Below are 288,358 nucleotides of genomic sequence, written 5' to 3'. Positions count from 1 at the left end.
AGTTCTGAAGCATTTGGCTGAATATGAGCAGATGATATTGCCCAAAGCGCTTCGGAATTCATCTTGCTCCTTCTGTCAGCAGTCACATAATCAATAAATAGAGTAGAACCAGTTCTATTGGCAGACATATGTCCACGTCATTATACTGTTTCACTGATGAGGTGGTATGCTTGGGATCTAGAGCAGTTCCTTCCCTTCTCCAGACTCTTCTCTTCCTATCATTCTGGTACAAATTGACCTTTGACTTGTCTGTCCACAGGATGTTGTTCCAGAACTGCACAGGATCTTTTAGATGTTTTTTTGCAAATTTTAATCTGGCCTTCCTGTTTTTGAGGCTCACCAATGATTTACAGCTTGTGCTGAATCCTCTGTATTGACTCTGGTGAAATCTTCTCTTAATTGTTGACTTCAACACAGATACCCCTACCTCCTGGAGAGTGTTCTTGATCTGAACAACTGTTGTGAAAGAGTTTTTCTTGACCAGGAAAAGGATTCTTCTGTCATTCACCACACTTGTTTTCCGTGGTTCTTTAGATAATTTGGTGTTATTAAGCTTAGCAGTGCATTCTCTCTTGTTAAGAATGACCCAGACAGTTGATTTGGCCACACCTAATGTTTTTGCTCTCTCTCTGATGGGTTTGTTATGATTTTTCAGCCTAATGATGACTTGCTTCACTGATAGTGACAGCTATTTAGACTCCACATTACGAGTTGACCTCACCAGATTCCAAATGCAAATACCACATTTGAAACGAACTCTAGACTTTTCATCTGCTTTGTAAATGAAATGATGAGGGAATAACACACAAATGGTCATGGAACAGCTGAGCAGCCAATTGTCCAATTACTTTTGGTCCCTTCCAAAGGTGGAGGGCACATATAAAATGTGTTGTAATTCCTACAAGTTCACCTGATTTGGATGTACACCGATCACGCATAACATTATGACCACCTGCCTAATATTGTGTTGGTCCCCCTTTTGCTGCCAAAACAGCACTGACCCATCGATGCATGGACTCAACTAGACCCCTGAAGGTGTGCTGTGGTATCTGGCACCAAGATGTTAGTAGCAGATCCTTTAAGTCCTGCATGTCCAAGGTGGGGCCTCCATGGATTGGACTTGTTTGTCCAGCACAATCCTACAGATGCTTGATTGGTAGGAGATCTGTGGAATTTGGAGACCAAGTCAACTCAAACTCGTTGTTGTGCTCCTCAACCATTCCTGAACCATATTTACTTTGTGGCACGAAGCTTATCCTGCTGAAGGAGGCCACAGCCATCAGAGAACACTGTTTCCATGAAATGGTGTACATGGTCTACAACAATGCTTAGGTAGGGGATACGTGTCAAAGTAACATCCACATGGATGGCAGGACCCAAGGATTCCCAGCAGAACATTGCCCAAAGCATCACACTGCGTCTGGCAGCTTGCCTTCTTCACATAGTGCATCCTGGTGCCATGTGTTCCCCAAGTATCCATGTGATGTAAAAAAACAAGCATGATCCATCAGACTAGGCCACCTTCTTCCATTGCTCTGTGGTCCAGTTCTGATGCCCACATGCCCATTGTTGGTGCTTTCAGTGGTGCACAGGGGTCAGCATGTGCACTCTGACTCATCTGCGGCTATGCAGCCCCATATGCAGCAAACTGTGATGCACTGTGTATTCTGACACCTTTCTATCAGAATCAGCATCAACTTCTTCAGTAATTTGAGCAACAGTAGCTCGTCTGTTGGATCAGACCACACGGGCCAGCCTTCGCACCCCACATGCATCAATGAGCCTTGGCTGCCCATAACCCTGTCGCTGGTTCACCACTGTTCCTTCCTTGGACCACTTTTGATAGATGCTGACCACTACAGACCAGGAACAACCCACAAGAGCTGCAGTTTTGGAGATGCACTGACCCAATCATCTAGCCATCATAATTTGGCCCTTGTCAAACTCACTCAGATCCTTACACTTGCCCATTTTCCTGCTCCTAGCACTGCTGCCTAATATATCTGACCCACTAACAGGTGACATGATGAAGAGATAATCAGTATGTCTGTCCTCAATATAGTCTGTCCATGCAATGAATGGTTGTTCTTCAAGTAGTCGTTAGAGCTGTTTTCTGTTGTCTGGTTGGGGTCAGTCCTGGACCGCAGAGAGTTTGGCAGGGTCCAGCCATACTTCCACCTAGGAGATGATATTGCCGAGGAATGAAATGGTGGAGGCATGAAACTCCAATTTCTCTGCCTTTATACGAAGAGACGGTTCTTCAGGAGCTTTTTCCAGCACTTGATGGACATGGTGGATTTGCTCTTTGGGGTTACGGTAGTAGATGAGGATATTGTCCAGGTAGACGAAGAAGAAACTGGTTGATCATATCTTGGAGGACATCATCGATGAGGCTATCCAAGGCATTTGAAGTGACCCAGTGGTGTACTGAAAGCAGTCTTTCATTCATCTCCATCACAGATTCTGATGAGTTGGTACGTGTTGCGTAGGTCCAGTTTCGTGAAGTTCGTTGCTCCATAGCAATGTGAAGGCAGAACTGAGCAGCTGGGCTGACTTCTCCCGAGGGAGACTACCAATGGTCGGAGGTAAAAGTATACTGGCTACGGAAGCCAGTAGTCAGGACAAAATACCACTATGCAAAATACCAGACAAGACAGACTTAATCTTACGAGAGTAAGATGTATTTTTCTGAGCAACTAACCAGAACTTGGTACCACCAAGCTAGGAAAATTTTTCAGGCAAGACAGAACAAGAACAGCATGCACGGACCATAACAAGAGGCACTACTACACCAACATGGCATGACTGAGCAGAGCAGTGTGAATTACACAGACTTAAAAAAAATACAGACAAATACTACACTATACTATGAATCCACAAGAGAATGTGGCAACTTAGCTGACAGCCTGAGAAGGAGAGAGGGAGAGAGGGTGAGGGACGCGTCGAGGCCGAGGATTCAGGGCATGGATCGGAGCAGCTTGGTTCAGAACCGGGAAGGCAGGAGCTGACAGTTATGGCAGGAGGAAGGTGAAGCAGGCAAGGAGGGCTAAGGAACTGAAGCAGAAGAGAACACGGTTAGAATCAGAGCACAAAGCAAACCAGAGCAGAACTTGAATTGACTAATTAGGATGTTCAAGGGTGCGGTTTTGAGTATCGGTCTGAGCTTGGCTTTTATGGAGCAAGTAGATGAGTTGCAGGTAGACCTGCTTCTCAGCTGAGGGAATATACTATATCTGCAAACCTGTTGAGCTGTATGTTACTAATATGAGAATAAAGCGGTGTAGTTACAGTAGCACATGCTACATGCATCATGTTGCCATGGAAACCTACTTGTATTTAGTTGGTGATGCAGAAATCATATAAATATGATTTTATGTTTGCTCCTGATTTGCTGCTCAGTCTGTGTACTCTGCTGGTGCTGCAGCTGATAGAACGCAGATTAGAACATTGATTATTTTATTAGTATTTATTACAGAGAATATTTAATCGGTAAACATTAATTTCACTTTGATTTGGCCACAAATTAAAGTGATATCCTACATTATAGGACAGTGTCAGATTAAATACACTTTACTACAATATCATTTTTAAATATATGAAAATTAAAGTTTTATAGCTTTAACATGCAAATGTCAGAAATAAGTGGCTGCAGTGATCAGTAAAATAAATATATTACCACACGTTTAACAGTTTTCTACCAGCATTCCTGCCTTGCATATTTACATTTTCAGTAGCAAAAGTATTTTAATGTTAGAACTTTTCATATTACTCATATAACAACCTGCTGACTGCAGCAGCTACATGCAATCATTTAATTTTGTGCAGAGGAAGAGTCACATGATGCATTAAATGTCTCCTCAGAAAGTCTGAGTTAACAAAGAAAGTTGATAACCACCTTCTGATACCTGCTACCTCTGACGGTCATTTTAGTTTTTGTTGAGTCCACTTACACAGAGAAAGCCTAGATTTGTCAAACTTGCTTTGTGATAAAGCCCTCTGGAAATTGATAGTTACAGGAAACACCACAAACAATAACCAAACCTTAATAAACTCAGAAAAAAACAACACCATGACACTCATAGTCTGATGGGGCGGTTAGTGTGACTTTGCACTTTCAGTGCCATCCTAAACAGGGTTAGAATTAGGGTTAAAATTATACATCAGACAAAAACGAGGGCAAATAATACTTTTCCTCAGATCTCTGGTCTTGTTTACTTCCTGACTTTATTCTTCAGGCTTACAGAGGTTAAAGTCATTATGATGAGAAAAAAATTGTTCCTTTTCCTTCTTCCTCTGCCATTTGTAGATTTTCAACCAAGTCCTGGCTTTCCCAGACGTGCCAAGTGTGCTGCAAGAGCATGATGTTTGGTGTCAAGTGTAAACACTGCAAGTAAGAACTGTACAATTAAGCTCCCCCACCGAATCTGATCATAGGTCTCATGAGTATATGTCACATCCATATGTTCACAGGTTGAAGTGCCACAACAAATGCACCAAAGATGCGCCCTCATGTCGGATATCATTTCTCACTTGTAAGCAACATTCAGCATCATTGTGTCATTCCACTTTTTCTTTTCTAAATTACAGTGGTGCTCGACATTTTGCGAAATCTTTAGAATTTGCTTTCTTTCTACAGTCCTAAAAATACCCAAAGAGTACTCAATTAAACAAAAGAGACAAAGAGTATCATTCTTGGTTATTTATTTATTTAGGAAAGTGAACATTATAAATCTGTGAGTGAGTTAACCTTTGCTTTCTGTTTCTAGTGTGCCCACTTGTGCAGCAGTAACTGCAACTAAATGATTACTGTAACTTGATCCTGCACATTAGCTTGGAAGAATTTTAGCTCATTTCTCTCTAAATAACAGATTCAACCCAGGAATGTTGGTATGTTTCGTCACATGAACTTTTCGGACATGTCCCTCCACAACATTTCCACTAGGTTTAGGTCAAGGTCATTCCAAAACATTAACTTTATTCTTCTCTAACTTTTCTTTGGTAGCCAGCCTGTGTACTTAAAATTGTTCTCATGCTTCATGACTCACTTTCTCTTGAGACAGATGTCCTGATATTTTTGTTCAGAATTCGCTAGCATAAATCAAAGTTCATTTTTACATCAATAATGCTCATGGAGTGGTCTTTGTTGGTTGTCCACTCCTGGAGAGGGTAACAAAATGTAAGTTGCATCTTGTCTGTCTGACTGTGCTTTTGGTGGAGTCCACACACTGTACAGGTGGTTTTGTAGCTTTTTCCATCTTGATGAGAACCAGTATCTGTTTTTCTGAGATCCTCGGAAGGCTCTTTTGTTCTTTCCATAACTGTCATTCGATTGATTAAAAACAGTTGACTCTCATTTCAGTTTAATCCCAAAGTATGGATATGTGACACTGTATCTGTTTTCTCAACAAATAAATAAACAAGTATAATATTGTTGTGTTATTCATGTAAATAGGTTCTCTTCATACACTTCCTGGTTTAGGTCATATTTATGTAACAAATATTAATTAGGATCTAAAAACTTTACACAGCTTCAAGCACCATTGTATGTTGTCAGAGAAATACATGAACACCTTTTTCTTTTCATGCTCTAGAGAAGTAGTGCATGGGTTTTGTCAGGTCATAACATACTGGGTGCATAAAGGAAGTCACCAATAATCTGTGGACTAATTATCCAAGTGATTTATGTGTGTTCTCTAGTGATGACGCCACCAATGGAATGTTCACTCACAATATGTTTGAAATGCATGTTTACTCCCTACCACTGCCACTGCAAGCACACTAGGAAGGATATTATGATGCGGAGTATATTTCCAAGAGGAGTAATTACAGCAAGTAGAGTTTGTTTTATACATGTGGACACTTGTCTATAGTTTGACTAACTTTAAAAATTATGAACCTGCAATTTAATATTGAATGTGATATCAAAAAACCTCTTATTTCAATCTGAATTGCAGTGCCAAGGATGCGCAGGGCAGAATCAGTGCCATCAGATATCAATAATCGGATTGACCACACAGTAGAAATCCCACTGCAGTTTGGGACTTTGCCAAAGGCATTAACCAAAAGGGTAAGTACAGTACATATGTATGGAACCCTGTTCTTGCCTGCTGGAACTGTGTTCATTGTCAAGTTGGTGTTGAGAAAATGTTAGCGGTGTAGAGCTGTGTTAACATTAGTTTCCAAGAAATAAATGTTGTCAGTGGACAGCCATTTCTATTAAAATCATTGACTTCATTTTGGTGTGTTAGCAGGAGCCTGTTCCCAGTTTAAACCACCTGGACTCCAGCAGTAACCCATCATCAGCCACCTCCTCCACACCTTCCTCCCCAGCACATTTCCAGCAGAGTAACCCTTCAAGTGTCAGTGCCACCCCCCCGCCCAACCCATCACCACAGAGCTTCAGGGACAACCGCTTCCACTTCCCAGGTCAGCAGCTTGTGTCACACATACACAGACATCTGGTGTAATGCATGATGGGATCCAACATCCAACAAAAGACAACAGTGTGGTCCAGCTGAGGCAGCTAATGAGAGATTGGTTGTTAAAATTTTTACTTTGAGAGATGCAATAAAATCACGATTTTACAATAATGCCAGTTGTGTGGCAAAATCCGAATTAGTACAAATTAATTACAGCAGCTTCACTGAAGCATTTAGCAGCACATTTAGAATAAGAAATCACAAAGAGTTTGACTGGCTAAAGTTGTTTGCCTTAGCTTTGCAGCGACACACCTTCTGACTCAACCTGAGCGGGTTTCCCCCATTGTTTTGTTATGATGTTTCCCTTATAGATATTGAATGACCGTGAAGCTTACTGCTCTATTTCATTTGCGGCTGACTTACTTTAACACTTGGACAGCAAAGCCTTTTTTTTTTCTTACAAACTGTGGCTATTGACACAATGAAGGCATTATGAGTGAGCTGGAGTTCAGCCAGTACCTTGTAAATACAGGATTAATCTCTTTTTTTGTACTCAATTTGTTAATTAGTGTCTGAGTAAAATGTGGTAGTTTGAGAGCTGCAGAGAAAAAGCATTGAACATCCTGTATTCTGAAATCATATGTAGCAAGTACAATCAGGTCCATACATATTTGGACAATGACACAATTTTCAGCATTTCAGCTCTGTACATAGTGGATTTGAAATGAAACAATCAAGGTGTGCTTTAAGTGCAGACTTTCAGCTTTAATTTGAGGGTATTTACATCCAAATCAGGTGAATGGTGGAGGAATTACAAGATATTTTATATGTGTCCTCCACCTTGTTAAGGGACCAAAAGTAATTGGACACTTGGCCATGAATTGGCTGCTCAGCTGTTTCATTGCCAAGTGTGTATTATTCCGTCATTATTTCATTTACAAGGAGCAGATGAAAGGGCTAGAGTTCATTTTAAGTGTGATATTTACATTTGTAATCTGTTGAGGTCAGCTCTCAATATGAAGAGCTGTCACTATCAGTGAAGGAAGTCATCATTAGGCTGAAAAATTCAAACAAACCCATCAGAGAGATAGCAAAAACATTGGGTGTGTCCAAACCAACTGTTTGGTACATTATTAAAAAGAAAGAACATACTGGTGAACTCAGCAACACCAAAAGACCCAGAAGACCATGGAAAACAAGTGTGGTGGATCACAGAAGAATCCTTTTCCTGGTCAAGAAAAACCCCTTCACCAACAGCTGGCCAGATCAAGAGCACTCTCTGGGAGGTAGGGGTATCTGTGTCAGCGTCAACAATTAAGAGAAGACTTCTGCAGAGTGAATACAGGGGGTTCACCACAAGGTGTGAACCATTGGTGAGCCTCATAAACAGGAAGGCCAGATTGGAATTTGCCAGAAAACATCTAAAAGCAGGTTCTGCTCAAGGATTCTTCCTGTTAAATGGGCGTTTTTTCTTGCTGCTCTTGCCTAAGGGCTTGTTCTGGGGGTTCAGGCATATAGATTCTGTAAAGCGTCTTGAGACAATCTGAATTGTAATTGGCACTATATAAATAAAATTGAACTGAATTGAATTAAAAGAGCCGCTGCAGTTCTGGAACAACAATTCTGTGGACAGATGAGACAAAGATCAACTTGTACCAGAATGATGGGAAAAGACGAGTATGGAGAAGGGCAAGAAGTGCTCAAGATCCAAAGAATACCAGCTCATCAGTGAAACATCGTGGCGGTAGTATCATGGTGTGGGCATTTATGACTGCCAATGGAACTGGTTTATTGATGATGTGACTGCTGTTAGAAGGAGCGGGATGAATTCTAAAGTGTTTTGGGCCATATTATCTGCTCATATTCAGCCAAATGCTTCAGAACTCATTGGATGGTGCTTCATGGTGCAGATGGACAATGACCCGAAGTATATGGCAAAAACAAACAAGCAGTTTTTTAAGGCAAAACAGTGGAATTTTCTGCAATGGCCAAGTCAGTCACCTGACCTGAATCCAACTGAGCTGCATTTCACTTGCTGAAGACAGAACTGAAGGAAAATGCCCCCAGAACAAGCAGGAAGTGAAGACAGCTGCAGTAGAGGCCTGGCAGAGCATCACCAGGGACCAAACACAGCATCTGGTGATGTCTATGGGTTTGAGACTTCAGGCTGTGAGTGACTGTAAAGGATTTGCAACCAAATATTAAAAGTGACGATTTGATTTATATGGTCTGTTGAATGACTTTTGGTCCCTGAAATAGGTGGAGGGCACATAAAAAAATTTGTTGTAATTCCTCCACCGTTTACCTGATTTGGATGTAAATACCCTCAAATTAGATGAAAGATGAACGTCTGCACTTAAAACACATCTGGATTGTTACATTTCAAATCCATTGTGGTGGTGTACAGAGCAGAAATGCTGAAAATTGTGTCAATGTCCAAATATTTATGGCCCTGACTGTCTATATGCAGTATTTTTAATGATGAGAAGCAGTTTTGTAGTTAGCAGTCTCTGAAGTTGTGTTTTCCAACAGATGTTGCTGCTTCCACACACACTGTTCAGCATTCTGGAGGCTACTGTGTGCCTGGGTAAGAGACAACAACACTGATCGAGATTCTGTAACACACAGGATGTCCTACAGTTGTTATGAGGAGCAATATTGTCTCAGAGAGTGTTAGTTTATGACATGTATACTTTTAGCCATTAGCTGGTTGATAAGTAATACTGTCATATGTTATTCATAAGTAGTGATAAGAAAGAAATACCACAAGGTGTGTTTCAGTCCATTTTGAAATAGAGTCTCCTTTACATAGTCTGTTCACCAGAGAGCACTGGCAGGTTTATTTTTGTGCTGTGAAATGTCTTGCTCAGTACATAGCGGCAGATGCATAATACAATATATAATCATTGTCATTCCTTACTTTCAAATCTCACAAGGGGATTAGAAAAGAAAAATGCAGTCTGCACTAGTAAACTATAAGAGTATGGACTCAGTAGTTATTCAGTTCAGCTCAGTTTGATTTATAAAGTACCACTTCACAACATAAGTCATCTCAAGGCACTTCACATAGAACAGTCAAGACGATACAGCAATGTATTATTTTATATATCTAACAATTCCCTTTGAGCAGCTCTTTTGTAACTCTTCTAGATTTTATGGGAAGCCAATAAAAGCTGATATGGGATAAATATGTTCTTCCTTGTTGGCTCCTGTCAGAACTCTGGCTGTAGCATTTTGGATCAACTGACGGAAGTTATCGGCACATAATAAAGAATTACAGTAGTCCAGTGTAGAAGTTACATGTGGATGGTCTACTTTTTGGCATGTCTATGAGACACGAGGTTCACAAATATCAATATCACTCAGACTAGTAGGTGTATACTCTTCACCTGTTGCTAATTACTGTTTTTTTTCTCTCAGAGTGTCACAGGAGGTGCTCACTGAGACACAGCTAACAGTATTGCAACATGGAGAGGTGAGTACTGACAGTCACATATAATGAGAGTCATCACTGAAAAGAGGAGTTAAAAAAAAAGCTCTATTTGTTTGTCTCTAATCTAGTCTCATTTATAGTACCTGCTTTGTAGTACAGGCTACTGGCGAACATGTTACAATGACAGGGAGCGACTAGACTTTGTCTTGCCTCTGTATTTTATCTATCTGCACTATAGATTTAATAAATTGTTAATTAAACATTTACTGTACTTGATCAATTTTGCTATCTTGCCTTTTGTCCAAGGAGGAAGACTACCCAGCTGAGAATGAAGAAGCAGCTGACACAAGAGACAGAAAAAAGAGTTTTTCTACTGAGGAGCATGATGAGGATGGTCTGGATGACCTTCCCTCTTCCATATACCGCCGTGCAGTTGCTGGCCGCTCAGGAGTCCCCATTTCTCGTAAGGCCAGCCAGACCAGTGTCTACCTTCAGGAATGGGACATACCATATGAGCAGCTGCAGCTTGGAGAGCTTATTGGCAAGGTGAAGATGGAGATGTAACAAACCCACTAAATACTACTTAGTATTAAGAATATGACATTTCAACACTGGGTCCAACAAAAGCGGTGCATCTGACTTTTTGTCCAGGGTCGATGGGGCAAGGTACATAAAGGTCGCTGGCATGGTGAGGTGGCCATTCGCCTACTGGAAATCGATGGTAACAACCAGGATCATCTAAAAGTCTTCAAGAAGGAGGTGATGAACTACAGGCAAACCAGGCATGAGAATGTAGTCCTGTTCATGGGCGCCTGCATGGCTCCTCCTCACCTCGCAATCATCACCAGGTACAGCCGCATGACTTTTATAACTCTGTTTTCCTTCATTTCTAATACAGTTCCAGTGCCTTCTTGCACTAATTTTACATATTAATTCATATATAGCATGTAAGTTCTTGCTCTGATGAAAATTAGTTCATGTTTTGATGTTGATTTGTAAATTCAGTCACAATAACAATACTGTTTCCTCTGCAGTTTCTGCAAAGGTTTAACTCTATACACAGTTGTAAGAGAAAGAGGTCACATGCTAGACATCAATAAAACCAGACAGATTGCCCAGGAGATTGTAAAGGTAAGCAACCCTTGAACTTCAGCAAAACTGTGTGAGGACAGAATCAAGAGAAGAGTCAATATAATCAATAATTTCAAAATAAATGTCAATTTAATTATTATTGTATACATGATTTTACCAGGTGCTCCGGCTTCCTTCCATAAAACAAAGACACGCTAAGGTTAACTGGTGATTCTAAATAGTCAGTAATGAAATAACTGTATTTCATGAGAGATATGTCAGTGAATGCTTATAATTTCAGTGCAGAGTAGTGAGAAGCTGCAGAAACCACAGCTATACTGGGAGTCATTTAAAGATCAAGAAGAAAGAGAGGGAAATAGGAGATTTAATATGTTCAATATGAATGATGCACCAAGCTGGAAACATGTCGCAATCCAGAATAAAATGTATGTGTACACCAGTATTGATCTCTCAGTGACTCTCCATTGTCTTTCTGACAATGTTTTTGTGGAATCACTTGTGTCTTTGTGTCTGTTCCATAATTTGCAGAGATCACTGAGCAGTGTTTTTAGTGTTTTTTTTTTTTTTTTTTTTTTTTTTTGCTCTGTCCACTTCATGGTCATATTTCTTTAATAAGCAAAAGGATCCAGTCCTTACATTTGTGTGTTATTTGTTGATGGAATGTTTTAACCCTGGAACATGAATAGCAAAAAAACATTATCAGGTTTAAATTTGTAGAATATGCAATGTTAAATAATAAATGTAGTTGCCCATCTCTGTTACAGGGAATGGGTTATTTGCATGCCAAAGGCATCATTCACAAGGATCTGAAGTCTAAGAACGTGTTCTATGACTCCAACAAGGTTGTCATTACAGACTTTGGCCTGTTTGGGATGTCTGGAGTGGTACAAGAAGGCAGGTAGGAGTGAAACAAATGATAACAATTGTCGGTGTCCCTGGTAAGCCACAGTCTCCTCATTATTACCATTACCTATTATATATTTATATATATATATATATATATATATATATATATATATATATATATATATATATATATATATGAATATGTGTGCATGTGTATGTTTGTGTGTGTTTAGAAGAAAGAACGTGTTGCAGATACCACAGGGCTGGATCTACTACCTCGCCCCAGAGATTGTTCAAAAGATAAGCCCAGAGGTGGATGAGGACCAGCTGCCTTTCTCCAATGCTGCTGACGTTTATGCTTTTGGGTATTGTTACATATTATACTTATAAACAAATATTAATAAATGTTTGACTATATTAAGGGTGCGAAATTTAGAATCACTGAGTAACAATAAAGCACCAGCATCCCTTAACCTCACAGGCTGTGCACAAGAGAACCAGCAAAAGATATCCAAGCACACACATGCATTGTAGTATTAAGTAAATGTTAGTACATTGTGCTGGTAAAACCTATTTCACTAAAAAGAATGCAGGACTTTGTCAGTATTTTTACTGTGTGATTTTTATAGCTTAGTGAAGAAAACAGTTGAAGTACTTCTTCTACCACTGATACCAACATTCAGACAGAGAAATAGTGAAAATAAAGTCAGAGTTTGTCTGCAGCCCTCAAATCATCCTGCTGCTCAGTACTGAACAACAGTTCAGATGATGCTCTGACTTTCAGACTGAATTTATGAACACAGACAGTTTAACACACAGTTGGCAAATGCTACCTTTTAATCGCAGTTTAGTTAACTCATACCTGGTTAGTGAGAGATGAACTATGAGCTCAGCAGTCAAATGGAGCATTTCTCTGTCTGTATGTGATGAACTTTTACTGAAAGTTTCCACAGTTTATGCTCTGGCATGCAAACGTGTTAGTTTTGTGGCAACAAACATTTTGTGCATCAGCTGTCGTGAACTTTAATCAGACTACTGAACGTTAATCACCTGTTTGTGCTGCACAGAGCTGCAGGTGAGTGATGGAGAGGCTCCGCCCCTCAGACACCAGGAGTTCTGTCTGTCTGAACTATAGGCTGCGACAGACAGAACTCTGTTTTAGATCTAGAAAGCTGAAGTGCATCATGGACACATACATGCCAGACACATGTCTTATGGTGAGCAGACAGAATGAGTAACATAACAATCTTCTTACTTTCTAAAGTACCGTTAGAACCGTTACTGTCAGAGCTTATCGATCCTCTGTTATTTAAAATATCACACCAGGGTTCGTTTAGTACCAGAGCTCGGTACCCATCCCTAGGCAACAATTAGATGCTCCAGACTGCACTCTCATTTTGCAGTGCAGTGTTGGAAGTCACTCTTAGTCAGTCTATTTGTGCAGGAATGCACAACAGTTTCAAATGGAGGGACTCACATGTACCAACATGACTGCTTGGTCAGAGTAGCTGCCAACACACAGAACAGAAAAGCTCAGTTTGCACCTCATACAGAGTGAGTGTGACTTCATTCTTCATTAACGATCTTGTTACACATTTTAGATAGATACATACAGACAATTTTTTGCTGCTACGATATTTCTGCATATATGTTCAAAATTCTGCCTTTTCTGACTTTTACAAAGATTTAAAGCAGGTCCCATAAGTTTACCCTGTTTTTATTTTTTCCACAGTTGATTTCTCTTTAAGTCAAATTAAGACTTACTAGTGACAGTTAACACACCAATCATTTTTGTGTAGTCTTGGGTTTAAGTCACCAATGCAGACCAGACATGTTTTATTACTTTTAAGGCCACAAACATTTGAAAATGTCAGCTCTGTGTACTTCATGCTCCATTTAGTATATTTGAGAAGGCTCACTTGACGTGCGCAAAGGTGGAATGTAAACAAGTTTAGCACATAACATGCTTTCACTTTCACCACAGGTTATCTGGTCTGGTATTTGTGTTTGTCATTTGCAGAACAATCTGGTATGAGCTGCAGACTGGAGACTGGCCGATCACTAACCAGCCTGTGGAAGCTAAAATCTGGCTAGTGGGCAGCAATGAGGGAATTAGGAAGGTGTTGGCAGAGGCCAATCTGGGCAAAGAGGTCACGGTGAGTCTGACTGTAGAAGAACAGTCATCTTGCTGACACAACTGTTTGTCCAGAAAGCATTCCAAAAATGCTGGCTCTTAGCCTACAATATGTGCTTAATAAAACAAGGACTGAGACCCCTCAAAATGACTGGCCCAGTACCAATTAGACAGCCACGATTGGGGAAAATGCATCTTTTTTATTCAAGACAGAAGTTACTCCTTTTTGAAAAGACTGGCATGGTTTTGTATGAATTTAATTTTATGGATCCGTACTGTCGTTGACAATTTATTTATGCTTTCCTCTATAATTATACAGAAATATTCAGGCCATCATGGAAGACAGCAGGGGATGTTAATAAAATGTTAATGTAAACTTGAAAGTGAAAATGTAATTCCACAATAGCCTCATCAAGTCCAACATATGCTTCCATATTAGTTTCTTGAAGGTAACCTTTTTTTTGTTTTGTTTTTTAAGAAAATAGTTCCAGAATTATGTAAAAGAAATTGTTATTCTACATTTTAGCATGTACTTGACAATTTTTTTTTTCAGAAATACATACTATGAACTAAATCTACGCTCTAGACTTAGCATCAAGGTTCAGAAAAACAAGAACTGAAGTTACAGATTATTATGTGTACCTGAGTCAGTTTTAAGTAGGCTAGCAACTGTATGAAGTACCTAACATAGTTTTTTGTCACTGTTTGTCACATTTAACTCATCACTCCCTCTCAAATAGTCTTGTAATGCTAAATGGAAGATTGTTTTAGCAAAACTGGCTGGCATTTGCTGCTGCCAGGTAGCTGCATCGTATATCACTGCGTGAAGTAAAATAGTGCAAATTAGTGAGGCTCTGTCCAATACAGTTCAGTTCTGAAGTAGAGGCACTAAGATTTCAAAGGACTTTGCATTACGTTTGTTATTTACATCAGATTCGCAGCCAGTGATAGTTTGGTTTTAAAGTAGCGTACACCTAACAAATTTGATCAATAGAAGTTGAGAAACCCTGTGTCATGTATTAATCCTCTTCTGTCCATCACACCAGGAGATCCTGTCTGCCTGCTGGTCGTCCAAGGCAGACGACAGGCCAACTTTTACCCAGCTGGCAGACATGCTCGACAGACTTCCCAAACTCAACCGTAGGCTGTCTCATCCTGGACACTTCTGGAAAACCACAGAGTATGTATCATAGAAAGAGAGAGTTTTCATATTCCTGCGTGAACCAACATGCATCACCATTCTCACCAGCATTGAAAACGGGAGTCTGCATTGTTTAATCTAGTCAGAACATGTTTAATGCTGACATTTATTTCCTGAAAACATAAATTATATGAGTTGTCCTATTGTGGATCAAGTAATATTAATGGCCATTTCTAATGTGACTACTATTTTGTATTCTGGGGGAAGATCTGGTTGGACTCAATTTATATACCCAAGGATGGTGTTTTAGATCCTTCACCCAAGTTTCTTTCATCTTTTTTTCCCCAGACATCTTAATAATTTCTCACAGTTTGCGGTCTATTTGCTCCTGCATTTCCATCCCTGTCTTTGCTTCTGTTTCTCTGTCTGTTTATACGCTTACTTGTTTTCCAGCATTCCTGATTTCTGTCTTCTTACTCCATTCTTTTCCTGGTGAAGGTCATGGGGTCACCATCACTGCCTGGGAGATCACTGCCATCAGGGCCTAAATGCACACTGTTCATACATGTACAAATATACCAGCTGAGCCTCATCTATTGGATTAAGCAAATACTGACAATATTGTGAAAAGAAGATGTTTTTCAGAGTGCTTTTGTATTTTCAGATAGTAACATTTGATCTGTCTTCTTGTTACCTTAATTCTTCACGCCATGTGATAAAGTCTCCATGAAAATGTTAGTACTCTGGCTAAGTACCATAATGTAACTTTAGATGCAAAGTGGAACGTACATCAGTCACCAAAGCATATCATTTTATGAAGAGCTTTAGCAATTGCACTACATGCCAAACAGCACAAAGACAGAAGTAGTAGTTCAGGTACATTGTGCCAGTTCATTGATTCGTAAAATGTTTCTGCGAAACAAGAAAGGGCCATTGACTAGTGTAGCAGCTTTTTTGACTGTCTCTTGTATGTATGTTGCAGAATGAGCTCATGTGTGGCTTTTTGACAGACAGCTTGATATGGATTGTATTTGCATTTACAGCTTCATTAATATGGGTTTGTCCTTCTAAATGTGATTTTCATGCAGAGGCTTCTTCTTAACACTAGGTTTGGTTGGACTGGTTTTCTTTGCAACAGAGGTATTTTTCTATTTTTGATTTATAGCAAAGCATAAGCATAATAGTGCTAGAATATAAAGGGTACAGGCAACTAAGGGCTTGTACTATAGTTTTAATAGACACCAAAGAAAAATTTGTCAGACACCCAATTATTTGGTCATTCATCTTACGACTAGTGTACACATTTCTGTTTCCATGTGGCTGAATTCCCAATACAGCTGTTCTCACTCACGTTTTTTGTTTCTGTTGTCATTCAGCAGAATGAACATCAAATTTCATTATGGCTCATAAATACCTATAGTGAGGATACTCTAGAAGCAACAAAAGTTTGTTGTGTTCAAACATATCATGTTAACACATCTAAATGAGCTGCTGTATTTTTTCTTGTAATACACAATTGTTGATGGTAAAACAACCCTAGTACATGAATAATGTTGCAAACTATATTATTAACATTTCTAAGTTACAACTAACTTTACACATGGAACTAGACCAGCTATATTGACACACGTTGCATGATGGAAAAAATTACCATTATGGATTTATACAGCTGTCAGTGGCAATGTAAAAAGAAAAGATAAAGGAAAGTGTTCAAAACCAAAATTTACTGAGTAGGTTTGAGCGTTGGTTACATGGGGAATGGATGAATGATGGAGAGATTTCAGACACTGCTGAATACAATAACACTACAATGAGCTCAGCCCAGTTTTAAATCCTACCCAGACAAACCTTTACTGCATGTCACTCTCCTGCTATGTTTGGCCTGTGTTTTTTTCTTTTATCTTATTTTTCTCTTTGTCTACATCAATCAACATGAATCAGTTTTTACATTTCAGATTGGTTACCAGTTTCCGTTGGCTCCTATGAGCCTGTCTGTCCACAGGGTCTCTCCACATTTGTAATCTCTAGTCTTTTACGAATGCAATCATCATACATTGAAGGCTGTTGGTTTCAGTGCATACTAATTAAAAGAGATGAAATACTTTTATTTCAAGGGCACAAAGTTCATATTTAAAGGGTTATTTATTTGATTTTTGGGTGGTTTTAAGGTTGTGTGTTGGTCTCTGAGTTTTTGGCCTCCAATACAGATACATACAGTACAGTACAGTGTCCTGGTGACTTTAGCTAATCTACAGAACACACTGTGGACATGAAGACTTTTGACAACAAAATCTGTAGATGAATAAATTTTTAGCAACACTCAGCACGCCAAAAGTCATCCTTTTGGTACAAGACCATTTGAGTTTTCATTAAATGCCATCTTTAATTCTGTCTCTCCAGGACTTTGGTCTATGACCAAATACTAAATACCTAAAGACATCCCCTTCAGCCTCAGCTGGACTTGTGTTTAGTGCCAATGAACAAATGTTGCCATGCTATCACAAAACCTAAACTAAGACATCAATAAGGAACACATCTGCTAAATATCAGCATGCTAGCATTGTCACTGCGAGCATGTGGGCATGCTTAATGTTTAATGTTGAGCATCATTGCACATAATTACAGCCTCAAAGAGCAGTTAGTGTCATGTTCAGTCCTCTGAGCACCACAAAGTTGGTAAACCTTAGAGACAGATATGTGGGGAGATACCATAAGAGGTAATGACAATGTATTTTTCTAACTTAGATGTACTGATCTTCAGAAATGTGTACTCCCCAAAATAAGGAAAAATACTCTTTATTTATTGCAACCTTGGAAACAAGATTGTCCACACTGACCCCTGTAGTTATGAGTATCAGGGGACTTTTCTTAGTCTCTTAACCAATGTCATGAAACACTGCAGTGAAATGTGCAGTATTACAATAATATTTAACACAAATGTGGCCATTTATGACAAGCTGGTCCTAAAATACTATTTCTTGTGGCATCTTTGGCTTTGTGTTTTAAATGATCCAGCATCATTAATGGATCACAGGGCAAACCACTAATTCATACCTCCACCACTAATATATAAGGAGAGCTACAAGTGAACTTGTATTTGCTCAGTCTTACTTTGACTTCTGATAGCAGAACAGTGATCTGTGGACAGTATAGTTTTTTACAGCAGAAAAACAGGTGTGCGCCTATCTGTACACTTTTGCATTGGGTGTTGTTAGTGAACTAGATGTGGCTAATGTGTTTGTGTGTTTTGTTTCCTCAGGCAGGAGCAAATATTCACCCACTTAATGTGTCTGAATGTAATAGGCTTCACTGGCACAGTGTAATGCAATCTAACATGAATAAAATATGACCTAATGAATGAATGGAAATACATTATACTGCTGGAGATTGTATTTAATTCAGTTGTTATGTTTGTGCTAGGGTTTCAAGCATTTTAGATGGTACCTAGGTCATATTTATATAGAGGTTTATAGTGGACGTTTGTGTTTTTTTTTCTTTTTTCTTTTGTGTCGTCATCCCCCCCCCCATTTTTTTTATGGGGATGGGAGTTATTTGTAAATTGCTTTTGTACAGGATGTGTTCATACTTTGTAAGCTTCTGGCCTGAACAACTGAAGACATTAAAGCTGATTTCATGCTACTTACTGTCCTCAATTTTCTTACGGAATCACTGTTTCATCAGTTATGCAGATCACAGTAATATACCTCATTGTGTAGTCACAGTCAGTCAAGTCAGACAACATGATAGTATACAGTCACTGTTTGCATACTTTATTGTGTTAGAGCTTAAATAATAAATGAAGATAAATGCCATTTTACCACCAATCTCCACTCAATTATCCATGAAGACAATGTGAAAACATGTTCTACTTGGCTGTCAAAGCAATCAAGCAGTCCCACTTTAACACAGGATAAAAAAAAAAATAAATAGTGGCATTTTTCAGGTATCATTAGAAACACTGAATCTAAAGTTAGATTCCCGATCCATACTCCGTTCCAGTTGGTTGTAACACACTATAGTGTTGTTTGCTAACTGCCATAAAAATTTAGGAACAAGAGAAGTGCAGGCTCTGTTTGACTCTATTAGTTTCCTCTAGTCTAAAGAAAGACCCCTTGAAAGTGAGAACATTCATTTCAAAACTTTACCTGACAGTTTGCTTAACAAAGGCCGCGTATAGTTACTGCAGGCTGAGGCGACGTTATCACATGCAAACCAAGCACATATCTAACACCACCAGCCCCGTTAATACAGACCACATTTCACAGTGTTTGGCAGAAAATAATGGACGTTCCAACCTCCAAGTTAATGGTACTGGGCCCATTTGCATGGGGGGATGTGTGTGTGTGCGTGTGTGTGTGTGTGTGTGTGTGTGTGTACGTGTGTGTGTGTGTGTGTGTGTGTGTGTGTGTGTGTGTGTGTGCGTATATATATATATATATATATATATATATATATATATATATATATATATATATATATATATATATATATATATATATATGAAAATTTTATCATTAACACATACTGGCAAAATAAAAACATATTTTTAAGCAAAGGAAGAGTGGGAGCTTCTAGCTATGAAGGCTGCATCATGGGTCCATGCTTAGAGAATGCACCATGTGTTACAGAGTGTGTGGATGCTGGAAATGCACTGCTGATGCACTTTATTAACATGCCGTCACCTTCAGGATCATGACACAGAAGCAAATCTTCTCTACCCAGAGGCCTTTACTTCTTTAATATTGCACTTTTATTGTAATAGCTAAAGTCTGAAATTTTCCTTTTATCTATAGAAATTAAATCTGCAGCATAATAAGGTGTGTGAAAAGGGAAGGGTCTGAATACTGAATTAACTGTACCTGTACAAGCAACTTGTATAGATGGCTCAAATCACCACAGCAGACCTAGTTCAATCTAAGTCTATACTAACTCTCAAACAAGTTTAAATCAAATGGAGACCTAGTCAACAGAATTAACTGTCTTGTATTCAAAAATTAAAAACAAAACAAACAAACAAAAATTGTCAGATATATTAGAGGATTCAAGTATTTAAGAATTAGGAGCAGCCACAACCACATGTATTTATTTGTTGGTTATTGTATTGGTTTTGAATGTCGATACTTCAAAACCAATAAATTCAGGCCAGCTTTGAAAATAAGTACATGCATAACATTATTTAGGTGAAATTTGATTCACTTGTAGATGCAATTCACTCCTAACATCAGCTTGGAAACTTATTTTAGTAATGTCCTCATGTTGGTGTTTAGCAGGTACTGTACCTAAATGCAGCCTCACGACCTGTCTAAAATGGAAGACCAATTTAAAGGTGCTATCAGTATCACTGGAGGCTTTTAGCTTGCACCTGATTATATTGCTGAGCTTCAAATCTGAGCAGTTAGGTTTAAATTCTGTCATGCCAAAAGAAACATATGAACATTTTAATTCATTATCAGTTGTCATGTGTCTTATAATACTTTGACTGTCTTCAATAAACTAAATCATCTGAGTGATTAACAGTGCAAATACTCTGTTCTAAATCATCAGAACTATTTTGCTTTTTATCTGTTTTGTTTTTGTATAATACCTTGAATAATTAAAAGCAGCAACTACAATATCAATATTAGTATTTGAGAAAACCTTACAGCAATAACAATGTGTGTCCTGGGTTTGGAGTATTTCACTGAGTGTAAATGGGGCATAACTTTGCTGAAGTACTACAACTAACATGTACATAATATATGCTGTGTGTGGAATAACTGAAGAGGAAAACAGAAACACAAAAGGTCTGCTGTGTTCGAATAGCAGAAGTATGTAAAACTGAAAATACCGACACAGACCTAAAAAAGTTTGGCGTGTCACACTTACAGTCACTGCTTTGCCTTTTTCACTTGGACAGGACATTAGTAGAATGTGGTGTTTAACTAATTATTGAGTCCTTTTCTTTCATCTTTGGCCCTGACTGTGCTGGGAATGGGACTACACACACACACACACACACACACACTCCAAAGTAAGCCATATATAGCTGTTTCTTATCTGCAGTCATGTAATTATTCTCCTTGACCCAACAGTAGACACACTCAGATCACTTGTGCCAGTCACATGACTAGTTATTCATCAACCTCACTAATAAAACAGCTTCAACTGTCATATGCTGCTGGATATAGAAGTGATACTACCAGTCAAAAACCCTATGCGAGGAAAAGCTAGAGTATCCAAATACACAGTCTATTTATGAAAGAATACCCCCTAATATTACAAAGTGCAATTACACAAGATAAGTATTCCTTTCTTGTTTCTTCCTTTGTGGATGTGTAATGACAGAAAGCCAGTTGCAGTAGTTTCTATTATCTTCTAAATGAACTGAATACCTTAGATCTATTTTGAAAGATTGTGTTCATAGTCCTTAGTGAAGTAGACAACCTTTCACAGTAACACAATCTTTGATTCACTTCCTTTTTTGACATTGTGTGGTTTCCCAGCCAGAGACCTGTGTACAGACTGACTTCCCACACCCAGTGTCAGTGTCATTTACAGTAGGTGTGGAGTGTATGGAAGGTATTAAAGCTTAAAGCATTATGAAGCGGGTTCTTCACACACAAATGGTCAATAATTAAGTTACTGACCTTGAATTTTAAATTTTTTGTTTTACTTTTCCCATGTGCCCAGACCTTTTTTCTCCTTTTGCCTTCTATTATATAAGTCATTCCAGGAATTCAGTGAAAACAAAAACAAGATGTTGGAGACTGCTGGCCCTGTGTAATGTGCTGGGTCTCAGATTTCCATTAAAGACTGGTTTAAAAACAGACAGAATGCAAGCGTGTCCCAGCAGCTTGGAAAATCTGCAGTGAAGTTTTCTTCTTCTAGGTGATCTTCTTTCATTAAATTGCATATGTTTTTCTGAAAATTACCCCTCAGACCCCTAAAAACATTCTCGAGGTGAGTACCATCCATTACCTTTCTTTTATTGTAGTCGAAGCACATGGTAATTAGCTTTACATTCACATACCAAGCTGTATTAGTGCACCACTTCACGAGGGGGATGTAACTTCAGTGAATAAGAGACAACTTTTTGGTAAAGGTAACACATACAGTACAAATCTATTCACAAACAGTCCTAAATGACAATGTTTTATTTTAATTGATGCTGAATACTAATCTGTATATTGGTTATCTTTTTGGCTGGGTTGCAGGGGTAAACACCGCCTACTACGCAGAAATCGAAACCTATCCGTGAAATAAAAGCGGATCTTGTAAAAGTTTTCATTTCGTGTCGGAGTCCAGAGCGCACACACTGCTGCTCAGCGAACTGCACCTTTCAGTTTGGGAACATGTCTTTTAATCAGCAGTCACCTTTTTACAACCCAGTAAGTAACGACAAGTTGTGCATTTTCGTGTGTAATTTGTGAGAAATGATGTGTGCTGCGGGCGGTAGAGACACCACTGGGCCGCTCCTATCCTCCGCTCAGGGGCGGAACACAGACAGCACGGCGCAGTCATGTTAGCTGACTGGCTGTTAGAGAAGCGGGACATTCCATCAATAATCGGCTACGTTACAATATATTTGTTGTTTATATTATGTACTACTAACCTGAATTTGCACAGAAAATAGTCATAAAAAAGTACAATATTTGCCTCTGAACTGTAGTGGACTAGAAGTGCAAAAGCAGAGAAGGCACATGAAGCTCTGAGCTACGGGTTGGTTCAGAGGAGTGGTCCGGCAGCAGGCTGGCCGCTACTTTAATCACCCTCCAGCAGAGGACAGGAAACCAGGAGGCACAGAAAACTAGGTGTGTGCAGGACATAGGTCTGCACTATCCGCGAGCAAGCGAGCGAAAACCGTTATCGCAGGGCGCAGGCACGAGGCTAGAACGAACGCGCGTCCCAGTTGCTCTCTTACCGCGTTCATGTGAAACAGAGGCGGCACGGTCCGGAAAAGCTCCACCTCTAGCTTTAGGACTTGATTTGTTGGCACTTCCGTATCTAGCAGAGGTCTAATTTCACTCCTGGATGGTATAAAGTGAGGAGATGGCGCCTGTGCAAGTAGCTGCTCCCAATGTGGACAGTGTGCCGTTCACATCACCAAGCAGCTGCTCGGACTTTAGAACATTTGAAGTGACTTCTGAAGTTGTTCAAGTTGGCATGCCATCCAGTTAGAGCTGAATGCAGTGTCCTGATCTTTATTCCTGTTGCATCTTTGAGTTTTCTTGATTTTATTGTCACTTTACTGTAGTTTGTCTTTTAGTGGTTGTGTTTTACTGTGTCTTATGGTTTGTTTTATAGAGTACTATGGCACCTTGTTTCAGTTCCTGTTGTTCTAAATATGCTTTTTAAATATATTGGAATTCCTGTACTTTAGTAATGATACCAAAGTGTCGAAATGCTCTCTTAGAACTACAAGTCCTGCATTAGTATGAACATCAGTTACAGCTAGGTACTCTTAAACTTTCCTCTGCATGGGTATTAATAACTAATCTGATGATTAGACATAACTGCGGGGCATTCCATCAATAATCAGCTATGTTATAATATATGTGTTGTTTATATTTTGTACTAATAGTCTGAATATGCACAGAAAGTAGTAAAATAAAAAAGTACAATATTTGCCTCTGAACTTAAGTGGAGTAGTGGAGTAGTGGATAAAACAGTGGAAAAACTCCAGTATCAGCAAGTACAGCGCTTGAGTAAATGCACTGAGCTACTTTATGCCACTGCCCTCTGACCTATTTGTATAAATCACTGAGCATGTTTGGTGTTTGCTCTCAAATGATTTGCGATGTGTTTCACTAAGGACATTTGTCACATGCTGGTTGGTCATTGATATCTCTTAATTTTTCACTTTACCTTGAAGCAGGGACCTTGTGTTACTCTAGCCAGCTGTGGCTAGAGTAGCTTGTAGTGTGTAGTTGCACACATTTTGAACAACTTCACCACAAGGGCAGTTGCACAAATTTTGGTCTGCACACGGACATCTACAGACACATCCACACAGACTATCATAGATTTTGGCAGATGACTTTTTCAATTTTCCATCATGGGGCCCCTTACATACCCACCAACGTAAAAAAAAATGTAACACTGTCTTTATGGACACATTGCACCACTTCAAGTCAGATCCCAGTAATAAGGAGGAAGATTATTGGTACTTGCTGCCATCATTACAAATCCGTTCCCAGACCTACTGCCAGGTTCTGTTAGATACGTTCTTGAAGCCGAAGTACTGGACGAATTCCACTGCATACAGGAAGGCCATGATCTTCATGCAGGACAGTGGATAAATGCATAAAAACCACTAACGATCTCCTCCCAGCAGCTGATTTTGGATTACTCACCATTCTCATTCTCCTTGATCCGAGTGCGGCCTTCGACACAATCTCTAACACCAGCCTCCTCGATAGACTGTCCTCCATTGGCATCACTGGCACCGCACTGGTCTGGTGTCATTCATATCTCTAAAAGCTGCACTCAGTTCATCCAACTCAAGTCCTTCTGTTCCCAGCCTCCCCTGTCTCTTCAGGTGTGACTTCTTTTTATCATCTTACCTCTTTCCCGTTGGCAATATCTTCCATAAATACAACGTTCATTTTCATTGTTATGGGGATGGCACCCAGCTCTACTTATCCAGTAAACCCAACTCCACATTCCCACCCTCCTCCCTCACCAACTGCTTCTCTGAAATAAAATCCTGGTTCACCTCAAACCTCCTAAAACTAAACAGTGACAAAACAGAGCTTCTTCTCATTGGAACAAAATCTACACTATCCGAAATTGACAGTTTCTCCCTCACCATTGACAGTGCCTCAGTTTCTCCCTCCTCTCAGGTTAAGAGTCCGAGTGTCATCCTCGATACCTCATTTTACTTCCAATCCCGTATCAATAACATCACCCGGTCTGCATATTTCCATCTCCGCAACATCAATCGTCTCCGGCCCTCCCTCACCCCTACTACCTCCATCCTGGTCCATAGCCTTGTCACTTCCCGCATTGACTACTGTAGTTCTCTTCGGTCTCCCTCACAAATCCCTCCATAAGCTTCAACTAGTCCAGCATTCAGCTGCTCTCATCATCTCCAAAACCCCCTCATTTCATCACATCACCCCCGTCCTACAGCAGCTCCACTGGCTCCCTGTCAAATCCAGAATAGCATTCAAAATCCTCCTGTATACATTCGCCATCCACAACCTCGCCCCTCTCTATCTGTCTGATCCCCTTCACATCGCCTCCTCCACCCAGTCTCTCAGATCCTCTTCCTCCATCCACCTCACAGTACCCCCTGCCCACCTCAGCACCATGGGGAGCAGGGATTTCAACAGCTCTGCTCCCAAACTCTGGAACTCACTCCCACCGGACATTCAATATATTGACTCCCTGCCTCTCTTCAAATCCAGACTCAAAACTCACCTGTTCAAGACTGCTTATTCGCTCTGCCTCTTTCTTGTGTATGTATGGTTTTTATCCTTATGTATGTTTTTTATCTTTATGCATGGTCTTTATCTGTTCTGTTGTATTTGTTTTTCTTGTAAAGTGACCTTGGGTGTCAAGAAAGGCGCTTACAAATAAAATGTATTATTATTATTATTATTATTATTATTATTATTATTATTATTATTATTATTATTATTAATGCTTCATCACATGCAGTCATGCTTCCATACCCAACTCAAATCCTATTGAGTGCATGTGGGTGTTTTCAAGCATGAGATTTATAGTGAGGAAAGACAATACACCTCTGTGAGCAACATTTAGGAGGCTCCAGATCAATGTCATGGTACTTACTGAAAGAAAGGTGGTTGTACTGGTCACTAGATATTTTTGAAAGACCCAAAATATTATTTATGTTTTTGTGTTTCATATTTGTCTATTTTTTTTTAAGTCATGTATGTTCAGGAGGTGGACAACATATGATTACTACACCACTATTATGAGGATGAACCCTTTTCTGACAATGTCTGCAAAAACTTCAAATGTGAAGGATTTATAAAAGTGCAACTGTATATTCCCTTGAGAACGACAAAACACTGAGCTGAACTGGGTCAGAGCACTGGATTTGTTCAAGAAGAAAATTACTTCTGACGAATACAATTTGCTTAATAATTGTGCCTGCAGTGTACTATAATATTAGCAGAATGGCTTCTGACATGTTGCACCCTGTCCCTTGTAGAGAATCCCCTTCACTGGATCAATCCATGGTGGTCTGCAGGAGGGGCAGTCTGTCAGCATCAGTGGACGAGTCCTGCCTAGAGCAGACAGGTTAGACTGCACATTTCCTTATTTCTCACCTCTTACCCTCAACATTTAGTGAAAGGAGTATAAAATAGAACATTTCATAAAACATGTTTTTCTTAATTCAAGTGATCCAGCTAAGATGTTTTTATTGTAGTCTTAGCTTTACTCTCCGTATACGTAGTGTACTACAGTGTGTAGATTTTCTCAGAGGTAAACAGTGGAATACCACCTAACATTCTCATACGGATTATGACAAATACTATCTCTAATGCTTTTGTTGTTAGCAGTTTCATTTCATTCTAACAGTGGGGAGCAAACAAGACCATTGAAGAATCTAGGTAAAATGCAAAGGTCCATATAAACTAATGCAATGAAAATTCCAAACGAGTACAAAAACCAAAACAGGATAACAGAAAGGTATGTCTGACTGAGATTGCTGACTGAGATTATCAGCCAATGGCAGGCTTATACCCAAAACCTACATCCAGTGAGTTAGAATTGCAAGCTTTCAATGCATTACTGTTACAAGTATTGGTTACTCTTGAAAGCCATCATTAAAACATATTAGCACTATTAAAAAAATGCCCTTAGTAAGCATTTATTTTACTTAAAAATTTTGAATTCATGTACATTTAAGGCACAATCCGGCAAATATTCAGTTTTTTACTTTAACGTGTCCAGATAGCAATTGTATGTGTTCAGACGCTTAATGCATGAAGTAAGTGATCAACAACAGCATGGCTGACTATTTCACCTTTAAACGGCAATGTAACAATGACAGTCTCAAAAACGCAGATTCAGACTTCAGAATTAATTTCTTGTTTGAACATGTACAGCTGATTTCCCATATTACAACTGGCCATTACATAGCAATGCACAACAAAGCTACATCTTGGCAATGTTTACACAATTTTACATCATGTAGCACATCATTATTTGATGACTTCTGTTTTTCTCCAGGTTCCATGTGAATTTACAGTGTGGTTCAAGGGCCGGTGCAGACATTGCTCTTCACATAAACCCACGATATGAAAGCCAACCTTATGTTGTTACCAACACCTTCCAGTATGGCAAATGGGGCGCCGAAGAGAGGAAGTACAACTCTCCATTTCCTGCTGGATCTCCCTTCAGCTTGCTCATCACTGTCTCCCGGGATTCCTACCAGGTCTGTAAGGCCAACTTCTCTGACAATCTGAAAATGACACATCTAGAATTTTAATTTGAGCAGATTTTATTGCACTGCATTTAAAATTTTATTTATTAAGGGATTATTTGATGTGTCGCTTTTAAGGGAGCAACAGTTCATTTTGAGGGTTGTTTCTTTAATCTTTTGCCTGCACGAGAGTAAAATCTGAAACATTTGTGGCAATTTCTGTTAAACAGAGCATTAAGTCAAAACTTGTCCAAGTTTTTCTCTAAGTTTAATTCAGAATCTATTGATGGACTCAGATACAGATGAAGGAGCTGAGTGGAATAAGAAAAGCAAGAAGGAAAACAAAATCTTTTATACAGCAGAGGTTTGAAGGTTTGTAGTGCATCGTTAGCTAGTATACTAAACAGTGTCTTTAGAGACACCACATAGGCTGTCTATGTCTCTGTCTCAGCCTTACACATTCTTTCAGAGGGTAAAGGATTCCTCTCTATAAAACAGTAAATGCTTGACAGTTTATACTAGGAAGGTTTTTCAGATAAACATACATTTTATTTTTAAAATTCTTTTTAGGTAACAATTCTTCCAAAAGATTTTATTTATCTGCAAAAATATTTTTCTGTCCTCAGAAAAAAGAGATGCAATTACAATTCTGTTTTTGCTTTTTCCAGCTGAACGTCAATGGCATCCACTTTATGGAGTACAGACATCGCCTCCCATTTCAGCAGGTGGACACCATCTCAGTAGCCGGGAAAGTTGAAATTTCCTCCATTGCCTTCCAGAACCCTGTGGTAAGGAAGCATCATAACACAGCAAATTCCATACTTACATTAGTTCATTACATTGATGGTCGTGACTAAAATAACTGTAAGAAAAAAAACAGTGTGGAATTTGTTGTGTTTCATGTACTGTGTATCAGTAGTCAAGTTACAAAAATTATGGAGTCTTAAAAATGAGTCAACCTGTATAGTAAATGAGCAGACAGAAAGATATTTTTGTGTGTGTTTAATTCCCTGCTCATATATAGTCTATCCCTCCCAGGGTGCCTTCCCTTCTTATCCAGCATTTCCCTCACAGCCTGGATTCCCTCCGCATCCTGGATTCCCTCCGCATCCTGCATTCCCTCCGCATCCTGGATTCCCTCCGCAGCCCGGATTTCCTCCTGCAATGCCTGTGAGTATCAAACAGGATGAAGTAACAGTTCTACACATACTTTACACAGCCATAACCTTATTGTTTGACTTACAGAGTCAGTTCACAGAAGTTTTTACAAAAGCAAAAGATAGATCAATATGTTAAACTGTAGCTACTTTATTTTGGTTTTCAAACTTTTTGTTTCTTTGTCTCCACCACATACAGGTGGTTACATTTTTTGTAGCTGTGAACAAGTCCCTCAATTCCTTTATCCATTATTGGAGAAAAGTGTCCCCAAATATGCAAAAATCTGCCATATGTTGTTTTGAATATAACATGTTTAATCACTTCTGCAACATGACGATACTATGTACGAGTAACCTGCTCAAAATTGTTGTACAGTGTGGCATTACGGCACTCTTGAATAACACAGGAGCAGGTGCACAGAACATTAAAGCATAAGATTCAGGTGGAACGTGCAGTTAGAAAGCCTGCCGACAGAGAGTGGGGATGTTGTGGGATGGGACGTGACGCAGTAATTACAGAATTTGTATTGTTACACTTGGTTCTTCATAATATGAAGTACGCTTCACCTAAAAACTGGATGTGAGCCGTAAGCAGCCAAGACAGAAAGCTTCCAGTAGCCTTCAGTCAGTGCAAGAAGTTACAGAAACACATCAGTTTAATAAAATATTATCAGACACTAATTTCAGTTTGTATACAGTCTCCAATAGTTTTAATTATGACAGGATAGCCTGTTAATCTCCTTCAGCAGCAGACTTAGACACCCACCCTGCAAGAAGGAGTGCTATCGCAGGTCATTCATCCCATCTGCCATAAGACTTTACAACATCAGCATCAGTGGCTAATGCTAGCATATACTGGACTAATATCACCCCAAACCATAAAATTTGCACAGCAATTCTTGCACTGCTACATCTTTGCACTTTTAAACTTATTTTTTCAAGCCACTTTATATTGTAGTGTTTACCGTGTGTCAATACTGTACTATTTCATTCTCATTTCTCATCCCTGTACATATTGTAAATATTATTACTACTATTTTATTATTATTTTATTACTACTACTATGTTAATTGCTACATAAGCTGCTGTAACAATGTTAATTTCCCCTGGCGTGGGGAGAAATAAAGGACTATCTTATCTTATCTTATCTTATCTTATCTTATCTTATCTTATCTTATCTTATCTTATCTTATCTTATCTTATCTTAATATTGCTAATTATTTTTCACGTAAATAAGCATGCAGCTACTGCATATAAATCAGATGAGCAGAGCTGTCCCTCTCAAGCTAAAGAAATAAATTGGAAACACAGATAAACAGTCAAATACAGCTGAAAGAAGTACAAGATGTTAGCTTTCAATACTACGGTGTCACAGTGGTGTGGTGGTTAGCACTATTGCTAGAACTAGAACTAGAATTGCCTGAGGCCTTTCTGTGTAAAATTTGCTTGTTCTCCCCTGTGCCTGTGTGGGTTTTCACTCGGTCTCTGTTTTTTGCCGTATGTTTGCTGGAACAGACTCCAGTTAGCCCTTGTGGTGATGTCACAACAAGGATATTTGATTAGTTCTTTCAAAGGTAAACTGTTTCACTGAATGGAGTGACAGCAAATCAGCAGTTTATGGTGTTTGGTCTGTAAATGCAACAGGAATGGTTTTTCAATGTATTTATTGAATTACGTTTTCTATTCCATCCCTGTACAGGCCGTTCCATACAGAACCTTCATCAGTGGTGGACTCAGGCCTGGCAAGACCATTACAGTCCAAGGAACTGTACATCCCAGTGCCACAAGGTCTGCCCTAATTATCAGTTTCACTTTAAAACCAGCATTACAGAAATTAAAGAACATGAGCTTACACCTCAAGATTGACAACAATTTGCAGAGGGGTTAGAAAATAATGAATTCACAAGCAAGGACCAAACCATCAGTGACATGCATACACTTGTTTATTACGTGGAGTATGCACAAGCAGTCACAACATTAAAACCATGGACAGGAGAAATGAGTAACGTTGACTGTCTTGTCACAATATGATGTTCTGCTGGGAAACCTTGGGTCACGTGGATGCTACTTTGACATGCACCACCGACAAACATTATTGCAGACCAAGGACAGCAAAACACACAACAAAAACCTAAGCCATATTTCACATGTGTAGCTATGTCTACTGTCCAGACCACCAATAACCTTTACACCTACCCTAGAACTGTACTCCTACATACTTGCTGTTAGACCCATTTAAGAGTCGTCGTCTAATTATTTACGTACTACTACAAAATTGAAAATATTCAAGTTTGAAGTTCGGGTTGCGGTTATGACTATTAATAACTAATCCATCTTTGTTACATGAAAATATTTGGTAAGTCCTCAGAATTGATCAACTGGTCACAAGACTGGGTGAGAATCATGGCAGGATTTCCCTGCTACTACTGGGCGCTGTCTAGGTTTACGATTGATTTGCAGAGTTCTTCATTGTGTGAATGTACACATCATTAGCATTTAATGCATTGTAGAAAAACAAATAAACACATTAACTGTCAATCTTTGAAATGTACAACATAACTGGATATTTCAAAGTGATTCATCATTATAGTTTCAGGAAGTACTTTGTTAAATTGCTGTTTTTATTTTGTTTGTTCATGCACTAATACTAGTCAATTTCTCAGCAGCCAGGCTCAAAGCAAAAACTATTGCATTTTAAGTGAAGGAGCAAGATTTCCTTGGGAATCAAGTTGGCTTGATAGACTCTGAAAAGATCAATTTTACAGAACAGAGCAAGTCATATGAAATGTGATAATTCTGCCCCATTTGCAGCTGTTGATTTTGTACGCTTGTACTCTTTGCAGTTGCCACATTGCACATTTATTCATGGAGCCAAAGTTTGTTTCTGAATTTTAATAGCTGAGAACTTACATTTAACTGCAGCGTTTCCAACTTCTCAACATGTAGTAACCTCATACTGATCATCAGATGACATAGTATGTACTGTTGAACGTCTTTAAGCAGTCATGCAGAGCTCCCTCCTGTTGCATCATGGTGTGTTTCCTCCCAGGTTCCATGTGAATCTCAGTCATCAGTCTGGCATTGCTCTGCATTACAATCCACGTTTCAATGAGAGCACTGTGGTTCGAAACACCAAGACATGGAATCAGTGGGGCTCTGAAGAGCGTGGTGGAGGGATGCCCTTCCAACGGGGGCAACCTTTCACGGTATGCCTGACTGCACACACTGACCAGTTGAAGGCTGAGTGATGCTGACAATAGGCACTTGGCTCCTAACACATCATTTGTATACATCAAGTCTACAAATTTCTTCTAGCTTGACACTACACTTCCCCACCAATACAGCCATCAAGTTTGGGGTGAATTGTATATGGTTGTTGAGGTACAGTCCTTTACAAAAGGAAAAAAAACATGCATCCATGTCACAAACAAACATCAAGAATTGTGGTTCTGTAGTTAATTTTTTATAGGTCTTCTAGAAAAATGACAAAATCTGCTGGGTCAAAAGTATACATACAGCAGTATACATACAACAATTTTGGTGATGTAGAAAGCTGTGTTAGTTATTTTTTTTAGTGGCATGGCCACTTCTTGACACAACCTCTCATGAGTTATTACAATTGACTACAGCTGCTGACTTCTCTGAGCTCATCTAAATAAGGTCCTTTTGATACACTCATCAGACTCTGCCACAATACTACAATGGACAAGTCCAAGGAGCTCTGCAAAGGAAAGTCACTTTGAGCCATTTCAGAGCAGCTGTAGATCCCAAACTTATCTGTGCAAATAATCATTTGTTTGTAAGTACAAAGTGCAAGGTACATGTGTCACTGCCAGAATCAGGAAGAAAACACTGGATGCTACTGAGAGACAAATGGTCAGTATGGCCAAAAGACAGTCAAAAATTGCCAAAAAGCAGGTTTTCAATGAATTAGAAGTTTCTGGAACACTGGTGTCAGTGTCCAAAGTCAAGTGTGTTTTACATCACCATGGGCTGAGAGGTTACCTTGCAAGAAGGAAGCCCTTCATCTTAATGTGGCTCCTTAAAGCTCAACTGGAGTTTGCTGCTGATCACCTGGACAAAGAAAAGGCCTTCTGGAAGGAAGTTCTGTGGTCAGATGAAACAAATAAAAAACTAAAACAAAATTAAAAAAAGATAACTATTTGGCCACAATGAGCAAAAAAATGTCTGGAAGAAAGAAGGTAAGGCCTTTAACCCCAAGAACACCAAAACTTGCCATCAAGCATGGTGGTGGTAGGATTCTGGTCTGGGGCTGTTCTGCTGCCAATGGAACTGGTACTCTATAAAAGATACCTTTTATCTAACCTCTGAAAGTGAATGAACCCACTTTCTGAAATGTCAAACTGCTGCTTGAAGGAGGTTTAGACTACCCTCCCCAAAGTTGATCTAAACCCCATCAAGAACCTGTGGACTTTGTGAAGAGGAGTGGTCAAAGATACAACCAGAAGCTTGTAGACAGTTACGAAAGTACCAGTTAAGGTGAAAAAGGTCAAAGGACGCTTAACTAAATATTAACATTGCTGCATGTTTATTTTTGACCCAGCAGATTTTGACATTGTTCTAGAAGATCTATAATAAATCTATGAAAGAACTGAAATGCATGTTCATTTTTTGTGACAAGACACCTTTATTTGAAAGATTCTATCATACAAAATTAAGAGTTATAGGAGTCTAAACTCTAGACTGTCATTATATACATGGTCTTTACAAGTATATGGAAACTTTTGTTCACGACTGTATGCAAAGAACTTTTGTGGTGCACTGCTTTCTAGACAGAAGTAATATGTGCCTTACAGCCTGCTTGTTTGTATCAAGTGATAGCAACAGTCTTCAGTTGACTGATTGCAAAATGACCTTTATTTCTTTCAGCTGACCATCTGTTGTGAGAGTCACTCCTTTCGACTTGTGGTCAATGGAATGCAGGCACACAGCTACAAGCATCGTTTCACTCAGCTCCAGAACATTGTCACCCTGGAGATCGAAGGGGACGTCAGTCTGACCTCGGTGAATGTGTAGAGATTCATCACATCTTACAACATGGTTTTTCTGACTATCTGACTAATCACCACAGAACACAATAATGGGTCATTCCATATAATATTAACCAAATATAAAAAAGGTTCCCACTTAATTCTCTCAGAATCAGCTCATTTCATATATACAATAACTTCAGTATATTTAACCCTTTGATGCGTAGACCACATCAGGAGATACCCATTTTCCATTGGATTTGGGTCACTTTCGACCCAGGTTATGCATCAAAGGGTTTACTAAGTTATGCTGAAGTTTATGTCGATACTAATACTAGTACAGAAGAGAGGCACATGACATTTTCTGGGCTAAAAACACATTTGAGGACTGTTATAAATATAAAAACCCATTTCAGGTGTCACAATCTAAAGTCAAAATCTTATTTTTGTTCTGCATGTTTTTCTCTATACACACAATTTAAACATTAATATTATGGGATATATATATATAGTTTCAATAGCAAAATAGTACCAGTTTAATGTCTAGACAGAGCTATAGAAACAAAGATTGGCACAGTGCAGGTGCTATTTTTTTCGTGTTAATCTTTAAAAAAGGATATTTTGGTTACAACATAAAGGGCGGTATCATCGTGTCTGGTAAGTAATTGGTCAAAACAAGTTAGAGCAAATAAAAGGTCTTATTTTAACCTACATTTTCATAAGTGTTGTTTTGTAACAACTGGTGCTCTGTATTGTTGAGAGCAGGGGACACTGTGTGCCCCATCATGCTCCCTGGGGTCATCAGACTCAGGATCAACATGGTCAATTCCCGTGGCACACCAGTCTTGAACTCAATCATGACTCATCTTCTAGCCACGATTCCTTCTGTGTCAAAATAATTTGTAATATGGGGTACAATAATGAGGGAAAAAGTCATGCCAATTAAAAGTTCAAAATTTCAACCCACATCTCTGTATTTCATGGATCTGTATATTTACAGTATGAAAGTAAAATTTTGCGTAGCTTCATCAAATATACTAAATGTATTCTATATTAAAAAAATCTGCTGATTCAGAGGTACTGACTGATTTTTCATGGAATGGCTCTTACTGCATGTTGACTTCGTGCAAATTGATTACTTTGGCTATGTACTGGATATTGTATATTCACCACCTGCTAATATAACAAGTAATCATTCTCTTTATTATTTGCCAGTATAATTGCACTGAATAATTGCCACTGAGATGCAAGGAGACAAACAAGTTCAGAAAAACTATGTACATTAAAACAGCGAATCAGTTTTTTTTTCAACTCATACTATTTGATGTTATAGGGCAACAGATTGGATTCTGCTAACACAGTTACTGGTACAGTATAAGAGCTGACAGTAGTGCACAAGCTTGCTTCTTAAATGTGTAATCATTGATGCTTTATGAAACATAAAATTGAAATATAGTATGAAAAAGTGTCAAATTCTTTCTTGGTGGCATCTGATTAGATAGAAGGTGAGAAAACTGAAATACTGAACTTTTTACAACTGTAGATAACACAGTTCTTGGAATAAATAACATGTTCCTTTATTACACAAAGTGACTGCAAACTTTAGAAACACACCTTAGGGCTTTATGCTGAATGCCATCATGTGTTTAATGTGCTAGATAGGGTAGGAACTAACCACAAACTGCATCTCAGGCTGCATAAAGCAAAGCACTGGAAAAACTGACATTTTGACCTGATGACGGTTACCCTGAGAGGAAGATGAATATCTATACCCAATGTCATGTCAATTCATTGAATAGTTCAGACACTTTAATTAAAAGCACAAATACTAACCAGTCATGATGGTGCTAGAGGGAAGGTCAGAATATTTTTCTGGAAGACCTAGAATAAACCCATAAAATAACCAAAATGCATGTGCTTTGAGTTGTAGCAGTAATTGGAAACTCAAGACTGTTATGATATACATAGTCTTTACAAGTGTAGGTAGTTTTGCTAATGACTGTACACTAGTATATTGTCACTTCAAACTCACATGGCCAATGGTGTCTTAATGGCCCAAGACTCAAATGGCTCAAAGTGTGAATGGCAAGGAAAATTCCTGGCAGTAGATCTCAAGACTGCATATTAAGGATCTTATATTTGGTGTCGTAGACCCTCCTTCCATTTTTCTTATTTAACTATTCCAGTTTAACATAGATTGTTTCTTTCACTCATCTGTCTGTTCTCTGTCCAGAATGTGAACATTGCTGTCTTCAAAGTCAGGTTGCCCTTATGGACTGCTGAGTCTTTTCCTGAAAAGCTGGCTCTCTTATGTTTTGCCATATGCTTGAAGAGTTTAATCTCCCATATATATACAGTGATGAAAAAAATTATTAGACCACCTTTGTTTTCTTCAATTTCTTGTTCATTTTAATGCCTGGCACCACTAAATGCATATTACCTGAAGAATACAATGAACACGAAAAAATGCAACTGATTACATAATATTTTATGTCCTATTTGACATGCTTAAACTTAGTTGTATTCCCAGGGTATATAAGAGGATGTTTCATGTCATAAGCAGCACTGCACATGCAAAGGCAAAGAGTGGTTTACTGCTTACATTCAAGCTGTAGCACAATTCAGAAGTTGTCAGCTCTTACACAATGCCTACAACAAAAAAAATAATGTGAAGCCACATAGGCAGCCATCTTGACACTGCTGGGAATTGACAGGTAGCCAAAAAACTGAGGATCTCCAAGACAACTGTTCATTACACCAAGAAAAAACAAGCCAATAGTACCACCAAATTGCTAGCTGGTCATGGCAGGAAACATTTTTCTACCCCACAAGATGACCGTGCACTCATCCGTTCCTGTGTCAGGAATCGTCATCAGACCTCCAGGGACCTTAAAAATGAGTGGACACTAGCTCAAAAACGTTCATCATGTCTTCTTACGAATGCAGTAGTTTTGAGGTCTTTTGTTCAGACATAAGGTTAAAACAGATGCTGACTTTTACTTCGACAGTTTCAGTGGGCAGCTCTCGCCTTCTTCAGAAGCATCTCACTAACGGCGTATGACGTGTCAGCCGGCAGCTTTTGACAGCTGATACAAGCAGCACGCCCAGTAGAGCCACCAGATCCACCAGGCCAACCATGCCCATGCCGTAATGGCATGTCGTGGCGAGCCCAACGGATTTGCTCGCCCCGCCAGGCCCCACTGTCCTATTTCCTCTGGGGTAGAGTGTTCCAGGTGTGGGAGAGCATGACTGGCGGGGCAATCGGGTGTGTTGGGACAGTTGGAAACCGACTTCCTGAGGCTGATCTGAAGTCACACAGGGCACGGATGAAGCCCTTCATCAACGAAGGGCAGAGGAAAGCACAGGAAAGCCCAGCAAAACTCTTTGCTGGAGATCACAAGGATTGGACTGTTGATGATTGGACTAAGGTTCTCTTCAATGACGAATCCAATTTTCAGTTGATGCCCACTCCAGCCAACTTACTGGTTAGGAGGAAGCCTGGAGAAGCCTACAAACCAGACTGTCTTGCCCCTGCAGTAAAACATCCATCCATCCATCCATCCATCCATCCATCTTCTACCGCTGGTCCGGGTCGGGTCGCGGGGGCAGCAGCTTTAGGAGGGAAGCCCAGACCTCCCTCTCCCCGGCCACATCATCTAGCTCCTCCCGGGGGACCCCAAGGCGTTCCCAGGCCAGCTGGGAGACATAGTCTCTCCAGCATGTCCTGGGTCTTCCCCAGGACCTCCTCCCAGTGGGACGTGCCCTAAACACCTCACCGGGGAGGCGTCCGGGGGGCATCCTAATTAGATGCCCGAGCCACCTCATCTGGCTCCTCTCTACGCGGAGGAGCAGCGGCTCTACTCTGAGATCCTCCCGGATGGCCGAGCTTCTCACCCTATCTCTAAGGGAGAGCCCAGCCACCCTGCGGAAGAAACTCATTTCAGCCGCTTGTACCCGCGATCTTGTTCTTTCGGTCACTACCCAAAGCTCGTGACCATAGGTGAGGGTAGGAACGTAGATCAACCGGTAAATTGAGAGCTTCGCCTTTCGGCTCAGCTCCCCCTTTACCACGACGGACCTGTACAGCGCCCGCATTACTGCGAAGGCCGTAGCAATCCGCCGGATTTGCTCCATCCTTCCCTCACTCGTGAACAAGACCCCGAGGTACTTAAACTCCTCCACTTGGGGCAGGACCTCATCCCTGACCCGGAGAGTGCACTCCACCCTTTTCCGGCTGAGGACCATGGACTCGGATTTGGAGGTGCTGATCCTCATCCCAACCGCGTCACACTCGGCTGCGAACCGATCCAGTGAGAGTTGGAGGTCCTGGCATGATGAAGCCAACAGGACCACATCATCCGCGAAAAGCAGTGACGGAATCCTGAGGTCACCAAACCGGACCCCCTCAACACCCTGGCTGCGCCTAGATATTCTGTCCATAAAAATTATGAACAGAATCGGTGACAAAGGGCAGCCCTGGCGGAGTCCAACTCTCACTGGAAACGAGTTCGACTTATTGCCAGAGATGCGGACCAAGCTCTGGCACCGGTCATACAGGGAACGGACAGCCTGTATTAGGTGGTCCGTTACCCCGTACTCCCGGAGCACTCCCCAGAGGATTCCCCGAGGGACACGGTCGAAAGCCTTCTCCAGATCCACAAAACACATGTGGACTGGTTGGGCAAACTCCCATGCACCCTCAAGGACCCTACTGAGGGTGTAGAGCTGGTCCACAGTTCCACGGCCAGGACGAAAACCACATTGCTCCTCCTGAATCCGAGGTTCGACTATCCGGCGGACCCTCCTCTCCAATACCCTTGAATAGACCTTCCCGGGGAGGCTGAGGAGTGTGATCCCCCTATAGTTGGAACACACCCTCCGGTCCCCCTTTTTGAAAAGAGGGACCACCACCCCGGTCTGCCAATCCAGAGGCACTGCCCCCGATGTCCACGCGATGTTGCAGAGACGTGTCAACCAGGACAGCCCCACAACATGCAGGGCCTTGAGGAACTCCGGGCGGATCTCATCCACCCCCGGGGCCCTGCCACCGAGGAGCTTTTTAACTACCTCGGCGACTTCGACCCCAGAGATGGGAGAATCTACGCCTGAGACCCCAGGCCCCGCTTCTGAATCAGAAGACGTGTCGGTGGGATTGAGAAGGTCTTCGAAGTATTCCTTCCACTGGTTCACAATGTCCCGAGTTGAGGTCAGCAGCACACCATCCCCACTATACACAGTGTTAACAGTGCACCGCTTTCCCCCCCTGAGACGCCGGATGGTGGACCAGAATCTCTTCGAAGCCGTCCGGAAGTCGTTTTCCATGGCCTCGTCAAACTCCTCCCATACCCGAGTTTTTGCCTCGGCGACAGCCGCAGCTGCAGCTCGCTTGGCCAGCCGATACCTGTCAGCTGCCTCCGGAGTCCCACAGGCCAAAAAGGCCCAGTAGGACTCCTTCTTCAGCTTGACGGCATCCCTTACCGCCGGTGTCCACCAACGGGTTCGGGGATTGCCGCCGCGACAGGCACCGACCACCTTACGGCCACAGCAATGATCGGCCGCCTCAGCAATGGAGGCACGGAACATGGTCCACTCGGACTCAATGTCCCCCACCTCCCTCGGGACATGGTTGAAGCTTGACCGGAGGTGGGAGTTGAAACTCCTTCTGACAGGGGACTCCGCCAGACGTTCCCAGCACACCCTCACGATCCGTTTGGGTCTGCCAGGTCTGACTGGCATCCTCCCCCACCATCGGAGACAACTCACCACCAGGTGGTGATCGGTTGACAGCTCCGCCCCTCTCTTCACCCGAGTGTCCAGGACATGCGGCCGCAAGTCCGACGATACGACAACAAAGTCGATCATCGAACTGCGGCCTAGGGTGTCCTGGTGCCAAGTGCACATATGGACACCCTTATGCCTGAACATGGTGTTCGTTATGGACAATCTGTGACGAGCACAGAAGTCCAATAACAGAGCACCGCTCGGGTTCAGATCGGGGGGGCCGTTCCTCCCAATCACGCCTCTCCAGGTCTCACTGTCATTGCCAACGTGAGCGTTGAAGTCCCCCAGCAGAACTATGGAATCCCCAGAAGGGGCGCTCTCCAGCACCCCCTCCAAGGATTCCAGAACGGGCGGATACTCCGAACTGCTGTTCGGCCCGTAGGCGCAAACAACAGTAAGGAACCGTCCCCCCACCCGAAGGCGAAGGGAGGCCACCCTCTCGTCCACCGGGGTAAACTTCAACACACAGTCACCGAGCCGAGGCGCAATGAGTATTGACACCCCTGCTCGGCGCCTCTCACCATTGGCAACTCCAGAGTGGAATAGAGTCCAACCCCTCTCGAGAGGGCTGGTTCCAGAGCCCCTGCTGTGTGTCGAGGTGAGGCCGACTATATCAAGTCGGAACTTCTCAGCCTCGCACACCAGCTCAGGCTCCTTCCCCGCCAGAGAGGTGACGTTCCACGTCCCTAGAGCCAGCTTGTGTAGCCGGGGATCGGTACGCCAGGCTCCCCGCCCCTGGCCGCCGCCCAACACACATGGCACCGGACCCCTATGGCCCCTCCTGCGGGTGGTGGGCCTGCTGGAGGGGGGTCCCACGTCTCTTCTTCGGGCTGTGCCCGGCCGGGCCCCGTGGGAAGAAGCCCGGCCACCAGACGCTCTCCATCGAGCCCCACCCCCGGGCCTGGCTCCAGGGGGGGACCCCGGTGACCCGCGTCTGGGCAAGGGACTCGTGGTTCCAAAGTTATTTGTCTTCATTGGGGTCTTCTGGGCTGCTGTTTGTCTGGTCCTTCACCCAGGACCTGTTTGTCATGGTTGACCCTACCAGGGGCATAAAGCCCCGGACAACATAGCTCCTGGGATCATTGGGACACGCGAACCCCTCCACCACGATAAGGTCGCAGCCCAGGGAGAGTATGTTTCACTGCAGTAAAACATACAATACAATAACTTTATTAATCCACGAAGGGAAATTCAATTGTCTGGGGTTTCATCTGTTTAGAATTATATAGTTTAATTGCTGATGGTATGAAAGATTTTCTAAATCTTTCTGTCCTGCAACGCAGGGATAGGAGCCGTCCACCACCCATGTTTCTTTGCTCATTGAGAGAGAGTCAATGTTTTTAGACCAGTCCAACTTATTATCCAGGTGTACGCCTAAATATTTATACGATGTCACCACCTCGATGTCCACGCCACAAGTGTTCACTGGCTGAAGAGGGGTTTGGATCTGATCATTTCCTTTGTCTTTGAGGTACTGAGTAGCAGGCAGTTTTTGTGACTCCAGTCCTTGAAGACACTTATCAGATCCCTGTATTCGGCTTCATGTCCATTTCTGATACATGCCACGATAGCAGTGTCATCAGAGTATTTCTGAATATGGCAGGACTCAGTGCTGTATTTGAAATCTGATGTATACAGTGTGAACAGGAATGGAGTCAGGACTGTTCTTTGTGGAACCCCCTCATTAATGTCCCAGAAACACAGTTCCCCATCCTGACAAACTGTGGCCTTCCTGTCAGGAAATCTATGATCCAAGAAACACAGGAAGGATTCACTCCCATCTCCGTGAGCTTGTTTTTAAGTATGGTGGGTTGGATGGAGTTGAATGCATTTGAAAAATCAAAGAACATGATTCTCACATTAACTCCAGGTTCCTCCAGATGAGACGGGGCACAGTGAAGCATGAAGAGAATGGTATCATCCACTCCAATGTGTTCTTTGTATGCAAACTGCAGGGAATCGAGTTTGTCTTTTACCTCAAGGGCAATAGGTCTGTAGTCATTTAGTTAAGGTGGACATTTGATTTTTGGTACCGGTACAATACAGGATGTTTTCCATAGAGCAGGCACCCGCCCCAGCTGTAGACTCAGGTTGAAGGTCCTGTGGAGAGGTTGACACAGTTGTGCAGCACAGTCTTTAAGCAGCGTTGGACACACACCATCTGCGCCAGCTGCCTTCCCAGAGCAAAAACTCTCAAGCTCCAACATCACCCCGGTCTCCGTGACAGAGAAGGGTACAGGTGCTAAAAGGGAAGTGGCTACAGCTGTGGAGACGTGTAGGAACCGGAGAAGGAGAAGGAGGAGCTATAGTGGGGATTTCCATATGCTGAGGAGAAGAAGGAGGAGCAGCAGTGGAAGCAGGTGTATCCACAGTGTCAAATCTGTTGAAAAACAGGCTGACTTCATCGGCTCTTTCCACATCACCCGCTATTGGATCCCTTTTCTTTTTATTGTTATGTCCAGAAATGGTACTGATTCCTCTCCACACATTATGGATGTTGCTGTGTTGAAAATTCCTATCTTCATTTTGTATTCCAGCTTTGTCATCTTCAGTCTCCTCTTCAACTCATGTTGTACTTCTTTGAGCCATTCTTTGTCACCGTCTCTGAAAGGTTTTTTTTTTTCTGATTGAGGATTTCCTTTATGTCGCTTGTGATCCAGGGTTTGTTATTGGGGAAACGGCGAACAGTCTTTGCAGGTAAGACTGTGTCTCTACAGAAGTTGATGTAATTGGTAAAACAATCAACCTGTCTGTTAATGTTCATACGGTCCTCATCTGTTTCCAGAAGCACATTCCTGTCTGTTGATTCAAAGCAGTCCCTTAGACCTTCACTAGCTTGAGGAGTCCATCTTCTGATTTTGACTTTAGTTGCAGGCTGTCTCAGCACACAATGTTTGTAACAGGTCTGCAGATAAACCAAGTTACGATCTTCATGCTTCTTTGACATTGGCATACAGCAGGTCTAGGGTTTTATTTTCTCTGGTAGGGCAGTTAAACTGTAAATCCAGTCAGGTGAGAGGAGAGGCTGACATGGTTGAAATCTCCTGATACTTGTCTGTATCCTAGCAACAGTATCAAGCAAAACATCACACAGAACCAAATCAGTTGCCTCAGGTGGAATGTATACAAGTATTGTTATGATATGACTGAACTCCCTTGGAAGATAATATGGCCGAAGGGCAACTGCCAACAGTTCAATATCTGGACAACACAACTTCTCCTTAACAGTTATGTATGAGGAGTTACACCATCTCTGGTTAACAAAGCCAGACTCCCTCCTTTCTTCTTGCCACTAGCTTTAGCATCTCTGTCTGACCTTATGAGAGTGAAGCCAGGTAGATCCATAGTTGAGTCTGAGTTGTTTTGATTCAACCAGATTTCAATAAAACACGGGAGACTGCATTCATGGTATGTTTTGTCAGTCTTCACCAATGTCTCCAGCTCGTCACTTTTGTTTGGCAGAGAGTTGACATTTCCAATGATGACTGATGGAAGAAAGGGCTTACCGGTATATCTCCATTTCTAGTGTAGCAGGAGAGTTCTGCTCTTAAATCACTGTGGGTTGTCAGCCAATCATGTCTGGCTGACATAGTACAAAAACTGGGTGGTATCTCTCTTCTCTCTCTCTCGGAGGCAGCGGCGGAGGTGCCTTCCGATCGCTTCACTTCCGGTCGTTTTGCTGCGTCGGCTGCTGGTGTTATAGTATTTTCCTACTTCCCGGCAAAATCTGACTACCCCTTCGCGCGAACGCCCGCGACCTACATTTCACTCTGTGGCCACTTAACGGCTTTTCTGTTGTATGTTTACTGTTTTTTGTTGTTGTTTTCTACTGGTTTTCAGGTTAAAAGTGATTAAGTGCCGAACTGTGGACATGTTTTCCTTTTAAATATGATTAGGTGACAGGTCTCTCCTCCTCTTCTCATCCGTATGTCCGCACCAGCAGTGTCTAAATGCCATCGGAGGAGATCCTACGCTACTCTCAACTTCACTCGTATGAGGATGTCAGGACAGGGTGTAATCGCCAAAGATTTTTCATATTCAGTGTTGTACACGTGTCAATAAAATAATTGTTCACTGAGAGAACTCTCTATCTCCTTATTTAAAATCGGACTCCCCTAAGAATGCAAGACGTGACACCAAAATATGTCTGGTGTTTATGTATAAAGTGTTTCGTCTAAGTATAGTACTTAAGTAAATATAAAGTCATTTATTATTGTTGTTGTTTTATTGGACCAGTTAACAATAGAATAGAAATTCTTTATTTATCCCACACCTGGGAAATTATTTGCTACAACAGCTAAAACACCAAACTACAACAAATTTAAAAAAAAAACATAGCAAATTACAGTCTGTAAAAACAGAATAATAAAATAAGGGGCTAAAGTGATCACAGTGTGGCAGATTAAGAACAGAATGACTATTTCAAAAGTAGGACTTTAACAGAAATATGCAGGTTGAGTTAACTCAGTGTTTCTCAAATAGTGGGGCGCGCCCCCCTGGGGGGGCGCAGAGGCATGTCAGGGGGGGCGCGGGCGACTGGGAGGAAAAGGTCCTTCAACCCGGAACTAATTAGCTGAACTATTGTTTTAACGTCGGCCTGTTTTTCGCGGCGTACAACAATACTGAAATTGTGCTGACCCCATAGACTGTATATGCCATAGATATTAATAATAATAATAATGATCTTCTGTATATACCTATGGTATATGCACTGGCCGTTCAGACTCCGAAGTACAGACTCCTGAGAACGGGAGAACGCATCGTTAATGTGCAGTCGGAACTCCAGCGTACTTGATCACGTCACGTACTCCTCTCATCTCCTCCGATTATTTTTACCAGCGATGTCAAACATACGGCCTGTGGGCCAAAACCGGCTCACCAGACGGTCCATTTCGGCCCGCGGGACGACTTTACAAATGATAAAAATCACAACAACATTAACTGTAAATTGTAAATTTGTAAAACTGTAAATTTAAAATAATTTCTAGAACTTGACAAGTTGTTCTGATCATGAAGTAAAATAATAGATTGTTCAGTTCCAGATACCTGTGACTGAATGTTTTGTGTTTTTGTAGATAAACTGTTATCTGGCAGTTACAATGCATGTGTAAATGATAAACTGAGGCATAATAGGCTACTGTTGAAATTGAACTTGTTTTCCTTAAGAAATTTCAGATTCATAATATTTTGTAAAAAGATAGTTCATTAAATGTGAACATTTTCAGAATGTACTTTTTTTTAAACTAAAACAAAGGGGAAAAGTTGGAGTTTTGGTTATTTATAGGTTATTATGCTGTGATTTTACTCTCGGGGCCCACTGGAGATCAGATTGGGTTTATGTGGTCTCTGGACTAAAATGAGTTTGACACCCCTGATCCTTACTGTGAAAAACAACAAAATGGAATCAGATAAAATAACACAGCCCTGCATATTCATGTTTTCACAGTTTATATATATATATATATATATATATATATATATATATATATATATATATATATATATATATATATTTATATATATATATATATATACGCACAAAGTTATTGGGGGGGCACGAAAGTTTTTTGTCCTCTGAAGGGGGGCCCGACAGAAAAAATTTGAGAATCACTGAGTTAACTGCAGGTTGTATGATAGGAAATAACAAAATCTGCAGTCAGATTTTGTAGGGTCAGCTAAAATCTGACTCTGTTTTTTTGGTAATGCAAGAAGTGACAAACTCCAAATTTTCTCAGCTGGAACATCTGCACCTCTGGTGCTGTTTATAAAAACATAGTCAATGGATCAAATGCAACTTGAGTCCTGTAATGACTCATGGACTCATGAGTCCACCTCATGAGTCCACCTCATGAGTGAAATTGTTGCAAATTTGCAGTTCAGAGTGTGGGGCGCTGGGATATGTAGTGTTTGTCAGATCTTTAGACACTGGTGGTGCGGACATATGAGAAGAGGAGGAGAGACCTGTCACCTAATCATATTCAACAGGAGAACATGTCCACAGTTTGGTACTTAATCACTTTTAACCTGAAAACCAGTAGAAAACAACATCAAAAAACAGTAAACGTACAACAGAAAAGCCGTTAAGTGGCCATAGAGTGAAACGTAAGTCGCGCGCGTTCACGCGAAGTGGGAGTCAGATTTTGCCGGGGAGTAGGAAAATACACCTGCCCCAACCATTGCAGTTTTCTCACTGGTCTGTTCAGTACAGTGTGTGAGCTGCTGCGGGTAGGTCACTGTTCACTGTGTTACGCATGGTTAATTTAGGATAGGATCCTGTATGCACGTATAAAATGCCTGGTTTAATCGTAGGAAGCTACGGCGGCTAACCTGCGTCTGGCTCCCTCTTCCTTGTGTGTGTGGGTGCTGCACAGCCTTCTGGAGGTACGTGGTCTGTTCTTCTGGGGTAAGGCATCACCTCACAAACTTACTGTATTAACCTGTGTCTTCTGTGTCCCCTGGATGTGTCAAATGTGCCATTTGGCCTTGTTATCCCGCTGCTGCTTTGCCGTGACAACGGTTCGCCTTGGTTGTCGCAGGCTGAGTTGCTTCGCTGCTAACCGCAGCCTGGCTGCGCGGCTATCTCTGTCTGTCCTGCCTCCTCACTGATCAGAGCAGCTTGGTTTTATTTTCTTGCTGCTGTTTATTCGCACAGCAGTACTTTTATATTGTTTTAAACTGTGTATACAGTGGGAACACTTTCCCACCCTTATTTGATAGGTTTTGTTTTTTTCCTCTTGTCATTTGGCCTTGTGGCCTATATTGGTTTAATTAATTTGTTTAGTTTTCTTTTTTCTGTGATTTAGTAATTATTTTGTGTTCTGTATATTTTTGATTACAATATATCTTTCTTTGACTTTGTTATTAGGTATATTTGTAGTTTAATCTTCTTTTTTTGTTGAGTGTTCCCACTAATTGTGTTTCTTTGATGGCAGAGGCTGAGCACCTGTGGTGGTGTGGTGTCTTCGGTGGCGGTACCCCTTCCTCGTGTGGCCTGTGAACCTTGGGTTTTTTTTGGTTTGTCCTTCACGTGTATGCAATTTGTTTATTCACCTGGTGCCCTCCCCCTGGGATCTGCTCCTTCCCCCCATTGACACTCTTCCTCCCAGTAAGCCAGCCTCTACCCTGTCGCACTCCCCTCCCTTTTTTTTAGTATATTTGTTTTAATTAGGGTTTTAATTGATTGTTAATAAATTCATTGAATTGTGATTGAACAATGTCTCCTGCCTCAATGGTGTAGTGAACTTGTGTGCCTCTAAGGTGACCATTAGAGGTAGACTAATTCCTTGGGTGCAATTCCCAAGGTGGCATTGTCAGCGACCATTTAGAGCTGTTTGGTGAATTCACGCCCACCTCCTGATATTCTTGTCTAGCCACTCCACTCGCCACACTAGCCTTCACCTTTGCACCAGCATGGCAACCATGAAAACACCTGAAGAAGTCCACTGGAATTGGATGTTCAGATGTCCAGATTTGTTCTGTCTCAATAAAAAAGCTCCTCTCTTGAATAAACGCTTCTCCCAGCAGACACTGATGAGCAGCCAACAAAACACAACAAAATATGAAAAAATACAGCAAAAATTTAAAACAGTTCAGAGACATCAAACTTTGCCACCACTTTCAGAGGTGCAGGTTCCAGGGGTGGAACAGTGCCATGAGGGTGGGCCAGTGACCATCTAGGGTTGTTTCAGTATGGGTGGAACAGGGCAAATGCAGTTGTGTGAAGAGCCAATGAATGAGGTCATGTACAGGGCTACTCTTGAAAACAGTCTTCTTTGATCAGCTGGCAAACTCTTTCCTCCCTTGAATGACTGGATTTTCCAACAAGACAACGCCCCTTGCCACACAGCAAGGTCAGTTAAAGCCTGGATAGAGAACCAGAACATTCCAAAAAAATGCTTTGGCCTGCTCAATCACCAGATCTAAATCCATGTTACGCTCTTGGGTAGCTGAATGCGACAAAAATAACCAGAATGTTATTGGCTCAGGTAAATGAATTTATTGCTTAGTAGCAAATGGAACATGAAAGTGATAACAAAGAACACAAAACTGGTGGATGTTGCCAAATCAAAGAACAGAATATAACAAAACGAGGGCTAACAGAGTTTCTACACACCCACCACAAGTAACAAAAACTAATACAAAGAGTGCAAAAATCCGAACTAAACAAAACTGGTGCCTCTGAACACACATAACGAACACACCGTTCACAAAGACTCTAAATACTAAGTAGCTTCTTCCCTAAGTTGGCAGACTGCTGATTGGAGCCACAGTCTCCACTGAGACTTTGGACTCCACATGAAATCAGCCGCTGCCAACAGTAGCTCGAAGTTGTCCATAGCACCCACCACAAGTGCTTACGGACTGAAGGACCACATAACAACAAAATAGAGGCACCAGGGTGGACTGGTCGCAAATACCAGCCACCCCGACTAAGAGCTTGTTTGCAGTTTTATAGACATGTGCAGTGATTGTGGGAGGAGGAGTCGCGGTGGTGGACCAATCCAAAGGTGGGAAGGACCAGGGCTGTGAGGAGGTCTGGAGCTCCTGGTCAATCACTCGTCATGAGTTGTCAGCTGGGAATCTGGAGCTCAGTCGCTGACTAGGTGTAATCAATCCATGCCACAGAGGGTGTACAAATGTCCTTTTCCCACACACGGCCACCACAGGCCGTAACAATCCAATTGAAAACTTGTCAAAAATCATCAAATGCAAAATGGAGACCCACAAGCCCAAAAACAAAGCAAATTAGTTTTAATTAGTGCAACAGGAATGAGCTGCTGTGACAGCAGAACAATGTCAGAAGCCGGTGGAGAGCATGCTAAGAAGCATGGCTTCAGCCATCAAAAACAATGGTTATGCAATCAATAACTCCTGTGTGTGTCATGTGACTAAAACAGAAAAGAAAACATGGAATTCCTAAAAGCACTGTCTGTCAAAGTTACAGATGTAAGAACATAAATGATTTTGGTTATTATCAAGAAAACCATGCAAAATGGCTAGATATCAGCTCTTAAATTAAACTCTTATGAGCTATTTTTGTTGTTGTCATTATATTTGTCCAAACAAATGTACCTTTAGTTGTACCAGGCATTAAAATGTCCAGGCTGTAATTCAGAAAATTTAATGTTCATGAAACTTCAAGTTTCATGGCTGTGACTCTGGGGCAATTCTGTTGAATTCACAAACTTTAACATCCAGACATGGCCTAGGAATCTGTGCAATAAATTCAAATTACTTAAGAATTCTGATATCACAGAAAGACTCTGATATCCTGGTTCTCACAGAGACTTGGCTTAAACAGAATGTATATTACTCAGGTTTTGCTACATAACTATCCCTACACAGAACAGACAGAGGTAACAGTGTGGCTATTTATATCAAGTATAACTGTTGCTGTTTTATATGCCATCAGTGTACCTCAGTCCTTCAAATTTATTTCTCATTAAAGTTAAAAAACTGTGTTTTATGGGATATTTGCCTAAATTGGTGGATTCTCTTTCTTAAAGAAACTCTGTCTAGTTGGCCCATCAGTTAACCGAACTGGACTTAATCTGAAAGATCCCTCAACATTAATAGACCTGATTTTGTGCAACAAGAATGACAATACTAGTAATGCTGGTGTTTTCACTAGGTTTAGTGATCACTGTTCAGTAGCCTGCGTTAGAGGTACCAAGCAGAAGAAAACCGAGCCATGTGATTCCACTCTAAAGAAAGGTAAAAGAGAGTCAACTTGCTCTCAGTGACATATTCCAAATTTCCAACATGTAGAATTGGCTTTGAAACATTTCACTAATCAATTTCTCATTATCCTTGACAAATATGCACCCTTCATACTTAGGATAAAAAACAGGAGGTTCTCCACTGAAATGTCTATTTTGTTCAAAGAAAGAGACAAAGCCTGGGCACTAGCAAGGTGTGCAGGTGAAGCAGCCTACTGGGTAGCTGTTAGGCAGCTCAGAAATAAATGCACATCCTCTTTAAGAAAAGACAAAAGCATTCTACCACATTGAACTAATCTCCAGTTACTATACAAACCTGTCAGCTTCTCAGTCAAAAAATATTTGTGATCTGTTGAAACCCTGCAAGAAGCTTTTCACCAACTGCAAGATGCACTTCAGTTAAAACTTGTCCTTAATGCAAACAAGACAGTGTACACAAGTACATGCTCTTCTCAAGAGCCAGAGAAATCCCTGAAGGAAGTTTACCTATCACCACTCTGACTGCTCAGAACATTAAGAGAGTTTCTGAATACAAATATTTAGGCATCTATTTGATCAAAAACCTACATTAAAATTTCATATTGTTATATTAATTTGCAAACTATGGGAAGTTATTGGGCTTTTTACAGAAACAGAGCCATGTTTCCTATGTTGTACAAAAAGCAAATAATTGATGCTGTCTTCCTGCTTGAAATGCCTCTAGCTCACTTAGGAAGCCCTGAGATTCATTACCTGTGATTCCACTAATCACTGTTCATTATACACAAAAGTTGACTAGCCATCCCTAGCAGGAAGGCCAAACAGACATTGGCTTCTGTTTATTTATAAAGCACTTAATGGCAAAATGCAGAAATACATTACTTGCTTGTTAAATCGATCCCACAATCATTCGGTAAGTTGTGAGTAAAACTGCTTTTAGCTTTTCTGCTGCACACACTTGAAACATTTTGCAGCAAACACTGAAGACTGGTACCACTGTATGTGTTGGTCAATTTTAATCCATGATCACACACTGCATAGCAATGTAGCAATGTAGTGTAGTTAACTGTTTTTATTTGTGTTGTCTTGTTGAATGTTGCATTTCTATTCTGTTAGCTGTACTTTCAACATCAGTGTAAATGAAAGTATCCTTCAATGATTCCTTGAGATTAAAACAAAGGTTGAATGAATAATTGAATAATTACAGTACATATCCTAGTATAATTGCAGTTGGATTCTCTGGGCACTACAGCTATCCATTGAGGTCAAGGAAAAGTGTCTAGGACAAAGCATAAGATAGACTTATTTGATTGATATAGTTTACACATAAGATTGCACAACAACCCAGGTACATATAGGGGAGGTGAGTGGGTAACTGGGCGCAAATGAGGTGAGTGTAGTAGACAGGTGACTGGGTAGAGACTGACAGACTGAGAACCTTGATTGAGTGGAACATGTGATAAATGAAAAAAACTGAAGACAGGGCGAAATTGCCATAACATACTGTGCACTGTATATCAAATAATACATGTTGCAATGTTGTCAGTTCACACCTGGCACAGTGTCAAGTTTAAAGAGATCGTCCATGGAGATACACTCACAATGACATTCTTATGGAACTGAGATGTCTTTGGCTTGTCACTAATGTTGGTAAGTGTAATTTGATGTTGATGGATAGTAAATAAACCTTTTCATTCACTTTCATTAAGAACTACCCCATGCCAGATAAGATGCTTTTAGTGTGATGAATGAATACAATAGCTGGTCCATTGTTGCAAGTATTTTATTTTCTACAGCACCATTCATATCACGTTAACATGTTACAAAATGTTTATTTACTGTTATGTGGATTAGTCTCAAAAAACATGAAATCAATGAGGAAGCAGACTCCTACCATCACTGCCTTCATCTTAACTTCCAGGTCCACAGGAAATGAGATTCCAAAGTTATCTGCATCTGTGAAGCCTTCCTGCATGAACCTACCCCACTGTTTACTGATCTGCCCTACCACCACTGACTCGTCCAAAGATGTCACCTCAAAGATCACATCAGACATGCATCTACAGTCACAGCAAGGCCCCTTGATCTTCAACTGGGGTCTCCTCATGTCATTTAAGATGGTAAAGTTTGGCAGAAAAGGGTGCCAGTTCTGCTCCACATAACCTATGGGATTTCCAGGAGGGCTCTGAACTTCCAGCTCTTGCAGGCAGCAGGGAAAGCAGCAAGAACCACACCTTAGGGGGCGGATTAGCGTCAACACTTCCTGTCCCATGTTGTCATGAAGATGAATCGTGAAAGGTCTAGCGGGGCCACATACTTGCATGGTGAAGATGTCATTTTCCTCTGCAGCCACAAACACCTGCTGCCCCATGCTATTCTTTACTGTGTAAACATTGTTCATCTCCCAGCCAATAACCATTTCAGCCAGGTCAACTCGCTGGTGGATCAAGACCTGGTCAGTCTGAATCAGGTACTCCAGTCCAGGTGGGCAGCCTGCAGGTCGACCAGGTGAAGGCATCAATATAGGAACAGGAGGCAGTGTAGGACCTGTTGCTCCATGGTTCACTGGAGCTGAATAAACTGAATTGTTACCAGGCTGCATCCCAACACAGTACACTGGTATCTGAGGCAGTGGTCCTGTGCTTCCCTGGTATGCCATAACAGATGTGTACCTGGTAAAGACGGCAAGCAAACAGTACATGATAAAAAGGACAGAGTTTCTTTTTATCTAAATGTGTTCAGTGTTGCTTATCCCCTGAAGGAACAGACAACCTCAACTGATCTGTCGACATGTCATTAAAAAAATATAATTCTTATTTTGGATGTTCAACCATAATTTGTATTCTCAGTGAAAATATCTCATTGTGTCAGCAAAGTGAGTTGCCTACACTGGAGAACATGGGAGGCATAACAAAAAGTCAAAACGCACCATGATCCACACAATCAGAAAGTACTGATTGCCAGTACTGCCTGGCAATTGTCATGCTTGTGTCAAGGTAGGGCCGCACTACCTCCCTATAAAAAGGATTGATGCTGAGTCACCAGTCATTCAAGATAAGCTCACCTCTTCCTTGCTTTAAATAAGAAGAGTGATCTGGTGAGACATCTCTTTCATGTCATCAAAGAACCATGGTTACAAGATAAGTAAACTTATGTTCTCTTTCCAACAATAATTTTGAGCTCTGCGTATGGGGATATACAGACTCTCATGTTGTCAGATAAGTTCATCTCAATGACTGACTCTTAGTTTAGGAGGTCCCGTGCGGGCCCACACTTTGGACAGTATGAGCCAGTGAGGGTGTAGTGACCTATAGAGCGTTGCAAGGGTCAGAGATGAAGCCCAGCTTACTGAAAAACCTTAAGGAGAAAAATGTTGTATGTGACTAGGCAGTTTGGAGCATCTTCCTCATCAGTGTCCCCCGTCCCCCTGTCCAGGTCTATAATGTAAGTCTGCCTAATGTGAAATCACAAATATGTGCAAACTATGAGTACAATGTGTATTATTAACCTCAGATTGACTGAGTTCAATACGATTAGCAATGAGTTCATTACTATGAGCTGTTTCATCTATTTTTATCCCCTTAAATAGCGCCCAGGAGGTTGGCATACCTCTGGTTCAATTTGCACGGGGTCCTGCATGGGTTTTGCAGTCCCTTGCTGGTGTAGGCCATCTTGATTGCATCTACGATATAATGGGATAGGCACCGTTTACTGATGGGCTTGCTCATGTTGATTTAGCCCATTAAACAAACAGCTGATAACACCTTCTAAATGTTTTAGTTCTTTCAGTATAAGCATACAAGGCTCTTACCAGACAGAGAGCACGCAGGTGTTTGTGTTCAGGGGAGGGAAAGATGGGTGAATAAAATGGCCCCCTCTCCAAAGGAACACACCCCAGTGATGAATTCTTGGGCACGATGGCAGGGTTTAGCTAAAGTATGACCTTAATATTACCCTGCATGAACTGAGTGCATTGTGCATACACTGACAACGCATGAATGCCACTGACACATTTTGCTGATGCAAGAGCCAGTAATAATGCTCTTTCAAGGTACAGTATCTCCACCTGATGTAGCGATTCAAAAGTGTCTAATATCAGAGCTAAATCCCCGAAAAGCATCAATGGTTTGGAAACTGGGTGGAGCTGTTGTGTTCCTTTTATAAAATGACAGACCAGAGAGTGCTGGCCTAATGTACGATCTGCAAAGCCCACATAGCAGGCTGATATGGCTGCCAAATATACTTCAACGGTAGGAAAGGCCTTGTCTTTGTCCAGTAGTTATTGAAGGAAGGTGAGCCACTGCTGCCACAGACCATTGAAAGGAAATTATCTAAGATTTCAACACCGTCCATTTGTTTTCATACAATGCGCTTGTGGAAAGGACTCTTGTGCACTGAATAGAATGACGGTCTGGTAAGAAAGTCCCACTGCACCTAGATTTGACCTGTCATGATCAGGTCCAGAGGACAAGGTGCTCTGGATGAGGTTGGAAGATTTACCCCTGGCCCTGGACACTATATCCCAATGCAGTAGGAGTGACCAAGGCTCACTCCACAGGAATGGCATAATTTCTGTTATCCAATGGTACCTCATCCACTTGGGCATGATTGATATCATTGTTAGACCCCTCTTCCTCATTCTGGTCAGCATGGGGGTAATCAGGGAAAGTGGAGAAAATGCATACAGCAGCACCTGTGTGTCCATTCCCAATGGGGTTATCCAATCCTTCAGGGAAAAATTACTGAGACATGTAATGTTCTCTCTCAAGGTGAACAGGTACACCTGTGGATGGCCAAAGTGGGCCCACATTTGGACCACTTCCTGGGTGTGGTGGGTCCATTCTCCATACATTGGATTTCCTCTGAACAGCAGATCCTGTCTCAAGTTTTAAACTCATGGGATGTAGTTGGCTGTCAATGGTAAACAGTGAATGACGCTACATAGTTTCAGTTTGCTTGCAGAGATTGTAGTGGGTGGGAGTGTAGCTTGCTCTGTCTTTTTATGTACACTACCACTAATGTGTTGCCTGTTCTGATCAAAATGTAGTGGTTTCTCAACAATGGGAGAATGTGCTTTAAAGCCAGAAAGGCTGCTAGCACTTTCAGCCAGTTTATGTGAGCACCTTTGTGGTGCAGAACCCACAAGCCTCCTTCCTGGAGGTAACAACTCCCTGTGTCATGCCCTGTGAGAGAAATTCATGATTTCTCTGCTTATGCAATGAAGCAGAACAATCAGCAGTCACTTTGACACAACAATGGATATGGCATGCTTGACACAATTTAAGGGATTCCACCCATTACTAATATTCTGTCATGTGCTTTCTGCCTAGAGGAATCACCACCAGTGCAGATCCAGATCCTCACATTTGCAGGGACCATCTGAATGGGATGTAATTCCCTTTTCGAAACACACTCATGACAGCATTTTCTATTTTGTTTGTAGAAAGGTGTGCTTTGAATGAGGTGGAATTAAGAGTTATTCCTATGAAAGAAATGACCTGGGATGGCTCTACGACACTCTTCTCATAGTTTATGACAACTGCCAGAGCAGCCAGGTGATCTATTGTGTCATTCTGGTGTGCTCTTGTGCCAGCATCTCTGACTCTGACAGCATTAGCCAGTCGTCTATGTGCATTGCTATGCGGATGCCCTGTTCCTTTAACCTCTGTGCATCTGACAAACACCCATGCAGAGTGGCATTTTTCAGCATTAGAAATTTGTATGACTTTTGATGACCTTGATTCAGTGCACACAGGTCTAGTATAGGATGTACCCCCCCCCTCTGCAGAATCCTTGCTCATTTTCCATCTGTGAGGGAAAAATGATTTTCTGGAATTCAGGAGGGTTGATTGTTGATCGTAAGCAACAGCCTCTTCCTAATGTCCTCATTACCCACTCTGGTGTAGTTAAAGAGATCCATCTATCTATTTTTACAGAAAGAGAGAGAGCTTAAAGGTGGTGTTGTTGTCACGACATGAGTGGCCTGCGTTCGTACAGCACTTATTTAGCCTGTCACACCCGAGGCGTTAGCTTCCGGTGTTGTATGTGAATGTAATGATATTTTGATTTTTAGCTTCATTTTTCTTTTTTTCACACATTTTCCCCAGGCCCTCAGGAACATGCTTGGGTGTGCCAGGTGTTTTTTTTTTTTTTTTTAATGGAGTATGTGTTTTTATGAAACTGTGACACTCCTGACTGAACTGAACAGTGTCTCACTGTCTTTTCAATAGAATGCGCTCAGCAGGATCCAGTTTGTGCCTGAGTGAGGGAGGCCAAACCTGCTTCTCTAAATGGCCTTTGGAATTAAAACTGTAAAATGAGGTTGGAGCTCAGGCAGGTGTGGCTCCAGTTTTCTCTGGGGATACTAAACAGTCTGCTACTTCTTGTTGTGACTACTTGGTAGTAGGTGGGGCTGGTGGACCACGCTGAGCGGCAGCAAGTGGAATGCTTTTCCTATTTTTCTGGCTACCTGGCTTCCGTGATCCCGTCTTTGAAGCAGCTGGACAGTGAGGGATTCTGAAAGTCAGCTCCTACCATGCATCTGCAGTCTTTCTTGGCTAATAAGACGTACAAATCAATCACTACAACTGTGCAGGTCCTGACACTTCATTACTCCTGCTAGCCAGTGAGCACTGGCTAGCAGGAGTAATGAAGTGTCAGGACCTGCACAGTTGTAGTGATTGATTTGTACGTCTTATTAGCCAAGAAAGACTGCAGATGCTTGGCCTTGGAGGGCAGAAATGTACCAGAATCAGATGTCCAAATCACTTCATCTGGCTCCTTTCGATGTGACTGACAGCGGCTCTACTCCAAGCCCCCTCCAAATGTCCGAGCTTCTCACCCTATCTGTAAGGCTGTGCCCAGTCACTCTGTGGAGGAAGCTCATTTCGGCTGCTTTTACCCACAATCTTGTTCTTTCGGTCACTACCCAGAACTCTTGACCATAGGTGAGGGTTGGAACGTACATGGCTGGTAAATTGAGAGCTTTGCCTTGCAGCTCAATTCCCTCTTCACTACAAGGGTTCAATACAATGCCCACATTACCGCTGCCACTGCACCAGTCCACCTGTCCATCTCTCGTTCCATTTTCCCCATCGCTTGTGAACAAGATCTTGAGATACTTATACTCCCTCACTTGGGGAAGCAACTCCCCCCAACCTGGAGAGAGCAATGGTTTCTGGCAGAGAACCATGGTCTCAGACTTGGAGGTGCTGACCCACATCCCAGCTGCTTCACACTAGGCTGCAAACCGCTCCAGTCCATGCTGAAGCTCAGGGTCTGGTAAAGCCAACAGAACCACATCATCTGCAAAAAGCAGAGACATGATCCTGAGGTCCCCAAACCAGACACCCTCCTCACCCTGCGCCTTGAGATCCTATCCATGAACACCACAAACAGGATCAGAGACAAGGGGCAGCCCTGGCGAAATCCAACACCCACAGGAAATGTGTCTGACTGGGTCGAACACGTGTTGACAGGCTGGTCAAACTTCCACGAACTCCTCAGCAGTTCCACAAGAGTTCAGAGCTGATCCACAACCAGGACAGAATCTGCATTGCTCCTCCTGAATCCGAGGTTCAACAGTCGGTCAGAGCGTCCCTTACAGCACCCTAGAGAAAACTTTCCTTGGGATCCTGAGAACTGTGATACCCCAGTATTTGGAACACACTCTCTAGTCCCCCTTTTTGAAAATGGGGCCCACCACTGCGTTCTGCCACTCCACAGGCACCATACTACCCAATGCCCACACGACATTTTAGAAATAGTGTCAGCCAAGATAGTCCAACAATGTCCAGAGCCTTCAGTATCTCGGGGCAGATCTTGTCCACACCTGGCGCCTTACCACCGAGGAGCTTCTTTTCTACCTCCGCAATGTCTGCCACGGATATGGACAAAGATTCCCCCGAGTCTTAAGGCTCTGACTCCTATGCAGAGGACATGTTTTCTGGGTTCAGGAGTTCCTCAAAGTGCTCTTTCCACTGCCCAACAATGTCCCCAGTACTGGTCAGCAGTTCTCCCCCTTGACTGAGGCATCAGGTCAATGGCAAGTACTTTTCCATATTCCTCCCACACCCGAGTTTTTGCTTCAGTGACTGTCGCAGCTGCAGCCCTTTTGGGTGATGGGTACTCACTTCTTCAGGAGACCCAGAGCGAGCCAGGCCCAAAAGACATCCTTCTTCGGCCTGACAGCTTCCTTCAATGCTGGTGTCCACCAGCAGACTTTTGGGTTGCTGACGCAACAGGCACCAGTTACCTTCTGGCCATAGCTCCTAACAGCCACCTCTACATTGGAGGCTTTGAACATGGCCCACTCAGATTCCATGTCCCCAGCGTCCCTGGGATGCAGAAAAAACTCTTCCAGAGGCGGGGGGGAGGTTGAAAACCCCATGGATGCCTCTGCCAGACAGTCCCAATTCACCCTCACTACACGTTTGGGTTTACCAGGTCTGTCTGGCAGCCTACCCTGCCACTGGATCCAACTCACCACCAGGTGGTAATCAGTTGACAGCTCTGCTACTCTCTTCACCCAAGTGTCCAAGACATATTGCTGCATGACACGACTACGAAGTCAATCATCGACTTTTGGCCTAAGGTGCTCTGGTACCAGGTACACTTATGAGCAACCTTTTGCTCGAACATGGTGTTTGTTATGGCCAGCCTATGGCTAGCAAAGAGTCCAATGACAAAACACCACTTGGGTTCAGATCGGGCAGGCTGTTCCTCCCAATCACCCCTCTCCAGGTTTCTCTGTCATTGCCCATGTGAACATTGTAGTCCCCCAGGAGAACTATGGAGTCCCCAGGTGGCACCCCTTCCAGGACACCACCCAGAGATTCCAAGACGGCCGCATACTCTGAACTGCTGTTTGGCATATAAGCACAGACAACAGTCACAGTTTTCCCCTCTACAACACGAGGTCGCAATGAGCTGACCCTCTTGTTCCCCAAGGAGAACTCCAACAAGCGGCACTCATCTGGGGGCTTGTGAATATCCTCACACCTGCCCAGCACCTCTCACCCTGGGTAAGCCCAGAAAAGGAGAAAGTCCAACCCCTCTCCAGGATTTTGGTTCTGGAACCTTTGCTGTATGTGGAGGTGAGCCCAACCATATCTAGCCTGTAATGCTCCACTTCCTGCACCAGGTCAGGTCCCTTCAGCGGCAGTGAGGTGACATTCCACATCCCCACAACTAGTCTATGCCGCCAGACGGGGGTGCGCCTAGGTGCCCGCTCCTGTCTACTGCCTGATAAGCATAGCATCCAACCTTGAGGTCGGATGCTAGGTATTAACAACTTTTTGGCTGCACATTTTGCAACACTGAGCAGTGGATGCCACTTGACTGTGATAGCTTTTTCTCTGTCAGCCCCATGTATCTCCACTGGGGAGACTCAATCAGAGTGGGCAAAGGAGATGTTGTTTTCCTCATCCAAGACAAGGTGTCCTGATGCTTCTTTAGAGGACTCAATGAGGAGCTCCTGATCAGTTTCAAGAGGGTGCAACCCGCCAGCTTCGCAGCTGGATTTGTCATCCTCTAATAGGCAGGAGAATGGCATCCACATCATTGCCCCAGCTGGACAGTGGTTTGGCCAACTGCATAAATTCCATGGATGTTTCAGCACAAGCCATCATAAGTTCTTTGCTCAACAGGGTAGGCTGACGTGCAGACTTTAAAAGGTAAAGTGGGCACAATGTTCACATGTGGCCGGTGTGGTATATCACACACACCTCATAAATACCCAGTTCTGATATTTTTCAACCGCCTTGACATATTCTGAGTGGCAGTTGGCTGTCTGCCATTTCAAACTTAGTCTTGAGTACCTAGTTCTGTCATGCGAGATAGCTTGCGCAATTAATATGGGTTTGGGCAGTTATGTGGGCTACAGTGACCTAGTTAGTGTGGTGACTAGCATTTGTGCTACTGGGCTTGGTAGCCATGTATAGTTAGTGCAGCTATAGAAGCTTAGTCAGGTTATTGCTGTGCAAGGTGCATGTTGGCAATTAGCACGCTCTCCAACCTGACTCCATGGTGAAGAGTCAGCAGCAGCTGAGAACTACAAGCTGTGTTAGCGTCCAATGACCAAGGTGCTAGCTTGCTCAATTGAACTGTGAAGTCACTCACACTGGCAGTCAGAAGAGAAAGCTTTCTGAGAAGGTGAAAAGAGGAAATTGAATGATGAGTGTTCTGTCCTGCAAATAATGCTGTGCAGTAGAATTTTGTGTACTGCAGTGCAATCAGTAGGTATACTGATTGTTTTGTGTGAAGTACTGTTGAAGCAGGAGAGTTCCGTATTCCGCCTTCAGATTTCTTTAGGCCATGTGCAGAGCTGGGTGCTGCTGCTTCTCCTGCTGTAGCTTTTACTTCCATGTTGTTACCTTGGACAGTACCTGTCTGTACATATATTATTTGTTTGATGTTGTTATTAAAGTTTATGCTCTGCTTGTTTTGACAAAGGACTTATTAAGCCCTAGAATTTAGTTAATTGATAGCTAAGTATAGTTGTGACTTACCTTTTTCTGTTTAATGTGCTCTTATACTGTTCCTACTTTATGAATTGGTTATCTTTTGATTTCCGTTTCCAATTTGTGTTTTTGTTGCAGTTATACAAAATAAATCGAGTCTTCATTGAACACAAGAGAAGTTCTGCCTTGGATTTTGATGACATAACACGGCTGTCTACCTGTGAAATGCGCTAAACTCAGGAGGACAGTGTAACAGGTGACACCACTTCAATCCATTTTACAGTGAGGAAGCATGCAAGCGTCACAAATGCTGGCCAGTCCTGGCTTTAGTAATGTTACAGCTTCTAAGGATAACACTGAGAGAGCGTTCCCCATAGTGAGACAATGAAATGAACTGTGTAGAAAATACGTTTGTTGGGGGGGAAAGAAAAGAAAAAAGAATCTGCACCAGAGTTGAGGGAGTTTAGGGGAGCAATTCTCATTTACATATTGACACTGATTTGGTCGACGTACAACCAACTGTGTTGGTCGTTTGACTGCCGTGGATGTTGACAATAGGGAGCTTGGGTAAGAGTTTTCACACTTACTTATTCCTCTTCTCTTCTAAATACATGTGGTCCACCTAGAGGTTTGTTTAATCTAGCTGCCCATGTTTTCAGTTCTGTCTGACTGTTCTTGTGATGTCGCAACAATCTCAGATCCTATAAGGTTTCCTGATTTTGTGTTTTGACAAAATAGTAACATTTTGTGAAATACACTCATTCAATTTCCTTCCAAGTGTGAGGTGAAAAGACATGTCTGTTTGAATAATATAGTTATTCTTGCTTAGCATAAAGACTAGAAGCAGGAGGGGTTAAGATTATAACTTCACAATTTTTCAACTTTGCCCCAGAATAACACTCATGCACCATGTACAAAATGAATTATGGTTTTACTGGGAATTACATGTTGTAACTAATATGGCGGCCAACAGAGAGATTTTTTTTCTTTTGACTTGTAATTGATTTTAAAAAAAATAGTTTTAGAATCAACATACACGTTAATCAACATACAAAACATCAACATCCAATCACCCACATCCCACCCACCTACAACCAAGAAGGGGTCCATCACTCTCAGAGGTCATTTGCATCTCAGCCTAGTATGGAAGGCAGTACTGACTGTGAACAAGCTGGCTGAATAATGAAGTAAATCAAACAAAATGAAACACATCTGGTACTAGCTCATCGACATCATTGTGCATTCACCCAATCTTTACTGTGACATCTGGATATTGTTGAGGTACATGCCCCACTTTAGATAATATTTTTCTGTTCTGTCCAGTATCCTGTATGACATTCTTTTATAAGCAGCAGCTCTGCCCAATTCAGTTGACCAGTCCTGAAAAGAACATTCTTCAGGTTTCTTCCAGTTTCTGAGGATGATCTGTCAACCAATCATGATAACAGTTCGTGTCCAATGTTTCAGTGGTTGTGGAAAACAAGACATCACTGTACAGTCCCCCAAAACATAAAGTTTTGGACAGAGCACAAATTGCCTTTTGATAACATTAGTAATGTAAATATCAATCTTCTTCAAATACTGACTGATCTTGGGGCATGACCCTAACCCATGTGTCAGTGTACCTTCATCCCTAGGCAGCTGTATCCTTTAGACCAAGTCTAAAAAGCCTACTTGGTGCCCAATAAAATTGATGTACTATTTTAAATCGAATGAGCCTCACCCTCAGATATCTTGACATCTTTTGGGAGTTGCCACATATCTTAGCCCAGTTCTCTTCATTAAAAGATACCCCCAGGCCATTCTAAGTGAGGAGATACCTCCATCTCTTCCATATGCCATCAAAATCTTATATTATTTAGCTGTTTCATGACCTTTTCTGATTATCTTAAGGACTTTATTCAATTCTTCTGCTGACCTTGGAGAGTGTAGCCCAAAAGTCTGTTGTATTGAAATTCCTCTGCATTTAATAATATTTTAATGATGCAGTATGCTTTTTCCATAGCAGAGCTTCTCCCACATCCAGTCGTTCTTCAGCCTAATCTATAAGACTGAAGTTAGTCCACATTAAACTGAACCTTACTGAATCACTCTTAGGATTCCGATTACTCGTTATGTATACAGTTTTACCTATTTACAGTTCATTTCTTTCCTGACAGAAATAGTCACCATTGTAAGAAATGTATTAGTAAGTATTGGTGTGTTCAGTCCAAAATTACTGCATTGTTCACTTTGCAACAACTTTGAAAACAACATAATACAGATTAATATATAAAATGGAATAACACCAAATTCAGCAACTTTATTAAATAAAATTAATTTCATATACACTATGTATTACAGAAGAAGATAAATTATTTATAAGAATGCCTACCTACAATATATGTGTTTTCATATGCCGATGTCTCCGAAGCAGCGTGCCAAAGAACAGATGTCTGTGAGTGATACATGAGATGCGTTGTTGTGACGCTTACGCTCCTTAGCAACTGTTTTTTTTAGAGGTAGAGTGGAGTCAGGTTGCCAGTTTTGTTGATCCTCTCTCACTTGAATGACACAGCACACTTTTTCTCTGAAGAAATCTGAATTTTGTCATGTGATAGTAGGAGAAGCACAAGTGTAAATAAGTTCACTGATGGCAGTTGTGAACTAGGCCTGTTGTACCAACTAAAAAACTCCACTCAGCATTTTGTAGGAGAATTAAAATATCAAAATGTCAGTCATGAGCACATTTAGACTGTGTACTTACTTTTTTCATCAAAGAATGACTGAAATCTGACTTAAAAATGCCAATTTGCCCTGTAGTGTTGCTCAGGTATAGCCCCTGTGTCTGTAGACATGAGAACACTAATCTCATTTCATTATTTTGAGCTTCTTTTCTCCTTTGTTCCATGTTGTCCTACCTGCAAGCTGGGCATTGATCTCAGCACACCATCTTGAATGATGTCTCAAGTGCATCTTGAGGATAGAAAAGCGAAGAGAAGAAGGGGTATAAGGATAACTATGAGTGAGGATGCATGGGTGTATACTTGCTGTATCCTTTTTGGAAGTCTTTTCAGTACCAGTGATGAATAGAAGAGGAGTGACATGTGAAATGTAAAAGTCCATGTTGTGAATTAAATTCTAAGTAATGAGTTATGTGAGTTATGAGTTATGATAAACTTGCAACACAAAGCTGTAATAAAACAATGGACAGATAATGCAGTTGTGGCTCCCAAGCAAAGATGACTGCATTTTTCATTACACCAAAGCTTTCGACACAGTAAAACATCAAGAGATAATCCAGATGCTAAAGAACATAAACAGAGATGGAAAGGATTTGCAAATGAAAAAAATCTCTATTGGCATCCAAGGCAGCAGTGAGATTAAATAACGAAATTGGTGACAAACAACTAATAAAACAAGGGCTCAGATAGGGATGTGTGGTGTCACCTGAACTGTTCTCCTTGTACAGTGAAAACATCATGAGGAAAATACGAGGTTTACCGGGAGGATCCACCAGAGGTTCTAACATAAACAACATACGCTGTGCAGACGACACAGTGCTGATGGCGAACAGTGAAGAAAACTTGCAAACCATAGTATCCATAGATAATACTGAGAGCCAAAAACTTGGTCTGTATTTAAACAAAAAGAAAACAGAAGTAATGGTAATTTTAAAGAAAAATATCATCCCAACCTGTAGCATAGAATTAGACCAAGAAACACAAAAGCAGGTTCATCATTTCAAACATCTTGGTTCATGGATGACATCAGATAGGAGGTGTGAAACAGATATCAGATGTAGAGTAGCAATGGCAAGAACAGCATTTATGAAAATGAAAAATATACTGACAAATGAGAACATAGTAATTGGCATCTGTATGAGGACTCTCAGCTGTTACATCCTACCAGTTCTGATATACGGATGTGAATCTTGAAACATAAATAATAAAATGTCAAACAGAACCACTGCAGCAGAGATGTGACTTTACAGATGCATGCTATATATAACTTATACAGACAGAATAAGCAATGAAGATGTTTTAAAATATATAAATACAAATTATATGCTATTGAACAAAATTAGGAATTGGCAAGCAACATTTTTTGGACACATTATAAGGAAAGAGACCCTGGAATATATTGTCACAACTGGAAAAATTAATGGGAAGAGAGGAAGAGGCAGAGAATGAAAATGATGGACGGACTGACATCATGTGGCTACACATGGAACGGGCAACAGTCACAATTCAGAAAGCAAACGATCGGATTAGATGGAGAGAAATGATCGCGATTACATTTCATATCAAAAACATCAAAGGGCATGGACAGCATAGATGACAACTGTAGCTTGACTGATTGGATCAGTTCTACAACCGTGAGGTGGTTATTGTACTATTCCTATCTGTTCTTGCATCATATGTGCTATTACATGCATGATTTCAATCCAATTTTTTTCTCTTCTTTACCTTTGTGAGAATGGTATCATTGAGTTTCTCCCTATCTGTGGGTGTGCAGCCTGTCTTCCTCTTTGTCACTGAATTACAAAAGGAAGTTTTGTGCCCTAGGTTCTCCAGCTTTTCTGGCACCTGGAAGTCATTTCTCATCTTCTTACTGATCAGCCAGTTGTTGTGTGTTATTAATAATAACACTTTTTTATCACTCTTTTTCACTTAGAATTTTCACTGCAGTTTGGAGCAGATTTCCCTCTCTCCTTTTCCTGATTGTTTTCCTACTATTACCCGTTAAACTGTTTTGCATGTGAAGTTCTTTTTTTGAAATTTATTTTTTTTGTTTTTTTTTTTTGGCTGGTAGTGCCATGTTGAGGAAATAATAGAGTCACCTGAGACAAATTAGAGTTTTGTATTTGACTTGAGTTTCTGTGTGACATGGACATGTTCTTCCTTTTGCTGTTTTGGCCTTCTCTGGATGTTTTTTTCAACCTGTACGATGAAGATGTACAGGTTGAACAACTTTGAAAATCTGTCCAGTTTGTCAAAGTGTTCGTCAGGGTCTGAGTTATAACATCTGCACTTAAACGTTGTTTAATTAGATTTTAGTGCAAAGCAATAGCATTCTTATACTGTATTAAACCAAAACAAATCTACAATGTAAACTTTGCACTTGCCAAGTCCAATTCAATACAACAGAGCAGTACAGTACTTTGGTTTCCTCCAGGAAAGCTCCATTGACCTCATCTGTTACAGAAATATGACAAAGAAAAAATAGATAATGAGAAGGTTTTTTTAAATGCCCCACTAAAGATTTTTATTGTATTTTTTTTTTATCAGAATCAACTACAAACAACTTATGCACTGAGAAAATAGTGTAATGTTAATCCATCTGTGCCTCTTGTGAAGACAGTGGTAGTCCTGGCCATTCACTGTGGGAATCCTGACCAGCTCAACACCAAACATGCTGGACCCTGTCTGAACCTAGCAAATTTACCTTGACCTTCATCTCACTGAAGAAGGTGCTCCCATAATTCATCAGGCTTCATTTCAAGCATTTTAGTAAAGTTAAATCTTAAGTGCCAAAGAGAGAGAGTTTTTTCCCCTTGAATATGGTCCATAAATGTTCATGCTTCTATGCTACACGGTTCAGTGTAAGAGCGGTGCAGCAGTTGGGCTGTAGCTCCTCCGAGCGGCCAGTAGGGGTCACTGGCTGAGCGCCTGTCATTATGTCCTGACGCCTGAGAGCTGGACTTGGAGCAGCGTTAGCTAAAAGCCAGTCTGCGGCTTCTGATCCCTGTGAGTTGAGCTGAGCCCACTATCCAGGCACCAGCGGTGCTCCGTTTCGGTGTTGAAAACCGGTGAGTATCTGTTCCTGTGTGCTTATAGTGAGAGGACACATCTAGTTTGAAGGTAGAAACGTTAAAGCAGACACGCTGACTTTGTTATGTTGACAGACTCCAGTGTGTTGATCGAGGCTTTGCTTCACCAAAAATGAGGGCAAAGCATAAAGCTGTGACTTCAGCCAATTAGGCTAGTTAGCTGGCTATTCTGCTCATTGAAAAGTTAAACAAGAACACAGTGAATTGCTGTTGGCTTATGCTGTTAGAGATGTTTTAATTTGGAGTGGAATAAAACTGAAATGTTTGCTATTAGGTAACGTTACCTCCACCTACAAAACAGTAGCACAGCAAGCTAATGTAGCCGAGAAGCTACACCTATTTTAGCCCTCTCGTGCTTTTTGTCCTCTGACTTTCCACTCACTACGGAGTGAGCTGACAAATGCGGCTTTGTTTATGTTAGTGACCAGGTGTTAGTGTCGTTTTAACCTCAGCAGCCAAGGAGATTAACAGAAGATAACTTAAATCAGTGGACACCGTTGAGACCATTAGCGTTTTAACCCTTTGTAACCCTGACAGAACGTAGCGCTAATGTTGATGGAAAAGACATCCATTCACTGCGGCTCTGCCTGGTGTTAAAGACGGGATCAGGCGTTTTAAGAAGTGTTTGTGTCGGTTGGTTGATAATCTGCTGGCCAGCACTACCTGTAAAATGTCAGCTTCCTTAAATTGCTAATATCAGATCACTGTGGCCGTAATTTCTTCTTGTAATTATCAGTGTAACGTCTTTTAACGTGACCATTCATGTATCACAGACTTGACAGCTCAGATGCTTGTCCAGCGCCAATGAGATTTTTATAACGGCTGAATGATATTTCACGCTGGAGGTCCACAGTAGTCCTGACAGAACAGATCCATGCCTGGTGCTGTGTCTGTGTGCCACCCAGTAGCTAGTCGGAACCAGGCCGGATGATGTGCTGCTTGCTTATGTGAGCACAACAGTCTCACCCAGATTTTTGAGGGTTTGGGGAGACCCAGTGAAAAACCGAAGCCAGGAATGTCTTTTAGCCTGGCCAAGTTTCTCCAGTGGGACTGTGTAATGTGGGAATGTTGGAGGTCTTTAGTGATAGTCTTATTTTTCACCAGACTATCTACACGTGTCTCAGGCAGAAAGCATCAGGTCCCAGGTTGAAAACAACATGTTCTTGCTTAATTTCAGTCTTGACTTTCTGATGAACTCTACAAAATATGCAATACCCGGAAGCTTGTACACAGGGATTTAACTTGCCAGAGCCATACATAATAATGATGTCATATTATGTAATTTGTAACAAATTTTTATTTCTAAGTGATCAGGTAAAGATTAATATAATAAACATATAAAATTGTGAAACAACAGCAAAAACAAATCCAGTGTCCCAACAGCTTATCATGAGGACTTAATATTGCTTTGCCTGAAAAAAGCAACATATTCAGATTGATTAAATAGAGAAAATGTTGCCTCACATAAGGTATTTAGTTTGTTAGATTAACCTTACACAGACTTTATGTAATTGGTTTGCTCATCTAATTGACATATGGTAATATTACAGTATACAATCAGTTAACTATGATAGGTATGTTTTATTCATATAGCTCACCATTAGCTTGATAGGTCATTGTTGTTGATAAATTTTGTGTAAACGGTTTTTGTGTAAATTGAATAATTGTTTCAGCACTAACGATATGAGAATAGACATCTGGAATGTGGTCTATGTATCATTGTGATATACTGTATATCTTAATGTTGCCTCCTTGTTTCTGACAATACAAAAGAAGCTATTTTCCACACCTGTCCGACTGTTCCAGCTGAGTTAAATGATCAAAGAATCACCATTTTTTAATTGTTAACACTCTAAGAACAATATTAATTTCTCTAAATATCTTTTAAAATCCCCCAAATTTAGCCCCGGAATATTGGCTCATTGATACTATGAAGTTATTTGATTGAAAATATGATCTTATGGACTTTAATCTTTAAATTTGTTTATCAGTATTGACATAAGCATTATACAGTTGATTTTTGATCTTGTCTGGCTTAACATTTACATCAAGGACATTTCTTCCTTTGTATGTAGTATTTTTGAGTTTAACAAGTTGTTGTTTCTCTCTCTTTCTCTAGGGGATTTGCTCCTGTTAATGACAACAAACACTACAACCCAAAAACTGAACAGCCAATCCAACTGGGTAGGGAAAATAGAAGCACATTTAGTTTATCATCATGTTTAATCTGATGAAGAAGGATAAGGAGAGAGAGGGGAGCAGGAAGGAGAAGAAAGACAAAAAAGAGAGGATGTCTGCAGCAGAGCTACGCAGCTTGGAGGAGATGAGCATGCGGCGTGGTTTCTTCAACCTGAAGAGGGAGGCCAAACGTGAGTCCAAGAACAAACTGGAGATCTCCAACCCCATTCCCATCAAAGTGGCCAGCAGCAATGAGCTCACTCTCACTGACATTGAATCAGATTGCTTGAGCAACCGCAGCAGCATGGTCTTGGATGACCAGCTGAGTGCTGCCAGCTCCACTGATGACCTAAAGGGTGAGGGTGGAGGAGGACAGGATGGACACCGCAGCTCAGTGCGTGATCGTGTGGCACACTTTGGTTCTCTTGCCAAGCAAAACTCCTCGCAGATGGGTCAGATGATGAAACGCTTCTCCTTTTCCCAGAGGAGCAAAGAGGAGAGCCCTTCAGAGAGCTCCACCCCTTCAGGCCAGAACTCTGCTGCCCCATCCCCACAGGTGGAGAGCAAAGTTTTTAGCATGCTCCGCAAGCACAGTCTCATGCAGCAGCCTGAAGCAGCACCCTCCAAAAAAGTCTGCATCCCTGAAGTGGTCAACAAGACCTTTCCTGCAGACTTGCAGTTGCCCACTGTGGTTGCACCGAGTGCCCCAGAAACACGAGAGCTTGAACTCCAACGCCGCAATACTGGCGACTTTGGATTTTCTTTGCGTCGCACGACTATGCTAGACCGCAGCCCTGATGGAGGAGTGTACAGACGTGTGGTTCATTTTGCTGAGCCTGGTGCTGGCACCAAGGATCTGGCACTAGGGCTGGTGCCAGGCGATAGGCTGGTGGAGATAAATGGCCGGAATGTGGAGAATAAAAGCCGGGATGAGATAGTAGAGATGATCCGTCAGTCGGGAGACACTGTAAGGCTGAAGGTGCAACCCATCCTGGAGCTGAGTGAGCTGAGCCGCTGCTGGCTGAGGAACACCGAGGGGCTGCGCAGGGAGGCCAGACATGTAAGCAGTTTTCACTTCCTATGTACAGATGAAGTTCACTCTGATTTCATATCTTGGTTAGCATTCTTTGAGTCTAAAAAGGCTAAAAAAGACAAAAACAGCTGTTGACCTGTCTGTGGATGGTCTGTCTTCCGCTTCACCATGCTGCGAGCAGAACAGGCCTTTCGGCTGTAACTAGTCAGTGTCATGACTATGTCTTTAGTGTTGATGCTGTGTTGTCTGAATCTGGCCTTGTTCTCTGTAAATGTTGCAGCATGTGATGGAGGACGTGATGCGTGCTAGATGCTAGTAAAATCATGTGTGTCCTGCCAACTTCATTTGAATATTTTATCCTTTGAAAAGAAGTTTTGAGGACTTGATTATTGAAAGAATAGCATGATTTTTTTTTAATGAATTTCTCATCTTACCTTGGCTTTACAAAGATTACAACTTCTTAAACTGCACAAATCAAATTTGTAGCCTAGAAAACTTAAGGTTTGTAGACAAACAATCTAATGTCATTATGTGTTGATGTCTTGGTTGACTGTCTGTCTAACCACAACAGAAATGTTGATAAAATATTTTCTCTCAACAGGGCTTTAAATCTTTCACTGTAACCTGTCCATGTTTTCAAACAATTTTGCAAGTACCCAGTTTGGTTCTTAACAGGCACTTTTATTGCATATTAAGACAGAAATATCCTACATTCTCCGGAGTATGTTGGTCCTTCTTTTTAGTCTGTAAATGAGCATTCTTTCACTTTGTGATTTACAAGACATCATATGGAAGCACGTGATCAAGATATGGTACACGGTGCTTCCTGTGATTAATTAGCGTCAAGCTAAATTTAATTTATACCATTTTATTGGCTGTTTTATTTGTTTGAAGAGTGGGATTTTGGAGACCATTTCCACACTCTTTCACAGAGTCCATATACTGTTATTCCATATGCTTTGTCAGTGATCAGTGGCACAGGGCTGTGAATCACCCACACATATTTTGAGATCAAAAAAGAGTGTTAATCTGCACTCTAACATTTCTACACAGTACTGCAAACTGTTCAATCTGCAGAGTCCCCCTCAGTCTTTAAGAAAAGGCTAAAAACCAGCTCGTCACTGAACACCTTTGCACTTGACAGACTGCAAAAAAGAAATAAAAACGCCCATTACCTCTTGCATTGCTTGTAGACACCAAGGTCCTATTATCACACAAGTTGTTTTGTGGCTCTTATCCAGGTTGTTTTCTCCTGACTAGATCCTTGCTTGTGTTGTATCTACTCTCAGATGCACGTCGCTTTGGATAAAAGTGTCATCTAAATGAAACTGTAGACTTGTTTGCTTCTCTCTGTGCTCACATATACCATTTTTTTGTACAGCTGAATTCATAATCAAGTTGTTATCATTTACATTGATTCTTTTTTGGCTCAGTTGTCAGACAATGAAATGAGTATGAAGCTGTGACTTAAACACTGCACATTACCCTTCATGTGCTAACAGCTGTCACTTCCAAGTTGCTGTTCTGTGCCATGAATTTAGCTGTATTTTCAGTAGAATTTCAAACTACTACAAAAGTCACATAACAATTATACAATACAACAAGGAGAAAATAAGTTTTTTCACCTTCAGCCTCCTGCTAAATAACCACCGTATCTGTACTGCACTTTGCTTAATATTCAGACTGAATTTTTAAAATTTTGTTCACAGATTTAATGGAAATTTCAATTTCTTTTGATGTGTTATGGACTTAAATTTTTCTTCTCATTAATTTTTATTTTGTTGGAATTTCCAGTTTAATTGTACAGTTTTGAACTTCATTATGTAAACCATTGTTTCCATTTCCCGTACTACAGTATATAATGGCGTCACATTTGTCAAAATAAAATGAACTTAATATGGCCATTTTGTTTTGTTGGAGAAAAATGCAGACATTCATTGATTGATTGATCAGTAAACTGATAAAATAGTTGATAGAATCATCAATTAAAAATAGTGTTCAGTGGTAGCCCTAGTGTCTGTGTGGGTTTTTTCTCAAAACGGTAAAGACAGCTAGGTCAGGTGTCCCTTTAATGCTAAGTTATCAGTATGCGTGAAAGGTTGTTTGTTCTGGGTATACCATACCGGCTACCTGCAACCCTGCCGAGATTGAGGCCAGAGACATACTGAACGGAACTCAAACAGGGAGCATTCAGAAGGGTGTTTATTCTACATTTTAATTTTACTTATTTTGCATCAGAATGGCCAAAATAACTTTTGCCTCACTCCTTCTCACTGTCTATTAAAGGCTCATCCTGTGTAGTCTCTGTCTGGCCACACCAAAATGATTCCGTTGACTGCTATCTGCTTGCAGGAGACAATGCCTGTTGTGAGCTCACTGATGATTGTATGACTATGTGAGTGACGTGATTGTAGGTTTCAGCTGATAGATGGCACTCTCTCAGTGTCTGTGAAACCCAGGCCTTCACTTCTCATTCTCTGTTAAAACTGAGGTACGCAGAAATCTGTAAATGGGAAAAAGAAAGATTTTGATAATACAACCCTCTTTGTGCCCCCCCCCCCCAAATAGTCATACTAAAAGTTACCATTTTCTTGTGACTTCAGCCAGGGTTGGAATCCTGCTCTTGTGAAAGCCCCCCATTTATCCAATTGTACCAACATGTTTCATTTGCAGTGTGGACTTTGCTGTTCTTTAAACGCTATCATTTGATCAGAGTGAAGTTTGCCTTCATGAACTAGATTTTCTAAAAGCCTGAGCCAAGTGTTCAGTTTGTTCTCTGACCTCTTAAATTCCAACATGCTGAGAGGTTAGTCTGGAATGTATGGATTTTTTGCCCAGTGGCTCAAAACAAAAACTACTGTCTACCCCAGCTTTAATGTAAATTCAACACTCCACAAGTTCACCCGTAGCACTGATAAATTCAGCATCGTGTACATGCCCATGACTCTAATTCCTTTAATACAAAGGTTGTTCCATATCTTCTGTACTGACATCCACTTCCTCCACAGATTTTTTTACCATCTCAACATAGCTTAGCACTTTCTGCATTTTCTGGCAGGTCGAGTTATATTCAAGCAGTGGAGCTGGCATGAGCGTGTCCTTTCTTGAAAGGCTTTTACAAATATGCAGGAACTGTATGTTGCTACAGCACTTGTTTTAGCTGTGATATAATAATGTGCAGAGACATTTTCTTGATAAATCTTAAAAAGTAGTCCTACAGTCATAAGGTGAATTGTAATAATGATCTAAGGATTTGCTGCTTTCCTCCATTTTCTGTCACTGTGCTCTGACTGTATTTGGATATTGGACTGCTGATGAGACTTTACAAGTAACTTCTACCACTGGATGTTTTAAGTGAAATTTGAAAAGTCATGAAACTTGGACTGTTTGTGCAGCTACCGTGATTTAGCATTAGCTGACCATCCTCCAGCAGGCTCAATGTCCTGGTCAGGGCCTGCTTAGCAGCATCAGAAGGCTTTGTTTGTTTGCCTCCACTGGCTTTGGTTCAAGGGTTCTTGTGACACAGTCAGCCTGAAAGAGACTCTGATCCCCCTTCTCACCACAATTGAATTCCTCTGCTGAGAGACAGGCAGTGACTCTGTGCAGCTCATGTTGTCCTTTTCCTGATGGGAGACAGAAGCGGTGACTGACTGGGGAGCTTGTTCTCCACAGTGACTGTTCATCAGGACAATCCCACTCTGCCTCTGACAGGATAAGAGTCTTGCTTTGTGTTGTGTGAGGAGCTGCTGTAATGATTTCCATAGAGCAAACAGGAAGTGCACACCGGAGGGAGCTTTGTTTTAAATGCAGAGGCGGTGTTCATGTGTGTTGAAAACAAACACACACACTTCCTTTCCTTTAACTTCATGAGATGATCTCTGCAGCTGATTTGTGTGTGTGCTAAACAGCAGGCCTATCTGTGTTTCTTTGTCCACTTTAATGGATATCACCAGCTCAACTGCTGGTTTACATAAAGGCAAGCTGACATAGGGCCAGTGATTCAGTCCTGCCACAGACAAATGGTTTTAAAAGGACACCACATCTGCCAGGTCACACTCACAATACCAAAAAAAAAAAAAAAAAAAAAAAGATTTACACAATGTGAAATAGTGAAAATGCCTGTCATCATTTGTTGGAGTCCAAGGTGATGTCTTCAAAGTAGTAATAAACCTGTAAAAGAGGAAGTATTATTTTTGCAGCTGAAGTTATTTAGCACTCTGTCAGTCTACCTAGAGATGGTGCCAGGAGTCCACCACACAAACATGAACACATTAAACAGGGAGTACGTGATTCTAGTCCAACACACTTTTTGTCTAATTTATTGAATATCTTATAACAATCCTCTAGCTGTCCATTCTATCTGCACTGAAATAAAATTGGTGTTTGTATGCAGCTCTGGGCCTGTAAATGGAAAGCAAACAAATTGGTTTGGACTGACCCACACAGCCCTATTCCAGCTGCTGTGCACATGTTTGCTTCTTCAACGTAGGCTGAAAAAGGGAGCAATAGGGAGATGGGGGACAGGGGCCAGAGAGAGCAGGAAGGACAGTAAATCTGAAACATAACATATAGCTATTTTAAAATGTTTACCAGTTACACATCATTTTCTCCAGAATCACAGACTGCACCTATAAGATCTGATCAAGATTTGGAAGCAGACAGACAGGTGTAGATAGGTTATTCTTAAAAAAAAAAAAAACAAAAACAAAAAACCCAAAAAAAACAGCATAGGGACGTGTTGGAAAGGAGACATTTTACCCTGAAGCAGCAAATAAGACAGTCTGTGCCTCACCCTTAGCTTAGCCAGATCCACTAGTTGGGATGACAGATTTAAAAGTTTCTATACCACAGGTTGCCTTATGCTAGAAAGTTGTACTACCCAAAATGCTGAGCATTCCCTGAGCAGAGACCTGGTCCAGGTCAGTATGTTCCTCCACTAAACCTGATGTATGGCATTCAGTGCTGGAAATGCAGCCAGAGGCCAGAGCTGACTGGGTCTTAATTTCACTTGTGCTTGCTGCCTGTCTGATTCAACAGCACTGTTTGGTTTCTGTCCTTTCCTAATGGCTTTAATGGAGCTTTCACACCAGCCACCCATTACTCCAGAAATATCCATTCACAAACAAAAAAGCACACAGAGAGTGCAGTACTCCACCAAGGCTGCTCAGTCGTGTGATTTCCAACACCTGAAATCTTGACCAAAGTCGTGGCAGAAATCACGACACCATAGAATGTGTCCATTTAATATAGATGTACCCACAAACACAATGACCTTGTGCTGAGCACAGGCGTGTGTTATGCATGTGTACATTATGTACGGATACCGAATCGTGTGATCGTGTGTAGCGGGCGGCAGGAATTGATGGGACTCAGAAACACCCCCACAATTTAATCAATTGTTCCTTGTATCATTTCCAATGGATAAGTCCTGATAAGTTCACAGTGGTGGATTTGTAGTAGGATCACAATCATGTGATCGTCAGCAGGCAGCTTATGTAGTGTTCACTTATCATAGTTACAGTAACGCTGTGCCGCTATCTTGCATTGATACAGAAACGTTTGAGAAATCCGTGGATCCAGACTATAAGCCGCATCACTGCCAAAATCTAATCACTTGGTCCTTGTGTTATTTCGGACTTTCCCTGAACATTTCATCCAAATCTGTTTGTCCGTTTTTGAGTAATGTTGCCAACAAGCAAGCAGGCAGACAGACAGATGCTGATCGTCATATAACTGAGTAAAAACTTTTATTGCTTAAGTGTCTGTGTCTGATGGACACACTCCGTTTCCAGCAACCTTTCTGCTCGGTTGATTTCTTCTTGAAAGTATTTATCACCATGAGGACCCCACCCATAGCCTCTACGCTCTTGATGTGTTAGTTCTAGGCTAGCTGTTATATGTAGCTCAAGCAACCTCAGTGCACCTGGTTCCCTCTGTGCGTTTTACTTGCTTCTTTCTTTGATGTGATTTAGGGCTGGGCGATATGGCCTAAAAAAAAAAAATCTCAAATTTTTTTCACAAAAAATCCCGATTCACGATTTATCCGATTTTTTTTTTTTACCCCCTACCTAATCTCTGCAGGCCGGAGTCCAGTTAGTGGGCGTTAGTGGCGGATGTTGATGAGAAAATCGATTTTCATTAAAACAAATCGACATAAAGTACAAACTCGAATTAATCGATAAAATCGATTTATCGCCCAGCCCTAATGTGATTCATCCTTTTTTTTTTTGGTTGTGTAAATTTGTATGGTTTTCATTGCTGCATCATTACTAAACATACATGATACAATTATTAATAACTATTTATATGTATTAAAATGATTGTTCTTTTTATTGTTATACATATTTCAGTTTTGTTGCCTAACCATACAATAGCAGATTCACTGATCGATCCTTTGACCCATATTTAGATTGCTGAAGTCGTACTGGCAGTAGCAGTAGTCCTGTAGTAGCCGAATACATACATATTCTCCCCCTGTACTCACTGTCTATTTCATGATTTTGTTGTTCAGACACCTTCAACAAAGTGATACCTTTTTTTTGTAGCTGCTCTTTAGTGTCACATTAGTTTGGTTGCACTGTCCTAGTTCATACAAATCAATTAAGTTTGAGATTTTAATAGTTTTGAATAGGGCTTTGATCAGGTTGCTTATAACATATATTGCCATTGCCATTGTTAATGCATACCTGTTATTTTATTGTTCAGTTTACATTTTTCTAATTTTTTTTGGCTCTTTTGGGCTTTATTTGACAGGTTAGTAGAGAGGCAGACAGGAAAGCAGGGGAGAAGAATGGGGGGAAGACCTGCAGCAAAGGGCTGTAAGCTGGATTTAAACCCAGCCTGCACGTCGGGGAATCTAGCCCCTGTTTATGGGTTGCCCGCTCGACCAGTTGAGCTATTTGGGCACCCGTTCAGTTTACATTTTTGATAAAAATGTCGATGTAAGTATTGATTGGAGTCGAGGCTGAAAATATAAAATCGGACACTTAAATACATCTTAATTACATTGTTTACAATATTAAAATGAAGGAATTTGTGAAATTCTCATGCTTCCCATCCTAAAAACACATGTGGGGCGTGAATATAGACTGAGGAGACTCGGTGAGAAGGGGGTCCTAGAGCGTGAGAGAGAGTGGAGGTTAAAGTAGCAAAAAGCCATTTTCACTTGTCTGACAGGCTGACGGGAAACAACGGGAAGCAAGCCTCTCTTTAGGTCTGACTCTGGTATTTGTGGAATCTGCTTTGGAACAAATCGACCACTTCCTGACCCGATCCCCCTGAGCTTCTCTTATAGAGGAAGAGGAATGAGGTTCTGAGGATGAAGGTTGATAGAAGAGGGAAAGAACCATGAATGTATTTGATGAAGTGATTTGTTTTCTAAAGCTTTTCTACATGCCAGATTTTTTCATATATGTGTGTGTGTGGTCTCAAAGTCTTACTTAGTTTATTTGACTAAAGCTGTTAGGACTTGCACTGCAGAAGCTTTAATCAGTTGCGAGGGGCACAAGTGTTTACAAGAATACTCCCCTATCGTCATGTTGATGACTGTGTGAGAAGAGAAGACCATTATTCAAACTGGACATCGAAGAGTGGAGACAAATGGCTGATGTTGTTGTCTTCTCGGAAGTTAACCAGTTAACCAGCAGTTCTTCAGGGTTGCTCAAAAATACCTGCTCAACAGTAGTTACTTTTTTCTCCTCTGAAAACATGCAAAAAAACCTGCCCTTGGGCATTATAGGACCTTCCAGCAGAACAGTGTTAAAACATACAGCCTAGTCGTCAAGAAATTCTGAACAGCAAACAATATGAACACTTTTGAGTGGCCTTGCCAGAGTGCAGACCTCAATCCCATCAAGAATTTGTGGAGGGAGCTGAAGACCAGAGCGATGGCAAAGAAACCTTCCAACCTCAAAGACCCGGAGATTGTTGCAAAATCTAATAGAGACATGCACAAGACTTGTTTGCATTTATAATAACCATTTCATTGGTGTGGTGACAAATTAAGGCTTTGCCACTGATTACTGATGAAGGGTATGAGTAATATTAGACATGGCATAAAAAAACCCCAAAACATAAACAGTCCTGGTTTTGCTCAAGTGGTAGCAGCTTGTTCACTAATCACAATATTGACAGTTCAATTCCTTGCCCCTTCACATGCCAAAGTGCCCTTGGGGCCCTTGAGGCAAGACACTGAACCTGAAGTTTCTTGTTGTCGGTGTGAATAGATAAATGGGAAACATTGTAAAGAGCTCTGAGTGCCGTTTTGGTAGAAAACTGCTCTGAGAGAGCAGACCATTGATCATTCACAGTGTTTTACCATCTTCTGTCCACTTTCACTATGCAAAGTTAACATGTTAGCTTGCTGACATGCCAGTTAGCATTAAACACAAAGTAAGGCTGAGGTTGATGAGAATGTCTAAATGTCTGCAGAAAATATTCTACCAGGCCAGCTGTGGGGTGATATTTAGCAGTTGGCCAACCAGTTGAACAAAGCCGTATGGTAGCATGGCTCAACACAGATCAGGGAGAAGTTACCACAGCACTGTCACTGCATTCCCTCAACCGTCAGCTAATTGAGTTCTCTTTACACCTATAATCAACTTTTGTCTGTAATACTGCATGTGACATAGACTTATTTTAGCAGTAAATGTACATGAATCTGTATTTTTTTTTGGTTCAACATGTCTGTTTTTGGAAAAACACGTCAGCACACGAGCCATTCATCTTTTTCAGTTTGGGACTTGGTCCCATAAATGACTCTTGACTGTGTGTTAGACTTCAAATCCTTGAGTTGTAACCTTCAGTAGTGTCACAGTTCATAAATATAACATCCCTGCAGACAGACACATTCGTAAATGTTTCTCTTTCTATAAGAGGATTGTTTGGTCACGACCCAAGGGAAATGCTATGTAAGTTTAGATGTAGGTTTTTCAGATTCAGTCCAAGTGTGGGGGTATTGGGCAAGTACTGCAGGCTTTAAATGTTGCAGGGCACTTGTCCACCTCGCTGTGACCTCCTAACAGTTTTCCAGTCTCTGCTACTGTGGCAAGGTGAGGTGTTTCCCCTCTTTTTTTTCTGCAAGCTGAATTATTGATGGAGGAGCTGCAGGATCTATGAATAACAGAGAAGAGTGCTGAATGAAGGACTTGTCAGTGTGAATAAGGGATGCCATGCCTGGAGAGTTTTATCTGCTGTTCTATAACAAAATTACCTTGAGGTATCTGATTTCAGTGTCAGATTACTTGAAGGAAAAGTAACTGCTACATGAATAGGGATTAATTAAATTCAGTGTAAAAGATAACTCTCGTGATTTATTTTTCCTGTTGCACGACTTTTGAGTGCCGACCTAAACCAGGAATGAATGTGTCTTGCGAACAAGTATTTTTACTTAATATCACAAAGACTGTTTTGCAGGTTGAAATATGTTACCTTGTTTCAGATCTCTGATTTGCTGTTTGATATGTTTAGAGCAGGGGTGTCAAACTCATTTTGGTCCGAGGGCCGCATACGGCCTAGTTTGATCTCAAGGGGGCCGGACCAGTAAACTTATAGCGTAGTTACAGAGAAGTAACAGTAAGTCTAAGTTTTTCAGATGTTTTAGTGCAAAGAAGAACAAGTATATTATAAAAATCTGTATATGTAATGAACTGTCCTTTTAAAAAATATATTATGAACCCGAGATTAAAGTAAGTGCAATTTCAACAACACTATGCCTCAGTTTAACATTTATTTGTGTGCGTTGTGCATTACAACTGATCACAGTGATTGTACAATGGCACAACATTAGTCACAAGTATGTGGAACTTAAAAACATAGTCCTGGAATTTTAAAAAAAATCAAACTCATCAAAATATAGAAATTTTTTGAAGTCCATTTTCCACATCTGGAAAGTAATTCTGAACACCTAAATTAACTCTGCACACCTTTAAATCTTAAGTAGCAGCTATTTTTTTATTTTTTATTTTTATTAATTTTCTTCATATACAAACGTACAGAAGACAGGACCAGACAAAGAAAAACAAAACAAAGCAAAGCAAAAATACCATACAACAACAAAAACAACAACAACAAGAAGCTGGGAATAGCGACGCAAAAATCAATACAAATCAGTTCCGGGTGAATGTGACAGGTACATCATGCAAAATAGAGTGCAATACAGTGAAAACTACACAAGGAGAAAGCAATGAATACTGTTATTTATACAAATGCTCTCGTCAGAATAGCAGAAACATTTTCATTAATGTAGTCAAGAAATGGTTTCCATGTTTGTTCGAAAACATCGGTTTTGGAGTCCAGAGGTATGTATTCCATTATTGTCCTGTGCCATCCCGACAGTGAGGGGATCTTATCTATGATCCAGTGCATAAGAATGTTTTTCCGGGCACAAAAAGTCAGGACATTATACAGTCTTTTCTGATATTTGTCATTAACACGATCATTTGAAAGACCCAGGAGGAGGGAAACCGGGTTGAAGTCAAACTGCTTTTTCAAAATCTTCTGTATTTCAGACAAGATATCATTCCAATATTTCTGTATTTTAACACAAGACCAATAGCAGTGAGTGAGATCACCAATTTCTGTCTTACATTTAAGACAAACCGGAGAGATATCCTTCCTATATTTAGAGAGACGGTTGGGGGCAACATGTGCTCTATGCAGAATCTTTAATTGCATCGCTCTTGTCCGGTTACAGACAGTTATTTTCTTTGAATTATCCCAAATGTCGTCCCACATTTCCTCTGTTATCACAACACCCAGCTCCCTCTCCCAGGCCTCCCTCAACGACCGATCGCCCAAACCTGTGCAATCTCCCAGACAGGCATAGAAGGTTCTAATGGCAGCCTTTCCCTGCGAGAGAAGTACTTGTTTCTCTATTTGTGTGACCTTCATATCAGCAGGCAAAGATGTATCTTTAATAATAAAATCTCTGACCTGAAAGTAACGAAAGAGATCATTTCTTGATATGTCGTATTTTTCCATAACCTGACTGAAAGTCATGAGGGTAGGGCCGACAAAGAGATCACCCAGGGAAACAATTCCCTTAGCAGTCCAGTGTTTGAATGCACCATCTAAGGTCCCCGGGAGAAAATCAGGATTATCAGTGATTGGGGTGAAGACTGATGTAAGCCTTGACCTGCCTTCCATATGCTGTGTGATCCTCCATGCTCTAACAGTATTAATTGTAACTGGGTTGCTGCAAAGTTTTTTAATACATTTCAGTTTATCAATAAAGAGTAGATTCTTTAAAGGGCAGTTGGATAAGTACTTCTTGATATCAAGCCAGGTTGAGGAGGCATCATCTTTGACCCAATCAGCTATATATCTTAAGTGGGCACTCAGTTGATATCTCTTGATGTCTGGGAGGTCCAGCCCGCCCCTAGCACTGGATGACTGTAATACTGATATTCTAATCCGTGGTCTTCGTTTACCCCAAATAAATGAGCTAAACCAACCATTGAGTTTTTTCACTGTCTTATGATTGAATAAAATGGGAATCATTTGTATTGGATAGAGCAGGCGCGGGAGAACATTCATTTTCAGAAGCGAGGTTCGTCCCAGCCATGAAATGGGAAGATCATTCCATCTCTCCAAATCTTGTTTTATCTTATTAAATAGAGGAATAAAGTTTGCTTGAAACAACTGATTAAATTTAGGTGTAATATATATACCTAAGTATATAAACCCAAAGGGGGACCATTTGAATGGAAGAGAGTTCTGAATAACTGGCGGATGTTTTAAATTACCTAGAGGCATTGCCTCTGATTTGGAAAAATTAACTCTATATCCAGAAAAGGCAGCATACTGATCAACAACCTGGATAAGACGAGGGACTGATACAGAAGGGTTTAACATAAATAACAGCACATCATCTGCATATAATGAAATTTTATGAGCTTTTTCTCCCACATCCAGTCCAGTTATTAAAGGGTCTCGTCTGATAGCTTCCGCTAAAGGCTCAATAGCCATTGCGAATAAAAGTGGTGACAGAGGACAGCCCTGTCTGCTGCCTCTCTGGATTGCAAAATTTGTGGACCTAAGTCCATTGGTTAGAACTGCAGCCATTGGCTCCATATATAGGACCTTCACCCATCTGACAAAGTCATCACCCAAGCCAAACCGATCAAGTGTAAAAAACAAATAAGACCATTCAACACGGTCGAAGGCCTTTTCCGCATCTAGGGAAATCACAAGACCGTTTATTTCCTGCTGTTCAGATAACTGAATAATATTTAGCAATCTTCTAACATTATTGTAAGAATTACGGCCCTTAATAAAGCCAGTTTGATCCTCCTTCACTATGATTTGTAAGAGGCCCTCCAAGCGTCTTGCCAAGACTTTAGACAGGATCTTTAAGTCCACATTCAGCAGCGAGATTGGCCTATATGAGGCACAATTCTCAGGACATTTCCCTTTTTTAAGAATCAGTGAAATACTGGCTTCTCTTAGTGATGGTGGGAGAGTGCCACATTCAAAAGAATGATTAAACATATTCATCATAGGTTCTAATAAAATATTTTGAAATTCTTTATAGAATTCGCTGCCGAGACCGTCACTGCCTGGTGCTTTGCCTGAGTGAAGAGTTTGAATGGCCTCACGCAGTTCAGACACTGTGATTGGGGCATTTAATTTGGATTTCTGACCTTCTGATATAACTGGGAGATCAAGTTCAGAGAAGAAAGTTTCCATTAGAGTCCTAACATTATTAGCTTGTTCTGACTGATATAATTTAGAATAGAAATTTCGAAAAGTGTCATTAATTATTTTAGAATCAGAGGAGCAAGTCCCTGACTCATCTAGAATTGACTCAATAATTTGAGAGGCCCTACGCTTTTTTGCTAAATTGGCTAAATATCTTCCTGATTTGTCCCCGTGTTCAAATAGTTTTTGTTTTGCATATCCTAATTTCTCCCCTGCCTTTTTTGTTAGTAAGGAGTCTAATGTGGAGCGAATTGCGGTAACTTCCTTCAGTTTAGCTGCTGTAGGTCTCTTTATATATTCCTTCTCTGATATATTTAACCTTTTTTCCAATAAAACTTGTTGCTCCAAAATTTTACGCCTTTTGGTAGCAGTATAGGATATGATCAACCCCCTGGCATAAGCCTTGGAGGTCTCCCAGAGCAGTGATGAATCGGCAACAGAGGGAGCATTGATGGCAAGAAACTGCCTGAATTCTTTAGAGAAGTATGATATAAATTTGTGATCTTTTAAGATTGATGTATCCATTCTCCAACCCATAGGCTTCTTGGAAAGTTTTTTAAATGTAACATTCATATACACTGCAGCGTGATCTGATATTATGATGTTTCCAATTGAACAGGAGACGACAGATTCTATAAGCTGTTTTGGAGCAAAAAAATAATCTATTCTTGTGTAACACTTATGAGGGTTTGAGAAAAAGGTAAATTCCTTATCCGCAGGGTGAAGTGTCCTGTAAACATCCACATAGCCAGAATCCTCACAAAGACCAGCGATTTGTTGTGATTATTTTGAAAGAGCTAAAGCACCTAGGGGAAACCTGTCCATCAAAGGATTCAGAAGGCAATTAAAATCACCTCCTACAATAGTATTTTCCACTGCAAAATCAGATAAATTAGCAAAAGCCTCCGTCAAAAAGTTAAGTGGATGACCTGGCGGGCAATATACGTTTAAGAAAGCAAATTCCTCCCCATGTAATGAGGCTGAAATCAGTACAAACCGTCCATATTTATCATTAATACATTTTGACACCTTAACTGGTAAATTTTTCCTAATGAGTATTGCCACGCCTCTGCTTTTGGAGGTGAATGACGAAAAATAGACTTGGTCAAAACCACACTGTTGCAGCTTTAAATGTTTCTCGTTATTGAGGTGTGTTTCTTGCAACATAGCAATATCAACCTTTTCTTTCTTTAAAGATAATATTTTTTTCCTTTTGATGGGGGAGTGGCTTCCCTTAATATTCCAAGTACACAGCCTCAAAGTGTTACAGGTCATGACATTTTTTACTGAAAATATTTAAGCTTCCAAATGCACTGCACTCTCCATGTAGATCCTGCACCCGACTATAACCCAGCTGAGAGACAAAAAACAAAACCCACAAATTACAAACAACAGATGTGCAAACAGCACTGTGGGAGGAACCTTCCCCACATGATAACCAGGGGATTACCTTAACCTTCTCCTCTTCCAATACTCAACTCTAACTTGGTTCACTTCTCCAAACTCAAATAACACCACCTAAATGATAAATGATAATATCCACCCTCAGATAAAAATGAGAATGGGCAGTTCCCCTCTTGTTTTGAAAGAGGAAAAAAAAAGAAGAAACAAATTAGCATAGCACACTCTCTGAGATATTGGTTTACACGTCACATTACCAGTCACCCAAGATTACCGTAAACATAGGATGGTAGGGCAAAGAATATCACTTGAAATTGCTCAATTTTGACTTTATGAGCCATCATCATTAATCACATAAGGTAAATGTATAGACTACCCCCAAATAAATTCAGAACAAAACAACTTACTCTCATTATTAAGATCATTAACCTGCCCATAAACATAAACGGATCGGTTGGTGACTCACGTGCAGTTCACTTGAGAGAGTCCACAAAAGTCACTGCTTTGGCGGGGGAGTCGAAGCTTTTCGCCTCCCCACCGTGGATTATTTTCAGTGTAGCCGGTTAGAGCATCATGTATTTGACACCCATATCCCGCAGATGTTTCTTCACATCATCAAAAGCTTTTCGTTTGCGTAGCACCGCGGCTGACAGATCCTGGAAAAACATGATGGGGAATTCCCGGTACTTCACGGTCCCGCTGCGTCTTGCGGCGTCCAACACCCTCTGTTTGTCAGCGAAGTTGTGAAATCTGATCACGATGGGTCGTGGTCGCTGGTTCGGTCCCGGCTTCGGCGCTAGGGTACGGTGAGCTCTTTCAATTTTGACGCGGCCTGCTTTCGTCTCCATCCCGAGCGCGTTGGGTATCCAGCTCTCAAAAAACTTTGTTGAGTTGCTTCCCTCCGTGTCTTCTGGTAAACCAATAACCCGGACATTTTTCCTCCTACCTCTATTCTCGAGGTCATCGATATGCTCAGCCATGCTTTGTATCTTCTTTTCAAGCTCGTGAACCCATGTATCCACATCCTCGCAGGTGTGTTCAGCCGCAGCGATCCTGTTCTCGGCCTCAGTGGTTCGTTCCTCGATCTTTTTCAGTTGCTCAGCGTGCACCAGTATCGTTTGAGATAACGGCCCAAGCTTTTCATCAATCACCTTAGTTATGTTTGCCGTTATTTCTTGAATAGTTTGGCGAAAAGAGGCATCAAGGACAACTTCGGTGTTAGCTTGTACCTGTTGCTGCTCTTCCTCTAGGGGAGAGTTAGGCATGCTAGCAGAAGCTTCTGGCTCGCTCGTCTTGACCGGATTACGATCCTCTTTTGATGGTATCTTGTCCCAGGATCTCAAAAAATAGTCATCAATATTCATGTTGAAGTATACGACGTGAAAGTTAATGCAAATATTGAGCAGGGCGGAGTTTCGTATGAAATATCAATGCGGTGGTGCAGAGCTCAGAAAAAGTCAACCACTCTCTACGCCGCCATCTTGAGTCCCTCAGTAGCAGCTATTTTATACAGACAGTTAAGAAAATAAAGTTGTCACCTGCTTTGTTTATGTATAAAATGTATACATTAAAAAACTATATACATAATATGGATGGCATGCATTAGAAATACTATTCCACTCAACCAAACACTTTTATAGTGAATCTGTTGACTAACACTGAATTTCACAGTATTTACTAGAGCAAGTTTTCATTTAGTAACATTTTTTTTCATCGTGCAAACAATGTTTAAAGCAGCATTTTACAGGATTTACTCCTGCTTTGTATTTGCTCCTGAAACTTGACATCTTTTAGCCTGCACAAGTGCATCAATATCAGGCATCATGTCCTGAGTAGCAGCCAATTTCAGAATGTCAGTTAAGTGCTTATGTGTGGGCTTTGTGCGCAGCTTTGTTTTATTAATGTTCATTACTGAGAAAACTTGCTCGCAAAGATAGGTCGTCCCAAACATGCACAACACTTTTGCAGCCAGTGCTGTTAATTTAGGGTAGCCTGGAAGGAAATGCTGATAAAATGTTTCCAAGCCCAAAGAGGCAAATTTGTCCTTCAATTCTACATCACACTGCAAATCAATTATTTCAAGTTGCATGTCGGAGGGCACACCAGAAGCTTTTACTGTGAATGGTGAGCGAAAAACTGTGAATTCTGTCTCGAGTTCGCTAAAGACCTGAAATCGTTTCTGAAACTCCCACAGCAATCCCGTAATCTTGTCTTTGTACTGTCTCATGTCAGCATTGATGCTGGCTGCACATACATCTCTTAGACAGAGGAAATGAGCAGTGTCAGCACTTGCAAGCTGCGTCTCCCACAATGTGAGCTTCAACTTGAATGCACGGATGCTGTCATAATACTGGGTGACAATTTTTTTGCGCCCTTGTAACATTTTGTTCAGATTATTTAAGTGCTCTGTAATATCAACCATAAATGCAAGGTCCTGCAGTCATTGTGGGCTTTGTAATTCCACAACAGGTTTATCTTTTTTCTTCATGAACTGTCCGATTTCCTCACGAAGATGGAAGAAGCGCTTTAGCCCAGCACCTTGGCTTAGCCATCTTACTTCAGTGTGGTATGGCAGGCCATGGGTAATGTTACTGTCACTGAGAAGGCAGTCAAACTGACGATGATTCACACCTCTGGCTCGGATGAAATTAACAGTTCAATCACCTCAATCACCTCCATGACGTGATACATTTTTAACGACTTACAGCACAATGCCTCTTGATGCAAAATACAGTGGAAATTACCAGAAACAACTCCCTCCATTTGCGGCTTGTACTTTGTCTTTAAACTTTGCCACAACACCCGCCTTTTTCCCGATCATTGATGGCGCACCATCTGTAGCCAGACTGACAGTACGGGACCAGTCCACTCCAACCCTGTCCAGCTCACCAACGAGAGCGCGGAAAATGTCCTCGGCTGTTGTGGTGTCTAACATAGGCACCAACTCAAGAAACTCCTCTGTGACAGTCAAAGTCTCATCAACTCCACGAATAAATATGGCCAGTTGACCGACATCCGTAATATCAGTGCTCTCATCAATTGCAACAGAAAATGTCACAAATGACTCCACTTTGCGTTTCAGTTGGTTGTCCAAATCCGTCGATAGTTCTGAAATCCTGTCTGCCACGGTATTCCTCGTCAGGCTAATGTTGGCAAAAGCTTGTCGCCTCTCAGGACACACGATTTCTGCAGCCTTCAGCATACAACTTTTAACAAACTCCCCGTCAGAGACTCTGATGCTAATGCTATTTTGCTAGCAACTATGTAGCTGGCTTTCACTGCAGCATCACTGACCTCACGGTTCCGGGTGAAAACAGACTACTGTTTCCTCAAACCTGCCAACAATTCATTTATCGTCTGTCTTCTCAGTTCTCCTTGCAAGTTATTGTAATTTTCGCCATGCCGAGTCTCATAGTGGTGCCGAAGATTAAATTCCTTGAGCACCGAAACTTGCTGCATACACACCAGGCACACAGGTTTCTCATTCACCTCTGAACAAATAGGAGTTGGTCCATTTTTCTTGGAAAATCCTACACTCGATGTCCACTTTTCTCCTTTTTGACAAAGACATCTTGCTGATGACTGTGTCAGGCCCAGCAGAAAAGCAGGTAAAATTCCAATAGACAAAATGCTGCTTACAGACCCGGATTCCGTATTGCTGCCATCTGCTGTAAGTTCTGAGTCACAGTGTTGTGTCATGCTGTCTACTCTGAATAAAACAGAGCGCCCCTAGCTGACAATATGGGAACTGCAATTTTATCAAAAAACGTACTTCATAATTTTTAGGTATTTTTTTCATACTGTAGATTTATTCCACGGGCCGGATTGGACCCCCTGGCGGGCCGGTACCGGCCCGCGGGCCGTATGTTTGACACCCCTGGTTTAGAGGTTCAAGTAGGATTGTGGTGTGCCTCTTGATAGGAATTTTCATTAGAAATATGGCAACATGTGTGAGGATGAAATGGACACATTGTAGAGATTGCGAGTCACCTTACAGAAACAAGAAGTTATACATTAACTCATTTCTTTCAAGGAGAATTCCACCTATGTCAGCTTGAATTATTTCCCATTAGTGTGGTAATTGTGGATGAATGGGTCATGTTATCTTGGCACATTTCATCTCTGTTGGAAGGATTAAAGGAAATGAGAACATTAACTTACATAGTATTAAAGGTGTTTATTGGGACCTCCTAGTAGAAGTTTCCTTGCCGCTTTCTGAAGAAAGAAATTTTTACATGAATTATTTAAGATGGTTGGTATGTGATGAAAGTAAACACAGAAATTAGCCACATAGAACAGCCATTTTGCTAAGCGCATTACAGATCTGCATCAAAAATACATACTCGCTGATCTAATCACTCACGTGTTCATCGTGTCATACTCATCTGCGCTCGCTGGCTTGTTTACAAGTGAGAAGCTGACTATGGTTGTGCGATCAAGTTGTCTTTGTGTCATTCAACTTCCTCTCCATAGAGTCTCTCGTTCTGCAGATGGATCTCAGTTCCGCTGCAGCTGGCGACGGCAGACAGCTATCTAATCAGGAATGTTCTTTACATATCATATCTTTGCCAGTAAAGCGGTTTGATTGCAGTGCATCTGTACTATGTTAAGTGCTATGAGATAACATACAGCAATCAGCCACAGCATCATAACCACTGACAGGTGAAGTGAATAACATTGATAATTTTGTTATAATTAGTGCTGTCAAAGATTCAAATGATTAATCAGATTAATCACAGTGTTGCTGTGGATTAATTTCGATTAATTGACGGCCGGCCGGAGGGATGGATGGAGGACCGAAGCGAATATTCGGTTCGGTCCGTGAGGTCAGAGTTGGTGAGCTAACAGAGGAAGGAGCCGAGTTTTCAGTTCGGTTCGTTAGTATAGGATCAGTTCCTATAGTAACGTCCGACGGGGGACACGGGCAAATTCATGAGACGAATACCGATCGCTAATATCTGGATACCACCGTCGGGACCGAATAATCGGATATTTGGGTCCAGCCCTAATGTGTGTGCGTGTGTGTGTGTATATATATATATATATATATATATATGTATATATATGTATATATATGTATATATATGTATATATACGTATATATATATATATATACATATATATACATATATATACATATATATATATATATATATATATATATATATATATATATATATATATATATATATATATACATATATATATATATATATATATATATATATATATATATATATATATATATGAAACCAAAGTTGAACTTTTTGGCCATAATTCCAAAAAGGTATATTTGGCATAAAAACGACACTGCTCATCACCAAAAGATCACCATACCTACAGTGAAGCATGGTGGTGGCAGCATCATGTATTGGGGGCTGTTTTTCTTCAGCTGGAACTGAGGTCTTAGTCAGGGTGGAGGGAATTATGAACAGTTCCAAATACCAGTCAGTGTTGGCACAAAACCTTCAGACATCTGTTAGAAAGCTGAAGATGAAGAGGAATTTCATCTTTCAGCACGACAATGACCCAACGCACACATCCAAATCAACAAAAGAATGGCTTCTCCAGAATAAGATTGAGGTTTTGGAATGGCCCAGCCAGAGTCCAGACCTGAATCCGATCGAACATCTGTGGGGTGATCTGAAGAGGGCTGTGCATAGAAGATGCCCTCGCAATCTGTCAGATTTGGAGCGGTTTTGCAAAGAAGAGTGTGCAAATATTGCCACATCAAGATGTGCCATGCTGATAGACTCCTGTCCAAAAAGACTGAGTGCTGTAATAAAAGCCAAACGTGCTGCAACAAAGTATTAGTTTAAGGGTGTGCATATTTATGCAGCCAGGCTATTTTATTTTTTATTTTTCCCCTTTAAAGGTTTCAGTTTGTTTTTCAATTGCGTTGTACAGGTTATAGGTCACATTAAAGGTGGAAAAAGTTGTGAAATTATTTAGCTTGGTATAATTTTTTTACGTCACAAAAACCTGGCATTTGAACAGGGGTGTGTAGACTTTTTATATCCACTATATATATATATATATATATATATATATATATATATATATATATATATATATATACATATTCTGTAGCCGACACAAAAACAATCAGAAACATCAGGGATAGTTTTGTAACTTTTAGGGAGTGATGTGTGAAAAACAAACAGCTGTGAGACTCCCCGCTGGAAGTACCTGGGACAAAGACGCTCAACGCTAGCTTGCAGCGGCTGGGGAATGGGAGCGGCCGCACAGACACGATCCCAGTGAGCGTGTCTGTGTTACCTGTAAGAGAGTGGAATATTTTAGAAATACACAGAGGAGAGATAGCCAAAGTGCGGATTTGGAACTTTCTATCATTTATTTAGTCAGGGTCTAGTTATAACTCTTTGGGAGAGCAGCTCTCAGCTCCACTCAACCCTCTTTTCGACCGGGGTGGAGCCCGTTCGGAGTTGGAGCCGGCGCCCGACTTGGCGCCGGTTTTTTGTGTTTCGACCACCGGAGCTGCGGCTCCGGGCTCCAAAAACTGGGGCCGTTTCGGGCACCAACTCGTTGCTGGGCCAGACTTGGCCAGAGTTGAGAGCCGAGCATGTCACGGGCAGGGGGCGGGGTGACATCTAAAAACATCTAAAAAGATAAACATAGATATGATCATCAACTTATTGCGCGTGTTTAACCGCTAAGTAATCAATGCGTAGTTGAAGCTAAGTAGCTAAGCTAACACTAGCACGTTTACTGTTAAGTATCCAAACGTCTTTGATAATTACCTTTCTTCTCAAACGTGATCGCAGGGCATTGGAACGGCGACGCCGATGGGTAACCCCTAACAGAAGGTTTTGCTGTTCAGCGATGGCGAGACACACTAGCAAAGCCATGTACACCACTCCATTGAAGTCCTCCATTGTTGTTGTGTGGGTTTCCGTACGGCGCGAACGCTGTTGAACGGCTACGTACGCAGTACGTACACACGTTTTGTGGTGGCGCAGTGACGCAGCTCCAACTTTGCTCCTTCCGAATGGAAACACAAACCCGTTCTGGGGCGGCACGAGATTTGAACCAAAAAAGCACTGGCTCTCAACTTTGAACCAACCTAGCACCTGGTGCTCTTTGGTCGAAAGCCCCTATCAGAGAGCAGCACGTCCTTCACTGGCTTTGGCCACAGATCATTCTGCCAGACACAGAGAAGACACAAGATGCACAGAAAATGAAGACTTTGCTTCAGATGTAAAAAAAAAAAAAAAAAAAAAAAAAAAAAAAAAAAAATAATAATAATAATAAACAAACGTATTCTAGCAATGGAGAACACCAGGACTCCAGATTCTCCCCATGGTCCTAAAGCCCGTTTCTTTTGTTTTCGCCATTGTACAGACTGGTGGACAGAAAGTTTTTTGGAGTGGCACGAATTCATTTTATAAAATTTTATTGTGACTCCTGATAATTTTGTAAATAGTTGTGCAAAAGCGTCTAAAAACTTCCTGCATTTTAGTACAAATAGTGATATATAACTGTTGACTGCTAAATTTGCACATTATTTTGTGACAAACAATTTATATTTGCATTCTAAGTTCTGAAAAGGATTCTTTACATGTGTTTATGGTGTCCACAGTAAAACAAATCTAACTTTTTCTACTCGGACTTTGTATTTTTTCTGCAATTTTGGGTCAAGGGTGTTCATACATTATATCAAAAATGTATAAATAATTGTAGAATCACACAGATGAGGTTGTGCTTAAAAAAAGACACCAAGCAAAGCAAGATCAACAGTTTTTAAGGTGAAATATAGAGGTAAGATCAGAATTATTCAAAAATTGACCTCAGTCAGATTGTCCCCCCAGATTCCTAAAGGTTAAAACAAAGATAAGTCATTATAGTTATATTTAAATTTTACTTTATTTACTGTGGAAAAAATTCAGGAAGCTATTTATTTAAGGTTTTATTCAACTTAATAAGAGATGCTTCTGAGTCTAGGAAATCCATGCACTTCTGGAGCTATTATTTTCTATTTGTTTGATTAAATAAATATGCTTTGGGCATTTGAATGAAGTTCAGTGTTTGCATTATTCTAATTTTTTTATGCCAATTTTTACACTGTTACTGCAAGTGAATATCGGCTCCAAATATCGGTTATTGCCTCCTCTAGCGACTAGTAATCGGTATCGGTCCTGAAAAACCTATATCGGTCGATCTCTAATATATATATATATGTATGTATGTATGTATGTATGTATGTATGTATGTATGTATGTATGTATGTATGTATGTATGTATGTATGTATGTGTATATATATACACACACACACACACACACACACACACACACACACACACACACACACACACATATGCATAGTGGATGCTAATGCTTGTGCTCAAATCATTTTCACATCCACCATAAACCCAGTTACTTCCTTTGCCTTTCCACCTTTAAGAAGGGTAGAAATGTGTCTGAGTTAGAGAGCAGTGGTGCAGTAGTACAATGTCGGTGTCTCTGTCTTGGTCAGATGCCACAGCTTGTTTGGCCTTTTTCAGTGCTGACTGCTACTGCCTAAAAACCACAATGTCAGCATTCTCCTTTCTCTCAATGCTGAGCCCAATGACACAGCAGTACAGTTAAAGGCCACTGCTTTGACTGAAAAACACCTGGCTGTTTCCATGGTGACAGACTGTCCTTTGATCTGTTTGTAGTGTGATTTGGAGAGACTGACAAAATTTGAACCGTTTGTTCATAATACTGTGTGGTGTTAAGATACAGTGAACTCAAATGTGTGCTGGGTGTTCTGAAATTGATGCCATATGCTATGGATACTGGACGGCTTCTGTATTTTTATGGAAGTTTTCTGGGAAGAGGGAGTTGCTCTTTCTTTAGCAATAATTACAGGCCTGTTGTCAGCCTGCAAATATTAACAAATGTAAATACTAAGATAGAGGGGACACTGATTCAGTGACTAATTTTATCTCATCAGTTCGTGGTCTCCTGCTCAGAGACATTTTGATGAGTAGTGTAAAAAACATTTTCCAGTTTTATCTTAACAACTGACAGGTCAAGCCAGCCAAAATATGATAACGTTGTGTGTTTTGCTGTTTGCATTGTCAACCAGACATTGTGCCTGGATAAGCTGTAGTGAAGTCCTGAACTGATATTGGTTCCCCAAAATTATGTGAATGATGGCCTGCTTTCTTAACAGACCAAAGTATCCTTTTTGTAAGCAAAAATATCTCCTGAAATGTCCCAGAATGATAAATGCGTTTTTTTTCCCAAGTTTTTTTTTTTTTTTTGCCTTTTCAGCTTTATTGGATAGGCGCACAGGAAACAGGGGAGAAGAGTAGGGGTAGACATGCAGCAAAGGGCCGCAAGCGGGAATCGAACCCAGGCTGCTGCGTCGAGGACCAGCACCTGTGGGTCACCTGCTTAACCCGTTGCCCTATATGGCCGCCCATAAATGCATTTTAACAGCTGCATTGTAAATCTGACGAGGTTATTAGGCCTATCTGATCTCTGAATATTTCAATAATCACTACTATGAAACCTCATGAACATGAGCAGATAATATTGCCCAAAACACTTCAGAATTCATCCTGCTGATTTTGTTAGCAGTCACATCATTAACAAATGGAGGAGAACCAGTCCTATTGGCAGCCATACATGGCCACATCATGATACTACCACCACCATGCTTCACTGATGAGGTGGTATTCTTTGGATCTTGAGCAGTTCCTTCCCTTCTCCAAACTCTTGTCTTTCCATCATTCTGATACAAGTTGATCTTTGTCTCATCTGTCCATAGGATGTTGTTCCAGAACTGAACTAGCTCTTTTAGATAATTTTGGCTCATTTTAATGTGGCCTTCCTGTTTTTGAGGCTCACCAATAATTTACAGCTTGTGCTGAACCCTCTGTATTCACTCTGGTGAAGTCTCCTCTTAGTTATTGGCTTTTACCTCCTGGAGAGGGTTCTTGATCTGGCCAACTGTTGTGATGGAGTTTTTCTTGACCAATGGAAGGATTCTTCTGTCATCCACCGCACTTGTTTTCCGTGGTCTTCTGGGTCTTTTGGCATTGCTGTTCTCACCAGTGTATTCTTTCTTTTTAAGAAAGTACCAAACAGTTGATTTGGCCACACCTAATGTTTTTGCTATCTCTCTGATGGGTTTGTTTGGATTTTTCAGCCTAATGATGACTTCCTTCACTGATAGTGACAGCTCTTTGGACTTCATGTTGAGAGCTGACCTCAACAGATTCCAAAGGCAAATACCACACTTGAAATGAACTCCAAACCATTCATCTGCTCTTTGTAAATGAAATAATGAGGGAGTAACACATACCTGGCCATGGAACAGCTGAGCAGCCAGTTGTCCAATTACTTTTGGTCCTTAAAAAGGTGGAGGGCACATATGAAATGTGTCGTAATTCCTCCACTACTCACCTGATATGGATGTAAATACCCTCAAATTAAAGCTGAAAGTCTGCACTTAAAGCACACCTTGATTGTTTCATTTCAATGCATTGCAGTGGTATACAGAGCCAAAATGCAGAAAATTGTGTCAATGTCCAAATATTTATGGATCTGACTGTAGAAAGAATTATCAGTTGAAGAACATGTCCCTCAAACTCACATACAACATTGCTGTCAATTTGTGAGCTACTTTTCAATAAAATCTTTAAGAAGGGAGACGCTTGGACAGATAAACTGCTCAATACTACAACGCCCAGTGGCCAGTGGTTATTCCCAAACTATTAATGTTCGTTATCATAGTTTTGATCAAATCTGAGATATGGGGCTCTATTTTTGTAAAGCCACTGGTGTGTCAAAGATTGCACTTTTGTGTGCACCACCCAGTCTGGTAAAGGTTTGCCAAATGCACTTTTTCATGGTTAGGCTGGGCTGCTACGGTCGTGGTACACGTCAGTATACAGTGAGATCAGATGTTATTTCATCAACTTTAAACATATGGCCATGTTTACAAGAAACTTACTGTTGTGAGGGACGTGCAGAGTTGCATGTATAAATATAGAAACCCCAATATATTACAAAGATCAGATCTCTTTTTCATCATAGTGATTCACACAATAACATTTGCTCCTTTTTTACCTCAGTAGTGCCATGAATATATTCAAAGTAGTACTGAACAGAAAATGCGATGTATTGTTTAACATGGTATGTTTATTGGTGACATCAGGGATGAGAATTTTCCGCGGATCCACGGCATTCCGAGTTTTTTTCCGCCGAAAGTATAATTTTTGTGAATCGTGTAAATCCGTTGAGAAAATTGTAGGGGGGTAGGGGTAGGGGTAGGCAAGCGGCCGGCCGGCCGACGCGGCACGAGCCGAGGCTTGTGATGGCCGCCCGCCGTGATGGCCATCCCGCCGCCGACATCTTTCCGCAACGCGCATTGCAAAATCAGATACAGCTGTGAGAATGGAAATCGGCATTGCTATCTGTAAACATCACTCGCTATTTATGTTAATGACAACATCCGCCTATTTTCGGCAGCAATTTGGCGCCAGTTTCATCTGATTGTTTCCTTCCACATGTTAAATTTCACGGATATGCAAGCACACGATATTGTTGAGTTTTGATCATTTCTGGTGCGTGGATACGTATAGATCTATGGTTGTTTTGGTTACCTAAAAAACCTTTTTCGCCAGCATGGCGAAAAAGGTTTTTTTAGGTAACCAAAACTCTGGAAAAAAAAAAAACTCTGAAAAAAACTCTGAAAAAAAAACTGAAAAAAAAAACTCTGAAAATGTCTGCCTTCAGAGAGTTTTTTTTTCCATTTGTCATTCTCATCCCTGTGACATTTAAAATGTAAAAAAGTTAAGTTAGATTTTACTATTTTACATGTAGTCTCAAGTGCAAAGATTGGTCACACGCTAAATAGATGGTCCCATTTATTTTGGATAATTTTTATTACTATTGTACTAAATTTTCTGTCACCTTTAATATTATAATAATAAATATATTTTATTCTTTCTTTTAGTTCCAGTCTGTGGTCATTTTTTGTTGATTGAATTTACTCTTCAGCTGTGACCTAGTCATGATCCACAAGTTTGGATTTTTTAAATACACATGATAAAATACAGTACAACCTGAGCAATTAACAGCAAACAATATTAAATGCTGTTGTTTACATTGTGCCTAAAACTGCAGGACTCAAAGCCTTCTTAGAAAATGTATGTTACTCACTGTTAAGAATTGAGTCACTAGGGAATGTCCAACAGGAATGGACTCTTGTGAGGCTGTTCTTAACATAGAGATTTTAATCCAGCTATGATTTTTCATTGAACTCTGTTTTCCATGATACACACTGCAGTTGAAACGGTATAAAAATCATCAAGTTAGATGTGGACCTTAGTGTGCAGGTTTCAGTCTGGCATGTGTTGTAGGTAATAGATTTGACTTTCACGCTTTTGTTAAAATCATTTTGAAGGGCATTGTATCGTCAATATATCAGCACTAGTCAGGATTTTTGGTGCCGCCTGAAAAATGTTACAGTCGGTGCCAAAGGAAACTGACCAGTGGCAAAATGACAAGAATTGCAAAAACGGAAAAATAAACAAAAAAATCTAACCAGTTTTGTTAATTAGGATGTTATTCACATTTGACAAATAGGGTTTTACTGTATACAGACTGTCGCTGATTCCCACTGTTGTAATCAAGTAATCACCCCCAAAACCTCATTCTGAGACAGGAAAACCGTGAAAACTTTAAAATAATACCAGCCCTCCAAGTTTGACGTGTAAGCAGACATGCAAATCAAGGGAATAAAACAGAAAAATACAGCAAATCTCAACACTGCAAAAAAAGAGAGATATTTTAGATGAATTTCCTACTCATAGTGGTCTGCTGATGGGTGAAGAATTTAGCCTTGTCAGCAAGCTGGCGATGCCCATTGTCAATGACCTGCTTTGTTTTCTCCACAAATGGAATCTTTGCTGAATTGAACGTTGAACCTCCAAATATATTGACTTAAGTTCATGTGCTAGTCTTACTCAGTAGCTCACTTGATGCATTTACACACTTAACTTAAAAGCCAAACTTCAGCACATGTCCAGCTTATCTGCTGTTAAGTTTCAGTTTCAGAACAAAACAGAACAAGCAAAGGCCAAAATATCTTTATTTCAATCCCTAGTATGAATTAAGGTATAATGCTGTTGGACCCCACACTTCCAATAATACAATTCAATAATATCTCTTGTCAGTCTAAGCTGACTATGTCTGATATCACCTTTAAGACCTTTTGCTCAGACTTGACTAAACTACAAGAATCCCCTTTAACAGCCCTTTCATGGAATATTTTCATGCTTATCTCTGATGCATTATTGAGATACTGTGCACAGGATTCAGAAACATGTTACAGGTACAGTTTCATGTAAACATGTGAAGGTGAACCGAAGCTGCACTCTGAAGCTGTAAATATCAGCACAGTCAATGGAACCACACCAGCTTTCAGCAGCTCTTGTTGAAGGTTTTAGTCAGTGACTTGTTGCCCAGTTCTTGCTGCCTATTTGTGTATTATAGTCATCGCTGTCCTGTACAGGGCTGACCTGACTTCTTGCACTTTGACTCAGCATGTGAGGTGGAGGAGCTGGATTCTTAAGAGTTGTGTAAAAAACATTGTCCGATGTTTTGTCCTGCCCACGCATTCCACAGAGATTACTGCAGCCAGACAGAATTAGTGAAACAAGAAGTGACTGTGAAACTGATAGCTGTTTAGTCTGTTGATCATGTGAGATGAGAGTGTTTCTTGTTGACTTTTCTTATCTATTGGATTAGAATACCTACCATGTTCTTCAACATAGGTACTGGTCCCAGCTGTACTGATTGCCACTAGGAAGGCTCATTTTTGTCACTTTATATTGACATCATAGTAAAAAACGAACTGAACCAATTCTGATACAATCTTACCACCCAGCTTCTTGGATGGATCACATCATTTTGAGGAATTTTGGACGATGTTCGAAATCCATGCTGTAGAAGCTAAAGAAGTTGTACATAGGCTGTGGCATTCCACAAAGTAGCACCACCCATCATCCACAAACATGCTTGGACAGATTCCAGTGTTGTTGGCATTTAGTAAACATGTCATAGTTGTCACACAAGAGTTTTACAGTCACGTCCATATGGGCTGTGGGTAATTCTCACAGGTCGGGTTAGAATTTAATGATAAAAAATGACCAGATACTGATAAGCTGGTCATGAGAAGAGACAAAACATGTGTTTCACTTTTTTTTGAGAACTGTTCATCCGTTTCACTTCAGTACAACTGGATGATCGAATAAAGTGTTGAAATATTAATGAATGCGATTTTTAATGTGGGGTAAATGAATTGTTATATTAATCGAGTCAAAAAAATTGAACAATCCTTTATTCAATTGAAAAAAAAATTAGGCGCAACATTACACTACATTATATTCAAGGTTAAGCATCTCTTTCAAATACCCAATAGTGCATCAGGTAATTTGGTTTTTAATGTTAATGTTGTAGTTGGCCGATGAGTATGCTTTTGTTGGAATGCTAAAACATTAAAAAAAAATGTCCTCTCTGTATTTCAGTGATGAAGTTAGGCAGCTTTTGTGTGTGTGTGCGTGCGCGCATGCGTGTGCGTGTATTTTGATGTCTCAAACTAAGGGTGTTTGGTGTGTAAACACTAATGGATTTAAGCCTGTCATTTGCTTGCAGAGAGTCTAGTAGTGGACACCACAAAGAAAGATGTACTAGTTGTACATCTTTCTTTGTGGTGTCCACTTTGAGGTTTAGACTGTGGGAGGTGAGAGCATTTTGACTTGTCCTCACCTTCACAGAGCTGTTTTAGGGTTCAGGTTATACAAGGTTTAGATTGGGGGAAGGAGCTTGGCAATATATTATGTCAGCACTACATGTGCACAAATACAAAGACATTATGCACATGTACTCTGACTTACATGTGCCGCCTTGATGTAGAACTTTAAGGAGCACGCTCAAGCAGAACACATACACAGTTTATTTTGATATTTTTGTGAGGACTTCCCTAATAGAATAAGTCCTCTCAAAGATAACAAAACAACCACACATGCACACACTCATGGCATGTTACATTTTATTTAGTTCAATTCAATTTTCAATTCAATTTTATTTATATAGCGCCAATTACAGTCAAATTGTCTCAAGACGCTTTACACAACCCATATGCCTGACCCCCAGAGCAAGCCAAAAGGCGACAGTTGCAAGAAAAACACCCTTTTAACAGGGAAAAAAACCTTGAGCAGAACCAGACTCTAATGTAGGGGGACCCATCTGTCTGCTGGCCGGGCGGGCTGAGAAGGACAGAAGAGGTAGAGAGGTAGAGATAGAGGGATAGGTTACATTTAGTGTGGTCCATGTGAATTTTCCTAATAGGATGATAAAGCTGCTGTGTATTTCATCAGATTTTTAAATCCGTTTATTCAGCTATAACCTGATGGAAACTGAAATGCAGCTGACAGCAGCTGAAGATGAAAATCAAATGGATAAGACATAGAACCTGTGAATTTAAAGTCTTAGTCTGACACTAATATCACGATTTTGGTGATATGCAGGTGAAAAGACGTCTTTAGGCTGAAAATGACTATTTTAGCTATATTCAAAAATCTTTAGTTTATGTGTAAATATTTTAACATGTAATGCTGTTAGTACACATGAAGACTATACTGTTTGTAGCATATATTCAAAAAGTCACTTTTAAGCTACATTTTTTTTTTTTTTAGTTTTATAGTCATTTCAATAACAAGACTTTAACCCCTCTCTCAGAAATATTCATCATCTCCAACATGATGTTTTTATTATGATAGAATTGTTCCATTAGTTCGTCACAACAATACAAACAGTTGTTCAGCTGGTCAATGTCTAAAGCCTCACACAAACTTGTTTTTTAAGCAGTGATTACTATAGTAATGTACAACTCAACAACTGCCTTAATGTCCATAGTGTTAAGTATCCATTTTATTCTGAACAGAGGATAAATCAGTGTTCATAGTCTTTCGATAACAACCTAATATCTATTACAGGGTTTCTATAGATTAAAACTTTTGCAAACTGCTTTGTTTCAGTATGCGCTTTGATATCAACCGAGGGCATGAAATGGTAAATCTGCAGTTTAGGTTCAGGTTTAGGTTTGAGGTACTCCTTATTGTGGAACAAAAGAAAAAAAAAACAAAAAACAGAGTTTGCTTCATTAAAAGTTTTCACTGCACCTGCTTTGTGGAACTGGACCAAGCCTCTGTGTTCCTCATATTATTAACTACTTTATTATTAGGAGTGCCTGAGCCCCAACCAGTGTAAGGACCCTTTGTAAACTGTTATGATCAGTATTATTAAGGCCTGAACACTGACCAAGCAACGACCCCCCTCAAACTATTATGTTTAGGGCCTGAGCACCGATTGATGCGAGGACGTTCTTGAAACCGCTGTGTTATTGGTTTTAGCAACAGGAATCCTTACTTATTTTTTCGACAGGCTTCATAGTGGATAGCCAGGTTGGAACTGTTAACCTGGGAGTTACAGTAGGCCCACAAATCTGTGACCTTCCTGTCTGCATGAACTTGGACTATTTGACATGCCCTGTGCAAATTCATCTAGTATGGGTTATGTTATGGGCAAAACCCAATGCTGTGGCATGTCTGGTTGTTATGTTGTGAATGGCTGCAGGTGGGCTGACACTGTGACATGGATGGGGTGTGTATATGTAGTGCTGCAGTCAGGGTGTTGCAGTAATTATTCTTATTTAATTTGCTAATGAGCTTAAGACAGTTTTGTTTGTTAGATGGGGCCTGAGAAAAAAGTGAGAAATGAAGTGAAAAAGACAAAACAAAAGCCCTCGTTTAGCTGAGGACAGCTGTGTATCATACTGGGCAATTGCAGTCGGTCAGTTTAGGGACTGGATCAATGTGTCCTTCACAAACCATTTCTATCCTGTCAATTAACACAGAGATAACCCCACCCCACTCACCCAGTAGGAAACACGATTGACTGTGCTGTAATCTCAGTGTGTGCATGGGGCTTTGGCATTAACACTCACCATCTGCTGAGCTCCTGACAGCGGAGAACATTAGAGTACATTTTCCTGGTTGTATTAGTGGAATGTCTCATGCCACTGAGTAAATGTATGTTAGAATTAGGTTAGATTAGTGTATGCAACTTTGTTTTGTGTTGTGTTAATGCTCCTGAGGACAAGAGCAGGATGTCGTCAAAATATTGATCTGCAAAGAGTGAATGCATGCTGGGCAAGATTCAAAAAGAACACCGATCTATTTGTTGTAATGTTAGAAAGCAGGAAGCTAGGCTACTATGGATACCACTGTCTGTCTGTGTGCCAAAGTGAAAAAAGGATTAAAAGTAGAAAATGTATTAAATTGAGATTTGGGAATGAATGTTGCTTGGATGTTTATTTAACCAGGAACTCCGTTGCGATTAAAATGCCTTTTTTGAGATCTGCCTAGAAAGAAAAATTTCTGAATGAAATAAGAAATTCCTCAAACACCTTTGAAATAAGAAAATGTATGTAATTTAAGTAATTTTACATAAAATGTGGGAAAAATTCTAATATTTAAGCTTTAGTGATTGGTCAGGTTCATCAGTGGTGCCAGATAATTATTTTTGTAAAATGCAAGAGCAGCTAAGTACAGCAAATATATATTTGTGAAGTGTCCTGTTTTAAGCCTGCAGTGTGGAACTTTTGTTTCCCCTTCCTGGTTTTGTAAGTTACATTAATAAAGCTGATGCTTTCTCCAGGTTATGTCTGTTGATTCAACGATTCAATATCATCGTGTCTTAAAGTCAGAATATTTTTGGTTGTTACAGAGGCTCTGGCCTCAGCTGATCAGACTTCATGTAGCCCTTGTGCATATGACACACTTCTTTCCTGTTCATGATACTTTGTCATTTTTGGACACAATGTTACATCACTACATTTCTCTCTTAGCCCTTCATACCCCACCCTCTTTAAGCTTCACTCTTTCCCAAGGCAGTCCTGATTGTAGTTCCACCAATCTCCTCCAACCGCACGCATGCACGCCTTTTTCGCTGTCAACTCAACTGTCACACACTTTGTTAGTACTACATATGTATCACTTAACTGGTCCTTCTAAAGAATACAATGGCAGCTGCTGTGAAATAATGGAGGCCTTGTGCAGTTACAGGATTCCAAAAGCGTGCAGAGCTTTTAGTGGTCCTATAGCACCATCTTGTGGTCCATAAGCAGAAGTAGGAGCAAACAAAGTGACATAAAGCAAACACAAATTTTCAATCTTCACTGCCTGAACATATAAAGTGGATAGTCTAATGTACATTTGGAACCTATCAGTTTAGCTTTAGAAGTAATAGACTGACCTGTGTTGTCTGGAATAAACTCAAATTAGTACTTCATTATTACACTGTATTCATTTATGTAACCACACCAAATTCATATACACTCATAACTAATCTGATTATATTATGTTCCTGTCTTATTGAGACTGTGGTCAAACAAAGTCACTTTTGGTGGACTAATATTGTACCTACTCTTCAGCCATTCAGTTGGTAGTGGGCAAAAGAAGTCTGCATGTTAGTTCAATGAATGCTCTGAACCTGCTGGCCTTTAAGCTTGAATGAATTCTACATCAACGCAAAAAGCTAATATTTGATCATTTAAACCTGGTGATGATAAAAACAGACTCGGAGCAGAAACAATGTGCCTCTGTCCTATTCATAGAATTTCTGAAAATAGAACTGTATCCACTGGTGATTCTAGCACAAGAACTGCTGAGGAATATAACACAGACAAGTTAGCCTACCGAGAATTTATGATCTGCCACGTTGGTTGTTAAGCTGTGATGTGAAAACGAGTGTTTGCAAAGTTGACACTCAATTTTTTGGTCTTCCGTTTGAACAAAATGCAGCTATGAATTCTTTGATATGGTGTCATTTAAGTTGGAGCTGAATCTGATAAAGTGTTCAGTAAACATTAAATAAGTTAGACCTTGCAGAGCCTATTTGTTTGAGATTCAAAGTTATGAAAACATAGGGGTGTTCACAGGTCACAGGCCAAAAGTAGCAGATTCATCCTGAAGGACCGCTTTCCTCTCCTATGAAACCAACACCAGCAATTTTCCAACCAGGGAGAATTTGGTCTGATGACAGCATATTGGCTAAACGCTGCACAACACTGCATGTTATGTTTCTGTAAGAGAATTTCTACACATACAAACTATGTGACTTTGACACTTGTGCTTAAATTCAGCGTTGATTGTTTTAATGTTTAATTAAACACTCAAATTTTCTGACCTTAAATAGATGTTTTGCATTCTCTTTACATACCAATAAGACCTTTTAGTGAAAGATTTCTTGCTTTAGATGGTAGGAGTGTGCAGACATGTGGGATGGAATGTCATTTGTTTTGGAAAATTAAGACTTTGTAAATGGCTAAACAAAAACTTCTTATCAAGGTGCCACATACCTGTTATTTTTTTTGGTGTTCTTTTTTTACACAGATCATTCAGCCATGAGATGTATTAATATGAGATGTATTAATATGCTATAATGCAGGAATTACAATATTTCCTTGTGTTTCATTTAGTCCTCTAGCAGTGCTGCAAAACCAGATTCTAAGCATTTACAATTAACATGCAGAGTGCTACAGAACTTTTCATAACATGTGCAACACGCATTTTCCTAAAAAATAGTTGACAGTTACAGCTGGCCCACACAGTAGACTTGCCTCTTCATATGGATTATTATAAAAAGCTGTTATTAAGCATTATGTGTACCATAAAATGTATTAACCAGTGCACAGCAGAGGCTATCATTTAGATGAAAAGCTGTTTACAAACAATTAAGGTCTTATCAAACTTTTGGAAATGCATTTACACTGTGGAAGACACCAGGCACAGCACAGTAATGTGCATTTATTGTAAATATATTGTACCAGTACATTTTGAACACACGCAGACCTCATGTTTGACTGATCAGACCATTAAGCATTGACTTCATAATGTGAGCAGTTATGCACAAGGATATCCCTTTAAGCATTTAAAGAAAAGCCGCTGCATCAAATTTATTCAGTTCATCGCCAGCAGTGAGAGAAGTGTTTGTATTACTGGCAGTAGCATGTTCCACTCTGCTTCTGCTTTGCTTCACACTTCTTCCTCCCTGCTGCAGACAACAGTTTCACAAAGGAAGACAATGCAACTTACAACTCACTCAAACACTGTTCGCGTGTAGAATGTAACAGTCCTGTACATTTATTGAAACACGGCAGTAAAAGCAGAGAAAACGCGCAGAGACGTGGCATTAAACTTGCCAAATGATGATTGGAAAAAGTGTGAAGGTATGTTACCAACAGAGTAGACATGGCATTGTAGCTCTAGTTTCTGCAGATATGCTGGTGAAGCTCAGTGGTTGTTAAAAGCAGCAGCTTAGCTCTCTTCTTGCTGTTAAATGGTGCTACCTGACTGGTGTGCCTTTTGGCATTAGTTATTTAGCTCGCTATCTAGAAGAAAAGAAATCAGATTTTGCTATAATTTTATGGAAAACAACTGCTGTTTAATTTTAGTGTCCTATGTTTTCTTTAGCATAAAAGTACTTTAAGCATGTTATTTTAGGAGTTGTCTATCTCCTACCCTGCTATCCCACTAAAGAGGTGGAAATGCTAACAAGTGCATTTACTCAAGCACTGTTTTGAAGTACAGTTTTGAGGTATTTATAGACAAATATGTACACTACATGCTATTTTGTCATTCTCCATTAGTATGTAGAGATAATTATCATCTTTATTACTTGAAACCACTGGCTGACCACTGGCTGATAATAACTGTATATAAAGCTCCACCTTCACAGGCTTCAGTGTTAAAATCCGCTTTCATTTATTAGTGTGTTAAAAATGGCAAAAATTATTTTTCAGGGCCAGTGCTGATACAGATGTACAGTAGAAATCATGATTGATTATTTGTAATCAGGTGGACCAAATGGAATGGATTTTCCATGCTGATCTTTTGCTTGTAACGGGGTATTTTTTTTAAGTTGTACAACTTGGCATTGGGATCTTAGTAGTTACTTAGTTTTTGAAAATGACACCTGACAGACATCGGCATGCTTATGTGCCACTGTGGCAGCAGAACACTTTTCCTCTTTGTTCCAACAATTTTAAATGACCTGTCCTCAAACAGCACATGCACTAACTGTACTGACTGAGTAGCTGTAGCTGCCTAACAGCCTCTTTTGTTTTTACCGTTTAGTGTAAGTGAAGTCATAACATCTTGTTTAAGCATGCAAGTACAGTTTTGCACAGGTTAAAAACATTCTACATTATACAACAGTAGTGACTACACCCTTCAATACTGTACAATTTCTTCCAAGTTGAACAATAATGTATTTGCTTCTGTGTAGCATAAAATCTAACAGTTAAGATGCGCTACATTAAAAATACAGGCTCCACAGTAGGAACTCAAGGCAACAAAAGACATTACAATTATATTTTTTTCAATACTTCATATTTTCACCTTCATTTTTGGTAACAAGAATCAGTACTCCTCCTCGACATACCAGTGTTGCACACATTTCTGGAGAGATGTTCTGCCAATCTTTTTCATATGTGCTTTACTCTAGGAGTTGTGTTCTCTACTTTTCTCTTTAAAATACCCCCAAAATGTTCTGTTTGATTCAAGTCAGTGGACAGGCTTGTCCAGTTTTCGGTTGTTGTTGTTTTTTTTTAAGAAAATTTTGTGTGATTTTGGCAGTGTACTTTGGATCATGCTGGAATATTCCTCTTTTGCCAAGCTTGTGCAGACAGGAAGCTGTCTTGTCAGCCAGTATTTTTCAGAGGTGCTATCTATAAACATCATCCCCCAAAACCAACTAATGCAGCCACATATCACCACACTCTTACCTCTATGCTTTATTCAGAACTGTGCATTGACGAGGGATTATTATCTTGACGACTGACCTTTACGCTGTTTTACACATTTTTTTGTGCCAAGTCTAAAGCAATTACCTGTCTATTTTCATAGCTATAATGTACAAGCACTGCACTGTCTGTTTTAGGATGGCCACTGTAGCCCTGATAAGTGGTACTATGGCGCTTTATGTATGTATGCTGGAGTGAGTGTAGCATCTGTAGCATCAACTCCCTGTCTAGTTGAACATTAAAATACTATAAATGCACCATCATATCTACTTGCAAACTTTGTATTTTAGTATTGCTGACCTGTAAAATAATCAATTTGACACACACGCACACACACACTCATACACATGAGCAGCTGAGATGACAGCAACTGCAGAAGCATGTGTGGTTGAACACTGTGGCTGCTGACTGGACTGTGGCAGTGGTGGGGGGAGTTCATGGCAGATCTCTGCAGCAGGCTGGAGGGCTGAGGCTCCTATTTTTAGGCATCTCAGCACCCTCATATCACAACAGCTGTCCACACATCTCTTGTCTGTCCGCCATCAGGAATAGCTGGCCTATCAGAGTGCCCCCTCTCTCCTGAGCCACGCTGTCTTACTCTTCATGTCTCTCTTGCTCCTCGATCAGATCTCCTCCATGTCAGCCAGTTTTTGTTTTGGACAGTGACATCTGGTTCTACTGGGATACAAGAGTTTTGGGACTGCTTCACTTACAGGTACAACAATTTGAATAGACTTTTAAATTAAAAGTAGGGGACTGGAAAGTTGATGACATGCATGCGGTCTCCAGGCTCCACAGCCGGTGAAACTATTTTTAGGCTAGAGTTAGCTGAGGGGGGCAGCTTGTGTGGTTTTCCAACTGAAAGTGATGTTTTACTCAAGTAGATTTTGTGTCTTTGTGACAGTTCCTCTTTTTCTAACCTGATGTTAATCAGAAACAGCGGTGGAACTTAAAGTAGAGTAGTAAAGTAAAGGTGTGCCAGAATGTGTTCAGCCGCTTTGAAGAGATTGTCTTCATGTTAGTGTCATGGATACAGTGAGAACTCATCTGCTAATGGGAAATGTAGTTAGAATTGAGACTGTGTGCACTTTTATGTGTGCAGCAACCAGTAACGTAAAACTTCCCAATAACATAATATTTTGGCCATTTGAAATGTAATAAAATCAATAATGTAAGAACTCACCAATAATGTAATAAAGTTTTTGAGCCAGTAACGTAATAACTTTTTGTCAATAATGTAATAAGTTATTACGTTAATGGCCTAGCATTAAAAAAAAAAATCATTTGAAATAACTGCAGCCAATAATGTGATAATACATAAATAGGACTACATTTCTGGGAAATAAATAATTTATTTTTTCAGTTTTTCTGCTGCTCATTAAAAATAGGTATAGTGGATGGCATGTTCGTCATATCCATTCATCAAGGATACATCCCACGTAACTCTCATTCTCCTTAACTGTGATTGTAAGAGCCAACTTGAGAATTATTTGTTATACAAAATTTTTATTTAGAATATTGTTTATTTGCTTCGATATGTAAATTGATAATTTCATGTATGGAGGAATATGAGTTCATTCATTCCTGTGAAGTGTATTTCGTAGTTAGATCACTGAGTGGAATGTGCTAGAATTCAGGAAAAGAACAGTGGTCATGTGACCTGCATGTGTTTGCTCAGTGTTAGATGAAAATGTAACAACTGGAGCCGACAATGTAAGCATGATGTATCATTTTTTAAATTTTTATTTTCTGGATAGAAACTGAGGCACACACACCCTCACACACCCCTGTACAGGATGGCTTAGAGGAGCAGTAATGAGGTGACTGAGTTTATTTCCTGAAGAGAGACCATGAAGAAATGTTACATGCAGAGAGTGAACCATGTTCTTTTGCAGCACCTGCTTTTGACCACTAGATGGCAATGGAGGAGCTAATTCATGACAAGCTAGTAAAGTCATGTGACTGACTAGCCTGATTAGACTTCTAGACTTCAAACATGTTGATAGGTAAATAATTCTCTGAGTTACTGCAGTTAACACCTTTCAGTTTGTGGAATCCTTGGTCATACATTCTCATGTAATTGAGAAAGATTAAAGTTCTTAGCTAAACCTAAATAAAAATGAAACTTCGGTCCATAATGCCAAAATAAAAGCTTGGTGAACAATGTGTGCGAACCTACTGAGTCTATCAGCCTGCTTTACTATGAAATTTGAACTTTATCCTCCTAAGACTCGGGCTTTGGTTGGGCTTGCATTTTAGATTTCTTCCAGTTATTTGGGATAAGGAGTAACCAATAAATAAAATAAACAGATAATATCTATCTATTATGTTTATCATATTTATCATATTTATATTATATTATATTTATATTGTTATTATTGTTATTATTATTGTCATTATTATTATTATTAACAATACGCTCTTTGAAAAATAAAACGCCCATATATGTCGATGCCAGGTCTTAGAAAGTTAACAGTACATTGGTCCTGTCTGTTGTATACTTTATTTGATGCCCTCTTTTTATTTAGTAGGTTTGCAGGTCATATTATCCTCTGTTTAGAGTTGAAAAAGGGAATAACTTTAATATCACTGCAGGTATTATACAAGCAGTCTTTATCCTCTGCTGCATCATTTTGGTTTGCAGAGAACATTGACACAGATAAATGTCTACAATATCATTCTCAAGGCACTGAAGAGGTGAATGCGAGAGAGTGATGAGTCTGAAGCTAGAAATTGAAGGTGCAACTACAGAGGAATAAAGTTGATGAGCCATACAATGAAGATATGGGAAAGAGTAGTGGAAGCTAGACTAAGGACAGAAGTGAGCATTTGTGAGCAGCAGTATGGTTTTATGCCAAGAAGGAGTACTACAGATGCAGTATTTGCTTTGAGGATGTTGCCTGAGAAGTACAGAGAAGGTCAGAGGGAGCTCCATTGTGTCTTTGTAGATCTAGAGAAAGCATATGACAGGGTGCTGAGAGAGGAACTGTGGTATAGTATGAGGAAGTCTGGAGTGGCGGAGAAGTATGATAGAGTGGTACAGGACATGTATGAGGGCTGTAAGACAGTGGTGAGGTGTGCTGTAGGTGTTACAGAGGAGTTCAAGGTGGAGGTGGAACTGCATCAAGGATCAGCTCTGAGCCCCTTCTAGTTTACTATGGTGATGGCCAGCCTGACAGATGAGATTAGACAGGAATCTCCATGGACTATGATGTTTGCAGATGACATTGTGGTCTGTAGTGAGAGCAGGGGGCAGCTGGAGGAAAATTGAGAGAGATGGAGGTAAATCCTGGAAAGGAGAGGAATGAAGGTAAGCCACAGCAAGACAGAATACATGTGTGTAAATGAGAGGAACCCAAGTAGAAGGGTGAGATTTCAGGGAGTAGAGATCAAGAAAGTGGAGGATTTTAAGTACTTAGGATCAACATTCCAAAACAATGGAGAGTGTGGAAAATGATGAAGAAGTGTGTGCAAGCAGGTAGGAACAGGTGGAGGAAAGTGCTGATGTGAGTGTGATAAAAGAGTATCAGTAAGAATGAAAGGTTTCCAAAATGGTGGTGAGACCTGCAATGTTGTGTGGTTTAGAAACAGTGGCATGGAGGAAAATACAGGAGACAGAGCTGGAAGTAGCAGAGATTAAAATGTTGAGGTTCTCTTTGGAAGTGACCAGGATGGATAAGATCAGGAATGAGTACATCACATGTTACATGTTTTGGAGATAAAGCCAGAGAGGCCAAACTGTTTGGTGGTTTGGACATGTACAGAGGAGGGAGAGTGAATATATCGGTAGAGGAATACTGACTGTTGAACTGCCTGGCAGGAGGCCTAGAGGAAGACCACAGAAGAGGTTTAGAGATACAGTGAAAGAGGATATGAAGATAGTTCAGTGGTTCTTAACCTGGGTTCGATCGAACCCTAGGGGTTCGGTGAGTCAGTCTCAGGGGTTCGGCGGAGGTCAAGACACACACCCGACATATGATTCGTGATGACATGCCCCACTTGGCCATCACTGGATGCAGCTGATCACGTTACATTGCTTGGCCAATCTGTGCCACAGGGAATTTGGTGCGCTCAGTAGTCGACTTGTGACTGTCATGATGGTACGTCGTGTGATTTCTTTAATATTTTAATCCATACTAAGTATGTCGAGCAAAAAAAGAAAGTGGTCGGACGAATATGTACAGCATGGATTCACATGTATAACGGAGCGTGATGGGAGTCAGCATCCTATCTGCACGATTTGCTATGCCAAGTTAAGCAATTCTAGTCTAGCACCGGCAAAACTAAAGGAACACTTCCTTAAGCTGCATGGAGATGAGGAATACAAGAACACAACGCTTGCTGAATTCAAGGCGAAGAGAGCCAGATTCAATGAAAAGGCTACTCTGCCTGCTCTCGGCTTTGTACCCATCAACAAACCGATCCTCACAGCATCGTACGAAGTTGCTTACCTGATCGCAAAGCAGGGCAAACCACACACCATTGGTGAAACACTCATAAAACCAGCTGTGTTGAAGATGGCGAATCTGATGCTGGGAAAAGCTGCCGAAGTTAAATTATCCCAAATTCCTCTTTCAAATGACACCATCAGCGACAGAATAGAGGACATGAGCAAAGACTTCTTGGCTCAAGTAGTTGCAGATCTGATTTCAAGCCCGGCAAAATTCTGCCTCCAACTCGACGAGATCACAGACGTTTCTAATCTAAGCCAGCTTGCTGTATTTGTGCGCTATGTGAAAGATGACATGATAAAGGAAGATTTTTTATTTTTTAAGCCTCTTACAACAACAACTAAGGCAGCCGATGTGAAGAAACTTGTGGATGACTTCTTCAGAGACAACAGTCTTTCGTGGGATATGGTTTCTGCAGTTTGTACGGACGGAGCTCCAGTCATGCTGGGAAGAAAGTCTGGTTTTGGTGCGCTAGTGAAATCCGATGCACCACGCATCATTGTTACGCATTGTATTCTGCACAGGCATGCGTTGGCAACAAAAACCTTGCCTCCAGAAATGGCAGAAGTATTAAAAATCGTAGTGGAATGTGTGAACTATGTGCGAAATAGTGCTCCGAGGCACCGCATCTTCAGTGAGCTGTGTAAGGAAATTGGCTCTGAATTTGGGTACTTCTGTACCATTCTAACGTTCGGTGGTTATCCTGGGGACAGGTGCTGAATCGTGTTTTTGCCATGCGTGTGGAATTAGCTCTGTTTTTGCAAGAACACCAACATTGTCATGCAGATTGCTTCAAAAATTCTAAGTTCATTCTCATTTTATTGTACATGGCTGATATATTCGCAGCTCAATCATCTCAATCAGCAGATGCAGGGCGGTGGAGTCAACATCATCGAAGTGGAAGAAAACCTGAAGGCTTTTCAAGAAGAGCTACCGTTATGGAAACGACGAACAGAGAACGATAACTTCACAAACTTTCCCCTGCTGGACGACTGTGTAAGTAACATCGAAGGTATGTCTGGAATAGGAGACATTTCTGTACCCACGGAACTGAAGCCAGCAATTGCCACGCACTTAGATGAGTTTGCAAAGTCTCTCGACGGATACTTCCCTACAAGAGAGTCATATCCAGCATGGGTGAGACAGCCGTTCACGTTTGGTGTTGAGACAGCAGATGTCAACGATGAATACCTCGACGAAATCATTGAAATTCAGCAGAGCCAGGTTCAACAGCAACTCTTCAGAACAACAACGCTCTCAATGTTTTGATGTCGACAAATGGTAACTTATCCTGTTATTGCTAAGAAAGCCCTGGAAATTTTTATACCGTTTGTTACAACATATCTTTGCGAACAATCCTTTTCGAGGATGCTGGACATAAAAACGAAGAAAAGGAACAGACTTTGCTGTGAAAATGACGTGAGAGTTGCACTTGCCAAGGTGAAGCCACACATTTCTGAACTGGTCTCTCAAAGGCAACAGCAGAAGTCACACTGATTTGCAGTAAATATTCATTATTATTGTAGCCTGATGGAAATTCGGTGATGGGTGTATGTTGAAATGTTAAAAATAATAAATAGCATAAATACAATAAGTTCATTATTGGAATACATAAGGTTAAAAATTAAAACCATTTCAGTGTGGTAGTATTAAATGTCTTTGTGAAAAGGTATGTAATTTGTTGTGAGTTCATGCATTGTATTGGTTTTGTTCTTTGAACACAGTGATGTTAATGCACGGTTCATTTTGTGCACCAGTAAAACATATACCTATGTCTTGAATTTGACTCTATCTTATTTTTCAGTGAAGAAGGGTTCGGTGAATGCGCATATGAAACTGGTGGGGTTCAGTACCTCCAACAAGGTTAAGAACCACTGAGATAGTTGGTGTGAGAGAAGAGGATGCAGAGGACAGGGTTAGATGGAAGGCGATGATTCGCTGTGACGACCCTTGAAGAGAAAAGCTTGAAAGGAAACAAAGAACAGTACTCGCTCTTGCTCTGGGGGTCAGGCATAAGAGTTCTGTAAAGTGTCTTGAGACAATTTGACTGTAATTGGTGCTATATAAATAAAATTGAATTGAATTGAATACTCTTTATTAATGAAGTAACCTACTGATGAATGACAGGTTCCCTGCTACCACATGGTGTTAATGAATAACTTTTATGCATGTTAGCTGCAGATATCGGATATTGCCCTTTCTTGATTGCACACAAACAGAGCGTGGCACAGTTAGGATTCCACATAATGCCATGCAGTCATCACTGTGACCTGTGTTACAAGCATTTTTCTTACTGCCTGAAGGTGTATATTTGCAATTTCACTGTAGAGCTGCAGAAATAACACTGTATTGAAATCTGTAATGAAATCACACCCAACCTTTGCATTAAAAGATCTCACACTTTAGTGACAAGGGTTACATCGACAGTTACAACCTATAGTCCAAACAGCAGTCTCTGCTGTGAAAGACTCTGCACTCTCTAAGACTGAAGGAGACATGTCATGTCAGGAACGCACCAGAGTTACACTGGTCATTTTCATTTTGTTCATGAACCCACTCTCAGCATGTTGAAAACAAAAATTCTTTGGTTGCACCAACTCAATTGTGTTTCCCCACACACTCTACTCATTAGATTTGGCTCCCTGCAACTTCTTCCTGTTCCCCAAAATGAAATTCAAGGTAAAGAGTTGCCATTTTAGCACACTGAAGGAGATCTACAACATGTGAACGAAGTATGGTACTTGACACACTTGCTGACTTCTGTGGAGCATTTCAAATGTGGCAGGAGCGCTGGGAGCAGTATATTACACCACTAGGTTACAACCTTGAAGGGACTGGTGGTCAAATTGAATCAAGTTTGGCGATGCAGTGGGTAGCACAGCTCGATGGACCTGGGTTCATTCCTGGGGTCTTTCAGTGTGGAGTGCATGTTCTCACTGTGCCTGTGTGGATTCCCCCTGGATGCTTTGGCTTCCTCCTACAGTCCAAAGACATGGTAACCTTTTCAGGGTGAACCCTGGCTTCTCCCTAAGTCAGCTGGGATATAGACTCCAGCAACTCCTGCCACCTCCTCCCCACCCCAACACATGGCAACCCTATAGATTATAAAGCGGTGTGTAGAAAATGGAAAATGAATTATTTTTAAAAATGCTTTTTATAGGCTTCGACTATAAAAGTAAAATAATTTTTTGGTTGTGCCTAGTAAAGCAGGATCCTGGTATGTGACAGAAGTTTCCAATGCTAACTGTAGACGACAATGTGAAGCCTTTTAGTGGCTTTTCGTCTTTGTGTGTGTGCTGTATGCACATGCAATATCACAACTAAGTGTCATTGCCAACTGTCTACTCTGTCACGGATAAGCACACATTTGTTAATTGGACAGTAAAAGTAGTGCTGTAATGTTTGTTCTTACAGCCTTTATATTGAATAAACATTATTCACATCAGACTTTGAAAGCTGTTTGAACACTTTTTCTTGAAAACTTTCTAAAGACTCCAGTAGTCAATCCAGAAGGGATTTTTTGACAAAGCTATCTGATCCTCACTGCCCCATAGCAGGCACACTGAGTCACAACAAGAGCTCTGTTTTACTGGTGTCCTCCCTTCACACAGTAACAACCCAAATGAGTGACTGTAGTGCAGTCACTCCTAAAACAGTCTGCAGTGTCATGTTCCTGTTTTTTTAGTTTGGTTGGATATCCTTTCCTTTCAGAAATGCAGTATGGTATCTTCACATTCAATTGAGTTTAAGTGGATCAACAAAGAGAAACAAGCAAATTACTATCTAGAAAGAGTCGTGTTAATTTCGAAAATATTACAATATAAAATTTTACTGTGTTTGGTGTGATAGTTGGTGTCAAATTGTGTCGTACTGTATTTTATCAAATCATACACCTCAGTATTTAAAAAAAGATATTTGTAATATGTGGCTTCAGAACCCGCTTTTGTGAGTTTTAATAGATGTTTTGGTCTCACCCACAGCTCTACTGTCTAGTCCAAAAATAAGCCTGTTAGTCAGTTTACAAATTTAGTAACCACTGATAAGAACGACTAATTCCGAGCTAGACCTGAACACTGCCCTTACGTAGTAAAAGTTATTTTGGAGGCTCCTTATAGTTGGTTGGTGCTCATTTTTATCAAACTAAAGATGTCAGGTCCAATTGATTTGGAGATTAACTTTATTCTGTTGTTGTGTACAAATTAATTAGACATGTTCAAGGCTTTTGAATTACCTCTCGGATTTACAGTGTAAAGTTAAGAAATGACTTTTTAAATAATTTTTATTTGTAACATACGAGAGGTGTTGTCGAACAATGCAGCTACTAAAACTGACGTAGCCTGTTTTGTGTTTATTTCCTGAAAACTGGAAGGTATTGATCTACAGTTAAATCATATATCTATATCTACAGTTGTGGTCAAAAGTTTACATACACTTGTAAAGAATATAATGTCATGGCTCTTTTGAGTTTCCAGTTATTTCTACAACTGATTTTTCTCTAATAGCGTGATTGGAACAGATACTTCTTTGTCACAAAAAACATTCATGAAGTTTGGTTCTTTTATGACTTTATTATGGGTTAACAGAAAAAGTGACCAAATCTGCTCGTTCAAAAATATACATACAGCAATGCTAATATTTGGTTACATGTCCCTTGGCCATTTTCACTTTAATTAGGCGCTTTTGGTAGCCATCCACAAGCTTCTGGCTGAATCTTTGACCACTCCTCTTGACAGAATTGGTGCAGTTCAGTTAAATTTGTTGGCTTTCTGACATGGACTTGTTTCTTCAGCATTGTCCACATGTTCTCAATGGGGTTTAAGTCAGGACTTTGGGAAGGCCATTCTAAAACCTTAATTCTAGCCTGATTTAGCCATTCCATTACCACTTTTGACGTGTGTTTGGGGTCATTGTCCTGTTGGAACACCCAACTGCACCCAAGACCCAACCTTCGGGCTGATGATTTTAGGTTATCTTGACGAATTTGAAGGTAATCCTCCTCCTTCATTATCCCATTTACTCTCTGTAAAGCACCAGTTCCATTGGCAGCAAAACAGCCCCACAGCATAATACTACCACCACGTGCTTGACAGTAGGCATGGTGTTCCTGGGGTTAAAGGCCTCACGTTTTGTCCTCCAAACATATTGTTGGGCATTGTGGCCAAACAGCTCGATTTTTGTTTCGTCTGACCACAGAACTTTCCTCCAGATCTTATCTTTGTCCATGTGATCAGCAGCAAACTTCAGTCGAGCCTTAAGGTGCCGCTTTTGGAGCAATGGCTTCCTTCTTGCACGGCAGCCTCTCAGTCCATGGTGATGTAAAACACGCTTGACTGTGGACACTGACACCTGTGTTCCAGCAGCTTCTAATTCTTGGCAGGTCTGCTTTTTGGTGGTTGTTGGTTGACTCTTCACCCTCCTGACCAATTTTCTCTCGGCAGCAGGTGATAGCTTGCATTTTCTTCCTGATCGTGGCAGTGACAAAACAGAGCCATGCACTTTATACTTAGAAACAATTGTTTGCACTGTTGCTCTTGGGACCTGCAGCTGCTTTAAAATGGCTCCAAATGACTTTCCTGACTTGTTCAAGTCAATAATTCGTTTTTTCAGATCCGTACTGAGCTCCTTTGACTTTCCCATTGCAGCGTTTGTGGGCGTTTGTATCCAATGAGCCCTATTTAAATGGCCCCAGAGAAGTCACCAGCTGTAGTCACTCATAATCACTCACAAGAATTTAAGAGGCCATGCTATGAAGCTCATTTCATTTACACAACTTTCTAAGTCACCAAAATTGGTAATTCATGTTGCTCTGTGTATATTTTTGACCCAGCAGTCACTTTTTCTGTTAACCCATTATAAAGTCATAAAAGAACCAAACTTCATGAATGTTTTTTGTGACAAAGAAGTATCTGTTCCAATCACCCTATCAGGGAAAAATCAGAGTTGTAGAAATAACTGGGAACTCAAGAGAGCCATGACATTATGTTCCTTACAAGTGTATGTTAACTTTTGACCACATCTATCTGTCTGTGTGTGTGTGTGTGTGTGTGTGTGTGTGTGTGTGTGTGTGTGTGTGTGTGTGTGTGTGTGTGTGTGTGTGTGTGTGTGTGTGTGTGTGTGTGTGTATGTGTGTGTGTGCGTGTGTGTGTGTGTGTGTGTGTGTGTGTGTGTGTGTGTGTGTGTATTCACTTGAAAATAACTTGCAGTGATTTTATACTTTTTTACACAAAGACCTTTTGAACATGGAACTCTCACCTGCCTTAGAGTTCAAAGAAGCCTTTAAGCTTTTAAGCTTATAGTTTGCTCAGCTTGGACCTGTGTGTGTTGGCTAATAATGCAGTGTGGCTGAGTAGATGTTTTAAGCATGTTTGCCATGATCTATCCATGGGGATACAGAGGAATGAATGAAAAGTTCCTGATTGTTTGGGTAGACAGACAGATAAAGTACTCGACATTATGAACATACAGTTGTCTCTAGCAGTTTAAAGTAATTCTGTACATTATTTTTAGATGATGGTGTTGGTCTACAGCCGTGGCCACAACTACGTCCATATCAAAGGCCAGAGTCTAAGACTTGACCATGTTCAAATGTCTAAAAATTTTCTTTAAAGTTTGCCAAAAAATCCCAAGGAGAAGTTGGCATTCAAGGGCAGGAAGATTTATTGTTGAAAGAAAATCCAGGAGTTGTTCTTAGCAGTAATAGCACCACAAGAAAAGCCAGAGATACTGAACTGTGCATTGTCTTTTATGCTGTGAGAGTTGGTCATTTTTTGCAATCCTACAGGGCGTATTTGTAGAGACAGTTTTGACATTATTATACTTTTCTAAATCTGTTGGTCACATCTTGACATCAGGTTATCATATTTCACCATTAAATCACACCCGACAGAGGACATGCGCATTAGGTTATCATTAAGTCATGTTTTACAGACAACATGCCCAGACATGTTCAGACTTTGCCCTATTATTCTGAGACAGATTTCATGGAAATTATATCTTTATGTATTGTTGTGATTCTGATACACCTCTTTTAAAAGTGATATTTCCTTAAGTTTACACCATTATGTTTTGAGTATTCCATATATCATTTTCTTAAAATCATGTGATCTGTCTGTACTGTCAGTATGAAAGATATGTGACATCTTGTAATGTGTGAGATGGTATTGTGACAAACACAATGCCATCAAAGAATCAGTCGCTACATTCATCATTATGTATTCCACACACGTTTTAACTCTATTCTTCAGTCTAATAGCATGTCATAACTATATCATCCTTTATTTTTAGCAAATCATACCCAAAAATAGTACACTACAGCACCACCCTCACATTTGGCATTTTGTTTTTGCTTTTTGTTAAAAATACCAAGGTCAAAATCAGCTCACTGCTTTGCTTATATACTTGACATCAAGAGTGGGTTGATTATCTGTGATTTGTTTTTACAAGGCCTTTGTCTTTTTGGTAGGTGGTATGCTTTTGTAATTTGCATTTTCATTACTTTAGACCTGCTTCAGTTTCTTATTCATTCTCTATTGTTGAAAATTCAATTGAATATTCAGTGTTTCATGTTACTTGAAGATCATTACTTCTCTTCATCTGTTTATGTGTAATCTCCCCACATTTCCTCTCCTAGCTCCCCTCCACCTCCTCCTCCTCTTGCTGTTATCCCATACATCACAGCCTATGACAGCAGATCAGCCGACATGGCATTCTCATCTCGTTTTTCCTTCTGGGAGCAAAAGGGAAGTCTCATTTGGACATTTCATACAGCACTCTTACAATGCATGGTGTTTCGAAGTGTATTGATGTGCTTTCTTAGTGTGCCTGTGACACTACGACTATTAATGCTTTTCACACAGTATTGCAGTATGGTAGCTACCCATTTGCTCTGACTTTGTGCCACCTTTGCCATTTGCTAGACACTTAAACAGAGCACTTCCAACGCAGTGAGTGCGTCAGGTTTTACTTCTAGTAGGACAGTGTTTGTATCTCAAGATGGAGATGTTGCACTAGAAAAGTTACTTTTATACATATGACTCCAGGGATTTTTGCATGTTTTAAGGCTTGCATGGTATGTAATGGACAACAGCTTCATTTGTTGTCCAGGTTTTGATTTGGCTCCCTGTTTTACCTCAACACATTTAGATCAAAGACGAGAACAAGCCAGGCAGCAAAAGTGTAAGTAAATGATGTCCTTTATGATTGGGATACATAGTTTCTGGTCATCAAAGTATTGTTAGAGCTGTCTTACTAACAAGTCTTGTTGTTTGTAAATATGTATTGAGTGCCCTTTTTTTGCATATTATCTGTATTGTTTTAGATAGAACTTTATATATTTAAGTTGAACAAATATTGGGCCATTTGTACATATTATAAACCTCTCCCTTTTTTTTGAGAATTGCTTGTACGAGTGTTTTGAGATGGATTTAGTCAAAAAATATTTTTATACACATAAATTTATTCTAAACACACACACAGCTTGATGAATGGCAGGCATCAGGACATGTTCATTAGGTTTATTACTAAATGAATGGATGCCATAAATTTTTACTTTTTTTGTTTCATTCACTAAAATTTTACCCAAGAATGAGATGAATTCTTTGAAGTTTTGAAGTTTGCCAGTGAATCAGTGGCAGCACTGGTTGTAGGCCACCTGAAAAAAGTGTGTTCCTTTGACAAGTTATCTTTAACTATGTCACTTAAGAGCAGAGCAGTTCATACCAGGGATCCCGCAATAATCGTGTTGACTTGAGGATAAATTAAAATCCAAGAAGATTTTAATTTATCCTGTGAAAGAAGATGCTAAAGTTTGTTTATTAACCAAGTTCAGTGTCTGGTTTTGCATTAAGGTTAATACGCTTGTCTGTTTGAGTTAGAAATAGTGTTATTTAGTAATTAGTAATTTAGTAATTTTTAGATGTATTACGTGCAGACACGCTCAGTTCTGTGTATCATATCAGCATTGTGATTGTTGTTAGTATAAAGGCATGATATTTGGATTTTCACTCATTATTCCTGTCCTTCTAACTTCTGTCTTTCCTCTCTGTGAGTAGTCAGACAGTGATGGGCTTTCTAGTCGGGCCAAGTCAGTACCAGCACTAGATCCTGGCAGAGGGTTATTCCGGGCAAAAAGTCCTCCATCAGTTTCACCAGCAGAGTTAGCAGCCCGGGCCAGGAGTCCTTCTCCACCACAAGTCAGGACACCTGTTAAAGTGCCAGAGCGTTTCAAAAGTCCTGAGCCACTGCCAAAGACAGCAGCACAATTTAGGAGTCCTAAACCTCCACAAGCTCCTTTGAGTCCAAAGCCAATTCTTAACAGTAAGCAAGAACAAAATGGGACAGTAGCCAAAAGCATGGTCAATGGTACAGCAAATGGTAATATTAACCATCCGGGCACAAGCACCAACCAGGTGGAAAGTACAGATGACCAGGGTCTGACACGTAAGAAGGTAGTAAAGGTGGTTCGTTGTGTTGTCAGGAAGGTCCTACCCACAGAAGAGGAAGAGACCACTGTACCAACACAAAACACAGACAAAGCTCCAGAAGCAACCAAACTTTCTGGCGAACCCGTTAAAGGAGTACCAGTGGCAGCCCCGACCTCAGTGTCCAAGGCTCATGTGATGTCAGGATTCTCTTTTAAACATGATGTCATCAAAACAGAGGAAAGTGATGACATTTCAAGAGGACTGACAAATCTTATGATTAGAAGCAGGGCAAGGGAGCCCCGTCCACGAATACGCAAAGAAGAACGACCAGAAAAACTAGAGCTGGAAAAGAAAAAAGACCAGAAAGAGAATAATTTTGAGCCAGAGGAGACAAAAGAGGAACAGAAAGAGGATAAAACCACCCCAAAATCACAGGACATTAATCACAAACCTGCAAGCTGTGTTCCAGTTATAAAGGAAGTCCTCTATCCTGTGGTTGCTGTAAACACAATGAACATAGCTTCTGTGGGCTCAGCACCAACTTCTTCCAAACCAACTCATTCCAGACCTTTATCTCTCCCACCAGTTGTGGGCTCTATCCCACCTCTCAAACCCACACCATTGGCTCCACCTTCTGGCTTCATACCTGAACTCAATACAACTGCCACTGCGAAACCCACCACAGCAACCCCCGCTTCTACCAGCCCAGCAACCCCCAAATCTTCCTCCCTCTCTTCTCCATCACATTTAATCCCAGCCCCTAAATCCTCTCCAACTGCAAATCCTGTGAACCCTGATCGTCCACGTCTCAATCCTGGTCCACTGTCTCCCCCTTCCGCAGTCAGTCCCATTCAACAACCTGCTATCAGTCAACAAGAGGTACAGTGTCCACACTCTGCATGTCAGGCCAACATCTTGGACTTGGTGTGGAAAATGCTTGACGACTTGAAATGCATGTTTCAAATGAAAGAGCACTGTTGTGGTTTGCTAACAGGCACCACTTACGTGTGTAACCTTGTGCACAGTTCTTGAGTCACTTGACAGCTGTGAAAGATAAAAATGAGAAGCATATATTGTATACCTTTTCCTATTTAACTTATAGTGACAGGGCCAAATGATGGTGAGGTCAGCTGGTTTAATAGTTAATTGGTTTACATTTCTCTACAATTTAGTCTAGACCAGGAAAGCATCTCCTTATTAACGAGTGTAGTGTGTTGAAAATTCACACTCAATGGCCAGCGTGAAGTAGGAAAGACAGCAGCCAGCGCTGTGCGCTAACCTCGTCAGCTAATAGTCAATAATAAATCAAGCAAGCAAACGTATAGACTCAAGTCTGGCTCAGGTCTCATATTTTGCAGCTAGTCATTTTAGATGCTAAATTAAACTAAAGACAGATAGCCATAAAACTTTGAGTCTTTGTGTCATGATTCAATGCAAAATTTATTGTCGATTCAAAACAATTCTTCATTCAATAAAATGAAGGGTTGCCCCAGAATTTTGGATCCTGCTGTTCACTATCTGCCAGACTGGTGATGTCTGTTCTTTCCTTCTGAACATTAAATGAAACATAACGGACAGTTATAAACAAGCTGATTTTGATGATAGTTGTTGTCTGACTAAATGAAAAAATTCCATTATCTCTTATCTGGACTACAAAAATTAATCTTTAACATTTTAATGTTTTGATGTTTTTATTGTGACCTACCAAGGGACTACAGGTGGAAATTAGCTTAAAGCTAACCCTGGTGCAATACATCAAATGGAAGCATTTATGTTTAATATTATACATGGTCCCTTTTTAAATAAACTGATAATAGTAATAATAATAACTTGTGAATTGATTCAGTCATGGAAGATTAGGATTTTCATTTTCAAGTTTTATTCTTAGAATAAATATTTATTGTCCATGTTCAGGTCACAATTTCTACTTGACCAACACTGTTCAACAAGATGTCTTGTAAAGTAAGGGTTTAAATGTTGGTTTAATGGGATAAACACTTTATAATTACCCTGTTGACTTTTGTGGTATTACTCCTCCTAGGACAACTACACAGATATACAAAAACTATGTATTATATGGTGTTTTTTATATAATCTGCCAGTATGTCTTCTTTTTGTTATCTTTAATGTTTGGGCACTGAACAAGTCCTCTATTATTAACTGATTATGATGACTGATTAATGTTATTGCTACTGGGCACACCTACGGTAGGTATGGAGGGAAATGGAAGTAATGTTAATTCCTCACCACAGTTTGTCACCCTGAGTTTTTACTTCACTCATTTCCTCACAAACCTTTGGTTTTGATCTCAAAATCGAATGTTTTTTGATTGTTGTGGAAGCTTCTATGGTTTTGCGGATTTTAGGAACTTGTTATTGTTGAGATTTTTGAGCCTGAAAGTCTTGTGACTGAGTCTAGTGTCAAAACAAGCAGAGATGACAGTTATTAGTTTTTCACCCTTTAGATCTCACATGAATGTAGCTCATAAGCTTTGTTTATAAAGGGAGAATCCAAGCAGAGACTTATTCACATGCTTAGGAGACTCATGTAGAGCCAAGTACTGTAGTACTACTTTCTGAGTAGTACAAATCTCCAGGAACTAAACAGATGGAAAAATGGAACATGACACCAAAAAGCAGTTTTTCCCAGCATTTTTGCTGAGCTGTTCAACTAAGACCTGGGTCTTAGTTTCTTTGAAAACACATTCTAGGGCTGTACAGTAGCTCATGGTTAGCACTGTCGCCTCACAGCTAGAAGATCCCCAATTTGTGTCCTGGCCTGGGCCTGGGATCTTTCTGCATGGAGTTTTCATGTGGGTTTTCTCTGGGCTCTCCGGCTTCCCCCCACTGTCCAAAAACATGCTGAGGTGATTCTAAATTGTCCGTAGGTGTGAGTGTGATTTTTTGTCTTTATATGTAGCCCTTTGATAGACTGGCGACCTGTCCCGGTTGTCCCCTGCCTTCACTCTAAGTCAGCTGGGATAGACTCCAGCCCCCCCATGACCCTAATGAAGATTAAGGGGTGTGTAGATAATGGATGGATGGAAAACACATCCTGCCACTGAGCACTACAGTAACTTTATGAACCAGCTGATGGATTCTTAATGGTTACCACCAACTCAGTTGCATTTTTTGGGGGGTTTTGAACAAAATATATCCATTCTTGTGTTGTCTTTGTGTTGCTAGCATGATGATTACGTGAGTTTTTAAAATCTTTAGCAGAAAGGCTTACAACAGCAATGTTTGTTGACCATTTTTATAGAATATTGCTTAAGCTCAATGAAATGTATGGTGGCTCTCGTTTTGTTTTTTTCACATGCTCGAATTGATTTTTAAACTTGTGCTTGTGCGTGGATACATTGGTTTTGTGATTAGCATGCTGTTTTGACCACTCTTTATTTCATAGTACTACTAACAATCTTTAATCAGATTTCACAGTAGTAATTTAAACTTGCTATTGTGATGTTGATGATGCTGCGTGCGTGCGTGCGTGCGTGAGTCAAGACAGTTGTTGCTTACGGACACATTTTTTTTTTTTTTCCCCCAGGCATAAATCGCATATCCATATGTTTAGTAGCTTTATGTTTATGTGTGGTCATGGGCTTTGCTTCATGTCTGTCAGTGGGCCCAGAGTCAATTTGTTGCTGCTTTACCTTGTAGGAGGCATCGCTCAGTCCCACTGAGGAGGCTCAGCGACGCCTGATGAGGATCTTCAGTGCCCCTGTAAATCACCCTGCCGTGCTGACCATCTGCATATCGAGTCTTGAACTGCGTTTGTCTGTCCATGTTAACTCTTATGCTAACCCGTGAACCATTGCGCATTTGCAGAGACAAAATTAATAATACGGGCCTACTGCATGTAATTCTCCTGCTTTCTCTCTCCATGCTTCCTGTCTCTCTTTATTGTCATAACCTAAAATACCCCCCAAAAAGTCAAAATTACTTATTAAAAAACTCCCATCTCCTAAAGATTACAAGATAGGTCCTGATGATCTCTCCAGTATATCCATTCACCCACTAGCTAGCATCAGGGTTGCAGGGGGTCTGAATTCTCTCCCAGCTGAAATTGAGGGAGAGGCACAGTACACACTGGACAATTCTGTCTGTCACAGGGCTAACGTATAGAGACAGATAATCATGCATGCTCACACTCACAGCTACTGATAGTTTGAATAAAGCAAAGCTTCTAGCTGTGAGGCGACAGTGTCAACCACTGCCCACCTTTCCACCCCTTCAGTGTGTGTGTGAGCATTAGACAAAGGAGTCTCTCCAATAGATGTTACTGTTATAGCCATCTATCTTAATTATTTTAACTTTATTTCTGAGAAATCTTCTTTTTTTCCATCAGTTTGGTGTCATGTGAGTACCCAAGAGTCTCCACCAACATTGCTATGGAGAAAAATGAAAGGAGGGAAGGAAGCATGTCAGAGATGCAAATCAAGGCTGTACCAAATTCACAACTATGCTGTTGCAATATGGAACAAAACAGTCAAGTCAATGGTATTTACACTACTCACAATAAGTTAGGGATATTGTGAAGTCCTCAGTGGATTTCATACAAAAGGTGCGTGTTTCACTTCAGTGATTTTGGGGATAGGGAGGCAATTGTATCAGGGTGCTAGACACACCTCATTTTGTGTTTTCCACAAAATGGTTTCACTGTGTACGGTGCGCCTTACATATTGGGGCCAATACCAGAAAATACAAAAAGACAACCCTTTTCAATGTGGCATCAATTTGAACATTCTGGGGGTATAACAAGCTGGTATTGTCAGTAAGTCATTCCCAGTTCATCATTTAAGCAGCCATGAACACACGACGTCACTTAAGGGATGAGCAGCGCCACCTGGCCATAGCGCACCTTCAGGTCGGTAGCAGGCAGTCAGATGTTGCTCGTGAACTTGGTGTGTCTCAAAGTGTCATCAGCAGACTTGCAGCAAGACACAGAACTACTGGCAGTGTTTGTGACAGACCCAGGAGTGGAGCCCCACGAGTGATGGACCGCAACGATGACCAGTACCTAAGGACCTATGCACTCAGACACCGTTATGCAACTGCCACACAGCTGCAGGCCGGTTTATGAGAAGTGAGGGGTACTAGGGTTTCCAGACAAACCATTCGCAACCGACTCCACCGCTTTGGCTTGAATGCCAGACGACCGTTGCAGGTGACCCCACTGACACCAAGACACCGCCGTGACCGTTTGCAGTGGGCACAAGAGCATGTGACCTGGACAATGCAGCAGTGGTCTACCGTCCTGTTCACTGATGAGTGTCGGGTCACGCTGCACAGAAATGATGCTCGTCAGCGTTGCTGGAGAAGGCAAGGTGAGCGATACGCCGAGGTCAACATGGTCCCCAGGGTTCGCTTTGGTGGAGGAGGTGCAACAGTCTGGGCAGGCATCACCAGTCAGCGCAAAACAGATTTGGTGATTGTAGATGGCTCAGTCACTGCACGTTCTTACCTCAGAGACATCATAGAACCCATCATCATCCCCCAATTCCGCCAGCACACCCCCAACTTTCTGTTCATGGATGATAATGCTCCACCACATCGTGCCAGAATTGTCACAGCTCGACTTCAGGAAGTCGGAGTGCCTCATATGGTATGGCCAGCAATGTCCCCTGACCTGAACCCCATAGAGCACGTCTGGGACCAGCTGAAGCAGCGACTGGATGCTCGTACCCCACCCCCACATGACCTGGCAGAACTGCGTGTAGCACTTGTGGAGGAGTGGAACGCATTGCCTCAGAACAACATCATGAGGCTAGTTACGAGCATGAGACGTCGCTGTCAAGCTGTCATTGCGGCAAATGGTGGAAACACCCGCTACTGACTTTGTCAGTTTTGGTTATTTGGGGCTATCTTTGTTATTGTGTAAATTGTTGGGGTAATAAATACTGCACTAATGAAAATGGTGCTTCTTCTCATTCATTAATAGTAATATCAAAGGGAACTATGACTTATTTCATTAAAATTCAGACCAAATAGGAAAAGCACTCATGTAAATAACAATATCCCTAACTTATTGTGAGTAGTGTATGTAGCAGACACTAGACCTGACAGAGCTACTGTTGCTGAATTTGTCCAAAATCAACTTCAGAAAGTGTTGATATTTAAGTTACTAAATATATTTACAGGTTTCCAAATCTGTAAGCTCAAGGGTTCATTTAAAGTTACCAGAGCATGCATCTGAAAAATTATATTCTCTATGATGAAGGTTTCTTGCAAAAATGCTCCTTAGGCGTTGGCTTGCCAAAGAACCAGCCTTCACCTTTTAAACTGCGCCTGAACCGCTGCATCATATTTGATCAGATAATATAGTAAAAATCTGACTGGGGTACAACCATTCTGAAAACATCACTTTTCTTCATAAACTTTTTGAACTCGACCAATCAAACTGATTTTCTCAAAAGCTTAGTACTTCTCCTCTGGTGATGATTTATTCTTTGCACTTGACAGCACTCGACTCTGCTCTGCTCTTCAGCTTTGTAGCACATTCCCTTTCAAGTAACATATTACTAATGTTTCCCCTACCAGTTAACAACAGCTGTCTGTTTAAACTGATCTACATTTCTAAAAACACAGTTTTTTGTCACTGGACTCATCTACATCCCATGTTTGGTCAATGTAAAGCCATTTTTACTTGTCCATTCTCTGTTGCTTTTGTGCAGTGCGCTTTCTTCATCTGAAGTTCCATGTTGACCTTGTCTCTTTTTTCTCCTTGTTCTTCCCCTCATTCTCTTTCCTTGACTCCATGTCTTACTCACACTGCTTTTGCTGGCTGTCGTTTCTGTGGCTGCTTTGTGGATAAGCTGGAGCCGGCAGTTAGTGTTTCATCTTCTGTCCAAGCCTCCGTCCCTGCAGCCCTTCAGCCCCAGGGCTCACTTCAGGTACCACAGCCCTCTAGTCTTCCTCTGGGCCTCCAGGAATTTGTACTCGCGTGGCTTGTTGAAGTCTGAGGCTTGGAACCCTTCTAACTTTCCCACTTTTCACCATTTTCCCTGTCTAAAGTTCCCAAAGTCTATATTGCGGTGCAGCTGCATAAAGATGACAGGCTAAAGGCATTAACCCAATCAGCGCCTGACTCACATAGAATTGAGAGAATGTGTTGTGTTTTAGCATTGATCAAAACCTGAAATTTTTTTAGAGTCACACTGTCAGATTCCATTTAAGATCTTTATCAGTTATTGTTAGCCTTACTGTCATCATAATTTTTGTTGTCAAAATATTTTTGAAGACATTTTTTCAAGCTGCAAAGAATGAACTTGAGGGAAATATTTGCTTCTTTGTAGAGCAGTTTTCTTTTGCAGAGATATGTTAGCTAGCAGCTTTTCCCTTTGATTTCTCTCTCTGTGTCTCTGTGCTAAAATAGTCTATGAACAGAGATGAAACTAGCCATTCTTTTCTCTGTAGCTTTTAACAGTAGCTGACTTTTTTGCCTCCCGATTTATTTATTTTTTTTGCATCTTACAGTATGAATTGTTCAAAAGTTTTATGGCATCTTTGTCTTCTTTTGTCATCATGAGCTGCAGTTTGTAACAGGTGGCATGATGTAAATGCTCCTTTTAATGAGACTGATAGAAGCGATCTGCATTAACTATGTATCTTTGTTCTGAGGGAATAGTGCATGCATATATGGTGTTTACTGTCAACATAGTATCTGTGTGAGTTTGTATGGCTTATTCTTATGTTTATATGCTCCTAGCACCACTTATTGAGTTGTGGTGAATCTTGACACTGGTGCTCTTTTGTTGTTATGCAACCATTTGGTTTCATTGACTCATAAACATTTCACCTGCTCTCACAATTTAATCTGCTGTATTAAGTTTGGGATACCGACTGATGAATGGTTTTAAATGGTTCACGCTGTCAGCATGTACAGATAGTCTATTTTCTTGTTCTCTTGGGTCTTAGGCCATAGCCAGGGCTTCTGTGGTCAGTATGCAGGACAGTGGTGACAAATGCCATCAGTGTTATTAATCAATGTTGTCTAAGCAACTGATTTGTTACCATACTATTTGTTAAAACTCTTGCTACTGGGTACCTATATACAATCTATCTATTAAAGAAAGACATTAAATAAATATGGCCTTTCTGTTCTATCAAAGGCCTGTCAAGCATTCAGTGATACAGTGGAGTGATAATACTGCTGTATAGATGCTGTGTGGATTATTTTAGGAACCCTTGTGCACATAAACATTCTGATTATCATGAACTAGACATCGTATAAAAGGATCTAATTTCCCTGCTAAGACTTCTCAAAAGATCTTTGAGACAGATCCAGTTAGACTTATTGGTTTAAATGAGGAACATTCTGTGGAAAGTTTGCCTAGTTTCAGCATTAGCATTATCATTTCCAACCTCAAACAAGGAAAACAGTCCATTCTGATAAAATCTGTCATATATATGCAAGTGTGGAACTAGTAATCTTTCTTAAGATGTTCTATAGAATTGAATAGGTAGGCTGTCATGTCCTGGCACTTTGCCATTGTATATATTGTGGAAAGCCTGCTGCACAGTTCTTCAGCTGTTAAACCACTATTGAACTCCCTTTTTACATGTTCTGTCAGTGTCGGGAACTGAACCCGATTAGGAAATATTTACCGTTCCTCTGAGGCTTGGGGGCATTCTGATCTACATAAATGTTCAAAAATTCTCTAAGACTGTTATTCCTGTTCACTGATGTACACTGTTAGGCCTCCCAAACAAGTCATTATACTCTTACATACATTTACCGTGCCTGACTTTTTTGTGTTTTTGTTCGTAATAACATTGCTTCAGCCACATTAAACTGCAGTGTTATCAGCAGAAAAATACTGTCAGAAGAAGCAAAGAAGCAAATCAGTCAGTTTTCTTGGATCCTTCCTTTTAGTTCGATCTGACTCTAAAGATTGAATTAGTTTTCTCAAAGATTCCACCATTGTTTTTTGTTGTTTGACCTTTGAGCTTGTATTTCTTATGATTTCCTCTCTAATGTATGCCTATCATGCCTTCTGTCTTGTGCTGGTGCTAGTTTGATCTGTATCTAACTCAGAATACCTACATGTTATAGTTTCAATAAGTTTAACAAAGTCTGGGTTCTGTGAACGTTGTACTGAAATCAACTTTTCAGGGGATTCTAAACAAACTTGTTTTTATAAAAGAACTAACAGCATGGTTGCTTGTTACTATGCTATCACTCCATCAACTTTGAAGCTTTGATAAGAGCTCTCTTAGGAACAGCACAAAAATAAGAATTTACATACAGCTGACTGATAAGAAGGCTCTATTTTGACAGATTTCTGTTTGCCCTATACTTCAGACAACTTTATGTCAGCAATTTATTGTTTTAGCAGTTTTGTAGTTTGTGCCTTATAGATATCGCAGCCTGTAGCGGGATCTATTCCTGGATTTAAGAAGCAATTCAAGTCCCCTCCAATTCTAAAAATGGTATCAGCACACTTCCACCACAGTTGTTGTATGTTGCCTTGACAAGCCCACTTATTCCATACCAAATTAATATGAAAGACTGTCAAATAGATTGTATGGAGGAAAATTACTTTTGACTTAAGGTGTTTGATCCTGCTCATGCCCTGTTTCATTTTGCTTAATTTTTGCAGTCATTTCATTTTCCAGCTTGTGAATTTTATATTAAAGATATTCTGAGTGTTCATTTGTTCCCTCAATAGGACAGAGTAGTTATAAAAGGAAAAAGAATAAGAGCTATATCTGCTGAATTGAGTGCTTAACATACAAAAGGAAAAATCACAAACACACACATTTACTGATACAGACATCTGAACCCTTAAAACCCCCTATCTCACTCAGAAAAGAAAACTGTAGTTCTTGTGCGCATCTACTCTTTGTACGAGCAGTTTAACTATGTAAACCCAACTCCACAGGCAACCAGTGGCAACCATTCACCTTAATATATCTTAGATCCTATATCTTACATTATTTACTCAACCAACTCTTTTTTCCTGTTGCAGAGGACTCTCATCTTGTTTGGATGTTCAGATGCTTTGACGCAGTCTACATTTATGCAGATGATACTTGAATTTATTTGTGTGCTTATCTGTTTTATATTAACTCTTTGTTTTTATGTGTGTGTCTGTATGACACGTGATAATCATATATAACATTGACTTTTGACCTCTTCATGCTGGCAAAATCACCAGGGATCCGTGGAAGAGGATCCTTTTACGCTCCTCCAAGCTTCTCATGCTGCAGCTAAGCAATCACAGGTGTGGCCTGCACTGTACCTGAGTGTTATTAAACCACCAGCTCGCCCCGTCATCACCCTAAACTGTGGAGTGTGGTGCTCTGTCCTTTTGCTTGCAAAGTAAACTGTGTCTTGTTCATGTTTCTCATTAATATTTTGTTTCTTGCCATCAATAGTTATGACTTGTGTTTTGGGCTTACATTTGTAAAATCTTTTCCACATATTTATAAAATAAGTTGATTTTGTTCGTTTTTTTCTCTTTATTTTTTATTGTGTTCCGTCCTCACGTTTCTTTCCTTTGTGTTCACTTAACCAAGCTATTTCCTGGCATTTTGATCACCATGGTCACCATTGAATCTCCCCTCACACAGCGCTGAGGCTTGTTATATTGACATGTGTCAGTTTCGAACTTTCTCACACACAAACACGAACACACCCATAGCCACACACCACCCTGGAGGAGCATGGAGTGCCCAGTGAACTGCATGGTCTTCATTTTGACAAGCTTTTCCTTTAAAACCTCTCAGCATGTGCTGGTATCAAACTGGCAATAATGATGGTTTCAGACCAATCCAGTGTGACTACAAGTGGCCCATGGTTTGATTCTTATTATTTCCTCATCTTTGCTGCCTAGTCATTTTAACCTTTGTCTTTTCAGGTGAAGACAGAAGAGCAGATTGCAGCAGAGCAGGCCTGGTATGGATCAGAGAAAGTCTGGCTTGTCCACAAAGACGGCTTCTCCCTGGGTAAGATGAAATTATTTGTTTTTTTTTTATACACATGTAGTTAAATCTTTTATATGCTTATCTCTTTCTTTCAAATCTCAATTTTTTTAAGTCTGTTTTTTGTGGCCTCCAAAAATAGTAACTAGCAAATAAAATTGTATTTATCTTTTTTTTAATAATTTCACATTTGAAATACTGTTCAGTGTTTCCTCTAGGATTTTTTTCACCAGTGGCAGCAGGCTCTCAGGGAGCCGTGACGCGTAAACAAATGACACTTGACTGCAGATTTTACTTGTACAACTTACTTATTGAATGGCCGGTTGAAAATAGCTTTTTAAAGTCTGTATGTAAAAAAAAATATTCAAAATATTTGAACAAGCTCATCTGAAAATGCAGTCAGCAGTTACATCATGACGTGTAGATATTAGCTTAATGCTATTAACAGTTTAGTTACGCTAGCAACAGAGTTGGCATCCTGCCCAATTAACTGAAGCTACAGATATGCTACGTAACGTTAGCTGGCCATCAATATTTTGCGAATGTTTATTTAACTTGTAAAATATATTATGAGTTATCTTAAGCTAATAACTTTTCTCCGGTAAGTCGCTGACCTATTTTCCAAGACGATACTCCTCTGATTGTCTGACCTGGTGCCTGGGTGCTTGACATCATGTCACTTTCAAAGCTCTCGCGAGTAATTAAGGTCGTATTAACCCGACGTATCAAAGAGTAGATAGTGAGTAAGATAGTTATCTGTAGTTTACCTTAGTATTCGCGAGTACCCAGCACAGTGCAGCACTCTGCTGTGAAGGCGGAGACCTGCGGCGGTGGAGTATTTGCGACAATAACAAAAAAAATAAATAAAAATTGAAGGAGCGGCGGCTAGGATTTAGGAATGGTGGCCCTCTGCTCCTGAATGAATGTGGTGGAAACACTGCTGTTGTTATAATTTTGTGTCACATCAAAGATAATGCGATTATAATGAATATATGACTGTATTTGTATCTTATACAACTGTGACTTTTTCCTAACTTGTACATGATTAGATTTCAGATTATAAAGCATAAATGCTTTCATGTTCATGGGCATGATTATACGTTCTATATACTGGACATGAGGAGAAAGAGATGGAAGAAATGAAGATAGGAGAAAATAATAAGTATAAGAATTAGAAAATGGGAGAAAATCGAAATTATTGCATGTAGCAAAATGTCAGCACAATTAATATTCATGAAATAGAAATGTTCGGTTTGCTTAATATCATATAGGAGTTATGTGCTAATCTGAGGATTGTTTTCTGATGCAGAATTTTCTTTTGTTACACTTTCTCCTCAATATGACATTAATCTAATTTTAAAATTTTTTTATTTATATAGCGCCATTTCACAACATGTGTAATCTCATACCATTTTACGTTAGTAATGTGATAACTTTACAAATTTTAAACAGGGAACAGAGAACCCAACAATCCAAAGTTGCCTTTGAATTCCCTATGAAGGAACCAAAAAACCCTTAAACAGGAAAAAAAACAAACCTCAGACTGAACCAGGCTCAGGGATGCCGGCTATGTGCCTTGACTGGTTGGGGTGAGATTGGGGATGAAAGTGGTGGGGGATAGCAGGAAGGGTTGGGGTGGGAATACCAGGATAGCAGATGAAGAACAGACAAACAATAAAACCAGAACAATGAATATTTCAGAGGTCGGTGAGGCCAAAAACTGCAGATCAGAGTTATGTAGCTCCAGATCCAGAGACACCTGCAGAGAGAACAAACACAAAACCTCAGAGGAAACACAGAGTTAGTGACATGTAATGGTGGAGTATAACTGTATGGATGAAAGAGAGAGAAGAGGAGAGGAGAAGAGCCCAGTGCATCATTGGAATCCCCTGGCAGTCTAAACCCATAGTAGCATAACTAACTCAGCCCTAACCATAAACTTTATCAAAGAGGAACGTTTTAAGCCTAATCTTAAAAGTTGAGATGGTGTCTGCCTCCTGAACCCAAACTGGGAGCTGATTCCACAACAGAGGAGCTGATAACTGAAGAATCTGCCTCCCATTCTGCTTCTGGAAACTCTGGGAGCCACAAGTAAACCTGCAGTCTGAGAGAGAAGGGCTCTGTTAGAATGATATGGTACAATAAGGTCTTTAAGATATGATGGAGCTTGGACAGGAAGAGTTTTATATGTGATTAGAAGGATTTTAAATTCTATCCCGGATTTTACAGGGAACCAATGAAGACGGTTTCTAATAAATTTGTCCATATTCCTAGATAAGAGAGCTGCACCATCCAAAGTGGGATGTATGGCGTCTCTCCTAATAAGACCGGTTTTTCCCATTGAGAGTCTAATGTGATTATTACTAAGTTCGCACCAATTAGCAATTCATTAGAGGCCCAATTTAATTCAATATTTTTTGAATAATCAGTTAATCAGCTCATCTTTTCATCTCTCCCTGCCTATAACACGTGACTGCTGCCACCTTTTTGTAAACTCAGTACCAAAAGCTAACCGGTCCATGCTTTTTCAGATTTGGTCTTTCTTGTATCTGCAGTCGTGTATGTAATTTTATAGCCCTAAATAGGTGGCAGGCAGGGCTAAGTTACAGAACATACATATGCACACAGTCTGAGGTTTTTTTCCCTCCCCGTTAAAGTTTTTTGTTTTTTATTTTTCTTGGTTCCTTCCCACCATCGCCGACTGCTTCCTCAAAGGGAATCCAAAGGCAACTTTTGTAGAGTTGTGGAATTTGTTTGATTATTGGGATCTATGTTCTTTGTTTAAAGTATTTGAAGGGCTATGAGATGATATATGATGTGAATTGGAACTATATTAATAAAACTGAATTGAACTGAATTGAGAGTCGCACGGTGGCTTGGCCTGGGATCTTTCTGTGCGGAGTTTGCATATTCTCCCTGTGCATTCATGGGTTTTTGCAGATTTTTAAATTGTATATATCTGATTTGTTCTGGTTGTTCTGTAAAGCGTCTCGAGACAATTTGACTGTAATTGGCACTATATAAATAAAATTGAATTGAATTGAATTTGGTATTGCAGATTTTTCGCTATATCGCAGATTTTGTGGTATATAGGTTTTAGATATTTCCATCCAACTATCCATTTTCTTCCACTAATCCGGGGCCAGGTCGTAGAGACAGCAGGCGAAACAGGTCATTCCAGATGGCCCTCCCCCCAGCAATGCTTTCCAGCTCTTCATGGGGGATCCTGAATCGTTCCCAGGCCAGACAAGATATATAATCCCTCCAACGAGTTCTGGGCCTACCCCGGGGTCCCCTTCCAGGTAGACGTGTTTGGAAAACCTCCGAAGGAAGTCTCCCTGGAGGCATCCGAATTAGATGTCGAAACCACCTCAACTGGCTCCTTTTAACGTGAAGGAGCAGCGACTCTACTCCGAGTTCACCCCAGATGTCTGAGCTTCTCACCCTACCTCTAAAGCTGAGCCCAGCCACCCTATGGAGAAAGCTCATTTCGACCGCTTGCACCCATGATCTCATTCTTTCCATCACTACCCAGAGCTCATGACCATAGGTGAGGTTTGGAATGCAGATGGACTGGTAAATTGAGAGCTTTGCCTTGCGGCTCAGTTTCCTCTTTACAGCGATGGCTCGGCACAACGCCCGCATTACTGCTGATGCCGCATCAATCCACCTGTCCATCTCTTGCTCCATTTTCCCATCACTCGAGAACAAGATCCCTAGATACTTGAACTCCTTCACGTGGGAAAGCACCCCCCCCTTCCCAGTACCCCATATTCCCACGGTACCCTCCACAGAGCCACTTGGGGGACACGGTCGTAGGCCTTGTCCAGTTCCACAAAGTACATGTAGACCGGCACGTCGAACTCCCATGCTCCCATCAGCAGCTCCGCAAGGGTAACGAGCTGGTCTACTGTTCCACGACCGGGACGGAATCCGTATTGCTCCTCCTGAATCTGAAATTCGACAGTGGGTTGGAGCCTCCCTTCCAGCACCCTAGAGTAAACTTTCCCGGGGAGGCTTAGAAGTGTGAGTAGTTGGGTAGCTGGCACACTCTGCGGTCCCCCTTTTTTAAAATGGGAACCACCATCCCGGTCTGCCACTCCACAGGCACCATACCTGATGCCCACATGACATTGTGGAGACGGGTCAGCCAAGACAGTCCAACAATGTCCAGAGCCTTCAACATCTCAGGGCATCTCTTGTCCGCACCTGGTGCCTTGCCACCAAGGAGCTTCTTAGCTACTTTTGGTGACCCCTGCCACGGATATGGACGAAGATTCCCCCGAGTCTTCAGGCTGTTCCTCCTCCTTAGAGGACATGTTTACCGGATTCAGGAGTTCCTCAAAGTGCTCTTTCCACCGCTTGACAGTGTCCCCAGTGTGGGTCAACAGTTCTCCACCCTGACTGTACACAGCCTGAACAAAGCTCAGCGACCCTTTCCTGGTTTGCCAGAACTACTTCCAGGCCAATCGAAAGTCCCTCTCCATAGCCTCTCCGAACACCTCCCACAGTTGAAAACCCCACAGACATGGTCCTCCACCAGACCTTCCCTGTTCATCCTCACTACACATTTGGGTTTATGCCAGATCTGTCCGGCAGCCTTCCCTGCCATTGGATCCAACTCACTGCCAGGTGTTGATCAGTTGACAGTTCTGCACCTCTCTTTACCCGAGTGTCCCAAACATACGGCCGCAGGTGTGGCGATACGACTATGAAGTTGATCATCGACCTGTGGCCTAAGGTGCTCTGGCACCAGATACACTTATGAGCAACCTTATGCTCGAACTTGGTGTTTGTTAGATAAGATAAGATAGATAAGTCCTTTATTTCTCCCCACGCCAGGGGAAATTCACATTATGGCCAATCTATGACTAGCACAGAAGCCTGCTCCTGCATACTGCTCGGTGGTCATAGCATCCGACCCCGATTTCTGGCCCTGCAAGTGGTGGGCCTACTGGGCAGTGGCCCCGTGTTACTTCTTCAGGCTATGCCTGACCAAGCCCCATGGGACCCCAAGGCTCAGCCACCAGACACACTCTGACGAGGGGCTGCAGAGACCCCAGTACTGTTGAGTGTAATAGTGCAGCAAAGACACTATTACAGCAAGACGACTATTCTGTCACCCCAAAATCTTAATTAATGCAGCTTTAACACACACACACACACACACACACACACACACACACACACACACACACACACACACACACACACATGAAACAGATTTTTCCTTGCCTTAATATTCAAAAGCTTAACTGGACTTAACTCGAAAAGCTGTATATTGTGAAGTTGTGGTCCAATGTTTCCAAAGGTATGTTGCTTGTCTGCCTTTGGGAACGACTTAACATCACTTTAAACCTCTTAATAGCACATTTTTATGGTTTTAGTAGCAGTGCAGCTGTTTGACAGAAGAGCTGATCTAATTCTTACATTACTTGGCCATGTTTCTATAACCTTTCATTGTAGTAGCAGTCTAAAAACTTTTTGTTTGCTCAATGCCAGTGGTAGAAGGTTATCGGATGATTTCCTGTCAGTGGAAGAAAAGGTTGAGTTGTGGTAGTAGTGGTAGTTAAAGTACGTTGATAACTATGAGCACTTTCAGCAGGCTAAGAGTCTGTTCTGTCTTTTTTCCTTGCCAGCCACCGTGGTGAAGACAGAGGCTGGCTCCTTGCCAGAGGGCAAGTTGAAGATCAAGCTGGAGCATGATGGGACAGTATTGGATGTGGACGAAGACGATGTTGAAAAGGTGAGTTACAGTATTCCAAAGCACATTCCAATACTTCAAAATATATTAAAGTATAAGCATGTAGTTCTATATATTATTATTTAAGCCTGTAAAAAATATGTTGTTTGTATCAAATCAGAAAATTAATTGAAGACTCATTTTTCTTGTCATATTCGACATATTCAAATTTGACTGATTAATGACTCCTTCGTTAAGTCAGTTTTGACAAAGTAGGTTTTTTCTACACTGGTCATTCAGTCTGTCTGAGAGAGGCTCAGAGATGGATTCAGGCTGTCACAGATGGCCACAGAAGATACTGACAGCCCTAGGATTAATGGAATAGGTGGAGAAGAGGTCAAATGACAGTTGGGAAATTTAGCTGAAAACTGCAAACTGTTGAAATTTATTTACTAGGCCACATTTTTAAGATGTATTTTAAAGTTTAAGATGTATTCAATGCTACAAAACAAATGCATTTTCATTTTATCTGTACAATTCTAACAGCAAGAAACCTCAGAAAACCAGAGTTAGACAGTGACAGTTATTTTGGCTGATTATTGGTCTACCCAAAAGTCTGCAGAATTGATATTGGTGTGCAACTGGCATTTAAAGCAATGATAAGAGTCACTGAGGTTTTCCAAGGGCTCTCAGCATTGCTGAATCCCTTTGAACTTTAAGTGCTTGAACTCAGACATGGTTCTGTTCAAGAATCATCTTACAGCATCACTGGACCTCAGACAAGCTTCACTTTCAGCTAACAGTCCAGGGATTGTCTCTGCTCTATTTAAGATTTCTGTATCTGGTAAACTGTCTTTCTGTGGCTAGTTCAATGCCTTCTAAGGCGACAACCAGAGATTGGTTTTATTTTTGAAGGATCTGCATATAATTTTCTTGATTAATTGTTTGGACTATATTAGAAGTGTAACGAGTATTTGATGAATCCACTGAAATCGATGAGAAAATTAGTTGACAACAAACTTCATTGTAGATTACTTGGTGATGTCATCGTGTGTGTTTTTCCTGCTGACTCAGGATGCTCTGACATGTAGGCATTACAGCTTACTGGAATGAAGTGTGGCTCTGCATGATGTTATTTTAGAACAGTGGTTCTTAACCTTGTTGGAGGTACTGAACCCCACCAGTTTCATATGCGCATTCACCGAACCCTTCTTCATTGAAAAATAAGATATGATTTTTTTCAAATTCAAAACATAGGTATATGTTTTACTGGTGCTCAAAATGAACCATGCATTAACATCACTGTGTTCAAAGAACAAAACCAATACAATGCATGAACTCACAACAAATTACATACCTTTTCACAAAGACATGACCTTTTTTAATACTACCACACTGAAATGGTTTTAATTTTTAACGTTATGTATTCCAATAATGAACTTATTGTATTTATGCTATTTATTATTTTTAACATTTCAACACACACCCATCACCTAATTTCCATCAGGCTACAATAATAATGAATTTACTGCAAATCAGTGTGACTTCTGCTGTTGCCTTTGAGAGACCAGTTCAGAAATGTGTGGCTTCACCTTGGCAAGTGCCACTCTCATGTCATTTTCACAGCAAAGTCTGTTCCTTTTCTTTGTTTTTATGTCCAGCATCCTCGAAAAGGATTGTTCACAAAGATATGTTGTAACAAACGGTATAAAAATTTCCAGGGCTTTCTGAGCAATAACAGGATAAGTTACCATTTGTCAACACCAAAACATTGAGAGCGTTGTTGTTCTGAAGAGTTGCTGTTGAACCTGGCTCTGCTGAATTTCAATGATTTCGTCGAGGTATTCATCACTGACATCTGCTGTCTCAACATCAAACGTGAACGGCTGTCTCACCCATGCTGGATATGACTCTCTTGTAGGGAAGTATCCGTCGAGAGACTTTGCAAACTCATCTAAGTGCGTGGCAATTGCTGGCTTCAGTTCTGTGGGTACAGAAATGTCTCCGATTCCAGACACATCTTCGATCTTACTTACACAGTCGTCCAGCAGGGGAAAGTTTGCGAAGTTATCGTTCTCTGTTCGTCGTTTCCATAACGGTAGCTTTTTTTGAAAAGCCTTCAGGTTTTCTTCCACTTCGATGATGTTGACTCCACCGCCCTGCATCTGCTGATTGAGATGATTGAGCTGCGAATATATCAGCCATGTTCGCTAAAATGAGAATAAACTTAGAATTTTTGAAGCAATCTGCATGACAATGTTGGTGTTCTTGGAAAAACAGGGCTAATTCCACATGCATGGCAAAAACAAGATTCAGCACCTGTCCCCAGGATAACCACCGAACGTTAGAATGGTACAGAAGTACCTCAAATTCAGAGCCCATTTCTTTACACAGCTCACTGAAGATGCAGTGCCTCAGAGCACTATTTCGCACATAGTTCACACATTCCACTACGATTTTTAATACTTCTGCCATTTCTGGAGGCAAGGTTTTTGTTGCCACTGCATGCCTGTGTAGAATACAATGCGTAACAATGATGTGTGGTGCATCGGATTTCACTAGCGCACCAAAACCAGACTTTCTTCCCAACATGACTGGAGCTCCGTCCGTACAAACTGCAGAAACCATATCCCACGAAAGACTGTTTTCTCTGAAGAAGTCATCCACAAGTTTCTTCACATCGGCTGCCTTAGTTGTTGTTGTAAGAGGCTTAAAAAATAAAAAATCTTCCTTTATCATGTCATCTTTCACATAGCGCACAAATACAGCAAGCTGGCTTAGATTAGAAACGTCTGTGGTCTCATCGAGTTGGAGGCTGAATTTTGCCAGGCTTGAAATCAGATCTGGAACTACTTGAGCCAAGAAGTCTTTGCTCATGTCCTCTATTCTGTCGCTGATGGTGTCATTTGAAAGAGGAATTTGGGATAATTTAACTTCGGCAGCTTTTCCCAGCATCAGATTCGCCATCTTCAACACAGCTGGTTTTATGAGTGTTTCACCAATGGTGTGTGGTTTGCCCTGCTTTGCGATCAGGTAAGCAACTTCGTACGATGCTGTGAGGATCGGTTTGTTGATGGGTATAAAGCCGAGAGCAGGCAGAGTAGCCTTTTCATCGAATCTGGCTCTCTTCGCCTTGAATTCAGCAAGCGTTGTGTTCTTGTAGTCCCCATCTCCATGCAGCTTAAGGAAGTGTTCCTTTAGTTTTGCCGGTGCTAGCCTGGAATTGCTTAACTTGGCATAGCAAATCATGCATATAGGATGCTGACTCCCGTCACGCTCCGTTATACATGTGAATCCATGTTGTACATATTCGTCCGACCACTTTCTTTTTTTGCTCGACATACTTAGTATGGATTAAAATATTAAAGAAATCACACGGCGTACCATCACGACAGTCACAAGTCGACTACTGAGCGCACCAATTCCCTGCGGCACAGATTGGCCAAGCAATGTAACGTGATCAGCTGCAGCCAGTGATGGCCAAGCGGGGCGTGTCATCACGAATCATATGAGTCGGGTGTATGTCTTGACCTCCGCCGAACCCCTGAGACTGACTCACCGAACCCCTAGGGTTCGATCGAACCCAGGTTAAGAACCACTGTTTTAGAAGCATGCACCATCTCCTCATAGTGTGAGGACATATGGAGCAAGTTTATTGCTGATCTCAGCACAGGACAACTGCACGAAAGCAAATGAATCTAAAATATAACCATGGCTTCTGACAGTGTATTGAAACACCCACAGCCTGCCAAGCCCAAGTTGACCCCTGCCAGGCTTAAGCACCGAGGAAGAACTCTTTTAAACTATAGTTGGAGTGGGGCAGTATAGCTGGAAAATTATATGGTTGGAAATAGGGCTGCAAGTAATGATGAATCGTCTGAGCACAATACGCCATCAAAAGCGGAAGTGAGCGCGCAGTGCAAAAGAAATCACCATCCGAGCGAAGCGCTGAACACGGACGGACATCCGCGCCGCATCGTACGTATATTATACATGCATGATACAGCATGGATGTCTGTGCTGTATCTTTGTTGTTATTTAGCACATACAATTCATAATCCAAACGGTTGATTGTTTGTTTCAATAACAGTTCATTTGGCCATCAAGATAGCCATTAGTTGCAGCCTTAATCTACAGAACATACAAGAATAGTAAAAATATTATCCATCATTCAGCCCAGGATGATGTAACTGAATGTCTCACCACAGTCCACAATCCTCAAATATTGTATGTGCTAAATTATCAAGTTTGAGACTATGAAACTATTCAAGGTTATGTTTTTATCCTAAGGCCAACCCTCCATCATATGACCGATCAGAAGACCTGGCTTCACTGCTCTATCTGAATGAATCCAGTGTGATGCACTGCCTGCGGCAGCGCTATGGTGGCAACCTCATCCACTCCTATGCTGGACCCAACATGGTGGTCATCAACCCCCTTAGCACGCCCTCCATGTACTCTGAGAAAGTAAGAACGTAATTATGCAACTCTTCTAATATTTCTAGGACACCTGCTAACTGTTATTATTCTTTGCTCTTGTGTTTGCCCTTCTTCTGTGCCTCTCCCCTGCTGTGTGTACTGTCCTGTTTCTTACTTCACTATCAGGTGATGCACATGTTCAAAGGTTGTCGGCGTGAGGACACTGCCCCTCATATCTACTCTGTTGCCCAGTCAGCTTACCGCAATCTGCTGACCACTCGACAGGATCAGTCAGTGGTGCTGCTGGGCAAGTCTGGCAGCGGCAAAACCACGAACTGCCAGCACCTGGTCCAGTACTTGGTCTCCATTGCGGGCAGCACGGGCAAAATCTTCTCTGGTGAGCCTAGAGGCAGAATAGAGGAAATTGAGGAGTAGCAAAATGGAAAATGACAAGTAACTTGTTCTTGAACATAATATGTCCCAGACTTTGTGAAATTTCCATAAAAAGAAATCATGCATGCAAGTCAATAGCTTATCTGAATCGGTTTATGTAAAGGCGAAACTGAAGACACCAAAAAATGTCACAGGAATTCCTAACACAATATTTACAGAGCAGTTTAATTTAATCATTTTACTGTTCTTCTTTCTTTTTTAAAACATACATTAGTATTTATAAGAGTCTTGCCACATCAATCAACACTGACATTTTAAAAAAAATAATTTAAACACTAATTTTCATCTGTGGACATTGACAAATGCAATACAAAATTACAGTCAAAATATGATTGAAAAAGTTAGAAAAGGTGTTCTACAACTCAAGTTTAATGTAAAATATTCAGGGTATACTATTCCAATTATTTTTGTTTGATTCTCTCAGAAAAAGCTGATTTTCCAAATTGGCTGCCTTTGTGTGACATGAAGGAGTCTCTATTCTAGGAAGTGCTCACCATCAGTTCAAAATGGCTTAAAGGAGGCTTTTCCCTACAAAATCTTAAATAGAAGACACACAACCACATATTGTCTAAGACTGTCTAAATAAAAAAAGATAAAACATCATATCTTTGAATGATATGACAGTGGTGATAATGACTGGTTTTGTTGCAATGTACCTTGAGTGTACAGTTAGTTATACTTAGTTTGCAAACATTTCACTAACCCCCTAGAACAAATGATGAGACTGTTCAATTTATTTTTGGTGACACAGCTGAGAAATGGCAGGCAGTCTACACCATCCTGGAGGCTTTTGGCAACAGCTCCACTGCTATGAACACCAACGCTAGCCGCTTCTCCCATGTAGTGTCCCTGGACTTTGACCAGGCTGGGCAGGTGGCGTCTGCTTCCATACAGGTACCAAACATGCACATACCTTTTTCATGCCACCTCTTTAACTTCAGACATCTCACTAATAAATGAAGAAGTCTCTGGCCACCTAGCCAGTATATTAGAAGTACAGCAGCAAGTGCAAAGACGTTTGCGTAAGGCATTCTGAGAAGCATAAAAAAATAATCATACAACAGCAGCCACTGACTACATTAGGGCTGGGGTAGTCTCGTATACTTAGACCTATTTTCATTGCACTCTGTCAGCGTTGGATAATATTTTGGCCTCTGTTACAGGAGACAAAATGCTCTGTTTCTTTAAACCAATCACTATGTTCTTGGGCAGTGCTAAGGGCAGTGATGCACCAGGATGCAGTGATGGTACTGCTGCAAAATAGCAAGTAGAACTGTTTTGGTAGAACCTTTGTATGTAAAGAGATGAGCACTGTCATTAAAATGTGAAAGGCACTGCCTTATCGCGCAACACGCATCCTCTGCAAAGCTTTGTTTTCAGCATGTAGATTGTCACTCGGAGGCTGCAGTTGTTGGTTCTTGGACAGAAGGGAATTTTGAACATGGTAAGATGCAGATAGCAGAAGAGGAGGAGAAAGTCACATGAAATGTGACTTGGAAGTAGCCACCTTAAATTTAGAGTCTACACCCTATGAATCCGTCTTGGACGGGGCGACTAAGCGACATAAAGATATCATCAATGATGACAATAGTGTTTTGCAAAGGTCGCTGCGCCTTGTCAAAGCACGGATTCCTCCAGAGAACAAGCTGAAGCTTATGGTTATCAGAAGTGTGGTGAATTTAGACAGAGAGCAACAATGTGGTGCTGTGTAAGCACTGCAGACTGGAAGGGGCTAATCACGCCTGTACAACTGCTGCATGAACTCTTGAAGAGAAAGTACCCCAGAGTGCCTTGTCGAGACTGCAGTGACAGACATCCTGTTTATTTTTTGTTACTACTCAGTGTTCCAAACAGGCACATTTTCAATGGGCACTGCCCCTAGTAATATACTAATCACAGCTGCACCCATCTAACATCTAAATTGTGTCTGTCCAAATATTTATGGACCTTAGTCCATAAATATTTGGACAGACACAATTTTCTGCATTCTGTTCTGTTCTGTACACCACCACAATGGATTTGAAATGAAACAATCATGGTGTGCTTTAAGTGCAGACTTTTAGCTTTAATTTGAGGGTATTTACGTCCAAGTCAGGTGAATGGTGGAAGAATTACAACATATTTTATATGTGCCCTCCACTGTTATAAAGGACCAAAAGTAATTGGAAAATTGGCTGCTCAGCTGTTCCATGGCCAGGTGTGTGTTTTTCCCTCATCATTTCATTTACAAAGACTAGATGAATGGTCTGGAGTTCATTTCAGGTGTGGTATTTACATTTATAATCTTTTGAGGTCAGCTCTCAATATGAAGTCCAAAGAGCTGTCACTATCAGTGAAGGAAGTCATTATTAGGCTGAAAAGTCCAAACAAATCAATCAGAGAGATAGCAAAAACATTAGGTGTGGCCAAATCAAGGGTTTGGTATTTTCTTAAAAAGAAAGAACGCACTGGTGAGCTCAGCAACACCACAAGACCTAGAAAACCATGGAAAACAAATGTGGTAGATGACCAGGGTTTCCTCTACATTCATTCTGCAGCGGCGGCCCGCCGCTGCTAAAATCCCAATGCCAGGGGTGTGAGGGTGAGAGCCTGCCGCCGTTGCAGGAAAAGATCCTAGAGGAAACACTGGATGACAGAAGAATACTTTCATTGGTCAAGAAAAACTCCTTCACAATAGTTGGCCAGATCAAGAACACTCTCCAGGAGGTACAAACCAATAAATAAGAGGAGACTTCACCAGAGTGAATACAGAGGGTTCAGTACAAGCTGTAAACCATTGGTGAGCCTCAAAAACAGGAAGGCTAGATTAAAATTGGCCAAAAACATCTAAAAGAACTAGTTCAGTTCTGGAACAACATCCTATGGACAGATGAGACAAAGATCAACTTGTATTAGAATGATGGGAAGAGAAGAGTTTGGAGAAGGGAAGGGACTGCTTAAGATCCAAAGAATACCACCTCATCAGTGAAGCATGGTGTCAGTACTATCATGGCGTGGTCATGTATGGCTGCCAATGGTTCTGGTTCTTTTATATTTATTGATGATGTGACTGCTGACAAAATCAGCAAGATGAATTCTGAAGTGTTTTGGGCAATATTATCTCATATTCAGCCAAATGCTTCAGAACTCATTGGACGGTGCTTCACGGTGCAGATGGACAGTGACCTGAAGCATACTGCCAAAGCAACCAAAGAGTTTTTTAAGGCAAAGAACTGGAATGTTCTGCATTGGCAAAGTCAATCACTTGACCTGAAATTAATTGAGCTGCATTTTACTTGCTGAAGACTCAGCTGAAGGAAAATACCCCAAGAACAAACAGGAAGTGAAGACAGCAGCAGTAAAGGCCCGGCAGAACATCACCAGGGACCAAACCCAGCATCTGGTGATGTCTATGGGTTCCAGACTTCAGGCTGTTATTGACTGCAAAGGATTTGCCACCAAATATTAAAAGTGACAGTTTCATTTATGATTATGATTAGTTTGTCCAGTTACTGTTGGTCCCTTAAAAACGTGAAGGTCACATATGTATTGTGTACATACATTCCCCTCCAAAAGGAATTGGCCACACTGTTCCAATACTTTTGGAGGGGAGTATAAATTGTTTAATTTCAAATCCAGTGTAGTGTTGTACAGAGCCGAAATGCTGAAAATTGTGTCAGTGTCCAAATATTTATGGACCTGACTGTAAATGACACCACTTAATATAGCTGAAGAGGTTTATCTTCCGTGAGAATCTGCATTGACTTACACTGAGTCTCGTTAGCAAGAAAGTATTTCCACATGCAATGCTCGCAGTTAGCTCAGCTACACGATCCCACAGATCCACTCCGGACACGTCATGATTAAGAAAAAATATAAACTCTCCGGTTTATTTTGTTCTCCAAAATATAATTCCACAGACAGGAAAAATGCGGCTGGCTAAGATACTTGTAATTCTTGCTGGACGCAGGTAAGAAAACTGTATGCTTCTCTATCGAGCACAGACAGAACTGTCGTAAAACGAAACGTAAACAAACATCTGCATCTACGCTTGAGACATTAAAGGGCAACTACGCCTTTTTCATCAACATGTACACACATAATCAAACTTCATCATATAAAAATGAAACTCAAATCATATTAAATTATATTTTCAATAAACTACTCCATTTTTAGCCACTACAATAGCAACTGAAATTTGGATTATTTTCTCCTGCTTAGACCATGCTGCTGGAGAAACTGAGAGTGAGCAGGCGACCTGAGGCGGAGTCCACCTTCAATATCTTTTACTACATGATGGCTGGAGCTGACAGCAGCCTGAGGTGATTCCTCTAGTGATTCTTTTTTCCATTAAATACAGCATTTGAATAGCATAACTGTGAAGTATTTAAATCTGTCTGGGGGGAAGGATCCAAATATTCGGGTCTCAAAATTAATATTTGGACACCACCGTAACGACCAAATATTTGGATATTCGGGTTCAGCCCTAGTGTTCTCAACATTTTAATAGCACCTTAATCTGTTTGTGTAGAACCTTGAGGTTGTTCACCATTATCACAATTGCTATTCAAGATTTTTGAGCACATTGTTGAAAACCTGGTTAAGTCAGCAAACGCACCAACAGCTTCCCAGACTAACAAAAGCACAGTCTTTGTCTGATAATCAAATACACTATTGGTATATACACTATACTAATTACGCAATATTACAACATGTACAACAACTGAAAACAGGCTTCAGGGTCTCACTGACACTGAGGAGCTTACTGATCCTAATATATCGTTTCTTCTCTAGAACTGAGCTGCACCTTAACCACATAGCTGAGAACAGTGCTTTTGGAATCCTCCCTCAGTCTAAGGTAATACGGCGGTAAGATGGCGGTGGAGATCTGTTTGTAGAGTTTGATGTGTTTTTTGACCCATGTAAAATATCAGTACATAAAGTATGTGAAAGTGGCTGTTTGTTGTTGCAACATTTTACCTTCACCTCCAGGATCAGTAAAGTTTGATATGATTTGACCTTCTTAAGCCTGAAGACAAGCAGCGAGCCTTGCAGCAGTTCACTAAGCTGCAGGCCGCCATGAAGGTGTTGGGCATCTCTGGTGAAGAGCAGAAGGCACTTTGGCTCATCTTGGGGGCCATTTACCATTTGGGAGCTGCAGGGGCCACTAAAGGTAGGAAGTCCCATCTGGATGACTGCAAATATATCAAATCTTGAGAAGTAGAAGAAGACGGTCACTGTACTTTCAATGATTGTTGCATGATGAGGATGGAAACTGTGCATATGTAGAGACATTTCAGAGGTTAAAAAGGCACATTGACCAAAAATTATACATATTTGCTGAGCAGACTTAGGGACCAGCTCGTCTTCTTAACAGACAATTTGATTGCCTGTTTTGCCTAGTCATCTCAAATAAAGCCAATGACATTAATTCCTGAATTTATTTTGGTGTATCATTTGAGTGTATCAGTAAATAATGTCAGATTAACTAATGAACAGACTGAATAAAAATTTAATAGAGAAATCCAGGCCTCTTACAGTATATATGCATGTCATTTCCTTTGTCTTTTGCTAAAACATATTCCAGCAGCTTAGGCAAACCTCATCACTTACAGTCAGGTCCATAAATATTTGGACATTGATACAAATTTCTGCATTTCAGCTCTGTACACCACTACACTGGATTTGAAATTAAACAATCAAGATGTGCTTGTTGTGCAGACTTTCAGCTTTGATTTGAGGGTATTTAAATGCAAGTCAGGTGAACAGTGGAGGAATTACAACACATTTTATATGTGCCCTTCCCCTTTGTAAAGGGACCAAAAGTAATTGGACAGAATAACATAATCATAAATCACTGCATATATCTCTTTTAACATTTGGTTGTAAATCATTTGCAGTCAATAACAGCCTGAAATCTAGAACCCATAAACATCACCAGATGCTGGGTTTGGTCCCTGATGATGCTCTGCCAGGCCTCTACTGCTGCTGTCTTCACTTCCTGCATATTCTTTGAGTATTTTCCTTCAGATTTGTCTTCAGCAAGTGAAATGCAGCTCAATTAGATACAGGTCAAGTGACTGATTTGGCCATTGCAGAACATTCCAATTCTTTGCCTTAAAAAACTCTTTGGTTGCTTTGGCTGTATACTTCGAGTCATTGTCCCTCTGCACCATGAAGCACCGTCCAATGAGTTCTGAAGCATTTGGAATATGAATTTCAATCTGAATATGAGCAGATAATGTTGCCTGAAACCCTTCAGAATTCATCCTGCTCCTTATGTCAGCAGTCACATAATCAATAATTCTAAGACAACCAGTTCCACTGACAGCCATACATTCATCCATCCATCCATTATCAATACATTGCTTAATTCTCATTAGGGTCCTCGGGGGGCTGGAGTCTATCCCAGCTGATTTAAGGTGAAAGCAGAGGACACCTGGACCCTGGTCGCCAGTCTATTGCACGGCTATACAGAGAGACAAATACCACACTTGCAGCCAATTTTCCAATTACTTCTGGTCCTTCAAAAGGAGGAGGACACATATAAAATGTGCTGTAATTCCTCCACCGTTCACCATTTGGATGGAAATACCCTCAAATTAAAGCTGAAAGTCTGCGCTTAAAGCATATCTTGTTTGTTTCATTTCAAATCCGCTGTGGTGGTGTACAGAGCTGAAATTTTGAAAATGGTGTCAATGTCCAAAATTTATGGACCTGACTATGTTTTGCTATACTTCTCCATGTTCAGTTTAATTTATAGAATGTAACGTCCCTCACTTGTAAAATATATCATGTATCATTCTGTTTAATAGTCTATGGAGATAGAGGCCATGGAGTTAAATAAAGATGACTGACTGTTCAGTGTTCAACATCTGGACATAAAACTCTACTCAAAGAATTTAGCACCAAATCAGCAGTGTAAAATCTAAGTGCTGCTATTGACATGCTGCACTTCCACATGCAATTCCAGTTAGCACGTTTTTGAGTCACCTGCATTTTGTTGGGCGGAAATTTTTCTTATTCTCATATGTATGTAGCAGAGTAATTGATTTAATTATTTTACCCAACACAATAGCTTCTGTGCCCTTTCAACCATGTATTCATGTCCATCACCTCTTTACTTTGACGTTAATGGCTACATGTCCCTGCTCACATTACCATCAAATGCAAGGAGTTATATGCAAATAGACAAGTAAAAAAAACAGAGTTGACTTTCTGCCAGTTGCCACTAGGTGTCAGGCTTGACATTTGAATGCATTGTTCCCACTAGGCACCATGCTGACTGCCGAAGCAAGTAAGACTATGGGTTTTCTCATTACATTTTACCCCACGCAGATATCTCAGTTGATTTCAACTTAGAGAGTCATCTAAAATCCAGAGGAAAGTTTTCTTACTCTAGTGCACCATACATCAGGGTTCAAGTAATGAGATACCTGGTCAGCCTCTGTGCAGGCCAGTCATGGAGGTACAGCATTAAACTGGGAGAACCATTTTTGTGTTAAGTCTAGTGTAGGCTAATGACTTCAGCTTCAATGTGCCTGTATCAGATAGATATTTGAGAATCTGACATAGAAAACCCTCAAATAGCCACAGAGTCGCAACTGATCTTTCATATTGCTATGAAAAAATGTTTGACTTCCTCTTGATTTATTCTCGTTTTGTGTGTCTCTTACTAAACTGTGTCAGATCTTCAAACACAATCCAACGCAAAACAGAGGCAGCTCGATTAAGCACAAAATGCTCATTTCAAAATTGAAGCAAAATGGTTATCTAATTCCAAAATCACCACAGGGAAAAAGCATTAAATAGCCTGTTGTGTGACTTTTAGCAGTAATGACTGCAGCCAAATGCTTCTGATCACTGGAGTTCAGTCCTTTATATCGCTGTAGTGGAACTTTGGCCCACTGTTATTTGCATTTCATTTCATTACATTTGAAGCACTCAGGTGGACTCATGCTGTTGTGTGAGATCATTGTCATGCTGCATTACCCAACTGTGCCAGAGGTTCAGAGAATGATGACCTGAAATTCTCCTATAGGATTGTCTGTCACAGCAGAATTCATGTTTCATTGCCAGTTGCCCTGATGCAGTACCCCACAATATCACACTGCTGCCGCCAAGCTTATAATGTTCTGTGAAACTCTTAGGTTTGGTTTCTGAAACAGTTAAACTTTAAACTCATGAACCCAAAGAACATTCTCTTGAATATTTTAAATGTCATCAAGGTGTGTTGTGGCCAAACTTTGACAATACTTAATATTCTTCTGGATTAGCAGTGTTTTTTGTCGGTCATTCTTCCATGGAAGGTCATTTTTGCCCTGTATATTCATAGACACTGGCCCATATTTAGGGTCTGAGCACCACGAGGTGGTGCGAGGAACCTATTGAAACCCATGGAATTTTATTTTCATCGGCTGGGAAATCGGCATTTTTGACGCCCTAAACATAACACGAAAACGCATGAAAATCACCACACACACCAGGACCAGCGAAAAATGTGATATTTTAGGGGAATGGCACGCGTGCATGCCAAAATGGCTCAAGCGCCCCCTAGAAAACTAAGAAAATTCAGCCCCCAGGCCGCGTTTCACCGAGAGCTACGAAATTCGGTACACATATGTAACTCGTCAAGAGGCACAAAAACCCTCTTGCATCATTACCCATAATCCAACAGGAAGTTGGCCATTTTGATTTATAAGTAATATTTTAGACAACTTTGTGTCATTTTTGGACAATTTTCAAAATCTATAAACTCAAACAGCGTAACCCCGAGAGAGCTGAAATTTGGTCAGGATGTACTCCAGCCATGGGTGATCAAAAGTTATGAAAATGCTCCGCAAAAATGTGAGGGCGTGGAAATGGCGAGCCACGGAATGCTGCCATTTTGAAATATGATTCATATTTTGTCATTTTTGGACATTTTCAAAAGCTATAAACTCCAACAGCGTACCACCGAGAGAGCTCAAATTTGGTCAGGCTGTACACCAGTGATCAGTGACCAGAAGTTATCAAAATGGTCCGCAACGGTGTGGCCATGGCAACCAGCAGAATGCGGCCATTTTGAATATGATTCATATTTTGGACGATGTCATTTTTGGACATTTTCAAAAGCTATAAACTCAAACACACTAACACCGAGAGAGCTCAAAGTTGGCCAGGATGTACTCCAGTCATGGGTGATCAAAAGTTATCAAAATGCTCCGCAAAAGTCTGAGGGTGTGGAAATGGTGAGCCACGGAATGCGGCCACTTTGAAATATGATTCATATTTTGGACGATTTTGTCATTTTTGGACATTTTCAAAAGCTGTAAACTCAAACAGCGTCATGCTGAGAGAGCTCAAATTTCTTCAGGATGGACACCAGTCATGGGTGATCAAAACTTACCAAAATTCTCCGCAAAAGTCTGAGGGCATGGCCATGGTGACCAGCGGAATGCGGCCATTTTGAATGTCCCACCATGAAACAGGAAGTGCTGTATAACTAGCCTGTACATGCACCAATCTGCCTCAAACTTTACATGTGTGATCAGAATCCGACCCTAATCACATCCATAGGTCGATATACATTCGCAGTCACAGCTCCACCTGGTGGCCATTTTGGATTTCTCGCCATGAAACAGGAAGTGCTGTCTAACTAGCCTGTACATGCACCAATCTGCCTCAAACTTTACATTTGTGATCAGAGTCCAGCCACAATCACATCCATAGGCCAATATACATTCACAGTCATAGCGGCACCTGGCGGCCATTTTGAATGTCTCGCCATGAAACAGGAAGTGCTGGATAAGTAGCATGTAAATTCTCCAATCCCTCACTGTCAGGTGGTGCTATGACTGAAAATTTGCACACACTTCCCAACTGGACAAATATTGGATCTTGTACGGAAAGTGCACATATGTGTGGCAAACTGGCTCAATAGCGCATCCTGCAACATTTAGAACATCTACTATGGCCAGGTCCTTTCAATTACATCCACCAAATTTTGATGGAATATCTAGGCACATCAAGATGCAAAAAAGGCAGTCACACTGACTACATCTACAAGCTAATATTCATAGTCATATTGCCACTAATTGCCAAGAAGACATGACACATTTGATCGTGTGACACACTTAGCTAGCTGTTCACTTGGATGTTGTGCTAGTATTATTGAAGTTATTAACAGTAGAGCTAAGTGGCTGATAACACATTTCAGCACCTATCATGTTTAAGTCAAAATTAGCAGCAGGGCACCGCAGGGAATCGAACCCCATCCCAGTAAACCAGGAGTACCATTACCAGTGCCTTTTGCTTTTTGACACCACATGGAAGGTAAAGCAAAACCTGCATTACAACATATGAGTGGCTGGATTTTAAATTGTTGCCACATTCTACACCATTACATTAATCACATGTATCCTATGAAATCTCCTTATTATTCAATGTGTCTCTATGGAAAGATATCAAAAAGCATTTTGCATTTTATGTGAAATGAGGCCTGTTGTCAATTAGTGCTACAATGTTTATCTTTACTTTTTTTCCCTCATTTTACTGATCAATGCTGTTGTAATACAGGAAACGAAACCTCTGGCCTATTAAAAGTAACTATATGAACGAACTTGAACCATAACACTTGAACTAACAATGCTGAAAATACGAACTATATATGTCCAACAACAAACAAAACCTCTTGCCTTTACATACTTCACACAGTAACTCTAACTACAAAAAAAGTCTTCCTTTGTTCCCTGCAAAAATTGTACCTGCATGTTTTAACACTATGGCAGTACACAGTGTGATGTTACTCGGTCTTGTCTTTAGAACAACAAACCACACCCTCATGGTCACTAGAGTATGTAGGCCACACGATTGACTCCACTTCATAATGTGATGTTTTAACATACACATGGTCAATTAATGTGCCTCTCTCTGTTGTGGGCTGTGTCACAACTTGCACATACCCTTTATCTGTTACAAAAGAACAGATGCTTGATGACTTCAAAATGTCATCATTGAAGTCTCCAATGACAGCAATGGTGTTACGTAGCGGATCTAGCCAATCAAGTAACTTACCAAGAAGCACCTTAAACAAAAACATGGGATAGGATGGTGGGCGATAAATGATCGCTAGCAGTAGGTCATAAGTAACATAGTTGTAGACTAAGCATTCCAAATTCGTGTCTGGTACTTCAATGACATTATATGCCACATTGTCTACACTATAAATACCTACGCCACCATGTTGTTGGGCTTTCAATGCTACAAGTGCTGGGTTCTTACTATTATACGCTACACATCGAGGACTGTTATTGAAAGTGTAACCATCAATGTTAACACTATCAAATGAAGAGCCAGAAGCCAGCCATGTTTCTGTGACAGCAATACAGTTATTAAGCTGCAAATGCTGTGTGCACAATGGCAAATCTCTGACACGTGCAGTCAGATTTTGGACATTCATCAAGAACACAGTAAAACATGCTGTACTTATTTCATGTCCTCTGTCCTCAGTCAAAAACGGTGGCATACGCTGAATGGCATCCATTACATCTGTCTTACAGTAGATGCGTTTCTCATCAAAATCTTGAATTATCAAGCCCGACAAACTACAAACACGGCTTAATGCCACATACGCCTGTCCTGGTGTAAATACTTTTTCCAGACAAACCGCGGCACTATCAACAGTAAGGCCTTGCACCTTATGGACTGTACAAGCCCAGGCAAGTTTCAATGGAAATTGCCGCCGCATTCCACATTAACTGGTAGCCCTTTCTTCCTCTGGTTCAATAGGTGTTGAACCCACTAAATGTGCTGACACACTTGCAGTATGTTTCCTCCTTTGTGCACCCATGCCATTGTCATCAAACTTGACATACACCTTCAGAGGAAACTTCTTGTTGTCAGACTTTACTATCAGGCATGGCAACAGCAAATTTTGATTTCAGCTGAAAATGTTCGGTATACAATCTTCGGGGGGGTCCAGGGGGGCCCCTGAAGCTGAGAGGTTTTCAGTAAAATAGAGGTGATTTAGAATGAAAAACATGCATAGAATTACAGAAGACTAGATTGTAATGAATAAGTTAATTTAATGAAAAGTTAACTTACTTTTTCTTCAATGTTGTCTCACTGCATTTAGTCCTACAATTTTTACAGTTCTATAGGTCTTTTAACACTATTTACACAGGAGTTCTACACTGGTCACGAAGTCACTTCTAATGTCACAGTTTTCTCTTTGCTGTGTCAGTTTTTTTTACATTTCCAGAACACTCTTTAAACACTATCAGGGATTCATTTTGCCCTGTACCGTCACTTTTCTCTCAAGCCAATTCCATCGGAACTTGTTTTTGACACTTTTATCTATTTCTAACACCGATGACTCTTGATCTTTCGATAAAAACCTCATGATTCCACCGAAAACGATCCCAATAGCTCAAAATTCCAACACGAACATGCCGCCATGAATTGTAACAAAAGAATGCATCGAGCAATTTGATTGGTCCAATCGTTGGCAGCTAACCAATTTCGACCAATCGCAAGGCCTTTTACAATGCAGCAGGAGCTAGACTGGTTCTCTTTGTCTGTTACGCTGCGGGAGAAACGCCGAGCGCTTCTCAAAAACCGGGAGCAAGAGTAACAAAAACATACCTCACCCCCCCTAAAATTTTCTCAACGGATTTGAACGATTCACAGAAATGATCAATTTGAAAATTAAAATGCCGGATTTCCGCGGAACGGCGGAAAATTGCCATGCCTGTACTATGTGCGTCACAGTGCCGCACACACCATTTACAAGACCGTCCGTAACATCAACATGTTTGCACAACATAACCCAGGCATCTTTACCCAGAAGCAGCGCCTCCTCCAAACACGTATTTGAGGCTTTGGCATGATGCCTGTCCAACAACTTGAGCTTGCCTGTTTTTTTGTTATTAACAAAATCTTGAGCCTCAATCAAAAGAGACTCACAGCAAGTCTTGAAGAACTGCTCAATATTATGCTCACTTACTAGTTTATTGGTGGCAAATATGTGTAAAGCTGAGCTCACTTCACCGGTTTCACAACATTTCAGTATTTGTGCGTTGCCGTTTAGCACTGCAGTCCCTTTTGAACGACATCTAAGTCTGTTCAACATTTCTGCAAAGACATCTTTTTGTCTAATGATGCTTTTCAATTCGGCAACTCGAAACAGACTACACCACAAGTTGACGCCACCATCATCAACATACAGTTGTTTCCCTTTAACAGGAGGCAACTGGTAAAAGTCCCCTACAGCCACAACACTGACATTTCCAAAAGGGGAAAAGTCACCGCTTTGTTTGATCTGCCTTAATCTTCCATGGATATAGACCAACAGTTTGTGATCTACCATGGAGATTTCATCAATAATCAGTAATTTCAGATCACAGTATTTGGCACAGATAGGATTAAGCTTCTCCCCACCTAAAGGTGTGTACGGCAAGCGTACATCTTTGACAAAACAAAGCGTGTTGTGAATAGTTGCTGCACGCAAATTGTATGCAGCAATCTCTGTAGGAGCAGTCAACAAAACACAAACGTTGTCAGGATGACGACATGTCGCCAACAACAACCTCATGGCCTCATACTGAATAGCCTTGATTAAATGACTCTTACCCGTACCTGCACCACCTGTGAGAAACAAGTGCATTGGGTCTGGCCTTTTCCCTGCTACCTTATCTAAACACCACTGGCGTATCTGATAAAAAAAAATAGCCAGCTGCATCTCATTCAGAGATCTAATCAAGGCCAGTCCCTCACTTCTGCACATTATGTTGTTACGCTTCTCCAAATGGGCTATCTCATTGCCAATCACTGCCAAGTCGGAAATATTTTCCACATGCTCTTCCACTGGCTGGCCTTTGGCTTTGCGTTCCCCTTCACACTCTAACCGCTCTAGCTCTTGCTCTGGACACAACTGGCCCCAGGCATCTTCATGTATAGCATCAATATCGACTTTATTTTCAATATTATCCAATTTATCGGCTTCTATTTCAAATTTACTTCTATTGTCGTCCACAACAGACTTGACTGAATGTGTGGACCCATCGCTAAACCTCACATTACCGTTTTTGTAAAACTCTTCAAAAGTTTCACAGTTTGGAGGTTTTAGCTCTGCGTCGACACGGTATGGCTGAAATAGCTGCAGAATGCTTTAATGAAATGCATCTGGCTTGTTGGTCTCCGAAAAGCGCACGTAACGCACAACCACTGGTTTGGTTTGTGTTCTTTTCGTCACATAACCACTCTTATTCTTTAAAGTTACCCGCCTCTGGGATTTCTCATTTTTCCTCAGAATCCTATATTCTGAAGCAAATGCTGCCATACACGTCATTAAAAGCTCTATCCTCTGGTCTTTTCTTGTAGCGATCGACTATGTTAGTCATCCACATGTTATCAATGCTAAACCCATCAGATGCCTTTTCTTTCAAAACATTCAAAGGCAAACTCATCCTGACTATGTTTTCACCTGTGGGTACAAAGACTACTTTTCATGAACATTCTTTCAAATGCATACTACGTTAGTTTGTATACGGCTTCTTATGCACAGACGTCGCGGTTGTGCAAATATACACGGCCTAAGTTCTTCAACGCATCTCTGGCGTTCATATTCTTATCCTTAGCCACCTCCTTTTGAGCATTTCCAAGCAGCAGGCCGATTTCCCTTTCGGCCTTTGAAATATACGATATTATATGGCCTATACAAGCATATGCGTCAACGACATATTGAATGTCCATATTCGCATTCCAGCATTTCAATAGCGACTTGCTGTACTGATTCACCCAAACCTCATTGATGCCTCTGAACACCACATGAGTTTTATTGCTACAGCGTTTGTAAGCATTCTCAAAACAACCTTGGTCTATACGTAAACTACTGAACAAATGCTCCAAGCTATCAAAGCTTCTCTTTTCATCTGATAATGCACATTTGACTGAAGTCAGAATTTCTTCTGCTCTGTCTTTTGGCATTCTACACGTACACCGTACCAACTTATCCAACCCTTTTTTGCCTACATGACACACACACTTTTGCCCATCTTCAGCATGACATATAAAAGTCCGCATAGATGCAGGGTTTGGAAAATTGAACCGACAAACATTTTTTTTCTTTTTACAAGTTTTGGAATGTCGCTTGGAATGCTGCTGAACTGACTGAACAATGTCCAATAACTCCTCATCTTCTGAGGGTAACTCACACGTCACATATCAGTCAATGAATTCAGTGACCTCTGCGTCCGTGTTCTTATCAACGGTGCATTGTCTATCCAAAATAGGCAATGTACATGCGGGGAGCCTCGCTGCTGAAATTCCACCCGGTAAAACTAGTCCTTAATTTTGCCAGTTGGGTGGGATGCAGACATGAGGACCTCCCTTAAAAAACAGTGCCACCGAAAATCAAACATTCGCGCCGCAGTGACAGGATTACGACGCAACAGCTCGCATCGGTCTGCCCACTCTAAGCTTTCGGCAGTCTCTGTTCTGCCTTCCTGTTTTAAAATGCTATGCAGAAGGTTTTGCCAGCGCAGGTCAGCAGAGGAAAATGAACAAAACCACATGGGGATACCAAGCTGACGCACACATGCCAGTAGGTCACGCTGTGCTGCCTGCCAAAAAGCTGGGGTACCTGTGATAGGTTTCAAAAACCTATGGCCGTCATCGAACTCCAACAACTTCTTCAAGGAGTTTTCGTTATCTTTATCCTTACCAATTTTGTGGGACTTACTGCCTGCTTTCCCTTTTCTTAGTGCTATCGATACATTTGCCATGACCTGTTCTACTTCAGACAGGTACTGGGCAAAAAAAATGTACTCCACATTCCGCGCAAACCTACCATCGGCATGTAATATGCAATTATTAAAGTAGCGCAACAATGCCAAGCAATGCAGCCTGCTTTCATGATACGTGTTACAGCCTTGCGGAAACAACACTGGGAAGCATTTGGCTTCATTGTCCCGATCAGACAATAATTTCACGGGATTATTCCCTTCTGCTGGGGCCAGATTCAATACATCATCAAAATATTGATCCAGTGCTTCCTGACCAATGTCAACAGGCATGAGACACATATCCTGAAACATACAGTGCTGCTGCCTATCGTGCAAAAGCTCATCATCATTATCAGCAGATGCTTCAACACCTGCTGCTTCATCAGTCTGCTGTGGAACAACTTCGCTATCTTCTTCCATACAAAACATGTTCAGCCATTCAGCATTGAATTCAACTTCCGCATAATACCTATTTACACTTTTCAGATACTGCAATGCCTGCCGTATGTGCATGGAGTCAACAAATTGGTACTCATAATGTCCTTTATATGTTAATTTGCATTTCAATTTGACAGGCAACAATGAGCCCTCCATACTAGTATGAGGCAGCAAATTGTTGGTCTGTACAATATCGGCAGGGACACGTTACTGGTCCGTGTACCCCATTTTGGCCACCTTTAGATAAAGCCAACATTTTCAGGAATGGAATATGCAATGCAATTAAATGTTGTTCAAGGTTATTTAAACATGCCAATTCTGGGGGAATAGGATCAAGGCCCAATTAACTGCACACTCAGCCGGCATTTCACCTCTACTCACCTTGTCATTACAACTAAAACAAATCCACAGCTTACCTCTAGCTGTTTTCAACCACTGACAAGGATTTAAACAATCATTACATTTGTGAAGATAAGCTTCACTAATGCAGACATCTGCGACTGCAGCAATGTCTTTTCTCTTCATATAACTATCTCTCTTACACTGTAAAACCTGGTGTCGGAACAACAATCTACAGCAAACGCAACACACAAAATCTGGACCATCTTTTACCGTATCTAAAAACTGCTTCATAACAAAATTGAACTGCTCAGACTTCTCCTTTAATTTCATCCTCTGTTTGTTTCTTCTGCTCAGCATCGCCGTGATATTTCCTTATACTCCAAGCTTTAACATTCCGCTGGTGCTCTAAATTTGTACGATACTTCCTTTTACTCAGAGCTTTTACATTTTGCCGGTGCTCTTCATTCAATTTATATTTCATTTGACTACTTTGCCGTACTTGCTGCCTATGCAACACGTTCACCAGATACTTCCAGATACTCCTTGCCTTACATTCCTCTCTAAAAAGCACATTTTTCTCATACCTCTCCTTGCTCCTTGTCTTAACTTTCTCCCTAAGCTTCAGAGTTTCTCTATAAGACCGTGAACTTCTTTGCTTGGCCTTCTCCCGAAACAGTTTGTTCTCCATATACGTCCTATTCATTCTTTCATTCCAATCCTTTCTAAACATTGTTTTCCTCATTTGCAATTTTCCACTGAAAATTCTTTTTCTTTTTCAAATACTTTGACAAATGCCTTTTGCTCACAAACTGCCCTTTGGACAAATCCTTCACTTTCCTTCGACGCATATAATCCATGCCAAATGAATGACCTAATCTGCACAAATTAAAGCAACCCTGGTCATTACCATGTTGCACACAAACAACCGGCTCGAAAGTATTGTTTACACTTTTCAAATATATCGTTTGCACTGTCGCCGTTGCATTCATGCCACTATACTTAACCCATTCTCCTTCCCTACACACAAAGACGTCAACTCCAAGGGCCTTAGCTGTAGACTTAAATGCGATGTAAGAAGCACAGTGTCCCACATATTTCATCTGTGTCTTCTGCATATATTCAGACATACAAGTGTACCCTTTTCCCTCAAATTTCACATACTTGTCACTATCACTCCATGTTTAACTCCAACACGCCTTATTTTGCCGTGTCTACTCTGACAACCAGAAATAACATGAGATACTGCTCTGAAGAAACTATTACCATCCTCTACAACTTTAGTCGTCATACAAACTGGACCTAAAGGCCCACACACTGCCATTGCTGGTGCATCTACTTTTGTAAACTCTACATTGAACTTTTTACATAGTGATGTCGCAACATCGTTACACAACGGACTAAATGTAAATGACTTGCTGACAGCACTCAACACTGCCATGCGATCCACGGCTTGTGCAGATGTACTACGATGCTGATGTTGCTCTCCTACTTCGTCTTTAACAAGATCTGCAACACAGCCTACATCTGCAATACAACTGTCGCGACCAGCAACATCTTTCTCCCTACCCTGCTGTCTGAATTGGGACACTCTAGAATGGCCCACATTCACGTCGCAGTAACCATAGCAACCATACATTTGAGGTCGTTGTACACAAACAACAGTCTCATAATGGTTACCATAGCAGTTCTCCAAATACACTCCTTGATCTGTTAACAATGTATTCCTGCATCTATATTGAAGCCAGTGATCCTAACAAAAGGTAAATACATTTACCTCTAAAAAATCTACTGTTACCCGAATCTCTACCTCAGTAGCCCAAGTGCCAACATCAGCCATTTTGGATATTCTAACATATTCCATCACTGATGAATAGTCACTCCTCAAAAGACTACTATAGGCAACAGCATTACTTGTCAGTTGCTCAACCACTGCTTGCCTAATAATTGGGTGATACTCCTGTGTACCACTCACAGCCTGACTAACTGCTCTGAAGAAACAATTGCCATCACCAACTATGTGCTCATTCCAACATGGCATGCCTAACTCACCTACTTCATTGCAGGTTACTACTGTTTTGGCTGACTATGTTCAAATGTGAACATAGAGCTTGTGCCACCTCATTACGAAGAGGACTGAACTGAAGCTTTTGAGTTGAGACACTTACAAAAGTAACATCACCTTCATCAACATGGCAATTTTTTTTGCCATTTTGATGGACCAACATCCAACGACATTGGCCGCTTACAACCTCCCTGACTATTTGTTTTGCCAATGACACGCACACCTGCGATCTCAAACAGTTTCCTTCTTACTGTGAGCCCATGTGCTAATCTACACACATGCTTAAAAACCTGTTCAAGTAATACACCACAACACTCGAGCCACGTGCATCTACCATTCCATCCATATTACGCACATGAGAATCAAAAATGGCAAAATGCCCATTTTCACGAATGATTGCACATGTACTAGACTCCAAAGTCAGAAAGCACGTGTCATACTCCCTAAATATCATTTCCAAACCATCCCTTAAACTTGTGCATACACCTGCCATAATGAGCTCGCCATCTACATCTACATCACCAGTGACAAACTCTCCATACTCAAACTCAAACTGGCGTTCACCCATAAAAAACTCTTTGGGCAAATCAGCCACACACATCAAAGTAGACCCACCACCGATCAAATTGCTCTGCCGAAAAACTGTGTACAATTCATCACCGAAAACTAGGACCTCATCGACAGTGTCAGACTGCCACGAGAACACACTATTAACTGTATGCTTTGCCATGGCTACTAAACATATAGCCATACACTGAACACCACCGTACTCAAAGCAAACGTCCCCCTGATGAAAAAAACCCCTGACAGAAGGGGTAGAAAACCTACATTAAAAACACACATCACTGAAATATTGAACATTCAGCCTTTACAAATCATACCGTATGACTCTAAGGCCATATGGTATGTAGATCAATCATGTAACTGACAAAAAGCATGAAGAAGACAACCTTTAAAAATATAACATACAATTAAAGTACAGTTGGGCTACATACGTGCATGACTGGGAGTGGTAGCTTGCTGGGGTTGGACCGAATGTTGCACCTCCAGCCGCTTCATGGCAGCCCGGGAGCGGTGGTGGGATTTGCTGCAAGCCATCTAAAAAAGATTTCAACACAAATGCGTAATCACTACATCTCAATAAACTTTTACTATCTGGGTATTTCCCTCTTCAGAGGGCAGAAAAACTCTATTTAATGAATGGACATCACTTATTCTCATTACATTACATGTTCCAACAGTTTTCTTTACTAAGGTAGAGCTTTATCATCATTATTACTGCTGCAAAATGTACTGCATAAGTGTAAGCATTATTTCTTTAGCAAGAGATAGTACTTGTATATCCTAGGAAAGTACCAGAAATGTGCAGAAAGTAGCTTTAAATGCATTTTTTGAAGGGAAACAACAGTGTACTGTATACTGCACAATGGAATTCAACTACAAAAAGTCAGCTACAAAATACTAGTCATTTCACATCTTTTGAATCATTGCTCCCACTCACAAGGTGCATAACTTACAACAATAAGAATAAAACAATAGATGCAAAATAAAAACATGAAGAACATATTAAACTTTAGCATTTGTGGAACAGTACGCAAGAGTGTGTGAATGGACTTCGCACATGTATCACACACAAACAGAGAGAGAGAGAATGAACTCTGATCTCAGAAAAACAAACTTTCTGTGCAGGTGCCACTTCAACCATAAACAAAACATCTCAAACAAATGAAATAACACTTGTGTCTGTCTGTCTGTCTGTCTGTGTCTGTGTCTCTCTCTGTGTCTGCCTGTGTCTGCCTGTGTGCGTGCGTGCGTGTGTCTGTCTCTGTGCATGCCTGTGTCTGTGTGTGTCGGTCCGTGTGCCTGTGTGTCTCTGTCTGTGTGTGTGTGTCTCTGTATCTGTCTGTCTGTGTGTGTCTGTGTGCAGCCTGTGTCTGCGTCTGTCTGTCTGTGTGCATGCCTGTGTCTGTCTTTGTGGTTTTAGAGGTGTGTGTGTGATGTGGGTGTGTGTTTTAGTCTGCTGTGACTGTAATTTTTAACTGCCAGCTCAAAAATGACCCTAAGACCATCTTTTTACATTGTTGTGTACTGTGTACAGCTTTGATGAAAATATAAACAGACACTGAACTGACTTTCAAGTTGAATGAAAAGTTAATTTGTTTTTTTTTTTCTGTGCTATTAAACATAGTGGCCGGGTCGTTTTTGACCCTTAGACAACACGAAGGTTGATCATGGCATTACAATAAATTTTTACCCCTCCAGACATAAAAAAAATAAATGCAACTAACACTGGACAACAGCTCACTGTTGTCAAAGCTAATGCAGCAACACCAATCACTCACCTACATTTACACAAAGCCAAAAAACTGTCAGATAAAAATAGGAAAAAAATTATACAGCAATCCCTCTTCACAAATTCTCACAAAAATGCCTAATCATTGCACTGCAATACACCTTTACCCATACACAATTGGAGACAGAAATCATTCTATTCAGCTAACACTTGACAACACATGGTCATTTTAAACACCATTCTAATATAGCAACATGAAACACTCAGAAAATTAAAATCCAACACAGTATACAAAAATACAGTCCATGCTTCATCTACCAAAAAATGCTTAATCATGACATCACAATAAAGTTTTACCCCTTCAGAAATAAAAATTAAATGCAGCTAACTCTGGACAACTGTGCATCACATTCTACTAAAGCAGCAACATCAAACACTCACACACAGCCATGACTGAAAACACAGCGACAAAAACTGCCAGACAAAATACACACATACAGGCCCCGATGCTCCTAAATCAGATTCCACTCAAAAGCTCAATCATTACATTAAAAATAAAGTTTTAACCCTACACAACTGGAGATGTACAAATTCAATCCACTAACAATGAAACATTTCTTGTGTGTCTGTCTGTGTCTGTGTCTCTCTGTGTGTCCGCAATGCTTCCATAAAACACTCTATACAACTACTTAAAATGACAATACAATACACTTGATTTCTAACAACATGAAACAGTCCCCAGTAGTTACACAAAGCCATTATTGACCAGAAAAAAATCTGTCAAATAGTATATACACATACAGCCCACCTGTAATCTACCAATATTTCCCTACAAATGCGCAGTCAGGACATTTCTTTAAACTTTTACTCCTCCCGACATGCAAAATAAATTCAACCAACTGTGGACAACAACTCATCATGTTCTGCTAAAGCAGCAACATCAAACACTCACTGACATTCACATAAAGTAAGACTGAAAACACAGCGACAAAAACCGCCAGACAAAATACACACATACAGGCTCTGATGCTCCTACAACAGATTCCACTCAAAAGCTCAATCATTACATTAAAAGTAAGGTTTTTAACCCTACATAGTTGCAGATGTACAAATTCAATCCACTAAGACTTGACAAAAAATTATTTTACACACCATTCTAATATAGCAACATGAAACACTCACCAGAATATAAAAAAAACGCCTTAGAAAAGAGAAAAAAATGCCAGATAAAGTAGGAAAATGGATACAGCAATCCATCTTCACAATTTGCCACAAAAATGCTTAATCATTACAGTAAAATACACCTTTACCCATACACAACTGGAGACAGAAATCATTCTATTCAGTTAACACTTGACATCATATCATCATTTTAAACACCATTCTAATATAGCAACATGAAACACTCACAGAGAATTAAAATCCAACACACAGTTGACAAAAATACAGTCCATGCTTAATCTACCAAAAAATGCTTAATCATGACATCACAATAAAGACAGACATAAAAATTAAATGCAGCTAACTCTGGACAACCGCTCATCATGTTCGACTAAAGCAGCTACATCAAACAGTCACTGACATTCACACAAAGCCATGACCACAAACACTCGGCGACAAAAACAGCCAGACAAAATACACACATACAGGCCCTGATGCTCCTACTACAGATTCCACTCAAAAGCTCAATCATTACATTAAAAATAAAGTTTTTAACCCTACACAATTGCAGATGTACACATTCAATCCACTAACACTTGACAATAGATTATTTTACACACCATTCTAATATAGCAACATGAAACACTCACCAGAAAAGAGAAAAACGCCAGACAAAATAGGAAAATGGATACAGCAATCCATCTTCACAATTTGCCACAAAATGCTTAATCATTACAGTAAAATACACTTTTACCTGTACACAATTTAACACAGAAATCATTCTGTTCAGCTAACATTTGACATCATATCATCACTTTAAACACCATTTTAATCCACCGACAAGGAACACTCTCCGAAAATTATACAAACCGTCCCCAAAGACAGAATAAAAATCCACCCTACACTTTAGAAAAATACAGACCGCGCTTCACCTACAAACGCTTTAACACAAATGCTTTATGGTGATATTACAATAAACTTTTACCACTAAGGACATTAAAATTCTATGCAGGTAACTCGGGACAACAACTCATTTGTTCATTATATATGGTCTTCTGGATAACACATCATTTACACACCATGCTACGCCACATAGAAAAGAGTGGGAAAAAATCCAGCACACAGAACAGAGAAATAGATGGAGCAATGCATATACAAACATTGACACAAAAAAGTTTAATCATGGCATCAATTTAAACTTTTACTCCTCCTGACATGCAAAATAAAATCAGCCAACTATGGATAAACAGCTCATCATTTCCAACAGTAATGCGGCGACATGACTCAGTCTACACTCACACACAGCCGACCGAAAACACACAGCCGTGACCGAAAACGCACAGCCGACCGAAAACACACAGCCGTGACCGAAAACGCACAGCAGACCGAAAACACACAGCCATGACTGAAAACACAGCCGACCGAAAAACTGCCAGACAAAATACACACATACAGGCCGCAATGCTTCAACAACAGATTCCACACAAATGCTCAATCATGACATTACGATAAAGTTTTACCCCTTCAGACATAAAAATTAAATGCAACCAGCTCTGGACACCAGCTCATATTCTACTAAAGCAGTGATGTCAAACACTGACCGACGTTCACACAAAGCCATGACCGAAAAAACCGCCAGACAAAATACACACATAAAGGCCTCGATGCTTCTACAACAGATTCCACACAAATGCTTAATCATTACAGTAAAGTACACCTTTACCCATACACAACTGGAGACAGAAATCATTCTATTCAGCTAACACTTGACATCATATCATCATTTTAAATACCATTCTAATATAGCAACATGAAACACTCACAGAGAATTAAAATCCAACACAGTATACAAAAATACAGTCCATGCTTCATCTACCAAAAAATGCTTAATCATGACATCACAATAAAGACAGACGTAAAAATTAAATTCAGCTAACTGTGGACAACAGCTCATTCACACACAGCCGTGACCAAAAACACACAACCGTGACAAAAAAAAACGCCAGACAAAATACACACAAAGGCCTCGATGCTTCTTCAATAGATTCCACACACAATCATTACGTTACAATAAAGTTTTAACCCTACCCAATTTAACACATACAAATTCAGTTCAGCTAACACTAGACAACAAATCATTTTAAACACTATGCTAATTCTGTCGTCAAACTTACCCTTTGAAGCGAGCGTCTGGTCCAAAACATGAAATTCCGTGGGGAAAAATCGCCAGAGTTCAGCAGCAAAAGAGCAAAAGCCAAGCAAAAGAATAAATCCACAGGGATAGGGTTGTAAAAAAGCACTCAAATTCTCAGAAGCCGGGAAACTAGATAGTCTCTGGTCTCTGAAAATTCAGGTCGGGCCTTAGCAGAGAATAAATCACTGAAAGGCAACGGGTACGTACTTGACTGGAGTATTTATGCTCCTTTCAGGGTGGGATTTTTCGAAATTCAAATGTCCACCAATCTGAAGCTTCATGTGAAGGAAAATGTGGGCGGAGCAACAATCGGATCGTTGAAGGATCCAATCACCATCAGCGGGTTTCTGCTGTAGCGACAGCTGTCACCGCCATGTCTGAGCACATGATAGCTAATACACACACAAACACACACACACACACACACACACACACACACACACACACACACACACACACACACACACACACACACACACACACACACACACACACACACACACACAAGTTGTGACCTGTGACTCCCACCACTGAATATCTGCTCCTGACAGTAAGAGACAATAACATGCATCAGTACATACAGAATTATTATATGAGAATGCTCCTTAAAAGTCTGAGGGCGTGGCCATAGCAACCAGCATAATGTGGCCATTTTGAATGTCTCGCCATGACAACAGGAAGTTCTATCCAACTTGCCTGTACATGCACCAATCTGCCTCAGACTTTACGTGTGATCACAGTCCGGCCACAATCACATCTATAGGTCGACATACGTTCACAATCATAGCGCCACATGGCGGCCATTTGGAATTTCTCGCCATGAAACAGGAAGTTCTATCTAACTAGCTTGTACATGCACCAATCTGCCTGAAATTTTATGTGTCATCAGTGTCTAGCCCTGATGAGTTCAATAGACCAATATACAGGGAAAGTGATAGCGCCACCTGGCGGCCATTTCGGATTTCTCACCATAAAACAGGAAGTGCTGTCTAACTAGCCTGTACCTGCTCCAATCTGCCTGAAACTTTACATGTGTGATCACAGTCTGGCCACAATCACATCCATAGGTCGACATACATTCACAGTCATAGCGCCACATGGCGGCCATTTGGAATTTCTTGCCATGAAACAGGAAGTGCGGTATAACTAGCCTGTGCATGCACCAATCTGCCTCAAACTTTACATGTGTGATCAGAGTCCTGCCCTAATCACATCCATAGGTTGATATACATTCACAGTCATAACGCCACCTGGCGGCCATTTTGAATGTCTCACTATGAAACAGGAAGTTCTGTATAACTAGCGTGTGCATGCACCAATCGGCCTCAAACTTTACATGTGTGATCACAGTCCGGCCACAATCACATCCATAGGTCGATATACATTCACAGTACTAGGGTCGCCTGGCAGTCATTTTGAATATCTTGCCATGAAACAGGAAGTTCTAACTACCCTGTACTTGCACCAATCTGCCTGAAATTTTTTACGTGTGATCAGTGTCAAGCCCTGATGAGTTCCTTAGACCAATATACAGTGAAAGTGATAGCGCCACCTGGCGGCCATTTTGGATACCTCACCATGAAACAGGAAATTCTGTCTAACTAGCCTGTACATGCTCCAATCTGACTCAAACTTTACATGTGTGATCAGAGTCCAGTTTTGAAGACATCCATAGACCAATGTACAGTCAGAGTGATAGTGCCACCAGTTGGATGGACAGGAAATGCTGTATAACTAGCCTATGCATGCGCCAATCTGCCTGAAACTTTACATCTGTGATCAGAGTCCAATCCTGATCACATCCATAGGCCAATATACACTCTCAGTCACAGCGCCACCTGTTGGATGAACAGGAAATGCTCTATAACTAGCTTGTACATGCTCCAATCTGCCTGAAATTTTACATGTGTGATCAGAGTCCGGCCCTGATGAATTCCAAAGACCAATATACAGTCCCAGTGATAGCGCAATGTGGTGGATGGACAGGACGTGCTGCACAACTATCCTCTACAAGCTGCAATCTGGCTGAAACTTTACATGTGTGATGACAGTCCACCCCTCATCACATCCATAGGACGACATACACCTTCGATCGCAGCGCCACCTGGTGGACATGCTGGGACTCGCTGACCAGCAAGAATGCGAGGACCCATTCAACGCTGCTTGCAGTTTTAATTAGGGTCCAAGCACCAACGGTGCGAAGACCCTATTGTAAGGAATAAGGAATTATTATTATTCTTTGTGCGACAGGAAATGGCCATTTTTGACGCCCTTAACATACACGAAAACACATGAAAATCGCCACACACATCAGGACCGGCGAAAAATTTGATATTTTATGGGATTTGCACGTGTGTGGCAAAATGGCTCCATAGCGCCCCCTGCAAAATTGAAAATTTGGTCATTAGGCCAACTGGCAGGGTGTTTCATCTACAGCTACAAAATTTTGGGTGCATATTCAGCAAAAAAGTCAATCACGGCCACGCCCTAAACCCAACAGGAAGTCGGCCATCTTGAATTAGCTGTAAATTTTTTGAGATTAATAATTCATTGGGGGTAAGTCCGGGAGACGTCAAATTTGGCAAATATATGCAACAGTCTTTCCTGATGAAAACTTATGAAAATGCTCACCAACAGTCAAAGGGCGTGGCCATGGCGACTCCCAAAATTATTGATCCTTCGCCATGAAACAGGAAGTGCTGTCTAACTCTGCTGTACATGCTCCAATCTGCCTGAAATTTTACATGTATGATCAGTGTGCGGCCCTGACGACACCCATGTGGCTAGATACATTGACAGTCATAGCGCCACCTTGTGGTATCAGGAAATGGACTTTTTTTACATTTTGATGTCCTACTCATAGCAGGTTGATTAAATTCACCTCAAATGCGGTGACATAAGCAAGAACACATTGATGATGATTCCCCGAGAAAATGGTGACTCGTCGTCAAGGGGCGTGTCTCTGGCGGCGCGGCGAATTTCGATTTCTCGCCATGAAAATTGAATTATTTATATCTCAGCTGGAAAAGGTCCAATCTGGACCAAACTTCATGTGATGGACACCAGTCCAGGTCTGAACACATCCACATTCATAAATTTAGAAATACTCATAGCGCCACCTATTGGCGATACAAAGTTTTTGTCAATACATTTGCACATATCGCCCGTTACTTTATCATATCTTTCTAGAAATTGGACAGCTCAGTGTTCACGCCTGGATGATGCCACAGTGTGACGATTTTGTTGATTCATAAAACACTCTTGCCGTGGCAACGCATCTTTGCCAAAACAAAGTACTTTTTGACAGGTTAAAAATGCTCAAATGCTCGTCAAAATTACCACACATATCTGGACCAGCAACCCATTTGATGTTTTAGAAGAACTGTACATGTGTGTGGCAAAATGGCTCCATAGCGCCACCTGGAAAATTTCAAACAGTTACTACGGCCAGTATGTGTCACCTAGAATCATGAAATTTGACACAGATATGTAACTCATCAACAGGCACAAAAATGTAACTGACACCTATGGCCAAAACCCAAGAGGAAGTCGGCCATTTTGAATTATATGTCATATTTTTTGACGATTTTGGGTCATTTTTGTACATTTTCAAAAGCTATAAACTCAAACAGGGTAACACAGAGAGAGCGTAAAGTCGGCCAGGATGTACTCCAGGCAGGGGTGATCAAAAGTTATCAAAATGCTCGGCAAAAGTCTGAGGGCGTGGCCATGGCGGCCTCCTGAATTTTGATGCTTCGCCATGAAACATCAACTGCTGTGTAACTATCCTCTACATGCTCCAATCTGTCTCAAGCTTTACAGGTGTGATCAGAGTCCAGCTTTGAAGACATCCATAGACAAATATACATTCAGAGTGATGGCGCCACCTGTTGGATGGATAGGAAATGCTCTATAACTAGCCTGTACATGGTCCGATCTGCCTGAAATTTTGTATGTGTGATCAGAGTCCAGCCCTCGTCACATCCACAGGCCGACATACACTCTCAGTCGCAGCGCCACCTGGTGGACATGCTTGGATTCGCCGACCAGCAAGGATGCGAGGACCCGTCCAACACTGCTTGCAGCTTTAATTATTATTTTACTTTTTCCTTCAGATGGGAAAAATGCATTTTTGACAGCCTAAACATACATGAAAACTTATGAAACTGCACACACACCGGAACTGGTGAAAAAATTTTGTATTTTATAGGAATTGTGGGGGTGTGTGGCAAAATGGCTCCATAGCGCCCCCTAAACTTTCCCACACACAGAACATTTCACCTACAGCTACCAAATTTGGTACACATATGCAGCACATCAGGCTGAACAAAAAAGTCAGTGAATGTCAGATTTTGACCATTTTTGATTTTTTTCTAGAGCGAACTCGTCATAGGGGGACATAAGCTTAAACACGATGATGATTCACAGAGAAAATGGTGACTTATCAAAAGGCGTGTCTGTGGCGGCGTGGTGAATTTTGATGTGTCGTCATGACTACTGAAGTGTTTATATCTCAGCTAATCCTGATCCTATCTGCCCCAAACTTCATGTGCTAGACACCACGCCCAGTCTGAACACATCCACACTCATAAATTTAGAAATAGTCATAGCGCCACCTATTGGTAACAAGAACTTTAGAAATTACATTTGCACGCACCATTGCTTCAAACTTTGTCATGTCATTCTGGAAATGTGTCAGCTCACTCTTCACCTGTTGAGAATGCTACAGTGTGAAGATTTTCACTTTTGATACAATCCTGTTGTCGTGGCAACGCATTTTTGTCATGACAAACAAAGCAGCTTTTGACAGGTGAAGAATGCTTATAACCTCACCAAAATTACCACAGACATCACAGTTGACCCAGGGAAGAACACTGTATGTATCTTGGTGCAGCATGTGCTATAGCGCCCCCTACAGCATTATTAACAAACAGCCCCCGCAGTGTGTTTAACCTATATCCACCAAATTTGGGAGGCATATAGAACACATCAGGACGCACAAAAAAGCCTCTTGGAGTCATACCCTAAACGCAACAGGAAGTCTGCCATCTTGGATTAATTGTGAGAATTTTGGGGATTTTTGTCATTTTTGAGAGCGAACTCCTCCTAGGGGTTAACTCCAGGAGACCTCAAATTTGACCAGTATGTACAACAGGTATTCATGATCAAAAGTTACCAAAATTTTCATTTTAAGTATGAGGGCATGGCCATGGCAGCTTCCAGAATTTTGAAGCTTCGCCATGAAACGTCAACTGCTGTGTAACTGTCCTGTACATGCTCCAATCTGCCTCAAATTTTACATGTGTGATCAGAGTCTAGCTTTGAAGATATCCATAGACCAATATACAGTCAGAGTGATAGCGCCACTTGTTGGATGGACAGGAAATGTTGTATAACTAGCCTGTACAGGCTCCAATCTGCCTGAAATTTTATGTGTGTGATCAGACTCCAACCCTGATGGACTCCATAGACCAATATAAAGTCCCAGTGATAGCGCCACCTGGTGGACGGACAGGAAATGCTTCATTTCCAGCCTGTACATGGTCCAATCTTCCTGAAAGTTTACAAATATTATCAGATTCCGGCCATCATCACATCCATAGGATGACATACACTCTCAGTCATGGCACCACCTGGTGGACATGCTTGGATTCGCTGACCAGCAAGGGTGCGAGGACCCATTCAACTCTGTTTGCAGCTTTAATTATTATTATTATTATTATTAATTATTATTATTATTTTTCTTTCAACGTCCGCCGGGAAATCGCCTTTTCTGGCAGCCTTAATGTACTTGAAAAGTTGTGAAAATGTGCACACACATCAGGATCGGCGAAAAATTTGATATTTTATGAGACTTGTGCATATTGTGCTGAAATGGCTCCATAGCGCCCCCTACAAAATTGAAAAATGTGGCATTAGCCCAATGCGCAGGATGTTTTGTCCACAGCTACAAAATTTTTTAGGCATATGCAGCACATCAGGAAATGCAAACAAGTCAATCACAGCCATAGTGTAAACCCAACAGGAAGTCGGCCATCTTGAATTAGCTGTGAAAATTTTGTGATGAACTCCTCCTCGGGGATAAGTCCAAGAGACGTCAAATGTGGCCAGCATATGCAAAAGTCCTTCCTAATGAAAAATTATCAAACTTTTTTTAATAAATCCATGGGTGTGGCCATGGCAACACCCAAAAATATTGATCCTTCGCCATGAATCAGGAAGTGCTGTCTAAATCTGCTGAACATGCTCTAATGTGAATGAAACTTGACATGTAAGATCAGAGTCCTGCCCTGATGACATCCATATGGTAACATACATTCACAGTCATAGCGCCCCCTTGAGGTATCAAGAATTTGATATTTTGTACATTTTCATGTACTATTGTCAGCCAGTTGGCCAAATTCACCTCAAATGTGGTGACATAAGCCTGAACACATTGATGATGATGCACAGAGAAAATGGTGACTTGTCATCAAAGCACGTGTCTGTGGCGGTGCAGTGCAATAAAAAGTTTACCTTAGGTGGTAAGCCATCCAGATCCTGATGCATGTCCTCACATAGTCAGCGTAGTTGATGGGCATGTAATTACACTGAATACAATTGCTTATACTGTGTAAAATAGTGCCTTTGTTTTTTTTTCCCCTAAAGTTAAATGTTATATACAATAAAAGTATACATTTCTTGGTGATGTTAGCTGAAGTGATGGGTTAAATGTGAGATGGCCCAGTGCTGCTGTAGCAACCCTGGTATCCAACAAGAGCTCCACATGAAACTGAGTGCATGGAAATGGAAACATACTCAATGTTTCCTCACATGGTTTTGCTGATGTTCGCTGTGTTTTTGTATCTTTTTAACTGGAATAATCAGCGCAGGTCATATGAGATTATTTATGTATTTTTTTCTTCACTGCTTCAACATGACAGCAGTCAGAAAACAAAATATCCTGTAACTTGAACAGTACAATAGTTCGGAGATTTGAGAAGTCTTTGCTCTGCACTGACTGTAACTTTACTCAGAGGACATTCTTTCAATTGAGTAAATTGGCTTTTCTGGAAAAATCCCCTCAAGTCCCCCTGGCAGTCGACAGAGTATCGTTGACCCTCCACTACTAGAAAACAGGAGCATGTGGTTCTAACAGTCATGTGTCAAACTTCTCAGCTAGCTCTTCCAAGGCATGATGGTGGGTTATCAGTGTTCTTCAGTGCTAATGTTTATGTTTTCCTGTGTCTGTGTTGAATTGATGAATCCATAAACTGTGTTCTCTCTAACCCCCTCTCTTTACTTGCATGTTTGCATGCTGCGCCCTATCAAATGCAGATGGAGATGAAGGTAATGAAAAAACAACACACAAGTTGTTGACTGTTTTTCACTTTAAAAACTTTTAGAGCCTGTCTTGTTTGTATTTCTGTTTTTATCATTTCTTCCAGGCCTTAAGTCATTAGCATTTTTATTGTTTCTGCTCCTCCTCCCCCTCCTCTCTTCATCTCTTTCTCTCGTGTTTTTTGTTTGCTTCGTGACGGCTCTCCCTCTACTTCCTTATGTTTTTCTGTTCTGTAAGATGAAAATCACAGGGATCAAAACTTTGCTGTCCCTTTTAACCCGCTCGCTCTGATGCCTCCCCATGTCGCCCACAATTGACTTCCATACTCCTGTCACACTGCTACACATTCTCAAGCAATCAAAGTAAAGCTTGTTCAGTTTCACTTCTCTTTTAAGTGTTTTGACTTTCTACCACGGAGCTAACATCTCCCAGCTTCCCAGAGTATTCCCATGCAGTTTGTGCTTTGCAGAGACTCCTGTTGATTCTGTTGCTTTGTGTCAGAGCTCTTTGATTGGCTGGCTGTATGGGCTGTCATGTTGCCTTGGTTCATTTTAACACATAGGCTTTGAATTGCTTCCAGACCAAATGGAGATTCACTCCACACCGAGACATTCATGCAAACAGAGACTGAGTCAAGAGCCAGTCAATAGTTATTAGCAGTCAAAATTTGAATCATTGCGTTTATTTTTTGTCCTTTCCATTGCATATCTTGAAAAACATCAGCTTAACTTTATAGAACTTTTATTTTAGATTTTTCAAATGCCTACAGTGGCAAACACGTGGTGCCTTTTATTGCCTGCAATCTATTGCTGTTTTAGGGAGCTCAGGAACAAATGCAACAGAAAAACAGAGGTCTCACACAGCACAGCAACAGAGACTAGTATGTTGACTTTGAATACAAAGTATGGATGAACATTCATAAACTGGACCTTACACTACGCTCCATCACATTTTTTTCAAACTCCAGCCTCAATTAAGAATGTAATTTTTTTGTTATACATTATGAAATACTGTTCTTACTGATCAGGAACATAAGAATTACTGACTGAAATAGAGATTTGGTGGCTCCTGACACAATAGGAATAACACAACATGTAGATTTGGTGACTTGTCCATGAGTTTCTCTACATAGTACAGCTTAGAAAATGGCTTGCATCGTCTTGTTTCGGGGTAATACTGCTGTTATTATTCATTATGACAGGAGTAAAAGTGACAAGTTTAAGACATCTTGAGTTTGGCAGTGACAAAAACCCCAACAAGGAAGCATCCTACACCCTCAGATGCAACTCAGTAGTAGCTTTAATTAGAACTTCTCCCCACTGGTAAATGCACAGGAAGTAAGTTAGTTGTGACATTAAAATTTTGTGTTCACATTAATATGCAGAATGACTGAAATGGCTGCTGTTGAAGTACACTCGCTGTAGTCTTCAAACAATGATGCAGTTAGACTCTTAATGTAGAAATCATTTTCTACTGCACTGAGAATTAAAACCATGTTCTTTTCCTATTAAGCACTGGTGGTGCACTTCTCTATAAATGGTTACTGATGTGATGTCATCTTGATTTATATCGCAAACACAAAATCAGGCCTGTTTGAATATTTAGAAAAGAGATAAATGTTCGAAAGATCAAGAAGCTCAAACTTAAGCACAAATTTGAACATTTTAGCTGTTTCATAACAGAACAGATTTGGTTCCTGTCAGAAGCAGAGAATATCAAGAGTATCTTTCTTGGGTGTCCAAAACTTCCCTTTGAAATGTTTATCTGGATTGAGGGCTAAGACTATGGTTGATACAGTATTTGTACTTTTACAGTTACTATGCTTTAAGTTCAGGTCAGCTATACTGGAGCCCAGAAAAAGCAAAACCACTCTGTGTAAAGACAGAAACTACACATAGGGTTTCTGATGTTTATAAATGAATACATCTTCCTCTCCTTCATCTTTAATATAGATGTTATCTTCATTGTCTGTCTTCCTCAGGCTCTTATTGAGTTGTTAAATGTTTAAAACACACTCTTACTTTTTAATAGCTGGACGTCGGCAGTTTGCCCGTCATGAATGGGCCCAGAAGGCAGCCTATCTTTTGGGCTGCACCTTGGAGGAGCTGTCCTCTTCGATCTTTAAGCATCAGGCCAAAGGCCTGAAGCGCTCTACCTCATTTAGAGGAGGACCAGATGAGGCGGGCCAGGGTGAAAGCTCAGGTAAAACCTTCAGTCTTGAAACAATTTTTATGTTGGTGTTAAGCTAAAATCTTTGTCTTGACCTTAAATGATGAACAATATAGAGAAGTGCAGCTGAAATTTGATCATGTTACTGTACCATTGAAATGTTGATTTACTTCTAAAATGATGTAAATCAGAAAATGTCCTGTTAAAAGCAAACTGCAAAAAATGTGACTAAACATCTGTATTCAACTGTGGGTACCCAAGAATAATTGATATTTAATGACCAACTTCAACTGTTTTATCCATTTGTTTGTTACCACTTTTTAAATTTTGTCTCAGACAGTTAAGTTCTTGTAAGAAAATGTTTTCCTCTCTATTTGTTTGTAACGAATGAAAAATGCAATCCTAATTTGGCCATACTTGCCCTGAAACAGTAGATATAATTTCTTAACTGTGGCTCTGATGTATTGTCTTTTGATATTGTGTCTCACAGGCTCTAAGGTCACAGCTCTGGAGTGTTTGGAGGCCATGGCATCGGGACTCTACTCTGAGCTCTTCACTCTTGTCATCTCCCTAATCAACAGGTTAAGCCTCAACATATACCTCTAAATTTACTATATTGTAAGATGCAATGAAAAAATTTGGAGTCCCTTTCTATTTGCGCATTAATGGAGTGCAGCACGGTCATGTGCGTTCAACAGGTGTGACAAGAAACTGTCAGTCGATTCCATACACTTGCATTTCATGGCAGTCTTGAGTTTTTTTTCACTTCTATAACTCTGAATTTCTGTGATGGAATCTTTTAAACCCACATGTCTTTGTCACAGAAAAAAGCAATCATGCATTTTGTTTTTTTAATAGATTTATTATAGTAGTAGTATTGTATCTCTGATCTCTCCTCTCGACAAGTACTGCTAAAATAGATTTGTTGGATTACTTTTTTTTTTTTTTAATATATGTTTATTATTTTAATATAAATTTGTTGGCTTTCTGACATAGATTTGTTTCTTCAGCATAGTCCCTTGATGGGTTGCGAGTCGGGACTTTGGGGGAGGGGGATTTTGTCATATTTCCAGAACACCTATAAAGAAATCCATGAAGGAACCAAAATGTATGATAGTTTTTTTCTTTTTGGGACATAGAGGCATGTGTTTTAATCATTACACCATAGATAATCAGAGTTATAGATGTCATTGGAAACTTAAGACTGCCATGATATACATGGTTTTTACTAGTGCATGTAAACTTTAGTTCACGACTATATGTTGCACATCTGTCCAGACATGAAACTAACACATCTCTGAAACAGCTGAAGGAGAATGTAACAGTATTGTCTTATTTATGTTATTTTTGCATTTGCACATAGAATTTTACACACCCTGGATGCTGAATGTTTTCCAGATTTTGACAGATTGTTAATTTTTACTGACACACAAGTGGATCGCACACCCATAGTAAATGACAAACAGAAAATGACATAAAGAGGAAACATTTAAATCAAACAAAAAAATTGGAACAAAAAATTAAAGCTGGAGCAATTACACCAGCATGAACAAGGAGAAGTGTTATCTGTCAATATTACAATGATATGCTATAGACATACATATATGGTGTTTTTCTCAAGAAACCAAGGTCAAAGTATGATCTTGTCACGTGTACAGAACCACTGGCGTTGTCAACGCATACCATATCGATTTTCTATAAAACCATAACAACAAAACAGAAACTGCTATCCTCTGTTTTTTTTTCTTTTTGTCATTGTATATTTAATTTCTGGGGATTTTTGACAGACAATCAAGCACTATACAGAAGTCTGCAACTTCCCAGTGTCAGGACATCATTGCTAAAGAGTCCCGATATATTTGTGTCCCTCAGGGCTCTGAAGTCCAGTCAGAACTCTTTGTGTTCCCTGCTGATTGTGGACACTCCAGGTTTCCAGAATCCTCGGCTGGCTCAGCAACAGCGGGGAGCCACATTTGAAGAGCTCTGCCACAACTACACCCAGGAGAGACTGCAGACACTGTTCCATCAACGTACCTTTGTCCAGGAGCTGGAGAGATACAAGGAGGTGCAGCTGGGCTGACAGAGCATGACACTAAGCAAGGGCATAGACATCCCCACATATATAAGGGCATCTCAAACAATTACAGTATCATTAAAAATAAATATTTTCCTTCACTTACTTAGGAAAGTGAAAATTAAATATATTCTAGACATAAAGTAAAACGTTCCAAGCATTTTCTAGTTTATTTTTGATAGCTATGGCTTACAGCTCAAAAAATGTTTAAAACCATATCTTAAAATATTAGAATATTTCATTTTAAATTTGAGAAAATTATTATTCTAATAGTATGGATTCAGTGTATCTCTCAGTTTTGTTCAGTGCGCACAAGAACAATCATGAGGTGGACTACTGACTTGAAAGTTGTCCATCATCAACACCCTCTACAGGAGTTTAGGCCACAGAGGGTCATTGTTGAAAAGGCTGCTTGTTGGCAGAGTGCTGTGTTGAAGCATGTTCATGGAAAGTAGACTGGAAAGGAAAAGTGTGGTAGGAAAGTGTGCACAAGCAACAGCGATGACTGCAGTCTTTAGGGATTGTCAAGAAAAGTTGATTCAAGAATTTGGAGAGCTTCACAAGGACTGAGGCTGGTGTCGGTGCATCAAGAGCCATAAAGTACACCGTCTTTAGAAAAGACGCTACAAGTGTCACATTCCTAATATCAAGACACTCCTGAACCAGAGACAATTCTAGATGTGTCTTACCTGGACTCAGGAGAAAAAGAAGTAGACTGTAGCTCAGTAGTCCAAAGTTTTCTTTTTTAAAAAAAGTACATTCTGTATTTCGTTTGGAAATCAATGTTCCAGAGTCAGGAGGAAGAGTGCAGAGGCAGATAATCCAAGGTATTTGAAGTCCTGTTTGAAGTTTCCACAGTCTGTGATGATTTGGGTAAAGATTTTAGAACACTTTATACCTCCATCTGCTGACAGTCTTTATGGAAATACCAATTTCCTTTTCCAACAGGACTTAGTACCTGCCCACAGAGCCAGAACTATTACCAAATGATTTGTTGACCATGATATTTCTGTACTTAATTGGCCAGCTGACTCACCTGGCCTGAACCCCATAGAGAATCTACTGAGTATTGTTAAGAGGAAAATAAGAAGCAAAAATACAAACGAGCTGAATGCCGCTATCAAGGCAAACTTGGGCTTCAATAACACCTCAGCAGTGCCACTGACTGATCCTCTCCATGATACACTGTATTGATGCAGTAATGTGTGGTCAAAGAGCCTCAACCATGTGTATAAACATGCTTTTCAGATGTTGGACATTTCTGTATTGTAAAACCTTTTTATATTTGATAACTTGAGATATATTTTAATAAGTTGAGATAGTGGATTTGAAGTTTTCATGAGCTTCAATATAAATAAGACAAAATAGAGTCGTGACATTTTAGACTTTATGCCAAGATAGTTCTGGTTTCACTTGATCAGGTTTTGAGATAGCTTCTTGCGCTCCAATCCAATTGATTCCAGGGGGAAATTATGCACCTAGCAATTCATCCATTATCCATACACTGCTTAATCCTCATTAGGGTTGTGGGAGGCTGGACTCTATCCCAGCTGACTTCCAGGTGACTGGACAGGTCACCAGTCTATCACAGGGCTACATACAGAGACAAACAATCACTCTCACATTCACACCTACGGACTGTTTAGAATCACCAGTTAACCTCAGCATGTTTTTGGACCATGGTAGGAAGCCGGAAAGCCCAGAGAAAACCCCACTGCACAGGGATCACCCAGCAATGAATGCTTTACAACTTATATTGCATCTTATATTGAGGGACTCTGGATAATCCACAAAACACGCTGTGTTTAGCAGTTTTCTTAGGGACTATTCCTGGTGCTGGACGTAGTTCCAATGAGAGCTGTTCACATAAAAATTTGTGGATTATCCTGAATTTCAAGAGAAGTAAGAGAGCAGCATGACCTGCATATATGCATAACTCTTTTGTGCATATTCAAGTGTTAAAAAGCTTATAGTGTATGGTCTAAAGCTACTACAGAAAATACAGATCAGTTCACCTTTAGACACATTCTTAGAAATCTCTGTCCATTCCAGTTTACTTTCTGTAGTTACTTGATGTTATTCCATGAAAAATTCATTGTGGTGCTCTTCAAAATCAGATATGAAATATTAGCGAAACTTTGTGCTAATACAAATACACAATCACTCAACCCAATCAACAGGCTCGCAGTTTATTGATGATCTTCCGCTTTAAATGTCTGTAGTTTACTAACCTACGTTTTTATCCCCTCATCTGTCTAGGAAAACATAGAGCTTGCTTTAGATGACATAGAGTCCAGTACCTCACTGTCCGTAGCAGCTATTGATCAAGCCTCAACCCAAGCACTGGTAAGCAAGCTCTCACCTACACTGTCTCTGTTTTGCTTCAACCTGAAACATGTCATGGAATTTGTGGTCTCAATAATGTTGTAGATGTGTTTAGTGAAGCCTTGAGATATTCAGGTCTAGATTCAGGAGCAGTTAGTTTGGCCCTGAGTTTTAATCTGACTCAGAAAGACTTCAATGCAAGTCAAGATGTAGCCAAACAAGTGCTCCAAAATACCACTGAGCAAGGAAATAGCCTTTTTCATCACTGCTGGCCAGTGCAAATAGTTGTAACTGTGAGGCTAATCTAGCAAAGCAGATGATCTGAGATCCAGGAAGGACAATTCTGTTCTGTGCTTATGTGAGTCTATGTTGCCTTTTTTGACAGAAATCTATGAATTTGCCTGTTATTTCTGACCATTTAATTTTATCTTGCTTGAGTAACAGAATCCCCAACTAAGAAACCATTTTGAAAATTGAAATGCTATTTTTAATTTCAGTTCTTATCATTTTGGCACAAATGATTTTCTTTTGCAGCTGATTTTTAATATACTGGGCCTCTACATGCCTTTCACACAGATTCTGTGTTGCTTTGGAAACCCATTTTGTTTCATCAGATTCATGTTTCCTTATTTTACAAACATGCATTGGACACAATAGGGACCAGTTTGGCCTGAACTGTTATCACTGAATAAAGAACAGGATGATAGATTAGTTCTGTAGTACATGGGAGTCCCTAGGTTTCAATAGAGGGTACATATAGTGACTTTAGTGTGTGTACTTTTTGACTCCAAAATAGGATGGAGATCTGAGCTCTATGCAAGCCACTCCAAGACCAACATCCATGTGCACAAACAGTTCCAATTTAGTATCATCAGACACACAGACTCCCAAGACTCATCCTTACCTTTCAAATGCCCACGGGCAAACATCAGTCTGGCTCTGATGTGCCGCTCTTTGAGCAAAGGCGTTCTTCTGGGATGATGGCCCTGAAGCCCACCATGAGGAAGAGCCCTCACAACTGTGTTCCTTGAAACATCTTCAGGTCAGCAACAATCACCTTGGCAGATGTGCGGGGCTTCTTGCTGACATCTCTGACTGTTTTCCTCCGCAGGGTTCTTGAAATCTTGCGCTTTTGACCACACACAGGTTTGTCTCTTACAGAATATGTCTCCTTGTGCTTAGTAATCATGCAACGTACCGCTGAGTGATTTAAATTTGAATGGGTTGAAACAGTTTTTGTGTGGTTGTTTTAGCATTCTGTGCTATTTAGCACCTACCAGAGGGGAGGAGTTGGAACAGATAGAGCGTATCTGGACACACTGTGAACTTTTTGTTTGACATTTGGCTGCACAGTACCTGCTGACTGTCTCACGATCTGAAGTGATGAATAAAGTGGTGGATACACATTTTGCCTTGACTTGAAAATTTTTAAATCAAGGTCAAGCAAAAGTGATTGTAACATTTGTGCCTGCTGGTCTTCATCACAGGTTCGTACTCTGGCCAGGACGGATGAGGCTCGAGGTCTTCTGTGGCTGATGGAAGAGGAGGCTGTTCAACCTGGAGGTTCAGAGGAAACCATGCTGGAGAGACTCTTCAGCTACTATGGCTCTGCACAGGGAGAAAACAAAGGTGAGCACTTAACCATCACTGCCTGCTAAAGCAAACACAGTGCTGCTGGACGTTTAAGAAGCTAGCAGCACTGATCATACTCCATCCATCCATCCATCCATCCATCCATCCATCCATCCGTCCATCTTCTACCGCTGGTCCGAGTCGGGTCGCGGGGGCAGCAGCTTTAGGAGGGAAGCCCAGACCTCCCTCTCCCTGGCCACATCATCTAGCTCCTCCCGGGGGACCCCAAGGCGTTCCCAGGCCAGCTGAGAGACATAGTCTCTCCAGCGTGTCCTGGGTCTTCCCCGGGGCCTCCTCCTGGTGGGACGTGCCCTAAACACCTCACCAGGGAGGCGTCCAGGGGGCATCCTAATTAGATGCCCGAGCCACCTCATCTGGCTCCTCTCTACGCGGAGGAGCAGCGGCTCTACTCTGAGATCCTCCCGGATGGCCGAGCTTCTCACCCTATCTCTAAGGGAGAGCCCAGCCACCCTGCGGAGGAAACTCATTTCAGCCGCTTGTACCCGCGATCTTGTTCTTTCGGTCACTACCCAAAGCTCGTGACCATAGGTGAGGGTAGGAACGTAGATCGACCGGTAAATTGAGAGCTTCGCCTTTCGGCTCAGCTCCCTCTTTACCACGACGGACCTGTACAGCGCCCGCATTACTGCGGACGCCGCAGCAATCCGCCGGTCGATCTCTCGCTCCATCCTTCCCTCACTCGTGAACAAGACCTCAAGGTACTTAAACTCCTCCACTTGGGGCAGGACCTCATCTCTGACCTGGAGAGTGCACTCCACCCTTTTCCGGCTGAGGACCATGGACTCAGATTTGGAGGTGCTGATCCTCATCCAAACTGCTTCACACTCGTCTGTGAACCGATCCAGTGAGAGTTGGAGGTCCTGGCATGACGAAGCCAACAGGACCACATCATCCGTGAAAAGCAGTGACGGAATCCTGAGGTCACCAAACCGGACTCCCTCAACACCCTGGCTGCGCCTAGATATTCTGTCCATAAAAATTATGAACAGAATCGGTGACAAAGGGCAGCCCTGGCGGAGTCCAACTCTCACTGGAAACGAGTTCAACTTATTGCCGGAGATGCGGACCAAGCTCTGGCACCGGTCATACAGGGAACGGACAGCCTGTATTAGGTGGTCCGTTACCCCGTACTCCCGGAGCACTCCCCAGAGGATTCCCCGAGGGACACGGTCGAAAGCCTTCTCCAGATCCACAAAACACATGTGGACTGGTTGGGCAAACTCCCATGCACCCTCAAGGACCCTACTGAGGGTGTAGAGCTGGTCCACAGTTCCACGGCCAGGACGAAAACCACATTGCTCCTCCTGAATCCGAGGTTCGACTATCCGGCGGACCCTCCTCTCCAATACCCTTGAATAGACCTTCCCGGGGAGGCTGAGGAGTGTGATCCCCCTATAGTTGGAACACACCCTCCGGTCCCCCTTTTTGAAAAGAGGGACCACCACCCCGGTCTGCCAATCCAGAGGCACTGCCCCCGATGTCCACGCGATGTTGCAGAGACGTGTCAACCAGGACAGCCCCACAACATGCAGGGCCTTGAGGAACTCCGGGCGGATCTCATCCACCCCCGGGGCCCTGCCACCGAGGAGCTTTTTAACTACCTCGGCGACTTCGACCCCAGAGATGGGAGAATCTACGCCTGAGACCCCAGGCCCCGCTTCTGAATCAGAAGACGTGTCGGTGGGATTGAGAAGGTCTTCGAAGTATTCCTTCCACTGGTTCACAATGTCCCGAGTTGAGGTCAGCAGCACACCATCCCCACTATACACAGTGTTAACAGTGCACCGCTTTCCCCCCCTGAGACGCCGGATGGTGGACCAGAATCTCTTCGAAGCCGTCTGGAAGTCGTTTTCCATGGCCTCGTCAAACTCCTCCCATACCCGAGTTTTTGCCTCGGCGACAGCCGCAGCTGCAGCCCGCTTGGCCAGCCGATACCTGTCAGCTGCCTCCGGAGTCCCACAGGCCAAAAAGGCCCGGTAGGACTCCTTCTTCAGCTTGACGGCATCCCTTACCGCCGGTGTCCACCAACGGGTTCGGGGATTGCCGCCGCGACAGGCACCGACCACCTTACGGCCACAGCAATGATCGGCCGCCTCAGCAATGGAGGCACGGAACATGGTCCACTCGGACTCAATGTCCCCCACCTCCCTTGGGACATGGTTGAAGTTGACCGGAGGTGGGAGTTGAAACTCCTTCTGACAGGGGACTCCGCCAGACATTCCCAGCACACCCTCACGATCCGTTTGGGTCTGCCAGGTCTGACTGGCATCCTCCCCCACCATTGAAGACAACTCACCACCAGGTGGTGATCGGTTGACAGCTCCGCCCCTCTCTTCACCCGAGTGTCCAGGACATGCGGCCGCAAGTCCGACGATACGACAACAAAGTCGATCATCGAACTGCGGCCTAGGGTGTCCTGGTGCCAAGTGCACATATGGACACCCTTATGCCTGAACATGGTGTTCGTTATGGACAATCTGTGACGAGCACAGAAGTCCAATAACAGAACACCGCTCGGGTTCAGATCGGGGGGGCCGTTCCTCCCAATCACGCCTCTCCAGGTCTCACTGTCATTGCCAACGTGAGCGTTGAAGTCCCCCAGCAGAACTATGGAATCCTCAGAAGGGGCGTTCTCCAGCACCCCCTCTAAGGATTCCAGAAAGGGCGGATACTCCAAACTGCTGTTCGGCCCGTAGGCGCAAACAACAGTAAGGAACCGTCCCCCCACCCGAAGGCGAAGGGAGGCCACCCTCTTGTCCACCGGGGTAAACCTCAACACACAGTCACCGAGCCGAGGCGCAATGAGTATTGACACCCCTGCTCGGCGCCTCTCACCATTGGCAACTCCACGAGAGGAAGAGAGTCCAACCCCTCTCGAGAGGGCTGGTTCCAGAGCCCCTGCTGTGTGTGGAGGTGAGGCCGACTATATCAAGTCGGAACTTCTCAACCTCGCACACCAGCTCAGGCTCCTTCCCCGCCAGAGAGGTGACGTTCCACGTCCCTAGAGCCAGCTTGTGTAGCCGGGGGTCGGTACGCCAGGCTCCCCGCCCCTGGCCGCCGCCCAACACACATAGCACCGGACACCTATGGCCCCTCTTGCCGGTGGTGGGCCTGCTGGAGGGGGGTCCCACGTCTCTTTTTCAGGCTGTGCCCGGCCGGGCCCCGTGGGAAAAAGCCCGGCCACCAGACGCTCGCCATCGAGCCCCACCCCCGGGCCTGGCTCCAGGGGGGGACCCCGGTGACCCGCGTCCGGGCAAGGGACTCGTGGTTGCAAAGTTGTTACTCATCATTGGGGTCTTCTGGGCTGCTGTTTGTCTGGTCCCTCACCCAGGACCTGTTTGTCTTGGGAGACCCTACCAGGGGCATAAAGCCCCCGACAACATAGCTCCTGGGATCATTGGGGCATGCAAACCCCTCCACCACGATAAGGTCGCAGCCCAGGGAGGGGACTGATCATACTCCTGAGGGCGAAATATTTCCTTTGTGTTGCAGGAACTGGTCTGCTGCTCCGAGGAGAGAAGCCCCACCTCTTTCTTCTGGGCCACAGCCATGGGACAGACTGGGTGGAATACAACACTCAGGGCTGGCTGAGCCACGCCAAGCACAACCCTGCTGCCCAGAATGCTGCCACACTGCTGCAGGACTCCCAAAAGTATGACTGCACTCAGCAATCCCATACAACAGCCATTTTTTTAGAACAGAGTCAGTAGTTGTTAGGGATAGTTGCGGCCTTTTTTACATGCTGCACGATCATGTGACTGGCAGTTATCAGTAGTGCATTAATCAACTAGTTGTTAATGTAATTCCTTACTTCTAAAAAATAAAACAAAACTCGATGTGAGGACTGGTACTGAATCCCTTTATAAGAGGTGGCATTTACACAAACTTTAATAACTAGCGCAATGAAGTTGTTGGTGGATGCAGTTAGCTACACATGATTACAGTAGTTGTTTTTATCACAAGCAGCTTATCTGTTTTTCTGATGTAAATATTATTCAATGATTCAAAAAAAGCAAACACTGTCACATCTTTCAGACATGCGCCCCATACCGTTTATCTGTCACTTTTATGTCTGAAACGTCCATCTTACTGGGTCAGACCAAGTAACCTTTCAGCATGACATAAGTCTGAAGTGAACCATCACATTAAAGGATTGACATGCACAAGCAACGGTATTTCAAACTGGGGGAAGTGATTTAGGAAAGACTTTTTTCACATTTCAGCACAAATACTCGTCAAACATCACAGAGACCAAACAACACAGGTTGTGCACCAAAATCACATCAAACCTTTCCACTCACTTTGCTCTACAATTTCAAATCTATTAGGCTACAGAAATGAAATATCCTTAAAAATCAGACTTTACTGTGGACAAACAGACACTAACAGCTTAGCTCAATGATACCCTTCAATAATGAGCATAATTTAAGCTTTTTTAAAATTTACTACTAAACATTAACAGAAATTTAGTGCTTCTATTTATTTGGGACTGTTTCTCTTGAGTTTATTAAATCTGTTGGCCTCAGAGACCAGCGGTTTCCATGAGTGTCTCTAAAGACAGAGAGTTGTGCACATTTACGCAAGTGGAACAGTTACAATGTTGATAACTTCATTAAATTCTTATATTTATAAATGATCTCTAAAAGAGGATGAGAGCAGATAAGTTCAGGCCTAAATCTGACAAGTCACACGTGTAGGCTTACGTGTCTTAAGATGAGACAGCTGAAGTGTCTCATACACACAATATTGCAGCTTAGTTTGTTACTTCCAGCTGTTTAGGACTATTTCCTCTGAGTTTAGTAAACACCTGCATCATCTCACAGCAAAAGGATCCACGAGTGTTTCAAAAGAGAGAGAATTGGGCACATGTATGCCTGGAGCAACAGCAGAAACTTTGTTATTCTAAATTATCTCTGACATAGAAAGGGGCCGATCAGGATGGAACAACAGGTCTTACCCTGGACTTTTCTTTATCTCAGACAGGTGAGGTGTCACACACAGTCACACTTTATGAGCTGCAAGTAAATGCTTTGTTATATCACAGATGTCCTTAGCTCAGTCATGAGTTTCGGTTTCACTGTTTAAGACATCAGAAATAAACTGGGCTGTTAGTTATTTGGACAGTTTCAAAACCTGACATTCATTTGTGTGTTTTTGTCTTGTTATGTGTTGTACATCATTTGGTGTATTGTCTAATCTGGTATGAATGACACATCTCGTGTGTACCATGTCTCTCTCTGACACTGTGGGAGTTATCTCTGCATGAAGCTATAAGAATTCACATTCACGGAAAAGGGATCTATGTTTGAATGACAGAATGTCATCACTTTAATGGATTAATGAAGTCAGTGATGTCCCATATCCCTTGTATTTTAAAATGTCAAAAATTTGTCAGAAAAGGGTGTAGCTGTCACATTTGCTACTAGTAAAGTCAAATGTCTTTAAAATATGCTTGCTGCCACTCACTGCTCAATGCTACACTGAATGAAATGTGTGTATTATCTGTGTTATTACTTAAATAACTATTTCTCTATCTAGTCCTTTATATATTCATAAAAACTGTCTCTGGGAAATTAATATTTCAGTGTGGTCTAGCTGAAGCCAAATAACTTGTCTGCTATGAAAAGCAAGAAATTCAACTTTGAATAACTGGTAACTAAGTAACTACTCAAAATCAGATTTACATTTCCATGATTTGAGTGAGATCCACAGTTTGAGAGCAGCAGACAACACAATAAGCCATATAAATGAAGCACCCGGCCATCATGTGAGTCTCCGAACAGTTGAATATGCTCCTAATGCAATGAGATTAGCTCCCTGTATATTGTAGCGTCAGTCTTTGGTTGATGTGCAGCCACACTAATGCCATCTGTCCCTCTGCCACCACAGGAAGAACATCAGTGGGCTGTTTATGGGCCGGGCCAGTGGGGCCACAGTGTTGTCGGGTTCCATCGCCGGTCTGGAGGGCAGCTCCCAGCTCGCCCTGCGACGAGCCACCAGCATGAGGAAGACCTTCACCACAGGCATGGCTGCTGTTAAGAAGAAGAGTTTATGCATCCAGGTCAAGCTCCAAGTGGTAAGTGGTGGAGACGGTTCAGATTTAAAACTAGATTTTCATTTCCTGACAGTTTTGAATAATTCAACCAGTCCCCTTTTTTTTCTCAGCTTGTTGTTGATATTTTGTAAATCAACCTAATACACAATTGGATTTCATCACCTCAACAGTTACCTGGGTTGACATTTTGGGATTTTGCTAAACAGGGTATTCAAATTGACTGATCATAACAAAAAGTGTTTACTTATTGCTTTACTTTTTTTTTTTTTTAAATTTTCACAATCTTGTAAAGATTTTGGAATATAAGAGGAAAAAATTCAAATTTGCTTTCTTTTATATAACAAAAGTTCACATCTTTGTCTCATAAACGAAACTGTAAATTGTAGATATAATAATGTATGTAGTACACCCACAAAGAGGTTTCATAGAATTTTTCCCAAATACACCCCCCTTCCCCACAGTGTGGGCATGTGCAAACTGCATTGACTGACATTCCTCATGCTTCTGTTGGTTTTGCAATATTTGTTAGGGCAAGGTCAGCTTACTGTTGTTCTGTTATCTTTTTTTATTAGTACACAGAGCTTGGTGTCAGATATTTAACAGCATAGCTCCACCTGACTTAAACAACCAGAGCTCTAATCTGCCAGAGTGACTGAAAATGCTTGTGTAGGTGTGCAGAGCCTTTACCTAAAATCTGGAGTTGCTTCATGCAGCTACTGCAGGCCGCTTGCACAATGTAGATCGACTTTCACAATGTGAAGAAAATGTTAGCTTCTACCACTAAAAGGTACATGATGTTGTTGCAGTGACTGTTTTGCAAGCAGAGACTGATATGAGTCACCTCTTCTCTGTTCTTAGGATGCTCTGATTGACATGGTGCGTCGTTCAAAGGTTCACTTTGTCCACTGCCTGCTGCCCAAAGCTGAGGCGGTGGGAGGAGGTGATCTCCGTGTGACGCATGGAGAGAGCCCAGACTCAGGCCTTATGACTTTGGACGTGGGCCTTCTCAGAGCTCAGCTCCGGGGATCCAAGCTGCTGGATGCTCTGCGCATCCATAGGCAAGGTATTGAAGTAATTCTGAAAACCTTTATGGGAAAATTTTTTTCAGTTCAACTTACAGTGATTTAAAGAAAATGTAACCCTAATGTTGTCATGGTGATGTCAGACAGGTTGTGTGACAATATTTAACAGAAAGGCAGTGTTTCATAGTGATGGTGTAGAATATAATGATCTGAACCTTTTACATATGGTAAAATCAAATAAAACATGTCATTGGGTGCAAGATAAGATTAAAGATGGTGGAGATAGTGGGGCCTTTTTGCCGAACTGGAATTGCTTTAAATTTATTTTCATTCTACTGATAGAACAGATTCAAATGAGCCATACTTTTATTTAGTCCACTACTCTTTGGATTGTGGGTCCTGCAAAGTTCAGTACTTGGCCCAGTTTTCTTCTGTTTGCATCTGGCACCTCTTGGCCATATCATAGAATGCATTTCAACACTTCATTTTGTCACTGTTGCGTTGATGACACCGGTATGTTACATTTATTCTAAAAATCTTCATAGACTGCACTACTGCCTTGCTGTTATCAAAGCTTGGTATTTATTTACTTTTTTTGTCCCTGCAAAATAATTTTGATAAAATTGAAGTTATCATGTTCCATCTTAGACGAAAGCCAGCTAACAGGACAAATCTAACAGTTGTTTTTGGCTACTTTAACTAGGCAGCATATTATAGTCATGCTAACGCTTGTTATTTACAAATCAGAAGTCAAAACGTATTCTTAAAGCACAAATGATCCACGCCACCTCTTCCTCTTGCCTTACTATTGCAAACCATTATTTACCTGTCTCAATGATGCAGCTGTTGATGCAGCATGCAGGAGCAAGATGTATGACAAAAACTGAAGACCACATCCCATGTTGACTCCATTCCATTGACTTACAGTATATTTTTCGTATTTCAACACAAAATTTGTTCTAATGTGGTTGCTCTGGTTATGAAAAGTGCATTAGAAATAAAAGTTACGTATTCACTAGATACTAAATGTCAGGATATTTGGACTTCCTTTGCTTTGATTTTGACCACTGTTTATTGTAACCACCAACCTTGGTGAAAGTACAGCAGGAGCCCTCAGTGTATCTGATGTGAAGTAAAGTTGTTTGTAATTAAAGAAATTCAATTCCACAAAAGCGAATACACTTGTGATCACGGGCATGTGATTAATATTGGGATCATATTCTTTGGCCAGATGAGACTAAGATAAATTTGTTTGGCTCGCATGCGGTCCAACATTTTTGCCGTGGAACTGGTCAGGACTATTGCAGTGAATACGTAATCCTGACAGCAAAGCATTGGAGATGGGAGTGTGATGATAGGGGCTGCATTAGAGCAAAATGTGTTTGTACCGTTTATAGATGGCACCAAAAATGTCTGTGGATAGAACAAAATACTGGCTGTCAGCAGAACTCCCAGTCTGCCAGAGTTTGACGAAGAGGAATATTCTAGCATATCGATTAAAAGCAGCAAAAATCACACAAGTATTTCTTGTTTGATCTTGTGTGTTTCCAATTGTATTTGTCCTGAAAATCAAAGTTGACTCTTTCACACACTACTAGCTGCAGACGCTTCTTTAACCTCTGTGCTCTCATCTCTGTTCTGCTCCTACCTGCCTCCAGGATACCCAGACCACATGGTGTTCTCTGAGTTCCGCAGGCGCTTTGATGTCCTGGCACCTCATCTGACCAAGAAGCATGGCCGCCACTATCTTGTCACAGATGAGAAGAGGGTGAGTTTCTAGCAGGGTTAGTGATAATTTGAAGTGCTGATGTGAATAGTTGGACAGTGACCGCTGACATGATAGAAATGTTCTCTGTCCAACATATTGGATCACTGCATTAAGGCTTAAAGCTTCTGCAGGCAGAAATCTGAAAAACGAAAAATAACCAACAACAACAAATTGGCAGAACTTGAACATATAAGGTCTCCTCTTGCAGCTTTTCTTTCTTCGTCCTTCTGTGGGTCAGAAGGAGGACTTTGAACTGGATGCGTTGTGGGACAGGTATCCATTGCACTCTAAAACATTACACCCTGACATCCTGTTCTCACTCCTGATTTTGTTGCCATTTATACCATCTCATCTGACTGGTCAAAAGCCCTGTCATTTGTTAAAATCCCCCATAATGGGATAGATATTCTAAAGCCTGAAAATCGATTCAGGGGAAGGAGCAGAATTAAGATTCCTAGCAGATCACTTGAATTACAACATGCTGAATATTAGTATGGAATCTATGCCCAATGATGCAAAAACCTACTGTGTACCTTAGCTCCGTTTTTATTTTACAAGGTTTTTAACATCAGTAAATCCATGAAAAGACTGAAAACAACATGTGTTAGTCTGTGGTGTCAGCCCTAAACCCTCTGGTTCCTATTGAAAACAGCTTGTCAATGAAGTCTTCAACAAACAATACTCAAACATGGGAAAACAGTGCACATACTGGGAACTATTTTAATTGGATGATGGATCCATGTTGGATTCTCTAGAGAGTTCAAGGGCAGGAAGATGGTGTATTTGGGACTGGATCAAAATACACTGAAGTCTGTGTGTATTAATAGGAATGAAGGAAGGTGTCACTCACCGATGAGTTTTTGCACTGCAATGGAGCTCTGTTTCTCTCCAAAGAGGAAGATACATCAGGCTTCAGTCATACACATTTCTTTGTATGACAAATTCAGTGTTTGATTTAGTGTGTGAGGTTTATTTATTTTTTTTAGGTAAAACTAACTAATGAAGTTATTTTGATGAAATGTCAATCTTTATGCTTGGATTTGTCACAAGTGAGTAGCTCAAAGACTATCGTAAAGTTGAAAATACAAAGATTTATCTTCTTGGTACAATAAAAAAGAAAACACACCTTTCAAATCTTGCATGCCAGCAGGTTTTCGGGTTCAGAGGGTTAAACACCTGACTGAGATGCTTTGGGGGTTTGATGCAATACCTTCAAAAACATTGATATTCAATATAATTTCTGATGCCATTGGAAATACATTGTACCAACACTGAGGCATACAATTTTAGATTACAGTTAAAATATAACAAGGTTATAACATTAACAGTGGGTTTCATTTTTATATTAAAGAAAACTGTGTGATACATTTCCAAATCACACTCCAGCTATTTACTTTATCCACCCAAGCTGGTTGCCATAGTGTGCTTTAAATTGATCTTTCTTTTTATTTTAAGTCTTCAGAATTTATGAAAGTGCATTAATAAATCACTGGAGTAAAAAAATCGGAGACGAAAACGTGGAATTTTAAAAGAGTATAGTCTAGAGATTCAGTAGCTTTCTTCTTGCCCTCCACATTCTAATCTCCCAGTGTGAACAGGATCCCTTTATTCCTCTTCTCCTTCTGCTCTCTCCTCTCCGCTGTCCTTTTCCTGCTCCAAGAGCACTCTTGTGTGTAATTAATTATGATTGCACGGGCTGGCAGCATACGGCTACTGTACTGATTAATTACCGGCGGTAGGAAGAGCTCTTTCTTTCCTCCTTTCTCTCCCTCTCCCCTCCCATTCCCTCATCTATTTCCTCTTTTTTCGTGTCTCATTATCTTTCCATTTCTTTTGTATAGGAGGCAGAACAGTTTAGGAACATCCCTGAGCATATGATTAATGTCTTCACTGCATTCTATTCAGCCAGTATATAGCAGTTTTACACAAAGCAGTGATTTGCCTTTCTGAGTGGGAGGTAGGGCTGGAGGACAAACATCTCTCCATTCAGGCCTTCTGTACCTGATATGCTAAGGTTTATCTAAAATGTATAAAATGTTTTAAAAGATACTTCTGAGTCTTAAAAACTTAAAACAGATCTGGTTAGCTGAATACCTCTTTTTTGTACATGTCAGTTAAGTGTGGAAAGGAGAAGATTTAACTGGATGAATTAAGCTGATGAATGAAATCAAGCGCTACTCCTTGTACCACACTTCAGCAAACTGGCAATAAAGTGACAAAGTTCATTGGACATGAGCTGAGAGAAGACAACTCACTCAGAAAGCAGTAACAGTACCCAGTCTTCTGGGGAGTTGAGAACGAACAACGGAAAAGAAAGAAAGCAAGGAAGATGGATGAAAGGAGGTGGTGTGAAGGATAAAGATAGCATATACTTAAAGGAATAATATGAAAGATTGCTTTTAAGAGAAAAAGAAAGCAACAGAAAGAGTTTGACCGAACATGTTTTCCCCAAACAATAAACTCTGTTTTTCTGCAGCTGCAGCCCAGTTCTGTCAGTTTTTTGTTAATACAGCATGATGTAGCCATGTTATCAGTAGCCAGATGCTGGGCCTTCCAACAGCTTTTCAGACCAAACAGACAAAGAGCAGAAAGGAAATCTGTCACATCATCCAGTGCTCCGTTCAGTGACCCATCCCTTAAACCTGACATTTAAAGTTTTGTATATATTGAGGCCAATTCATGCATGTGCGTCTGCGTGTCAGCTAAGGTGATCATGATTCATCTACCTAAATCAGAGAGGATCGAGTCCATGCAGGATCCCTCTGTGGACATGGGTGTGCATGCTGCCAGACTTTAGAATTTCTTTTATTTGAGCATACTTTCCATTGACAGTGCCCAAATACAATGTGAAGGTCAAAGTTCAACAGTAATCCTGTGCTTTGTCTGCCCACTGTGCTCAATGCCCCGTAGGACTAAATGCTGACACTGTGCTACAGTCCCATCTGTAACCAGTTGCTATATACTAAAAAAGGGTAGAGAGATAGAAAACTCAACAGCATCGATTAGAAGGTGAAACTAGAGAAGCAAACTAAATTTAAAGCATTTCCCTCATGTCAGAACTATTCAGATGTCTGTCTCTCCCACAGGGATTTAAATTGTGTACTCATGCACAAATAATTCACGAAAAAAATCCTTGTGCATGATATGGATGTGATATAGACCAGTGGTGTAGTTTCTCTTTTTTGCTGCTTTTCTAGTACAGCCTGCAAAATGTATCACATTTACAAACATATTTGCTTTTATCACAAATAACCACAGGGCCAAAACTGAAGATATACTGTACCTTAAATGTCCTGTTGTCTTTCCGCTAGAAAAAACCCTATCACAAGCCTTACATTTTAAGCCAGACTCCTAGCAACCCTCTCAGAATAGCCAAACCTTGAGGGCCTATTTCAAGAGGAGTAAAAATGTGTCTTTTTTCTCTTTTAAGTCCAGTTTTAGCAAAAATGCTAAATGTCTTACGCACACTATCAGCTATTAAGATTGCTAATTGTCAGTCTCAGTATCAGCCTTCAGAAACCTCAGAGTTGTTTCCCTAGCAGGCAAATAGACTTCAGTTTGCCTTCTAAAGGTTCAGTTGACAAGATGGATGAAACCTGACTGAAAAGGGACCTGAGGAGCGCTATCTGACCTGTTTTTGTTTAAAGTCCCTCAGGGCAGATCAGGAAAGGTGTGTGATTGTGTTAGCTTATGCCAGAGGGTATTTGGTGTTTGTTGCTATGGCACCAAGCTAGCATCACTTAGGTAGGCAGATCATGTCATCATGCAGAGGTAAGGCCCCGAACAAACTGGGGTTGTTTTTGTTTGTCTGACTACTGGCTGCTTTCTGTGCTGGTTTTTTAGGCAGTGGAGGAGTTACTGGAGTCCTTGGAGCTGGAGAAGAGCACCTACCACATGGGGCTGAGCAGGGTGAGTGAAGTCACATGCATGCACATCTTTCATCACTTTATATACAAAAGAACTGTGACCTTTACTCGATAAAGGTATTTATTTTAACACATTTTAAGACATTTCCCAGTTTGTTGTACTTCTGTGCTTTTAGTTCTATGTTGATGCTGTTTTCTGCTATTGCAAACCCAACCTACCTCCATAGTGGTAATTCATGTCATACTTTCCATGCTGCTGCTCTGAGCTCATTCTTTTAATATAAATCCTGATGACTTCTACTCTACTTTACTGCCTTTGCATTCGATGTTAAAATACTGTCTGTTTACAACAGCACTTCCTGCACATATCAGCAGGTGCATCATATGTGTTGTCTAAACATGATCTAACTCTGTGACTCATGCAATTGAAAAGGTAATTAGGAAACATTTTCCATTTTCCTTGCCTACGTTTCTAGAAAAAGGTATGGGGAGCATTGAGAAGTCACTGTTGTATTGGTCATGTTTCATTCCACTGCAGTGACAATTCTCACCTTCACAACTCCTGGTGTGTTTTGTTTTTTTAATCAGGAGCTGATCTTTGCAACTCTCTGTGTCTGTGACCCTTGTCAGACAGTCAGACATGGACAGACTTTTTGAGATTAAAAAACAAAAACAACTAATCACAAGGAAAAACACAGGCAGATAGTTTTGTTAATTAGATCTGTGAATGTCTGTGGAATAAAGAACACTGAGTGCCTTAAGCTGTCAATTAGAGAAGTTTCTTGGCAGATATTGCAGCGAGTTTAACCTTGCCTGAGAGTTGGTACGTGCCAGTCAGTCTGCTTGTTTTTCCAAGTTCAGATAAAGTTTCAGTTTGGAACTTTTTTGCTCTGTGCTACTCATATTGCTAATATTATTAATGCCTCTTGTTTCATATTATATTTACTGGTTACCCACACACTGAGCCTTTTACACTCTTACTGTCTAATTATACTGTGTACCGTATTCAGTGTGACAGTCATTTTGAATAGATCAGCTACATCAAAGTGAAGAATACCACATGATTATTCCACCACTGTTCCAAAAAGTCTGAGATCACTAGTAAAGATACTTAAATACACAGTAAATTGTGTTTTTACACATGATAGGCCTGGGTGATAATATGTTTGATTGCATGAACAAATCCCAAGCTTGCTCCCTCTTGCTCATGAACAGCCTATCATATCCTTCGGTTTTGTAGTGTCCCTGTGGCTGTTGTGCAGATCTCATGAGGCGCTCTATTCAACGGCTGTCTGGGCCTGTCATCTCCTCCGTCTACACCCGCACAACTATGCTGGTCGAGGCTGTGACTGGTAGTTACCATTGTAAGATGGGCTTTACGGACAAAACACTCACACGACCCTGTCTCCTGACCACCTCAACCTAAGCAATGCACTCACACTGGCCTGACTAGACCAGAGACTAGACTAAAAGAATTCATTTGAAAATCAACTTTTTGTTTGTGTTTTTTAAAATAAAAAATAATAATCAAAATGATCAATAATTATAGCTATTGATTGAAAAAGTTTAAAGCAACATTTACACTACACCAGTCAGGCTTAACATTATGACCACCGGAAGATGAAGTGAATAACACAGACCATCTCTTCATCATGGCACCTGTTAGTGGGTTGGATATATTTGACAGCAAGTAAACATTTTGTCCTCAAAGTTGACATGTTAGAAGCAGGAAAAATGGGCAAGTGTAAGGATTTGAGCAAATTTGACAAGGACAAAATTGTGATGGCTAGATGACTGGATCAGAGCATCTCCAGAACTGCAGCTCTTGTGGGGTGTTCCTGGTCTGCAGTGGTCAATATCTGTCAAAAATGGTCCAAGGAAGGAACAGTGGAGAACCAGCGACAGAATCATGGGCGGCCAAGGCTCACTGGTACACATGGGGAGGAAGGCTGGCCCGTGTGGTCTGATCCAACAGACAAGCTACTCTTGCTCAAATTGCTGAAGAAGTTAATGCTGGTTCTGATAGAAAGGTGTCAGAATACACAGTGCATTGTAGTTTGTTGCGTATGGGGCTGCATAGCTGCAGACCAGTCAGACCAGTCCGCTAAAAGCACCAACAATGACAGCAGCACGCAAGCAGCACAGATTTCACCAGTTTGTTCAGAGCTGCATATCCTCACATGTTTCAAAAAGCTTCTTGTCATGTCAGGAATGTTTGGCCTTCTCAGTCGTCACGTGCCTCCTAAATGTTGTGTGAGGTGGAGGTCCAGTGTTTTGACAGGTATTTTATCCAAAGCTTTTTGGGAATGATTGGGGTCATTATCCTGCTGCAGTATGAATGTTCTTCACAAAGATGCAAACCACAGAGTGGGGCATGCTGCTGAAGAAGAGTGCTACCTTTCTTTGGGGAATAAGATACACTGCTTGAGTAGTGAAACAATTTTCCACTTCGTTATGTCTTTCAGGAAGTGACAGCCAATTAAAAAACAAAAAGCACAATAGTGTTGATGTAGATATCTAACACATTTTGTGCTGTTGACTTCTGAAGTCAGACAGGAAGACAGATTTTTAATTTCACCAGGGCCTTCACTGCTTGGCCATTGGATCGTCCCGTTGTCAACCATGCATAGGTGTGAAAGCTAGCAGTAAGCTGAATGCAACTCAACTGAATGCCTGTGAGGAGCAATTTTACAAATGGGTCAGCTTGAATTCAATATATACAATTCACAGTGACTAGTGGAGAAGTGAAAAAGCAGATAGGCTATTTCTGCACCTCCACTGAGGATCGGTATCAACATGGTCAGACAGTCTCAAACATCAGCAGTTCAAACCATCACATGGAGGAACACCTTTCCCAGCCGTGAAATCTATGGCAAAACAGTGAATAGGCACTGGGACAATTTAATTCAATTTCATATGGCAGAACTTCACCGCATGTGTCATCTCATCGCACGTCACATAGTAAGGTGAAGACTTAAAACTTTTTAACAGGGAAACCTCACAAACCCTAAAGGAATCCTAAGTTCCTCTGGATTCATTTTCAGCAAGTATTTGGCCACATTTTGAAGGAACAGAAACTTCCTCTTTATCTGGAAGGACAAAAAATAAAAACTTCTGACAGAACCAGGCACCCATCCATCTCGTCTGGTTGGGGTGAGAGTGGAAAAGAGGGGGTGGGGAAGTGGTTGGGTTGTAGGTAGCAGTTTAGCAGATGGAGAACAAACAGCAACACACGTGCTATTTCTTCTTACTGAAAATGATACATTTTTCTATGTCCTATCACCCGGCCTTACTGAAGAGCTTTTTTTTTTGTTTTTCTTGTGTGCTCAAACAGCAATAGCAGGACATCCTGTATGAATTACCTAACATGCCATGGAATAAAAGCATAGAAGTGAACACCCTGTTTGTAATCTTCTTTATATTTAGTGCTAATCTCTCAAGCTAGAGAGAATAGAATACTAATTTTATATCCTTGTTTTATTTTGACTCTAATTCATTATCAAAGTGTCACCCATGACACATGCCGTCGGGGCTTTGCAGGTGTGTGTATGTTCTCTAGGCTGGTTAAAGACCCAGCTGTCATTGCCAAATTGTCTTTGTGGTTTCCTGCCAGCTTGTATGTGGCTCTCTGCCTGGTATCACTAAACCATTCCTACACTGACAAATGGGTCTCTGAGGAGCACAGCAGTTAATGTTAATCAGATGTGTTTTTTTTCTCCAAGGCGAGTTTGACATCATCTGCCCACAACCGGAGCACTGGAGCAAAATGTATTTATGGTTGTATCCATGTGGTGGGAGGGAACAAAAAAAAAAAAGTTCAACTGTTGATAACTTAGTCATTCCTAATCACTATTTTAACCACAACAAAAAGCTTATACGTTATTTAAAGTGTTCAAATAAAAGTGCAAGCACGAGGCCTGAGTTTGCCAACGGATAAGAAAACCTTATTTAAACAAGAGAACCAGTTTTGTACAGGCTGCTTGTTTAAAATTAAATAACAAAAAGTCAGGATCTTTAAAGTTTAACTGTCTAGGTATGAGAAGCTGAAAAAAATAAAAGCCATATAAATAAAAACAAAACAAACAAAACCTATCTAAAAAAGACAAGGGCAACCTTCTTTAACATTCTGGTGTGCTGACCGGTCCTGGGTCCTGAACAAGGCATTATCTCTCTGTGGCAGTAAACATAACATATGAGAACAGGACTACTATGCTGTATTCAACTTCACCAGATTCTCCTGGCTGATTAACAACATGCTGGTAATTAATCCATAATAACGGCATTGTAGCATCAGGACTACAACTCTCTACTGAAACTCCACCTCAAACAACAGGAGGACCTCTCATAATACCAAGGCACAAGTATCAAAACAGTGAATCTCCCAAGTGACCGCAAAAGCACTGCAGGACTCTGAGGCACAGATAGTCAGACAGTAGCTGCTTGTAACAGGTTCTCTCTAACCTCAGGATATACATGTTGCTATCCCTTTGCATACTTGCATACTTTGCATACAAGGCCATACATGGGCATTGTTGTTTACTCTGTGGATATATTTCTGTGTTCATGCCAACCCATTGGAACTTTATCGTTTCACCACACGCGCCCCACATATTGTGTATTAATGAAGTAAAATCATTTGTAAACTTCTGTAGATGATATCAAAATGCCTCTTGTTAAATGTATGGGAAGTCAGAGTCCTAGTAGAATTTGAGGTGAGCTAACTGTGCAGTCTAACATTGCCTTTTGTATTTTACTGAGCATGGCCTTAAATATTATCTAGTATCTCTGGCTGTTTTTCTTGTGCAGGGGCTGGAGCCCGTCCCAGCTCACCCATTTATATTATTAAATTACAGCTACGGGCAATTTAGAGTTTCCAAGTAATCGGACCTACGTGTCTTAGAACAGTGGGAGAAAGGAGACCCACAAAGGCAGCCTCCAGACAGAGAGGTCCAAGCTGAACCATGGATTCAGAACAATTGCTGTGGGCCAACTGTGCTGATAGCTATATGGTGGACCTAAGAACCTTTTCATTTTGCTAGGGCTGTAAATAGGATAAGTTGTTAAATAGAGTGACTATAAGCCTGGGACCTGGGATGCTCACAATCTGGGTAAATATTCATTGCTAAATGTTTTATAGTGACTCACAAGGTCTGCAAGACATCAAAACAGCAAGCTTAAACTGTGGCCATACTTCACCCTTTGCTTAACCAATTTTGAAAATTATAGTCAGGTAGAAACAGTCACATCCTCAGAAGGACAAAACCTCACTCTGGCTCTATTTAATGAATCCACTTCCACAAAAAGCTGGCAGCTAATTCAGGGTGCAGAAACACAGCGCTGTCTCTCCTCAGACACAAATTATCGTGAAGGAGTTAGAAACATTATGGTTTAGGCTTTTACAGGGGCCCCATGTCAGTCTGTCATCATTCTTCAGAGTCAAAACTGAAGTTGTGCTTTCATTGGCATTCAGGAAGTAGCACAACTGCTGTCCAAAACATCAGCAAAAGACATGGAGATGGGGAATGAGACTATAGTGATTAAGCTAGAGAAATTAAAGAGATAGCTGATGTGGACAGCCAAGACATTAAGCAACATGCTGCAAGCATCATGATGTTTCCCATTGTGTAGGTAAAACGTTTACAAGGATTTCATAATGATATAAGCATGAATAACATAAAGTCAAATTCGGACATAGTAAACACAAGACAAACACTGCTGAGGCCTTGTCACTTACTGGTTTCCATTCGTCAGATGGTATTTGAGTTATCGCTTCAAAATTATACTTTGCTCTCAGTTAGAGCAATTCAGCTAATCATCCTTCCACTGTAATACAGAAGGTTCAAATGTTCAAGCATAATTTATTACAGTGCTGTCAGCCCAAGTGTTGATCACTCTCGAAGGCCATAGACAAAACGCTGTCAGAGTTTGATGTAGGTCAGGAATAGACAGCTGTTGAGCACCAACGGTGGAGAGCTTAGGAGGGGCAAGCAGAATGAGAGGTACATCACAGCAACATCATCTTTGTTTCTTCCATTAGCCCACACCGTCAGCTGGAGCAAGGCATCTCATGAGAATATGCCATTTTCTTGCCCTTATCGCATGTCAGTTTTAAATGTTCTTAGTATGAGTTTCAGTTGACGTATATCAAATGGTGAATGGGTGTTGCACTTATGAACAGTGGATAAAATAGTTTAAAAAAATATTTAGGAGTAAATCTATAGAGAGAATAAATCCTGAATAAGACATAGTACTGAACTCACATACTCAGTATTCAAGGACTCTCAATTAGATTAGGGCATCACTGGTTTGATGAAAACACTCCCTAGAGCTTCTGATTCCCTAGGTAGTGCCTAGTCAGTTGACAGTCCATCCATGCTTAACGCCATCAGTTGAGTCAGACAAACTGGATATACCTCAGGCAGACATAGAAGTCAGTTTGTTGCAGTGACAAGTGGGTTTTCCCTTGTTGTGTCCTCATTCCATGATGGAATTTAGAAACAATTCTTTTCCAACTCAATAGTTCTCTGAAACTGTAAAGTGGAGCTTGGCATGTTTGCATTGACATGACACACTGCTAAAAAACAATAAGGCCATGTAATTAAATCTTTTACATGGCCTTGGAGGAGTTTTTCCCCACTCTTCTCTGCATAATAGTTTTAATTCAACCACATTAGATGGTTTTAGAACATGAACTGCCCTTTTAAAGTCTTGCCACAGCATTTCAATTGGATTCAAGTCCGGACTTTGACTTAGCCACTCCAAAATCTCAATTTTGTTCTTTTTGAGCCACTTAGAGGTGGACTTGATTGTGGCTTTAGCTCACTGTCATGCTGCAAATCCTATTTGTGTTGAGCTTTAGGCCATGAACTGATGGTGAATATCCTCCAGAAGGATTTTCTGACAGAGAGCAGAATTCATGGCTCTATTAATTATGACAAGTCTCCTGATCCTGTGGAAGCAAAGCGGCCCCAAACCATCACACCACCATTTTTCACTGTTGTTATCATGTTCTTTTTATGGAATGCAGTATTAGATTTACACCAGATGTAACGGACCCATGTCTTCCACCTTTGACACATCAGTCTACAGAATGTTTGCCAAAGGTCTTGGGGCTCATCCAGAATTTTATTTTTTGCAAATGCAGGATGAGTTTTTTTGGTTTTTTTGGTCAGGAGTGGTTTGTGCCTTGCAGCTCTCCCATAGATGTCATTTTCGCCCAGTATCTGCCTTATTGTGGAATCATGTAGATGGACCTTAACTAAGCAAGTGTGGCCTGTAGTTCTTTTGATGTTTGTCTGGGTTATTTTTGTGACCTCCTGGATGAGATGTCAATGCAATCTTGAGAAATTGTGGTAGTTGGGCCAGTCCTGGGAAGGTTCACCACTGTTTATTATTTTTTTCATTTGTGGATAATGTCTCTCACTGTGATTCTCTGGATTCCCAGAGCCTTAGCAATGGCTTTGTAACCCTTTCCAAACTGATAAATGGCAATGACATTTGTCAGTCTTTGTTTCACATATGTTCTTGAAACTTTTTAGAAGGTGGCATCATTTGTTGCTTTTTGAGACCCTTTAGCCACTTCACAATGCAAGACAGGTTCTGTTTAGTAATGTTTGGATTCAACAAGCCTGGCAGTAATCATATGTGGATGTAGCTGGTGAAATTGAACCCAATTGCCAAATTTATTTGATCATTTGGTAGATTGGTAGCTAAGGGGGCAGTTGCTTTCAAACAAAGAGCAAAGTGGAGTTGGACAGCATATTTCCTTCAATAAATGTAATCGTCATTTAAAAACATTTTGTTTTCTTGGGTTATCCTTGTCTTATATTGAAATTATTTTGATGATCTGAAACATTTTAGGGTTACAAATATGCAACGATGAAAGATATCTGTTCAATGTTCTTTGAGAACAAAATGACGTAACAACGGTCAGTGGAAACTAAAATTATTAACCCACCGTGGGATGGATTCAAAATCACACAAAAAATCAAAATAAAGAATTTAAATCACAAGCTGATCCAACTTGCGTAAATTTCAACACAATAGTTTAAAATGTGTCTCAGTAGTGAATATGGCCCCAACATGCCTGAATGCTCTCTTGACAACGTCTGAGTATGCTTCTGATGAAATTATTCGATGGTACCCTGGGAGATCTCTTCCCAGAGCTGGAGCAGGGCATCAGTTAGCTCCTTAATAGTCTGTGGTGCCAATTGATAGTGTCAGATAGACCAAAACATATTGGCTCAGAGATTATCAGTTGAATTTAGGTCTGTAGACTTTCATCTCGATACCTAACATTAGTCATGGTACTATTGGTGAGCACATGGAGGTCTGTGCGACCCTCCAAGGATATGTCCCCAGACCATCACTGACCCACAACCAGACCAGTCATTGTGGATGATAATGCAGGCAGCATAGTGTTCACCAGGGCATCTCCAGACTCTTTCACATCTGTCCCATGTGCTCAGTGTGAACCTGCTCTCATCTATGAGGAGAACAGGACACAAATGACAAACCTGCCAATTCTGCTGTTCTCTGGCAAATGCCAGTCGAGCAACAGGGTGCTGGGCTGTGAGCACAGATGTCGAGCCCGAATGCCACCCTCATGGAGTCTGTTTCTATCAATTTGGTCAAAACCATGCACGAGTATCCCTCTGGAGATCTCTTTGTAGGGCTCTGGCAGTCCTCCTGTTCTGCTTCAAGCAGGTATCTTTCCTGTTGCTGGGTTGCTGTGGACAGGGCCATTCCTTCTTTGGCCCGGTCCAGCTCTTCTCAAGGAAAGGCTCATCTCCTGGTATCATGCTCTTGAGGCTGTACTGGGAGACACAGCAAATCTTCTTGCAACATCATGTATGACATCATGTATGGATGAACCATCCTGGAGGAGCTGGATTACCTGTACAACCTGGATGGGCTTGAGATACTGTCTCATGCTACTGGCAGTTACAAGGGACATAGCAAAACGTAAAACTTGAGAGAAATCAGTCAGGAAGGATAGGGAGCAAGAAATGGTCTGTGGCTGCAACTTGTAACACCATTCCTTTTTTGGGGGTTATCTTGCTGTTGCCTCCCCTGTCCACCTGTTGTCACTATGATTTTCATCATCTCAGTTGAAAGTGATTCACAATCACTTACACCTCCCAATCAGACTGAATGATATCCCAGAAGTTTTGTTGAGTTGGTGCTATACTGTGATGACAAAGTGTTTCCTTGATTTTCTTGGGTAGTGAACTCTGTTATTTGTCTGTGCCAAAGAGGACAGTGGCCAATCCATGCTATATGTGTCTGCAACTAGGTCATCAGACAGGTTTTTACAGGTTAAAAAAGGTTTGTCTGCGGTTTGTTGATTGTCTCAGATGAACAGGCTCTATATAAAAATTTGAATTTAGAAACAGTTTTGCCCCAACTGGCAATTGTTTGAGGTTGTATGTCTTCACAGTATGTATGAACTCAATTTGTCTCAGCCTTCTAGATAAGAATTTTTTGTGACTGTCTTAACTCTTCCTCTCCTCCCACAGGTGTTCTTTAGAGCAGGAACTCTGTCCAGGCTGGAGGAACAGCGAGATCTCCAGACTCGGAGGAATATCTCTCTGTTTCAGGCTGCCTGCAGGGGATACCTGTCCAGACAAGCCTTCAAGAAGAGGAAGGTAAGACTGCTGCATTTACCAGAGGAGGTGGGGTCACTTCGGTGTAGCCTTCAGTCTACTGCATGTTGAAAATATTTGAGGTATAATTCATGAACGAGTATGAGACATTAGTACATGTGATTGTATGAGGTGAAAAATTGCACTGCATATGGGAGAACCATCACATATAGAGCAAGGCAGCACAGGAAATAACCTCATTTTCGACCAAAGCAAACAGTGTGACCTTTATAAAACTGCTTTCTGTAGCTTCATTCATGAAGAAACTACAATGGTTCTTATGTACCATTCTTGTGACCAAGGATAATTCATGAACTACTATGTTATCAACACAGCTTAAAACTATGAGCTTTGTAAGTTCCAAATTAACTGTTAGAGACATATCCCTTTGTGAAAATCTAAGTGAACACAAAGCTTGATTAAAATGATTTCCTCTGAGATGAACTTGAGGTACTTGTTTTAATACTTTGTGGCTTACTTTCATTTCATTTGCTACCAGACTGATGCTTTTGTGTCAGACAAAGCATGAGTTTCAGATCACAAGTCCCCAGTAATCAACTGTCATCCCACCAAAGCTGTCAATCAATCTGTTGCTCCTTTCCACTGGGATTCTACAAAATCCTTGTCTCTTCTTCTGCCTCTGTAGTATTGATCAGTGGCTGTGGGGTATCATTCTCCTGTCCTTTCCAGCAATTCCTCTCCTCCTCCTGGCTAGCATACTTCCTAGTATCAGTCATATGACTATATGTTGGTTTTTTCTGCACTTACAGTTCTTGTTTTACTGTCACGACCATATTCCAATACAGTATTGTCAAAGAACTGTATGAATCCTGATGTTTTTACATTGCAGGCATACATTATGAAAATAAATAACCTTATAATGGTTTTTAACCTGAAAAAACTATTGGACATGTGCTATGATGTTTTCTCGCTGCCGGCTCGCTCCTCAAAAAATGTATACTGTGAAGTTGGAAATGCTCTCCACAAATTTATCAGATATTATACTAACTGTAAGCATTTTTTGCATACAATAAAGCTCCAAAGGGGTAACTTTAATTACATGATCACGTACAGTAGGGCAAAAGAGTATTTAGTTAGCCACCGATTGTGCAAGTTCTCTCACTTAAATGATGACAGAGGTCTGTAATTTTCATCATAGCTACACTTCAGACAGAATGTGAAAAAAAATCCAGGAAATCACACTGTAGGATTTTTTAAAAAATTATTTGTAAATTATGGTGGAAAATGAGTATTTGGTCAATAACAAAAGTTCAATTCAATACTTTGTAATATAACCTTTGTTGCCAATGACAGAGGTCAAACATTTACTGTAGGTCTTCACCAGGTTTGCACACATTGTAGCTGGTATTTTGGCCCATTACTCCATGCAGAGTAATGGGCCATGCAGTGAATAATAAAAAATAAAGAAACTACAGAAAGAGGAACAGGGAGGAAAAAAATTAGTAGAAATAAAAATTAAATATGACTCAATATTTACAGAAATTTACAGTAGTGCAAATTAAGATTAAGCTTTCATTACCATTTCAATTTATTCTTTCTTCCTGCACTGGGCTCGGGCCTGCCAACTAAAATTACTTTTGAAGGACTTCACTATTCTGTCTCCCCTGAAGAGCTCCGTTTGAATTGAACTAACATTATATGTAGTTGGGTATGTTCATGTCTAAGTAGAAGTGCACATACACTGATAAGCCACAACATTAAATTACTGACAGCTCTGGTGGATAACACTGATCATCTTGTTACAATGCCCTGCCCACACTGAGAAACCTGCTCAGGAATTGCTAAATGAAGGCGAGAGAGAACTCAAGGCCTCTGTACATCCCACATCCTAATCCAGTTGAGCATCTGTAGAATGTGGAACAAGCTCGAACAATAGAGGACCCACCCTGTGACCGACAGGACCCAAAAGATATGCTGCTTTTCTTACAGCAACAAGGGAGCCTACAAAATAGATAGGTATTTTTTTTATTTATTTATTTATTTTTTGTGTGGCTAATTGGTGTATGTCAGTGGTAAGTCAGCTGACTGAACAAAATGTCAACTCCATTTAACACTGATACTCGTTTGCATTTCTGTGATAGCCTCTAAATAAAATTCACACTATCTTTCACCAGCTGAGAGGATTCACTGTGTACCAGCAGCAGTAGGAAATGCTGGGTAGGTCCTCTTATATGCCTGGACAAGAATGAACAGTAATCTGGGAGATAGATATTGGCTGCTGTCAGTGAGATCAAGTATCACCATTCTACGAATCCTTCCCAGCCTTAAAAGGCAGTTTGAGCCCCATGCAGGACTGACAGATGCTGCCAATAAGTAAATAATGAAATGAGGTGAATGGTAATTGCATAATGTCCATACAGGAAATGACTGGCAGACAAAAAATTCAGATCACAAGGTTCATCAAAAAGGGGGTTCAATTTCATGACAATCATTTGGATTATAACTTCAGGTCCAGTCAAAAAAATGACCACAAGCTGTCTTATGTATCTCCATTCATTATCAGAGGAAATTCTTCCCAATCCACTCCAAAAATTGTCCGTAAACAATCTTCCTGACTAAATGCTCATAATCTGCCAAAAATCCAAGTAAATTGTGATAGCAGGTTTCAGACTCAGCATGTACCAAATTTCTCAGATTGTTCACAATTTCAACCTTGAATTTGTTTTGCAGTTTTGTCATTGATAACGCCCACACTTTGACTGAAATGTGCTCAGACCCTCTTTGTTTTGCCACAAGAAGTTTGTTCTTCCATTTTGTTTGTTTGCCTGCTCATGGGAACCTCTCCTATTGCCTTCCAAGTCCCCTTTTTCCCTTGGGTAGCAGCGTTCACAGCATTCTTGCAAATAAGTCAGGTGGAGGAGAATCAGAAAACTGAGAAAGTATGGAAAGATGGAGAAGGAGACTGAGCCTCACCATGCGGGAACAGACAAATAGAAGAGATCCGCCGTCTGCTTTGAAACCCTGCAGTCTGTCTCTCCTCTATCTCTTTGACATTCATGGGGAACAGTTGAGAGTGGAGGAGCGTAGGGGAATTCACTGCCAGCCAGCCAACACTGAGCCTAATTAAATAGTTGCCTAAAGACAGAACCCTCGCCCTACCTCCACCACCCTGCCTGGGAACAGGTGGGCCCAGGCAGATGCTGCTGCAATCTGAGCATTACATCTAGAAGAACTAAAGCAACTCACCACAAGAAAAGCTGACCCTGTTCTGTTGGGCTCACTTCTGCTTTAATGACTAGACTGAAAGACCAGCTCCACAAAGCTCCACCTGAATGTTGGGCAGGATTTCTCCATCTCACATCACATCACATTTACATTCCTCTATAGATGCCATGTATGCTTAATACTGCAAACATGGACCCACATGAGGCTGAATGCTCACCAAGTCATGCCTCTGTGCGGGATGGCCAGGTCTTTCTGTTTACATTTACATACCTCTGCGTAGCAGGCTAAACATTGTCCTGTTTGGTGTAGGTATGCCAAGCATGCAGAGAAATAAAAAACTTGTGACTATCAGGGTTTAAACAGTGTCAATCCATCTATTATCGGACACCACTGAATCCTCATTAGGGTCCTGGGTGGCTGGAGTCTATCCCAGCTGACTTAGGGTGAAGGAAGGAGACACCCTGGACTGGTCACCAGTCTATCACAGGGCTACATAAGGAGACAAACAATAACACTCACATTCACACGGGCAATTTAGAATCACCAATTAACCTGAGCATGTTTTTGGACTGTGGGAGGAATCTGGAGAAACCGATGAGAACCCACATAGACACAGGGAGAACCCCTGCACCACCAGTTGTGGCATTTAAAGATACAATTCTATTTGCTATTTGTTTCATAACTAATTTTTGGCCATGACTGGCTTTAATTAATAGTATATATTTCACATGGCGATGGGAAATGGGAAGAGAGAGGGGGATGACATGCAAAAATGCAACAATGGTTCCCAGTCACACTCAAACTGGAAATGCTGCAGTTGAAGACTTTTGGACTGGGGCCTTAACCTTGAACTGCTGACATAGATTCTCAATAGTACTAAGTCTGGGCTTTGATATTTTGGACCAACTTGAATGTGTGCTTCTGATTACTGTCATTCTAGAAAACCCAAATATAATCTAAAGCCAGACTGGCAGCAGATTTGTTAACGTTATGTTATTCCCACCATCATGTTTAGCTGTGGAAATTATGGTTTAGAGTTAAAGGTCCCTCGTTTTTGTTTGACAAGCAAAAGCAGTATCCATGTGCCCAAACCGCTCCAGTTTTACAGAACCATTCAAAAGTTTGAACACACCTTCGCATTCTGTGGTTTTTATTCATTTGAATTATTTTCAACATTGTAGATTAATACTGAAGACGTCAAAACTATGAAGGAACCCGTATGGAATTATGTTGTAAACAAAAAAGCAAAAGGGGGCTACTTTAAAGAATCTAAAATATAAAACATATTCTGGCTTGTTCAACACTTTTTTGTGTATCGTATCTGATTAGACCAAAAACAGACTTTCGAAATACAGCCCTCGTTTCACATGGTCATGTGCTGTATGAGCAATACAGCCTTTCTTAGGCTAGGCAAGTCGTGTTCTCTGGAATCCATTTGAGTTCAGCATTGATTGATGCAGACATTCAATTCAGACAGGGTTCAGGTGTGGTTTCAAAGCTAAACATTTCAATTTTCTACTTTTTTTTTCAAGAATTCCAATGATGTTTGATAATTTTGATCACCTTAATTTACAATGTGTTTGTTATACAGCAGTCTTAAAGATTTTTTTTAAAAGTATAAAATGAGAACCTTTGTTGACATGTTTGAATGTGGAACATTTACTGAATAATGTTTACCTTGGACAGAATTTTAGGAATATATTCCGTAACCTTACCCATTATCGCTTGGTGACTAATAATTTTAACATTAATTGTAACTTTGGAAAGATAAAGAAATATATAGGAAAATTATTTTAAATATATGATTAACATATCATGGTTGTAACATAACTTCTGTTTTTGATCCTTTTACTCTTCTGCATCCTTAAATTTTAATGACCTTTTTTATGATTTTATAAATGTGTCTTTTTTCTTTTTATAATTGTGTTTTCATCTGCTGTTTTAATGTCCTTGTGAAGCAATTTGAATCGCCTTGTTGCTGAAATGTGCTATATAAATAAATTAAACTTTAAACTTTTAAACTTTAAACTATATGAATAAATTATAAACACCAAATTTAAATGTGAGTTTGTTTTTACAAGACACATCACAGAAGACACATTACTCTAAAAGCAACAAGTATTGCTTACAGCTGATAGTGAATTATATACTATTTATTCTAAATATTGTTGCATGTATGTGTGTGTTTATGAGACAGATCCAGGATCTGGCCATCCGCTGCATCCAGAAAAACATAAAGAAGAATCGTGGTGTCAAAGATTGGCCATGGTGGAAGCTCTTCACCACCGTCAGACCTTTGATAGAGGTGCAGCTCACTGAGGAACAGATCCGGGGCAAGGATGTGAGTTTCCACACATGGCCAGTGGTGCATATTTGTAAGAAGATGTGGGTGATTTGAACCTTGAAATAGCAGAGTCACAACCACTGAGCCAGGACATAAGAAGAAGCAGACATTTTTGTTTTAAATATTTGAAGGCAGATATAAACTTTGAATAAAAGTAATTTTTCATTATACAAACCTTGTTTATGTCAGTATATCCATCAATTTTACAAATATCCTCCACAGTAATATAAAAACCAAAACTTTTCATGAAAGTGCTTGGAATTGTGAACATTCTGGCACAAATTTTACTAAAGGATTTGTATTAACATTTTCACAATCAGTATTTGTTTAATGATGATATTTTGTCATCCAAGCAGGATAATAGAGATCTGATATTAATATTACACAAGGAAAACATCCATGAGAACCAGTTATGGGTGTAGTTACTCTATCCACAAACATACAAGTATGTCTTCAATACTTTCTGTATTTCTTTTTCCAGGAAGAGATCCAGCAGCTCAAACAGAAGCTGGAGAAAATAGAGAAAGAGAGGAACGAGCTGAGACTGAACAGTGACCGTCTTGAGAGCCGGGTAAAAATAAACACATAAATACAGAGGGAGATTTGGGTCATGACTGAGGGAAAAAATACAGTTTATCACTACCCTTTTAGTAGTGAGGCAGCTGTAAAGGGTATTCAAAGAATCAGCTTTTGAGAGACGACAGTTCAGTTTCATGATTTGTTTTTTTGCTGTGATGTGCTCTGATGTGTGATATTGAAATTGAGTTTGGTCAGTTAGTTAGCCTGTTATTAACAAGTCACCAAACTTGGCCTTAAACAACGTCACACTGTTTCTGACAGAGTCAGTGTTTTAAGCTATACATCAATGAAATGTACTCTCACCGACCACTTTATTAGGTACACATGTTCAATTTCTTGTTGACACAAGTAGATAATCAGCCAATCACGTGGCCGCAACTCAATGCATTTAGGCATGTAGATGTGGCCAAGACAACTTGCTGAAGCATCAGAATGAGAAAGAAAGGGGATTTAAGTGAGTTTGAACCTAGCATGGTTGCTGGTGCTAGACGGGCTGGTCTGAGTATTTCAGAAACTGGGATTTTTATACACAATCATCTCTAGGGTTTACAGAGAATGGTCCGAAGTGAGCTGCAGTTGCATGGATGAAAATGCCTTGTTGATGTGAGAGGTCAGAGGAGAATGTGCTGACTGGTTGGAGATGATAGAAAGACACCAGTAACTCAAATAACCACTCGTTACAACCAAGGAATACAGAATACCAACTCTTTATGCACAACATGTCGAACCTTGAAGAAGATGGGCTACAGCAGCAGAAGACCACTGGGTTCCACTCCTGTCAGTTAAGAACAGGAAACTGAGGCTACAATCCGAACAGGCTCACCAAAATTGGACGATAGAAGATTGGAAATGTTGTCTGGTCTGATGGTCTCTATTTCATCTGCAACATTCAGATGGTAGGGTCAGAATTTGGCATAAACAACATGAAAGTATGGATCCATCCTGCCTTGTATCATTGATTCAGGCTGATGGTGGTGTAATGGTGTGAGGGATATTTTCTTGGCACACTTTGGGCCCCTTAGTACCAATTGAGCATCATTTAAATGCGACAGCCTATCTGAGGATTGTTGCTAACCATGTCTATCCTTTTATGACCACAGTGTACCATCTTCTGATGCTACTTCCACCAGGATAATGTACCATGTCACAAAGCTCAAATCATCTCAAACTGGTTTCTTGAACATGACAATGAGTTCATTGTAGTCCAATGACCTCCACAGTCACCAGATCTCATTCGAATAGAACTTTTGGGATGTGGTGGAATGGGAGATTCACATCCTGAATGTGCAACCAACAATCTGCAGCAACTGTGTGATGCTATCATATCAATATGGACCAAAATCTCTGAGGAATGTTTCTGACACAGTTGAAAGTATGCCATGTGAAGGATTAAGGCAGTTCTGAAGACAAAAGGGGTCCAACCTTTTTCTAGCAATGTGTACCTAATGAAGTGGCCAGTGAGTGTAGATGACTGCTTCACGCTTCATGTGTAGGACTGTGTGTGTGTTGCATCAGATCACAGAGCTGTCATCAGAGCTGGCTGATGAGCGGAACACTGGAGAATCAGCCTCTCAGCTGCTGGAGACAGAAACTTCTGAGAGACTCCGACTGGAGAAGGACATGAAAGATCTGCAGGTAGAGACATGCATGCACGCACGCACACACACACACACACACACACACACACACACACAGAGTATTTCTTTTTTTTTGTTTGCTTTCAAAATCATGACCCATCACACAGAAATCAGCAGAAGTGAGGCTACATGTGTCGCTTGTTAACAGATGGCAGATGGCCCTGCCCCTCATCTGTTATCCTGTGGTAGTTGCACAGTTTGCACAGAAACACGTCTGGTTAAATTCCTTAAATATTCCAATTTTCCATTGTGTATCTTAGAGTACTTCAGTGTGCAGTGTTTGAGCACAGTTGTAGGTGAGCTGTTGTGCTGAACTACAGGAAGTAGTGGAGGGGTTGGTGGAGAGAGAGAAGCAGAGATTTCCTAGATCTACACATTCTAGAAGAACCAAACAGCTTTATTTCATGTGCAAAATTTAATAAGTAACTGTGATAACAGAGATGAGTTGTGGGGGTTCAATCAATGCCTGCAATATTGTAATACTTTAAGATTTGCACAGTTCGTAGCGGAGCTAATTCAAGATGGGGCAATGGTCTGCATCTGTTCTACAACTGATGTGACTGATTTATTAATGTCTAACTAAATTCAGAATAAATTTCAGCATTTTTGGAAAATCCGTTTATTCAGTGTCGCTGTATTAAACAGACAATGAAGTCTATCCCTTCAGATTAGAGAGACAAAGAGGAAAATAAAACATGCTGGAGCACTAAAAGTAATGCAAATTATCATTCTAGAGCTGATGTGCACAGTAGTGTAAAAAAATGCAGAGTTTGTGGTGGTCATAAAAATGTAGTTAGTTAAATATCTATGTCCTGTGGATCCTTATCCCGTTTTAGTATTAGTCACAGCTATCTGTACTTGCAAAAATGTGGTACATGTTGATTCAGTTATTCTGATTTTTTTAAGTTAAAGTAAAGCTAGCCTTTATTATTATTTTTTTTTAAACTGTTCTTGCTGTCTTACTGCACTAAATAATTTTTTTTTAGTTATCTCTACTTCTAGCCATGATTGTTCTGTTTCAGTAGAGGTGTTGATCTTTATACTACAATGAAAAATGAACTTGCAGTGAGTAAAAATGTGACAAGAGCAAAAAAACACACAGACTGCTAAGGTGAAGACGATAAAGTTTTGTACAACACAGCTATATATTTTTTAACTTTACAACAAAGTTTGATGTACAGCCATGGCCAAAAGTTTTGAGAATCACACAAATATTAATTTTCATAAAGTCTACTGTCTCATTTTTTATGATGGCAATTTGCATGTACTCCAGAATGTTATGAAGTGTGATCAGATGAATTGCAATTAATTGCAAAGTCCCTCTTTGCCATGAAAATGAACTTAATCCCCCCAAAAACATTTCCAATGCATTTCAGTCCTGCCACAAAATGACCAGCTGACATCATGTCAGTGATTCTCTTGTTAACACAGGTGAGAGTGCTGATGAGGACAAGGTGGAGATCACTTTGTCATGCTGATTGAGTTAGAATAACAGACTGGAAGCTTTAAAAGAGGGTGGTGCTTGAAATCATTGTTCTTCCTCTGTTAACCATGGTTACCTGCATGGAAACACGTGCAGCCATCATTGCTTTGTACAAAAAGGGCTTTACAGGCAAGGATATTGCTGATACTAAGATTACACCTAAACCAACCATTTATCGGATCATCAAGAACTTCAATTGTTGTGAAGAAGGCTTCAGGGCGCCCAAGAAGGTCCAGCAAATGCCAGGACCATCTCCTAAAGTTGATTCAGCTGTGGGATCGGGGCACCACCAGTGCAGAGCTTGCTCAGGAATGGCAGCAGGCAGGTGTGAGTGCATCTGCACGCACAGAGAGGCGAAGACTTTTGGAGGATGGCCTGGTGTCAAGAAGGGCAGCAAAGAAGCCACTTCTCTCCAGGAAAAACATCAGGGACAGACTGATATTCTGCAAAAAGTACAGGGATTGGACTGCTGAGGACTGGGGTAAAGTCATTTTCTCTGATGAATCCCCTTTCCGATTGTTTGGGGCTTCTGGAAAAAAGCTTGTCCGGAGAAGAAAAGGTGAGCGCTACCATCAGTCCTGTGTCATGCCAATAGTAAAGCATCTTGAGACCATCCATGTGTGGGGTTGCTTTTCAGCCAAGGGACTGGGCTCACTCACAATTTTGAGTAAGAACACAGCCATGAATAAAGAATGGTACCAAAACATCCTCTGAGAGCAACTTCTCTCTGGATGGTTATCCAAGAACAGTTTGGTGACGAACAATGCCTTTTCCAGCATGATGGAGCACCTTGCCATAAGGTAAAAGTGATAACTACATGGCTCGGGGAACAAAACATCGAAATACTGCATTCACATCACGTTGGAGGGAGGGTAATGATGGGAAAGATTCCCATGTCACGTCATCTGACCACTCAAGATAGCAGCTGCCACTTCTCTGTGCTGCTCTTCACTCAGTACTGGAGATTCCAGATGTCTGAATCAGTAACTACGACCAAAAAGTAACAAGAAGGCACAAATGTTAACACAGTCACTTAAATTATTAGTTGAGTAACAGTTGTTTTGCAGAGTTGGGTTTGTTAGGAATAAAAATAAATTGCTTGTTTATTATAGACCAATAATTGTTGTGTATGTAATTACCTTTAACAAGACACTTTGACAGAAAATGTCCATGTTTTCTTGATTTTCTCTCTTTAACATCAACTTCTGCCTCAAGAGTGACTAAAATAACTGACCTTCTATGGGTATACTCGGCAGACACAGGCTTTATAAAGTGTAATGGTATAACATAGCTAATTTACAATTTACCATTGATCTTCTGCCCACCTAGTTGAGCTTTGCATTAAGGGAGAGTACAAATTGACATTGTACACTTCACTAGAGTATCCTCGCAGATCAAGTGTACTGATTTATGTTTGATACTTCGCTGTGATATTGGTAAGTGGTCCTTCAATATACTTTTTCCTTTTAATATATACATTTTTTAATTTGCAGAATCGCCACTGTACAAAATGAAAAAAAAATCTTTCTGAATCTGTGGCTAATTTAAGAGGCAATCAAAGCGAGGTGTCACTCATAATAATAGATGAGAGAATATTAGGGCTCACAGTATTTGATTTTATATTATTAAATACAATGAAACTTTATTCTGGTAAGCAACCTACACAAAGACCCTAAGACCCTAAGTTGAAGGAAGAATTGTCCAAGAACTACTGAATAGTTTAAACTGCCAAACAATGGCAATGATGATGTCTTTAAGGAACAAGGATATTGGCAGCCAGATAATGATAATATGATGAATAGAATTACATCTGCTGTGTTTTATTTGTTTTCTGTGTCATATGACAATTCCAAATTCACTGAGATTTAGGCGTTATGCTTCTTAATGTTTTTATTCTATGAAGAGAGGAATCTGTACTAATTGTGAATTTTGATTGTCTCTGAGAGAAAATTAAAATTCCAAGAAAATGCAGAATGCTGCCAGGTTCAGAAAGGATGGATTCTGCGAGTATTGTGTCATTTTTCTTTTTAATATAACAGTTACTTGTATACATTGAAGTACTTACTGACTGCAGTAATTAGCAATAAAGTGATCCCTTCATAGAGCGACGATGATGGAAACAAAATCTTCTTAGTTGAAGACAATGTACTTGCTTTATGAATGAACAACACACTTGCAATAGAAAAGATTATATCTGTAAATGTGTTCAAAGCATATTTTATCAAACACCAGGTCAGCTGTAGCTGCACTTAAACCCATAGCAGTAAGTCTCTGTATGGAGTCATTCATGGATACACACAGTCTCCATGTCTTTCTCTGCCATACATCAGTATTTTCTTCTGCTGCTGCCAGTGCCTCTCTCACATCTACACAACCACGCACCACTTTTCCACACCTGCCCTCCCCTGCTCCCTCCATCCATTGCCTGATTTTATTTCTATTTTTTTCATTGGAGGGTTGTTGAAATAGATTGCTCAGATCGCCAAGGGGAGGAGTTTCCTATAAATTGGTCGAATTATAATAATGGGAAATTTCTTGAGTGTGTGATTGAGGGAGAGGCACAAGATGGCAATGTGGTATTCACTGCATGTTTTGTAATGTTGCACTGGGAAGGATTAGATGTATACTACCGTTCAGAAGTTTGGGGTCACCCAGACAATTTAATGTTTTCCATGAAAACTCACACCTTTATTCATGTACTAACATAATTGAAACAAGGTTTTTCTAATCATCAATCAGCCTTTCAACACCATTAGCTAACACAATGTAGCATTAGAATACAGGAGTGAAGGTTGCTGGAAATGTTCCTCTGTACCTCTATATAGATATTCTATTAAAAATCAGCTGTTTCCAGCTAGGATAGTCAATTATCACATTAACAATGTCTAGACTAGATTTATCAGTCATTTAATGTTATCTTCATTGAAAAGAAAACTGCTTTTCTTTCAAAAATAAGGACATTTCTAAGTGACCCCAAACTTTTCAACGGCAGTGTATGTACATATTTAGATTACACTCTCCAGTATATTTCTGTGCTGAGTTTAAAAATGAGGTTCAGCAATGGCCAAAATCCTACTTGTTCCTTCACTCATCTCTGTTACTTTTAAGTCTCACATTTGCTTTTGTAAAGCTGAGATTTAAAAGTAACGTTCAAAAACAAAATTGACTTTGTAGGGACATGCATGTATATTGTCGATTTGGGGATTACCATTATTTATTTAACTGTACCTTTTTTGGTAATTGAAAGATGGTAACACGTTTCCTGGTGACACAAAACACATTTCCATTTTTTAAACAACATAATTGTATATCCTTTTCAAAAATATAACAGAAGTTAAGTACAGCTGAAATTTGGCTGTGCTTCTCCATTTTCACTTAGGTCACATGCTTTTGGTTCCTATATCAGCATGTGTTGTATGCTGTTGGCAGATCTGGTGGATTTCAGCTAAACAGGCTTTCTTGCAAGCACATGTCTTTTCAGAGACATCCACAGGGTTTAGGTCAATTTTTCAAGAAGCCCATTCCAAGAATTTTATTTTAGTTTGTTTTCGTTAACTCATACTCCTTTTTGCTTATTGCACAGATGACCTTGAAATTTGAAGATGCTTTGAGGTCCATGATTCTGTTTTTTTCTGTAAAACTGTAATGTCCTTGTCAAATCTCTACTGAGTTCTTTGGATTTTCCTGTTGTGATTCAGTTTATTGTACGTGTCGAAAGGTCAAAATTTGTAAGTGGTTGCTATTAAATGGGGCTGAAACCTGACACTTTCTCAGATAACCTACACTACCAGTCATAAGTTTGGACACACCTTCTCATTCAATTTTTTTTTTTTTTTTGTATTATTTTCTACATTGTAGATTAATACTGAAGATTCACACTTTTGTGTTTACAACAAATGTTCCATATGTGTTCTTTTCTAGTTTTGATGTCTTCAGTATTAATCTACAATGTAGATTCAGTTGAATTTTATTTATATAGTGCCAATTATAATTCAGATTGTCTCAAGATGCTTTGCAGAACCCATATGTCTGTATGTATTTAGTTAGTACCTATTACTTAAATAGCTCAGAATAGCAGTTTAAAATACTTTCTTACAACATATACAGTACCATACATTATACTGTGATCAAAGTATTTCCTATAAGAAGTGGAAAAAAATAAAGAACTTTGGGGAATCTGTTCAGCTTGTAGTATTTTCTGAATTTGACAAATTTCACAGGAAATTTACAATTACATTTCTGTTGCTTTGTACAGACAAAACTGTTTTGGTTTTCACCAGTGTAGCGCCACTTCATTAACCACTTTTTACCAAAAATGGTCACCAAGTTGATACGACACAACAACATGACAGAAAAAATGGAAACAAAAAGAAAAATATGATTGCTGTAAGTGAAGACTGTATTTTTTATACACTCCCCTCCAAGGTTTTAGACTGGCCAAGTCAGTCTCTAGACTTCACCCCTAAAGAGCAGCATTTTACCTGCTAAAGAGGAGACTGAAGGGAATATTTCCCCAAAACAAAAAACTGAAAGAGGCTGGGTGAAAGCCTGGAAAAGCATCACAAAAGAAGAATGCAAAAGTTTGATGACGACAATGGGTCACAGGCTTGATGCAGTTATTGTAAGCAAAGGATTTGCAACTAAATATTAAGTCTTATTCACTTTAATCTATTTTAAATCTATCTGCTCCAATACATTTGCTCACCTAAAAATTTGTTGTTCTGTTACAGATAATGCTATCTTCTAAGTCGTGTATCAGATCCAGATGTAAATACCTGGAAATAAATGCTGAAATGTTTGATGTAAAACCCAAATGTTTTCAGTCTACAGCAAAAATAAAGGAACTGGCCTCACTGTTCCAAAACCTTTGGAGGGGAGTGTATGCACTGTGTGGGTAGCAATTTCTCAAATTATATGGATAATGTGCCAGTTTGTCCTATTGATATCATTGTGTTTTGTGACTGTTTTCAAATCTAACCAATGGCTGCCCTTTCTATTCAGTGATCAATAATATAACTCAATTCAGAACCACTGCTACAAATTCAAGTTACCAGATTGAACTGTAATTTCCTTGCAAATGAATATCTTAATATTTTATTCTTTTTATTTTATTCTTCAAAGAGTTTACTCATTAGCTTTGTGTTTCATTCACCCCACAGCGATAACAGTCACCTAATGTGAATGGTGACCTTCAGAATCTTGGGCTATATCATCTTTTAAAAAAGCTCCACAAATCCAGTGTCATGATAGATAAGCTGTGAGTTCTCATCTTAAACTGTAATTTTTTTTTAGATTTTTCAGAAAGTTTTTGCAAAAATAATACACTGAAGTTCGCAGTTGTCTGAAGAGCTACTTTGAACATTCCTGCCCTTAATGCAATCATGCCATCATAATAAAAGTGACTGTAAACTTTCTCATCCAGACACGTGTCTGAGAAATTTCATTTGTTTTTGTTTTGGCTCCAACTTATGACAACTTAAAGAACTACTGAAACAGATGTGTTCATGTTGTTAAAGAAACTTCTCTTCTCCTACACCAGACCAAGTTTGACAGCATGAAGAAACAGATGGAGTCCATGGAGATGGAGGTGATGGAGGCACGACTCATCAGGGCTTCTGAACTCAATGGAGAGATGGAAGATGACGACACAGGTTAGACACACTCTAGACACAGACCTGGTGTGGCCAAAATAATAGAACATCCATCAGCATGGCAGTAATTGGCAATCCTCTGAGATTCCACACATTCATGTTATGCTGCTTTTAAAACACATAAAAAGGTATGTAAGGTTAAATACTCCTGACAATTAGGAGTATGGTAAAGCTGCTGGACACCCACACAGGTGTTTGATTAGATGCCCTCTCAGATCCAGCCATAGTGACAGCTGGTGAGGTGGAACATAGAAGTCTTAGTAGCTGTGTAACATACTACTGTGTAAACAGATGTTCAGACAGAAGAATAACATTGACTGAGAATTATAAGGAATGTTTGTTGTACACTTTTTGTAGCATTTAGTTGGGTTGACAGTCCTTCTGTTGGGGTCCTGCTTTACCAGTGCAATGGTCACACAGAGATAACTGAGAAGCTGTATTTTTAACTCCAGTGCATATGTCAGTCTGAACACAGCTTTCCTTATGAATTGTAATCATCTGCTGGATTTATTATATATTTATCATTAAAAATGTGCATGTGACATGTAATATGCAGCTTTCACAATCAGCATATTTACAAACTTTTCTAGTTTGAAACATTTTAGTTTTTTCTTGGTGAAAGTTCTAGATTTTCTTTGTTAGTTGTTACTGTATTTTCTGTTAGTCATCTAATTCAACCTTTTTGTCACTAGGTCAAATGGAATAAGTATTATTAAAGTTTCAGTTTTTCCCCAGGCACAGGTCCAAATACAGGGAAACTGTTGACAAAAAAGATTGGTAGTCACAATTAGTCTTCCACCATCACAAGCTTCATTTTGTTTTGTTTAGGTTCTGTAAACAGAAGGAGCTCTGAGCTGAATGAACCTCTGATAGTCTCTTCACACACTCATATCATCAAACTTGTATTGTGTTTTTTGTTATTTTTTCTGCTCTCTGAATGAACTGTACATACACATGCTTCCATAAAGACGTCACAATAGTAGTAATTACCTCCCAGACTGTGAGAAAACTCAGTGGGTGTTCAGTGAAGGTGCAGGAACTGCAGGGGTGGTGTCCAATCGATGCTTTTACAAAAGCCAAGAATAGTTCTTGTGAAGAAGTACATTAGAAATGGGTCAGTTCAAAGTTAAAAATGAAGTAAGGATTCAGTTCCAGATGCCCTGCAAGCAGGCGGCCAGTTGTCTTTGTGTGGCGTATAGGCTTTGTGAATGTAGAATTGATTTCTGTCCTCATGTTCATAGGTTGCAACTGCTTTGGTGGTTTATACCCTGGTAGACTTGAAATAACATTGCATCACTGTCATGAAAGTGTTTTCATGTCAGATTTTAATTACATTCCACACATGTAGGTTACACCTCACAGAGATTCCTTAAAATAAATGATACACTGTGTGCTTGAGAGAGCAAAGAAACATCAGTGTACACAGCGGAGACGCTGCTGTCACCTACTGTACATGATGTTTGTCGCAGGCATTTTATTCTGTCAGACATTCTTTTAAGGGCATGTATACTGAGTTCATCATGACAACAAATAAACATTGAGAAAGAAATATTTCTCTATTCAATAATGTAATCCAGATTTTCCATTCTGATTTAAATCTGAATTTCAGGCATAAATCCAGGATATCAAAAGCCTTAATGCTGAGCTTTCCCCTGCACTCCTCCTTTGCATAGACTAAACTGTCTGCTTTTGGGATTAGGAAACATTTTAACCCTTTCAACGCCCTGCAAGATATGACACCATGTAGATGTGGTTTTCAGGCAAACATTTTTTATATCCATTTTTTCAATGATAAACATATGTTATATGAGAGGTATGCAGCAAATGTAATAAAATAGTAAACTCTGACTGTAACCATGTTGCTGTAACAGGAGGAGAGTGGAGACTGAAGTATGAACGAGCCATCAGGGAGATTGAGTTCACCAAGAAAAGGCTGCAGCAGGAGTTTGATGACAAGCTGGAGGTGGAGCAGCAGAACAAGCGGCAGCTGGAGAGGAGGGTGAGTAAACACTGATGCATACCTATGATGGACTGTTGTACTTAGCTGATTGGTCGTGTCATAATAAGGATTACTGTAGTAGTTGAAGGGGCTGTTTTCTGCATACCAACAAGTGTTTTTCACATTAAGAGGCCAAGAGACTCCACCAGTTAACTTTCAACAAAACTCACATATAAACTGAAAACTATTTCAGGTGACGACTTCATGAAGCTAGTTAGCATATTAATATTAAAGAAATGCTGTCATCAAGGCAAACTGTTCTCAGATTTGTTGTTTGCATGTTTTTTGTGCAGATAAGCGACCTGCAGGCTGATTATGAAGAATCCCAACGAAACATCCAGCAGCTGAAGAAGAAAACCCAGCGGTTGACAGCTGAACTGCAGGACACTAAACTTCACTTGGAGGGCCAACAAAGTCGTAACCACGACCTGGAAAAGAAGCAGAGAAAGTCAGTACACACACGTATCATGTTTGTACATACATATGACTTTACACAGCTATTTTACCTTCATCTACCAGGTTTCCACAGACTGTGTAGAATCCAGTGGTGTTGCTGTAGTAACTCTAATAGCTGTTCCTGATAGTTTATAGCATCATGCTGTGCGGAGGCAGCAGACAAGTCTCAAGCTCATTTGTATTGCAGCTAAACTATGTATGTGAAACTACTGCCAAGAGATGTGCTCTGTAGCTGTAAAAGTGTTGCTGAATATGCATGATGTAGTTCTAACAGAGGTTATATGTAGGATCTTCTTCATGACCAGCACAGCACATTTTAAATTGTTAAATTTTTCATAATCTTTAACAAAATGAATTTTACTTTGCAGATGTCATCAGAGTAGCATAGATGTGTTGATTAGTGTAGTGTGTGAAAATGTGTGTGGGTTGTTGTGCGTTTGCCTGTAGATTTGACAGTGAGCTCAGTGCAGCCCAGGAGGAGGTGCAGAGGGAGAAGAGCCTGAGGGAGAAACTGGCCCGAGAGAAAGACATGCTGACTGGAGAGACCTTCAGCCTCCGACAGCAGCTGGAGGTACGTAACTCTGATAGGATTTTTTTTGTTGTTGAAGTATTCTCCTATAAATGTATTTATTTAAGATTATTTGTATAGATATAAGAATGCACACTGTAAATCTAACAACCTACTTTTTCTTACACACATCGCAGCTCATTGCTTTTTAAAAAAAAAAAGCTTGGTAAAGTGAAAGTCAAATTTAATTATATGGCAAATTTAAAAGCAACAGGAGTTGAACAAAAGTGCTGTACAGATAGTAAAATAAGAATGAACGCAGTGAATGAACAGCTGCCCAGTGGCATGGTGGTTAGCACTTTCGCCTTGCAGCTAGAAGATGGTTCACATCCCGGCCTTCCCGGGATCTTTCTGCATGGAGATTGCATGTTCTCCCTGTGCATACGTGGGTTTTCTCCAGGTACTCCAGCTTCCTCCCACAGTCCAGAAACACACTGAGGTTAATTCTAAATTGTCTGTAGTATCATAGTTTGGCTCTATATGTTAGGCTGTGATAGACTGGTGACCTGTCCAGGGTGTCCCCTGCCTTCACCCTAAGTCAGCTGAGATGGACTTCAGCCCCCCACGACCCTAATGAGGATCAAGCGGTGTAGAGATAATGGATGGAATGGTCAATGAATGAAAGACAAAACTAAATAGAATTAATAAAATAATAGCAAGAATAAAATACCAGATGGCAATAGAGAAAGTGAAGCTGTCAGGCTGTACTTGAATCAAACGTCAAGAGGTGGGTCTAAAGTAGCGATTTAAAAGTTGTTAGCCTGGATATTGGAACGTAATCTTGAAGCCAAGTTGTGGAAATACTTTTCTGTGTGTGTGAACACCTTGTGGCTACCTGCTGAATGTAATAAATATTTTCTCAGCTTTACCTGATCACCTGTAATTGTGTCAGTTTCTCTTTCATGTTCACACTGTAATTCCCTGCCTGATGCGCCCTGCCCTCTGTTCTGACTGCAACCTTCTGTCCCATAGGACAAGGACCTGGAGGTGTGTGCAGTCAACCTGAAGGTGGACCAGCTGGAGGCCGAGCTGCTGGACCTTAACTCCCAGGAATCCAAGGATGAGGCATCGCTAGCCAAGGTCTTCTTTCTTTGTTTCTCTTTAATTATTCTTCTTTGTGTAAACGTGTTTTGTTTTTTTTTTTGTTTTTTTTTTATGCTGCAGCTTACCTTTTTGGTATGAAGCCCTTTGCACTGAATTTACTGCATGCATTCTTTTCATGCTACAGCAGTTCTGTTAACAGTGTCACTGGTCGAGACATGCAGTTGTGTAATACAAGTACACACCCACAGCAAAATATTCCATTCTGTATTTTTTCTAAATATATTACTATATCCTCTTTTATTATAAATTATTTTTGTATTTTTTTTATGATCCAGGTAAGGAAGCAGCTTCGTGACATGGAGGCCAAGTTGAAGGACCAGGAGGAGGAGCTGGATGAGCAGGCTGGCACCATCCAGATGTTGGAGCAGGTACAGACAAGCACAGTGCTTCCATTAAAGCTGCATTTATTTTTTGGCCACTGGGTCAGAAGAAGTCAAAAATCCACTTGCAGACAAACCAATGTTGAGTTATCACATGTCTGTTACCTCACAGTTGTTTCTGTTTGTGTCCAGCAGGCAGTATTAGTATTCATTTGAATTAATGTAAGCTGAACATTCAACCTGCTTTAGCTGCAGATTTGGCAGGTATTCCCCACAAGAAAATCTGTTAAATATAGAGAATATAGCCAAAAAGAAGAAAATCTTTTCTTTGATATCCCCTGTATGATGTCCACCTCAGCCTGCTGCTCCTGCTGCTGTTGTCATTAGTGACAGCCAGCTCTATAGTGCCATATTTCAGTGCAGTTACACCTATTTGGTTACAACAGTGATCCACTCTCTTCTATCAAGTTGGTAAAATTCACTAAACTATGTAGTTGATGAAATCCAGTTTTTCTCCTCCTTCTTTCTCCTAAGTAAAGATTGTTGTTCAGAACATTCAGGAAGCAATTTATCATCCCAGTATAACTTTGACTGTTACAAAACACAGTCAGCATTCTGTGCTTGGGATAGCTTATAACAGCTGCTATTCATTTACTTTAGATTTCTTGTGGACTTGATAACAGTACAATGTTGTGTTGTAAGTTCTGCCAAGGACTGCTTATAAGTTAAAGAAGCATTCATTTGTAACCCTGCTGTGCAGTCAGTTTCTTTATCTCAGTGACCACACAGATTGATCACCTTTTCTGTCCAGCTCGTTGCATTAAATGATGCTCAATTGGTACTAAGAGGCCCAAAGTGTGCCAAATATAATATATATATCCCACATCGTTACACCACCAACATCAGCCTGAACCCTTGATACAAGGCAGGATGGATCCATGCTTTCATGCCAAATTCTGACCCTACCATCTCAATGTTGCAGATGAAATAGAGACTCATCAGACCAGGCAACATTTTTCCAATCTTCTATTGTCCAATTTTTTTGAGCCTGTTTGAATTATAGCCTCAGTTTCCTGTTCTTAGCTGACAGGAGTGGAACCCAGTGTAGTCTTCTGCTGCTGTAGCCCTTCGTTAAGATTTAACGTATTGTGCGTTCAGAGATGGTATTCTGCATTCCTTGGTTGTAACGAGAGTGGTTATTTGAGTTACTGTTGCCTTTCTATCATCTCCAACCAGTCAGCCCATTCTCCTCTGACCTCTCATATCAACAAGGCATTTTGGTCCACACTATGGCCACTCACTGGATATTTTTTCTTTTTCAGACCATTCTCTGTAAACCATTGAGATGGTTATGCATGAAAATCGCAGTAGATCAGCAGTTTCTGAAATACTCACACCAGCCCGTCTGGCACCAGCAACCATGCCACATTCAAAGTCACTTAAATCCTCTTTCTTTGCCATTCTGATGCTTGGTTTGAGCTTCTTCCACTTAATTTTCAGTGATGAAATAATTACAGCACACCATCTTTGCCACAAAAAACAATCATGCTTTTTTATTTTTTCATGGATTAGTTATAGGTCATACACATACAGTGCATACAGAAACTTGATTAATCAATTTTGGTGATGTATAAAGCTGTGTTAATGATTTTTTTCTAAGTGGCATGGCCTTGGTGAGTTATTACAAGTGATGACAGCAGCTGACTCCTCTGAGAAACGTTTCTTGTCTAATGGTTAAACAAACAAGATACACCCTTGTGAAAACAAAAGTGTCTTAAGCCCCTTTCAGGCATGCACTCTTTTCCTTTAATCTGACAGCATCTGAACTTGTTGGGTTCATGTCTGAATGAACACTCTGGTCACTTGTCTACATCAGAGTCACAATGGCAATTTTACTACAAAGGTCAGACCTTTTACCATTTCTGTATCACTTTCAACAACAACACAAGTCGTATCTGCTTGCTGTCAAACTAACAGATATGCACCAGATAGGACCTCAATAACTGTTTTGAACATGAACGTAATGCAAGTGAGGGATCAGAGTGCATCAGCACAGGCAGATATCCGAGTTTACTGGCCCGTATTATAGATGTATTCATAGCTCTGAATACTATATAAAATAAGATTGAGAATCAACTCAGTAATCCTTTAAGCAACAGTCAGCAGAGAGGGTATAATGTGGGATCTGCATGTTTCTTTCAGGCCAAGCTGCGTCTAGAGATGGAGATGGAGCGTTTGCGTCAAACCCATTCCAAGGAGATCGAGAGCAAAGATGATGAGGTGGAGGAGATCAGGCAGTCCTGCAATAAGAAGGTCAGGAGCGTAATTGTACATACACAACTTCCATGTAATGCCTGGAACACTCAAGGGTAAAATGTTGCTGTTGGGCACCAAAAAGTAAAGACTAGCCACAGAGACCGTGACAGACAGTAGGAGAAACAGTAAGAACACAGATGACAAAAGACAAACGGAACACTGACAACAACAAATTACCCATCCATCATCTCTACACCACTTAATCCTCTGTAGGGTCGCAGGGGGCTGGAGTCTGTCCAGGTGACTTAGGGTGAAGGCAGGGAACACCCTGGACAGGTCACCAGTCTATCACAGGGCTACACATACAGACAAACAATCACACTCACATTGACTCATATGGACAATTTAGAGTTACTAATTAACCTCAGCATATTTTTGGACTGTGGGAAGAAGTCGGAGAACCCGGAGAACCCGGTGAGAACCCCCACAGAGAGAACATGGAAAATCCACACAGAAAGATCGTGGATTCATGTCCCAGCGTGGGCCTAGAATCTTCTAGTCGTGAGAAAACAGTGCTAACCAATGAGCCACCCTGCAGCCCACAACAAATTATACTGCCATAAATTGAATTCTGCATGTAAAGTCATTTTATGAGGCCCTTTGTATGCACTACAGCAACACATCACAAAAAGTTGCAGGGAAATACCTTTCTGAAAAGGCCAGTATTTCTTATGATTGCTGTTAAGCTACTCTCAGTGTCTGCATAGGAATTACACACTAAATACTTTCCTCCAGCTTAAAGGTCACATAAAAGCTCGTTTTCCTGATAGGCTTTTATTTAAAATATATAAATGTTCATCCTGACTGGATTTGTATAAAAACAGAAACTCAGAGCCTCAGATGGCTTATAACGCATGTGGAATGTTACGTTGGATGGGTGACAATACTATGAAAATGTATTTTGTACTAATCTTGGCCTTATTGAGTAAAAGACCTTAATTATATCATGAAAGCATTAAGTCAGCTTTTCTTTTTACATTTTCAGAATTTGTAAGTTTAATAGCTAACCCTTTTAGTGTTGCTGATATTTTTTATTGATTATCTTAACACAGAAGTTCACAGAATTTATCATGACATTTGTCAGATGAAGTAAATGATGTGGCTTTTAAGTTCATGTGAAGATCATGGCTCTCATGAGCGGCTTAACTGCTACATGATAACATGGCTGATATGCAGCTTGGGAGCACGTTAAGTGTGTGACAGAGAGTGAAATCTTGGTGCATCATTAGCTTTATTGCTATTGATGCACTTGATGATATTTTGTATTTGTTTTGCTGTGCTGGTGCTGACTGCCCCATCTTTACCCTTCATCAGCCAAGCCCAGATTAGCCCATGTATAATTAGCTTTTACTTAGGGCTGGGCGATATAGCCTAAAAAAAAAATCTCAGATTTTTTCACAAAAAATCCCGATTCACGATTTATCCGATTTTTTTTTTTTCACCCCCTACCTAATCTCTGCACGTGGGAGTCCAGTCTACTTCATGCAAATGAGCTGCAGCCCTCTCTGGGTAAACACACTGGATCGCAGCTGGAAATGCGCCGCATGTGGCATGCTGGTCCGGTTGCTGTGCGTTTCCAGCTGTGATCCGGTGTTCCAGTTTAACTGATGATCAGGTTCACTGGCAACAGTTTCTGTCCTCCACGTCCTAACCGTCATTTCAGAGCACTTTAACCGCTGACAATACTTTTTTTTAAAAAAGGAAGTAAATGGATCCGACCTGGTCAAAACAAACAATATATTTGTGTGACTTCCCAAACACCCTGGCTGGTTTAGAAATGGCAGAAGATACTTTTAAAGATGTCGCAGAGGAAGACTAGAGTGAATTGTGGTGTTTGACAGTATTTGATTTAATGACATGTTCTAAGGTGGATACCTTAGAGTACATGTAGGGTAAATATACAAATATGGCAGCACAATATCTTCAGAGTCCAACAGGAATATCTGTAGCTGTAATGTTCATATGTGACTGTAGTCTACTTCGATACCTCCAATAGGTGCTTATGGCTCACTGTGTAGAGCGAATAAACCATTGTTTGTTTTGACCAGATCGAATCCCTTTACTTTGTTTTTTTTTTTTTTTTAAATATATAAATACTGTCAGCGGTTAAAGTGCTCTGAATGACGGTTAGGACGTGGAGGACTGAACGAGTTTCATTGTTTTCTGAGTGACTAGTTTAAACAACGTGGTCTCAGTTTTTTGCGATGTATTTTAACAAATCAAGCTAATGTGCTGCGTGTTGTTCTGATGGGAGGCTGCTGAGAGTCTGAGTGTTTCTGTGAACAAACCCGAGTTAAGCTCGAAGTTTTGCTTTGGCTCTGTTCCACTGAACACACAAACTAACACACAACACAGCAGCGGACGTGCTTTCATGTTGTGGGTTTTCTTGGTGAGACAATAAATAGTTTTCTGACTCGTTCTTAACCAGGCAGCCTGTGTTAAGTTGTGACTATCCCCAGCTGACATGGGCGTGATTCCTGAACAATCACCAAGTGTCAAACACCTGGCAGGATGACAGTGATCCACATGGATGAAGCAGAATGCTTGTCGAGCTGATTGGTAGCACAATGAGTAAAACGATGGTCTCGTAATTTTATCGCTGGATAACGGTGGTTTGGAATCCTCTCACTGTACTTGAAAAATATGTGTTTTTTTTATTTCGGCCCGCACATTTCTTTTTACTGTCTGTAGATGATAGTTACATTGATATAGACTTTGTTAAGTAGTGATGCCGATGTTTTTCGTTGAGGTCTTCTTTATCTGGTATCTTTATTTCACGTAAATCCAGGTCTGATCGTGACAAATCTGCGGACGAAACATCTGGAGACAGAAACTATCGTTAACCTGATCACCAGTTAAAGCTTGTTTTATGCTTACCGCGTCCGCGAGGTCCGTGCGGCTCCGTGCGGAAAAATTACATAATTTTCGCACCCACGCCCCCTCCAGCGGCCTCTCCGTGCGGAAAATTTCCGCTCCGCGCACCTCAACATTTTTCTAACCAATGCGGGCGGAGGCTGGAATATACTTTCCGCACGAACGAGCCGCGCGGAAATCACCCGCACAGAAATCCGTGCGAGAGAACGTGTGTGCATTTATTAAAGCTTGTTTTATGCTTACCGCGTCCGCGAGGTCCGTGCGGCTCCGTGCGGAAAAATTACGTCATTTTCGCACCCATGCCCCCTCCAGCGGCCTTTCTGTGCGGAAAATTTCCGCTCCGCGCACCTCCACATTTTTCTAACCAACGCGGACGGAGCCGCACGGAAAAACATGGCGGAGGGCCAGGAGCTACTCGTAGCTGAAGTCTAGAAATACGTGAACTTATACGATTCATCACACAGAGATCACCGTGGTAACCGGGTTATGAACAATTCATGGTGTGAAATTAAAACTAACTGCTGAAATGCTTTTATTTGGTAAAATGCCGTGTTGTAAGTGGTGTAAACCATGGCAGACTTCTTCTCTAGTTTAGTACCAGAGTAGACCAGGTAGACGTGTGTTTGAGCTACACAGCCCCCTGCAGTTTGGAAGCAGACTTCTTCTTCTCTAGTTTATCACTAGAGTAGACCAGGTAGAAAGCCTTATACTTCGTGCGCGTCTGCTCCCAAACTGCAGGGGGCAGTGTATCCCAAACACACGTCTACCACACGAGGAGATTCCACGCATCGTTAAACTGTCCTCAAGCTTCTAAACGAGGCGTCAGTGACATAAAACGAGGACAGATTCATCTGCTGCAGATTATTTCTCACTTCAAGGCACAGTGTCTTCCAGTGGCAACGTGTTATTTGATGATGGACTGTAAGACAGATAGATAAATAGATGAAGGAAACAGCATTATGCTATCATGTGTATAAGGTTTTTTATGATAGGGTTTTTTGGCCATTGAAGTATTATTTGATGTTCAAATAAGAGGCGTAGAAAGAAGTCAAGAGTTACTCTTCTTTACTGGGGGCCGGGACACAGTGCTCATCACAACAACATCGCACTGGGAACTCTACGCGGAACATAGTGTGGCTTGTATAACTCCGCCTGATATTATAGTTCCATATCACAACATCCCCCCGTCTAGCTTAGAACCTCCATACAAACAGTGACCATTAGCTGTGCATTAACCTGCATCATTATGTACATGCTTTAACATTTTCTATATAAATGAATGTTTAGCTGTCTTCAAAAACATTTTTTTCTTTACATTTATCTTTTTTTTTTTTTCAACCAGCCAATCACATATGGCAACATGAACATGAAACTTTTGTCCACCTTGGCATCCTATTGATGCTAAACTTTTTTCTTTATTACACATAGTCTTTGTAGTGCGCTGGTTTCACTACAGTCCTTCCAAATTGTGTACGGACCGGCTGAGGGTTGCTGGGGTCCGGTACTTTAGTCTCAGCTTCGCAGGGTGGTGCGGGGAGTGTTTTGTCATTGTGTCCCTCCTGCTGTTCTTCAGGTGCTTGTGGTTCTGCCACAAGGACTCTTTTCACAGTCTGTTGCATTTGTGTGTTGTAGGGTCCTCGTAGGTGGCACCTGCCACGCCTGATACTGTTTCCGTTGGGGGTTTGGACAATGTAACTCCTCGGTTCATTGCACTTCTGCTGGACAATTGCTGGATACCATGTCTTTTTCTCCTTGTTCCACACAGTTACATGTTGTCCCGGTTGGAGTGGTGGGAGTTCTCTGCGACAACTGCGATCATGGTGCTTCTTCATCTTAGCTGCTCTACAAGCTAGTTGCTGTCGGTGTTCCCCTCTGCCTGGGTCTGCTCGGCTTGGCAGTAGGGTGGTGACGGGCCTGTCAAAGAGCATTTCTGCAGGTGAAGGCAGTTTGCTGTCAACAGGTGTCACTCTTACTTGTAGCAAAGCTATGTGGAGGTCACCCTTGTGTTGTTGTGTCTTCTTCACAATAGATTTGATATGTCTCACATGCCTTTCAATAAATCCATTGCTTTTCGGGTAATGTGGAGAACTAGTAGTATGTTTTATTCCCCACTTCTTTATGAACATTTGGAAAGCTTCTCCCATGTACTGTGGTCCATTATCAGTCAGGATTTCGTCAGGACGTCCAAACATAGACATGTAGCTCTGCATTTTTTGTGTGACTGCATAACTAGACACTGGAGCATGCATTTCATCCACAAGTGGATATTTTGAGTATCTGTCCACAGTCAACAAATAGTGGCGACCATTTATTTCAAAAAGGTCTGAAGCTACTGACTGCCATGGTTTGGGTGGAAGTTCATGGGGTTTAAGAGGTTCTTTTGGATTAGCATCTTGATGTTCTGCACACACGTTGCATGATCTGCAAGTTTTTTCAATGTCGTCATTCATCCTGATCCAATACACACTTTCTCGGGCAAGTCGACGTGTTTTTTCTATGCCCTGGTGAGCCACGTGTAGTTGTGTGAGAATGTCTGAAGTCATGGAGTCTGGGATGAGTACTTGTCTGCCTTTAAAGATGACCCCTGACTCTGTAGCAAGTTCGTCTCTGAAGGACCAGTATGGACGCAGGTCTTTAGGTAGATCCTTTATACGCTCAGGCCATCCCTGTTGAATGAGTTCCTTCAGCGCTTGAAGTTTTGGATCATCTGCGGTTTGTCTTTGCAGAGCATGTTGCTTTTCTGTTGAGAAGTTTATAATGGCAATGGTGTGTTTCTCTGGATCCTCGAACTCTGTTTCAATACCATCTATTCTTTCATTCAGCTCGATGTCACCGTCGTTTTCAGGATTTGGCAATCGACTGAGGGTGTCTGCCAGAACCATTTCTGGTCCGGGTCTGTATTTGACCTCGTAGTTGTACCCTTGAGTCTTTATTAGCATGCGCTGGAGTCGGGGTGGAGCTGCATGCAGTGGTTTGGAGCAGATAGTGACAAGTGGTTTGTGATCCGTTATCACAGTGAATGACTTTCCGTACAGGTAGGTATGGTATCTCTGCATTCCATAAACTATTGCAAGCATCTCGCGTTCAATGTTGCTGTACCTTGACTGGCAGTCTGTTAGAGTCTTTGATCCAAATGCGATGGGTCTATTATTTTGTACCAGTGCTATTCCCAAGCCTTTCTGCGATGCATCTACTTTAAGTGTCAATGGTGTGCTAGCGTCAAAGCATTTCTGGTGGTCTGCTTCCCATAACCATGGAGCATCACTTTTTAGTAGTCCTTTCAAGGTGTGCGCTTTCTCTGCGAATTTTGGTGTGTAAGTTGCCAGGTAGGTTAACATTCCCATAAATCTGTGCAGTTCGCTTTGGTTTTGAGGTGTTGGCATTTTCTGTATGTCTCTCACTTTTGCTGGATCTGGCTTAATGCCACTGTTTGTGTACATGTTGCCAAAGAATGAGATATTGTCTTGTTTAATGGCGCATTTGTCACTGTTGAACACCATTCCTGACTTTGCAGCTCGTTCCATCAGATTAATCAGGTTTTTGTCGTGTTCCTCTTCATTCTTCCCGCATATGACTATGTCATCGGCTATACTGGCCACACCTTCGAGTCCCTCCAGGATTTGGTCCATCTTGGCCTGGAAGAGATCCTGAGACACACTTAGTCCAAATGGAAGACGTTTCCAGCAGTATCTGCCGAATGGAGTGCGAAACGTGGTCAGGACCTGTGACTCTTCGTCGAGGTGTATTGACCAATATCCTGCTTTTGCATCGAGTTTGCTGAAGATCTTTGCGTTTGCAAACTTTGGATTCAGTTCCTCAACTGTAGGTATCTTGTGCGGACACCTTTTTAAGCTGGCATTTAGTTTTTGTGGGTCTAGACATATACGTAGAGATCCATCTTTTTTTGTGCTGTATGCCAAGCTGGAGCACCAATCAGTGTGGTGGTCCACTTTCCTCAGAACATCTTGCTCTACCAGTTTGTTCAGTTCACTTTGGAGCTTGTCTTTGAGATGAATGCTGCATTTTCGTGGTGGGTCAATAAATGGTTCAGCATCAGGCTTTAGGATGAGTTTTGCGGTTCCCTTAAAGTTTCCAATTTTGTCAAACTGGTTGGGATATGCTTTTTTGAGATCCTCACATGTTGTGATTTTTGTTCGTTTTGCTTGTTGTTCGCTGCTATTGTCGGTTTCATTCTTGACTGTGTCTACATGCAGGGTAACAAGATTTAATAGTTCACTCGTAGGCAGTCCAACTACAGCTGGCCCAGGTACATCCACAATGTAGAATTTGGCATTGATCCATCTGGACTCCTTGTACTGGCATGGAATGTTGATAGTTCCATAGCAGGGTATCTCATGACCACTGTAAGCAGACAGTTTTAGGTAGTTTTTCTTAAGTCTTTTGAATGCACATGTGCTGTTTCCGTACATTTGTTTGAATGTGCGCAGTGGAAGGGTGTTTCCTGAAGCTCCTGTGTCGATCTTAAGTCGAAGTGTATGTCCATAGCCTGCCACATCTGGTGGTTTCACATTTAATGTTGTATAGGCTTCTTCTCTCAGCTGATTACTGTCAATGCTGTGCAGACATTTTTCACTGATTGTGATACAGTGAAACTGCTGCTGGTACATGCACTCTTCTTCAGGCTCACAACCCTCAATCACATCGATCCTAGTTTTGTGTTGTGGTCAAGGTCTTCCCTTGTTTGTCTGGAACTTGTGATAGATATTATGTGGTGGACGAGTTTTGCTTCTCTTCCTTGGACTTGTATCTGACTTTTGTTGCCGCCTGTTTTTCCTGCAGCAACGAGCCCAATGTCCTTTAACACCACATGCTGAACACTCATCTTTATATGCAGGGCACTGGCGCGGTTTGTGATTTGTGCCGCAGTTCTGACATACTCGCCCTCTGTGTATTGCATGGACTTTTTCTGAAGTAGACAAAGCAAGCTTGTTTAGTTATTCATTGCCTGCTGATAAGGCTTCATACTTCCTTCCTTCTTTCAGCACATCAGCTAAAGAGTAGCCTTGAGGTTTGCTATATAGATCATTTCTCAGAGCATCATGTGGGGTGCTAGCAATGATAAGCTCAATCAGGCTTTCATTCAGTTCTTCGTCAGTGAACTGGCACTTCAGCGCTAAAGTTCTGGCTCTGGTAACAAAATCATCGATGCTTTCATCATGCTTCTGTCTGTATTGCATTAAGTGAAGTCTGTGTATCCGGAAGTTCACATTGAGCTTCAACTGACCTTCGAAAAAAGCCCACAGTTGTCCAGGTTTTTTCTTATCATCATCACTCAGTCCACTCGCGTTCAGTCTTTTTAGTCCTTCATCTCCGATGCCCCGGCATATTTTCCTGGCTCTTTTAGCTTCGTCATCTATTTCTTCATCCTCCAGGTAAAGGCACATTTTCTGTTTAAAAAGTGAAATAACCTCACTCAGATCCGGGTCGGACCAATTCATCGTCGGTAGCTGCGACGCCATTTTCGATCTTCTCCTATGTCTTGTCCACCGCGTTGCTCCCGCACTTACTGACGATATCGAATGTATCCTCGGACACACTCTAGGTACGCCGTAGTCCTGTAATGCGTATTTGCGGATGTGTCTTTACCGCTGCCACCATGAAGTATTATTTGATGTTCAAATAAGAGGCGTAGAAAGAAGTCAGAGTTACTCTTCTTTACTGGGGGCCGGGACACAGTGGTCATCACAACAACATCACACTGGGAACACTACGCGGAACATAGTGTGGCTTGTATAACTCCGCCTGATATTATAGTTCCATATCACAACAGCCATGACACAAGGTCTTGCTCAATTTAATGCCTCTGAAGTGTAAGAAAATACAATCTCCTTCGGACAGGTTTTCTGTTGGCTTAGCATTTGGTAAGTAATCAATGTATTGTTCTTGTCCTGTAATTTCTCAAGCTTCAGTATCTGATTGAGAGTCAAAAACTGATTCACAGCAAGGTATCTTTCCAGATACTGACCATCCAGACAATAACTAAAGATTATGATACCCTCCTTCACTAAAACCTATTGCCAATGTTCAGACAAAAAGACGTGCTTGTGTTTGTGGCCCCGTGATTTTACCACACCTATCATACCAGTATTTCAAACCTGAACATTTAAAGAATGAAATTGGCTGAGCCCTTTAACACTGCCCAAAATCTAAACTTATACCCTTGTCAACACTCCATGCAAGACAGCTGCTATTGTATGAGACTTGCTTAACATTGACGCTTCAAAGTAGATAAAACCTTTAAGTTTTAATGGCCTTACGTCTCTATAGCTGTACTCTCTAGACAAATTACATATTTTTGACATGTTATTTTAGGCATGACTCTGGGAAAGCCCACTACTTAAGACCAGACTGAAATATCATCACAACAGTTGCATAACATTTTTAAGTCATTAAAGTCAGCACTTTGGGAGGTCAGTCTAAAATCTTAACTGTAGCCTGATTCAGCCATTTCTTTAGCACTTTTGAAGCATCCTTCTGTTCATTGTCTTGTATGAACACTGGACTGCAGCCAAGATCCAACCTTCAGGCTGATGATTTTAGGTTTTTCTGAAGGACGTAGGGGTAATCCTCCTTCTACTTTATTCCATTTACTTTGTGTAAAGCACCAGTTCCATAGTCAGCAAAACAGCCCCAGAGCAGAATACTTCCACCATCACACTTGATGGTAGGTATGATGTTCTTGGGGTTAAAGGCTTCACTTTATCTCCTCCAAACATATTTCTGCTCATTGTAGCCAAATAGTTTGATTTTTGTTCCATTTGACTGCAGAACTTTCCTCCATATGGCCTTTTGTTTGTCCATGTAATCAGCAGCAAAGGCGGGCCTTTCTTCATGCAGCCTCTCAGCCCATGGCAATGTAAAACATTTCTGACTGGACACTGACACCAATGTTCCAGCAGCTTCTAATTCATTGCAGACCTGCTTTTTGGTAATTCTTGGTTCAGTCTTGACCATCCTGACTAATTGCCCCTCAGTACTCTCAGTGACACAACTGTTCAATGCACTCTAAGTGACTCAAAATGACTCTTAAGTGACATTGTTGACTTGCTCAAGTCAGTAGAATCAGTAGATCAGATAGAATCATGCATTTATTTATTTCTATTTGTTTGTGTGCGTGTAGCTGAAGCAGATGGAAGTCCAGCTCGAAGAAGAGTATGATGAGAAGCAGAAGGTGCTGAAAGAGAAGAGAGAGCTGGAGTCAAAGCTTTTGTCAGCACAGGACAAGGTAATTACACTGTACACAGTGCAAGGGAATTGATCTTATGCACAACCTGTAAAAAACACGTGTGATTTCCTGTAACTTCCCCCTAAACGTTCTACTCCAGCAGGACTTAAACTTAACTTGTGTATCTATAAATTTCCTCTGTGGATTCACAGGAAATGCCATTTTGTATGTGCATGGTTGGATAGTAACAGAATGTTAGTAATGCCATTTGTTCTAAAACAGCACTACTGCTGTTCAGTTGTGTGAGTGGAAATGTGGGGAATTATATGATTTAAGTGGGTCATTTATACTGACTGAATCAAATATTTATCTGGCTGTACTGACTGCAATTAGAGAGCTCTGATAGTCCAGACTGATCTTCAACTCTGACAGTAAAGGAATAGAGGAGGAGTGTGGCGTGCTGTAGTCAAAGCAGTCCAAGCAAATCAATATAAATAGACATCTTCTGTGACAACAGCGTACAAAATATTTGCTTATTGTTCACACGGGACCCAGGGAGTTTAATGTAGTGACCTAGCCCACCATGAAGAACTTTTTAATCCCATAGACACCTTCTGCTTCTTAAATTGCTCATATGTGACTAGAAAAGGTAAGCCCACCACTCCTGAACATTCAAAGCATTTTTCTTGGAGCTGAAATGAATGATTAATGGGGGAAAAAATGGTTAAGTATTTTGAAAATTGATCTAGCATTTTTTTTATTAGCAAAGTGGAAATTTCATGTCTAAGTTATGAATGTTTTCTAATGCTGTTATAGGTTTAATTATATTATTTCTACTTATATTTTGAATGATTAGTTGACTGAAATGTAACAATTTACTCCTTACCCTGTTTCAACCTATGTGTATGATTCCACCTTTAAAAAGAGTAAAATCTATTGAGTCCATTAACAGTCCTGCGGCCTCAGCTGAGTCACCAGTTTTCACTGTACCTGTTTCTCAGGTGAGAGGTGGTGACATTGAGACAGAGAAACGCTTGAGGAAGGACCTGAAAAGAACTAAGGCTCTGCTGGCTGATGCCCAGATTATGTTGGACCACATAAAGAACAATGCACCCAGCAAGAGAGAGATCGCCCAGCTCAAGAACCAGGTACAACCACAAAAGCACCATTATGTGTCACTGACAGTTAGAGAAAAAGCAGAGTCTTTAGTGTTGTGGAAGGCTAGGCAAGACACACACCAAGTCTTCACAAACACCAAGTATGATTTTGTTCAGCAGGAGTCATCAGATCTACTGACTTGACTAGCATGTTTTAAATTCTTGTCACTTCTACTGTACCATCACTAAGCATTTTATTTTGATGCATGAAAATGGTTAACAGAACATCAGAGATGCCAAATAAATTAAACATTAAAAGTCTCAGGCCAGCCAAATTACAAATACATGCTTTTCACTTTTCTGTCATGGTGTGCAATGTAGTTGCATGGAATGAAGTGTTATGTAGATGGTTTTGGTTTTATTTTACTTTCTAAAGTAACAAAGTACCAAAGTTGAATACTTTTAATTAGTGTTTCTTTTTTTTTTTGAGAACAGCACAAACAGAACACAAATGGAGAAATGCATGTTGTGGGCGGTACTCAAATCAAACAAATGGATATAAATAAAAGTAGGCCTTCTACCTTGACATCAACGCACTTACCTGTTCTAATTTTTATGTTAGAACAAAGGAGAAGCAGTCAAAAGTGATGGGCCGAGCACAGACCAAATGTAGGCACCACTCTGGGACAGGGGTTGTACGTGCAAATTTGCAAATTGAACTAATTCATCGTTAGTTACACCAAAAAAGGAAAGGAGCACAGCAATTCAATGCCTGTATATCCTGTGTGTTAATGGCAAACAAAGTAAAGCACTTGATGAAACCTAGGTAGGGTTAAAATGTGATATATAAATGCAGACCATTTATATTTAAGAACTTCAACAGTAATATGTTGTTCCAGAAAGTGCCTGTCTTGCTCTTTATAACCAACAGAATTACAGGAGAATAGACTACTGAAGGGTTGTCTGTTGGCAGAAAGGAGTCTCTGTGATAACTATTTACAATAAGCCTGTGGAATATTTTTGAGTAAAAGTTTTTGATGCTTTGAAGATGACAGACAAAATGGATATACCTGGACGGGAGATATTTGAAAGCCTGGACAGTACAGAAGTCTTAAAATGAAACCATTTATGGGGACATTCTGGTAGTCACATAGACTCCTTTGTCAGTACAGCTGGTGGTCTGGCTAAGTTAAGACCCCCCCCAACACTCACACACACACACACACATACACACACACACACACACACATACCTCCCCCTCCTTTTGGTATGAAGTCACGCTAGGCTGATGTATTTTCTTTCCTGTCTCTGTCTTCTCTAGCTGGAGGAGTCTGAATTCACCTGCGCAGCTGCAGTTAAGGCTCGCAAGTCCATGGAAGTAGAGATTGAAGACCTGCATGTTCAGATGGAGGACATCTCCAAAACAAAACAAGCGGTTAGTACAGCTCTCTAAATGATCCTCTGAGCATTTAGAAGCAGCTTTTCTAACAAGTTTCCTGGAGCAATAAAACCACAGGTGGCATTTTTGATCAAGAATGCAAAGTTTACTGCATGTCATTGTTAAATGGGAAGCAAAAGCACGTTGGCGTTTTTGTGGCTTTTATGAGGCTGCACCATCTGTGCTAGTAGCAGGGCATCTGTAGACCTGTCAAATCATTGCCTTTAGCCAGCGATAAAGGGTTAGAGGACATACCTGTTCCCTCAGAGATCATCCTCTGTCCTCTTATTCACTTGGGTATTCACTTACAGTACTTTTAGCACCACATTTCCTGATTTTCCAGAAGAATATCTTTTCATCCTCTGCTAAACATGTTTCTCCTTATTCTGACTACATCCTTTTCTTGACATGTTTTGTTTTTATTTCTGTCTTTTTCTCTTTCTATCTCCACCTCTCCTATCTATTTTTTCCTAATCTATTTTGACCTTTATCTTTTTCTGTCCCTCTGCCATGTTTTTTCTTACTTTAGGCCTTGTTCCCATGGCAATCTGGTTTTCACATGCTACTCCAAGTGCAGTTCTCCTTTCCCAGCTGCACGTTTTTCTGACTATTCATTTACTTTCATTCTATTTGTATCAGCAAGGTTTACTCTCCTTTTGCTTTCTCTTCAGCCTTCTAAAGAGAAACTGCTGACTGCAGGACATACTGTGACGGTTAGGGTTAGGTCTAACCCATTTCATGGCACTTTACAAAGTGTGACTTCCTATTATAGGTTGGATGGATGGATGGCTTTGTTTTCCCTTTCCTTCAAGGAAGCATATGCACACTTACTAGAAAGACTGACATTATTATCACCTCTTTTTCAAAACAGTTCCTGTAAAATAGAGAAGAACTGACTCTTTTTTGGGGATTTCTTGGTAACAGTGAACTTGGTCCGGAGTGTGACTTAGTTAAAGAGTTTTTATTAATGTTTGTTTACAAATATAATCAGTGTGCTTCAAAAAGCAACTGACATTGTATTGATGGAAAATATTTAAAATAAAGAAAGGAATATTATTAAAATTGCTAATTATCTAGTTTGCAAATATTTTTAGATTGAAAATAGTGTTTACTTATTCTATTTTTAAAACTTTTATTTGAAGTAATAGCATTTTTCTTTGACATTGTATTGGTTTTCCTCTCATCTAGTTTACTTGCCAAACTTTTCTCTCCACTACTGCACATATACAGTTGAAGTTTCATTTTTGAAATTCAGTGTTATCTTTGTCATTCAAAAACAGAACCTTGCAAATTAAGAGGAATGCCCTGACAATTTGGATCAAAGCAACGCTAACTTACTGGAAACACTAACACATCTACACATAGCTTCCTTAGCTACATAGTGTTAACATATATTGTGATAAAGTGCAAAAAGCTCAGTCGGAGATGAGATGAACTCAGGAACCAACTGCTTTTAAAGCTTGTCTTAGCTCCTTGTTTTTCATTGAGTTTTACTGGTAGAGTTTTACAACACTAATTAGTTAATGTCAGCTCTCTTTATTTAGTTGAAAACTTCTGCTGATTCTGTAATATTTTCCACTGACTATGCCTTCATAAAACTTTTTAAATAATTTTAAAAAAACAGTCTAAAAAGAGTGTCCACAATGAACCACTTCACATGAAAATGGCTAAATCTCTTCTTCATCTCTCTCTCTTTGCTCTCAGTCAGCAACAAAATGGCATCACAGCCAACTTCTGTGGACCTGGACAGATCTATGAGTTCACCAGATCTCTCTTTCATGATTGGTGTATTATTTTGGAAAATCATCATAAAAACAGAGTATGGACATCAGTTACATCAATTTTTAAAATTTTAAAATACATCATCACAGAAAAAGTTAAAGATGACAGAAAGTCACATATTGGCTGCCACCTAGCCCTGCCAAGTCTTCAAATATCTGGTACTGGAGCCGAGAGCAGAAAAAAAAGCCACATCATTGCAAAAATTTAATGAGGTGGTCCTTGTGTTGTTTCTGACTTACCCTGAAAATTTCATCCAAATCCGTTTGTCCATTTTTGAGTAATGTTTCATGCTGACAGATGGATTCACAGATTCACAGACAAACGTACGCCGATTGTCACATAATTCCGCCGTTCATCAGCGGAGTAATAATAAAACAGCTGCGATAATGTGCGATACAATAATTGTCAGCGTTAATTAATTAATGTGTTAACGTGCCCAGACACACACACACACATATATATATATATATATATATATATATATATATATATATATATATATCGTTAACACTTACCACCAGTCCCTCCAGGATTTCGCGGACGTTTTTCGAGATTGTAGCGGCCGAAAATGCCTGAATTCGCGGCAGCTTTTCTAAAAAATTGCGATGTAAGTTGCGATGTTTTAAGCTTATTTGTTGCGATGAAATTGCAGGAGACTCTGACAATTTCTAAAAAGTATCATTTTTTTTCAGCTTTTAGAACATGTTTCAATATTGTAGTTTACAATATTTATTCTGAAATTAATTCTTTAACGCTCCAACCCATTTACACAAAAGCTGGCATACCATGGTGGGAAATTAGTACCAGCCAGATACTGGTTTAACATGAAGTAGTTGGTAGATTTAAGGCACAAAATGAAAATTTACTATTGAATGACTCACATTTGGACATAGCTGTCAGTGGCTTAAGAAGTTAATTTCACTTCCTGGCACACACATATTCACACACACGCGCTCATGGCTTGTCACGTCAATTAACAAGAAAAGCACTCAGAGAGCAGTACTCCACCAAGACTGTTCACTACCTGACCTTGCACTGAGCATAGGTGTGTGTTATGCATGTGTGCGTACTGAATCGCGTGACGTAAATATGTAGCGGGCAGCGGGAATTGATGGGACTCAGAAACACCCCAACAATTTAATCAGTTGTTCCTTGTATCATTTCCGATACGTCCACAGCGGTGGATTTGTAGTAGGATCGCAATGATGTGATCATTAGCAGGCGGCTGAGGCAGCTTTCACTTGTTGCCATGGTTACCGTGCCGCTATCAGACGCCGTGCCGCTGCCTCAATGGGAAATCCTTAACAAATCTGTGGATCCAGACTTTATGCCGCATCACTGCCAGAATCGAATCACTTGGTCCTTGTGTCATTTCTGACCTTCCCTGAAATTTTCTTCCAAATCCCTTAGTTCGTTTTTGAATAATGTTGCTAACAGAGGAATGATTCACATATGCCGATCGTCACATAACTCCTCCGTGTTCCTTTGCGGAGAAATGAAACTAACTTACCTTCATTCTTTCAGTGCTCCAACAGATCAGGATGCAACAGTTTCCATCACGGTGATTTGTCTGGTCTGTGGTCCGCTCGTTTCAGCCATTCTCCTAATATGTTTCGTGGTAGAAAAGTGTCTATCAATCGATGATTTTTTAAATTTTTTTTTTGTATTCCACCACAATATTGCATGGGTGTAAACAGTTTACTTCCGCTTTGGTGAAGAACATCAGGGAATTAATTGTTTTGCACAGTCTTCAGCAATAATTTTTGATGGTAAATACGTTAGAATGGGACATGTCTGCATCTTCAAACCAAAAAACAAGGAAGGGATTTCGGTGACGTACGTGCAATACGTTTGCGCTGGGGACTGCAATGGTTGGTGGAACTCATGGGAGGCGGGCCAAAATTGCAGTAAAGTTGCGGTGATTGGACAAAATTGCAAGGTCGTGCACAATTCGTGGAGATTGATTGAATTCACGTGAATTGCGTGATCGCAACATCACGAATTCCTGGAGGGACTGCTTACCACCTATCTGAACACTGTTGCAAACCTAGGGCAGCTCCTTATGGCAACAGTTTTCTTGATGGCCTCTTTCAATAGGATTCTTCTCACCGTACTACAGAAATTGTTCAGAAAGGGTTTGAACAACATGACAAAGAATTCATAGTGACGACTTGCCCTCCAAACTCCCCAGATCTCAATCCAATCCTGCATCTGTGAGTGGTGCAAAAACACATCTAATCTAAAGCCTGAACTTGCACTTCCTGAATATAAAGGATCTGCTGCTGAAGTGTTGGTGTCTGGTACCTTTGAACACCTTTAAAGGTCTGTGAAGTACATGCCTTGACAGAGCTGTTTTTGCAGTATAACGTTTGCTACACAATATTAAGCAGGTGATTTAATGTTGTGCCTGATCAGTGTTTGTGAATCAGCGTATATGGACAGAATCTTAGAAAGAAGTCGTTTGTTTAAACAAAATTGAATGCTTTTAATTACTGAATTCAATATATACATTTCTTTGTCTAAATGTTTTCTTCACTACCATTACTGCGGTACTCTACTGAAAGTGACATATGTAGCATGTTGATGTTATCAGATCAGTGGGTTTTTCAGTATATGCAGACATTTATTAATATCATTATATTATTAATTACACTGCGTGCGATGTCATCATTTGCAGCTTATTTAGTTTTTTCCAGAGTTTATTCTCAGTTGTACTTTTTGTAGAACCACAGCTCCTCAAAATTAATCTAGTATTCTGTGATACACTGTATATTTTGTGTCTCTTTAGCTGACTGGTATATACCCAACTCCAAGACAGCTTTTGTAACTAGTACTGCATTGTATTTAGTGAATACACTACGGTCAGAAAGTTTTCTTTTCAGAACCTTTCAAGTTTTCCATTTATTTGGTCCAGTTTAGTCCATCTTAAAATGGACTAAATTACCTGTTTTTCCTCATCAGTCTACACACATATTCTGTAATGACAGGGCAACAACAGATATATGGAGTCTTTCAGTAAATTTATTAAAAATGGACAACTGTAAAATTTCATTTATATTGCTATTCAGACCCTTGTTATGTCACTCACATTTGAGTGGTGGTGCATCCAACTTCTATTATTGGTCCTTAAGATACTTCTACATCTTGATCTTAATCAAATTCATTTGATATAATTTGGAGTGGCACATGTGTCTATGAATGTTGTATGTCAGAGGAAAAACCAAGGAAACTGATCTGTGAGGCAGGAATGTGTTAAAACACAGATCAGGGGAAGATACAAGAAATATTCTGCAGCATTGCGGTGCCTCTGAGCATGGCAGCATGCATCATTCTCAAAAGAACAAGTTAGGAGCTCTAACAGTCCTCGTACATCTGGCTGCCGAGCCAAATCCAGTAATCTTGGATGAACGGCTTTGATCACACAGGTAACCAGGAATCCAGTGGCCACTAGGAATGAGCTCCAGTGTTCCTTTGTGGAGACCCTACAGAAGATCCAGCAGTGCAGCACTGCACCAATCAGGTCTTTGGGGAAGAGAGGCCAGATGGAAGTATAGCTCTTAGACCATGAGAGGCAAAACCCCTTGTCTGATGAAACAGACACTGAACTACTTGGCCACAATGCCCAAAAATATTTGGAGGAAAGTAGGCAGAGAACAGACCTCATTAATACATTCCATGCAGACAAGCATGGTGGTGGCAGCGTATGCAGTGGAAAAGTTTTTCTGAAAAAGGACTAGTCAGACTAATCAGGGTAGTGAAAGAGTTGAATGCAGGAAAATGTAGATACTGAGTGAAAACCTTTTCCAGGATGCTCAGGATTTCCAGTTGGTGAGAGGTTTTACATTTCAATGAGACAACTACCCAAACCATGTCATCAAGAAAACAGGAGAGGCTTCAGCAAATCTCTGTGAAAGTAATGGAGTGGCCCAGCCAGAGTTGGATACCACCATAATGACTGAATATTAGGATATTTGGGGTCAGCCCTACTCTGGGGAGATGTGAAAATGGGTGTGCATCAATGCTCCATATGAAATAACAAACACTGTCACTACTGTGGGCAGTGGTGGGTCAGCGGTTGAGTGTCTGGGCTACGGATCAAAAAGTCAGAGGCTGACTCTAATGCTGCCATTGATGGGTTCTTGGGCGAGGCCCTTAACCCTATCTGCTCAAGGGTCACTTTGTCATTGCTAACCCTGTGCTCTGACCCCAACCTGGGTATACAAAAAGAGAATATCAGAGCGCTGTAATGTATTCAGGACAAATGAAGCCGCCTTTTTCTACTGCTGCTTCTCCGGTAGCCTGGAAGCCTGATAATGAACTTAACTGGGTTTATCATTTTCTGCGGTTAATGCATACATTTTCTGCTTCTTATCCACATCCAGGTTACATTAGTATGGCTACAATATGTAATTATAGACATATGCTTAAAATTCATAATCTCTAAACATTACAACAGCATGTGAAGTGCTATGAGACGACATACAGTAGTGGAAAAAAGTTTTCGGACACCCCATGCATTTGTGAAATATTGCATAAAGAATCACTCTTAGGTCTTCAAGTGCAATTTCTTTTAGTGCAGTCACAGCCAAAATACTGAACAAATCATAAAAAAGCCATTAAAAACTTTAAATTGATTGGTTCCATATAAATAGATAAGAACTTTTGAGGATTGGGTCATTTTGGTACCAGTGATCCACTAATGAAGGTTGTGCTTTTTATTAAAAGACACATTTTTTGTTGCAGTGCTTCATGTCTATACGTCCTTCAGAGACAAAAATTGCTAAAACAAGGAACCAAACGCAGGAAACACGCCTGAAGATACAGATTCTCAGCCAGGAAGGGTACAGCTGTCACCAGATAGCCAGGAAGTGCAGACGCAGTCCTTCAGCAGTTGGATACACTCTGCAGAAATACAGATGAACCAACAGCTTGGAAGACAAACCAAGATCTATGTGTCCAAGGGTTTCTTCAGCAAGAAATGACCGCATCCTGATCCACATGTGCACGGAAAACTGCTGAATGACATCACAGGAGCTTCAGCAGCAGTGGTCAAACCAAACTGGTGTCCAGTGCTCCACCTACACTGTACATGGCCGACTTTTAGATCATGGCTTAAGGTCCTACAAGGCCATCAAGAAGCCCAGGGGCCGGGCTAACCTCTGTCTCTCATTGATCAGGATCAATGAGAGACAGAGGTTAGCCCGGCCAATTGGACAGCTAGGAAGTGGAAGAAGATTCTGTGGTCAGATGAGTCCAGTTTCCAGCTTTATCTTCCGGATAACTGCATAACTCACATTAGCAGGCCAGGTGAAGCATTATCTCCAGCATGTACAGTACCTACTGTCAAGCATGGTGGAGGCAGTACCATGGTTTGGGGATGCATCAGTGCTGCTGGTCTTGGTCATCTTGGCACACTGAACTCTGCCAAGTATTGTGCCATTCTCCAAACCCACATGCTTCCTTCTGCACATGCTCTGTTCCATTGAGGTCAAACTGGATGTTTCAACAAGATAATGCCCCTTAAACACATCCAGGGCCAGTAGAACTTGGCTGCAGGAGCTCAGTATCTAGGTCTTAGAGTGGCCAGCTCAAGGCCCAGACATGAGCCCCATTGAAAATCTGTGGTGGATAATCAAAAAGTCTGTTTAAAAGTGTATACCAAAGAATTTAGAAGAATTAAAAGCAGTAATTCAAGAAGAATGGGACCAGATTACCCCTCAACAGTGTGAAAGGCTGGTGGGGAACATGCCAGCCAGGATTAGAGCTCTACTGCTGCTAATGGCAGGACTACTAAATACTAATTTGATGATGTGATGTTTTTTGTTTTTTCTTTTTGTCTTGAACACGTTCTCTGTTATTTGTCGATTTTGATACTGACAATGTTGAGAACTGAAATATTGAAACTGTCAAGAATTTAGTTTTGTCAGTTTTTCTTGTAAACAATAAATGAAAAATATATATAATTTGTATTTGTTTGTGTCTGTCTAATGCAGCCACATCTTCTGAAACACAAAAAATATTTTTCAACAAATATTTCACGATAATATTTGAGATTGTGTAAAATTTTAAGGGTGTCCATAAACTTTTTCCTACCACTGTATGTTTTGAACTGGCTCAGTGTCAATAAAATTGAATTGAACTGAATAAACAAAACCGATGTCTTACTTCTCCCTCTTCAGCATAAACTGACATTAAAAAACTTTGAGTAAATTGTTATAAAAAAAAAAAACAACAGCAAAAAACTAAATTTAAAAAACATAGTTACACTGCATTTGACCTGCGCACCAAAATGTTCACAAAGTTTTCTGTAAAAACATAGCTATTCATTTTTTTGGGTTAGGAGAAGCAGCTGCTCTTATCCTTCTTCTCCTGTCTGTCTGTCCCAAGTCTGTCTGTCTGAAATAGGTGACAACACAGCTGAAGCAGCCTATTCACAAATCTCTGTTTTGCTTTCTGTCTTTCAGTTGGAGGAGCAGCTGAGTCGTCTCCAGAGAGAGAAGAATGACCTACAGTCCAGGATGGAGGAGGACCAGGAGGACCTTAATGAGCTGATGAAGAAACACAAAGCCGCTGTGGCACAGGTCTGCTTTCTCTCCTGTCTGACATACACTGTACAAATATGGAGTCCGGGAGGTGTCGTAGCATTTACCACAGACCTGAAAATGGAAATTTTTACTGGCTGACACAAAGCAGTGACAGTGACTTCAGTCTCCTCATCTGCACCTTCACTGACGTTCTAAATGGAGGTCCACAGCCTGACTGGTTTACACACTGCTAGCTTAGTTTAGTGACAAGCAGCAGAGGCAGTGGAGAGTGGTAAGATCTGGGATGTGAATATATGACCGGGGAGGATATAAATTTCCCCCAAAATGTATTAGTCCAGTACTTTGGGGATTTTAAGCATAAAGAAACATCAAGAATGTGAATTTCATGTTTAGTTACTTATATCAACACAAATTAGACTTTTTAACTGATTAGCAAAATTTGTATATCAACTAGGTTGTTTACTAACACAGTGATATACTGATATAATAAATATGATTCAGTGTTAATGGTAGTACGTACATACTAGGGTTTCAATAGAATTTTGTTGCGATGGAAAAGCTTCTAAAATAGCAAAACTGCACTGAGACTTAGGATGAGTCATTTAAGGATTCTTATACACATTCAGCACAGTACTAATTTGTTCTACAACTAATAGTATATGGCAACAAGACAACTCAATTATCCCAGTATAGGAAATAGATTACATTTACATAAGCGGCTAGAAAGTTTTCTTCTCTTATTTTAACAAAAAAAAGCCTACAAAAAATAATTAAAACTGACTTAATATAGTATACGACAGAAATGAGTACACCTCTGTGCAATATCACTTGAAAGTCAAATGGCTCAAAATTCTATAATCTCTCAATAAATGCATTATTTCTAAGTTGAACAGTAGATTATTTCCTCTGGCAAGAAATCAAAAAGAAATACTTAAGAAAGACGAAGAAAGTAGAAACTCAGCATAGCAAAAATAGAGACGCCTATGACCACCAACACATAAATTAGAACACCTGTGATCACTGAAACAACTTCAGTCCTGTTATTTTAAGTCTGCATATCTGCATTCACATGGGTACAAATCATATATCTGCGTCATGGCTCTATACAGAAAAGAACTAGGTTTTGAAAAATCTGATTGTGAAAAGTCACAAAGATGGAAAAGAATGCAGGAAGATTGACCAACTAAAAATCTGTCAAAATTCACGCTCAGCAGTAATCCGGAGGTATAGAAATAATACCACTTATCATAACCATAGTGTTTGTCCTCCTAAAATGACAACACAAACACTGCGCTGCTTGCACAATCTAGCTACTAAAATAGATCTGCATGTAGTACAGATTTGGCACAGGGGTTATTAATGAAAATCGGCATTTCTGTGACAGCTCAGTGTGACGTATATTGTATAATGTCAACCCTTGCAGTTGGCATCTAAGAAAAAAGCCTTGGTTGTTCTTTGTCAGAAAATTGTAGGATAAAACACTTATAGGACATGAAAATAAGCCTGGTGAATATTGGAAGCACATCCTTTGGTCAGATGAAATCAAGACAAATTTGTTAAATTTGTTTTTAAAGAAAGGCAGTTGATGCAAGGGGATGGAGTGTGGACTCATTTGACATTGAAGTGATATTGCACACTTCACTCACTTCTTTTGTATACTTTATATTAGCAAGCTGTCATTTTAACAATGTCACAATTCTCATACTTATCTTTTATGAATTTATTTTTGCTTATCGGGTTTTTTTGTCTCATTTTTTTTGTACTACACTTTTCTTGTATTAATAGAAAAAGCAATAAAGATACCTTTAAAAAAAACAATGTCACAATTCACACACACAGTGTAGCCTGCACATCTTATCAGGTCTACCACTATATTATGTTAAAAAATTAACAGAAGTTGATGTATTAGAAGTAACATCCTTGGGTTGAGCTTTATATTGAATCCCTTTAAAGTAATCAATCTCTGCCAATTGACACATTGTTTAAAAGTTGTTGTGTTTATTGAGCTCTAAGTGGCCCCCATTAGTATTTATGTGGAAATGAAAGTGTAGTAAAAGCATTTCCTTTGCACAGCTGATAAAATGATGAGTGAGCTGCCTCCACAAGCTGCCAATGAATCCATCCTTCCTGTTTAAATTGAAGCAGTTGAATTGCCGTTGGGGCTTACTGTAGTGTTGTGCTTCATCTACTGTGAAGAAAAGTTCTCGTCAGATATTTCACAGGTCATTTTGAAATGAGCTTTATTGATATTCTTTCATTGGACTAAAAAAAACAAACATCTTTCAACAGATTTGTTCTGCAAGGTAATGCCATGATGTGATTCTTACTAGAGCCACTTGGCATGGATTTTTCTGACATTTGAAAAATTCAGGTTTAGTTTGAAAAATTTGAGTTGTATGTATAATTTGTGTACTAGATAACAAATGATAGAGCTGCACAGTGGCGTAGTGGTTAGCACTTTCGCTTTGCAGTGAGAAGATCCCCACTTCGCATCGTGGGCTTCCCGGGATCTTTCTGCATGGAGTTTCATGTTCTCCCTGTGCATGCGTGGGTTCTTTCCGGGTACTCCGGCTTTCTCCTACGGTCCAAAAATATGCTGAGGTTAATTGATTATTCTAAATTGCCCGTAGGTGTGAGTGTAGGACTGGGCGATAAATCGATTTTATCGATTAATTCGAGTTTGTACTTAATGTCGATTTGTTTTAATGAAAATCGATTTTCTAATCAACATCCACCACCAACACCTGCCTGCTGGGCTGCCGTAGTTCAGAGTGCCCCCCCCCCCCCCCCCCCCCCCCCGTGCTTGATATACAAACAACATGGCGGCGAGCGATGCAGATCTAAAGACGCGTGTCCACTAGATGCGATTTTCCCGCACGGCAACGCACCATCAGAAAATCGCACGGACGGCGGGCGGTCACTACCGGACCACAACATGGTCACATGACAGCGCTGAACAACAGCAGGTCGCTACGTGGTCACGTGACCGAGCTTTCAGCTGGACAGTCCGGCAGACAAGTCTGATAAACACAGCGGCTCGGCCACAAACTTTCCCTTTTTTTTCAAAAAACACATCCGTGAAAGTATTTCTGAAAGCATTTGAAGTGAGAAATAATCTGCAGCAGATGAATCTGTCCTTGTTTTACGTCACCGACGCCTAGTTTAGAAGTTTGAGGACAGTTTAACGATGCGTGGGATCTCCTCATGCCGCATGCAATTTGCATAAAGTAGAAGTCAGTCTACTTTATGCAAATGAGCTGCAGCCCTCTCCAGGTAAACACACTGGTGTTCCAGTTTAACTGGTGATCAGGTTAACTGGTGATAGTTTCTGTCTCCAGATGTTTCGTCCGCAGATTCGTCACAATCAGACCTGGATTTACGTGAAATAAAGATACCAGATAAAGAAGACCTCACCGAAAAACGTCGGCATCACTACTTAACAAAGTCTATATCCATGTAACTATCATCTACAGACAATAAAAAGAAATGTGCGGGTCGAAATAAAAAAACACGTATTTTTCATGAACAATCACCATGTGTTAAACACCTGGCAGGATGGCAGATATCTATGTGGATGAAGCAGAATGCTTGTCGAGCTGATCGGTAGCACAATGAGTAAAACGGTGGTTTCGTAATTTTGTCGCTGGATAACGTGGTTTCGAATCCTCTCACCGTACTTGTAAAATACGTGTTTTTTATTTTGGCCTGCACGTTTCTTTTTACTATCTGTAGATGATATTTGCATGGATATAGACTTTGTTATGTAGTGATGCCGACGTTTTTCGGTGAGGTCTTCTTTATCTGGTATCTTTATTTCACGTAAATCCAGGTCTGATCGTGCCGAATCTGCGGACGAAACATCTGGAGACAGAAACTATCGCCAGTGAACCTGATCACCAGTTAAACTGGAACACCGGATCACAGCTGAAAACTCACCACAACCAGACCAGCATGCCACATGTGGCGCATTTCCAGCTGCGATCTGGTGTGTTTACCCGGAGAGGGCTGCAGCTCATTTGCATGAAGTAGACTGGACTCCCACGTGCAGAGATTAGGTAGGGGGTAAAAAAAAAAATCGGATAAATCGTGAATCGGGATTTTTTGTGAAAAAATCAGAGATTTTTTTTTTAGGCTATATCGCCCAGCCCTATGTGAGTGTGATTGTTCATCTGTATATGTAGCCCTGCGACAGACTGCCTTCGCCCCAAGCCAGCTGGGATAGGCTCCAGCACCCCCCGCGACCCTAATGAGGATTGAGTATAGGTGATGGATGGATGGATAACAAATGATGCATTTGTAAACAATTAAATCCAGCAGAGAATTAAGTTCACCAACCTAGAGTTGTTTACTGACTTTGCTTCTGTCCTGTGTGTTTACGGTTTCAGTCAGCCCAGAACCTCGCTCAGATCACTGACCTACAAGCCCAGTTGGAGGAGGCTCTCAAGGGGAAGCAGGAGATTCTGGAGAAGGTAAATACGAGTTTTCTTTTCTCGGCATACCACGGATAAGTGACTAGCATAGCCAGTTAAATTTGTAGTCTGTCTACAACAGACAAGGAGAGATGTCTGTAAAATTGTCTACACTGATACCTCTTGTGATTCTCTTTCTGCACATTCTCTGTAGAAGAGCATAGGCTTGTGTTTTTGGTGGAGTCAGGTTTGGTTAGAAATGTAGCTACTCATCAACACAAAAAAACACACAGAGAGACTAAGTTAAACTAAACATAATTTTAAAAAATTATTATTATTTGCTGAGCCTCAGTTAAAAGCTTTATGTGAAATTCTGGACTGGATTCCATTTCATCGACCCCAACTGACAGGTCTCCTCTGGTCTGACTTATATTTTTTTAAAGCTGACACAGGGCTGAACTCCAACTTGTTTCACCCTGATACATCATCACACTTGAACGACAAGTTTGCAAATTTTCACGTCTGTCTTAAAACATACACTACCAGTCAAATATTTTAGAATGCCTCAATTTTTCCATTTTTTTAAATTGAAATTCAAGTAGTTCAGCTCCAATGAATAGCTTGAAATGGCACAAAGGTAAGTGGTGAACTGCCAGAGGTTTAAAAAAAAAAGAAGGTAAGGTCACCCAAAACTGAAAAATAATGCACATTTCAGAATTATACAAAAAGACATTTTCAGAGAACAAGAAATGGGTTAACAACTTAAAGCTGTTCTGCATCAATGGAGGTTGATCAAGCCTTGAAAACTGGTGCCACCAAATCTAGGTGCCCCAACTTTTCTTGATTACTTCCAACCCCCTCTGTCTGCATAGAAGTAGTGTTGGAACACACCATGACACAACACTCTCCAGAGCATTATTTGAACAGTATTGTACTGCAGAAAGTAGTGTGTTGCTATAAAAATGGCGAGGAAAAGACCATTAACAATAGAAGAGAGACAGACCATCATAACACTTAAAAATGTTCTACAGAGAAATTGCAAAGAAAGTCCAGGTGTCAGTGAGTACAGTTTTCTTCTGTGAATGTGTTATTGGTTGTTCTACTTTGTACCTTCTTTACATCCTAGTTATTAAGATGTCCTTTCCTGTTGTTCCTCTACCATAAGTTAAGGGAAGCTAAACTCTTCCTTCTGTACACAAATACAGGAGGAGGACTAGCAACTAATTGAAAAGGAGATAATCAGTTTTCATGTTTTTCTACAGCTTAATGAGTTAAGTTACTGTTACTAAAGAGCACAGGTTAGAAACTGTAAGCATATGATGACTATGACAGTTTTAGTGTTGTAATGTATGCCTCCTCCCCTGACATGAAGATGTTTCTAGAGTTTCCACTGCTACACTGTCCCTTGAACACACTCCTTTATAAACTTGCATGAATGTGCAGCACTGTCACAGCCCATTTCTTTTGCATTTTGAATGGTGTCTTGACAAATACAACCCTTACTATAATGGATATGTCAGCAGTATTGGTGCTGGCAATATGTGGCACAATATGTGGGCCACCCCTTCATATTTAGTCAAAATCTGATGTTTTTGAACAAATATTTATGCTAAAATGCGGAAAAGGCCTTTTTCTAAATCCCTTTACACACATAGAAACACTGTCACTTCTTTATTCCTGTCTCTGTGTTAGTGACAACCTGCAGTTCAGACCTATGCCTTGTTGAAAGGACAAGGCATAGGTTAGACTCAAGGACTCAAGACTCATAGACTCAAGGCCCCTCATGTACACAATGTACTGCTGACAATGGCAGGCCTGTACGTGCCATGTGCATATTTTTTATTGGGCAGTAGAGACCAGGGAACCCTGGCACTGCCATAGAACCCAGCCAACACGTTTGTTCAGGTTCCAACTGAAACAGGCACCTGCTGGTCTTTGAACAGTCATGGAGTAATCTTGAAACAGTGAAAGAGTAAAACAACATAGACATAATCATATATGGTGCATGTAAGGGACAGAGGTAATGGGGTGTCTTGACTGTTGCAGGATTGGCACCTGTAATGTCACAAAATAACCTAAAAATTAATAAATGAAAACTCATTAATTCCCAGCTCGTCACACAGATCAACTGATGGGTTGAGCAAGTCACCAGACAAGAACTATACCTGAGCTTCCATTCCAGTGAGGCCATGGATCTGATTTTTAAAGATGAGCAAGCAGACTGCTCACAGACTGCCACTTTTTTGTTGTTATTGGTCAAATGTTAGTTATTGAGTTCATAGTTAATAGATTATATTAGATAGTAATTATGAGATTTTACGATATAGCAGTGAGGACATTGTAATGATCAGAAATGATTATATGATAAACCTTACAGTTTTGATTATTGTTGCCATTTACAGTTTCAGTAAAATAAATTTCAATCATTTTAGCTGTTATGTTTCAGATAAGCTGTTTACACATTCTAAATACATCTGTAGCCCACATTTTGGTGTAGACACTTGTTATATGGGGATTCTTGGACTCATACTGTGAAGGTACAGAATATGAAGAGTATGTAAGGGTTAAGGGAATAAAGGAGGTCACAAGGATGATACATAAATATATGTATGTTTGTGTCATAGATGCAAGCCCTCCAGAGCCAGCTGGAGTTCCAGGAGCAGTCCATGGTGGAGAAATCTCTTGTCAGCCGGCAGGAGGCCAAGAACCGCGAACTAGAGACCAAATTGGAGTTTGAGAAGACTCAGGTCAAACGCCTGGAGGTGAGAGCTAAATACAGGTGGAGGAGTGCTGGTGGTGGTAGGCGTCTGAGAGAGGTTGGTGAGAGATTGAAATGTACTGCTGAGGTCAGAAAGCAACTGCAGAAACAGAAAAAGGTCAAAGCTGATCAAAAGGTCAACACTGGCACCACATGAACATCTACATATGCTCCATAGCATTTCAGAGAGTTGACTACAAGGATCCCTGTTTTACTTTGTCCTCTAGCTTGTATTACTCTTATTTGGCAGTATCAGTTGTTATTTGGTCAATTTCAAATTAAATTTAGATTTTGCCCTAGACAAAATGCACAAGTGAAGGATAAAGGTTATCATCTGCACTCTCCCAGGGAGAAATTGTAATTGTCTCACCCACTAATAAAATGACTGGCTCAGTTTTGCAGGTTTATTTTAGTAATTACTAGCTGTGCGATGTGCTAACCGCTGGGCACTTTCCCTCTACTTCTGCTTCCTTCTAAAGTTAAAAAAATATTTATTTGTATATCAAATATGCTTTATTTAAGGACAGTTGGGTTTCTAGCTTGTGGTGAAATGTGCAGAGTTTGGAATATATGCAGAAGGATTGCAGTCATTCTGCTATTTAAGCCTTTTCACCAGTGAATAGTAAGTGAATATTTCAGGTTCCCTGATTTGTATAACTCATCAAAACTAGAGGTAGCAGAGCTCAATCAATAAAAATGTGCAGAGGCAGAGCACAACACCCACTCAGTATGTGAAATATGGACAGGGCCAGTGGCTAATGCAGGAGCTAACTCAGTGATATCATGTGCTGCTGGCATTGATGCACTGACTGGATACAGACTTACTGCAGTTATACAGATTTACACAGGAGCCACCTGTTTAAACAGTGCTGAGTACCAAAAATATATGTGATGAAAGTTTGCTCCACCACTCCAATACAATACTCACAAACACACTTCAGCATGCATAATGACCGCCAGTTTGTACTGTTTATATGCAGGGAGATTTGCCTTTAACAGACAGAAAATGTGGCAAACAGTTCAGAGATGCTCAACAAGAAACACAAGTCAGACCAGATGAGAAGTTGGAAGCAAACCTCAGAGTTATACAGGCTTAAAAAAAAAAAAAAAACAGGGCATACGGTTATTATTATCCAACCTTTTTTGTGTAATTACAGTATCAGCAACACTTCAGGTGTGCTCACATTCAGCTCTTCCTCTAAAGACAGTGGTTTAGAAAATGTGAATGAACTGTTTTGTTTGCAACCTGTATGATTGTCAGACTGCTTAAGTTCTTTATCCCCATGGCACTTCTTAGATCACTATAGCCACTTGTGTTTTAGTGATCTTTACAAACAGTTTTCAAAACAGTGACAGCAACACCAACTGGTAGTTGTCCAGAATTATCGATAATAACAATATTAACACCAAATTTCCTTGTTGTCAAGGTTTCTTTTTATTCAAGAACTGGTTGTTATCAACATACAGCTTTATTGCCAAACAGATATAAATTAGACTCTGTCATTACTTATGGAAATCTAAAATCTGAAAAGCATCTAACTCTGCTTTACTTGCAGCAACCCTGAACATTTGGGTAAGGAGTTAACACTGGTTAGTGTTGCTTTGCGTCACATATTTTGGCATACTGTTCATCTGGTTCCATATTATCCCACAAACAGTATGTATAATGTATCAGTGTTCTCTTTTTGTTGCTGTGCAGAGCCTCGTAGCTCGTCTTAAGGAAAACCTGGAGAAGCTGACAGAGGAACGAGACCAGCGCAGCAGCAGCGAGAATCGAGAGAAAGAACAGAACAAACGTCTGCAGAGACAGATCCGTGACATCAAAGAGGAGATGGGTGAACTGGCCAAAAAAGAAGCCGAGGCCAGCCGCAAAAAACATGAACTGGTAAGGATGTGACAGACGGTAATGAGATAACTTACTAACAACTAGCAATGAGCACGCAGTACAATCAGACACTCCTGGCCTTTTAGTATAGCATCCATCAGCAATAAATCAGTAACATTAACATGGTCAACCTTTGATCCTGGCCAGCTGAAAAGTTCACTCGGTCTCTCATCTCATTATCAGGAAATGGACATTGAGAGCCTAGAGGCTGCTAATCAGAGCCTGCAGGCAGACCTCAAACTGGCCTTCAAAAGAATCGGTGACCTCCAGGCTGCCATCGAGGATGAGATGGAGAGTGACGACAATGAAGACCTTATCAACAGGTATGTAGAATGTATCTTGTATACATGGCCAGATTGTTAGTTATCAAAAGCATGTCAGATGGAGTTTGCCTGTTAGATCATGTCTCAACTGTCAGCTGACTTGAAATCAGGAAAATTTGTTGCTATATTCAAAAAACACAATAGACAAATACAGAGGGTGACAAACTACATAAAAAGCCTAAATAAATGAGTAGAGAAAGAAACACAGCAAATGCTGAAGCACTGCAAACGAGGAATCAAGCCAACAACATCCAATCATTTGGTCTGTGACCTGTATGAAAATGTTGAGATGGCCTATTTGATTCATATTGCGTTTCAAGATGGCAACAGTAAAAGATCACAGTGACTGAATGAGTTTTATTGTTGGGGAACAGATGGCAGGAGCTTCAGTCACAAAGAACTCAACTGAAGGGTGTTTCAGTAGGAACAGTAACTAAAGTTACGTTTGCATTTATATCTATGAGAAAGACATAAATTAATAATGTGGGAAGTTGTGTTGACGGTGCACATCTGCTGACTATGATGCTAATGCATTCGTGCAATTTGTATGGAAAATCAGAAAGCAACTCTTCCCTTGGAGGCTGAGAATATTAATGCCGGACGTGATCAGGCTGTCAGCAAAAACAGCTGTCAACATTTACACAGAGAGAGATATTATCAGTGCAGAAACCATCACTACAAACATTTGACGGTTGAGTGGTGCAAAAGCCATCAGCACAGGTCTACAGAGAAGTGGAAAATATCGATATAGTCAGATAAGTCATCCTTCACCACTGGTACAGGCCTGAAGGCTGGATCCCTACACTGATGGGATCCAGTGAGATGAGACTGAGATTAAATGAGAAAGTGGATCCACTTTCTCATTTAAGGGAAGGGTCACTGCAGAAACAAACACAAAGTTGTTCTGTCCTTTAACCTGGAAACATGTCTGTCCTGATAACAGAGATCTTTTCCAGGATGACAGTGCCCCCCCTTTCATAGGGCACGAGGTCTCACTGAATGGCTGGATAACTATGAACACGATGTAAATCATATGCTATGGCCTTCACAGTCACTATATCTCAACCCAAATGAACATCTATGGAAGACCTTGGTAATAGACAGCACTCTGCACCACCGTCGTCAAGACACTACATGAGGGTGTATTTTTTTTTGAAGAATGGTGTTCAATTCCAAGGGGCACTGAAGCTCTTCTGGCAGAACATAGTTGCCCAACTCCTTACCAAGTCACATTATGTTGGTTTTTCCTTTAATTTGTCACTTGTTTGTACATTATAGCGCTACAAAGTACTATTGTCTCTGCATTCACTTACCACCTTTTACTTAAGTTTTCAACCAGATCTAAGAGGCTCTTGGAGTATGGTTAGTTATCATTGTGGCAATCTATTCACAAGATCATTAATTGATTTTCATGCTCAAAGTAATTTTCCTGTCCAGAAAATCCAGTGCAGTCCAGTGAAAAGACTATATATAATTCCTGCCTGTTGTTGATATAGGTGCTTCCTGAAGGATTTATGATTACTCTCCATTTGACCAAACCTTGCCCAGTTCCACTTTACCATGCATTGTAGCTACTTCTCCCTCTCTAAATCTTCATTTAGCTGCGATGGCTTGCAATGGTAAAGTAAGTATCTCTCCTTTCTGCCGCAACTGCTTTCAAAAAAGTTGCTTGTTTTCCTTCCAAGAATTTGATGGAAAGATCGATATCTGACTTTGTGTAGGACGGAGCTTTGATCAGCAACAGCTAGGCAGGCTGAATTCCTCGACTCTTAACCTAGAGAGATTGCCAGGTTGATCTCTCTGGTGCCTATACACCAACCAAAACACAAACCTGTGCTCACTGACTATATCAGGAAACTTGGCGCAAGCAGAATCTGCACATCAGACCTTTATTTAAAATTAGGGCTGGGCACGTTAACGCGTTATAGTCGCGTTAACGTATCAATTCATTATTGCCGACAATCATTTTGTCGCGTGTTAACGCAGTTTTTAAAAAATATTATTGTAACGGACTGATATTGTTGTTGATGTTGAGGTTTCAATGTTTATTGTTCAGTTCCAGATTTACCTAATGTCAGTGGACCATGTTTAGGTAGCTCACCTCTGATTGGCTGAAAGTCAGCAGTAGTGTGTGTGTTACTCCATGCAGGGCCCAGTGTGTGTGTCGAGTGAGAGAGAGCTGGGAACGGCGGCTAATTCTGGAGCTACATTATGGGGTTTTTGTAGTTATTCTGGTGTTGGCTACGGCCAACAGTAGCCTGTGTTCAATAAACCACCAGAGAACCAGATAAAGTCCCACTCATTCATCACAGAGGGACGTCATCACGTCTCACCCAAAGTAACAGTGGAGGGAGGCTTCGGCAGACTGGCTGCATTCAGCGTATGGGAGAAATAGAGATAAACTAAAACAAGACAAGCTAACAGCCGCAGAGAAGTAGTTAGCTAAATCTGGAACTGAACAATAAACATTGAAACCTTAACGCGCGATAAAATGATTGTCGGCGTTAATGAATTGATACGTTAACGCGACAATAACGCGTTAACGTGCCCAGCCCTAATATATATATATATATATATATATATATATATATATATATATATATATATATATATATATATATATATACACACACACACATCTACATCTTACACAGACAGAAGTTATCTCACCTTATAAGTGAGGGAGTGAGATAGATGCACTGAAGTAATCTTTTTTAGTTTTTTGAATGTATTCCAAAGGTAGTTATTCTTTAAATCTCTCACACTGTATTATTCACACACAGTGAAAAGTCTTGTCCTGTCTCTGGGGCTCGTTGTTTGGAAAATGGATACTCTCTATTAAAATGTCAGTGTGGTCTACAAAGACAGAGTGAGAGGTCTTCTGTCTACAACAGCCATGAAAAGCTCTGTGAGTCATTAAATTTGGGTCTGTAAGGCTTTCTTCTTTACTCTGTGTGTAAGGTCAGAATGAAGCGGCATGCTCAGTGCCACTGAAAACATGATGCATGCAGTACAGTTGACTTGCCAAAGGCAAAAACAAAACTGGGCCATCACAGCATCTTCCACATCCATAATTTCTGAGATATTTTAAGCATCATTCATGGATTATTTTTGACATGATTCTTATTTTATGTTTTCCTATTATCTTTTGTTTTCCTGTGTTTTCTTTTCTTGGCTCTTCCTCCACCCATCATCATCATCACGGCCAGTTTGCAAGACATGGTGACAAAGTATCAGAAAAGAAAGAATAGAATGTGAGGAATTTCATCTCCCTTTTTTCACCACTGGAAATGATGCAGCATTCTAGAGTCTTTAAACATTTAGTCAATAAGTTGATAGTTGAGAGAGAACACCCAGTGTCTCTGGGTCAAATGTCAGTCCAGTTAGTCTGTCACTCCTGGCAGTCATGCCATAGAAGAGAACTTATTTTTACAGAAACATCCCGCAACAGAAAAAAGTATAACTGAAGAATTGAAGTTTGATGGCTCAAACCCAGATCCACACATGTTAAGCTGTTCAAAAAGGAAGAGAGGATCCACAGAGCAGAGGTCCTGTAAATTTAGCGGGGGATCTTTCTTTTGATGTCTGAAGACTCAGGGATAATGCATCATCAGCAGTGCTCAGAGATTACTTCATTACTCACATTTACTCCACTTTTTGTTGCATGCCCTTACAAGTTGAGATGCATGAATGCCACTGACAATATGTTACTGCCCCAGCATGACGCAGTCCTCCCTCCTAGTGCTGGAAAACCCTAAAAAAACACTTTTTTTTTGGTATTTTGCACGTTTGTGACATATCAAGCTACATTGATGAAATCTGGATAGCAATGTGCTAACACTCTGAAATACGCTTACTCAACTTTTATATTTTAGCAAACTAACCACCAGTCATACACATTTAAGTATTGAAACATTCAATAGTGTGACAAAGTTTAGCTTAAAGCAGAGCAGATAGTGACTGACTGACTGACTTCTCCCCTGACCAAGCCTGTCATCTTGAATCAAGTATATACCAGCTGTCTTTAGACTCACTGGCCTCTACACTATGTATAATACTGGATAGACTGACTGGGAGCTTTCAGATCACAGGAAGCAGGACGATGGAACCAAGTGCTTTAACCACACTGTGGCCACAGTCTGACTGCCCGTTTAGAAGAAGGTGGTGACAGACAAGTGGATGTGTTGTGTGAAGCAAGTCTGTCCCAGTGTTTGAGAGAAGTAAGCAGCACATTGTTGCAGTCCCAGTAAAGTTAACACTTAAGGGTAGTAAGGTTACTTTATTCAGCTATTACATGCATCAATAAGCAGAATAGTTATCCCTATTATGTGTTCACTGTCACAGAAGAGAATTAAGGAGTCTCTGTTACTATGTTGTCCCCCTGCATTTGTAACATGTAAAACTCTACATACCATGGGTAAATGAATGCAGGTCATATGTAAGTGACCTGAATGGTGCACAGCACCCAATACTTGGAACCTCCCAGCACTTGTTAGAGGTCGAAACTCTATATATACCCAGAAAAAGAAACGCTGAGACTTCAAGCATAACACTATTCCTGTCTTCGATATCCTGTATGGGTAACCACTTTTCAAAGCTTTGAGTTGAAAGACACGTCAGGATTTCTCTGGTCATCTCCCTTGAGGCCAAGATGTGCCTCACAGTTCTCCTTTAACTTGACTGGGGAGTCCATTCAGCTGTATTTATCTTCTGGTTTGAGGGCATCATATCGAACGCTGCTGTTATGTTTGAACAGCAGTTGGCACTGACTCAGTCTCTTGCTCCCTGGGCCCTCTTAATATTTCATCGTCCTGCTTTAGGGCTTGATGTGACTGTGGCTCGGCGGTAACTATCCTGACAGGATAAAGGGATGTGTGTCACTCATCAATCTTTGACTTGCACTTGTTTAATAATGCAGAACTCTCAAATGTCTTACAAAAAGCTGTCTTGCTCTAGTGAGCATAAGTAGCTGATGTCTGTGTAGGTTCTCATTCATCCAGGTCATGGTTATCCAAAGTTGTTTAAATCAATCCAACTGGACTTTAAGAAAGTTTCTTGAAGACGTTTCACCTCTCATCCAAGAGGCTTCTTCAGTTCTGGTGGTGGTTGATGTTGCCTCAGCTTATAACCTCTGTGAGGTGTGGTCAGTGCTATTCATATTCTGACGACCATTGCCAAGGCCCGTCCGAGCTCGGTGAAACTCGCATTTCATTGACCCCCATTGTCACTCCCTGGCTCCCAACGACCATCGTTGAGGAGCCGGACGGGCCTTGGCAATGGTCGTCAGAATATGAATAGCACTGACCACACCTCACAGAGGTTATAAGCTGAGGCAACATCAACCACCACCAGAACTGAAGAAGCCTCTTGGATGAGAGGTGAAACGTCTTCAAAGAACTTTCTTAAAGTCCAGTTGGATTGATTTAAACAACTTTGGATAGGTAAGTAGCTCACACGCAGCATTAACCTCTGGCTTCCAGCTATTTCCCTCCACTGTCAGTGTAGGGTTTTCAGACAGTGTAATAGATAACCAATCACAGCTGGGAAGCGCAGACTTCTGTCAAGGCTAAAGACCAAAATGTTTTGATTTGTAATTAGTTCACAACACCTCTACATTTTCATAAAAAGTTAATCCTTCCTAGTGTTTTAATAAGACACAGCATGCATGTCTCTTTTTATGAAGCTTAAATTATGTAGCTATGCATATGAATATATGTAGTGTAATAGCCTCACACGGCTGTACCAAACAACGTAGCAGAATGTGTAGTCTCACACGGCTGCACCAATAGAAGAATGTAGCATAACTACACTTCAAGATTAAAATTCCAGTCATTTATCAGACCTAAGGTTCCTTATGACTGTAAACATTCATAAATAGTCATGTTCTTGCTCCATGACAGTTGGAAAAAGCACATCAGCTACTGTAAGCCTGTGAAGAATGAAGAATGTCTAGAGAGTAACAGGAAGATGATAGAATATCTATCTAGCTACCTATCTAGCTATGTAACTTTTTTATGCAACACTAGTAATGACAGGAGTCTTTCAAGCATATATTTCTTGATAGTCTTGGAGACAATGCATATGCCTGTCTGCAGTAGTTCCCAAGCTGGGGGGAGCCAGAGATCTGAGGGGAGACGCAAAGCTTTGTCTGCTCTGAGGCTGTGATGTTATAAAAAAAAATAGATTTTTACATTCTGGATAAAATCAGAGTAACAGACTCACTGTGTCATCACAAGTCTACCTATAAAACATTTTAAAAACATATTTATTTGGTCTTTCTTCAGGTCGGCTCGCTAGTTCATCCCGATTCATTAGTTTGTGTGCAGTTGGAAAATTACTGATGGAAACGGTGTCTGACAAATGCAAAACGGGTGAAGATTCATCAGTACCTAAAATCTCCGGCTATACCTCCAGAGTTACCTTAAATTTGGTTTTATTAAAGGACGAGACAGAATTCTGTTATTTGTGGTGAAATGCTCGCAAATGACAGCGACAAGTCGCTGTCTTTCAAGCTGCAGAAATAACAGTGGTGTCTATGAGCAGCCGGCTGTGCGACCAGTGAACAGGGACCGTCTGCAAAATGCAAAATCGCTGCAAACAGCGAAGAGCCACAAATATTCAACTAATTTACTGCAGCCAGCAACTGACTCCCGCTGGTCATACTACAACTCTTGGTTTGATATTAATTTTTTTTCACAATTTTAGGATTTTTGTAGTTAAAAAAAAAAAAATCAATAACTTAACTCTTATGCATTGTAGTGTCACCAAATTTACTGCAGCCATAAACTCTCTCCTCCTCGTCATAGTACAACTCTTGGTTTGATATAAAATATTATTTTTTTAAATAATTTTAAGGAATTTTCTATTAGTAATACAATTCAATAACTTCCCTCTTATGTTTTGTAGTGCACTTATGGGGTGTTTTTTTTGGGGGGGGTAGGCGCAGCGCTGGCGAGGCGCTGGGGCTGGAGTGCAGCTTATAGGGGGTGGCTCCAAGCAAAACAGGTTGGGAACCACTGCTCTAAAGCCACAGAGACGTCACTCAGCCAACAGTTTCATATGTGTGTAGCGTAAATAGCGGTGTCTGTACGACCCAAGGACAAAGATGAGCAAAGCTGAGGAGAGCAGGAGGATCCATAGAGGCTAATGATGAATGTAATAGTGTGTAACAGAGATGTACAACCAATGGCGGCAGAATGTCACAGACAATTAATGTCTCCTCAGCACTGTGTTTGTTTGCTTCCCCACGGCTCTCAGCAGGGCTTAGCTAATAGTATGGTGGTAAGGGACATAAATTGTGGTTGACACCATGTGTGAATCGTTTACTTCCACTATTGTGGTTTTGGCCATAAACCTGGGTTCTGAATATGTCCTGGAGCTTTAGTGGTAAACACATACTATTTCAGGTTATATTTTGACAAAAATGTTTGCAAATTACTTTTCAAATTTGATAGAATTTGCATTTACTTTTGCCTACACAAAAAAAACTTAAAACCTAATACCGGTAATTGTTTTATTTTGAGGATATATGTTGAGGCAACTTTGTCAAGGCTAGGGAAGAATTGTAGTTTTTAGGTAGATACTGAAAAAGTCAATGTTTACTTGTAGCACTTCATTCAGAGTGTTAAAGTACTCTAAGTTTGATTTATCTGTCTCTCTATAATATTGTCAGGTTTTGATGTTAACCTAGGTGTCGAAGTCCTGCACTTAGTATGGCCATCGACCCCAGCCCCTCCCTAGGACAGCTGTGTGATACAAGATATAAACAATTCTTGCATTGAAAAAAAAATGACAGTCCACCAAATGTTAATCAGGAAGCTGTTGCATTCCTTCTAAAGCATGTGAGGCATAAATGTTTCTCAGAGAAATGATTACTGTACAATAAACTCAGCTGTAAAAGTCAGAAAACTCAACACTGTAACTAAAGTTACAAGGTGGAAAAAAATCCTGCATCCCATTTCCATTGCCCCAAGAATGAGGAAAGTGGGTGTTGATCATAAAGAAAAAGGTTGGAAGACTAATTAAAGAGGGCAATAGCCCTCTTTAATTAGTCTTCCGACCTTTTTCCAATAGGAAGTAGTAGCATCATTGGTTCTGCTACCTGACGTTTGAGCATCCTCTCTCCTTGAGTGATGTTTGCTCACTATTTTCTAACAAGACCACAGTGACAAAGACACTTGGTTGTTTTGTCATTATAGCAGTAGGCTATAACCCTACATTTAAACTACAGCAGTAGGCAGAACCAAATCCCCAGATTGTCTAATAGTTGAGCCATGTTCTGCAAAGCTAATTACAGCTTAAGTCTGTCGCCCCGTCCTTCCTCCCGTACAGCCCTCCCTGAATTTGACATGAATGCATCCCCAGCATTACTGTCCAAGGTTATTGTATTCCATAAAAGCGAGCAGGCTATGCATTCAGATCTCCCAGGGTAAGCGATTATTTGAAATATCCTCTTTGAAATCCAGGGAGCTTTTGTCTCTGACTGCTAATGATTTTAATTATAGGTGGTACTGTGCCTTCCTGAGCTCCACAAAGAGAGAATGTTTTTCTCTCTCTTTCTCAACAAGATGGGAGTCTTTCTGAAACAGATGCAGCGATGTTGAGCCACTCTCTCATGTCTCTGTAGGACTATTAAGCTGTAACAACTTAATTTCACAGCGCCACGCAAGCACTGGGCTTTGATGGCACTTAATGAGCGTCACGCTCTTTTCATCCGTGTCAAATTTTATGACAAGCCCTCTGTTTTACTCCATGGCTCACAGTGGTTTGTGAACGTGTAATGATAATTGAGAGGAAAAACAGTGCAGTGCCCAGCTGTGTACCAAATCATTCTGTCAACAGCTGAAATTATGAGTGTCTGCATATGACTGTGTGTGTAGGACAGCTGATGAAAATAATTATCATTTTCTGTGACTCTGCCTTGCAGTTAAAAGAATTTTTTTTCATATAGGTAGTTTTCATAGATTTGACTGTATTCCATTATTCATAATGGTAGCATTTATAGATCTAGAAGCAAGTAGAAGTGAGCATTCTCTCACTGTCTCTCTTTTACAGTGATTTATTCTGATTAAGGTAGTTGTGGTGTAGTCATCATAATGCATATACATCTGAGGGTCATTTAAACTACAGCAGTGCATGTGTGAATAAGTGTGAAATAAACCATCAATAAGTGACATATTGTAAGAGATTTTCAATTTATATAAGTCCTGCTGACCACAGGATGTCAATTTACTAAACACATTAGAGCAGTTGAACAATGTCCAAAACATGAGACAACTTATCAACTGATGTAGTAGTACTTCAATGCTGTCTTGTTGTGTTCCATGCATTCTCCTCCTTTGTGCCCACAATACCAAGAATACAACTCAACTGATTCAGTTCAGTCCAGAGGTTCATGTGTGTTATGCTAGTAGCAGTTATGTATCCTGGAGCCTCTGGCCTGCAACGGTTGAGGAACTGGGGTACAGCAGCCCGGTAAATCCAGTTCTTTCCGCGCACTCACATTTTTTTTGTCTTCACACTTGTAGTCTTCAGACAACAACCAACCCTGTTTCAGAGGATGATGCTTGAAGCAGTAGTTTCGCACAGATCTTTCTGGAGCCATTAAAATCTTCATGCAACTTTTGGTGGCTGGATTACAGATGGACAACAGACAAACTATATGTAAGAGATTAATAAAAAAAAAAACACTTTGGAGATCTGTGAAGCCAGTGACTTCAGGTCAAATATGTGTAGTCCTAGTTCCAGACATACCTGCAGAGAGGACAAAAGGACACAAAGTTAGTGACTTGCAGTGGTGGTGTATAACTGTATGGAAGAAAAAGAGTGTATAATGGGAAGTCCTCCAGCTGTCTAAACCTATAGCAGCATAACTAAGGGACAGCTCAGATGATCCTGAACAGCCTTAACTAAAAGCTTTATCTTATCAAAGAGGAAAGTTTTAAGTCTAATCTTAGAAGTAGAGGTGGTGTCTGCCTCCTGAACCCAAACTGGGAGCTGATTCCACAACAGAGGAGCTGATAACTGAAGGATCTGCCTCCCATTCTGCTTCTGGAAACTCTGGGAGCCACAAGTAAACCTGCAGTCAGCCTGAGAGCGAAGCACTCTGTTAGGATGATATGGTACAATAAGGTCTTTAAGATAAGATGGAGATTGGACATTCAGAGTTATGTGAGAAGGATTTTAAATTCAGTCCTGGATTTTACAGGGAGCCAGTGAAGAGAAGCTGAAGTTGAAGTTTCCCTTAATTTTTGACAAAATTAATTTGAAGAGATTGCAAATGTTAAATTATCCAATCCCTGATCATAACGTTTGAAAGCCATGGGCATTCCAAATGTTGGGAGGCTCTAATGAAAGACTCTGTAAAGCTGCCTTTTAGTGATTTTGCTTCTTCAGTTTGGATTATCGCTTTTATACCTGCACACCCCCTCCCCCCCCCCCCCAAAAAAAAATTATGAAACTGCAGCACTAAATCATTGTACTGTCATTTTATATAAACATTGCTGAACACATTGTCAGTTTAACCACATTATCAAATGACAAAGTCAATTTCAAAGCAACAAATACCAGAGTAGAAGTGTGGACCTAAAAACAGTCAGCCTTAATGGTTATTTCTTCAGTGTTTCTTCTTTCCCAGGTTTCAGCAGTAAATTTGCTATGTGAAATCTTGTTAGAACTATCAGAATGGCCAAGCCTATGAAAATATAAGCTGGGTAATTTAAAAAAGAACATTTGTATTATTTTGGCTCTGTTTGCTGGGTTTTGCTCCTGTCAAGTTGCTGCTGCGCTTTTAAAGTAGCTTTCGAAAAGTAAAGGTTGAATGTTTGTTGGATGCCTCAGTGCCATCTTACTGCAGGGCCATTGAGAATCTTCACTCATCTCACAGGGAGAAGAATCTATACAACTTCTCATGGGCATGTTTGTGTGTTTACAGGACTCTTTGAGCTTACTGCATGCACTGTCTTTCATCCAGTATAAATGCCACAGTCGCCCTTTGTTGTCACACAAACACTTAAAGCCTGCTTTTCCTTGTTTAGTTCCACAGCCACTGAGAATTTCAGGAACATTTCTACTTGTGCTGACTCCTATTTCATACTAACATTCCTTTTACCTTTTTTCTCCTCACTGAATGGCAGTATCTGACTTCTCTTTGCTTTGTTCATTACCTCTTTTGCGATGTCATCTTTGCTTTGTTTCTTCTGACTTTTTTCCTGTCTCTGACTCCTCATCAGTCAGGGGGATTCAGAATCAGACTCTGAGATGGAGGATCGTGTGGATGGGGTAAAGTCTTGGTTGTCCAAGAGCAAAGGTTCAACCAAAAATCTCTCTGATGACGGCAGTCTCAAGAGCTCCAGGTCAGTACACAGGCAGCAGCTGTTTCTATCGGTATCAGTCGACCAGACATTTGACCTCTTTTGGTCTTAGCCTGCATGAAAAGATTTATATGATAGGACCCAGAGGGAACAAAGTCATCAGTGAAGACTATTTGGCTGAAATGAGGGATCTCCTATTTCTGAAATATATTTGTCAAGCTGCTTTGTCTTTATTGTCACCCACTCGGTGAAGCGTGATCTATTTTTTTCTCAAATCAAACCACCTCAGTGGTAGATTTATCAATGTGCCCATTGGCCATCTGGCATAGTCTACCTGAGCTACTCACTGAGATTAATAAATGTGTCTGCAAGCTGACAGTTTCGATTTCCCCAGATTTGTCTCCGTACCAGAAAATTTAACTTTCCTCCGTTGGTTCAGTCACTCCCAAACATTAAAAACTTTTTGAGTCTTTAAATCTCTCTTAGCAGCATGTCCTTTTAGACAAACACTGACTGATTCATCGAGCTAGCTGACACTGCCTTTTGAAGTAACTTTCAAGTTCAAATGACTAATGGTCATACATGATACAGGCACACTGTAATTTCTGTCAAGTTCTTTTAAACAATAGACCAATGAGAAAGTGGAAAAGACAACAGAAATGTCCTTTAATATTGTTGACTATCGTTCATTCTTTTTTGACTCGATGTTTTTCAGGATGTATTGCATATGTATCTGCTATTTAGCTAAGTGGATATAGTCTCACCCACTGCATGACACAGTGGGGTCTTTAAGCAGCCCCTTCAGCAGCAGACTGAGACATCCACCCTGCAAGAAGGAATGCTATCGCAGGTCCTTCATCCCATCTGCTGTAAGACTTTACAACATCAGCATCACTGGCTGATGTTAACATAAACGGCTCATTTCATTACCACCCCAAACCATAAAATTTGCACAGACATTATTGCACTGCTACATCTTTGCACTTTTTAAACTTATTTTTTTAAGCCACTTTATACTGCATTACAGTGTGTCAATACTGTACTATTTCATCCTCATTTCTCATCCCTGTACATTTATAAATATTATTACTAGCGTTCTATTATTATTTTATCTCTATTACTACGTCTATTGCTACATAAGCTGCTGTAACAATGCAAATTTCCCCTGGCGTGGGGAGAAATAAAGGACTTATCTAGTGGAAGTTTTTTTTTGTTTTTATAACAGTAATTGCATTGAAAAGGGATTGTAGATGATTGAAGTTGTGATTTCTCCCTTTCATATCATTCCCATGGCCTTCATTTGTCCTTGGTGGGCAGTAAAATTGTTTTGGTGTCTGGCTTTACGTTTCAGTGAAGGAAAAAAAAAGATTGTTGGTACCTAGTCAGTTGTCTCCAGTTGCTATCTCCTTTATCTGTATTTTTTCATTGCTGTCCTCTCATTTTGTTCAATGTTAGTGCTTACATTTCTTACCACATTTCTCTTTTTAAGATTTGTCAACTTCCATTCATTTATTTCTTATCTCTTTCTTTTTCCATCTCCACTTGACCCACTCTCATCTTTGTCATTTTCTCTCCCTCTGTCTTTATTCCTTTATCATTCCCACTGTTGTTTCTTTCTAGATATGCTGTAAATGTTGATGCAAAGGAAGGGAAAGAATGGAAAGAGGGTAAGCAATGGAAAGAGATGAATAAAGAGGGCAAAGAGGTAGAAACAAACAGGCCAGTGTCAGTGATGAGCTCTCTAAGCTACAGAAAACGATCCAACCCTGATTCTATTGCTGGCAAAGGAGATGCCCTCTTCAGTGCTCTCAGGGAAAATGCAGATTCAGAGGACGCTCTGTCCTTCCATAAGCCCAAGTCCAAAACCTCAGATGTTCAGGATGACACCTACATAGTCAGCTCTAGAAGGAAGTCCCAGGCTGTGGATGACATGAACATCAGAGACTCCGTCATTTCCCAAGCCTATTCAGAGGCCATCAGCCAAGCCAGGAAAGGCATGGACAGCCGCTGGGGTGACTTTGACAAAGAATCAACCTTTTCATTCACTGCACCGAGTCGGGCCTCCACACATCTTGAGTTAAGCCCAGAACATGATTCCAAGTCTACTATCAGCTTAGGCTCTTCAAGCCCACTTGGACGGCATCGAAGTGCCTCATACGTAAATGAAGGCAGAGTCGGGCGATCAGTGTATGGCAGCAATCCCAGCAGCCCTTGCTTTAGTAGATGGTCTGGGGGTCGCAGTCCTGGAAGTGTTAGCCAATCTGATTCTCATATGTCACTGGCACGCAGCTGCCGTCTTAGTGAGTTTGACGTTGATGTTGATGATAGTCGAAGTGTAGCCTTCACTGAGAGGTCGGCGTTTAGTCCTCACTCATCGACTGGCCGCAGTATCTCCATGCCACCTCCACAAGCCAGATCCACTTTTGATAATGACCCACTTGATAGCTCGGACATCAAACCAGTCAGTCATCGCAACTACCTTGATCCTGACCTGGAGAAAGCTATCAATGAAGTGCTGAGTTTTAAACCAATCAAATTCAAACGCAGGAGCTTGGAAGATTCTGAGGGTGAAGAAGAAAAATCCAGGAATAATGTAGATGACAGCAAAGATGTTCATGACAGAGAGAGTGCTCGGCCTACAAGCAGTCTGAGACGTTCTGCATCTGCTGTGGACTGTATGAGACCATCACGCAGTGCCAGCAGCTGCAGCAGTCGCCATCGCAGCAAGAACAAAGGCAAGAGCAAGAGAAGTAAGAGAAGCTCTGAGTCTGACAGCTCAGGAGACAGGACTCGTCGTCACAGGAGCAACTCCAAGAAGAGGTCCAAAAAGTCCAAGAAAAAGTCCAAAAAGAAGGATGAATTTTCGTCTTCTTCCTCATCTGCTTCACCTTCAGATTCTGAGTCAGACTCTCCGTCAGACTCAAGCTCAGGTGCCTCCACTATTTCCTATCGAAGTTCCAGCAGTGTGAAAAGAGCCCCAGGTCGAAAGGTGTCCAGCCCAGAAGGGGAGGGAGAAGCTGCACCACAGAGTGAGAGCCAACCCCTTAACAAAAAGGATGAGAAAAAGAGGAAGAAGAAAGTGGACAGCCTGATGATGAAGTACTTGTACCGGCCAGACAGTGACTGATGCAGGGAGTAGGTGATTGCCTGACTTGTTGAAACCCTTCAACCGTGTTTGAAGCATGGTGTGACCTTACCCATCAAAGACCTTTTTCAGTTGTATCAATCAGCACTTTAAATGTTCCACATTTAGTCTGACTTGGATTCGACTTTGTCACTTTAAAATTATAATTTGCGGTTTGCTTTTCTGATGACAGAATGCATGTAAGGCATGCTAACAGTTCTCACAAGTTCTCAGTTTTCAATCTTGTAGTGGTGACTATGCTCTATGGCTGTCTTTTCTCCGGTTTTATTCGGGAGCAGAACGGTCATGTGTTATGAAATTTATCACACTAGTTAATAAGTTAGTCAGTTAATAAGAATGTGCACTTAATATGGATAGTAAATCAGCCTTTATTAACTTCTGAGATGTCACTTTGATTTGTTGCCCCAGAAACATAAAAATAACAGAAGTCAATTAAATGGGACAATAACATATTTTTCCTTCCAGCCCCATAACTGCAGGCATAATTAAACCTTGAGCATTGATTTACAACAAGAGGCAAATTTATTTGTGATTCATAGTTGACAGCAATTAATCCCTAGTTTTCACAGTTTAAGCCCTTTCAGTATTCAATAATGTTGAAGAGCTGCATACTAACCCTTAAATGGATTACATTTTTTTGTGTGTGTCAGAGTTCATCAGAAATATTTCAGATGACATTTTAAAGTGACTTCAGTCATTTTTAGGTTTTGGAGTGATTACTCACTTAATTTAAATTTTTTAGTTTTGAGCAAATTAACTTGCAACATTTTGAGAATGGAACACCACCTGTAAAAATGTCATGTGTTTGTTTGAATAGCATAGATACAGTCCCTTAATAACCATATTAACAGTTGGGCATGACAGCATGATACCATATCACATGAGGGTTGCTGTGTTTTTGCAGCCGCCGAAAGCTAAAGGCAAAATAAATATCACAACAGTGATGAAGGTGCAGCTACTGTAGTTGTTAGTAGAGCTCTTTATACTATAGCACAAGAATACACAATAAAATGATGAAAACATTGTCACTACTAAAACATGTCAAATAATGCTGCAAATATGTAAAACACAATCAAACTATGAACCTTCCCAAACAGACAGCAAATACCGAAACGCTACAAGTCACATTGAAGCTTCTTGTCAACAAAAAGAACAGGTGCACAAGCTAGCAGATAGTAAAAGGTACTGCTACATGTGCTAGTATTAACAATAACACCAAAATCACTCATTTAAGAGTATTCATGCTAAAGTGTTCAACAAATGATGTTTGCTCAACAAGAACTTTGTTGACAAATGCTCAAATTCAGCAGCTTGCATGTTTGGATGTGTTTATGTGTTAGTGTCCAAATGTCTGTTGCATTCTAATGTATTTCTGTTCTTGTTTAAGACTTGGAATGTGTCTGTATTTACTTGTCTACAAAGTCGCAGGATAGCACGCAGCCCTTTTAGCAGGAAGCTAATCTTACTGGCTCAAGAAAAACAATGACAGTTGACTTAGTTGTTAAATTCAACACCTTAAAACCAAAGATGGGACAAATGCTGGGTTTCTTCCTGACTCACCAGCCTGTGAAGTACACAGCTGCAGCGTGCTTAGTGGTGCAATGTTCAGATTAAGTCAAAAAGTCTCATTCTTATACAGCATATCAACCTTTCACAGTCAGACAGAATTATATCTTTTTTCAATTTACCTTTGCCTGTCGTTATGTTTTTCACCTGGTAGGTCATAGAAGATTACATACCAACCAGTCGGTTTGTAGCATATTTTTAAAATTCCTGTTAATGTATTTTGTGAGCTCCTTGTTTGCTACATTTTCTTTAGGCGACTTGTGAAAGTGCTCATTTCTACATCTGCTTGTGTTTTTTTAGTCATTGTTCACTTATTTTTTTATTCACATTAGCTGCTACTTTTCCTTCTTTCCTCCAGCCCCCCTAGCCAAAGACGCTACTGCTTTGATAGATCTGATGAAGAGAAGGAGGAAGAAGAACAAGAGGAGGGCCGGGCGACTGAGGGCTCTTACTACTCCCGATACAGATACAGCAGCCACATGAAAGATGATGACGTTGAGGACAGGCTCTATGGGACCACATCATAGTCCTCACCGCCAGCCTCCATCCTCTGAATTTCACCATCATTCAGCTGGGACAGTTCACCTTGCATGTAACACTGACCACAGTAGTGGTCACTTGGACACAAACACACACCTAAACACTCACAGTCCTACAGGAAAACACAAACACTCAAAATCCAAACTTCCCATGGTAGGTTCTCACAGGATTTAGTCATAGGTGGGTCATAGTCATAGTCATTGGGTTTTTGACTAGGCACTCATCAGTCTGACCTCACTGCACACAGCAGCTCTGTTACTAATGACTCCACTCTGCTGGTTGCATGCAAGCAGCAGTTGTTTGGCTTGAGCAGCCATCCAGTTTAACTCCCATCATGGTTGTAACTGAGCCAAAGAACTTGAGGTTTCAATGATAATATATTCTTTCTTTCTCTGTATCCCTCGTCCTCCCTTATTTATATATAGTACACCACAATAATATGCATTGCCATGCAACAACATATTGCCAAAAAGCCTTTGTTCCAATATGTGTGCACATTGTTATACTTATTAACAGTTGATACTAAATCCTGAGAAAAGCCTCAGCCTTTTTCCCTCTTTCCTCTTTGGGACAAGTGCCATTTTATTTAAGTGTGCTCCTCTACAGCTGGCTTCTCTGCAGCTGTGGCTCTTCACGAACTGCTGCACTGTACACTGAAGATGTTGTCATTATCTTCTGCTTGCTTTATGTTTTCCTGCAAAGTTTTTTTCTGCATTTTGCTGGCAAATTATCTCTTATTTCCAGGGGAAGAGGACTGCACCAGTTAACCGCTCTGCTATGGAAGCAAACAATTTTTTCTCCTTTTGAATCTTTTGTTTTTGATGTTTGACAGATTTGTTTTGTAGAGGATCGCTGTCAAGCAAATTAATATCTGCAAAGTTTGAGCTTACATCTGTGAAATGCTTTGTCTTATTTTTATTTTGAATTGATTTGGCTGAATACTTACCAGACTTCTTTAGTGACAAAGAGACTAGTGCTTGTTATTCATATGCCTTCTGTTGTTTGTTTTTAGTGTGATGTGCTTTCCATTTCCAAAAGGAAAGTACTTGACTTTGAGCACCAGTCATTTGTTGGTTTCTCACAAAACCACTGACTACATGTATCTTAAACCAGCATGTTATAGCAAAAAGCTGGTGTTGTAACTGTATTTTTCTTATTTTCAAAAAATCACATGGAAAGACTGCTTCTATAAAAGTGGTTGTTGCCAATTAATCTTTTTTTAAAGACCTAATTCAAGCAATTTGGATTCGACATGTAACTTGTTCAAATCACAGAGCTAAAACACATTCATTGTGTTTCACTATTGTCATGAAAAGTGGTATAACTAGCGAGGGAGAAAGGAAGAGAGAGAGGGAGAAAAAAGGAACAGAATCACAATGCCTCTGCACAACTGGACAAGTGGAGTGATGTATGGCAGCAGTTTTCACTGATTAGTCAGTTGTGTACATTTTGAGTGTGAGTTCAGTACAGTTGTACATTAACCCTGCAAGCAAATCTCGTCACAGAAATTCAGCTAAATTGAATTAATCTAAATCAATCTTTTTGATTCACATCTTTTCACGGGTTTTGATGATAATAAGAATAGTGGAATGTCACCAGCCATTTTCTAGCTTCATTTTAATGACAACTTCCTTTACTGGACACACTGCAGCCCAACCTGTATAACCAATACTGTGAACTCATGTTCAGTGTCTTTGTTTATCTGTCAAGTTGTGTGTGTTTTTAACACAGTGATGCCTGAATAGCAAGGAAATAAAAACTTGTAGTTTTATGGTTGCTTAAGCGTTGCATTGCACCCTCTGGTCACGTGTCTGTATTTACTGACTTTAGATATAGCTTTAGATATGTTTGAAAGCCATTTGAAGACTAGAAGAGCTTAATGTGTGGGGGACTGAAAGAATTCTTGGATGTTGTGGGAGAACTTGGGGCTGATTCTACTATTAATTCTTTTTGTACTCTTCATTTTTATTTTCTATGCAGTCGACTCAAATGTTAAAATGTGTTTTTGACCTTATTTACCCTAATAAAGTGTCTGGCTTCAACAGGAAAAAAATGACAATGCTCACTGCACACAGTATTTATATATGTGTATGATTCATGTTAACCTTGAAATGCATCCTCTTTATTTTCATTATTGAACAAATTGACAACTTGTTATAAATTTTGCATCACAGGTTAATATATTGTAAATAAATGATGGTGATTGTTTCAGATTGCTTTGGACACTGGATTTGTATGACCTGTTTTGCTGTTTTGGTCTTTAGTTCACAATCCCATGTACACTTCAGTTTGAACTTTGGATGCATTTTGTTGAGATTTCCATATCACATGCAGATAATACAAGGTATTTTCTGATTCATCCACTTTTGTCTTTTACATTCTGTGACAAATGTCAACAGTGGCAATGACCCTTGGAATGTCTTAAATGGACACAACAGACACATTTTGTTTATTATTGGTTTTATTTCCTGTAACACAAGGAAACATACTGTAGCTGTTGTGTGCACCAAAAGGAAGCTGCTTAAGAGCAATAATTAACAGCATTTAGCTTGCCAGATAATACTTTTAGCCGGAGGTAGCGAGATTTCTGATGGAGAAATTCATTTCACATGATGATGAATGTATGGTAGATCTTAGTCTCAGAGTGATTAATACAGGCTGTAATCTCAAAAGCACACCTAAATTTGTTGAGGAACTGGTGCAAATTCTGTGGTTATTTCCACAGATACCATTTTAATGATAATGCTGATTACCATGAAACTCAGCTGTCTGACAGCTGATAAACTCTGTGATGTTCAGTCTGTGTTGTTTAACTGACATCATGGTGAAGAAAGTTTGAGACAACTTGACTGGTCTGTTTTCTCGAATGCAGATTTGAGCTGTGAAACATCAGGACTGTTAGAGTTTGTACAGACATTTAGGGTCCCTAGACGACGGAGTCCAGGGACTTTGGCAATCCTCTGACTTTCTGTTTAGTGCCACCATGAGGACGACATTTGTAGTTTGGAATGAAAAATCTGAACAACTGTTTCCACACTGCTTTGGATTTAATCAGCAAATGTTAGTATGCTAGCACATGAAACAATATCAAACCTTTTAAGAATCAGTCTTAACATTGCTAACATACTGAAGTCAGCATTGAGCACAAATCAACAGTGTAGCTATGTACAGCCCCAGAGCTGCTAGCATGGCTGAAGACTCTTCGTGTCTTTGCTGTTTTGAAGCTTACTGGGCCACACATTGAGAGGGTCAGAAATGTACTCACTTTAAAGCCACTCTGTGTTGAATATTTTTGATTACAGCGTCTTTCAACAGACTAAGATGATTTAAGGTTTTATTTGTAGATGAACTAAACATTCTTAATATGCTACTTTCTGTCTTTTGTTCTGTCTGCAGGTCAACATTGTCTAATGCCACCAAAAAAGAGGGGAAAAAAGTGAAGCTTTCAGTTACCCATTAACAATGCTTTTAAAATTCTCACTTTGTACATTTTCTACATGGCAAGTCTAGTTACAGCTATAAGGAAGAAGAAACTATGGTTCAGGTTTGATGAGGCAACTAAAACATAAAAGTTACAGGGACAGTGTGATCACCATTGATTAAAAAAAGCAAATGTTAAACGCAGATCGATGCTGCACCTAAGTCATTTGTGCTACACACAAATTCACGTTCCCGACTTCCAAATTTATACTTGGCACCTCTAAATATCAAGCACTCCTTTCTGCTTTGGTCAACGTTAGTATTAGTTAGTATTAGTATTAGTGTGAGGTTCAGTATTTTCAAATATGGCTGTAAATCCTAGAACATTGTGCTGCTTTAATATTTCCTTAGTCATATGAATTCCCATATCTTCATGTTTTGCTCGTCACTGCATTTATGTAATCATACTAATACCAGCAACACAGGGTGTGGACATATCTGATGCTAACGTGTCATCCACACTGCAGTGTATACGAAGACTCAACAAACAGCCATAGAAATGCTGCAGATGTGAATTCTTCCTAACATGTCAGACACATTATACAGGCCAGATAGCGACTGATTTATTTTCATGCACCTGTTGCACAGGTGATATGGAAAAGTAAATTCAGGATGCTTTTCATTCTGTTTGCAGAAATGCAGCCCTGAACCTACAAGGAATCTATTCATTTCCTCAGTGCAGGCAATCACTTATCCTTACAGTAGTGAACAATCTTCCTGCTGTAGGAACCAAGTTTTCCGTGTGCCCCTTCTCATGTGCCGGTGCACAGGTGAATCACTGAAATGGATTTCTGGCTACACCAGGTTTCTGCTATGTCTGAGCTGCTGGTGCTGCTAGACATCTTCCCGTTTTGAGCTTAAGTCAGCTTAATAGTTTGAGCTTTGGGCTGCTGCAGTCACTTTCCCTCACAGACCTCTGTATTTCCACTCCTTTGCTTCTGCAGAAGGTGACCAACTTGTGTCCCACTACTTGTGTCATGTTGTCTTCTTCAGCAGAGCCTCACCCAGTCCACCTTCCCTGCACAGCCATGCCTGTTTCAGTAGACTCTTTTGGTCCAGCCTTCATGTTATACATTTCAGTAGCAACTGTTGGGTAGAACTGTTTATTCATGCACTGGGTTGCAGAATTACTTACAAATTACTTAATTGTTTTTTGATCTGAAAAGTTGCTAGTGGCGTTGTTACTGTTTTTAACGATGTAGAAAAATCTCACTTTCTGTAAATGTTTCCTTGCATCCAGGCATCCATACACTGCTTTATTCTGTCGTGAGGGGGCTGGAGTCAATCCCAGCTGACTGAGGGTGAAGGCAGGGTTCACCTGGACAGGTCAGTCTGTGCTCATACGGCATGTTGGAAATTGGTACACTGTGTACACGGGTACAGAGGAAAACATGAGACTACTAACTGTCTTCGTTACTCCATCGAACTCCATCGAACCCCACCAGCAGATGGTTACTGTAGCAACAGCTGCTCAGATCTGACAGAAGAACCCAGAGGTAGAACACTGACATTTGATGTGGTAGAACCATCATTTCGTTAGTGTCTTGACTTCCAACAAAAAATTAGTAGGTAAAAAAAAATCAGTTTTTATTTTGTTGTAGAATACATATGGGATATCAGTTCATGCAGTCAGTTGAGCCCTAAAGAATTCCTAGTGCTATAAGAGATTTAGTTTCATATTTTATACTCACAAACTGTAAAAATGCAGATGATACAGAAGCCACCATGTCTGTTTTACTAATAAACAGCACTGAAATTGTTTTATGTGTACTTGACATGAACATTAAGCAACAGCCTTTATTTTTTGTGTTGATCAGGTCAAACCTTTTGTACTCTTTAAAGCATTGTCAGAGTAAACGAAAAAGTCAATATTTTGGTGTATAAAAAACAGCATTTCTTGCTCGATTCCAAAGGACCAAATTAAGTCTTTTACATCATTTTTCTCTGATACCAGTGACACGGAGCCTTTGAAGATGAAAACTTTTGGTTGCAGTAGAACTGTTGGTATGTGCATGTGGTTGAAGCAGTCGACTGCCTTCTGCCAGACTAAATTTTTTTCGCGTCGAGAAATTTGGTAAAAAAAAAAAAAAAAAAAAAAATTCAGACTGCAGCAATTTAATTTTGAAGTTTCTCTGGGTTTTGAGTTGGTCAGTAAATGTGATGCAGAAATATTCAGTATTTAAAGGACATCGAAAATGTTTTAGAACAATGTCATGTTTTGTAAATCATCAAACATTCAGAGTTAAGCATTGCTTTCATAACACCAACCCTTTCTGGGAGTTTGTACAGATTTTCATTGAGTGCTCAAAGTGTCCTTGAAGGGCATCAATATGAGAATTTAGATGTAATCTTTCTCAACTGATCAATAATCCAATCTAATATTTTGACACGTGAGGACTACTTTTTGTCCTTCATTCAGCCTGTCATTTCAGAGTGCAAAGAATGTCCTTCATTTGTTGGCATCAGATGATATGTGCTAGTGCACATTTTTACAACATGGGATAGGTACTTTTCAAGTACCTAAAAAAGAAACATTACTGCTTCTTACAATGTGCAAAACAACCCCTTCAGCATCTACTGCAGCTGGAAACTGCAGTAGATGCTGCCTGATATATGAACAAAAGAATCCAAATGATAAATATTCTGTCCTGGCTGACAGATAGCGAACAAAGTTGAGAGACTCAGTAGTTCCGTCTGAAGATGCTTTACTGAATCTTCTCAATACGTTTTTTGTAAAACTGCAACACAATGAAATATACACAATGTTACAATTAAAATATGAATGAAAATAATATATGCAGCAACACTGGTCTTCTTCCTTTTCAGATTGTAAATCAGGTAAGTACATCACACTTAAATAAAGCAAACACATCCTTTACAGTATGCTTCTGCAGGTAAGTAACAGCATAAACACAATTAACAGCAATACTGATTCACACATAAACATAGCATACAACACAAACGAGGTTTAACAATGAACTGAATTAGCCATAGCAGCTAAACTAGCCTCGTGCTAGCGGTTAGCTTCGCGATTAGCATTAGCATCGTTAGCACGGTTTTCGTGACTCAAAATAAACGTCCTGAACACCATCTTCAAATTCACAGTGCCACAAAACAACTAAAATAATCATTGCATCCATACTCACTGTTGGTTCCACTCCAAGACTCAGACAATCAACTTTCTGTGGTGGAGCACTTGCAACGTATGCCTGAACACTGACACTGCCTGGTCCTTAAAGCTGCAGTAACTAAAAATAACCACCAGGGGGAACTTAACCTTTCAGTCACTGACAGGAGTCAGAACACTCCCCGCTTGGTATAAACGTGTTATACCACTATTTAAACACTTTTCCATGGCATAAGTAAAACAACGTCACTAATGGGTCTAAGATACTCCTTAATTACCCCTTGGCAAAGAGTCTTTACTATGACCTTACGGACTTTGCCGTCCGAGCTGGCGATGGCTTTAACTATCCGTCCAAGAGGCCACTCGTTACGTTTTACTTGAACGTCCTTTATCAAAACAATGTCATCTTTCTGGAGGTCAGGTTTCTCTGACATCCACTTCCTGCGTGACTGAAGCGTTGCCAGGTACTCCAATCTCCACCTTTTCCAGAAGGAGTCCGCCAAGCTCTGAACCTGGCGCCACTGTACTTTGCATAGATGATCTAATTCGAAGTCTCCCAGGGGTGCAGGATTAACACTCGCCTTCTGGGTGAGCAGAGTGGCAGGTGAGAGCATTTCAGGTACCTCAGCATCGTATGAGATTGGCACCAGAGGTCGAGCATTCATGATAGCCATAACCTCAGCCATCAAGGTTGATAGGACTTCATGAGACAGTCTGATGGCACCATCCTTTACTAGTAGTCCCTCCAGGATACGTCTTGCCACTCCTATTAGCCTCTCCCAAGCTCCTCCCATGTGCGAGGAGTGGGGAGCATTAAAGGTCCACGTACATCCCTGCTCCTGCAGGTAGTTCTTGATCTCAGGATCATCTATGTTTACTTGAAGTTCTCTACACGCACCGATGAAATTTGTGCCTCTATCCGACCTTAGGTGTTTGACAAGTCCACGTATGGATAGAAATCGCCTCAAGTCGTTGATGAAGCTCGAGGTCGACATGGATTCGATAACTTCAAGGTGCACAGCTCTTGTACTTAGACAAGCAAAAATGACAGCCCATCTTTTGCTCTCAGCAGCTCCACCTCTTGTCCGTCGGGTGGTGACACTCCAAGGGCCAAAAACGTCAAGTCCTACATGAGTAAAAGGCGGGTCTGTTGCCAACCTGTCAGCCGGTAGGTCAGCCATCTTTTGAACTTCTCTCTTGCCTCTCAGGTTCTTACAGATGACGCATTTGAATATGATAGTAGAGATGAGTCTCCTCCCCCCTACTATCCAGACACCAGCGGTGCGCAATGCACCCTCGGTGAAGTGGCGACCTTGGTGGGCTACTTTATCATGATAGTGTCGGACCAGGAGAGAGGTCACATGATGGCCAGCTGGTAGGATGAGTGGATGTTTCTCTTGGTCTTCCAAATTTGCCCTGTGTATCCGACCTCCAACTCTAATCACTCCGCTCTTGTCAATAAAGGGATCCAGCCTTGCAAGGGGACTTTGACAGTGCACTTTGGTACCCCGAGTCAAGCATTCCAGCTCCTCTTTATACACATCCTCCTGCACCGCCTTGAAGATATTCATCTTCGCTTGAGAACACTCTGTGGTGAGCAGTTGACTGCACTGATGACAACCCTTACATCTATCAGTCTTACTCTCCCTGGAGAATGACTTGGCCACATGAACAAGACTTGCCATGCCTTTTTTACTAGACTCTTCCAAACAGAGAAGCGTTCAAATCTTGATGCTCCAAAACACTGCTCTGCGGTCTTGGTTACAAGACAAGTGACTTGGGGCCGAATATCTTTGTCTGCATCCGGGTGCACAAGCTCGAATGATTCTGCTTCATCATCCTGTCTTGAACTCAGCTGACTGAGAAAAGAAGGGCCAAGCAACCAAATGGATGAAACCAGGTGAGCTGCCGGCATTGGCCTGGTTCCCTGATCTGCAGGGTTTTGGTCAGTCAACACATACTGCCACTGTTTTGGTTCAGTGGCGCCTCGAATGCGAGCTACTCGGTTAGCTACATAGGTATAGAACCTTCTCGTACTGTTGTTGATGTAGCCCAACACGATGCGACTGTCTGTGAAGAACCTGACTGCTTGCAACTCTATATCCATTTCAGATTGGAGCATTTCTGCCAGTTCAACTGCCAAGACTGCTGTGCACAACTCCAGGCGAGGTACAGTGTGCATGGGATAAGGAGCAAGCTTTGATTTTCCCATTACAAATCCGACACGCCATCTTCCCTCTGAATCCAAGACACGCAGGTAGGCTACAGCAGCTATCGCCAAAGTTGAGGTGTCTGCAAACACACATAGTTCTATCCATTTACAACATGACATAGAGACTGGAATGTATGCTCTCTGAATGCTAATCTGTTCAAACTCAGTTAAGGAGTTGGTCCATACCTTCCACTGTGTCTCTTTCTCAAGGGGAAGAGGCGTGTCCCACTCGTACTGATCTGAGGAAACATCTCTAACCAATGCTTTGCCTTGGATCGTGATGGGGGAAGCAAATCCAAGGGGATCGTAAAGACTATTTACCGTGGACAGCATGCCTCGCCGAGTGAAAGGTTTAACATCTCTTGATACCCTGAAGGTGAAACTGTCAGTCTGGAGTTCCCAGCTTAAACCCAGACTCCTCTGTAGGGGCAAGGGGTCAGCTCCCAAATCTAGATCTTTAAAGTCACTTGCTCGTTCTTCCGCAGGAAAAGCCTCCATGACCTTTGGGCTATTTGAAGCTATCTTGTGAAGTCTTAAGTTGGACTCAGCCAGTAGGGCCTTGGCTCGCTGCAGAAGATTGATAGCTTCAACCTCCTTGGCCACTGAAGCAAGTCCATCGTCAACATAAAAATTTCTGAAGACGAAATGCTTTGCATCTGTACCATGTTCAGCCTCTCCATGTTCTGCAGCTTTCCTCATCCCATATGTTGCTACAGCTGGAGACGGGCTGTTCCCGAACACGTGCACAGTCATCCAGTAGTCAATAATCTCCTCGTCTGGATCGTTATCTTTGTACCACAGAAACCGAAGGAAATGGCGGTGGTCCTCTCTGACCTTGAACCCATAGAACATCTGTTCCACATCGGCTGTGATAGCGATTTGTTCTCTCCTGAACCTCAGTAGAACTCCAATTAGAGTGTTGTTGAGGTTGGGTCCACTGAGAAGTGTATCATTCAGTGATGTTCCTTTGTACTCAGCGCTGGAATCAAAAACAACTCTTATTTTTCCAGGCTTCTGGGGATGGTATACTCCAAAAGTCGGCAAATACCAACACTCCTGCCCTGGCTGTAGTTGAGGAGCTGGTTCTGCCTGGTGATTGTCAATGACTTTCTGCATAAAGTCAAAGAAGTGCTCCTTCATGCCAGGTCTCCTTCTGAATGAGCGCTGGAGAGAGAGGAGTCTCTGGAAGGCCTGTTCTCTATTATTAGGAAGGACCCTGTGGGGTGAACGAAAAGGAAGCGGTGCCACCCAGTGGTTTTCGTCGTCTATGTACATTTCATTGTCCATAATTTTGAGAAAATTGTTGTCATCAACTGACATGGCTGGTTTGTCATCCTCAGGAGTTTTCTGAAACACATTTTCACCCAGAACATCTCGGCACGACTCTTGAAAGATCTCCTCACTGTGTGATGCTGTTTGAAGACCACACTGAGCCAGACCTTTAAAACTCTCCTTTATGTGGATGCTGTTGGTGCACGGCTTAAGGAAAGAAGAGCGTCCATTTTGAAGGACATGTGTCTTGTAGGCGTTGACTTCCTCCGTTTTGTGAGCACCACCTAAGCATAACTCCCCAACTATGACCCAGGTCAAGACGCTGAGCATATGGTGAGTTGTGAGGCCCATTACGCTGTTCGCGTACCTTGTGCAAGCTCAAAATATCCCTGCCCAGCAGCAGCAAGATTGGAGCACTGGGGTCAAGCGGAGGAATCTTATCAGCCACTGGTCTGAGGTGAGGAAAATATTGGGTGAACTCAGGAGTTGGAATCTCTGATCTGTCGTCGGGCAGGTAGCTACACTCCAACAAGGTGGGAAGTGTCACCTTGGTTTTCCCATCAAGTGATTCCACTATGATGTTACTCGCTTTCCTCCCTGCAGTCTCCACTGTGCCAGAGCATGTTTTTAGAGTGTAGGGGGATGCACTGCTGTTAATGTCCAATAGATGGAAGAACTCTGATTTTACTAAAGACCGGTTGCTTTGGTCATCTAGTACTGCGTACACCCTGTGAGACTTACTTGGATGGTCGGCATGGGAAACCTTGACCAAGCAGATTTTCGAACAGGATCTGGGCTTGGGAGTGCCACCACATATCTCGGTGCACTTAGAAGTGACTATAGGAGATGAAAGATCTTCACTCTCCCCGCTTTGCTTGTCCTCAGGTGAGTGTTTGGCCTGCCCACCAAACGACCATGGAGCTGGACCAGGATGCTGTAGTATGTTTGTCGCTGTCACACTCTATGCATTTAAGCTTAATCTTGCAATCTTTAGCCATATGCTTGGTGCTGGCACAACATCGAAAGCAGATTGATTTCTCCTTTAAGTATGTTTTTCTCTCATCCAGATGTTTTCCTCGGAACCCACGGCATTTTGACAACGGATGAGGTTTGTCATGTATAGGACACTGTTTGTCCGGTTCACCGTTGTGCTGTTCTGAGATGCACTAACTGTGTCAGAAACATCAGTTTTCCTAACTGTTACAGCTGATTTTTGGAAGTAGTTTGGTGTTTTTTCAACTTTGAGTTGACTAGGGGTAGAGGAAAGGTTAAATGCAAAACTGGGATCGTTGCGGGTCTTCGCTTGGGAACATACAAAGTCTACAAAAAGCTGAAGGGTGGGAACGGGACACGATAATCCTCCTTATATTTGGATTTCATGTGATCCAGCGTTCCCGCAGTGAGAAGGGAAGCTTTTCAACAATTGGGTTCACGCCTCTAGCTGTATCTAGAAACATGAGTCCAGGCAAGAATCCCTCAGCCTTCGCAGCTTCTAGCTCTTTTAACAAGTCACCTAACTCCCTGAGCTTGTGTGTGTCCTTGTTAGAAACAGGTGGGAAAGTATCTACTTTTCTCAGTAGTGCACTTTCGACCACTTCTGGGCTTCCGTATGTTTCCTCCAAGCGCTCCCATACCATATAAACACCTGCTCGAGGATTATTTACATGTACTGACCTTATCTGCTTGGCTTGACATGATGACTCGGGCCCCAACCATTTGACTAGTAGGTTGAGCTCTTCCTGGTCGGATAGGTTTAGCTCCCTTGTGGCTGCTAGGAAAGACGCCTTCCATGCCCAGTAATTTTCTGGGCTATCATCAAAGGCAAGGAGTCCAGAGCTCACCATCTCTTTTCTCATGAGATACTGGGCTAGGTCAGGAGTTTGAGGTGTTGAAGGTGAGTAGTTGTTACACTGAGCTGGATGGGAGGCTAAAGGAGTAGCTGCTGTGTGCTTCTTCTGAAAGTATTTCTGCTTGGGCAAAAATACCTTTGGGGCAGAGGAAAGTGCATAGCCTTCTCCAGCAACGGGTTTGTGCTCCTCCTTAAAGGACCCATGCAGTGGATCTTGAGCCCTGGGGCTTGGGGTTCGGTTTTTCACTGTGTCATGATGAACAATTGGTGGCAGTGGCATAGCATCTTGAAGCTATGGTGGAGCATGTGTATGAAATTGCTGCATTTCTATATAGTCTTTGGTGCGTTCTATTGGATCTTCAAGAGTTAAATCCTGTAACTCACCAAGAAAGCCTTCTTCCTCACGTTCGGCTGCCGCTGCTTCTTCATATATTGCTGCCTCTCTTGAAGCTGCAGTTGCTTCTTTTTGTTGTTTTAACACGTGAAGACTTGCCTCTATTGAAGCCCTTTCTTTCATCATGGCTGCCTCCTTTCCTGCAAAGGATACTTTAATTTTTTCTGCTTCAGCCTTAGCTCTGGCCCTTGTCGCAGCAGCGCTGACTGATGTCTGGTACGATGTTCTGGGGGATTTGTGTGAAGCTGAGACTCGAGACCTTGTCTCCACCTGAGACCGACGTTCCTCGTGGTTGCTCATGTTGCAATGTTTCTGCGTGCTGCTCACAGTTGTTTAATTGCTTTTTCCCGCTGAGTGGACAACATTTTACTATTCTGTCCTGGCTGACAGATAGCGAACAAAGTTGAGAGACTCAGTAGTTCCGTCTGAAGATGCTTTACTGAATCTTCTCAATACGTTTTTTTGTAAAACTGCAACACAATGAAATATACACAATGTTACAATTAAAATATGAATGAAAATAATATATGCAGCAACACTGGTCATACTTTCCTTCTTCCTTTTCAGATTGTAAATCAGGTAAGTACATCACACTTAAATAAAGCAAACACATCCTTTACAGTATGCTTCTGCAGGTAAGTAACAGCATAAACACAATTAACAGCAATACTGGTTCACACAAACATAGCATACAACACAAACGAGGTTTAACAAAGAACTGAATTAGCCATAGCAGCTAAACTAGCCTCGTGCTAGCGGTTAGCTTCGCGATTAGCATTAGCATCGTTAGCACGGTTTTCGTGACTCAAAATAAACGTCCTGAACACCATCTTCAAATTCACAGTGCCACAAAACAACTAAAATAATCATTGCATCCATACTCACTGTTGGTTCCACTCCAAGACTCAGACAATCAACTTTCTGTGGTGGAGCACTTGCAACCTATGCCTGAACACTGACACTGCCTGGTCCTTAAAGCTGCAGTAACTAAAAATAACCACCAGGGGGAACTTAACCTTTCAGTCACTGACAGGAGTCAGAACAATAAATACTCTAGGTGTAATAAGTATATGAAAAATATATAAAAATGAAAAGACTTCTTTGTGAGAACTATGATGTGAATTGCAATGCTTCTCTAATAGACTGTAGTGGCTCACCATTTAAGTCTTTGGAGTACAGATCAAAACGGTGGAGGATCAAACCCCAGTGGTGCAACTGTTGGGCCCTTGAGCAAGGCCCTTAACCCTTTCTGCTCCAAAAGTGCTGTACCATGACTGACCCCACGCTCTGACCCCAGTGGGATATGTGTAAACAACATTTCAAACATTTCACAATGCTGTGATGTATTTGGAACAAATAAAGGTTTCTTCTTCTAGTTTAAGTTCTCTTGGATTGTGATGACCTGGACAGCTGCAACGCCCCCACAAAATATTAATGAATATTAGTGTGCTAAGGTCATCCATATTCATGGACCCAAATAGTCCATGAATAATGGGAATAGCCCAGTCACAATAAAAATGCAGCCATTTCAGTTGGTACAGACTGACTTTATCTGTCAGTCAGAAGACATTTTCAGCCACAAGAAGTGATACAAACTTTTTAACTGGAAAATCTTAGGCCTATAATGCTTAATGTTTTTTTTCCCCTCTGGTTGGAATAGATAAATAGTTGCTGTATATGTTTCCCCACATTAAGTTCTATTCAGTAAACTCTGAAAACAACCCTCAGTCCCCATGAGTCTTTGCTTTGGACTTTCATTCACTGGTTCTTGGTCTTTGGTAGAGGAAGAGACATCAAGTTCTAGATGTCCTTCTGCACTACTTCCCTACTTAAAGAGATTGGTGCTGCACTAGAAGGAACAGTTCAAATGCAAAAGATGTTCCCAGCGAACAGTGTGGGTCCATCTTGGTCATTTTTTTCTTTCTTCTTTTAAATAAATTGAGCTGTTGCAATAAAGCTGAAATACATAATTCCTCTCTTTCTATTATATTTCAAGGAGATTAGTGTAGATCAGCTGCGCAACAAGCAGTGCCTCTTACAATGTCTATAGAAAGTATTCACTCTCCTTGGCCGTTTTCCCTTTTAATTGCTTGTCAGCACTGAATAATCAATCAGTCAATTTAACTGAGTTTTATGGACATGAATTTAAAAAAAAAGATTCTGTCATTTCAAAGTGAAAACAGATTTCTACAAAGTAATGTGTAATTAAAAATGTAAAACAAAAAATAAATGTTTAAAGTCAGTATTTAGTAGATGTGGACAGGACTCAATCAGCCTTTCACATCTGGACATTAAAATTTTACTACATTCTACTGTCAGGCTGCATGGGGATGGTAAGTGAACAGCTGGCTGCACCTGTCTTGACTTAGGTGAATACTTAGGCAATCGATTCTTTAATTGGCATCACTTTCAAAATGAAAGAGTCTCTTTTTGTAAATCCTTGTCTAAAAATCCAAGTAAAATTGACCATAATTCATTGCTGAAAATCAATAAAAGGGGAAAACTTCCAAGGGGGCTGAACAAGTAAGCCTGCAGTCTGTGACACTGTAGCACAGACAGTGTCAGTGTGTGTGTGTGTTTTTTTTTTTATTCATGTCACATTTTTACTCACTGTGGACTCATTTTTCACTGCAATGTAAAGTTCTGCACCTCTATGGAAATGGCACAACCATGGCTGGAAATAGAAAGAACTTTAGAAAGTCTTTTGTGCAGCATGACACAGTAATTCTATGAAGCCAAATGAAACTAATCAGCTAGCTAGACTGCAAGATTGTCTTAAGGACATAAAGACCTGGATGACCTATAATTTCTTACTACTAAATTCAGATAAGACTGAAGTCATTGTATTTGGCCCCAAACATCTTAGAGAATTGCTTTCAAAGCATATAGTTACTCTGGGTGGCATTACATTGGCCTCCAGTACTACTGTGAGGAACCTCTGTGTTATCTTTGACCAGGACATGTCCTTTAACTCACACATAAAACAAATCTGTAGGACTTCCTTTTTCCACCTGAGAAATATTGTGAAAATCAGGAACATCCTGTCTCAGAGTGATGCAGAAAAACTAGTCCATGCATTTGTTACTTCTAGGCTCGACTACTGTAATTCCTTATTATCAGGTTGTCCCAATAGCTCTCTGAAACATCTACAGCTGATCCAAAATGCTGCAGCCAGAGTACTGACGGGAGTTAGCAAGAGAGATCATATTTCTCCTATATTGGTTTCTCTTCATTGGCTTCCTGTTAAATCTAGAATAGAATTCAAAATCCTTCTTCTGACACATAAAGCTCTTAACAACCAATCTCCATCATATCTTAAAGACCTGATAGTACCATATTATCCTAGCAGAACTCTTCGCTCTCAGACTGCAGGCTTACTTGTTGTTCCTAGAATCTCTAAAAGTAGAATGGGAGGCAGAGCCTTCAGTTATCAGGCGCCTCTCCTGTGGAACCAGCTCCCAGTTTGGGTTCGGGAGGCGGACACCCTCTCTATTTTTAAGACCAGGCTTAAAACCTTCATTTTTGACAAAGCTTATAGTTAGGGCTGACTGGGGGACCCTGACGGGGTGAGCTGGTGTTCTCATTTGCAAAACTGACTTCCCCTCTTGACGTCCCTTTACTTTGCCCATAACTATGGGCAAAAGCAGCCTAGGCCTATAGCAGCATAACTATGCTGCTATAGGCCTAGGCTGCTGGGGAACCTCTCTTGATGCACTGAGCCCTTCTCTAACTACCTATGTATTTACTATATATATATAGTAATTATTGCATTACATTCACTCTGTTTCTTTCTGTGTCCTTTCTCCGAGTGTCCCTGGTCCCAGAGCTGGATGCTTCAGATGTGTGGCTGTGTTTTATGGTCCTTGTGTCCCACCCTCCACCTCTCTATCTCTACCTCTACACCTCTATCTCTACATCTGTATCCCTCTATCTCTACCTCTACCCCTCCATCTCTATCCCTCTACCTCTTCCCCTCTACCTCTATCCCTCTATCTATATCCCTCTATCTCTACCTCTACCCCTCTATCTCTACCTTTCTACCTCTTCTGTCCCTCTCAACCCGCCCGGCCAGCAGGCAGATGGGTCCCCCCAGATTAGAGCCAGGTTCTGCTCGAGGTTTTTTTCCCTGTTAAAAGGGTATTTTCCTTGCCACTGTCGCCTTTTGGCTTGCTCTGGGGGTCAGAGGCATATGGGTTCTGTAAAGCGTCTCGAGACAATTTGTAATTGGCGCTATATAAATAAAATTGAATTGAATTGAATTAAATCATAAAAAGAAAACAAACTTGAATTTATGTTATGTGGTTATTTATTTGACAAAAAATTAAAACAGCTGGAATCAGCAGGTCCTGCATTTTTATGTCCACAGGTGCATAAATATTCACAGTATTGTGCCCTTGTATTTCACTATACTTAATGTGTCTTCCAACAACTGTATACTGTTTTTGAGCCATGCTGCATTTATTTTATTGCTCAAATTTGTTTTATTTTCCTCTCAGTCTCTCAGTTCAGCTGAATAATGCCACAGTTTCTGTCACATACTGCTGTATACAAACATCAAGGATGCATACAGCTCCTCCCCCCTCCCCCCTCCCCCCACTGGGCCGCTCAGATCACAACCTGGTGAGACTGCAGCCCCCCACCATAAGGTATGTGAAGAAGTGGTCTGATGAGGCCACTGAGGCACTGCAGGACTGCTTTGAGATCACAGACTGGGATGTGCTGTGTGGTCCACATGGGGAGGACATTGATTCACTGACTGACACTATCACAGACTACATTAACTTCTGTGCAGAGAACACCGTACCGACCAGGAAAGTACGGTGTTTTCTCTAACAGCAAACCCTGGGTGACCCTGGACCCTCTCCCTGCTGAAGGAGAAAAGGAGGGTTTTTGGATCTGGGGACAAAGTGGAGCTGAGGAGGGTGCAGAAGGAGATAAAGAAGAAGATCAGGGAGGACAAGGCCAGCTACAGGACCAAGATGGAATCTCACCTGCAGGTGACTAACACAAGGGAGGTCTGGAGAGACCTGAGATCCATCTCTGGTTACAGCAGAGGCCATGAGAGGGGAGCTCTCTCTGATAAATACAAAACAATGTTATTAAACTGCGTTTACACAGAGACCTGAGGAACCCATGTCACAGTTTCCCCATTAGAGCTTCCACTGGTCGCAGCAGGAGACCAGGAATGCTTTCAACCAATGAGCAGAATCTGTTCTTTAACAGATTTGACTCTGCTCCCACTCCTCCCCCCTCTCATCAAAGCACCGACCAGCTAGCTCCTTCTTCACACCTCAGCTCTCTACCACCAACACCACCAACAGCACCTCTCCTCCTTTCCCCATCCTCCACCACCTCCGGACTCCACATACAGCCCCATCACCCCTCCTCGTCTCACCCTGGTGGTGGTCCACCACCATTACCCCTCCTCCTGCCACCCTCCTCCACCAACCCCCAGCCTCTCCATAACAGCTGATCAGGTGAGAAGTGAGTTTAAAAA

General features: G+C 40.8%; 3 protein-coding genes, 1 long non-coding RNA gene and 1 pseudogene across 25 annotated transcripts in view; 3 read left to right on the top strand and 2 right to left on the bottom strand.

Moving 5' to 3' along the window:
- Nucleotides 1–27,395, top strand: part of LOC111577493 (kinase suppressor of Ras 1-like) — a 93,268-nt gene extending 65,873 nt beyond the window's left edge. For 7 of the 10 annotated variants that reach the window (XM_035954458.2, XM_035954457.2, XM_055012537.1 and 4 more), the window contains 15 exons: nt 4,307–4,390; nt 4,471–4,532; nt 5,955–6,067; nt 6,249–6,426; nt 8,952–9,006; nt 9,840–9,894; nt 10,159–10,398; nt 10,504–10,700; nt 10,887–10,983; nt 11,709–11,842; nt 12,024–12,155; nt 13,811–13,946; nt 14,971–15,104; nt 26,227–26,315; nt 27,252–27,395. In XM_035954458.2, coding sequence (XP_035810351.1) covers nt 4,307–4,390; nt 4,471–4,532; nt 5,955–6,067; nt 6,249–6,426; nt 8,952–9,006; nt 9,840–9,894; nt 10,159–10,398; nt 10,504–10,700; nt 10,887–10,983; nt 11,709–11,842; nt 12,024–12,155; nt 13,811–13,946; nt 14,971–15,104; nt 26,227–26,315; nt 27,252–27,262 — 1,717 coding nt within the window. In that variant the 3' untranslated portion in view covers nt 27,263–27,395. Of the gene's footprint in view, nt 1–4,306; nt 4,391–4,470; nt 4,533–5,954; nt 6,068–6,248; nt 6,427–8,951; nt 9,007–9,839; nt 9,895–10,158; nt 10,399–10,503; nt 10,701–10,886; nt 10,984–11,708; nt 11,843–12,023; nt 12,156–13,810; nt 13,947–14,970; nt 15,105–15,563; nt 18,705–26,226; nt 26,316–27,251 lie in introns of those variants that run through there. The other 3 variants (XM_035954454.2, XM_035954453.2, XM_035954455.2) reach the window with 3 other exon arrangements.
- A 17,546-nt stretch (nt 27,396–44,941) lies between these two features.
- LOC111577487 (uncharacterized) lies at nt 44,942–46,587 on the top strand. The gene is made up of 2 exons (XR_004848473.2): nt 44,942–45,598; nt 45,683–46,587. It is a non-coding gene; the product is annotated as an uncharacterized LOC111577487 (long non-coding RNA).
- Nucleotides 46,588–50,844: 4,257 nt separating this feature from the next.
- On the bottom strand, nt 50,845–61,969 carry LOC111577489 (phospholipid scramblase 1-like). The gene is made up of 2 exons (XM_055011949.1): nt 61,906–61,969; nt 50,845–51,743 (listed from the first exon to the last, which is right to left on the bottom strand). The coding sequence occupies exon 2, from the start codon at nt 51,728–51,730 to the stop codon at nt 50,903–50,905; it is 828 nt and encodes a 275-aa protein (XP_054867924.1). The 5' UTR covers nt 51,731–51,743; nt 61,906–61,969; the 3' UTR covers nt 50,845–50,902.
- A 3,213-nt stretch (nt 61,970–65,182) lies between these two features.
- myo18ab (myosin XVIIIA b) lies at nt 65,183–272,738 on the top strand. 13 transcript variants are annotated; one of them, XM_055012340.1, is made up of 48 exons: nt 105,099–105,256; nt 116,623–116,731; nt 117,135–117,167; nt 118,043–119,293; nt 122,074–122,136; nt 125,229–125,306; nt 128,574–128,639; nt 129,276–129,363; nt 134,979–135,085; nt 139,313–139,489; nt 139,628–139,838; nt 140,646–140,788; nt 144,095–144,195; nt 144,668–144,731; nt 144,902–145,046; nt 173,480–173,650; nt 174,108–174,198; nt 175,490–175,682; nt 177,951–178,037; nt 179,504–179,645; nt 183,162–183,321; nt 185,559–185,745; nt 186,583–186,787; nt 188,405–188,514; nt 192,358–192,423; nt 201,899–202,027; nt 207,408–207,551; nt 208,036–208,125; nt 209,649–209,768; nt 216,793–216,904; nt 218,776–218,903; nt 219,197–219,351; nt 219,807–219,930; nt 220,900–221,007; nt 221,307–221,399; nt 223,554–223,664; nt 233,683–233,787; nt 234,729–234,875; nt 236,146–236,259; nt 244,509–244,625; nt 248,975–249,058; nt 251,623–251,760; nt 253,456–253,641; nt 253,825–253,964; nt 257,174–257,218; nt 265,196–265,318; nt 266,897–268,411; nt 270,346–270,487. In XM_055012340.1, exons 2-47 carry the CDS (start codon nt 116,693–116,695, stop codon nt 268,401–268,403), a joined length of 7,998 nt encoding a protein of 2,665 aa, XP_054868315.1. In that variant the 5' UTR covers nt 105,099–105,256; nt 116,623–116,692; the 3' UTR covers nt 268,404–268,411; nt 270,346–270,487. The 13 variants fall into 13 exon arrangements, with proteins under 13 accessions (XP_054868321.1, XP_054868322.1, XP_054868326.1 ...); XM_055012341.1 differs by lacking the exon at nt 125,229–125,306; XM_055012343.1 differs by lacking the exons at nt 122,074–122,136; nt 125,229–125,306.
- LOC129349331 (uncharacterized) lies at nt 150,170–164,457 on the bottom strand (annotated as a pseudogene).
- Nucleotides 272,739–288,358: the final 15,620 nt, after the last annotated feature.

This window comes from Amphiprion ocellaris, chromosome 7, assembly GCF_022539595.1.
Source record: "Amphiprion ocellaris isolate individual 3 ecotype Okinawa chromosome 7, ASM2253959v1, whole genome shotgun sequence".
NCBI lineage: Eukaryota > Metazoa > Chordata > Actinopteri > Pomacentridae > Amphiprion > Amphiprion ocellaris.
This window is presented reverse-complemented; position numbering and strand designations above follow the sequence as displayed.

Excerpts from the sequence above, each read along its gene's own strand:
- myo18ab (XM_055012340.1), top strand. The coding sequence starts at position 116,693 with ATGGCATTCTCATCTCGTTTTTCCTTCTGGGAGCAAAAG. Across the intron at positions 174,199-175,489 it reads GTCATCTCCCTAATCAACAG|GGCTCTGAAGTCCAGTCAGA; the intron begins GTTAAGCCTCAA and ends TGTGTCCCTCAG. Across the intron at positions 234,876-236,145 it reads TCGCCCAGCTCAAGAACCAG|CTGGAGGAGTCTGAATTCAC; the intron begins GTACAACCACAA and ends TGTCTTCTCTAG.
- LOC111577489 (XM_055011949.1), bottom strand. The coding sequence starts at position 51,730 with ATGGCATACCAGGGAAGCACAGGACCACTGCCTCAGATACCAGTGTAC.